Raw genomic sequence first — 288,358 nt, forward strand, 5'->3', positions numbered from 1 at the left:
TAATACATAAAAGCTTGCTCAGTTGTGATATTTCATTGTTATGCCTAATGCAAGCGCATGTAACGTAATGTGGAGCTTGCTAGACCAGTGTTTCTCAACTTCGGTGACTTTAAGTTACATGGACTTAAGTCCCAGAATTCCCTAGCCAGCTGGGATAGTTCCCAGCAAAGCTGGCTGGGAAATTTTGGGAATTGAAGTCCACCTAAATCGTGGTGGTGAACCTATGGCACAAGTGCCACAGGTGGTACGCAGAGCCCTCTCTGTGGGCATGTGTGCCATCGCCCCCGTCCTAGGCCTTCAGCTGGGTTTTATAAAAACTTTTCGCTTTAGGCCTCCGCCATGTGCAAAAAAGAAAAAAGGTTCAATTAATCAATTTCAACTTCTTGCGGGGCAGGGAGATCTTGCAAAGTTGGAATTGATTGATTGAACTTTTTAGTCCCACCCAGTCTGTTGTTACCACTGCAGCCACGCCCACCCAATGGGCCACACCCACCCAGCACCCGACAATACATAAGTGGGTTTTGGGTTGCAGTTTGGGCACTTGGTCTCTAAAAGGTTCGCCATCACTGACCTAAATGATTGAAACTGCTGAAAAACACTTGCTACCCAATGTGTTCTGCACAGGACCGAAGGACGATGATAAAGTCCATCTATCTTAAAATTGCCAAGGTTGAGAAACATTGTTCCAGTCCATTAAGGGATACGTTGTTTCAGGGGAAAAAAAGCCTCAATCAAAAATCTAGGGAGGATGGTCCAGGAATGTTTTTGGAAAATAACTCTTCCTTTCAGAAATACATGGAATTGTTGGGTGAAATTGTTAGTTTGGGTTTGTGCACTTGAGCAGATAGATTTGCACTTGTACGCAGCTACATTAGTTTAGACTAGCCTGGATAAGGGAGTTGGGGGACAACTCTGTTCAGAGAGGGCACTTCTGCTACGAACCAGCTCCTGGACTAACTGGCTGCTGAGGAAGATGCCTGCCAAAGATTCAGCTGCTGGGTACTGGGAAAATGGCCTTCTCCTCAGTTAGCTGTCCCAGACTATGGAGGGGCTGCCAAGGAGGCCCCCTTGGCCCGATATCCCAGGATTCAGGAATATGGCAAGTGCCCACCAGCTTTTCTCAACCATCCTTGTTGGTGTATATAGAGAAAATGGAGCATACATTCAGGATCAATTGGACAATCCGCAAGCAAGCTTTTGAGTGGTCTGCCACCTGGCACCAGGTTCCTGAGTGCACAGGGCAGGGGAACAGCATTAAATGAATCCATTTTCTCCGTTTATACCAGCGTTTCTCAACGTCTGTGTGACAGCAACCCCCGTCACACAAACGTGCCATGCATGCGCGGCGGCGCCCCCATGCACGGCGCACATGCGCAGTGCCACCCCCTGAGGGGGAAAAAATGGCAGCTCACATTATTTGGCGACCCCCGTAAAATGGTCGATCGACCCCAAATGGGGTCGCGACCCATAGGTTGAGAACCGCTGGTTTATACAATACTGTATCTGTGACCAAACGAAAAGGGCTCGCAGAACATGATGCAGAATTCTTTCAAAGGGTCGTCTTTCAAGAGAAGCCCCGCTGATTTAGAGGCCTCCAGTTCAGTGTCCCCTGTTGGTTGTGCTGATCTGGAGCTGGGGTGAGGACGGGGGGGGGGAAGGGTTGCTACTTTGCCCGGGGGTTGACATTGGGGTTGCCTTTCACACGACCAAGGGCAAGTCTTCGCTTCAAAAAGGCAGGAAGACGGGGCCCGGCCGCCTACCCACCCGGGAGAAAAACGGCAGAGCAAAACCGGCGCGCATCCATCGCCGGTTGGCCGCGAGCGAGATGCTCCCGGGCCTCTCCTGCCGGGGCTGCCCGGAGCGCCCGCTGCCCCTCCCCGGGCGCGCGCCGAGCGGCCTTCGCCGAGGGGGCGCCGCGCCGGGGAAGCCCCGAGGCGGGGAGGGCGAGGCCCGCCCGAGAAGGGCGGGAGAGCAGCAGGCGCGTCGGGGCGGGGGCTCCAGAGCGCCGGCCCCGAATAAAGGCGGCGCGCTTGGCCGAAGCTCTTAGCCTGCCGACGAGTCGCTCCTGCCGCCCAGCGAAGCTCCCAGCCGAGACGCCCGCAGCCCCGGACGCCCAGCCCGCCGGCACGATGCCGAAAACGGTATGCGGGGCCGGGAGGCCGCGGGCTGGAGGCGCCCTTCCTCCTTCGACGGCGGCGCCTCGCGACCATCCCCCGGTGTGCGCGTGGGCGGAAGGGCGCCTGGGGGGGGGCGGGGAGGGAGCGGCTGGGGCGCCCACGCAGCCTCCCCTCCTACCGGCCACGGACCTTCGCTGCGCCGCCCCTCCGACCGTGAACCGGGTTCTCGTTCGCGGGAAGGGGCCGAGGCCAGCGCGCCTGGCGGGCGTCCCGCGGTCCCTCCGCACACGCGCTCGCCGCTTCCGGCCGCGGCCGCTCGGGAACTGGGGCGCCCCTCGGCCTCGGAGTCAGGCGGGACCGTCCCTGGCGGCGTTATTGGCAGCCTCGCCCGCTTTGCAAGCGGGCACCGCCCGAAGAGGGCGCTCGGCGCGGCGGAATCTCCCGCGGGAGGCCAGGCCGCGGGGGGCGAGGCAGTCGGGGCCGAGGCGGCGCTGGGCGGGAGTCGCCCGCGATACCAGGGTCGGAGCTCCGGGCTGCCGTCGGGCGGGAAGGGAGGCGCGGTGGGCGTGGCAGCTTTCCTGCAGACCCGCCTCGGCGTCTTCGGAGCGGTCCCCGGGGGCCGCGCCGGTGGCTGGCCGGGAACCGCCGTGCTTGGGTGAGGAGTCGGGAGCGGCCGGCCCGGCCCGCGGGGGCCGGTGCTGCGCCTGTGGGAAAGCGGGCCTGGCTCCCGCTCCCGGCCGGCCTTCCCCTCGATCCTGGGGCGGGAAGGCCCCGCGGAGCATCGCCGGCTGCGCTGCGGCCGGCAGGAGGATGCCGCGGCTGCCGAGAGGCGGAGGAGGGCAGAGCCCAGCCGAAGCTTTCCCGCTCTTCAGGCGGAGGGGCGGCGGCTCGGCTGCGGGCGAGCGTTGCAGCAAGGGGCCGAATTTCCCGCGCGTGGCCGTTTACCCACGTGAGGCTCAGAGGCGTCCACGCGGGAAAGGAAGGCAGCAAAGGAGGCGCTTCGGCAGGCTCGACCCCCTCCCCCCCGTTGACTAAAAGGCGCTCGGTCCCTTTAGGGCGCGAGTGGGCCGTCCGGGCCTGCCGCTGGCGGTGGGTCCCCACTTCTGCCCATCCTCAGTGCCAGGAGGGCCCCAGCGCGTGTGCTGGTCGGGGTCGAGGCTGCGTGTTTTTTTTATAAAGAGGTTTCACCGTCCCTTGAGGGGTCTTTCATTATCTGCGTACCTCAGCCAGTTTCTCAACCTTTGTATTTGTATTTAATTTTATTTATATGCTGCCCAATCCCAAAGGACTCAGGGCGGCGTACAGAGTTAAAACAATCATAAAACAATAAAATAATACAGTCATACTGCGAGTCCGATCATATCCCACCCCTCCCCCCCCACATCAGCCCCAGGCCTGCCGGAACAGGAGAGTTTTAACGGCTTTCTTAAAGGCCGGCAGGGTGGGAGTAGTTCGAACCTGGGGGGGCGTTGGTTCCACCAGGTCGGAGCCACCACAGAAAAGGCCCTTCCCTGAGGGCCCACCAGCCGACATTGTGGACCTGAAGGAGGCCCAATCTGTGGGACTTCACTGGTCTCTGGGAACTATGCGGCAGTATGTGGTCCTGTAAGTAACCTGGCCCTATGCCATGAAGGGCTTTAAAGGTGATAACCAACACCTTGAATTGTGTCCGGAGACCCACAGGAAGCCAGTGCAGCTCGCGGAGGATAGGTGACACGGGGGGACTTCAACTCCCAGAATTCCGTAGCCAGCAGGACCTGCTTGCTGTAGTGTCTGGCCAGTGGCTTTGGGTGCATTTATTTATATTGTTTCCTAGGTTTACCTCTTGACTTTCAGTAGCTCAAGGCCATGTCCTGGCATTCCTTTCTCCCATCACCCTTGCCTCGGTGGGGAAAGGCGGGATGATTCCTTTGGGCATATAGCCTGAGCACTTAGGGATTTCGGCCAGAGGCCTTTCCCAGCAATCACTGTCTGAACCTCCTTGATCTGATCTGGAGACCCCATGGAGGAAATGTGGACCTTCTTGCTGCCAGGCCTGAGTATTTTCCTGTTGTCTTCATGCACAAGAACATTGGTGGAAGAGTTGCAAGGCCGGCATCTCATTTCTAATAGTATCAGATATCTTTGGAAAGCCTTGTCTTGTCCTCCTTGTTTGCAGAGAAATAAAACCTGCACCTACCGTACTCACAGTAGTAGCCATGGTTGATCTAAGGTGGCGGTGGGGGAGTGTTAATTAATTTTCTCAAGGGGCCACATCAAAAACTGGGACTGTTGTGGAGGGCTGAACCAATAGAACTGAAGGTGTGTAAGTATCACGTGTGCACATGTGTAAATTGAAAAAATAGTTGCCTTCAAAACAAAAGCAATGTACTGTTATTTACATTGGATTTTTAATTTCCAAGTGATCTCACATGGGCCAGACAGGGACAGCCTAAGGACCAGCTGTGGCCCTGAGTCTGGACAAGGCCGTGGTCCGGCATTATTAGATCAACCAGACAGGGAACACACCCAGATAAGATTAATTCTGCTTTATGGCAAAGCTGCATTAACAGAATCTTACAAATCTGAAAGTACAATTCTGTAGCCTGAGAACTTAGGGAGGGTTCCTTCTAAGTCTCTTGCCCACCCACTACCCAGCCACAGGTTGTGCCCTCTTGTCTGGCCATTCCTAGGCAACATCTCTTTGCGCCTCTTCCCCGAAGTCATTCTGACATAACCATCGCAAGATGTGAGCACCAGGGACTCCTGATGCTGATAAGAATTGTAGTTGGACCCGTGCAGAAAGTTAGAGATCAGGGCAGGCTGCTGAGGGACTGAGGTTCCAGTTTAGGGACCCAAACGCTAATTCCATGCTAAGGTAACTTGTGGCTGGAGAGCTTTGAACTTTTGAGAAATCACTGGTTCACTGACTGCTCATAACAATGGCTGCTGTGTGGGTGCAGCTGTTTACCAACTGGTCCTTTAGCAGAGAGCAGCAATGCTTGAGGATGCTCTGTGCCATCCCTTCTGGGAAGCTCTCGCTCACCTGCCTCACCTGCATCTTGCATGGGATTGGTTGGCACCCTCCCAAATGAAGCCATGTTTATTTTTGAAGAATGCCAAAGGGGCTGCTACCCTTGGAGGTTGGCCTATTAACTTGTGTTGTTTTCTAATGTTCTTTAAGTTAAAAATAAGTCAGATGGTGTAGAGAGATTTAGCCCTCCAGGAGAACCCATTGATGCCAAGCAGGAGCAAGGCAGAGCTCACAGCTACAGTTGGGGGGGAGGGTGCATGGCATGGGGAGCAGCATGTGGCTCAATGCCTCTGGAGACTGGAGGTGTGTGCCTGTGACATGGGGCACCTTGGCTTGGGGGACTGATGGGAGCTCCCCAGTTTGTTAATCACTCTTGTGGTTGGCCTGGTTTTGCTGCCTTATGTTGGACCATGGCCAATGGCTTCAGAGAGCTTCCGTATCTTGTGTTCTTCCTTGTGCCTTTCAAAATTGAATTTCAGAGTTTTCCCTGTGATGTGCTGAAATACACATAGCTGATGTGAGATGTAATAAGCTGTATCTTTCTGACTATTGGCTTTGGAAAAAGGGTTTTGAACTGAAATCATTGCAGATCTTCCCTCTGCTGAGCAAATGTTACTTTGGAGTTGGTAAATGAATTCAGAGGTGCTGCAGAGCCTTGTCTGAGCTTGACTTGCTCAGAAAGGTCAGGTTTGTTAAATGTTGAGTGTCAAGTCTGTACTTGACTTCCTTTTGAGGAAAAACAGGAAGATTTTAAGAGAAGAAGGGATAATCTTGGCTTATTTTCTAGCTGAAAACTTTAAGAAACAAAATAGACTAGTTTGATTAGCTCACAACAGAGGAGAATGTTTTTCAAAGTGGCGTAGATGGGGGTGGGGGAAATGCCACGCACAGCTTCCTTAAAATACTAAGGGTATTGTGAATGGATTCCCCTCTCTCACTGCTGGCAAAAGATCAGTTTGATTCTCTAACTCCTTGTTCCTTAGATTGTACAATAGCTCCTTTAAAGGGATGGGTGGTATTTGATACTTGAGTGGTATAACCTTTGAAATGAGATGGAGCTGCAGCTTTCATTTCTTCAGTTTTTTTAAAAGCCCTGCCATTTTTAGAAAGAAAGACACCAAAAGGCTTCTTTGTTCCTAGGCAGGAGGGCTTTTTTTTGACATGCCAGGCTAGCACCACTGTGAGGTTTGCAGACCTTCTGTTGAGAAGGCGGATGTTGTAACAACCCCCCCTCCCCTCTCTTCCTGTTCCCTTCAGAGGCCCACCTTCTGCGCCGCCTTCCTCCCCCTGGCCTGGGGCCATCAACAAGCAATCCACATTCAGCTTTTCAGACATTGGGTACATTTGCAACCATCTACAGCTGTGATTTCACAGCTTGAAGGTGGATTTGGGGAACACATCCATGAGGCTGTCCTTCTGAACCCAATTCCAGCTGGAGTCCTAAAGGCAGAGGTCATCTGCAGCCATGCCTCCTGGGCACCACTTACGGCCAGAGGACTCATGTGCTAATTGTCCTGGCTTCCAGTGATAATGGATAGATGCTATTTTGTCTGATCTAATTTTATATTAAAAAAATTAAAGCCAGAATTCTTGGGATTGATTAGTTACTTAAGTTACATGGCTGAATGGTCACCTAGGAAATTCTGGGAGTCAAAGCCATTCAGCCATGCCGGCTTAGGAATTCTGGGAGCTGAATTCTACACATCTTAAAGTTGCCAAGATTGAGAAAGACTGTCTCACTATTTGCAATTATTGTAAATGATAAACTAAGAATGCCTGCTTAGCCTTCTTAGGGCAACAGTATGTCTTCAGTGAGCCTGAGTAGTATTCTTGTTTTAAATGTGCCAGAATTACCCTGGTGATCTAAGAAGTGCTCCTTTTCACAGACAGAATTCTGTATTTGGGTATTATTTATTTTTTATGTTGTTCAATTTTTAGAGCTGGCTATCTTGGATGCAAGATTAAGTCTTAGATTTTTGTATTTTTGTTAATCCCACCTTTATTATTTTTATAAATAACCCAAGGTGGCAAACATACCTAATACCTCTTCCTCCTATTTTCTCCACAACAACCCTGTGAGGTAGGCTGGGCTGAGAGAGAGGAAGTGACTGGCACAAAGGGGGATCCTGCTCCAAGAGAAAACCTAAATGTGTTTAATTCAAATTAATTTGAATTAATTTGTTCGTGTGATTCTTCATTTAATAATCTTTTTGTCACATTAAAATTACACTATGGGAAGAGTTTATAGGTCTGAGAGCTATCCAAACCCTCCACCAGCCTCGGGGGTTAATGAGGTTTCTGGCAATCTGAAGGAGTTGATGACTCAGGGTCCTTATCTTCTCAGAGATTACACAGAAATGTGCAATTTTTTTCAAATTATATGTGGGACCTCATTCCTGGTCCTGCCATCTCTGGCCTGCAAAGCGCAGAAAAGAGCAGTTAGTGGCTGCTGAAGCTCTTGGTTTCTTGTATCACTTTGCTGCCCTCTCGTGGTTGCCTGGATTTTTGCAGCCCACATCTGTTTGCCCAACATAAACTAGAAACTCGGCAGGGCCAAAGTAAAGCTGTAGTCAGAAATAAAACTGATTTCATAGAAAATGGAATTAAAATATTATGCCAGTACTTTGATTACTCCTTGTGTGTTTAATAACCTTCCACATGTACTAGAATAGAAATTACAAGTTGGCTGTAGTCTTGCAGGTTATATACCTCTAATTTGGGTTAAATATATCTGTTTGATTTCTGTAATACTCAGGTAACATCTAAGGGTGGAACAGTCTTTTGATACAATATCTTCATTTTGTCTCATAACAGCAAAAAGCAGGGCCTTGGTGGTTGAACGGGTAAATTATCTTTCCTAAAACTTGGTGCCTTCAACATTTGTGAACAATCTTCAGAATTAAGTATTTGAGAAAGTTCTTCTCCTGACCTCAAAATAGACCTATTGTCAGGAATTCATCACAATTCCAGAGTTTCCTTCTGAGCAGAGCAGAGGTGTGGTGTTCCTGTACATCTTCATAGACAGTAGCACTTTAGTACTTTCCAACTCCTTAGTCATTGGCTAAAGAAAGCAGCATGCCTAAAGTCCATTTATGATTGCCTTCTCTTGCCAGGCATTCTCCAGATGCATTGAGGATGCTTGTCCCAAAGGTGCTTTTTCGAAAGGCAATTGGACTTTGTCATTGAAGACTTTCACTTCTCATCCAAAAAGCTTCTTCAGAACTGAAGATGCTTCTAGGATGAGAAGCAAAATGTCTTCAAGGAAAACAAAGTCTAGTTGCCTATTGAAAAAGCAGCTTTGGCACAATCATGACCTGAATGACTAAGAATCTCCATAGACATTGAGGATAGTTGTGCCTGATTTACATTTGTGTATATTTGTATGATGGATACCTTCATAAACAGTATCAGGGCTATTAACACAGGGGAGCAAAACCCGTGGAAGTAAAAGGATTTTGGTACGTCTTTCTAGGCTTAAGAAAAGGATTCTGTCATCTTTGTGACTAGATTTTTTTAAAGGAATGCTTGGTTAAATTGTAAGGTTAATTGCTCTAGGGTTCTTTTTAGGTTAGGATGGTTTTTTTAAAAGTAGGCTTTGTCCTTATTGCTTAAAAGAGCTAAGTTATAATAACATTAGTTAAAAATTCCAAATTGGCCCAGTATCATATCATATCAGGATTTGACTGCTGGAATTGCATGACTCCTGGAATTATTGACCAGCCTCAAATATTTCATTCTTGGCCAGGAAGATCAAGTTGGTGAAGACCTCTTGAGAAATGTATCCTAGTTTTATTTAGAGTTAGTTGGTTCATTTCAGCCCTGCATTTGGTTAGGATGTGGGACTGAGTCTTCTGACTTATGCCAGGAAGATTGGAGCGTGGATCTGTTACTTTGGCAGCGGTTGATTATTTATTATATGCCAATGAGTGAAAGGTGCAGATTTCCTTGCTTGTCAGCATGGCCATTAGCCTGGGGTGCCCCGTGGGGCTCCATCTTGTTCCCTTATTTGCTAGCAATGCCAAAGTAACCAGCTGGAGCTTTGCTGTGAGTTTTCATCAGTATTTCAATCATAGTAGTTGTATTGCTTTTTGTCATTAACCCCAAGCAAATTGGCCTCAGATGTTGCTTCAGTTCAGTAGTTTATGGGATGAGGGTGAACAAGCTGAAATTAAAGCCAGACAAGTCAGGAATTCAGATTTCTGTAAGGAAATCTGGCTCAGGGCTACTATTCAGTCTGTGATGAGAACTGCAACTCCTCTGGAAGTATTCTTGAACGGCAACCCTTGGGGGCTTCCTAGCAGTGCCCCATGGCAGTTTTCAGACGAACGCTGGGGAGCACATTTACAAAATTTGTTAACAGTTACCCATGAGCCGAGGTGGCGCAGCAGTTAGAGTGCAGTACTGCAGGCCACTTTAGCTGACTGCGTTCAGCAGGTCAGCGGTTCAAATCTCACCGGCTCAGGGTTGACTCAGCCTTCCATCCTTCTGGGGTAGGTAAAATGAGGACCCAGATTGTTGGGGGCAATGTAAATATATATATATATATATATACATTGCTTACTGGTGTACACCGCTTAGAGAGTGCTTGCACTTAAAGCGGTGTATAAGTCTCATTAAATAAATAAATAAATAATGCCTTTATTGAATAGTAGTTGGGCATGAAACATACCAAAGAAAGTTCCTAGCCGTGAATGGAATCGCAATGAGGTCATGCCCACATAGATGCTGCAGATTGGTGCTGGTTACCATGTCTTTTCTGGGCTCAATTCAGTGCTAGACTGTTTCTTGAAAGCTGCCCAGGCCATCTCATTTGCCAGAAAAATCCAGGGACAAGGGGGTCTCGGATGGGTCGGGCTTCTGTTAAAAAAAAAGTGAAAAAAATATTCAGGATGGCTTGCTTTTAAGACTTTGGAAGAACATTATATATCTTGCAGTGTTAGAAATACTTAGCAATTGATGTGCTTTGCCTTTTAAAATGGTACAGTCAATGAGCTGAATGGGTTGTGGTTATAAAGCTGGTTGGGAACAACATCTTCCCTTTTAAGGGAAAAAAACTGAGTAATTATGGCAAAAAGGAATATATGAACTGTTCTGTCTGCTGCCTTTTATATTCTACTATTTCATGTCTTGGAAGCAGTTTACTAGCTGCTGCCAGAAACAAGATGTTCCTTTTATTTATGCCATTTTATTACATTTTTACCAAAAACCTGCTCTTTTTTATGCTTTCTCCATCAATTTACTAAGCATTCTGTTGTATTACTATGATTACCAAGAAAAAAACTGAGAAAAGAAGAAGATGGAAAAGGACATTCACTAAATGTCAAAGCAAGAATATCCAATATTAGCAGATTCAATGGCTGCTGGGGCCCCCACTGTGGCTGTTGCACCCCCAGTTGCTGCTGGGCCGCCTACCCTGACTGCTGCTGCATTCCCAGAAGTGGCACGTTTGGGGTCTCTTGCCATTCCCCCTGCTGTGGGTCTGCTGGGAGCTGTGGCATTCTTAACCGCTGTAAGACTTCCTGCGGCCTTGGAGGGGGTTGTTGTTGGAACTCTATCATCTGCAGGCCCCTCAGTGGTTGCTGTACATTAGAGCAGGACTTTTCAACCTTTTCATCCATGGTACCACTTTTAGGATATGGCAGTATCCGAGTACCACCAGTCGCCTAGCAAGGTGTCAAAAACTTGATGACCCCCCCCCCCCAAAAGGAAAAAACCGATGTACAGATAGTCCTTGACTTACAACAGTTTGCTTAGTGACTGTTCGAAGTTACAATGGCATTGAAAAAAGTGCCCCCCTAGCCACAGTCGAGCAAGACACCTGCCTGCCCACCCAGTGGCGCTCTTCCCCCTGTCCGAGGTTTTCATTGTTGTGAGCATTTCTGTTGAGAATTGGCAGCGGGGGTGGGGTGGGGTGGGGTGTTTGGTTTTTATCCCCCCCCCCGTCTGCTGGGTGGTTGCAGCAGGTTTTGGTTACTTCACATGACCCTCGGATACTGTGACCATCATAAATATGAATCAATTGCCAAGCATCTGAACGTAAATCATAAGACCCTGGAGATGCTACAACATTCCAGCTGATCGGCGCTTCTTCTGGGTTCAGCAGAAGCACCAGGATCAGTGCCGAGCTCCAGCTGGAGCCTGGTGATGATCCTGGCGCTTCCACTGAGCCCTGACGGCCCCGCAGCTCCAGCCATCTCTCGCTCAGGCTTGTGCGGTGCTGCCACCGGTTCAGCTCATTCCCCTCCCCCGCTACCACTTTTCTAGGATGGTCACGTACCACCTGCCAGATGCCAATGTACCACAGGTGGTACCTGTACCACTGGTTGAAAAGCCTTGCATTAGAGGGCGGTGACCAGCCTCCTTGCTGTGGTCGCCTTCCCACCAGCTGCTGATCTCCTGGCTTCTGCACCACCCCGAGCTGTTGCAAGGCCTCTATTAGGTGCTGCAAGCTCAGAGGTCGCTGACTATCCACCTGCGGGAGCTGCCAAACTCCCCACTGCTGTTGGGGCCTCAGACTGGGGTTCTCTCTCTCTGTGGGGTTGGAGGCCCTGGCAGGGGATTTCAGGGGCTAGAAGGCTGTCTGATGTGCAAAGGAGGGTCTGGAAGACCTTAACAAACAACCTTTCCCATCTTCTTCCTCTTTGCTCTGTTCCTTTTTTTTTTTTTTTTTACAAAAGATTTAAGGAAGAACTTTCTCTGTTTCTGATTTTTTATGAAGAGAGCTAGAACTTCCTTGCTTGCTGGGCCTCCTGAGTTCTAGCGCAACCACCCCACCAGTATCCTTCCCTTGCAGGATATTGCCCACAGCGCAACAAGTATCTTTCCTCTTTTATTGTAGCACCAAGAGCTGCTTGGTTTTTATTAAGAAGGATTTCAGCTTTTTGTGTTTTATTACTTAACATGGCTTCCTTAGGATGTCTAGCATATGTTAGATGTTGGTGAAGATCTCTGAATTATTGTTCCCTCTGGATGATAAGAAGGGGAAATTGCTAAATAAATGGAAAATAATCAAGTTTACTTGTGTTCAGTTGTGTCTGACCTCAGAGACTGCCTGGACAAGTCCTTGCAGATTTTTTTGGCAAGAATTTTCACAAATGGGTTGCCATTGCCTGCTTTCCAGGGCTGAGATAAAGGGACTGGCCCACGATCACCTAGTTGGCTTTGTGTCAAATATGGGACTAGAACTTACAGTCCCCTAGTTTCTAACCTTGTGCTTTAGTCATTACACTAAACTGACTCTTAATTTTTTTATTGCTTAATTTACTTACAGTATATTTAAATCAGATTTAGTTTCTTTTTCTATTTCTTGGAGTTCAGCCCTCTAGCACAGGGCTTTTCAACCTTTTTTCAATTGTACCACTTTTAGGATATGGCAATATCCTAAAAAAAACCTGTTCAAAGTTACAATTGCACTGAAATGCTTATGACCCATTTTTCACACTTATGATCATTGGACCATGCCCAAGATCATGTGATTTATGTTTGGATGCTTGGGAACTGATTCATATTTATAATGGTCACAGTGTTCCAGGGTCATGTGATCCCCTTCTGCAACCTTTTGACCAGCAAAGTCAATGGCAGAGCTGCTGGTGGCCAAGTGCTAAGGCGGGACTTCCTTTCCTCCCTCCCTTCCCTGCCTCCCTTTTTCTCATTCCCATCTCCTTCTGAAGGAAGAATTTGAACCCCCCCCCCCATATTTTCCCTCTTCCATATATTGATCAAACAAGGAAAGGCCTCCAGAGACAGAAAAGACAAGCTGCTGAGTGAACTAGCTTAAAAAGGCAGTCCCCTTTAAGAATCAGCTATTAGAAAGGAAAGTAAGGAGCACAGCAGCACTTAAGGAAGTCCTGGCTGCCAGCTAAGGCAACCTCCCCAAATGGCTCCATTCATAAGTAAAGGAATGCTACTGGCAAAATCCATTCAGGAAAAAAATACTTCAAAATCCCTTGCAGCAAAACTTAACAGCTAACAACAGCAGAGCAATAGAAGCTGACCCCAGCCATCAGCCAAATAGAAATTGCCAAACGCTCCTTCAGAACACAAAGCCCTCATTGCACAAATCCCAGAACTTCAAAGTCACAAAAGCACATAAGAATCCTTCCACTCTCCATCTCCCTCCCTCGTGCCTCACCTCCAGCCATTGCTGCCTTTTTTCATTCCTCTTGGAGGGTGACCCCTCCCCCGCTGCATTTCTTGCCTGTTTGCTGCTGCCAGCACAGGTGGCTGCCACAGCAGTTGTAGATCGGCTCATGGCCAGCCTGCTTGATCCCCTCTCTCCCCCTCCACCTCCTCCTGTGCAGCTGACTCTGCCTCCTCCCAAGGCTGCTGCTTTTTTTCTCTCTCCCTCTCCTGCCCAAACTGCCTCCTTTTATAGGCTCTCCTGTCTCCGCCCCCCCCTTTCTCATGGGGGAGGGTGAGCCAGAAGGGAGCCTGGGGCCTTTGCAGCTCCAGAGGATTCTCTCACTGTAAGTCCTTGCCTGTGCTGGCCCTTTCCCTCCCCCACTACACTTGGCTAGGCAGGGCTGCCTACCACCCGCCACTCATCAATGTACCACAAGTGGTACGTGTACCACCGGCTGAAAAGCTCTGCTCTAGCAGGTTCCTCAAAGACTAAATAATGACACTTCAGTAACTAAACCGAAGAGGTGGGCTGGTTCTCCTTTGCTACTCCTGAGCTGGCCTGCAGCCCAAGGATGAGCTGAGAAGCCTCCGGGCTGTGGTGCCTGGATTCTGACCTGGGTGCAGCACTTGCAAGAGATCCACTCTGGGTGCAGCCCCCTTGGTCATTGATTTGTCCCGTCGAATCAAACCTTGGATAAAACCCAGAACTTAAATATTCACCAGTTCCCTGAAGTTGCCCTCTGAGTAAAATTGGATGAAAACTAACAGTTAAGAGTGATTGTTACTGTTTTTTAGAAGCTTTGATTTTTTTTATTAATTCCATTTTTATGCTTCCCCCTCTCATTCATGACTAGTGAGGGCCACCAGCGCTCAGAGCTGTGGGAGGAAGGGCTTGGAGGAAGGGCTCTGCCGGGTGGAGGAGAGCAAGGCCAAGATGGCCCTCTTCAAGGTCAGGGGGGGTGGAGGGGGGGAGAGGGAGCCTGCTGGCTGCCCAAGCTTGAGGGCAGGATTGATTTTTTTTTCTTTTTGTGAAGTATTTGAAAGATTTTGATTTGGCTAATTAAATACAATTGCCTATTTTAAGACTATGGGGTTTTTTTTTTTTTTTTTGAGTGTTTCCATCCCAAATTCTGCAAATTGGGATGGTGATTTTTAGGGAACAGGTCACGAGCCCCCCCCCCCCAGGAAAAAATTCAAGAGGCCCACCCTTCTTCAAAGAAATGCTTGCTCTTTGAAGGACAAAACAATTTAAGCAGAATACAGTATAAAGTATTATCGAATCTATTAAAAATGGCAGATCAAACACCTCCTAAATATCTTGGCTCAACCCTGTTTGTTTACAGCCTGTTAATAAATACTGGATTAGAGGCCTCTCCTTTGCCAGGTGCTGCTGGCCGGCTGCCTTGGTCCAGAGAGTTGGGGAGGGAAGAGGAAGCTGGAAAAGCTGCGGCAGGGAATTGAAGGGGTTGTGACAAATTAAGCGAAGGATGTTCACCACAGTTGCACTAGGTTGTCTCGCTTGCCAGCTGGAAAAATGGGTTGTGTGTCCTTGTGCAAAGGCATTTCTCCCCAAGTGGTGCTGAAGGTTCTAGAGATGGTGGTGCATTGTGAAGTGTGCCTTTATTGCAGCCTTATTTATTTATTCCCTCACGTTGTGCTTATAGAATGGCCAAAGTACCTAAAAATCCATGGAAGTACAACAGCAGGCAGATAAAAGTTGACAGTTAGAACTACATTCAGTAAGCAACTGGCTGGCATTGTTAATGCCAGTGAAGCTGGTCTCAGTCACTGGTGTTGCCAAATTCTTCTTGATGTTTGTAACCACCAGAGGCGAAAAACTGAGTGGACCTTCCTCCAAGTTTTTCCAGAAATGAAAATTCCCCAAACTCCTGAAGGCCAGGGTGCTGCCTTAGCTCTGAGAAATGGTCCCCCCCACTGTGTGTGTGTGTGTGTGAGAGGAGGGAGATGGAAGTGAGAACCCCCAATGGGGTTTTCTCCTCACTTGCTTTGAAAGGAATTTCAACAACAAATGCTTTCTCTGGTGGAACAAGAACTGGTCGAGAAGAGGCAGGGAATTTTTCTACCTGGCACCAGATAGGACGGATTAGGAAGTTGGAGAGTGGTGTTGAAAAGCAGTAAAATCCTAAGCATTTAATAGCAGGCATTTAACTGGCAGGACGGGGGAGGCTGGCAACATGCTTGGAAGCTCCCAGCTGAACTGGGTGGACCCACCAGCTCCTATTTCCAAATTGCTGAGAGCAGCAAAACTATCTTAACTGTCATATCTGAGCAGCTTTGAAACGCTTCCTTTTTTTAAAAGTTGAAATTCAATTTTTTCAGTGAAGCCTCACAAGGCTGCCCTCATGGCATAGACCAGGCTAATACAGGTAGTTCTTGACTTACGACCATAATTTAGCCCAAAATTTCTGTTGCTAAGTGAGACAGTTGTTAAGTGAGTTTTGTCCCATTTTACGACTTTTCTTGCCACATTTGTTAAGTAAAACACTGCAGTGGGTAAGTTAGGAACAAAGTTGTTCAGTGAATCTGGTTTTCCTATTGACTTGGCTTGTAAGGAGGTTACAAAAGAGGTCACATAACCCTGGGACACTGCGACCATCATAAATATGAGTAAGTTGCCAAGTATCACGTGACCACAAGGATCCTGCAACAGTCATAAGTGTGAAAAACAGTCATGTCACTTTTTTCAGTGCCGTTGCAACTTCGAACAGTCATTAAATGAACTGTTGTAAGTTGAGGACAACCTGTATGCCACAAGGGCCCTTTTGCAGGGTGGAGGAAAAAATGTCAAGATGGCGGCTGTGAGTCATAAAAATGGTGGGGCTTCAATCAAGCCGTAGAGCAGTGTTTCTCAACCTTGACAATTTTAAGGCATGTGGACTTCAACTCCCAGAATTCCACAGCCAGCATTGCTGGCTGTGGAATTCTGGGAGTTGAAGTCCACATGCCTTAAAATTGTCAAGGTTGAGAAACACTGCCGTAGAGAGTGCTTCCTGCCCTGGGAAGATCTTGTGCCTTTTCCTAGGAGGATGGTTAGCTCGGTTGATTCAATTAAAACTGAAAGTATTTTCTCTATTTTGTTCCATATAATTAAGTTATTTGGACATGAATTTTTTTTTAAAAAAAATATTTTAAAAAAATATTTGATATTTTTTGTGGGCAACCCTCTATTAATATTGGAGTTTCCAATTGCTCACCAATGCCCGTCTGGATGGTGGATTAGGGTTAGGTTTACTTAATTGGTTTTTTCCATGCCACGAGTGCCTTGTGTTCTCAGCTCTCTTGCACACGTGCTTGCATCCGAGGTTGGTCGAGGTTTAAAATTTGCATGATTGGCATTTCATTCAAATTGTGGGAAGGACCGTGCTTTAGAATCTGGGTCCGTGAAGCTGATAACAAGTGGGTTTATTCCAACTTGGAGGAATCACAACGTCGGATTTAGCTTTTTTTGACCAGCCGGAATTTTGAATCTTTTTCACCTCTGAGAACTCAACGAGCTTGAATCTGCCAGGATAAAGTTCTGCAAAGGAATGTCTCCCCCCCCCTCCCCTTCTGCCAGGCTCTGCAACCCCTGCCCGCCCCAGGAAGGCCCCGGAGCCCAGCTTCTCCTGGTCTTCCTCCGGGGGGGGGCGCTTGGCCCCCTCCCCGCCCGAGGCCAGGAAGCGCAGCGGCGGCTGCCCAAAGGAAGCGGGCCGCGCATCTGCGCCCGGCGGCGTCGCCCGCGCTTCGGGCGGGGCCGGCCCTGCATGCCTCGGCCCCGCGCCAGGCTCGGCGGGAAGGGTGACTCAGAGCTTCCTCCTCCGGCTGACGTCGCCTCGCGCCCTTCCCGGCCGGGCCGGCTCGGAGAGCGCCTTATTTGGCCGGCTCGGCTGGAGCCCGCGCAGCTGCCCGCCCTGCCCATCTCCGCGCAAGGAAGCGGCCGCGCGTTGGGGAGACGAGCTCGGGGGGGGGGGGCGGCGCTACTCCCCGGAACGGCCCTGGGCGCGTCTCGCCTGCGGTGCCTGGAGCAGAGGCGGGATTGGCCCCCTTTAGCAAGCGATGCTTGGGAAATGGCCTGGGAGCCTCTAGTGTTGGGGTGCAGCGGGGCCGCCGAACTCTGCAGCCCCCCCCCCCCCCGACTTGTTTGACAAGAGGAGAAAGGCTGCCATAAAGAAGAGGGAATTAAGCTATTTTCCAGAGCACCTGAAGGCAGGACAAGAAGCAACGGGTGGAAACTAATCAAGGAGAGAAGCAACCTAGAACTAAGGAGAAACTTCCTGACAGCTAGAACAATTAATCAGTGGAACAGCCTGCCTCCAGAAGCAGTAAATGCTCCAACACTGGAAGTTTTTAAGAAGAGACTGGACAGCCATTTGTCCGAAATGATATAGGGTTTCATGTCTGAGCAGGGGGTTGGACTAGATGACCTCCAAGGTCCCTTCCAACTTTACTACTGTTATTATTATTGTTACAGGCCTCCCTACACCGCAGGGCTTCTCCTGGAGGACGGCCCTGGGAGAGGGAGGGAAGCCCTTTGGGGGGGGGCGGCAGTGAGAGTAGGAAGGAGGAGAGGCTTTCAGGAGCTGGGGCGGTGGGCTTGGCCGATCCTTGTGTTTCCTAGAAACGCAGCGGCCCCTTGCCAGGAGAAGGGTGGGCCACCCCCTCATGAGGTCCAGGGCTGCCACCTCAGGATCTTCCCAGCCTTGGCCAAACCAAGGCACGTTGATAAGGTCCTTCTTTTCCTTTCTCTTTTGTTATTTGCAGACAGCCTTGGAATCAGTAGCTTTCTGCATAAAAATAGAAAAGACCAGAACCACCAACCAGAACCAACCAACCAGGTTAAGGCAGAATGAAAGTTGACAAAACAAAAATTTATGTGAGCTTAGCAGACAGTTTTAATAACAGGAAGTGCCTCTCCTCCCGTTTCTGAATCCCCCACCCTCTCTCTTCACTAGGGCTTCTTAGCAAGCGAGCAGCTCTGCTTTCCGGTGTGCCTTCCCCCTGCTGAAAAGCTCTAATGGGGCTCTTGCAGGGTTCCCCCAGGAGGCCTCCTCATAAGCAGGCCGCTTTGAAGCCTTGAACCTGGGCATACTTGCCCTTCACCAAGGGGGGGGCAGCTCTTTTGAATTTGCTTCAGCTGCATGGCTGAATCCTGTTGGGGGGGGGCACTGTGGATCAAGGAAAGCCTTACGCTATGCTTTACTTCATCTGGCCTCCCTTTGGGAAAGTGGCCAGGGGCTGATCTGCCTCTTCAGAGGGGAGGGGGGAAACGGACAGACGGACTTTGGATCTTCTCTTCAGAATAGGCATATGCCCTTTGGGCTTCCCAGGATTCGTGGTGGCATGGGTCACACACACACCCTGCCTCCCCACCTGCCTGCAGCTTTTCTGGAGAGGCTATAGAAAGATGGTGAGTCTCCCTCAGTTTCTGCCTCCTATTGATATCAAGCCCTTGATTCTGAAGATGAGAAGGAGATGCGAAATGTCAAAACTTCAAAAAAGGAAAAAAAATGGACCCAGGGAATTACAGACCTATCAGCCTGACCTCAATACATGGGAAGATTCTGGAAAAGAAAATCAAACAACGAATCAGCGAACACCTAGAGGCAAACAAAGTCATTACTAAAAGCCAACATGGGTTTGTCAAAAACAGATCATGCCAGACAAATCTTATTGCATTCTTTGACCAAGTGACAAAATTAGTGGATCAGAGGAATGCTGTGAATGTAATTTACTTGGACTTCAGTAAGCATTTGATAAAGTAGATTACAACCTACTACTTGATAAGATAGAAAAATGTGGGTTAGACAGCATCACCACCAGATGGATCCGTTACTCAGCGTGTGGTCCTCAATGGAACCACATCTACATGGAGAGTGTGTAGTGGGGTGCCCCAGGGCTCTTCAACATCTTCATCAATGATTTGGACGAGGGGATAGATGGGGAAATCATCAAATTTGTAGACGACACCATGCTGGCAGGAATAGCCAACACTCCAGAAGACAGGCTTAAGATACATGAGGATCTGAACAGACTTGAACACTGCGCTATCTAACAAAATGAAATTCAATGGTGAAAAAAGTAAGGTTCTACATTTAGGCAAGAAAAACCAAATGTACAGGTATAGTATAGGGCAGGGGTAGGCAACCTTGGCTCTTTTATGACTCGTGTACTTCAACTCCCAGAATTCCTGAGCCAGCCATGCTGGCTCAGGAATTCTGGGAATTGAAGTCCACAAGTCATAAGAGAGCCAAGGTTGCCAACCCCTGGTATAGGGGGTACCTTGCTCAATAGTAGTAACTGTGAGAGGGATCTCGGAGTCCTAGTAGACAATGACTTAAATATGAGCCAGCAGTGTGCTGCAGCTGCCAAAAAGGCCAACATAGTGCTAGACTGCATTAACGGGGATAGAATCAAGATCACATGAAGTATTAATATCACTTTACAATGCCTTGATAAGGCACACTTGGAATACTGCATCCAGTTTTGGTCACCACGATGTAAAAAAGATGTTGAGACTCTAGAACAGGGCTTTTCAATCTTTTCACCCATTGTACCACTTTTAGGATATGGCAACATCTGAGTACCACCAGTTGCCTAGCAAGTTGTCAAAAACTTGATGACCAAAAAAAAAAAGAAAAGAAAAAAGTGATAAAGTATAGGTAGTCCTCGACTTACAACAGTTCACTTAGTGACTGTTCAAAGTTACATGGCACTGAAAAACGTGCCCCCAAGCCACAGCCGAGCAAGACACCTGCCTGCCCGCCCGGCAGCGTTCTTCCTCCTGTCTGAGGTTTTCATTGTGAGCATTTCTGTTGAAGATTGGCGGTGGGGTGGGGGTATTTGGTTTTTATTCCCGTCTGCTGGGTGGTTGCAGCAGGTTTTGGTCACTTCACATTATCCTGGGACATTGTGACCGTCATAAATATGAATCAGTTGCCAAGCATCTGAATGTAAAGACCCTGGAGATGCTCAGCAGAAGCGCCAGGATCAGTGGCGAGCTCCAGCTGGAGCCTGGGACTGATCCTGGCACTTCCGCTCAGCCCTGCAGCTCCAGCCGTCTCTCACTCAGGCTTGTGCAGTGCTGCCTCTGGTTCAGCTCATTCAGCTCCCCCGCTATCACTTTTCTAGGATGGTCGTATACCACCTGCCAGCTGCCAGTGTACCACAGGTGGTACCCGTACCACTGGTTGCAAAGAGTACAGAGAAGAGCAACAAAGCTCTAGAATAGTGGTTCTCAACCTGTGGGTTGGGACCCCATTTGGGGTCGAACAACCATTTCACGGGGGTCGCCAAACAATGCAGTCTGCCATTTTTTCCCCCTTTTCCTTAGCTGTGCTACTCCCTTTTATTCTATTGGCTTTTGAAACCAATAGAATAGACTCTCTTGAATAGAGTCTAATTCTATTGGCTTTCAAAAGCCAATAGGAATTGTCCAGGCTGCCCTGCTGAGCCCACCAAAAGTCCCATTCTGCAAACGGTGCTGCACCAGTTGAGTAGTCCTCGACTTACGACTGGTTGAGTAGTCTTCAACTTACGACCAGTTGGGTCGCGGCATTAAAAAGGTTGAGAACCACTGTTCTAGAAAGAGTACAGAGAAGAGCAACAAAGATGATTAGGGGACTGGAGGCTAAAGCATATAAGGAATGGCTGCTGGAATTGGGTATGTCTAGTTTAATGAAGAGAAGGACGAGGGGGGACATGATAGCAGTGTTCCAATATCTCAGGGGCTGCCACAAAGTAGAGGGAATTAAGCTATTTTCCAAAGCACCTGAAGGCAGGACAAGAAGCAACGGATGGAAACTAATCAAGGAGAGAAACAACCTAGAACTAAGGAGAAACTTCCTGACAGTTAGAACAATTAGCCAGTGGAACAACCTGCCTCCAGAAGCAATGAATGCTCCAACACTGGAAGTTTTTAAAAAGTGATTGGACAGCCATTTGTCTGAAATGGTATAGGGTTTCCTGCCTGAGCAGGGGATTGGACTAGATGACCTCCAGGGTCCCTTCCAATTTTTTATTATTATTATTACTATTATTACTACTATCATTACTATCATTATTACTATTATTACTATTATTATTAAAACAATCCATGTTGTTTGCTGGCATCATAACGATTGTTGAGTTTGGTTTCCTCCAGGTTGCTTTTAAGGATGACTCTGTTCAGCTGTTCACCTCTAGGAAGGGCTAAACTGTGAAGGAGGGGTAAAAATGTGCAGCAGTGATAATACCACAAGGTTTTTCTCCCCCCTCCTCTGTGTTTCAAGGATAAGTATTACTGTTAGGCAAAGCTGAGGGAAGGAGCCTCTTGGTGGCTGGCCCTGGTGTTCATGTCACTCTTGGCATTGAGGCTTTTTACAGGAAGTGTTTTTTAAAAAATATATTTTATTGGTTTTTTAATTTTAACAAAAAGTACTTAAGACACACTGTGGTGTTTGGGTAAACAAACATTTCAAGATAAAAAAATACATAAATAGCTCAACTTAATACATTCACTGTCATCTCTCTATTTCTCACAAATAACATAATAGATTTAATATATTCCGTTTCTAGCTTAAATTTCTGTTACTACTTCACCTGTTTTAAAGCTTTATCAATTTAAAATTACCATAATCGAATATTGTTTTACATCAACAAATTATCACTTCAAGTATCTCTATCATGTATATTGAAGTTCTTAATCTCTCTCAACCCTCTTCTTATCACCAATCTCATTCATTTTTTCTTCCAGTGATAACTAACTTAGATAAAAAAAACAATTTTAAACCTTAATTCCTTTCAATTCATTACACAAGCTTCAGATTCCATCCAATTAGTTATCATACCTTATCAGATCATATTATTATAGACAAAAATCACTTAATCAATTTAAGCACTTCAAAATTACATTCTCATGACTGAACATTTTTTTCAATTCCCGAATATATATGTATGTATGTATGTATGTATGAATATGAATATGATTATATATTTTTTATCCTTAATACAATCCATAGAGCCAAGGTTCTTTTATCCAAACAAATTTCCATACAACAAAAAAAGGATCTAACTAATTTAAACAGATATGTATATAGTTATAACTGACTTAATTAAGAGAAAAGAAAATAATAATAATAATGTTAAACCTTAATTCCTTTCAATTCATTACACAAACTTCAAATTCCATCCAATTAATTATCATACCTTATCAGATCATATATTATACATAAAATCACCTAATCAATTTAAGCACTTACTAATTTAAACACGCATGTATATAATTGGATTTTTCTTACTTCTAGCTCTAGATCATTATCCTTAAAACAATCCATAAAATCAGCATTGCCTTTTACTCCATTAAACATTTTTAAATTTCTTTTTCAGTCTAATTCTGGGTTTCTTTCTGTGCCACACAGGCTTCCATAAAAGCGCTTCTCTTTCAACCAATAAATCCATTCTGGTTGCTTGTAGTAATCTTTGAGAAAATATAAATCCCTTCCTCTGCAGTAAACATCTTTTTCTGTTCTCCTTGCGATGTAGTTGCTTTGTATTTTGAGGTCTTAGTCTTTGCTTCTTCTGGTTCTCTAAGTTGCTGAAGAAAAGATTGTTAGATGAAATAAATTCCACTTCTATCTCTGTAGATTCCTCTTCTGGTACATTTTGATTTATGCCATAGTCAGTTGTAACATGGACATCAGGTAGTAGAGTCTCTGGATCTTAATTCTAAAGTACAGTTTTTGAATGTAGCACAAATTTCTGCAGTGGCTTCATAAATCTTTTCCAATATAAGTGCACAGTTCAGTTGTATCAGAGGTTTCTCCATTTTAATACTAATGCTTAAAAGAAAATCTTTTTTTCTTTTTTGTAGAGGCTTTGTTTAATGCAGAAACATCCACCCCTACAGCTTCACAGGTACACAGCTTATCTTTAGTGTTTTGTAATTCAGTAGAAAAATATGCAAAGTTGCAGTATTAAATATTCACCATTAGATGCCCTCAGTGAGTTAAGAAAGTCTTCCAAAAATCAATTCCTTTTTTCTGATATATATATATATATAATAGAAATAATAGAGTTCTTAAAAAGAAAGGAGAGAGAAAACCTTTTCCTTCTTTTTTCCTTTTTAGTGTCTAAATAAAAGTAAAATATAATCTTTCAGTGTTTATAAAATGCCTTTCTTCCCCAAAAAAGCAGAAGCCACCTTTCCAAGCCAGGGAAATAATTCCAAAACAGGTACACAAACGAAAAAAGGCAGAAAAGAGAGAAAAACAAGAAGAATTAATTAAGTGGAATTTTAGTCAGTGCCTCATAGGCACATCAGTTGAATTTGAAGCTCCTCCTCTTCATCATCAATAACCACCCAGATCCCATCATTATGACTATAAAGTGGTCTCTGTAGGACAGGTGTCAAACTGCCGGCTTCAGGGCTGCATGTGTCACATCAAAACCGCATCCACTCCATTGCCAGCAGTGGAAAAAAAGTTGTGACATCACTTGACATATCACATATTTCAAGTTTGACACCCCCAAAGCTCTTTCTACCCTCTTACTACATGAACTCACTTTGACAAAGATCCAGCAGCTGCAGCATGGGGAAAACGTGGCAGGGGATTTGATTAGTCTTAAAAGATATGCACTTATTACAAGATTTTGACTCGTCTGCGTGTGCTTCCATCTCACTTGCAAGTCAAATTTAAGGTGATGGCTTTGATTCTGATCTACTTTTAAAACCTTTCATAGTTGTGATAGAACACTTCTCTGTATTTTTCTATTTGCATGGAAAGTCATCTCCAGAACCTGTTTCCTGTCAGTCATCTTTTGGTAGCCATCTCCATGGAGATCTTAAATTTGTCTCCTCTGAGAGGGTTGCTTGAAAGCAACATGATAATCCTTTGCATCCCACCTGTAGATCTTTTATTCTTGCAGGCTTTTTATTCTTAAACATTTTTTCTCTCTCTGGTATTTTGATGGTTTCAGCTTAAAGGCTTTCAAATATTTGTTCATTTTTATTGTCTCTCTGATGTTCAGTGACTTCACCTGGTGGGTGTTTCAAGTAGAATACTGTGATACTAGTACTGGTAATAGAAATAATGATAGTGTCAATGTTGCGGTTAAAAAAGCCCAACAAAGTAAACACACCAGAGACATTGTGATCTCAAATGCAAACCTTTATTAGGCATAGCATAAGAGCATGATAGAAGGAATACGAGCTCTGGCAATATGGCAGGAAAAAGTTAATTAAAAGAGTAAAACCTTCCCCCCCCCCAGGGTTCAGGTCACATTGTCTAATTAGTCTTCAAATGTCTGTTATGAGAAGAAAGCTTCAATTTGCCAAATATCTCTTCAGTGACCTTGGCTCTCACACTGATGGCAACCACCTGTGCATTCCAAACCCCCCTCCCCCTCCCTCCGGATTGTAGGCAAGCTAGAAGCATCATGGCAATCTTAAAGCAAGGGATCATCATAGCTTGACAGGAAACTTTCAGTGGTTTGCAGGGGTCTTAAGAATTGTTTTAGACAGTTGCTTTTCAAGTGACATTAACACTTTTTCACTTTGCTAAATGCCAAGATTTTGCTGAGTGCATCAGGGAATTTCCTTACTTTGTTCCCACTTTGTATCTTTGAACTCACCATCTCCAGATTTCTAGCTGGTGCCTCAACCGCCACACCAAATTGACCTTCCATAGAAGGCTTCTGCCACATCAAATCTTTGAAAACCTTGATGGGAAAAAAAGGAATGAGCAGGCGCTGTTTATGTTTCCCTGCAAAATAGGCCATGAATCATGAGACAGAGATGCCAATGTTCTCGTCTCTAATGTCTTCATGGCTACTAAAATACAGAGACTCACCATTGCTGAAGTCTAGTACCTGACTGACCATTGATGGTTCTCATGGGCAGGTGGCTGATGGCCAATGGACATGACAGATTTCCCCAGTTCAGGGAACTCCAAACATTTTGAACTGAGGAGCAGGTGTGGAATTTTGAGAGCATTCCTGCCAAATGGCTTCCAGAGTGGATAAGGTCCATCTTAAAGCCCCAAGTCCTCCCTTTCTTTAGCAACCTCCATTTAGCTTTGAGTAGAACCATTACCAACACTGTGTTTTTCTAAGAATGCTTTGGTGAGTTTCACTATTGCTGGAGGCTGGTCATTTGCTTTGTAGAATACAAGTTTTCCAAATATCCTTTGACAATATTTTTTTGCTAAGGCAGGTAGCTCAGGGATCAGATGTCTCAAAGTATCTCATTGGGGACCCAAGCTCCAGGACCAAGGCAATAGTAACAGGCAAGGTTATCTCTCACTTTGCCCATTGTTCATAGAAATTTCAGCCAAGCAAAAGCCATTAATATATGCAAAACTAATGGAGTGCTGACTTGCAGAAATGGGTAGGTTTGACCCGGGTTTTTTCCCTTCCGGAGGCCTACTCTGGCTTTATATGTATTTTTCATCATCAGCTTAAGACAGGCTCATTAGCATGGTCTTTGCAATAAGAGAACCAAGCTGATTTCAGGTGTGGTTTTGTCTATTGTGTTTGTGGGAAGGCTAGCAAAGTTACAAGGAGATTGCTGTGCAGTGTGTTGGGGTAGGTACGAACAGTTAATACCAGAGGGCACTTCTGGATAAATTTGTACCTTTTTCTGACAATACCCTGTGAGACTTATGATATTCTTATATTCCTTCTTGCTTCCTCATGCATTCAGCTAATTTGTGAGAAACACTTGTGCTGCCGAAGATTTTTCACCATTCAAGGAGTATTTTGATATCCAAGGGCAGACTAATATCTCTTAGCACAGGCCTCTTCTTTCCATGTTTTCTAATCTGACAAAAACAATTGTAACGTAATTTGATCAAAAAAGGAAGTTTTTAAGAAGACAGGCACAGTCATGTAAAGACTCTTGGGACAGTCTTAAAAATACCACCCAGCAAAGACCAGGACCTGGGTGGGGCACATCTGATCCTGCAATGGCTCATTGTGTTGGCTGAGTAACTGCCAAGAAGTGAGCCGATTGCTCACAAAAGTGACGGTTGGGTCACTGGGCCTGCCCAGACGATGAGGTCTGCTCCAGAAATATCTTTGGCCAGAAATGGTCATCTCGGGGAAGTCTCTTATCCAGCTCCTTTTAACACAACCAGTTCTGACTCTGCCTGCCTATTGTAGGCTTCACAGAGGTGTCATGGACATTTTGAAAGCTGGACTCACCCTGGTAGAGTTATTTTGGAGAAGAGGAAGTCTTGCACCCCAGATTTGCCTACCTATGCAGACTTTCACTGGAGGTGAGGCCAAGTGAAGGAAGGGCTTAGCAATGGTGAAATCCTGGCCTCTGGTCACCTCTTTAGTGTAAGTGATGGTTCAGGTGCTGAAGAGACTCAGGTTCTACTTCCTCTGCCCAGGCAAGCTCCCTGGGAGATGTTGAGCCACCCTACCTCACCTTGAGCTCTTAAACAAAGAGAGAGAAGAATCTCCACCTCTGAATCTTATCCAACCTGGATTTGCTGCACAGAGATTCCAAGGAAGTAACTTCTAACCCCTGAAGCTGCACTGAAGCAATGGAGATCATATAGAGATGGACTTTGTTTGGAAATATAATCTTTCTGCCTGTAATGGATTTAATGCAGTTGTCCCTGCAACCCCTTATGTGTAACACGTTTGATTTCTGCAAATTTTCATTTTCTGGCAGTTCCACTATGTCATTTGGGAGGGGAGTCAGGGGTGCCTGTTATTTCACAGACCTGTGCTTTCTGTGTTTACATATTACATTAAGTTATAATGTGGTTTGTTTAGCTGTAACCTGGGATATTACATGAATCTATTCAATGATTATCAATCGTAGTTTATGGTTCATTCAGCTGATTGTCATACATCCATATTGCAGTGGCTTAAGGCTGCTGTGCAGGCTCCAATTGCAGTTGAATTCAATAAATGATTGCCAATCTCCCTCTCTCCCTCCCTCCCTCCCTCCCTCCCTCCCTCCCTCCCTCCCTCAGATAATCTCTGGCCCAAAACATCTGTGAGCAGAGCACTATCCCCTGAAGCAGTGAAGGGAGACAGACAAGGGGTGGCGGCTGAAAGCCTTTTATTGCAAGCCAGACAGGAGCAGAAATAGCAGAGCTTCCAAAGGGACGTGAAGGATGAAGTGTCACTTTCAGCTCTTCGAGGTTGACCGATGTTAGAGGACCAGTCCTGCCAAGTGCTCACTTCTAGTGAGGGGGGCCATCCAAAGTGGGGTCTGTTTTTGGGGCATTTAGAAAAGACCCACAAAAGACTGGTTTTGTATAAGGTACTACAGCAGTGTTTCTCAACCTTGACAATTTTAAGGCATGTGGACTTCAACTCCCAGAATTCCACAGCCAGCATTGCTGGCTGTGGAATTCTGGGAGTTGAAGTCCACATGCCTTAAAATTGTCAAGGTTGAGAAACACTGTACTACAGCAAGGCTACCATACTCACGAGAGAAAGTATTGAAATACAAGGGACGAATGGACCATGAGAGGACAGGATCTGCAGCAATGATAAAATTGACCAGGGACAAAACAAGTACTTATATAAAAGTCTGGAAACTTTATGGACTCTTTGCTGAAAATTGAAAAAATATGTTTGAAATTTTTGGATCTGTTGATGGAAAAGGGTTGACTATGGAAACAAGGAGACAATGTAATATAACTTTAAAGAGGGACGAGAAAGAATAAACTTGTAATTTCAATAAGGAATGGAAGTCACTTCTTTAATGTTCTTTCCCCCCTTTTATTCTAATAAAACTCTCACTTTTTTTTAAAGCTGGTTCTGGCGTTGCAAAGCAAAATAAGAGCTATAGATGGTAGCATTGTGGAGCCTAAAGTAAATTCCCCCACACCTTGGAGGATTTTTCTTCTGCTTGTAGACATGTTGAATCTGCCTTCTTAAGGCTCGCTTGGGAAGCTTCTCGTGGCAGGGGTTTAGTTGAAGTGGGAACTTAGGATTCCTTACGCTCTGCCCCAGATGTCCCCTTCTTCTTCCCCAGGATGGAGAGTGGGAAATCCTCTTCTAGCCTGCAAGACAAACTGAAGGCCAATTGAGGAGGCAGAGCCTTTTCTTCACGAATGGTGCTAAAAATAAGCAACATTTACTGAGTGTTTCCCTCTGCGGCTTTGGGGGAAGGCATCTTTGAACAGGATGCTTGTGGCTTCCTGTTCAGCAGACCAACCTGCCCTGTCTGTTGACAGTTCGGCTCTACCAGATTTCCGGTTGAAGAGGCTGTTGGGAACAAATATGCTAAGATTTTGGGAACGCTACCATCCATACTTCAGTTTCCCTTTGACTGGGCCAGGATTATTCACACCTGGGCAATCCTTTCTGATGGCTTTTGTGCCTGTATTTTAATTGCTTGGGACAAATCTCTAACTCCTGAGGAACAGGTCCTTGTACCTTGAGGGTACTCCATCTTTTGCATACAATTTGCTTCATGTCCAGAGAAGAACTGTCAAGAACAATGGAAGCAATCAATGTTTTGCAAGTTAGCAGGCATAGCTAATAAAGACAACAATGAGGAGGATGAGGAGCACCAGGTTCATCACACTTGCCAAAGGAAACTTTACCATTGTCAGAAAATTGCAGAGGGTGAAACAACAGATGTTTTCTAACGCAAGAGATTCCACAACATAGGTGACAGGCCAGGCCCCCACACACATATTTGAGCTAAAGGCAAAAGTTTATTTCACCTAGGAGGTGGGCAGAGATTTCTGTTCTCACCTCTTGCAAGGCCTGAGCCCAGATGGCGCCCCAAAAATGATTGGGGCTGGGAGGGATTTGGGAGCTCTTACTGCCTGAATTTTGGGTGCCTTGAAATTCTGCAAAGCTTAAGGCAACTGATGCTTCCAGAAACCCCAAATATTTGGTCCTACCTTCTCCAGGTAGTTATGGCCTTAAAGGGGGTCTCTGTTGCTATGGTCTTGACCTTGGTGGTAGCAGCCCCTCTTTTGCCAGCTGGCACAGTTGAGAGACCTCCTGTATGAGGCACTGGGAAGGAAGGTTAACTCAAAGCATGTCAGAGTTGCCATTCTAGAAACCCCCCTCCCCAAATAAACAGAGGTGGAAGGGGCCTTGGAGGTCATCTAGTACAAACCCCTGCTTAAACAGGAGACCCCTATGCCATTTCAGACAAGTGGCTTAATAATAATAAAGTTGGAAGGGACCTTGGAGGCCATCTAGTCTACCCCCCCCCCCCCGCTCAGGCAGGAAACCCTATACCATTTCAGACAAATGGCTGTCCAGTCTCTTAAAAACTTCCAGTGTTGGAGCATTCACAGTTTCTGGAGGCAAGTTGTTCCACTGGTTAATTGTTCTAACCGTCAGGAAATTCCTCCTTAGTTCTAGGTTGCTTCTCTCTTTGGTTAGTTTCCACCTATTGCTTCTGCCTTCAGGCGCTTTGGAGAATAGCTTGACTCCCTCTACTTTATGGCAACCCCTGAGATATTGGAACACTGCTATCCTGTCACGTCCTAGTCCTTCTCTTCATTAAACTAGACATACACAATTCCAGCAACCGTTCCTTATATGTTTCAGCCTTCAACCCCCTAATCATTTTTATTGCTCTTCTCTGAACTTTTTCTTGAGTCTCAACATCTTTTTTACATCATGGTGACCAAAACTGGATGCAGTATTCCAAGTGTGGTCTTACCAAGGTATTGTAAAGTGGTATTAATACTTCACGTGATCTTGATTCTATCCCTCTGTTAATGCAGCCTAGCACTGTGTTGGCTTTTTTGGCAGTTGCAGCACACGGCTGGCTCATATTTAAATGATTGTCCACTAGGACTCCAAGATCCCTCTCACAGTTGCTACTATTATGCAAGGTACCACCTATACTATTCCTGTGCATTTGCTTTTTCTTGCCTAAATGTAGAACCTTACTTTTTTCACCATTGAATTTCATTTTGTTAGATAGCCCCAATGTTCAAGTCTGTCAAGATCCTCCTGTATCTTAAGCCTGTCTTCTGGAGTGTTGGCTATTCCTGCCAGCTTGGTGTTGTCTGCAGATTTGATGAATTCCCCATCTATTCCCTCATCCAAATCATTGATGAAGATGTTGAAGAGCACTGGGCCCAGAACAGAAAAATGGGGCACCCTACTACACACTTCCCTCCATTAGATGCAGTTCCTTTGAGTACCACTTGCTGAGTACAGCCGGTCAGCCAGCTACGAATCCATCTGGTGATGATGCTGTCTAACCCACATTTTTTTAATCTTACTGAAGTCCAAGTAAATTATATCCACAGCATTCCTCTGATCCACTAATTTTGTCACCTGGTCAAAGAATGCAATAGGATTTTTCTGGCATGATCTGTTTTTGACAAACCCATGTTGGCTTTTGTAATGACTTTGTTTGCCTCTAGGTGTTCATTGATTCATTGCCTGATTATCTTTTCCAAGATGTTCCCAGGTATTGAAGTCAGGCTGATAGGTCTGTAGTTTCCTGGATCCATTTCCCCCCCTTTTTTGAAGATGAGAATTACATCAGCTCTTTTCCAGTCCTCGGGTAGTTCCCCAGTGCTCCAGGATCTTTGAAAGATATAGTTCAGTGGTTCTGAAATCACACCTGCCAGTTCCTTCAGAACCTTGGTGTGTAGTCCATCTGGTCCTGGTGATTTGAACTCACCTAGGGTGGACAGGTGCTCACCATTTTCTTGCCTATCTTAACTTGTGTTTCTGTGGCTGTCCAATCTCTTCTTAAAACCTCCAGTGAAGGAGCATCCACAGCTTCTGGAGGCAAGCCATTCTATAGGTTAATTATTCTTGCTATCAGGAAATATCTCCTGATTTAAACAATTTAGATGAGGGGATAGAACAGGAAATCATCAAATTTGCAAACAACACCAAGCTGGGGGTGATAGCTAACACTTTAGATGATACTCAAGAACCAGAAGGATCTTGACAGACATGAACACAATAAAATGCAATTCAGTGATGAGAAAAGTAAGGTTTTACATTTAGGCAAGAAAAACCAAATGCACAGGAATAGTATAGCTGGTACCTGGCTCAACAGGTGGTAACTGTGGGAGGGATCTTGGAGTCCTAGTGGACAATCACTTAAATGAGCCAGCAGTATGCTACAGCTACCAAAAAAGCCACCGCAGTCCTAGGCTGCATTAATAGAGGGATAGTATCAAGATAATGTGAAGTGGTTGTACAGTGCTGGTAAGATCATGATTGAGATATTGCATCCATTTCTGGTTGGCATGATACAAAAAAAGATGCTGAGACTCTAGAAAGAGTGCAGAGAAGAGCAACAAAGATGTTAAGAAGTCTGGAAGCTAAACCATTTGATAAACAATTGAAGGACACACTATTCTAACGAAGAGAAGGAATAGGGGAGAATTGATAGCAGTCTTCCAGTACTTGAGGAGCTCTCACAGAGAAGAGGGGGTTGACTTATTCCCCAGAGTATCTGAGATAAAAAGTAGTGGCTGGAAGATTATCAACCTGGAACTAAGGACAATTTTCCAGACAGAGACCAATGGAACAGCTTGCCTCCAGAAATTGTGGATGCTTCATCACTGGAGCCTGAACATCCACTTCTCTGAAATGTATAGGGTCTCCTGCTTGAGCAGGAGGTTGGACTAGAAGACCTCTATGGTCCCTTCCAACCCTGTGACTGTGTATACTATGTTATAATTGCAGAGAAGCTGGTATATTGATTGAAGCTGCATGTTTTTGGTTCTGGCATTAAAGAAAATTGAGGTGCCAGGTTTAGTCCTTTTAAGCAAGACTAAAATACCTATGAGTGCCTTTATGCTTCACTGTACTGAGGAGACATGCCCTTGTTGTGTGCACTCTTTCATGAACATGGCAGTGGTGTTCTGCTAACCTAATTAGTGTGGCTGGAATTCAGCCAAGATTTGACAGATATAATTGCTGTCCTAATTTTCCGTCCACCATACCAAGGATGGCTGTAGAGCGGGCATGTCAAACTCATGACGTCGCGTGACGTCACATGACTTTTTCCACATTGCCTGCAATTTAGGCATGGTGTCAGTATGATGCATCCAGCCCGCAGGTCGGCAGTTTGGCACGCCTGCTGTAGAGCCTACCTCTGTTTTATCTTTTCAGTCCAATTCCCTCAAGAAGCAAAATCCTGCTGATTGGAAGGATTCCATGAAAGAGAATCCTCAAGAGGAAAACAACCCAATAAACTTGGGAAACTTTGGAAAGTGAGATTATAAAAGCCCCAAAGTACCCCAAGGCTCTGTTTTAGGCCCAGTCCTAAAGGTGCTTTTTCAAGAGGCAACTGGACTTTCTTGTTTTTGTTTGAACACATTTTGCTTCTCATCCAAGAAAAGCTGAAGAAGCTTCTTGGATGAGAAGCGAAATGTCTTCAAAGAAAAACATGAAAGTCCAGTTGCCTCTTGAAAAAGCACCTTTGGACAACCATGATCTGGATGATTGAGAATCACCATAGACTTTTAGGCCCAATACTCTTTCAACAACAACATCAATGATTTGGATAAGGGGATAGATAGGGAACTCATCAAATTTGCAGATGATACTAAGCTGGCAGTAATAGCCAAAATTCCAGAAGATAGACTTGTTACAGAAGGTTCTTGACAGATTTGATCATTGGATACTATTTAACAAAATTAAATTCAATGATGTAAAAAGTAAGGTTCTACATTTAGACGAGAAAAATCAAATGCGCAGGTATAGTATAGGTGGTACCTGGCTCAATAGTAGTAATTGTGAGAGGGACCTTGGAGTCCTAGTGGACCATCACTTAAATAGGAGCCAGCTGTGTGCTGCAGCTGCCAAAAAAGCCAACACAGTGCTAGGCTGCATGAACAGAGGGAGAGAATCAAGATCACGTAAAGTGTTAATACCACTTTATAACGCCTTGCTAAGACCACACTTGGAATGCTGCATCCAGTTTTGGTCGTCACGATGTAAAAATAAGATGTTGAGACTCTAGAACAGTGATTCTCAACCTTACTAATGCCACAACCCTTTAATATAGTTCCTCATGTTGTGGTGACCCTCAAAACCCCCATCCAGCTGGCTGGGGAGGGGGGGCAGGAAGGTCGCTCTGTCGGCTCCGCCCAGCCTGGTTGGAGAAGTGCCAGTCCTCTCCCTCTTTCTCTCTTTCTTTCCTCTCTCTTTCCTCTCTTTCTCTTTCTCTTTCCTCTTTTTTCTCTCTCTCTTTCCTCTTTCTCTCTCTCTTTCCTCCCTCTTTCTCTTTCTCTCTTTCCTCTCTTTTCCTGTTTCTCTCTTTCCTCTCTCTCTTTCTCTTTCCTCTCTCTTCTCCTTCTCTTTCCTCTCTCTCTCTTCTCCTCTTTCCTCTCTCCTCTCTCCCTCTTTTCTCTCTCTCCTCTCTCTCTCCCTCTTTCCTCTCTTTCCTTCCTCTTTTTCTTTCCTCTCCCCCTGTTTCTCTCTTTCTTCTCTCTTTCTTTCCTCTCTCTTTCTCTCCTCTCTTTCTCTTTCCTCTGTCTCTTTCTCTGTTTCCTCCCTTTCTCTCTCTTTCCCCTCTCTTTCTCTTTCTCTCTCTCTTTCCTCTCTTTCTTCTCTTTCTCTCTCTCTCTCTCTTACGGCAGCATTGTTGAGGCTCCCCGCCGCTCCCAGCCTGGCCTCCGCCGCATCCTCAGCTGAACGGGTGAGGAGGGGGAGCAGGACGGGAGGCAGTGGCTGCAGCAGCAGCAGCGGCCATTGCTGCATTGTTGGGGGTCCCCGCTGCCCCTGGCCCGGCCGCTGCCCCCGCACTGCCCGGCCTCATCCTCTGTCCATCGATGGAGCCGTGGTGGGGGCTGGTGCCGTGCGGCCCGCCAGCCCGGTTGCTCCCTCCAGGCACCCCTCTTCCTCCCAGTGTCCGCCCAAGCCGCCTTGGGGGCAGCAGGAGGAAGAAGAGGAGAAGGGCGAGAAAACCGCTGCTGCCGTCCCAGCCGGGACTCCGCACTCCCCGGCCTCACCCTCCGCCCATCCGATGGAGCTGCAGTGGGGGCTGGTGCCACACGGCCCACCAGTCCCTCCGCCAGCCAGCTGCTCCCTCCCAGGCACCCCTCTTGCCCTGGCACCCGCCCAAGCCGCCTTGGGGGCAGCAAGAGGAAGGAGAGGAGAAGGGCAAGAAAACTGCCGCCGCCACCCCAGCCGGGACTCCGTGCTGCCCGGCCTCGCCCTCCACCCTTCCAATGGAGCCGCGGTGGGGGCTGATGCTGCATGGCCCCTGCCAGCCCCTCTGCCAGCCCAGTTGCTCCCCCCAGGCACCCCTCTTCCTCCCAGCACCGAGCCGCCTTGGGGGCAGCAGGAGGAAGGAGAGGAGAAGGGCGAGAAAACTGCTGCCGCCGTCCCAGCCAGAACTCCGTGCTGCCCGGCCTCGCCCTCCGCCCATCCGATGGAGCCGCGGTGGGGGCTGGTGCTGCATGGCCCTGCCAGCCCCTCTGCCAGCCTGGCTGCTCCCCCCCCCCAGGCACCCCTTTTGCCCTGACGCCTGCCTGAGCCGCCTTGGGATAGCAGGAGGAAGAAGGGGAGGAGGAAGAGGATGGCAAGGAAGCCGCCGCCAGCGCTGGGCCCCAGGAGGCGGCTCCTCTCCTACCTTTGCTGAATCTCCTTCTTCCTTTCCAGCAGCCTGGATTCCAGCGCGCCTTCCTGGCCAGCGGGTCCAATGGTCGGGCTGGCTAGGGATCGCAGGGACTAGTCTCCCTTGGGCAGTGGCTTGCGGGAAGGCTGGCCCGCTCAGCGGAGCTCCAGTGGGCCGCTCCCAGCAGGGATCCTGGGGCTTCCCCGGGCGGCTCAAAGGCCACGAGGCCCTGGCCACACTTTTCCCAGGGATGTTGCACCCGGGCGCAGGGCCAATCAGGAGGACTGCAGGAGGTAAGTCCACCTGAGAGAGAGAGAGAAGGGAAGCGAAAGTGCCTCTCTGTCTCTCTCTCTCTGCAAATGGCGGAGGAGGCCATGCGGAGACGGATGCGGAGCGGTGTCTCGGTTTCTAAGACCATCGGAAATATGTGTTTTCCGATGGTCTTAGGCGACCCCTGTGAAAGGGTCGTTCGATCCCCCAAAGGGTCGTGACCCACAGATTGAGAACCGCTGCTCTAGAAATTGTTCAGAGAAGAGCAATAAAAATGATTAGGGGGTTGAAGGCTAAAACATATAGAGAACGGTTGCTGGAATTGGGTATGGCTAGTCTAATGAAGGGAAGGACTAGGACGTGACAGGATAGCAGTGTTCCAATATCTCAGGGGCTGCCACAAAGAAGAGGGAGTCAAGCTATTCTCCAAAGCACCTGAAAGCAGGACAAGAAGCAACAGATGGAAACTAATCAAGGAGAAAAGCAACCTAAAACTAAATAAATTTCCTGACAGAACAATGAATCAATGGAATGGCTTACTTCTAGAAGTTGTGGATGCTCCAACACTGGAAGTTTTTAAGAAGAGATTGGACAACCATTTGCCTGAAACGATATAAGGTTTCCTGCCTGAGCAGGGGGTTGGACTAGAAGACTAGAGCCGAGGTGGCGCAGCAGTTAGAGTGCAGTACTGCAGGCCACTTTAGCTGACTGTGTTCAGCAGGTCAGCGGTTCAAATCTCACCGGCTCAAGGTTGACTCAGCCTTCCATCCTTCCGGGGTAGGTAAAATGAGGACCCAGATTGTTGGGGGCAATGTAAATATATATATATACATTGCTTACTGGTGTACACCGCTTAGAGAGTGCTTGCACTTAAAGCGGTATATAAGTCTCATAAATAAATAAATAAATAAATAAATAAATAAATAAATAAATAAATACCTCCAAGGTCCCCTTCCAACTCTGTTATTCTGTTATTACATGGCTATGCAAACAGTCATTGACTACATGGAGAAAGAAGGAGGCAGAAGGTTTTAAACACTCAGTTACTTTGCAAGGAGTTGTGCAGCTCCCACCCAGTCCTGGCTGCCCATTCCTTTCCGGGCAGCTGTTGGAAGAAAACCTGGTTGTCTGTCTGGAAATCTCAAGATTCATTCCAGGTGGAAGGTGAAACATGCTTATCCCCCCCCCCCTCTGCCGTCCCCATCAGGGCCATAAACTGGGAGTGGCTTCTCTTTCTGATTAGCTTAAGGATATGAAAAGGCCTCTTTCAGTGAAGGTTTGCTTTAATTAAACATAATCCCTTCAGCAATTGCAAGCATTTGCCTGTTGCCAGAGCTGGGATTTTTCTCCTTCAGGCAAAATGCCAAGACTAGAGATGGAGAAGGGGATCGGTTGCAAGAGTCCACTGCAAACCGACTGTCAATAAATTTAAATAAGATATATGGGAAGGCAGCCAGTTCCCTTGTAGACACATCTTGAGGTGAGACGTTCCTGCTCCCTCCACGGTGCTGCAACTGTGAAGCATGGGGAGTTAGAGTCTCTTTTCCCAGAAACACTTTCGTAGTTCATTGCTGTTCCAAAGGGCTTGGATAGGCGCACCCTCAAGTGGCCTTTGCAGTGGCTTTCTCTCTGTTGTCTTATTTGATGGAATCTGGGCCAGGGGGAGATTAAACTTGGTCCAGCCAGAATTCTGCCTCCCAAGTAGCCAGCAAAATGCTTCTAAGGAACTCGGGAACACTCTTTTTCTTTCAATATGTGGTGTTTTAAGGCATCCTGACCCTGCTTATTGAGGTTCTGGCTTGCTGTGTTTCTGTTTGTCTTAATGGAGTGCATCAGTCCAGGACGTGGCAGAGATTTCCATCGACTTTATGTTGCAAGAAGTGTTTCTGGTTCCACTGAACAAACTGCTTATCAGACCTGGTACCTTTTTCATTCCATCCTGACAACAACTGCACAACCACACCTTCGTTCTTTCTGACCACGCATTGTCCAAGCTTCAGATTAGGCAAAAACTGGCTCAAAAACAATAACTGTGAGAGGGACTTTGGAGTCCTAGTTGATGGTCATTTAAACATGAGCTAGCAGTGTGTGGCAGCAGCCAAAAAAGCAAATACAATCCTTGGTTGTATAAACAGAGGGATAGAATCAAAATCATGTAAAGTATTAGTACTGCTTTATAAATCCTTAGTAAGGCCACACCTGGAATACTGCATCCAGTTTTGGTCACCACATTACAAAAAAGATGTTGAGACTTTGGAAAAAGTGCAAAGAACTAGGATGATTAAAGGCCTGGAGACTAAAACATATGAAGAACGGTTGCAAGAATTGGGTATAGCCAGTCTAGAGAAAAGAAGGAATGGGGTGACATGACAGCAGCCTTCCAATATTTGAGGTGCCGCCACAAAGAAGACGGGGTCAACTTTTTTCCCAAAACATTAGAGGGCAAGACGAGAAACAATGGATGGAATCAAGGAGAGAAGCAACCTGCAATTAAGGAGAAAGTTCCTAACAGTGAGGACAGTGGATCAGCTTGTCTTCAGAAGTTGTGGGTGCTTCATCACTGGAGGTTTTTAAGAAAATACTTTACAGCCACCTGTCTGAAATGGCATAGGGCAGGGGTCGGCACCTTAAACACTGAAAGAGCCACTTGGACCCATTTCCCACAGAAAAGAAAACACTGGGAGCCGCAAAACTCATGTGCGTGCGCATGCACCACAGGAGGAGGGCTTGATTGAAGAGTTTAATTAAAAAGAAATAGAGGGTGATGTACATGAGCTCTCTCTCTCTCTCTCTCTCTGTCTCTCTCCCCCCCTCTCTCTTTCCTCTCCTTCTCTCTCCCCTCTTTCTCTCCTCTCTCTTTCTCTGTCCCTCTCTCTCTTTCTTCTCTCTTTTCCCCCTCTCACCTTTCCTCTCCCTCCCTCTCTTTCTCTCTCTCTCTCTCTCTCTCTCTCTCCCTCCGATCTTCTGCTCACCTGGCAAGCTGGCTTCATGCTGTTCTCAGACAAGCTGACACACATTCTTTATTGGGCTGGCCCTTGGCCTGCCAGTCCTCTTGCCCCACTCAGTGTGTGTGTGTGTGTGTGTGTGTGTGTGTGTGTGAGAGAGAGAGAGAGAGAGAGAGAGAGAGAGAGAGAGAGAGAGAGAGAGAGAGAGAAGGGAAGCGCAAGTGTCTCTTTCTCTCTCTCTCTCTCTCTCTCTCTCTCTCTCTCTCTGCAAATGGTGGAGGAGGTTGGGAGCCACAGGAGAAGGCTCAAAGAGCCGCATGCGGGTAGGGTCTCCTACTTGAGCAGGGGTTAGACTAGAACACCTCCAGGGTCCCTTCTAGTTCTATTCTGATTGATTGATTGATATGGAAGTGCTTCCTTGGGTGAAGTTTGTGGATTGGATCCTGAAGGTTATCCAAATCTATGATGATGCCTATCGCCATCCAGTAGCAACTATGAAGGCCCCTCATGCATCACAACATGATGTGATTTGGGTTCTGAGGAACCCTGTAAAGAGGACAAATGTGGATCAGAGCTATATGGCATTACCTGCAGAGAGGGAGAATGGAGGTGAGGCATAATTTGAAGTAATTGTTAAGGTTCTGATTAATGAACCCAAACAAATCAGAACTCCAAGGCTTGAGGATTCCTCAAGAAACATGTTTATTGGATACCTAATATTGGCACAATCAAAAGTGAAACCAACTTTAAAATTCTTTCACAGATTCAATATAACTAAATATAATACTCCCCTCCCCCCTCCAATGCCTGAGATTACGCTACCCAATGAAAGTAAATGGTGTTGGTGGGCTCTTTGACACTCTTCCTCTCTGGTTTCTTGCACCTATGGAGATGACCTTGGTTCCCACAGAATCACACTATTATGTCTAGTGATACCTTCACTTTCCTCCCCCCCCTTCCCAACCTAAGTGGCAACAGAGAACGATAGAAAATGGCATCATCCACTTTTGTCTCGAAAGTTGACAGTAACATTATTTTTGTTTTGTTTTTGTCATTTGTGATTTGAAAATTGTGCAGCTATGACAAAAGGTGGGTTTGGGAAAAGGGAATGGAAAACCTTGTGAAAGCCCTTTTACAAATAGGCTTAAGAGATAGTGATACCAGGCACCAATGCAATTTCCCACTCCAAATAGATTCCACTTAAGGAGCTCTTGAGATGGGTGTGCAGTGAGGAAAAGCTAAGCAAAAGCTCTTCTGCTCCACGAGGCTGATGTGAGGGAGTTGCCTCATAGGCGTGCTTCCCTTGCCAGGAAGTATTCAGTACATTGTTCTAAAAATGTTTGCAATGCAAAAGCCCTCACTTATCTGCAAGAACTGGAATGGGTGTTTTGGTTTTCCTTCAATGGTTGTTATCCTGCCCCAACCTGGGTGCACTCCAGGTATGTGGACAGAGGTGCCCAGAATTCAACAACCCACCTGGCTAGTGCTGGGGATCTAGAAGGTATCCTGGTCTCCTTTCAGAAAAAGAGAATCAGCCTCTCTGTTGGATTTCATGATTTGTTGGAGTGGGGGAGGGGGAAAAGGTTGTATCTGTTTCATGGAAAAGCTAGTAGACAGCAACGAGCCACTAATAATTAGCCATAGTATATTGTATACATGTTTGGCTGAGGGTCAGAGAACTTGGAGCCATAAATCAGGGTCATGCAACATGATAGGCAGAAGTGTGAGAACTGCACCTGGATTCTTTCTAGGTCTTTGATGGTGAATTGGTGGGTGGGTGCTGACATATGCTCTGAACTAGAAACCTGTCTGCTCTACGAAGGCCCTCCTTTTAATTGGGGACAAATTCTTGTAGCTTTCCTTCCTTCAGTCTAACACTCTTGCCCTGGCTGTCCCATAGTAGATCTCATTTGGCTTCTCTTCCCAAGGGCCATTCTTTGATAATCTGAGGCTAAAACCTATGAAGAACGGTTGCAGGAATTGGATATATCTAGTCTAGTGAAAAGAAGAATTAAAGGTGACATGATAGCAGTTTTCCAATATTTGAGGGCTGCCACAAAGAAGAGGAGGTTGCTATTCTCCAAAGCATCCCAAGGCAGGAAAAGAAGCAGTGGATGGAAGCTAATCAAGGAGAGAAGCAACCTAGAACTAAGGAGGAATTTCCTGACAGAACAACCAACCAACAACATGCCTTCAAAAGTTGTGGTGCCCCAACACTGGAAGCTTTTAAGAAGGGATTGGGCAACCATTTGTCTAAAATAGTATAAGATCTTGAGCAGAGGGTTGGACTAGAAGACCTCCAAGATCCCTTCCAACTGTTATTCTGATAGTTCACCTGCTTGAATTGAATGCTCTTCTACCTGCAATAAATGAGAGATAAATTGTGGGTTTAAAAAGCCAAGATATTTAACTTCTGGTCATGTTGTAATCTGCCATATGAGAATAATATGGATTGTGTTTTTGAATGTCATAATCCTAGCATGTTAATTTATACTAGAGTGTATACTAGAACCTCCAGCACAAATAATAGTATGCAACTTTCTCAATCTGGTTTTCTGGGAGAGGTGGGTGGCTTAGAAAACCTTTGGAATAGAGCAGAGATAATTTTGGAAAGTTTTGTAGTTTAAAAACTGACTGGAGGTTGGATTTGGCCTGGGACCACAGTTTCTCAACTTCAGTAACTTCAAGACGTCGGCACTTTAACATAGTTCTGGCAAATGAGGTTCATACATCTTGAAGTTGTTGAGGTTGAGAAAGACTAATATAGACTATATGTATAAATTAGGACCCGGTAACCGTTGGTCCTTCTGGAAGTTGCTGCCTAATTGTAGTTTTTAACCTGGCAGAAGGGAGACTTATTAAAGGAATTATTCTAATTTATTCTTAATTTGATTCAGTTTATTTTTTTGTTGTTCTGGTTCCATTCAGTTTTGTCCAACTGCAGTTTGTAGAGCATCTATCTATCTGTAAGGCAGATCCAAAATGTCATGGTTGTTTTTTTGCCTAAAGCCCCTTTTAGAGTTCACGCATCATGTGAAACCCTAACCCAGTTTGATTTTAACTAAGAGAGCTGAGCATCTAGCTTAGCATGTAGCATGTATTTTTGCCCTGCCACAGCATCTTTGGGTGAATTATTTAATTCTTTAGAGAGCAGGGTGTTTAAGGTGAGTCATTGCAAGGGTTGGGTGGGGGAGAATGATGTCACATGCATAATAATGTAATAATGTAGATGGCACAAATTATGCAATCACGTCTATTTTATCTAATTCATCATATTTGGGCAACTTATGATGTATAATTTCATATTTCATGGCTGCCACTGGTGCCCATGATACGATAATCTCTGATGCTTGGACAATAGAACAGAACATTCTCCAGCAGGATGGCTGTAGAGTCCAAATGGATGGGTTCTATGACGGCCTTCCTGCCTGGCAGACTGGCACGGTGGCAACGGCTGGCCTTCAGGCTGCTGTGTTTCTGGATTTTTTCTCTCTCACCCTGCACTGGCTATTATCCTGCACAAGAGTTTAAGAGGGAGGGGGCTGTGTTTGGGTTCTTTATATGAGCACAAGGGGGGGCCCTCTGTCTGGAGAAGGTTGGCAGATGTTACCAGACAGACCACACCGAGCAGGGATCCAGCCACAAGCTTTTGTTTTGATTGCCAGGCTGGTGAAAAAGGCAAAATGCCCTTCCCCTTTGTCCCCTAACATCGCTTGGCCTCAGTGTTGGAGTCAGGACGCTCCCTTGGCTCAGTTTGTCCTGCAAGGGGGCAGGCAACTCTCTCTGCTTTCATCCCAGGGAGACCGCCTCACACGCAGGCGCGCACGCACGCACACACACACACACACACACACACACATGCACAGCAGTCTTGCTGGGCTCCCAATGGGCTGCAGCTTTTTGGTGCTTACCAGTTTCTGGCTTGTGCTGATATGCAATAGCTACAGTGTTTGAACAGTAAGGGACGGTTGGCGCCACGTAGGGGAAATGCAGCCTTCAGCCCTGCCTCTTTCCAGGAATGTCCAAGACTCCTAGAGCCCTTGGAGAAGCCGACCCCTGTTGGGTTTGGAGACCTGCTCCTGTGCCCAGAAAGAAGGGCAGCTGCAGCCGCTGTTCCAGATTTGTACTGGGGGGAGGGGCGACTTGGGCTCCGATCTATCCTCGGTTGTCGATGGTCCCTAAGAAGCTGCAAGTCAGGCACACATTCTGGGCACATTGGCCTCTCTGGGTGGTGGTTATGGAGAGAAACAAAGAGAGAAAGCCCAATCTGCCCTCTCGAGCTTTTGATAGGAAAGATCCAAATCTGACAAATAACATCTGGGAAGAAAAAGTTCAAGAGAGTGAATGCTGACACATTCTCAGTGTTCCAGCCTGCCCCCCCCAAAAGGTTGGATCCTGCCAGAAGAGAACGTATCTTGGATGTGTATTTTGAAATAGCATTGCCAGAGAAGCCCGATATAGGAGTTGGCATAGTGTTTAGAACGTCTTTCTGGGCCTGGTACCCACCAGATGTGTTGGGGTATTGCAGTGTTTCCCAAACTTGACAATTTTAAGGCATGAGGACTTCAACTCCCAGAATTCCACAGCCAGCAACGCTGGCTGTGGAATTCTGGGAGTTGAAGTCCACATGCCTTAAAATTGTCAAGTTTGGGAAACACTGGGGTATTGCATTCCAAACAGCTGGGGGTGAGGAGGCTCAAAAGTGGCTAGACTTCACTGCAGGGGAGCCTGTCTTCTTGGGGAGATTGCTCAGAGTGTCTTTTCTGCTGTTCTTTTTCACTGGACAAGAAGCATTGAGTAATGGGGATAAATCTCTGTTTTAGGAGGCAGAGAAAGTTCAGGAAGGCTCCGTTTCATGACCATTTTAGGGGTTATTATAATAATAAGAAAAATGGTGTTTCTAAGGAGGACCTTCTGCAAATTGTTGATTGCAAAAAACACAATTTGTTAATTCTGGTGGAGCTTTGGGATGAAACTCTATAGGGTCTTTATTGCTGTAAATATTTCATTGCACAATTTGAATTCTGTACAAAAACAACAACAACAAAAAAGCTTTTAGGTGGCTGGGCGAGCTGTCCCATGGAAATTGCATTGGAAATAATCTGTGGCTTGATTGTTCTTGGAGAGAAGTTGAAAAGAAAAGAGATGGATAAGGTTTTAGAACACCAAAGAAGTCTCTGCATTTGCCCATTAAAAGCTTAGGTGCAACCCAGTGAATGGTCCCCCCCCATGTGTTAGACTTCAAGTCCCCCTCATAATCTTCCCATGGTTTGGCTTATCGATTGGGAAGTATGGAAGGTGAAATCATGCCTAAAGGGCTTAATAGGGTGTGTCATGGTTCCGACTAATGAAACACTGTATATTCTTGCTTTGACAGGGTGTGCACTCTGCTGGATCACTGTGTTCTTATTTTTTTACCGTTGATGACTGCCTCATCCTTTATCTCTGTTAGGCTGGTCCACTCTTTTGAATTCTCTTCCCTGTAAGGCAGGGCTTTTCAACCAGGGGTACGGGTACCACCTGTGGTACATTGGCACCTGGCAGGTGGTACGCAACCATCCTAGAAAAGTGGTAGCGGGGGAGGGGAATGAGCTGAACCGGGGGCAGCACCGCACAAGCCTGAGAGAGAGACGGCTGGAGCTGCAGGGCTGTCAGGGCTCAGTGGAAGCGCCAGGATCAGCGCCAGGTTCCAGCTGGAAAGCGCTGATCCTGGCGCTTCTGCTGAGCCCAGAAGAAGCGCCGATCAGCTGGAATGTTGCAGCATCTCCAGGGTCTTGTGATTTACATTCAGATGCTTGGCAACTGATTCATATTTATGATGGTCACAGTATCCCAGGGTCATGTGAAGTGACCAAAACCTGCTGCAACCACCCAGCAGACGGGAGGAATAAAAACCAAACACCCCCACCCCACCCCTCTGCCAATCCTCAACAGAAATGCTCACAACAATGAAAACCTTGGACAGGAGGAAGAGCGCCACCGGGCGGGCAGGCAGGTGTCTTGTTCAGCTGTGGCTTGGGGGGCACTTTTTTCAGTGCCATTGTAACTTCGAACAGTCACTAAGTGAACTGTTGTAAGTCGAGGACTACCTGTACTTTATCACTTTTTTCTTTTCTTTTTTTTTTTGGTCATCAAGTTTTTGACCCCTTGCTAGGCGACTGGTGGTACTCGGATGTTGCCATATCCTAAAAGTGGTACAATGGGTGAAAAGGTTGAAAAGCCCTGCTCTAAGGCATCAAAACCTTTATTGTAACCTGGGGGGGGGGGAGAATGTAACAGAGACTTCCTAGTAACTGTGATGCCATAATTTCCCCCTATTTTTCAACCAAAGCCCACATCTAATCAGTATGGAAGGCTTACACAGATGAAGTCCTGCCCTTTGAGAGATATGATAAACAACTTGGAAACATTCTCTGTGCCCAGTTGTGTGACGCTCTCAGCCTGCCTCCTGGAGAAAATAAACAGTGGCATGTCTGGATCCCAATTGCCTAGTTGTCACCCTGAACTACATTTCCAATAGGCTTTTGATAGTGGTGCTCCCATTTTTAGTTCAAGGATTGTCTTTTAGCTGAGATTGTGTTTTGTTTGGTGTGCTGGATTTTTAATTGATTTTTCCTTCTAATTCCAGATTAGTGTGCGAGTGACCACCATGGATGCTGAGCTGGAATTTGCCATTCAGCCCAATACAACAGGGAAGCAGCTCTTTGATCAGGTGAGATGGCTGGCCAGGATTCAATTGCATCATTTAGAACACCTTCTTGGATTGTCCTCCTCAAATCTGCCCTGGTCAGATCCCTTTGACGGTCCTGGGTTGCGTTCTGGCACCACAGTTCACAAAGAATAACAGCAAATTGAGTGACTCCAGAGGAAGGTGATGCATCTGGAAATAAAGTTCTATGAGGAACAGTTAGGAGGACTGGAGAAGAATGACTGAGGAGAGATGCAAAAGCATTCTTTTAACTATCTGAAGGTTCCTTGTGCAGAAAAGGGAGTAGATTCATTCTCTATCACCCCAATGGGCAGAACCGGAACCAGGGTGGGCGTGGCCTCTGGGTGATGCATCTGGCCTGCGGGCTGCCACTTTGACATCCCTGCTATAGAATAATCGACGGGCTTGTTAAATTATCAGTCAAATATGCATTAGGATCCAAGTATCTTTAGCAAGTACCTGCTAAAAGGGATGAATTGAGACTTTTAAACAAAACTCCACTAGCTAACAAGGACTCTGTGTCCTTTATAAAGGCAGCTGTGGCCACCCAGCGCTCTCCCTGGGGGTCCCCTGCATTTGTCTGATCAGTTGGCTTTTGCCTTCCAGGCTGAGGCCTGTGTGGTTGGAGGAGCTTCTGCTGCTTTTTCTTGGCTGCAGAGGCAGCTAGGGAGGGGAGGGGAGGGGGAGGAGCACACAGGCAGCAGGAGGTCAGTTGGTGCAGAGGTGTCATGCACTTGTGTCATTCGCTTGATGGCTTGTAAGGGGTTTCACTGCAAGAACCCAAGTTAGTGTAATAGATGTGTGTCGGTGTGGTATCTGTGTCTACACAGGTAGTCCTCGATTTACAATTGACCACTTAGTAACCATTTGAAGTTATGACAGGTACTTATAACCTGGATTTGAAGTTCTAATGTGTGCCCCCCCCCGGCTCCAGTGGTCACATCACTACGTTTTGGGCACTTGGTACACTTCTGTTCTATTGGGTAAACTTCCAGAGGGGCAGCTATGTCTTTTGTAGCAAAAATAACATTTTTGTGGTGCCACTTCACGATCACTTGCATGGGAGGCCTTGGGGGTGGGGTGGGGAATCCTTACTTTTGTAGCTGTATCTCTCAGCTGATAAAAATGATTTTCCTCTTGGGATGTTTCCATTGATGAAATGGTTCCATACCATGAAAATGGACGCATCTTACTTTTCATGCCTCACCTAATTTGACGGTCCTTCCTATATTTGTTACAGCTGCAGCCATCTTCAACCTAGTCCTCAGGTTACAGTAGTGGTTGGGACCAGAATTTTTGTTGCTAAGCCATTGGTCATAAAGCACAACATCACGCAACCGCATGGCTTAGCAATGGCAATCCCAGCAGACCCTGTTGCTGTCTAAGTGAGGACTGCACAAGTCATTAAGCAAGAACCTCTCACGACCACATCAGGCGAAGCCATATTCCAGCCAAGCAGGCATTATGGATAGACTCACAGTAGTTCATTTAGTGACCAAAATCACAATGGCACTGAAAAAAGCAACTTATGACTGTTTTTTCACACTTACGACTGCTGTACCAGCCCCACAGTCACATGATCAAAATTCGGATGCTTGGCAACTGGCTCCTATTTATGACGGTTGCAGCATCCCGGGATCATGTGATCCCCTTTTGCAACTTTCTGACAAGCAAAGCCAATGGGGAAGCCAGCTTCACGTAACCACCTTGTTTCTGCAGTGATTCACTTAACACCTGTGGCAAGAAGTCGTAAAATAGAGCAAACTTCACAACAGCTGTCTCACTTAGCAACAGAAATGTTGGGCTCATTTGTGGTCATAAAGTGAGGACTACCTGTGTGGTGTACAGCAGAGAGTGAGTGGGAGGTACGGAATGCGAGACCCCCCCAGGGGAAAAGGTGGCTGGAGCGACTGATGGGAGCCACTTCGGACCTTCCCTGCCGGCTTCCTCCCTGACTGCTTGTGGGAAGCTGACAAGGAGTTGCAAACGGAGGTTGGGACTGTGAGACACTGCAGCTGACAGTGGGGTGACCTGGTTGTCAAGCACCTGACCTGATATGACAGCGGGGATGGTGCGACGGCCAGAACTTTGAGGACCTGTCATAAGTCGCCCTGGTACAGTATCACCATAACTGAATGGTTGCTGAACGAGTGGTCTTACCCCGAGGATTATATGTTTTTAATAGTATAAAAGCCATAACATAGTAAAGTACTCTGCTTTCCTAATTGTATGTTTTAATATGTTGAAGAAAATGTCCTAGATTTAAACCCAGCTGAATCAGAAAGAGCCTTCATGGTTGTGTTCATCCATGTCTCTAGAGCGGTGGTTCTCAACCTGTGAGTCAGGACCCCATTTGGGGTCGAACGACCATTTCACGGGGGTCGCCAAACAACACAGTCCGCCATTTTTTCCCCTTTAGCTGTGCTACTCCCTTTTATTCTATTGGCTTTCAAAAGCCAATAGGAATTGTCCAGGCTGTCTCTGCCCTGCTGAGCCCGCCAAAACTCCCATTCTGCAAACGGTGCTGCACCAGTTGATTAGTCCTCGACTTACGACCGGTTGAGTAGTTCTCGACTTATGACCGGTTGGGGTCGCGGCATTAAAAAGGTTGAGAACCACTGCTCTAGAGGGAATCAGTAATGTGGGCTCCTTGGTGCTCTCTAAGCTTGCTGGTTTTCTTGCAGACGTTTCATGACCTATCTAGGTAACCTTATCAGTGCTAGTGAGGAGGGTTGTTTGCTGTGGGTTTGTATCCTGGTGCCTTGCCTATCTGGGTGGGTGGGGGCGGTCTTAGGGATTCTTTGGTTGGGCTGTATGCGGCTCTGTGGCAGTTTCTTGATTGGAGTGCTGCTTACTTGAAGGTGACCTTGGAGCTAATCTATGCTGATCTGAGTGCTGATTACTGGTGGGAGAGGTGCTGCAGTCTTTCTCTCTTTTGAGTTGGTTGATTCTCTCTTTTGCATAGTCTGTAGATGTTGTTACCGTATTTCCCAGAAAATAAGACCCACCCAGAAAATAAGCCTAGAATGATTTTTAGTGTGCACCTAATATAAGCCCTACCCCCAAAATAAGCCCTAGTTAAGAGCCTGCCCACTCTGTCCCACTGTCTGGTTGCTCACTGCAGCAACGGGGCAGGAGGCCGCGCGGTGCACTGCCACAAGGGGAGGCAAGGCAGTGGCGGGGTGAGTGTGTGGAGTTGCCCTATGCATCCAGCACTCGCTTACTTCACGACAGCCCATAGCTAGGCCACTCCCCGCTCGGTGACCTCCCCCTGCCCATTTAATGACCCAACTGCGCGCCCGCCACTTCCCTTTAACTCCCCTCCCGAGCCAGACTGCCATGCAACAGAGGATGGGTGGGGGAGGCTCGGTCCCCTTACCTGATCCCCCTCCACAGTTCTGGAGCCGGGAGGGAGTGACAGCGAAAGGCCTTCACTGCCGCTGCACAACAGCCACATCCACTGCTGGAGGGGCTTTCTCCACTGCTTCGCCCCGCAGAGCACCTGCCAGCGGCAGCCACTGCCTCCTTCTTTCCTGCTCCCCATTTCAGAGCTAGGGGGGAGTGATGGTGAAAGGCCTCTGCCACCGCTGCACAACAGCCACGTCTGCCACTGGAGGGGCTTTCTTTGGTTCCCTTTGCGGCTCTGCCCACACAACCACAGGGCATGTGGCATGTGGGGGTGCTCCAAAGACCGCGCTGTCATGACTCCAGCTGCCAGACCTGGTATAACTCTCCTGTGGCTGTGTGGGTAGAACCACAAAGGGAACCAAAGAAAGCCCCTCCAGCGGTGGATGCGGCCGTTGCACAGTGGAGGCCTTTCACCGTCACTCCCCCCTGGCTCCAAAACAGTGCAGGGGGACTGGGTAAGGGGACCAAGCCTCCCCCTCTCATCCTCTGTAGCATGGCAGTCCAGCTCGGGAGGGGAATGAAAGGGAAGAGACGGGCAGGCAACCCTGATCATTGAACGGGCGGGGGGGGGTCGGCAAACGGGGAGTGGCCTGGCTGCAGGGGGCCTGAGGTAAGTGGGTGCAGGGCATGTGGCAGCTCCACCCCCCCCCACCTGCCTTGCCTCAACTCGAGGCGGCAGCACTGGTGTGATGTGCGCTCTCCTGCCCCATCGTGGTACCAAGCAACCAGACAGTGGGATGGAATGGGTGGGTGGCTGCAAAATAAGACACCTCCCGAAAACAAATCTTAATGGGTCCACATGGAATCAGCGTAGCACATAAGGAATTTTACCCTTCAAAACATCCTAAGTAAACCCAAAGACCCAGCAATCCGAGAAGAAAAAACAGGAGTCCTCTACAACATACAATGTAAGAACTGCAACAACCACTATGTAGGACAAACAGGCAGAAGACTGGCAGAACGCATCCACAAACACCAACTGGCAGTCAAAAGGCATGATGAAAATTATTTAATTTTACAACACAGAGACAGATTTAACATCATAGTTTCCATTGGGAAAATGTGACTGTCCTAGACCAGGCCAAATCTAAAAATGCCAGGCAATTTTTAGAAGCCTAGCATCTAACAAATCAGCCATCAATAGATACATAGACATTAATAACATCTGTAGACTCTGCAAAATACACAATCAACCAGCCCCAAAGAGAAAAAGACTCTAGCACAGGGGTCTTCAAACTTGGCCCTTTTATGACTTGTGAATTTCAACTCCCAGAATTCCCCAGCCAGCTCAGCACTTCTCCACCAGTAATCAGCACTCAGATCAGCATAGATTAAACTCCAAGGTCACCTTCAGACCAACAATCAAATAAGCAAGACCCCAATCAAGAAACTGCCACAGAGCCATTAGTAAACAGCCCAACCAAAGAATCTGTTGTGATTCTTTGCCTGCCAGCGGATCCAGCAGCCAAATTGGATGAAGAGGAGGAGGTGCCTGGATTCACATTGGAGTCTGCGGAAGGCTCTGAGGAGCGAGAAGTCTCAGAGCCAGACGTGGAGCCCGGCCCATCTACTCACGCTCAGGCAGAGACACAGCTGTTTTGGGGGCCTGAACTAAGCAACGGGGAGGAACAGCTGGGGCCAGTCCCAGATCCACAGATGCGCAGAGAGGAGAGGCCAGCAAGGCAATGGAGGGCCGTGGGGCAGCTTCATAGGCAAAGTAAGTCACTAAGAAGCCACGCCTTGGCTGGACTATAAAGAAGAGAGGCATGGGAGGTGCTGGTTGGACTGGAGTTTGTTCCATAAAAGCTATGTCAAAATAAAAGGGTTTTTTTTCTTACAAAGTCCTGCCTTGCTCAATGCAAAGTGGTTTTCCTTGTGAGTAAGGGGGTGAGCAGTACTCGCGTAGGCTGGGACAGAACAGAATCTCTAAGACTGCACCCACCCACCCAGACAGGCAATACACTCTAGGCTATAAACCGACAGCAAGCAGCACTCCTTACTACGGTAGCACTGATAAGGTTACCTAGTTTGGATGATGAAACATCTGCAAGAAAACAAGGAAGCTCAGAGAGCACCAAGAACCCCTCATTTCAACCCTGATCTACAAATGTTCTCCTTCATTAGTAAGCAAACTGGCTGATGTACTGAGAGTCTTGTGATCCCAAAGAATCTGTGTGATCTGCTGTTTGGGATCTTGCAAAGAATCCACTTTCAAGTCTCCTGCCTTGAGCAAAGGGTTGGACTAGAATAGCGGTTCTCAACCTGTGGGTCGCGACCCCTTTGGGGGTCGAACGACCCTTTCACAGGTGTCGCCTAAGACCACCGGAAAACACATATTTCCGATGGTCTTAGGAACTGAGACACTGTTCCTCTATCCCAGGGCTTTTCAACAGGGATACCGATCGAACATTCCAATGCCCACATGCTGGGAAACCAATCCGGGCACCGCAGCAGAAGCCACAAACTGTGGGGGATCCCTGCCGCCGCCAACAGAGCCGGCTACAATGGAGCACTAGCCAGCTGCTTCAACCAGGCGCCGGCGGCCTCCTAGGGATGCCCCGCCCATTGGTGACGTTGCCGCGCCACGTTCCGTGACACCAGGGAATCCCCACCCCGCCGGAGCCGGCCACAATGGAGTGCCAGCCAGCTACTCTAACCAGGCGCCGGCGGGCTGTCCTAGATTGCACCGGAGTCCCGCACACCGCCCAGTAAGCTGCCGTCAGCTGTTCTTCCTGCATGGTGTTTCTGGCGGCCAGCTGCATTTCGGTGGCCAGCTGCGAGGGCCCCTTCCCTCATAGGAATGTTGAGCTCACGGAGCTTGACAGCCACAACGGTGCCGCACACCTCTCAAGCACCACCCCCCGCCTGGCACTCATTGGCCATTAGGCGCTGCCTGTCGGGCACAGCACAGTCTCATCGGGCTGCGGCGACGGCTCGAGGCGATCGCCAACTCCTCGGCTCAGGCCAGCCACCTGTCAGAATCTACATCCCGCGATTGGTTGGCTCCCTCATTGTGTCCCTCCCCCACAGAAAGGGCATGGCTCTAATGCAGGCTTGCCCCCTCGGGAGCTCCTGAGTGGCCTTGCGCCTGGGTGCCCCACCCCCTGAGAAGTGAGGCCAGGAAGTTCCTTTCCCGGGGAACCGCATGATCCCGGCGCTACCGTAGGCCCCGCTGGCTGGGAAGGCGCACCGGAGTCCCGGCTCCCGGGAAGGCGATCGGCTTGCTCCTCTCCCATCACCCGCTCTGCCCGGCTTGAGCCTGGCTGGAGCAGCATTGGTACTTCCAAAGGTGGCCGCTTCAAGGTCACACTGGCAGCCCTCGGCCACTCCCCTCTCCTCCGCACCTCCAAATCGATCCCTGATTGGAGAGAGAGAGGGAGGGAGGAAGAGAGGGAGAGAGAAAGAGAGAGGGAGAGAAAGAGAGGGAGAAAGAGAGAGGGAGAAAGAGAAAGAGGAAGGGAGAGAGAGATGGAGAGAAAGAAAGGGAGGGAGAGAGGAGAGCGGGAGAGAGAAATAGAGAGGGAAAGGGAGAGAGAGAGGGAGAGGGAGAAAGAGAGAGGGAGAGAGAAAGAAAGTGGGAGAGAAAGAGAGGGAGAAAGAAAGGGAGAAGGAGAGAAGGAGAAAGAGAAAGAGGAAGGGAGAGAGAGGGAGAGAAAGAGGGAGGGAGAGAGAGGGAGAGAGAGGGAGAGAGAAATAGAGGGAGAGAGGGAGAGAGAGAAAGAGAGAGGGAGAGAGAGATTAAATTATAACACGGTTCTTAAGCAAAATTACAGTTATGAAGTAGCAACGAAAATAATTTTATGGTTGGGGGTCTCCACAACATGAGGAACTGTATTAAAGGGTCGCGGCATTAGGAAGGTTGAGAACCACCGGACTAGAAGATCTCCAAGGTCCCTTTCACCCCAGCGATTCTTTGATTCTCTGAGCCTAAAGGTGGGCGGGCATGCCCTGAACAGGAGCCAGCAAAGGAGCCCAGAGCCCTCTTGGCAAGCCCCCAAAGGGTTTCCTTGGGGCCCTTAATTGCCTCTCTTTCCGTGGAATATTGTTCAGGCTTGCATGTTTGGTTGCCTCTTTGCTTTGGGCTTCTGACCCAAGTGTCACTTCTATAAAGGAAACCCTCAAGATGTATAAAAAGTACGTTTCTCTCAAGTCGAGCTCAACTCGAGCTTCCTCTCGGCAGTAAATGTTAATCTGGTGCTTGCATGAATCTCATTTGTTTTCAATATTACCTTTATTGTTTGGCCTGCAATTTGTTGTGTGGGTGTGCATTTCTATATAGTATATATATAAATATTTACATTATTAATGAATATACTTAATAGTATACATTATAAATAGCTATTTATATTTATATTTTATATATTGTTTTGCATATTATTAGCTGTGGTGAATGTATTAGTAGAAAAGCAGGTATAAATGCAATGGATGACTAAAAGTAAAAGAAAAACTGTAAGGGGGGGATGAGAGCTGGCTTCAGAAAGGCTTTCACAGCTGGACCTGGTCATTGCAAGCTTCAAGCCTCCTTCTCCCTGGGGTCAAAGACCTGCAAAAGAAATTGCTCAAAATGTGCCCCCCCCCAATACATGCCATAGAAGAAAAAGAGCCATCAAGGAAAGCTTGGCTGACTCCAAAAACATACTTAACTTTTTAAACACCCCTCATTTGGCTCATGCACCAGCCTTAGCCTGAAAACAAAGAGCCCTTGCAAGCTCTGCTGTGGCTTAAGAGAGCCTGTTTAGCTTCAGCGGAAAAGAGCCACCTACATGTTATCCAAGGGAGTCATGTTGGAGGCTATGATGCTTGGAACCCTGGATCCCAAGGAGCTCTTTGGATCTAGTGCCTAACCTAGGATGCCTTTCTGGGTTGGCCCAGAATACTGCATGGAACAGTATTCTTAACCTTGACCATTTGAAAATGGGTGGCCAGCTCCCAAATTTCCCCAGCCACCATGCTTGAAGTCCACACCTCTTAAAGTAGGCCACGTTGAGAAAGACTGGTGTGGAGCATTTCCCAGAAGGGAGAGATCTGGACTAGAAATACCTTGGCTGTTCCCCTGTGCAGCCATCCCCCTCCCCTCTTGTGAAGTGCCAGCTTGCCTTCAGAACCTCGCTGAGATTGGACAGGAGGGCTGCTTGGCTCAAGGGTGAAGAGGAGGGTGAAGAGAGCTGGGCCTCAGGCCTGCAGAGGGTGGCATCTTCAGAGGAAGGACCAGGGATCCTTTTACCAGGCTGCAGATAAAGCATCTAATCTGCTCTTTCTCTAACGTAGCTCTGGAATTCAACAACTGTCTCTGGACAATTGCAAGAGGAGGAAGTTGATTTGCAAAGGAAATAACCCATTCAGCCTGGCCACAATGGGAAATCAAAGTAATTGTTCCATACTTTATTTTTTTTTGCCCAACTGAAAGTTCCAGCTTGCCCAGCCTGCCCTGTTGAGAAAGAAAAACAGCTTGGCTGACTCTTCTCATCCCCTTCCAATGCCAAGTCTTGCTGTGGCCCAGCTTTTAACTCTGCAGTTAATAATATTAAGCTAAGTTTTAATAATGTTGTGCAAGGCTAACCATTGAAAGGAGTCTTTTAAAGATAGAGGTGCATCTTTTTAGCAGTCAAAATGCAGTCTCCTTTCCATTTTCTTGCAACAATAATCTCACCACATCCCTCTTTATCACTCAAGTTGTTTTGCAACTTGATATTGACAATGTATTTCAAATGTTGAATTGGATCTTGTAGTTGCTTTTAATATGCTAATGCATGATGGTTGGAGCAGAAGGCTATTTCTTCTTTAAAGGTATTAACTCAGTAGGGGTTGCCAGTGGAATGAACACGCCTCTGCTGCTTTATATTTTGGTGATATGCATATGTATATATGAAGCTTTATAGTTGCCAGTCCAGTCAATTCAAATAAAGGGGACAGTATGTTTCATGTGCTCTCAGAAATGTCATTGGTACCATCTCTTCTTTTTTTCCCCTTTCCCAGTTGTGAATTCTAAACATTCCTGGATACTTCCATTTTGCCAGGAGGCATAGTCTGTTGTCCCAAGAGCCCTAATCAAATAGGATATTAAAAGGTGGTCGAGAATGTGGCCAAACCAGAAGAATGACTGTTAATCCAAAACTCACTGGGAATCACACACAGCTTTTATCTTTGTTGACCTCTGTCCCCTTCCTGCTGCCCAAAGGGACCTCCTTGCAAATGGGGAGGAGGAGGGAAGGAAAGAGACTGAAATCTCATAGCCGAATCCCAGGCCATTCAGTGCATATATATTGTCTGATTTGCCAGAGAAAACTTCAGCAGGATTGGTGCCATGTAGGCATCCCAAGTTGTCCGTCTTGCACACTTGGGCCCCTCCCTTTGCCCGCGCTGGGGCTTCCCCTCCCTTAACAGTAGCTCCATGTGGAGCGCCTTACAGTGAGTTTATGACAACTCAATGCAGCTAGCTTGGCATGGCCAGCTGGGGACAGCCTTCTCACCACCACCAAGTCCCCTCTGCCAACACAGTGCTGCCATTTCTTCGCAGGACATGTCAATACCGGAAATTCGCTGCAGGGATAACTTGCTGTGGGCACCGGATGGAGAGCTGGGGGAGCGAGTGGGCTGTCAGAGGGGGACAGTGATGGGCGCTTGCTCACTCACTCGCTTCCCCGGTTCTCCATCCAGGGGCTGCAGAGAGTTATCCCCGCAGTTAATTTCTGGTGTTGACATGTCCTGCGAGGAAACATTCCCTCACAGGACATGTCAACACCAGAAATTAACTGGCAGAGGGGACTTGGTTGTAGTGAGAAGGCTGCCTCCAGCTGGCCGTGCCGAGCTAACGACGTCAAGTTGTCCCATTCTGCCATACAGCAGTAGCCTTGACGGTTTCTGGAGAGGAGGTTCAATTCTGCTGTTCTTGATGTGCCAGTTCTTGGGAAAAGCCATGTCCTGCTTCTGCTGGCTGGCTCCTTCTCTGGCCTCTGGATTGCTTTTGGCAGCCGTTGGCCTTTCAGCACCTCGCCAAGATGCCTTCTTTGTGTGAATAGATGGGAAGCCACCTCCTTCCGCACCCTCTGGATCATCTCCTTTCAGCATTGCATCTAATCTGCATGGCGATTGGTTGGTGACTGGAAGCATTTGTCCATTGCTCAGGAAGCATCCAGATGGTTCCAAGTTGCTGTATTGTCCTTTGCAAAAAATAAATAAATAAATAAATTGCATTTCTGTCCTGAAAACAACAACAATGTAAAAACTGTGTAAAGAGTGAAGAATAAACATTCTGTTTAATTTCTAAAGGCAGTTATCTTATTGCTTTTAAATTGTGCCTTGACCACATTTTAAAGTACGAGTTGACTTACATTACAGTGCTCATTTTAGCATTTCTTGATTATAGAGAGTTCTGTATTGTCTTTCCTTTTTAATTTTTTTTCCTTTGATACCAGTGGGAAAAGTGTAAGCCATTCTTATTTTGGTCAGCACTTTGTGTTGCCTTTAATGTGGGAATGAAGCCACCTGTAATCTAGTAAAGTTGAGGACTTGGCTGCACATTAGACAGCACCCAGGTAATTTGCACAGCAGAATGTAAGAACAAATCTTCCTTCAGGATCCAAGGCCTGTGCTTTCAGTTCTCAAGGGAGCAGAACTAGCCGCCTGTAGACCAGACAGTCAATCTAGAGAGGTATGTTGCCGCCCTGGAACAAAAATCAAAGATGTGGCTGAGAACATAACCAAAATAATAAAACCCACAGATTACTACCCTTTTCTACTATTGCACATAAGGATCAATGAGATAAAAATGAACCTGAAAACAATATAAGTGATTATGAGCAGCTAGGCAAGAAAGTTAAGGAGTTAGGTGCACAAGTAGTTTTTTCATCTGTACTTTCAACCAAAGGTCAACATCCAGTAAGAGAACAAAGGACTCTAGAAGTGAATCACTGGCTAAAGTTTGGTGTCAGCAAGAGAACTTGGGATTCCTGGACCATGGTCTGCACTACCTCCATGATAGGCTTTTTGGCAAGGGATGGGCTGCACCTCACAAAAACTGGGGAGAATGTTTTCGGAAAATGCCTGGCTCAACATACCGATAGAAGGATATACACTGTTAAAAAAAACAGACCCCATAAAAGAGGAGTTAGAGTTGCATTATATGTAAAAGATCACTGTATTTCTACAGAAACTCATGAAACCAAAGACAAAAACCTCCTAGAATGCATATGGGTCAATATAAAAGAAGAAAAGAATGACATTACTATAGGAGTCGACTACAGGCCACCCAACTAAGCAGAAAAAATAGATATACTTTTTGCTAACCAATTAACAAACATATGCAGGAAACATACTACAATAGTAATGAGAAACTTTAATTACCCTGATATCAGTTGGAAGTCTAATTCTGCAGCAAGTGAGAAATCAAATAGATTCCTGACCAGCCTAGCTGACAACTTGTTGTCCAAAGGTAGAGGAGGGAACTAGAGGGACAGCCATACTGGACCCAATTCTCACGAACAGAGAAAAAGTGATAGAGGTAGTTGAAACTGCAGGAACCTTGGGTGAGGGTGACCATGACATATTGGAATTCAATATAATGCAAACACAAGCAATAGAACATAATCATACCAGAGTTTTAGATTTTAAAAGAGCTGATTTTAACAAACTCAGAGAGAAAGATTCCTTGGATGAAAATCCTAAAGGGGAAAACAACTCAAGAAGCGGTAAACTCTGAAAAATATGATTATAAAAGCCCAATCCAGCACAATACCATTGAAAAAGAAAAACAAGAAACCCAGGAAGAAACCAACATGGTTGCACAAAGATCTCTCTGATAAACTGAAAGACAAAAAGTACAAAAAGTGGAAAGAAGATCACATAATTAAGGCAGAATATCAGCAGACAGCCCAAATCTGCAAGATGAAGTTAGGAAAGCAAAGACTCAGAATGAACAAAACCTTGCAACAAAAGTCAAAGATAATAATAAAAAAAGTTTATTTCAACTTATAAATAACAAGAAAAAAGTTAAGGAAACGGTCTACTAAAAAGTGAAGATGGCAAGGAAGTAACAGGCTTAGAGAGAAAGCAGAGCTGCTTCGCTCATTCCTTGCAATGGTCTTCACTCAAAAAGAAGCTCAACCTACCAAAATGTAAAAGACATTAAAATAAGAAAATAATAAGAAAACACCTGTCTGGTCTTGATGAATATAAATCACTGAAAGGAGCTTGCAGATGTCATCTCAAGCCATTATCGGGGAACTGCCAGAGGACTGGAAAAGAGCAATGTTCCTGCATGCTCTTTTTTATAGTAGTTCTGCCATCTTCACTTTTTTGACCTCCACCCTCACCCAGGCATAGTTTACCCCTTCCCTGCAAGGCTGCTTTTGGCTTTCTGTGCTGACATAGCCACACTGGGCAAAGCCCTGTGGAGTTGCCTGGGGGAGGGAAGCTGGCTGGAGGATTGGCTGGTTTGCAGCACAGGCCTCCCAGTTGCTGTGAACTTATTGGAGCCCAGCAGAGGTGTGTGTGTGTGTGTGTGTGTGTGTGTGTGTGTGCGCGCGCGCATGCATGTGGGGAAATGCTCTCCCCCTTTGATGTAGCAGGCACTCTTGGCCACGGTAGAATGAGCCACAAGCGTCCACTCTGCTTCCGGGTTTTAGAATTTTAGCCAAAAAGGAGAACCATTCCCAAAATGGATCCGGCATCTAAAAAAGAAAAATATGCTAGGACTTGTAAGGAAAATTCAGCATTTGAGTAGAAAGGAGAGATTCACGTAGTTAAGGAAATACCAGTAGCTGGTGATTTTTTTTTCAACTTTAGCTGTTGAATGTCCTGTAGATAGTTCTATTTTTCCCTACCATTTTTTCCAAATTATTATTTCTTATTCCTAGAAAAAGACCCTTCTTGCAGTCATAGCTGTTGAGAATCTCTGGCTGGCAGCATGAGACACTCAGCAACTGGTCTGGGCAGCGATTCTGTTAAAGGGCAAACTCTGTGTGGGAGACTTCTGCATTCGAAGTTTCTCTGGGCATGGCTGGTCAGTGCAGCTGCTGCTCCCAAGAGGCCTCCCTGGCCAGTGCCTGTCTGGGGAAAGAGGACAGCTCTCTTCATACAGTGTGGCCGTTCCCCAGGCTGCCCCAGGAGAATCCCAGTTTGTGTAGAGGGCATTTAGGACAGAGCTTGTTCCGTGCAAAAAACCTGGAAGGAAGGGAGTCCCCCATTGCTGCTGGTAGGCCATTTGGTCCTCTTGGAGCTGTGCCATGATGAATGTTTGACGGGGTGGGGTGAACCATAAGCCCCTTCCTCTCGCTCACGTGTTTATGTCTGGTTTTCATGAACAGGTTGTGAAAACGATTGGCCTGCGAGAAGTTTGGTTCTTTGGACTCCAGTACCAGGACACCAAGGGCTTCTCCACATGGTTGAAATTAAATAAAAAGGTATGGAGGTTTCTATCATTTTGTTTCCTGCTTCTGCATAAAAAAGAGAGTTTGCTTTCTTGGGCAGGGATGAAAGAGGTTTGCCCTCCAGTCTTTGTTCTTCAGGGCTCTGATCTTTGAATGAGAGTCCCAGACGGTGCTCCTGTATTCTCTGAGGCATTGGAATCTGGAGCACCGTCCTAGCTTTCCTTCCGCCTGGCAGGCAGCTCGGTTGCAAGTGGCATTGACAGTCTCCTGCTTTGTCCATCTGAGCTCCTCCTAGATGTGGGACATTCAGCTCCCAACATTCTCAGAAGGGGCCGTTCCTGAATTCTGCAAGTTGGAAGGCTGCTATGTTGGGCAAGGCTGGGCTAGATGTATTAGGTTAGTCAATCCAGTGGGATAGGTTAAAAAACTGTCCTTGGATTAATGGCAGGCCCTCCAATCTGGGCCCCATGGCTGGGGCTCATGGATAGTGGAGTTAAAGGACTTTCTGGCTTAGTTGTCCCAAAGGTGCTTTTTCAAAAGGCAACTGGATTTTCTTTGTTTTTCCTTGAAGACTTTTCGCTTCTCACCCAAGATGCTTCTTCAGTTCTGATTGAATGTTGGAGAATGGAAGGATTTTTATTCCTTATATTCCAGATGACTGCAAGGAATATAAACCCTTCCATTATCCACCATTCAGTCAGAGCTGAAGAAGCTTCGTGGGTGAGAAGCGAAACGTCTTCAAGGAAAACAAAGAAAGTCCAGTTGCTTTTCGAAAAAGCACTTTGGGGGCAACTGTGACCTGGAGGACGGAGAACCTCCACAAACGTTCCGGCTTAGTGCTTGTTCCAAGACTTCTCAGTTGAGATGATTCTGGATGTGTTTTCTCATCCTGATTTTGCCACAATGTGCTGCAGGTTACTGCTCAGGACGTGCGCAAAGAGAGCCCGTTGCTTTTCAAATTCCGGGCCAAATTCTACCCGGAGGATGTTGCAGAGGAGCTGATACAAGACATTACGCAGCGCCTGTTCTTCCTCCAAGTGAAGGAGGCCATCTTGAACGATGACATCTACTGTCCCCCGGAGACGGCAGTTCTCCTGGCCTCTTATGCGGTCCAGTCCAAATACGGGGACTTCAGCAAGGAGGTTCATAAGCCCGGCTATCTGACGACTGACAAACTGCTCCCTCAAAGGTAGAGCGAAATCTGGCGAAGTTGCTGGCTCCCTGCAAGTGCACAGCCACGTATTTTAGTATATCCTACTTTTCAGTTGCACACTTTTGACGTTATTCCAGGATGGATAAGCCTCGCCCTCTCTGTTTGGAGTTGGTTGGGCCACACATTGCGCTCAACTATGGTTTGCTAAATAAATCACAATTGAGTGAATTCCCATGCGGTGTTAAGACACAAATAAAGTTGTGCTGAGCACAGTGTGTGAATTCAACCCAAATACCTTTGGTGTGTATTTTTCATTTATTTCTTTTCCTTAGTAAAATGACATTTAGATCTCAAACTAGCGTTGCTTTAAGAGTCGGGAAAGAGACATTCTGAAAAAGTGGGAAACAATGTGAGAAGTAGAAACCCTTGGGGAGCAAAGACCTGAGAGATGAGATTTTTAAAAGCAACCAGAGAGAGATTCAAGCCATGGAAAGGGTTCATAAACCATTACAGTGTCATTTGCAGCCCACCTTCATGTCACTTCTCTTCCACTGTGGAAACCTTGGAGGCTGTTGTAAGAAATGGCCATGTTTGAACTTCATGTGGCTAAAGAATTTGTTTTTGCAGAGCTGTCCATACATCATAATATGTCTTCCATCTCTTTGCTCTATAGAGTTTTGGAACAGCATAAACTTAACAAGGATCAGTGGGAAGAAAGAATCCAGGTGTGGCATGAGGAACATCGGGGGATGCTCAGGTACAGCTGGGAAGAACAGAAGATCCTTTGACGGCTCAAAAGAGAGTATTATTTATGACTTTTACAAGTCCCCTTGTAAGGTATTCTATTTGCAGGGGCATCTGCAAGGTATAATAAAGTCTAATGATGGACATAAAAATAGTTGGAGCTTTGACCACATAGCTGCAAACCTCATCTTGACTTTCTTTTACCACAGCCTACGGACACCCATCTACTCTTAAGACAGATGGGAAGATTGATAAAAGTGTCTGTGTCTGCTGACCTACTCGATAGTTACTCTAAAGCAGACAACTCTATGCACTAAAAGTCATAATGCTGCAATCAAATGGGCAGTGCCCTCTCTTGGATGCAGTGCCAACCATTGCAAAAAAGAGGATGCTTTTGAGAATGTTCTACCAAAGCATAGCTTTTAAAGTTAACATCTGTTTTGTTTTCTTGGTCCTTTCAGAGAAGATGCCATCTTAGAATACCTGAAAATTGCACAAGATCTGGAGATGTATGGTGTGAACTACTTCAGTATTAAGAACAAGAAAGGCTCAGAACTCTGGTTGGGAGTAGATGCTCTTGGACTCAACATTTATGAACAGACCGACCGGTAACAAAACTATTCTCCTTAATCTTCTGATAGAGTGTATGGTATGTGTGTCTGTCTGTCTGTCTGACAGAGAGTGATTGAGAGATGGAAGGGTTTGTAAGAGCAGGAGACATCTGGATCTGACCAACTCTCCACAAATGTTGACAGCCTTTGATCAACTAGATACTGCTACATTTTCCTTTGATCAACTAGATACTGCTACATTCTTCAGAATATTGTCTGCAAGCAATTCTCTTTTCATTTTTATCTTACAAGGTTTTGGCATTGTTACTGATAATAGGTTGTTCTATTGACTCTATCTAGCCCTGTCTTAGAGAGAGTGACTCTGTGCTAGCATTGGTTTCTTATTAGCTGTTTCTAGTTCTCACACAGTTCTGTGAATTTACTAACAGACTTTTACTGGAATCATTCATTCATTCATTCATTCATTCATTCATTCATTCATTCATTCAATCAATTTATATAGCCGCCCAACCTAACCAAGTGGCTCTGGGTATCTTATAATTCTAAAATTATAAAATAATTAAAACAATTTAAAAACATTAAAACAATAAAAACAGATGTAACTTGCTATCTTAATCCCAACATAATTATTTCCTAGAAATTAAATTACTTCTTAGGCTCAGAGGGATTTTGTGATTCATTTTGCTCTCATACTTATAGTTCTTGAAACAGAAGTGAAAAATTTCCTCAGATTAATTAAGGGTGTTGGGTTTTTTTTGCTTCATGTTATATGAAGCTAAACTAATTGCTTGAATTGTCTCTGTATGGTTTGTATTTTCATATGCCTTCAGGCTGCAAGAATTGTTCTGGGCAATCTTAATTTCATATAACAAAACACTTTTGATATACATAGATTTTAATCACTAGGAAAAGTTACTCTTCTAGCACAGATTTATGCAGATGATTCTTGTCCTTTTAGATGATACCTAACCTAATGTAGAAAGCACAGTTTAAGTAAATGCCATGTGAGGATGCCTTCCCTGGCCTTTGTGGGGTGGGGGGTGCTGCACAATTTGCACCAAAACAGGTGAGGGAGTGTATAAGGTGGCATTTTAAATTGGGCGTTTCCCCCTTACTCATCATCTCTGCCCTTTTGGGGTTCATTGCTGGATTTGTAGGCATCTGTAGTGAGGATAAGAGACAATGCAGGTAATTCTTTTTTTTTTTTTTTTTTTTTTTTTTTTTTTTTTTTTTTATTAAAAGTTTTATAAATTTTACAAAAAAAAACAAGAACAATACAGAACAAAAAACAACATATACAAAAGAAAAAAAAATTAAACAATACATATAAAAAAAACCCCCACCCCACACCCCTCCCAAAAACCCTCCCTTCCCCCCCCCTGAGCTTCCCAGAGCAGAATATAGGCTTAAGAAATAATAAAAAAAAAAAAAAAAATAAAAATTAAATTAAAAACTTTATATTTATATATATAAAAAAGATATCTATAATATATATAAAAATAAAACTTATGAAAAAGCTATATAATATTTTTGTATACCCAATCTAAATTGTATAAATTTTATCCATTTGTCCCAGATAGCAAAAAACTTCTCTTGCGTTTGTTGCTTTAAGAAAGCCGAAATCTTTGCCATTTCTGCCAGATAAGCTACTTTAAAAAACCATTCCTGCAATGTAGGCAAAGATTCCTTCTTCCAATATTGTCCAACTAACAGCCTCGCGGCTGTGATCAAGTTTAACATCAATACAACCTCCTTTGTATCACAATCTGTAACAATACCTAACAAAAATAATTGCGGAGTAAATTTTACCCTCCTTCTAAAAATTCTCTGGATATTCCACCATATTTTGATCCAAAATGCTTTTATCTCTCTACATGACCACCAAATATGATAATAGGAAGCCTCCTTATAACCACATCTCCAACATTTAGGTTGCACGTCAGGGTACATGTAAGACATTTTTTGTGGATCAAGGTGCCATCTATAAAACATTTTATAAAAATTCTCCCTTAGATTCTGTGCTTGAGTAAATTTGACATTTCTCACCCAAATAGTTTCCCAGGTGTCCAATGAAACTGGCTCACCAAAGTTCTGCGCCCATCTAATCATACAATCTTTAATTAGTTCCGTTTCTGAGTCCAATTCAACTAAAACCCCATAAATTCTCTTAATGTGGGTTTGTCTTTGATCCTTCAGTTGCTTAATAAGATTTTCATCTTCTCTAAGAAAACCCACCTTACAATCCATCTTCCATCTATCTAGTAGTTGCCTATATTGGAACCAAGAATAAGTAAAATTTTCTTGTGCTAATTCTTCCCGTGATTTTAATTGCCAGTTTTGTCCATCCCATTTAAGTAACTGTCTGTAAGACACCATATCCATTTTAACCCCTCTTTTTATTCCTTCTATCGCATGCCAAGGTATAGCCCATAATGGTACTTTAAAATCACTTTTATAATATTTTCTCCAAATCCTAAGTAAAGAAATTCTTAAAATATGAGATTTAAAAGCCCAATCTATTTTTTTATTAAATATTAAATAGGCATGCCACCCATAAAGTAAATCCCATCCCTCTAGATAAAGTATCTCAGAATTTGTCAAATTTACCCAGTCACTAATTAATGTTAAAACCACCGCATCATAATATAATTTCAAATTTGGTACCTTGAGTCCGCCCCTCTCACGGAAGTCTTGCATAATTTTGAACTTAACCCTTGGTTTTTTCCCTGCCCAAATAAATTTATTGAGACCCTTCTGCCACTCATTTAAATTAATCTCATTTTTCAAAATTGGTAACATTTGAAACAAAAAAAGAAACTTGGGTAGAATATTCATTTTTATCACTGCAATTCTTCCCATGAGGGATAATTGCAGCTTTTCCCAATTCTTCAAGTCTTTCTGTACCCCGACCCACAACCTTTCATAATTATTTTTAAATAGTTTTGCATTAGAAACAGACAGCATCACCCCCAAATATTTTACCTTATTAACAATCTCAAAACCCGTCGAGTTAACCAAAATCTGCTTCTCCTGACTCGACAAATTTTTAGGTAAAATTTTAGTCTTATTTACATTAATCTTAAAACCCGAGACCAAACCATAATGGTGAATCAACTGTAATAAGTTTACTACAGAATAATCAGGTTGCGACAAAGTAACAACCAAGTCATCCGCAAAAGCTCTCAACTTATATTCTTTTTTATTAACATATATTCCTTTAATTTCCTGAGACTCTCGAATTTTAATCAATAATATTTCCAATGTTAAAACAAACAACAATGGCGATAAAGGACACCCCTGTCTAGTACCTTTCTCTATTGTGAAAACCTCCGACAAACCTCCATTAACAATAAGTTGTGCTGTTTGTTTTTGATATATTACCTTAAGGGCTTGTAATATGTTTTCACCAAAATTCATTTCTTCCATTACTCTTAGCATAAAATGCCAATTCAGTTGGTCAAATGCTTTTTCAGCATCTAAAAATATGAGCCCTGCAGGAACTTGGTTGTTCTTATCTAAGTATTCTAATAAGTTAATAATTTGTCTAACATTGTTTTTCATATACCTTCCTGTTATAAACCCTGATTGATCTTTATGCACAAGATGATGCACCACCCTCATAAGCCTATTTACCAAAATTTTTACAAATATCTTATAATCCACGTTTAAAAGAGATATAGGCCTATAGTTTTTTGGTAAAGTAAGATCTTGATCCTCCTTTGGAATCAATGATATAAAAGCACTACGCCATGAAGGAGGAATGCAGGTAATTCTTGATTTGCAACCATTCGTTTACCAACTATTTGAAGATACTGACGAAAGTCCACCCACTTCCAGCCCTTGCAGCCTCCCCGTGGGAAAAAGGCCAGACTTGTGGCCCTTGACCACCAGCATGGGTTTACGACCGTTGCAGCAGCATCCTGGGGTCACGTGATCACCACTTGGGACCTTCTCCACTGGCTTCTAGTAAGGAAGTTCAGTGGGGAAGCTGGATTCACTTAACAACCTCACAATTCATTTAATAACTGCGGTGGTCCTCTTAACAGCTGTGGCAAAATCGGATGCAGTTCACTTAACAACCACCTTGCATAGCAATAGAAGCTCAGGCCCTAATTATGCTTGTAGGTTGAAGACTGCCTGTGTGCACAACCTGAGGCCGTCCCACAAACGAGGCTGGTTGACATGACTCAGGGCTTGGGCTGCCTAGGATGGCCCTCCAGAGTTTTGATAGGTTGTTCATTTCATAGATCTGTTGAGTTACATTGGTTGGTGAATTTGGAATTCCCACTTAGCGTTTGCTAAATCCAAACACTTTCATTGGTGGAAAATGTATAGTGGGTGTATTTGGAGTGCTGCAACTGTTCACTGAGGTTTAATTTTTGAAATTACAAATCATCTTTCACAGGTTAACACCCAAAATTGGTTTCCCCTGGAGCGAGATCAGAAACATTTCCTTCAATGATAAGAAGTTTGTCATCAAGCCCATTGACAAGAAAGCCCCAGTAAGTTACCCTTTACAACTTAAGTGTTTTAGTGTATTGATTTATTCAGAGATTAATATAATAAAAAAGAAATGGAAAATTCAGATTCTTGCAGCACCTTGTCTCTGAAGTTGAGTTTCTTTATTGCGGTCACCAGCCGGAAATAAGCACCAAGAACAGCAGGGCTGCATCAGCAAATCATTCAGGCTGGCCAAAGGAATAAAACAATAAAATACAAAACCAATTGACAGTAAAGATAATAAAAATTAAATGTTGGCAGGTTTTTGCGGGCAATAAAAGAGACTATAATGATACATCAAGATATGGATCTGGCCGCGCAGGAAGTCATGTAAATAGAATTTAGAATGAGTGTTGCAGGACTTGACCGAAGGAGAAGAGCGATCCAGCCTTTGGTGGCTCCAACTGCACTTTGGCAAGGCCAAACTGTGTGCAGAATTATCATACAGATCCCTTCTTAAACAAACATGCATCAAGCTAATGATAAAATCTTCTATATTTGATGTTTATATCTTGGTAATCTAAGGAAATTGACAGTTAAGAAATACAAAATACATTTATTTATTTATTGAATTTATTTACTGCCCGTCTTGTAGTGAATGACTCTGGGTGGTTTCCAAATACATATATACATGCATGCATTCCTGTCGAGTTGGCTTTGTGAAAAGACCTCTTGAGAAGGGATGGTTGCTGGAATTGTTGTTCCAGGTCCAAGACTGCTAACGTGGCTTGGTCAAAACCTATCACTGGTGATTTGGTTCCTTTTCATTTTTGATTTTGGGCATATTTATTTATTTATTTATTTAATGAGACTTATATACCGCTTTAAGTGCAAGCACTCTCTAAGCCAGTGGTTCTCAACCTTTCTAATGCCGTGACCCCATAATACAGTTCCCCATGTTGTGGTGACCCCCAAGTGGGTGTGGCCACCAATAAGAGGGAGTAGGACAGCTAGGGAAAAGGGAAAAAAATGGCGGACAACGTGGTTTGGCGACCCCCGTGAAATGGTCATTCGACCCCAAATGGGGTCCTGACCCACAGGTTGAGAACTACTGCTCTAAGCGGTGTACACCAGTAAGCAATGTATATATATATTTACATTGCCCCCAACAATCTGGGTCCTCATTTTACCTACCCCGGAAGGATGGAAGGCTGAGTCAACCTTGAGCCGGTGAGATTTGAACCGCTGACCTGCTGAACACAGTCAGCTAAAGTGGCCTGCAGTACTGCACTCTTAACTGCTGCGCCACCTCGGCTTTTACATATTTTGATTTTGATTTTGGGCATATAATGTTTTACGTATTATGTTAAGCCAGGGTTTGTTTAGTCATCATTAATGGCTGAGCCCCACAGATCACCCTGAGCGCCCAGCCTCTCTTCTGCTGACTCAATGGCTGGGTTCCCCTAGGATTGCAGAAATGGCTTCAGCCCAGATGTCAACTCCCAAAACTTTGCAGTTGTTACCAAATTATACATTTTAATGTGTCTCAGGATAGAAACCACTTGTGTTAAATATATTTAATTTCAGTTAAATAGGTAAAAATTAGAAAGGTACCTAATTTTGTCCTGGCCCCTTCTCTGCTGCTTGGAGGGCCAGCTTTCGGACTGCATGGCCTGGGCACTTCCAGTCGTTACAGCTCTCACCCTGCCAGATCTCACAGCTGTTCTCATTGCCCTTCTCCTGTGGGAGCTTTGTGGTTGAGGGGGCTGAATGGGGCAGCTCAATAGAATAGAACGGCTGAGCTGGACACCTAACTGGAGAGCACAGACTAGAGACTCCAGATCAGCAATCTGTCCACGCAGATTAGCAATTTGCTTACAAATAGGACCATAGCCAAATTTAAAAAGAGTACCATGAAAGACATCTGCAAAACAAGTATTGCAAGGAACAAAGCCAGACATTCTAAAATAAAATTTTAATCCCAGAATCCCACTTATCAAGGATGAATTACTGCTGTTTTAGATTTTCAGTTATTGCCTGGGCTGCTACTTTAATCCACTGGACTTTCTCTCAGTCCTCCTCACAGTGAGCAGCTCTTCCCAGCAGTCTCTGGTGTTATGCAAATACAGTGCAGATGCAACCAGCGACTCATGCTGAAAGAGCCTCCAAATCCGAGTCCCGGATGGGTGAAAATCCCTCTTCCTCATTCTTTGTGCCTACCCAGGATGTCCCAGCAGTGGGTGTGTGCACCAGGTCTCCTCCACTCAACATTGTCCGTTTGTGGGACTGAGGAAGCAAGCTTCCTCTGCTGCGGGCCTCGCTCTCTGGACCAGACCTCCCCACCTCAAGATAAAGAGGGCACCTGGGGTCCTGGAAGGCCTTGGGTCCTGGCCTGGAGCTGATGTTTATAATTTGCTCAAAGGCCCAAAAACAATGTTGTTAGTTTTTTCCATCTACTGCAGTGTTTCTCAACCTTGACAATTTTAAGGCATGTGGACTTCAACTCCCAGAATTCCACAGCCAGCAATGCTGGCTGTGGAATTCTGGAAATTGAAGTCCACATGCCTTAAAATTGTCAAGGTTGAGAAACACTGATCTACTGGATTATTTTAGTCTGATTCTGACTCTGTGATTCAATATATTTAGCTGTTTGACGTTTTTCCTGGTTTTATACGCCTCCCCCCATGTTAGTTGGGTAATCAATAAATATCATTTAACTAATTTTAATTTCTATCAGGAAAAGCTTGCCCCTGTGCTGCTCTGTAGAAGAGCGGGCCCAGCAGAGTAACATTCTGCTTGTCCTGAGACCATCCTTTGCTGACTAAGTTCAGTTCAGTTACTGATGTGGTCAGAGTTTGATCATGAATTGCTGTATTGGACATATTTTTTTAGCTTTACTTTTATGTTTTCTATGTGACACCCAGAAGTTCAAAAGTGTAGCATCCTTCCAATAGGAGCACAGGCAGACTCCTCCCCTTCTTGCAGATTTATATTTCTAGCAGATTTAGTAAGCTTCTGGACAAGGGTGTGCATGGAATGCAACATTTGTTTTGTTCCAAAAGTTCTTCTGAGCACTTCCAGTTGCTGTTGTTCTTGTGCGTGAAGCACTTCCCTGGGGGGTTCCAGGGTGATTCTATGAGGCTAGTGTGTTGTTCCTTGGCCACTGCTGCCATTTCCCCCTCCCGCCTGCTCTTCACAACACCCCCCCCCTTCTATCAGGCCTTGTGTGTTGCTGACCAAAACATACCTGTTTCAGGATTGGCACAAGCTATCTAAAATCAGCTGTCCCATGCCCCAAGACTTGCACACACTTTGGGCTCGCCTGGCTGTCTTGCGGGTTATTAGAAGGGATGCAGCCCAGGAAAACATTTTTGCAGGCATTTGGGGAAAGGTGATCCTCTGGAAGGATTAATAAATTGAGGAGTCATTTGTGTACATTTACATCATGTGCACATGTGTGAGATTGTGGAAATTACGTGAATGTACACACATAATACAAAATAACATATATGATGATGCCAGTGATGTAATTAAAAAGACAAACCACAATTTTACACATGCACAAAGGTTATCTGGAACCCATAGAATCACATGGACTTAAATCCAGATCCAGGTTCCATCTGCAATTCTAAACAGAGGTCCTTTAAATCAAGATTTTACTGTATACTAGACAGCCCATCCCCCATTGGGTCATTGTTTCAGTTGGTTCATCATTTCAGAGATATTTATTTACCTAAACAGATGAACATAATGACCCAATGGATGAGCAAAAAGCTGTGGGAGCAGGAGCCATTTCCAATTTCCTGCCGGCTTCCCCACTGACTTTTCTTGTTGGAAGCTGTCAGGGAGAAAGTCAATGGGGAAGCCAGCAGGGAAGTTGCAAGTTGCTCAGATAAGTCTCCCCCACCCATGCACATCCCCCAGTCCTTTTGCTCTTGTGTCGAGCTAACTACTACCACCCCACATACACACTCTACAATCTGTGCTGCATCCTTGTGTAGCATCTTTGACCATTGCTTGCCTCTCACATACCCATTTGCTCCCTCCCCAATCTGGCAGCAGCCACTTACCTGCCTTGCAACTGGCTTCTCTAGTGACTTTGCTTGTGGAAAGCTGGGAGGGAGTGTTGGAAATGATGATCATGTCACTGCAGCTGACCATGGTAAATTTCAAATCCCATGGGAGTCATGGGTCTCAGATTTTGGACGCATTCTGTAAATTAACCCATTTGAGATACCTTGCTGTAAAAATTGTTGACTTATGGTGAAACAGATACAAGAATTTTAATAGTATATAGATGCTTACAAAAAGAAATTCTTGTTTGGAGATATGCTTAATTTCCTAAAAATTACAGTGTAATCAAATTGTGTTGTTACTTCTGGGGAAAAAGAGGGCCGAAGGAAAGCTGCAGTCAAGAGTAACCCTGTCCCTTCTCCTTTGCAAAGGATTTTGTCTTCTATGCCCCCCGTCTAAGGATTAACAAGCGTATTCTGGCTCTGTGCATGGGAAACCATGAGCTCTACATGCGCAGGCGTAAGCCAGACACAATCGAGGTGCAGCAGATGAAGGCCCAGGCCCGAGAGGAGAAGCATCAGAAGCAGATGGAGAGGTGAGTTGACCGAGCACAGGGGCCTCTTAAGTTACCCTCGGGTCTGGCTGGGTCTCTATGGCCAGGGATTCCCACAGCAGGAGGTGGGTTGGGGTGCAAAGTCTTCTCATGGGAAAATCCTGTAACTGGGATGTGATCAGAAGAGCCAGACTCTCAAGTGACACATAGACAAGTTGTGGCATGGGTGGAGGAATTAGCCCTTGTCTTGCAGATATTGCAAGGAGAGCAATAGCTAACTCTTTGAAGGCAGGGTCTAAAGGATAATAACAATGAAGACAGATGTGGAGGAGGATGTTTTTTATGGGGGAGGGGCGTTTCAAGAATTCTTATTTCATAGGGGGGAGAGTCAAAGGCTCTTTTTTTATAACAAGTTTTATTAATTTTTCAATTTTACATCCAAATATTTAGGAAGCAGCGTGGTGATTGGGTAATCAATAGTCCAGTAACAAAATCTTTCGTACATATCTCAGGTTGCGTCATTAAAAGTTCCCTCTCTATTTCTCTTAATTATTATATCACATTCAAGTTAATACATTTCTAATTATAGCTCAATCAATACATTTGTCAATATAATTTTACTTATACATTTCCAAGTCCTGTTTTTAAATTTTACCTAATTTCAATTACCGTGTTCCAATTTAGCCTTTAATATCCATAATATTTAGACTTCGAGTAACCCAAGTTTTCCTAATTACATTACAAAATAGTTATCGTATCTAAAATAAACATATTATTCAGTTAATTATATTCTTACTTTATGTCACAAGTATATTCTATTTCTCATCCTAGTACCTCATCATTTACTAATAAAATATCTTTTATTGTCACCAACCAACTTCCATATTACAATTCAAAACTATAATCTAATGACTAGTTTTCATTTCCCTTAAAAATCTAAGTCCTAAATATCAAATCAATCAATATCTTTAAAAATCTCCTTAGCCCATTAAGCTCTTCCATTATCAATCAACAACAACAAAAAAGGAAGAGAAAGAAAATCCCATTTTTAAATCTAACTCTAGCTTTCTTTTTTGTGCCAAACAGGCTTCCATAACAGTGTCTTTAAATTCTCAGATGACTCTCCCTTCATTCCTACACATGTTATTTGAATCAAGGGAGAGCATCCAGTTATCTATTTTTCAAAGGAATTGGCCCCTTTGTGATCATTAGTTTGTTGCCCTAATAGTTCAAATCTCCTTGTTTGATTTAAAATATTTGTTGTCAGTTCAGGCTGGTCTTCTTCTTCTTCCAGTTTCATCTGGCTAAAATAAGAGGTCATGTCCAGTGTTGTAGTTGTTGTTTGATTGTCTAGATTGTCTAGGTTTTCAATATGTTGTGTTTGTTGATCTTTAGCATCCTCCATCTCAATGTTGCTTTCTTCAGTTTCTGTTGCCTTTTGAGTTGCAGGTTCTTTAATTGAAATCAAGGTTTGACTGTCCAAGTTCTCAGTAAATTGTACTTGTTGTGTAGAATCCTCTTTGATATTAATTTGTTCCTCTTCTGTTGTTTTTTTGGATTGTAAGTTCATTAGTTGGAATCTGGGCTTCAGTTTGTAATTTTAAGGTGACATCTTTGTCTTTCACTCTGGAATTCATTAGTTCAATGGCTCCAAGGATTTTTTCAAGTATGAGTTTATAGTTAAGTTGTGGGTAAAATTCCTCCATTTCTATGGTGATTAGAGATAGTCCTTTAGTGGAGGCTATGTTTAATAAAAATCAGCAAATGTCCACCTCCAGTATTCCTAGAAGTTGTTTTCAACACCCAACTGTTTCAAATTCTTATCTTTTTTTGATAGTACGAAGGACAAATCTAGGGAGTAAGCAGGCCTCACAGTCAAAGAAATTCACCTGCTGTACCAGGCTTTGCCACAAAATGTCCCCGATAGCATATAAAATCTTTTTCCAGACACAAGTTAGGCTTTTATCCAATTATTTTTTTTCTTTTTTTCCCCAACTTAACAAATAAATAAGGTAATATATCCCTGTAACAATAGGCACTTTTTGGGACCCCAAATATCCAAAAAGTACAAGTCCAGTTATTTAGTTGTTTAGATTAGTTGTTCTTTTCTTTTCTTTTTTCAAAGCTTTAGTTTCCCAGGGTAGGCAGACACCGCTATGTTAAAAGTGGGGAAGAAATTTCAGGAGCCTTTTACAGGAAGGTAGTTGGGATACAAGAAAGTTAAGGTAAGGTCTCACCCAATCCCTCCGCGGTGCTTTCATTGTGCTTGGTGGTGATTTTGGCTTTCGGCTGGCACAGCTTAGTGATCAGCCATATTAATGGTCGATCTTTTCTCCGACGGTCCAAAGGAGCTGCATTGGATCAAATGGAAGGGCTGCTGCCCTTCCGCGATCTGTCGAGGGTCCTCCTCACAGTCATCGCCCCTCCAGGGCGACTTATGACCCTTTTCAGGGTCGCCCAATGAAGGGAAACCCAGTGGCGGAGAGAGCGCTCCCTCTTCCATCCGCCAGCACCGTGATCCAGAACCGGAAGCCAAGTCAAAGGCTCTTTGAGGTGTATTTGAACAAAATCTTGGCGTAAAGGCAGCCTGCACTCTGTTGTATAGTGGAATAATTCTGCATAAAAGCACATTGTGGCATCTTAGGGATGTCAAGCAATAAAGTTGCTCTTTGCTCTTCCCCTCCCTTGAAGTCTAAGGCTGCTGTGACCAAGGCAAGGTGGGCTGCCTTCCTTCCCACAGGATACCCTGGAAATGGCAGGATCTCACAGAAGATTGAGGGACTCTTGGGAGCTCCCAATGAAGCTTAAAGGCAGGGATCCCCAACCTTTTTGGTTTTGTGGACCTGCGGCAGCAGCAGTTTCAGTGGTTTTGGCAGTGGGGGGGGTGGGGAATGGTTTCACACAGGCAACCTAAATCCTGCGCATGTGGAAATGAAGCTTGGCACGTTCACCCACTGCTTTGGTGGCCCGATTGCCAACAGGCCACAGACCAGTAATGGGCTGTGGCCCCGAGGTTGGGGACCACTGTTTAAAGGGACTCAACAAAGGCAGGAGAATCCCTGATGCCATTCCATTGCCTGGAGGGGTTCTCCTGGACCTCTAAGCAGGTTCCTTCAGTTTTTTAAAAATGTGGAAAACCTGTTGAGGCAACCCAGAGAAACATGGTAGATTTTGAATTGAAAGTGTACAATCCCAAGGAGAGATCAGTTTTCCAAGCCATATTTTAATTTGCAGCTGGATTAAATTAGGTAGAAATTGCACATTGAAAGCTCTAAAGACTTCTCTAAGGCTTAGCAAGCCATTTTATATATATATATATATATATATATATATATATATATATATATATATATATATATATATATATAAAAGAGGCATTGAAATTGCTGTATGTTTTCTTTCCTCTCAGGGCTTTGCTGGAGAACGAGAAGAAGAAAAGGGAGATGGCCGAGAAGGAAAAGGAAAAGATTGAACGTGAGAAAGAAGAGCTGATGGAGAAGCTCCGACAAATTGAGGAACAAACTAAGAAAGCTCAGCAAGGTGGGAAGGAGGGCTTGCCCCAGGATGGGCCCCAGGAGAGGAGGGCTGTCTTCTCAAACAGCGGGGAGAAGGGCTGACGCTCTCGGCCTCTTTCCCCAGAGCTGGAGGAGCAAACGCGCAGGGCGCTGGAGCTGGAGCAGGAAAGGAAGCGAGCTCAGGAGGAGGCTGAGAAGCTGGCCAGGGAGCGGCAGGACGCCGAGGAAGCCAAGGAAGCTTTGTTGAAAGCCTCCAATGATCAGAGGGAGACCCAGGAACAGCTGGTAGGTTGCCTGGGGAAAGCTCAGCCGCTGTCTTGGGCAGCCCCAGGCATCTGGCAGTGCTTCCAAGCTGCCCAAAGGGCAGAGAAGCCTCATTGGTAGAGGGGCCTGCATTTGGTGGTGGATAATGGGAAGGTCAGCTCTGCAGCCAAGGTGGCCGAATGGGAGGCGCTTCTGTGCTTCACAGGACAGGGAGGAGGACAGCCTAATGGACTAGAGCAGAGGTGTGCAACATCCTTGAAAGTCTGGAAAGCATCCCCAACACCTCTCAAAAAGTTGCCATTGTAGTAGAACTCTCAGCATCAGGCAAAGGGAAAATGATTCCTCCTGTCCATTTTATCATACATTAATGATATTGCCACTAATTTATTTCACTGAATTTAATTTTAAGTGCGGTTTCATCCAAGCCCCCAACCAACTTTCAAAGGGTAGCCCCCGACATGCCTTCCAGAGATGCCCAAGAGAAGTTGTACTTCCTGGTGTGGGGCATGCAAAGACACCCTCCCCCCAAAGCAGCTCCCTGCTGTGAGTCACAAAAAATGCAGAAGGCCCCCTTTTCCTATTGGATCAGCTCAGGCTTCCTGAGTTGGACTCCATCTCCTGTCAAGGGCTGCAGCTGATTAACAGAAAAACAATAACAGAATAACAGAGTTAGAAGGGACCTTGGAGGTTTTCTAGATAAGCCCTCTGCTCAGGCAGGAGACTCTGTATGATTCTGAATAAATGGTTGTCTCATCTCTTTTTGAAAATCTCCAGCGATGGAGCACCCCCAATTTCTGGAGGCAAGCCGTTCTACTGATTAATTGTTCCCATTGATAGGAAATTTCTCCTTAATTCTAAGTTTGATCTCTTAATAATCTTCCACTCTTACTTCTTGTCCTGCCCTCAGATGCTTTGGAGAATAGGTTGATCTCTCTTCTCTGTGACAGAGTCTTAAATATTGGAAGACTTCTTTCACGTCTTAATTCTTCTCTTTGTTAAACATTCCCAGTTCCGACAAGCATTCATCGTATATTTTATCCTCCAATCCCCTAATCATCTTTGTTGTCCTTTTCTGGATTGTTTCTAGAGTCTCAATTTCTTTTTTGTATTGTGGAGGCCAAACCTGGATTCAGTATTCGAAGAGTGGTCTCACCAGTGTGGTATAAAGCGATAATAAGACGTGTGATCTTGATGCTATCCTTTTGTTGATGCAGCTCAGGACTGCATTGGCTTTTTTTGTCAGCTGTAGCACACTGCAGGCTCATACTTAAGTGATTGTCCACCAGAAGTCCCAAATCCCTCTCACACTTACTGCTGTTGAGCCAGCTACTACCTGTTCTATATGTGCATTTGTTTTTTCTTGCCTAAGTGTAAAACCTTACTTTTCTAACCGTTGAATTTTATTTTGTTAGATAGGGGTCAGTGTTCAAGTCTGTTAAGATCCTTCTGGATCTTCAGCCTAACTTCTAAAGTGTTGGCTGTTCTACCTAGCTTAGTGTCATCTGCAAATGTGATGAATTCCTCTTCTATGCCCTCATCTAAATCATTTATGAAGATATTGAAGAGTCCTGGGCCTAAGATGGAACCTTGGGGTACCCCTCCCTGTCAATGTAGCTCCATTGAGGACTACACGTTGATTGTGGTTGGCAGGTCAGTTACAAATCCATCTGATGGCAATGCTGTCTATCCCACATTTTTCTACCTTACCAAGAAGGTGGTCGTAGTCTACTTTGTCAAATGATTGTCAGGCCCCTTCCTCTCAAGGCTCTGGGGTGAGACTCTTGTCCAGGCTGCCTTTGGCCCATGGCACACTGCTCTTGCAGATAGACGTGCTCTTTCCTTGGGAGTGAAACCACACTATTAAATATTATTAACACTATTAAGAAATGAAGTGTGTTTCTTCTCTTCACAGGCAAAGCAGAACTCCAACCTCAGAGAATAGTGCAGATTGTGAACCTTTCCAGGATCACTTTTCTCAGGGAGGCTTCAGAAGCCTTGTTTTGTAAGAGGGACTAAAGCGACAACAGACTTTTTCAGCCTGCCCCCTCCAGAAACATGGGGAAGGGAACTCCCCAAATCCAACCAGTTCCCACCCCCACGTATTTGGACAGTGCCATGCTAAGATTCCCCTTCCCTCTGTCTCTCCCACTCCTGCCCTTCCTCTCCACTTTGCCCTCTTGTAGACTTATAAGGCAGGTCTGTTGGGGGGTTAGATCTTTGCAGCTGAGCAAACACAGAAGGAGCTTTGGAAGTAAGAGCAGGGAAAGGAAATGAAGGAAATCGTCTTTTTTTTCACAGCTCACTGCCAGCAGCTGTGATTTAGCAGCTAATCTGGATGATATTAAAATGGGAGTGGACAGATTCGTGGAAGGTCAGGCTCTCCATGTCTGCAAATAGGGAGGGCTCTGACAAGGCCCAGAATCACTGCCTGGAACTACTGATAGTCGAGAAGCCACCCCAAAGGACTTGGGGTCCTTCCAGACACAGCTGGTGACCTCGGAGGCTGGAGTCGGTGGCCTTGGCCCTGAGGCTGCCGAGCTCCTCCTGCCATCTTTCTCAGCTACAGACTTTTGACTGGGGATGCTGTGTTCACCTTGCAGACCACCGAGATGTTGGAGCTCACCACCCGGATCTCACAGCTGGAAATTGCGCAACAGAAGAAAGAGAGCGAGGCGATGCTGTGGCAGCAGAAAGTGAGTGCCCATTGCTCTCCTCCCCTCCGCCCACTTTGCCCGCCCAGATGCCTGCTGGGATTGGTGAAGAGAGGGGGCTGGGGAACTGGAATAACTTTCAAAGAATGCCTGTTTTTGTTCCAAAGAAGTGGGAAAGCCCAAGCCCAAGTGTCCAGCCAATCTATGCCGTTGCTGGCAGTTTGTGCACAGAAATACGTACAGACATGACTCCTTCTTCTCCAAGCTCTGCTCTTTCTCCTCCATGCATGCTGCTTTGGCTCATTTTGCAGGAGACTCACTCGTCCTTCTGGGGCGAGGAGCACAAGGACTCTCTGCAAGTTTCAAAGGCCCATGGAGGCCTGTGGGCCTCAGGGAACTTAACTCGTTTATCCACATAGAATAGTCAGAAATTGCCTCTTAAAGCAAAATAAAAGTGGCTGTATACAATTTGTACAAACATTTTGGCTTCCCTATTTTGGACACTGGAAAATAACCTAAAAAAATCCTGTCATCATCCAGAAGGCAAAATGCATGAAAAACTCCCAGCAGACGGGCCAGCAGAAGGCTGATTGGAGAGGCAGTGGGGGCTCATTCACCAGGCATCTTCAAGTCATTCTGGGATGCTGGAATTTGGATTCCTGCTCTGGGGGAGGAGGAAGCTAGGACCCCCGTGGGCCCTCCCAATCTTAGCAGCCTGTGATGATGACAAACACAACATATCTCTTTTTACCTGGCAGTGTTGTTTTATTTCTAATTGCCAGGAATATTGTGTTCCAAATTAATTTAATTTAAAAATCCTTAGTAATTTCTACACTTAGCCATTTTTTTTAGAATTTGTAATAACCTGAAATCAGGCAGAGAAATTTGGCTCTTGGTGAATGAGAATGTAAATAATGAAAAACATCTGATCTCAGTCCACGTTGTTATAGATGCCTAAGCCTTTTCCATGGGGACATTAGAAAGGGTATTAAATGGGCAGTTGGGATTCCTTGATATTTTGACTGATCACAGAATTCCAAATATCTTCATGGAGGCCCCATTTTTTCCCCATTGATTGTCTTTGTTTAGTAAAGGCATCCAAAGTGACTTTTATGCACAGAGTTCTATTTGTGTGTCTTAACTTGTTCTGAAATTTTCTTGCCAAGCAAGCCCAAAATATATCTGGAGATGTGAAGCCAATACATTTTTGCTGCCCTTTGCATCCAGACTCCTCCTTGGGCTGCTTTTGATCTTAGTTCCTACAAAAGTCACATTTCTGTCGTCATAGAGGTGTTTCTCTCCTGCTGCTTCAGTCAAAAGGCTGGATCTCCTCACAGATCCAGTTTCTGCTCTCTTGACATAAGCAGGTTTCTCAGGGTGTTTTCAGCTGCGCTCCCTCTTTCAGGCCCAGTTGGTTCAAGAGGACTTGGAGAGGACCAAAGAAGAGCTGAAGTCAGTCACCAGCACTCCGCACGTGCCAGAGCCCATGCAGTCAGAGAATGAGCACGATGATGAGCAGGATGAGAATGCCGCGGAGGCCAGTGCGGAGTTGCGGGCGCACGCCTCGATCAAGGACCGCAGTGAGGAACAGCGCACCACTGAGGCAGAGAAGAATGTGCGGGTTCAGAAGCACTTGAAGGTGAGGTGGGCCTCACTCAGCTCAGAGAAGCTGATGGACTACTGTGTTTCCCTGAAAATAAGATCTGGTCTTATTTTCTTTGGGCCTCTGAAATGAGTACTAGGGCTTATTTTCAGGGTAGGTCTTACATTACCAGCAGGCAGCGAATATGCAGGGGCAGGGCGGGGTCTGTGCATAGGATGGAGACAGAGCGCGGCGGCGATGGGCCAACCTTGGGGCATGGTTGTAGACCAACTACGGTATGGTAAAGGTACTGTATGGGAGAGGGGGCATGTGTGCCCTTCCCTTGCCAGGCCAGCCCCTGCAGCCCCGGGGTGACCATGCTAGGCGGCGGTGGGAAGGGTGCTGAGGCGGCGGCCAGTCTGAAGCTTCTCCAGGTGGAGGGGGGGGGTTTTGACCTAGGGATGCTGTGGGGCCGTCTTACTGGCCTGTCCTGGCCCGTCCAGAGATGACTGAGGAGGTGGCAGCCCAGGGCCAAAGTGGCAGGTGGAGCGCCGGAGGTCGGGGAGGGAGCAGGCATCCTGCTGTCAGTGCCCACGCTGGCTGTCCCGTCCCCACCAGAGCCGGAATCCCGCCGTGTTTACAGTAAGTGCAGGTAGAGGCTGGCCTTCCTTCCGGCAGGCCTGGGAAGCTGCTACAGACAACGGACCCATTTCAGTGCTGGGCGCCCTTAGGGAGTTTGCCTTGGTCCCTGCTTTCCAGCTCTGTCGCATTTTTCTGTGGCCACAGAGCTGGAGAGCTTGCCCCACCACCTCCCAGATGCCCTCATTTCCCTCAAGCATTTCTTTGCTTACCTAATTTCCACCTCCGTCGTGTTCCTCTATCGCATTCCTCCTCCGCCATGTGCAGTCCCACAAACAAAAGAAGGTTGTGGGCCAAAAAAAGAGAATTCAATCATCATTTCCAACTTCATGAGATCTTTTTTTTTTTTTTTTGCGAGAAGTTGGAATTCATTGATTGACCTTTTTTTCATAGTCTCACAAACTTCTTTTGTTTGTGGGACTGCACACTGGTGGAGGAAATGGAGCTGGAAATCAAGTAAGCAAAAAATGCTTGGGGGAAGCAAGGGCATCTGGGCAGTGGTGGGGCAAGCTCTCCAGCTTCGTGGCAACAGAGAAATGCATCGGAACTGGAAAGCAGGTCAAAGGGGGGGATCTGCCAAGCCTCATGGCAGCAGCATTGGTGGGCACGTTGTGCCACGAATGGCCAAAACTGGCCATAGAACCAGTGTTGTGGCGTGAGAAGCTGTGGCAGGGTACCACAGATCCCCCCTCCCCCACCAGCTTGCTTCCCCCCCCCTTCACCTAGCAACCAAATGGAATCGGCAACCGGCCGGCTGCGCAGACTCTTTCGGGGTAGGGCTTATAATTAGGCCCACCCCCAAAATTCAAGCTAGGGCTTACTTTCAGGGTAGGCCTTGATCAAGGTTGGTAAAATGAGGACCCAGATTATTGGGGGCCATAGGCTGACTCTGTAAACTGTAAACTGCTCAGAGAGTGCTATAAGGCACTGTGAAACCTATATAAACCTAAGGCTATTGTCATTCTATGGCTGCTGAATTTCACTAACATGGCCTTGGGACAGCATAAGAAGCAGCCAGAATTGCCCCACCCACTCTAGGCAGTAAGACCGGCCCAGTCACCTGCTGCCCAGCCCACTTTCGGAGAGCAGCCTCCACCTGTGGTCCTGGGTCAAGGTTCTCACTCGTAGGGAATCCTCCCATTATCCCTGATCTTATGGGGAGGAGGAAGAAATCTGGGCAGCTGTTTGGGTGGCAGGCAACCTTGTGGGATCCCTGCTCTGACCTCCAGGCACCTTCAGCCTGAGATCTGTGGGTGTTACACTCATTTTTCACACCAACATGCCCATTTCTGTCTTGGGTGATGGAAACCGAAGGTTCCCATATAGAAGGAGGTCTTGGGTAGTGCTTTGCCCACTTGAGGAGTAGTACCAAGTGTGCTCTATTGCCTGAATTAATTCTCCCGACTGCTCTGCTCTAGCAAACAGGGAGGGGGGATGCCGTGTCCCTTGTGACATCCAAGCTACCTATCCCCTTGCAGCCAGCCATGTTTCTGAGAGCAGAAAACAACTCTTAATCCTGCACTGCAGGGAGATGCAGGGAAAGTGTCAACAAAACAAAGCCTTATGCCCAAAGGTAAAAAGAACCAGTCCCAGGCCAGAAAGAAAGATCTCGGATGCCACGGGTGTCTTGGGTGGCTGATGTTTCCTCCTTCTCCCTTCTTGCCCTACAGGCTCTCACCTCTGAGTTGGCCAATGCACGTGATGAAACCAAGAAGACAGCGAATGACATGATTCATGCCGAGAACATGCGGCAGGGCCGTGACAAGTACAAGACACTCCGCCAGATCCGTCAGGGCAACACCAAGCAGCGGATTGATGAATTTGAGTCCATGTAGTCATTCCAGCCTCTGCTGTACCTCCCCCTCCATCCTCCCCTCCCCCATGCAAATGTGCGATGCCGGAACCATCCACTACAGGAGAGTGAATAGAACAGCCTCCTGGGCTGATGTTCAAAATAGGACCAAACAGGAAGAAAAAGCAAAAGTCAGTTGTGCCTTATTATTGCAGTTTTCCAGGGGCCTGCCTCTGTTTAGTAGGGGTGATGAGCTTAAGTATCATAATGCTTTTTATTGCTTATAAGAAATATATTAGTGCAGTTGCTGCCGGCACCGCTGAGCTGCCGGGGAGCCGATATCTAACCACGGACCACCTCCCCCTCCTAACCTCCCTTGCTGGGGTCTGGAGGGGCACGGCCTTGCTCTGACCTAATTGAAGTCCCTGTGGTGGTTTTCGCTTGCTTTACTTGGGAAGAGGAGATTGTGGAGAAGGGAAGGAAGCACCGAAGGGCGATGGCCAGCCTGCCTTCTCCCTTCTTGGTGCCAAAGAGCAAAACGCTGAGCAGACCAAGCCAATCCCTCTGGTCTCCTTAAATTTCTCCAAGTGCTCCTTACTGAGACTGTTGGACAAAATTGGATGCTCCTTCCCTTCTTCCCATCTTCTGAGTAGACTTGCTACAGAACTGTTGTCTTCCCAAAAGGAAAAAAGGTTGACCATGGAGCAGTTGCCATTCCTTTTGCCAACCTTGTCAAAACATTTCAGAGAGGTTGTGAGTCAGCTGGAAATCTCAAAGGGTGAGACATGGCTGCAAACTGCACCACTTAGCCTTTTAGGTCATGCCTCCCATGTGTGTGTGTGCCCACGGACATGCATGATGGTGCCTTAATGACACTCTAGTTGTGTAACATTTTACAAAAGTCTTCTTAGTTCCAGTAATGCAAAACCAAAAATACTTTCCACAAAGATGTATTTTGTGTGTTAATCTCCATGTTGCCGGCCGTTCTACTGTTAGGAAGGTTAGGTTTTGTTTTCACAGGGTGCCCTTTCTGCTCCTCATTTCCAGATCCTGTCCCTCAGAGGGCCTCCAGGTCTTTGGCTCTAGATAAAAACGGGTGGTTGGACTTACAGGTCTCTCTCAGTGGTTGGGTTGCTTGGCGGTTTTCCAGTAACCTTTAAAAGGGGCCCCCTTTTTGAGTTTCCCCGGGGTGCCTGTCCTGGCCCCCTTTGCTTAGCACCCTTCAAGACGTTTGCTACACATTTGGCCTTTTTCTGCCTTCCACACACACACAAATGTACACACACCAACCCCAGCTTGCATTTATCCCAAAAGTATTATTCTGAAACAGCACCACAGCTCTAAAAGCAAATTGTACTGGGTGTAAGGTTGGCCAAACTCAACTCCACTAAGGGTGGTGAGAAGGAGTTGCTGCACAACTGTCCCAGAGCACCACCTCGGGCCCAGGGCCTTGAGGCTGTGCCCGGAGACCTGCACCTTGCAGCCAGAGGCGTCACAGTGTAAGCAGCCAAACTTTTCCAGAAAAAGACCCTGCAGATTGCCCTTCTCCTCCCTTCCTCTTCCTCCCCTTCCTTCTTCCGATTCTACATGCCTTTGGGAAGGGACGGATGAGAGGATGTGGACAATCATCGTCTTCTCCCCTAACTCCCCCTGAAATACACCATGCCATGGCTTTGAACCATTTCCTAAAAATTACTCATTGGGATGATTTCCAAAGAGTTTCTCTGATTCACCATGAAAATGTGTGGTGCTGACTCTGCTTCTGGGCCTTCCTGTAAACTCGGCCTAAGCTTGCCAGAGGCCTACTTGGATTTCCTTCCTTTGGCCCTGCGAAAATGCCTTCCAGATGGTTTCTCCCAGGACCCAGGCGCTGTGGGGCTGCCAATGCTGGGTGCTTCCGGGGTAGGCAGTGGCCCGCCGGGGGCCGTGAGTTTGCCTCCTCGGAAGTTGGTTCAGCTCTTCCCTGATCTTAACCAGTATTACGTGCTCCAGTGACAATGGTATTGATTTCATGCCCTTTTCTAGCTATGCATGATTAGAAAATATTAATCTCAGAAGTGTTGAGGGGAAGTAACTTTGTTCTCCCTTCTTCATAGAAAAGGTATACTGTGTTGTAAAGAGATGATATTTTGCAGAAATTAATGTAAGATACATTCAGTATTACAATGAGATTTTTAGATTTTTTTTTAATTATTGGGTTAGAAAACATGGAGTTTTTTTTTCTCCCTCTCTGCTCCCCCATTTGTTTACTGCTACACCTGGATATGTGCTATCCTTCTGGGGGAGGGAGTTTGCCTCATTAATCATCTTTTCTTTTGTCTGGCTTTGTATTTGTGTTATGGAATTTTTGCTGTAAATTATGTCTTCTTTTTTGACTATCCTTTTTACATGTAATGTCAACACACCAGCCTTTTCAGGGGAGGGCCTGCAAGGCGGCCTGTGGGGGGAAGCAGAGATCTCCTCCCCCCACCACACTTGCTGCTGTCCGAGGTGTTTGACTCGATCCCCCCTCTCTCTTTGCATCAGTGCCAATAAAGTTTAGACCAAGGCAGCTGCTGCTGGCTTCCTCGGGCCTCTTCTTTCTTAGCCGGGACTTCCCAACCAGCCCCCTACTGGAGGGGGCATCATGCAGCCGCTGGGTGTAACACTGGAGGGATTTTTCCAGAAGGGGGGGCAGGTGCCTGGCACGCACCTTCTCCACCAGCTTTTGCTGTGTCTGCTCCAGGAAGCTGTTGAGCAGCATCTCTGCTGGAGGGGCAGCCTTGGGTTACCCAAACGCCAGAGGGAAATTTGCAGACAGAAGCCTCTTCAGAGAATCTGAACATATCACGATTCCACTCAGCCACGTGATCCCATCCCCCCCAACGCTCCCTATTATGTGGCAGGACACGGAAGGCACCTGGTTCTTCAGCTGCTCCCACCAACTCCCTTGCAGATCATCAGGAGGCGAGCAAATTGCCCCAGCTCCTCCTGTTCTCCAGGCAGGGCGGGGGCGGCAGCTGTGCAGTGAATGCTCACCATCTGGGTGGGACTGGTGAGAGTGACCCCAACATCCAGTCTCAAGTGGGGGCTTGGAGCTATATTTGGGGATATAGCCACACCTTCACCTGAGCTTGGCTAGAGTTGCAGCCCAGATAGTAAACCTCAGGAAAGTGAATTGTGCATTACATGACCATTTGGTTTTTTATCCCATCTTAGATAGTGAACATACCTAATATTTTGTTCCTTTTCCTACTTTCCTCACAACCACAAGCCTGTGAAGTGGGTTGGGCTGAGAGAGAGTGATTGGCCCAAAGTCATCAAGCCAGCTTTCATACCTGAGGCAGGACTAGAACTCACCGTCTCCTGGTGATTGACTTTCAGGCGGGAGCAGAATTCACAGCTCCTGGTTTCTAGGCCAGCACCTTAAGCGCTAGACCAAACAGGCTCTATAGTTTTCATTGATTAGAAAAGGCAATTTGTAATTGAAGGGGGCCACAAAAACTTTGGAGAGGTGCCAGGGGCATGGTGGGTGGGCCTCTATCCTGCATAAGGACTTTCTTCCCCAGTTGGAAGTAATTTTGTTTCTTTTCCAGTTTCTGAGCTCACATTTCATCGCCTTCCAAAATGGCCAGTAAAAATTGCAGGCCTGGAGATCAAAGGAGAGGGGCCTTGGGTGGGGATGTGTGTTGCTTGTCCTCCCACCAGGGGACTTAGAGCGTCCCTGCAGTTCCAATTGGATCTATCAGAGGTTCGTCATCAAACTGGACTTGGGTCTCAAATAGATGCACCAGAATCAGCCTTGAGCCTTTTGTTCTTCAATATTTGTAATGATTCAGATTAGAGGTGGCAGGATACTTAACCAATTTGCAAATGGAGTGAATGAGGAATAGCTAAGAGACAAGAAGCAAAGAAACAGTTAGAATGGTCTTTATAGGCTGGAGAACAGAGCTCCAAGTAACCATGGCTTGGAAAATAGATGCAAAATGAAATAGAAACCAAATACATTGCAGTAGGATGGGACATACCAGATTTAGTAATTGCACGGAAAAAAAATGTGTAGTAGTTGTCTGTGGACAGAATGAACCAACAACATGATGGGCTGCAAAAAAGGCAGATGCAACTTTAGGGTTCATCCAAAAGTTTCCAAATAAGACAAAATCTAATAATAGTAATAGTAAAGTTGGGAGGGACCTTGGAGGTCATCTAGTCCAACCCCCTGCTCAGGCAGGAAACCCTACACCATTTTGGACAAATAGCTGTCCAGTCTCTTCTTGAAAACTTCCAGTGTTGGAACATTTACTGCTTCTGGAGTCAGGCTGTTCCACTGATTAATTGTTCTCACTGTCAGGAAGTTTCTCCTTAGTTCTAGGTTGCTTCTCTCCTTGATTAGTTTCCACCCGTTGCTTCTTGTCCTGCCTTCAGGCGCTTTTGAAAATAGCTTAATTCCCTCTTCTTTATGGCAGCCCCTGAGATATTGGAATACTGCTATCATGTCCCCCCTTGTCCTCTTCGTTAAACTAGACATACCCAATTCTAGCAACCGTTCCTTATATGTTTTAGCCTCCAGTCCCCTAATCATCTTTGTTGCTCTTCTCTGTACTCTTTCTAGAGTCTCAACATCTTTTTTACATCGTGGTGACCAAAACTGGATGCAGTATTCCAAGGATGCAGTATTTAAATACGATTATGCTTCAGATTCAGAGAAAAGATACAGAGATTTGTTAGTTTAGAAAATAGGAAAAAAGCCAGCAAAAATTCTGTAAGGGAAAAACTAAGGAAAATTGGTACGTTTAATGTTGAGAAAAGAATCATAGGCCCAGCTTTTCAAGAACAGGAAATTCTTGAAAATGGTGCCACTAGAGGGCGCTCTAAAATTTGATATGGACATTTTTTATACAGGTCTGTACAAATCAAACTTCTTTGTGGGCGATTTGCCTACAAAGCACTATTGAACTATCCAATGCATTTTGCAGACTACTTCCCCTCATATGGAGCACACATTCTTCAGGCAAAATTCCACATTTATGCTACCAGTCTGTTTCTTTTTCTGTGCTTTCATGCTCCATAAGGTAGTCATGTTTTTTTTTGTTTCAATGCTTTTTCTTTAAAAACAAAAGTGATACCCCCCTGTAGAAGATCAACAGAAAAGTTAATTCAAGATTTCCAATCAAGCCAGCCCATGTAGGTGAAGGACTGGCAAAAAGTGTTGGACTTGGATAAGGATTACATTGGCTACTGAAGGAGATTCAAAAGACCAAGTGCTCTTTATCCTAAGCAAAACACACCAACTCATCTCCATTTCCTGGTTCTGTAAGGCAGATGACAGACTTACATTATAGGCAGGGCCCCAGTTAAGTGGGAATATTGACAAAATCCATGTAAAATGTTCCCAACATTTTCTAGTCCAGTGGTTCTCAACCTTTCTAATGCCGCGACCCCATAATACAGTTCCCCATGTTGTGGTGACCCCCAACCACTTATACATCACTGGGTGCCAGGGGCATGGCCAAAGAAAAGGGGGAAAAATGGCGGACAGCCTTGTTTGGCGACCCCCGTGAAATGGTCATTTGACCCCAAATGGGGTCCCGACCCACAGGTTGAGAACCACTGTTCTAGTCCAATATCTGCCTTAGCAGTTCTCATTATTTACATTGCGGTTAAAAGTGCTCAAGAATCTTTTAACAAACCCTGCTCTCCTTTATTACATACATTTTCCTGAATAAAAGTAAACTTTTCCTCATTCCAAAACCATCATTTTTGCACAAGATGTGGCCTGATCAATCAGGCATGGATAGGGGTCCAGCAAGGATTCCAGCTCTGCTCGCTAGACTGCAAAGCTGGAAGAAACGGGGGACAGGAAAACTGCCTGGATGGGTCCCTTAAATCTGACATTTTATCTTTAGCTTCTTTTTAGATTCAATTCCTACCAGATTTCAGATAGGAAAGGCTGGATAGGCTGGAGAAAAATGCTGAAATCTCCCCCCTCCCCCTGCATCCTATTGGCGACATCCAGAAATGCTTTTGTGCCCCTGCAGAGACTCCCTTGGAATTAGGCTGTCAGCTGGGGGCTTCTGTCCTTCTCTCACCCTCAGCATTGCTGGGTCTCCTCATTCCCCCTGCCCACATGGAGAGGGACTGAGAAATGCTGCTATGAGGGTAGCAGTAAAGATAATAAGAGTAAATAATAATACTACATGGATAAATACGTATAGACATTAGACAGCACTGTCAGAATTAGATGTTTAGCAGAGTGATGGCACAAGAGAAAAAACTCTCTGTGTCTAGTTGTCTTGGCCTGCAATGTCCTATAGCAGCATCCTGAGGGGAAACGTTGAAACAGATTTATGTCCAGGATGTGACATATTCCCCCTATTCCAGATTGATGCTTCATTATTTTCTTCAGCTCTTGAAGAACACACCCCAACATGCCACTCTTGATGGTTATCCCTGACTGGTTACACTGTCCCCACATTCCAGAATGGAGAGAGGTCACCAGCTGGCCTGCCAATGTCCTTGGCAGAGGCTCCACACCACATTTGTCTCTCATATCTCTCTGCTCAAGGCTCTCCAGTGAGATAAGCAGCTTAGTGGTTCCTGTCCCACCCATTTCTACAGGTTGATGCAATTGACCAGTTTTACAGACAACATGAATACAGGATAGAACATGGCAGAAGTTCATCACTGGTCAGGGCAGCTGGGGAAACAAACCCTTCAAATCCTGGCCAGGAAGTTAATGGCTGACTTTGCAAAACATAGAATAAACAATAACTGGGTTGAAAGGGGACCTTGCAAGTCTTCTAGTTCAACCCCCTGCCCAAGCAGGAGACCCTATACCATTCTGGACAAACGGCTATCTAGTCTCTTCTTAAAAACGTCCAGTGTTGGAGCACCCACAACTTCTGGAGGGAAGCTGTTCCACTGATTAATTGTTCCCACTGTCAGGAAATTTCTCCTTAGTTCTAGGTTGCCTCTCTCCTTGATTAGTTTCCATTGGCTTCTTGTCCTGCCTTCAAGTACTTTGGAGAATAGATTGACTCCCTCGTCTCCATGACAGCCCCTTAAATTTTAGAAGACTGCTATCATGTTATACCCAGTCTTTCTTTGGTTAGACCAGGGCTTTTCAACCAGTGGTACGGGTACCACCCGTGGTACATTGGCACCTGGCAGGTGATACGCGACAATCCTAGAAAAGTGGTAGTGGGGGAGGGGAATGAGCTGAACCTGTGGCAGCACCGCACAAGCCTGAGCAAGAGACAGCTGGAGCTGCAGGGCTGTCAGGGCTCAGTGGAAGCGCCAGGATCAGTGCCGCTTTCCAGCTGATCGATGCTTCTTTGGGGCTGCAGGGCTCAGCGGAAGCGCCAGGATCAGCGCCAGGCTCCAGCTGGAGCTCAGCACTGATCCTGGTGCTAATGCTGAGCCTTGAAGAAGCGCCGATCAGCTGGAATGTTACAGCATCTCCAGGGTCTTGTGATTTACATTCAGATGCTTGGCAATTGATTCATATTTATGACGGTCACAGTGTCCCAGGGTCATGTGAAGTGACCAAAACCTGCTGCAACCACCCAGCAGATGAGGGGAATAAAACCAAACACCCCCACCCCACCCCTGCTGCCAATCTTCAACAGAAATGCTCACAATGAAAACCTCAGACAGGAGGAAGAGCACCGCTGGGTGGGCAGGCAGGTGTCTTGCTTGGCTGTGGCTTGGGGGGCACTTTTTTCAGTGCCATTATAACTTCGAACAGTCACTAAGTGAACTGTTGTAAGTTGAAGACTACCTGTACTTTATCACTTTTTTCCTTTTTTTTTTTTTTTGGTCATCAAGTTTTTTACACCTTGCTAGGGGACTGGTGGTACTCAGATGTTGCCATATCCTAAAAGTGGTACAATGGGTGAAAAGGTTGAAAAGCCCTGGGTTAGACTACTAGACATACTCAATTCCTACAAGTGTTTATTGTACATTTTAGCCTCCAGTCCCCTAATTGTCTTTATTGTTTTTCTTTGCACTTTTTCTAGAGTCTCAACATCTTTTTTATATCATAGTGACCAAAACTGGTTGCAGTGTTCCAAGTGTGGTCTTACCAAAATAGTATATAGTACTACTACTTCACGTGATCTTGATTTTATATTTTATATAATGCAGCTTAGGATTGCATTGGCTTTTTTGGCAGTTGCTGCTTATACTTAAGTGGTTGTCCACTAGGATTCCTAAATTTCTCTCACAGTTGCTGCTGTTGAGCCAGGCACCACTTTTCCTATACCTATGTATTTGGTTTTTCTTACCCAAATGAAAGACCTTACTTCTCTCAACAGTGAATTGCATTTTGTTGGATAAGGACCAGTGTTCAAATCTGTCGAGTTCCTTCTGGATCTTGAGCCTATCTTCTATAGCAAAACAATGGCAAATACCATCTTGAATGCGTTTGGGTCTATATAAAAAAAAGAGGGACATTGTCATAGGTTATACTACAGGCCACCCAACCGAACATAGGAAATTGATGAACTTTTTACTAATCACTTAACCAAGGTATGTAGGAAACACACCACAATAGTAATAGACTTTAACTACCCTGACATCAACTGGGAAACAAACTCTGCACCTAGTGGTAGATCAAACAGATTCTTGACAAACTTAGCACACAACATTGTATCCCAAAAGGTATAGAAGGAAATTAGAGGATCAGCCATACTGGACTTAATTCTTACTAACAGAGATGAAATGATAGAAGTCATTAAAGGTACAGGAACCTGGAGCTGGGGGAGAAATGACTATGCAATATTGGAATTCAACATTATGAAAGCAGAGCAATAGAACAAAGTCAAACTAGAGTCTTGGAGTTTAGGAGAGCTGATTTCAAAAAACTTAGAACTTGGGAAAGATTCCATGGATGAGAATCCTCAAGGGGAAAACAGTTGCAGGAATTAGATAAATCTAGTTTAATGAAAGGAAGGACTAAGGGTGACATGATAGCAGTGTTTTGATATCTAAGGGACTGCCACAAAGAACCTATTCTCCAAAGCACCTAAGGGCAGAACAAGAAGTGATGGATGGAAACTAATCAAGGAAGAACCAATCTGGAACTAAAGAGGAATTTCCTGACAGTTAGAACAAGTAATCAGTGAAATGATTTGCCTCCAGAAGTTGTGGGTGCTCCAAGACTGGAGGTTTTAAAGAAGAGATTGGACAACATTTATCTGAAATGTTGTAGGGTTTCCTGCTTGAGCAGGCGGTTGAACTAGAAGACTTCCAAAGTCCCTATCAACTCTCTTATTCTTTCTAAAGTGTTGGCTATTCCCCCCAGTTTGATGTCTGCAAATTTGATGGGTTCTCCTTCTATCCCCTCACCTAAATCATTTATGAAGATGTTGAGTACAAAGGCAAAATCTTGGGGTGCATCACTGTATGCTTCCCTGCATGTAAGATGTAATTTCATTAAGGACTACATGTTGAGTGTGGTTGGTCGGTCAGCTACAAATCCATCTGGTGGTGATACTGTCAATCTCACCTTTTTCTATCTTGCCAAGAAGGCGATCCATTTTGACTTCTTGTCTTTTTGACAAGACAAGGAGATCTCAGTGCTTCTCAGACATATCTGGCATCATGTCTGGCAGTAATAAAAAATCAAATGCAACACAGAACAAATATTCAAAGTAGAAAGAGCCGAGGTGGCGCAGCAGTTAGAGTACAGTACTGCAGGCCACTTTAGCTGACTGTGTTCAGCAGGTCAGCGGTTCAAATCTCACCGGCTCAAGATTGACTCAGCCTTCCATCCTTCCGGGGTAGGTAAAATGAGGACCCAGATTGTTGGGGGCAATGTAAATGTAAATGTATACATTGCTTACTGGTATACACCGCTTAGAGAGTGCTTGCACTTAAAGCGGTATATAAGTCTCATAAATAAATAAAGCAATATGGCCACATCTCCAGGAATCTCCAATGTTTAAGTTCACCTGTTAAAATGATGTATTCAGCATCTTCTGGGAGATTCAATTACACATATGCATGGAGCAGTGCACACCAGCCCCTGTTCTTTTTTAATTCACCTCTCCCGCCAATCTCACTCTCTTCCAAGTAAAGAAATGAAGATTACCTCAAAGAGCTAGGTTGGTACAGAAGAACATGCAACGTTTTCTCCCACCCTTGAAGGAGGAGTAAGTTTGTGAAGTTGGAAGTCCAAGCCATAAATTCCACTGACAAGCCCAGGGCAAGGTTGCCAAGTTGTCTTTACACAAAGAATGCATTCCCTCTTAACCTTTGTATTTCACAAAAAGGTCACTGCAGGGCTGACAGATGGAATTCCTGTCAATTTGACTGGTGAGGACATTTTTCTTTGTCTTCTCCTAAGGATGTTTTTGGCCATTGCTCACTGGCTTCATTGCCTCAGGAAGCCTTTAGCTCTGTGTTTGTGCTCTGCCATCATGGTTTGTTAACCATAGTTCATACCTAAGCAGATTGTGTGAATACCACTGGTTTCTGCATCTGAAACATTTCAGTTCAGGGTTTTTGCATGTTTTACATATAAAATAATGAATAGAACCATTATACTGTTCTGGATTTTATTGAAGTCTGAGAGCTTTTTTTTTTAATTGAAAAGTTTTATACAAGTTTTTAACAATATCCCCCCCTAAAATAACCCCCTCCCTCCCCCTCCTCACTTCCCAGAGCTGGTTACAGGGTTACAAATAAACAAGCAAATTCTAAATAAACTTATCCAACTATACAAATAATAAAATCAATAATATACTTTAACTCAAATACAAAAAAGGAAATTTTTTTTAACAATATAAGCCTTTCCAAATTGAGAACTAAAAATTATTCATAATCTACATAATGCATTTTAAACCCATATCATAACCCATATTTACTCTACATATAATTTATCCATCTTCTCCTCGCCGAGGTGTATATTTCTTTTAAACAACCATTCATCCATAATAAACACAAAATTTTCCCTCCAATATAACATAACCAACAAACTTACGTTCGATAAAATTGGCTCTTTGCTTTTTACCCCTAAGAAAGTCTATTAATACCCACCTACTTAAAAAGTTTCAGCAAACCATTCATCTTTTAAAATTCTCACCAACAGAGATCATTAGAATTTAAATTCTTTTACACATTTAGCCATAATATCTCATAATTATTTTTCACTTTAAATTAAGAATTTATAATATATATACTCCAAATATTTAAACTTTTCCACTAAATCAACACCTTCTATTATTCTTTTTCTTTACATCTACATACTACACAAATCATTCACTGTTCTTTTAAAACATACTAAATACAAATCATTCACTATTCCTTTAAAACATCTTCTATCTCAAAAAACTACTACAAAAGTTCATCATTTCCTTTTCTTTATTCCAACATCCGTCTTCTGCTGTTCTTTTAATTTACGTCTATAGGCTGCACGAGTCATTCTCGGTTCCTTTAAAAAATCTTCTATCTCAAGAGACTGCTGCAAAGGTTCAGCCTGTTTGTCTCCTACATCCAATAGCATAGCACTTTCAACCGGCTGCTCTTCCAACTTTTCTTCTATTATCTCAGGTCGTAAAGATAATGGAGAGCCCACCTTCAAAACCAAAATGTAAAAATCTTTCGCCTTTGACCTTGTATTAAGTCTGTAATATATCCTCACATAGTTCAGCGCTATTCCAACCGGTATCTCCCATCTGAATCGAACCTGTCGTTTTTGGAGCTCATCAACCAAAAAAGCAAAATCCTTTCTTTTTCTAAGAATTTTTGAAGGTATTTCTTTTAAAATTATAACATCTTAAGCTGCAATTTGAAATCTCTGCTTATAAAAAGCCTGTAAAATTTCATTACGAAGTGATCGCCTAGAAAAATAGATAACCACTTCTCTTGGCAAATTCCTCTTCTCGCAACCCTAGAATTAACCCTAAAAACTTTTTCTGTCTCTCTCAATATTTCTTCAGGCTCAGCCCCCAAAATGAAAGCTATATCTTTTACCACCACTTGTCTCAAGTCCTCTTGCATGTTTTCCTTCATTCCCCTTATTCTTAAAGCAAATTCCATGTTTCTGTATTGTAACATAGTAATTTCATCCTGTATTATTTCCATGTTGTTTTCCACTTTGTCAATTCAATCCTCCAGTTTTTCAAAATTTTCCACAACATCATCAATATGCTCATCCAGACGATCTATGTGACCAACAAACTTTTGAAACATGAACACTATGTCCTCTCTCAGTTTCATGAATTTATTTTTAAAAAACACCTCCATCTCTTCTTTAATCTGTCATGCCTTTTTTTCCAAGGCATCCTGTAAATCTTTAAGTATACATGCTGAAGACAATGGAGAAGGTGGTGGAAAGTTAGACTTAGCTTGCTGAGCTGTCTGCATTACCGGGAAGATTGAGGCTTTAGAAGCAACAGAAGCTCCGAGACGCTTTGAAACCATTTTATTTTTAAGACCACTTGTAAAAAGTCTGCTAAAATCTTATAAAATCAACAAATACTCCCCCCCCCCAAAAAAAAGAAAAAAGGAGAAGGGGGAAAAAGACAAAAGCCCCCTTTAAAAAAAAAAGAAGATTCTTGCAATTTATACAAATACAAAATCTGTTACATTGTTCCAAATAGAAATTCCGGTCCTTTCACTCAAAGAATCAACATCTCAGCGCCATTTTTCACCACTCTTAATTAAAAGAAGGAGAAGATAAGTTCTTCCAGAGTTAAAGTCTCAAAATAATCCCCATTTTAATCTCTCCTGGTGAGCTCTGTCTGCTTTAAATTTTACTCACAAATTCATTTTAAGCGCAGATGTGGAAGCAGCGTTTAGCTTTGCCCTGGGAAAATCAGGGCAAAGGCATCTTGGAATGTGGAGAACACCCCAGACTCCATGGGAGCTCTCACCCTCTGACCACCAAAACAAAAAACAAAAAACAAAAAACTTTGGGGTCTCGGGGAGCTCCACCACTAACTGAGGAAAGCTCACCTCCTCCCCTTCACCCGGGGAGAGAGGTTCCAAGCCGCGAGACAGCTGTTGCCCACTGTCTCAGCTGGCTTTGACACATCCCAGGGCGGACAGCTGAAGAAAGCCGCCATTGCCGCGGCCGTCGCCACCGGAAGCCCGAAGTCTGAGAGCTTTGATTAGAATTTTTTCTTTTTTCTTTTCTGCATTAATTTAGGCCAGGATCTGTCTTCTCACAGGTGGCCCTCCCTGTTCTATCATGAGTCCTTGTCAGGTGATGAATGGGCACCAGGGACCGGTTCTATGGAGAGAGGTTTTTCCATGGACTGGAGGGTGCATAATTTTGTGTGCTGCCTGCATCTTGTGAATGGGGCTTTGCTTTTTTATGCAGCCCAGTTGCTGGCATGCCATGGCTCGGTACTGGTCCACAGACTGGGGGTTGAGGACCCCTGGATTAGAGGGAGGGCTTGTCTTCAGACTGAGTCATGTGCTCTGGGAGGGCTCTTTGCGACCTGGGGAATTCTGGGAGTTGAAGTCCACTCCTCTTCAAGCACCCAAGGTTGAGACACACTGCCCTAGGCAATCTTCTGCCAACACCTTAGGAGCCTTTTTGTAAATGTGCACCAGGGATGAAGTTTACAAATTCCCGTGTTCCAAGCTTCTCGCAGCATGATCGCCATTCCCCTTCTGAAGCTGCAAGATAGCAGCAGTGCTGGACATCGAAATGGGAGGGAGGAGAGAAAGAGAGGGCAATGATGATGATGCAAAATGTTACCAGCCAGGAAGCACCTAGTTTTCCTGGGCTTTGAAAGGAAAGGAATTTGGGTCCTTCCCTTATCTTTGTTTTTTCCTCAACCACTCTTATTTAGGCTTTGCAGTATTTGTTTGTTTCTATCCCACCTTATTTTTTTTTAAATAAATAGCTCAAGGCAACAAACACACCACACATTCCTTCCTCCATCTATTTTCCCCACAACAGCCCTAAGAAGTGGGTTGGGCTGAGAGAGAATGTTTGGTCCAAAGTCACCCAGCTGGCTTTCATGCCTGAGATGGGACTAGAATTCACAGTCTCCTAGTGATTGACACAAAGTCATCCAACTGGGTTTTATGTCTAAAAAGGTGCTTCTCCTCTTCACTTTGGCCCAAGGCAGGATTCAGAATCTCTGGGTTTCTAGTCCTGGTGCCTAAACTACGAGGCCAGACTGGCTCCCAGTATAGTTTTCAAGAGTTGAGGAGAATCTTCAATAATAATAATAATAATAATAATAATAATAATAATAATAATAATAATAATAACCCCCAGTGAGGCACTACCTTGACGTGGTTGTGGGGCTTGTGTACTCTGAGAAAGATGAGAGCTATGCCAGAGGTTCAACCATACTGGACAGGTCTCATCAGAGGAGTCAGACAAAGAGTGTCTCTCCCATAAAAAATATGGTGAGACGTAAATTACAGAATGCCATACCGGCTCGGATGTCGGCTGGGTTAACAAGGTCCGCGCTAGATATTGGAGTTCCTGGATATCTGGTGAAAAATGGGTTACAGGACTCAGGACTGTTGGCTGAGCAACCAGGGCCAGCAGCTGCAGAACTACTGGAAGAAAAGGTGTTTACCCGTCGCAGATACACAGTGATGGAAAACAAAGAAATAATGATCTGTTACTACAGATCAAGTCCAACAAGAAGAGGATATCTAAAACGAATGCACCAGTTCTGGAAAGAACAACATCCAGAATCAGAAATAACAGAACAGAGACTAGCAGATCAACGCCGATTTATAACACGAAATAAAGTATTCACAGAAACAGAATTGGACGAACTGCAAAGGTTTAACCAGGGCAAAGAAATCAAAGCCTTACCAGAAGTAATTCAGAATGTAGAGGCAAACCAGGGGGAGTTGGCAGTGAAGGAATCTAGCAGAGATATACAACTGTTTTCATTTGGAAACCAGGCACCTCTACCTCAGGAAGAACAAAACCCTCTAACTCAAGAAATAAAAGAATTGAAACAAAGAATAACTGAGCATCTAGAACAGCACAAAAACAAAAGAATAAGGCTGCCTGCATTGAAGCTTGTTTCAAAGAAACAGCTAGCACAAGCATTAAAAGATGCAAATACTGCAATAGCAAGTATAAGCACCAATTCACTGCAAGAAAAAAAACCAACTAATGTACAGCACAGCTGCAGTTATAACTGAATACCTGGGATGCAAAATCAACAAAGAAGAAAAACAAACAAACAGTGCACCACAAAAATGGAAGGTTAGGGGGGGCGGGGCCAGCTGCCAGGAAGAACGGGTGTGTTGGATGATTCTCTGAAGCATCTAACCCCGTTCCCGACTGTTTGACAGATCCTTTGTGATCCCTAGTTCCCTGGAGGGGGACTGGGACCAACAAGGCGCCCTGGGGAGTGGATTCAGGCGGCAGCCAGGAGCCACGAACCCAGGAGAAGCTTTGACAAGTCAAGCGGAGAAGGGGAAACGGCCGACAAGGGCGGCAGTGAAGAAATGACAGCAGTCAGCTGGCCGAAGCTTAGCGGTGGAAAAGCTGGACGGTGACATGACAGTTCCAGTCAAATTCATCTGAGCAGAGATTCTGGCTAGAAGGGATCCGGTGTGAGATCGTACTGGAGGATTTCACTTGAAACTTACCGACTTTAGTAGCCTACAAGAGGGGAGGAGGGATTTCCCTCACTCCTGGAAAAGCGGCGAAAAGGAAGGTTTGGCTAAAAAGGCTTGCCTGCTTACTTGCTACGTTGGCTGGATTTGTAGAGAAGAGAAAGGGGGCGTCCTCCTTCTTCCCTTACTCCAGAGACTGAAATGTAGCCCTGGAAGGCTAGCTACTCTAAGGCACAAGAGAGATCGTCTGGAAGGAAAAAAACGGAGGTAGACATTTTGGAATGAATAGACAAGTTTAATACCAGAGACAATATTAGAGTGACACCTGCTGGTTAAATCGAGAATTGCTGTAAGAGTGGGAAGGGAAAAACTACTAGGGAAAGAGACTGTGTAGCAAATTTGCCCTTTCCTTGTAATGTTAAGAACTTCTTGATTCTTAGTAACAACTTTGATACTCTGGAAAACATTTTAACAATTGTAAATAAGTGGGGAGGTTGGTTTGGAAAATTGAAAAAAATGTCTAGCACTCCAAATCTTACAAGGGCTGGAATAGGGAGAAAGCAGACACTTCAAACTACATTGCTGGAACCAGGTTCTGTTAGGCAAAGATCACTAGAAGAAATGGCTCAAAAAGATAGGGCAAACCCACTTAAAGACTTGCAACAAATGCTGCAATCAATGCAAGAGTTAATGTGTAAAAACCATGAAGATCTGAAAAAAGAAATAGGTGAAATAAGGAATGATACAGGTGAACTTAAAGATAAAATTAAATCTATGGATGGGAAATTTGAATCCTTCCACCACCAACTTATGAAAAATGAACAAAAACTAGTAGAAATGGAGGAAAGGATTGATAAAGAAGAGCAGAGAGTGGATGAAATGAATGAAAGGCTAGTTCAAGCCAATAAAGAATTAGAAACCACAGTTATTTCTTTGGAACTTGAGAAGGCTGCTCATTATCTACGGTTTCAAAATGTAGGAGAGATGAAAGGTGAAGATCTCCCAGTAATAATGTCAGATATTCTAGCAGGAGCGTTGGGGTCTACAAGAGAGGAGATGGCCAATGAGATAGATGAAACCTATAGAATACATACAAATTACGCAAGACGACACAATCTTCCCAGAGAAGTGCACATTAGGTTTATTAAGAAATCAGTTAGGGATGAAATTCTTTTCAGATTCAGAGATGATACACTGGAATATCGAGGTAAACAGCTGATTGTACTTAAACAAGTGCCCAAAAGAGTGAGAGACCTGCGAAGGCCTTACCAATACATAACTTCCAAACTGATAAGGAAAAATATCAATTTTAGATGGCTAACTCCGGAAGGAATTCTGGTAACATGGCAGGAGAAAAAGTTTCGCCTAGACTCAATAGAAAAAGCAGAGGAATTCTACAGGGAAAACTTTGGTAGTAAGGAAGATTTAGTTGAAAGAGAAGCAAGAGAGGAAGGAGAGACACTGGTGCAAGCCATTGAAGCTAGAGGTAAAAGAGTTGAGCTTCGAGAGGACACTGATGAAGGGAAAAATGAAGAAAAGCAGGAGGAGAGTAGGTTTAAGGAAATTAAAGAGGCTAGACCGATAAGATCAACAGTGGAAAGAGGGAAGGATTTACAAACTCAAGAGTCTAGACCAGCAATAGTAACTAGATCTAAACATAGATAAGGAGGGGAAGAAATGTGTTGAATCTATATCTATCAACGTTAATGGCCTCAACTCTCCAACAAAAAGGAAGAAGTTTTTCAATAGGCTCAATAAGATGAATTTAGATATAATAATGTTACAAGAAGTCCACATTAAAAAACAACATCAATACTTATTAAATTGTCCCAAATTGGGGAATATGTTCGCAGCACTTTCGCAATATAAGAAAGGAGGTGTGGTAGTATATATTAAACAAGAAATTGTGGCTAAGCAAATTTATAAGGACGAAGATGGCAGAATTCTAATTGTGGAAGTAATTTTGAATAAAACCAAAATTCTTTTGGTTGGAATTTATGCCCCGAATGAGGGGCAAAAACATTTCTATAAAAAACTCTACAACATTATTAGCCAATTGGAACATGATAGCATTTGTATAATGGGTGACTATAATGCAATTGTGGATAATAATCTAGATTATAAATGTGGAAAGAATAGAAAAAGAATTAGAGGAACAATATCTGATATTTTCTTTAAAATGGTAGATGAGTTTAATATACAGGATATTTGGAGAGAAAGGAATCCTGGGAAAAAACAGTTTACTTTTTATTCTGGACGTTATCAATCTTGGTCCAGAATTGATATGGTGTGGATGTCAGCTGACTTAAATTTAGAAGTAGAGGAGATTATGATTGATACAAATACCTGGGCTGATCACAATCCGATTAGAATTAAATGGAAGGGGCAAAAAAACACGAGGAGATGGACTCTAAAAAGGGCAATCTTAAATCATAAAGAATTCAAATCAAAATTAGAAGAACAATTGGATCTGTTTTTTAAGTCCAACAAAAAGGAGGATACAAACTGCCAAAATTTATGGGATACAACCAAAGCCTACATGAGAGGCGTTGTAATTTCTTATATGGCTAGGCAACACAAAATCAAAACACAACGCCAAAGACAACTGGAAGAAGAACTACGTAAAGTTGAGGACAACCTGCAAAATGAACCACAAAGATGTGATTTGAAACAACAGATTGATTTAATTAAACATAAGATGGATATTATTACGAAGGAAGATCTAGGACAGCAGATAAAACGTACTAAACAAAATTTCTTTGAAAATGCTAATAAACCAGGGAGATGGTTGGCTTATAAAATCAAAAAACACAATAATAAGCAGAGAGTTACCAATCTTTATAACGCCAAAGGTGATATGGTGTGCCAGAACGAAGGAAAAAAGCTAGTGGCATATGAGTTTTACAAGAATTTATATAAGGACGACGAAAAGAGAAATAACCATGACATAGTACAGTATTTACAACTAGTCGATTTACCCAAGGTGCCAGAAGAATTTAAAACTCTCCTAAATAAAGAGATAACACATTTAGAGCTCTCGGTTGCAATTAAGAAACAGAAAAATAATAAAACACCTGGACCAGATGGTATACCTGCAGAAATGTATAAAATTGCACAAGAATCTTTAAGCCCAATGCTGTTGGACTTATTTAACGAGGTTTTAACCCAAGCTAAAATACCAGCTTCATGGGAAGAAGCCTTCCTCACGTTGATTCCTAAAGAAAACACCAACCTGACACAAATTAAGAACTATAGACCCATTTCTCTTTTGAATTCAGATTACAAAATCTTCATGGCAATAATTGCACAAAGATTGGAAAGGTTCTTAGTGGATTTTATACATATTGATCAAAACGGCTTTCTATCTAAAAGATATATAAGAAACAATATTAGTACTGTTTTGGACATATTGGAATATTATGAAGTACATAATGAAAAGCAAATGTGTTTAATTTTTCTTGATGCCCAAAAAGCATTCGACAATGTAAAATGGGATTTTATGTTTACTCAATTATTGTATATGGACTTTGGGGAAAATTTCTTAAATATGTTTAAATCAGTTTACTCTAAGCAGGTGGCCAAAGTAATAATCAATGGAGAACTGACTGAGAGTTTCCAAATGCAAAAAGGCACAAGGCAAGGCTGACCACTATCACCATTGTTATTTATATTATCTCTCGAGGTATTAACTAGAGCAATCCGGCAAGATGAACAGATCCAAGGTCTAGAAATCAGGAAAGAGACATTTAAAATACAAGCCTTTGCAGATGATTTAGTTTTTATTATTGAAGAACCACTACAATCAGGGATTAGGCTGATGGAAACATTGAATAGATATGGGGAAATAGCAGGTTTAAAAATAAATAAAGAAAAAACTAAAATGCTTGTCAAAAATATGACTAAAATACAGAAAAGTGAATTGGTTGATAGAATTGGTGTTCAAATTACAAATAAAATTAGACATTTAGGGATACAACTGACTGCAAAATGCGCTACGCTTAAAAGGGATAACTATGATAAGTTAATAGAACAGATTCAAAAAGACTTTGATATTTGGACTAACCTACAGCTCTCTCTTACGGGCAGAATCGCGGTGATTAAAATGACTGTGTTGCCAAAAATTTTATTTTTGTTCCAATGTATACCTATAAAATTAGACAAGAAATTTTTTCAAAATTTGAACAAAATGATGTGTAAATTCATCTGGCAAGGAAACAGAGCAAGGATTAAATTAAAATTACTACAGGACTCAAAGGAAAGGGGGGGATTTGGTCTTCCAGACTTGGAGAAATATTACCAGGCCGCAGCATTAGTATGGGTAAGAGATTGGATATTACTAAAAAATAGGAGACTATTGTGTCTGGAGGGCCATGACATACAAATAGGATGGCATGCCATATTATGGGATCATAAATATAAAGTACATAAATATTTTCGAAGTCACTATATTAGGCAAGCTCTTATTGATGTATGGACAAAAATTTGGCAACCAAATTATACCCAAGTACCTAGTTGGATCTCACCGTTAGAAATATATGTACACACAAAATTTACTCAATTAGACAAGATCATAACATATAAAAATATTTTAGATGAAAGAGGGGAATTGAAATCCAGGAAAACCATCCACGATGAAGGGATAGAATTAGAATGGTGGGCATACCTGCAACTGCAGGCAAGATATCGGAAAGACAAAAAAGAGTTAGGTATTAAATTAGAACCAATAGAATTGGATAAAATAATTTTGGGGTCTGAGGATAAAATGATTAAAAAACTATACTATTATTTGCTAGATCAGGCAACGTACGAGGAACAAGTAAAAGTGACTATGTTGAATTGGAGTAAGGATTTTGGTCTTAATTTTGATCTGCATATATGGCAAGAACTATGGGCAAGAAACAAGAAGCTTACTTTGGCCACCTCTTACAAAGAGAACCTTTACAAAATGTTTTATAGATGGCATCTCCCACCCACAAGATTGTCTAAAATGTATACCAATGTCTCCCCTAAATGTTGGAAATGCAATTTGAAAAGTGGAACTTACTATCATATGTGGTGGGAATGCACGCGAGCTCGTGATTTTTGGAACAGGATTAAAATTTGGTTGGAAGAAATATTAGAGCAAGCGGTAGAACCAAAACCAGAACTCTTTCTATTAGGTTTAACTACGCAAAAACATGACAAAGGCGTATTTTATTTAATGCTACACATTTTAACGGCCTCCAGGCTGGTTTTTGCTCAAAATTGGAGGAACAAGGAAACCCCAACGGAAGAAGAGATCCTGCATAAAATTTTAATATGTGCTGAGATGGACAGGCTTACAATGATTATGAAAGACAAAACGGAACACGAATACTTCGAAATCTGGGGCAAATTTTACCGCTGGTATGAATTAAGAACTGCTCGGACTTCAAACTAATGGTAGAACTAAAAGATATACATAACTGTACATATAATTGTATATATAATTGTATTGTATAAAAGATGAGGTTTATATAGAGGTTAAGAACAAAAAATTATAAAATTATAAAAATTTTGTACTATGATAGGAACTGATAGAAAAATTCACTCTGGAATGTCATGTTTGTCCATTGTTGTTTTAATTGTATTAATGAATAAAAATTAAAAAAAAAAAAAAATGGAAGGTTAGACTAGAAAATAAGATCAGCAAGTTAAGATCACATGCAAGCAAGCTAGAACAGATGAAAGAAAAGAAGCTGAAGAACAAGAAGACCAAAGAATACCTAATCAAGAAATACCACTTAGAAACAAGGAAGATCAAGGAAGCACTGGAAATAATAAAGCAACAAATAACAGCTATAGCCAGGAAAATCAGTAGATATGAAGCTCGAATTGCAAACTATAGGCAGAACCTCCAATTTCAATCCAATCAGAAACGTTTCTACCAATCCATCAATGGAGAAACTACAAGGAATCAGTCAGTACTTGACAAGGAAGAAACAGTGCAGTTCTGGAAGCAGATATGGGATAACCCAAAGAAATACAACAAGGATGCGGCTTGTTTAAAAGAGGTGGATGGAAATAAAACAGAAGTTGAAATGAAAGAACTAGTAATAACAAAAATGGTAGAAAAAAGAGCAAGGAAAATCAAAAATTGGTCAGCACCAGGTGAAGATGAACTGCATGGGTTTTGGTTGAAACATCTAACTGTTATACACCCACTCATTTCCAAGCAGTTCAACAATATACTACAAGGAGGAGAAATTGAAAAGTGGCTAACAACTGGGAAACCTACCTAATAATAAAAAAATCCAGCAAAAGGGGCAACACCAGGCAACTACAGGCCAATTACCTGTTTACCAACAACTTTCAAATTACTAACTGGTGTGGTAGCTGATGCAGTACAACAGCATCTAGTTGAAAACAATCTCTTTCCACCTGAACAGAAAGGAAACCGCCCCAATAGCAGAGGAACAAAAGATCAACTCCTAATAGACAAAATGATCTTGGAAAACTGCAAGAGAAGGAAGACCAACCTGAATGTGGCATGGATTGACTACAAAAAGGCATTTGACTCTCTGCCACATGATTGGATAATAAAGTGCCTAGAAATAACAGGAGTCAGTAGAAACATCAGAAAATTTGTGCAAAGATCGATGGCACAATGGAAGACACAGTTGCAGATCAATGGTGAGAAGCTGGGAGAGGTTAATATCAAGAGAGGAATATTTTAAGGAGATTCATTATCACCATTACTATTTGTTATTGCACTGTTTCCTCTGTCAACAATACTGAATAACTCAGGACATGGCTATCAAACATCAAAAACATCTACCAGACTATCCCACCTCCTTTACATGGATGATCTGAAGCTGTATGGAAAAACATCATCTGAAATAGAATCGCTGCTCAACACTGTCCGTATATGTAGCCAAGATATTGTAATGGAGTTTGGCTTGGACAAATGTGCCACACTTACTATCAAACAAGGAAAAATAGTGAAAACTGAAGGAATCAAGATGCCCCACGAAAATAACATTAAGAGTCTGGATGAGGAAGAGTACTACAAATATTTGGGTATCCTTCAAGCTGACAACATCAAGCACACTGAAGTCAAGAAAAAGATTAGAGATGAATACATCAAGAGAGTGAAAAAGATCTTAAAGTCCAAACTCAATGGAGGAAATACCATAAAGGCAATCAACACCTGGGCAATCCCAGTCATTAGGTACACAGTTGGAATAGTGGACTGGACTCAAGCAGAACTAAAAGCAATGGATAGGCAGACCAGAAAAATAATGACAATGAATCATGCCCTTCATCCACGCAGTGACATTGATAGACTTTATCTACCAAGGCAAATAGGTGGGCGTGGAATGCTACAAGTACATCAGATGGTTGAAGAAGAAAAAATGGCTTTGGAAGAATATCTGAAGAACAATGATGAAGATGCACTGAAATTAGTATATCAGGAAGGCTTACTAACTACTGGAGAGACCAAACTGGCCTACAAGAAAGACCAAATGAAGAACAGAATAGAGGCATGGGAAGACAAAGCACTACATGGCCAATACATGAAAAAAATAGCTGGGAAAGCAGATAATAATAAAACCTGGCAATGGCTAAGAGCAGGAAAATTGAAGAAAGAGACCGAGGGACTAATTCTGGCTGCACAAGACCAAGCCTTAAGGACAAATGCATACAAAGTCAAAATTGAGAAGACAGCAACAGACAGTAAGTGCCGCCTATGCAAAGAAGCTGAAGAAACAGTGGACCACTTGGTAAGCTGTTGCAAGAAGATTGCACAGACTGAACTACAAGCAGCGGCATGACAAAGTAGCAACAATGGTGCATTGGAAGATCTGCAAAAAATATCATTTGCCTGTAAGCAAAAACTGGTGGGATCATAAAATAGAGAAAGTCATAGAAAATGATAAAATTAAACTGCTCTGGGACTTCAGAATTCAAACAGACAAGCACCTGCAACATAACACCCCAGACTTAACAATTGTCGATAAGAAAGACAAAAAAGTCTGGATAGTGGACGTGGCAGTGCCTGGAGACAGCAGAATAGACGAGAAAGAACTGGAGAAGATAACAAAATACAAAGACCTACAAATAGAAATAGAAAGACTGTGGCAAAAGCAAGCAAGGGTAGTACCAATAGTCATAGGCTCCTTGGGTGCAATCCCAAAACAACTGGAGCACCACTTGAACACCATTGGCATTGACAAATTCGCTATTAGTCAATTGCAAAAGGCGGCCTTACTAGGAACTGCTTCCATCCTGCGACGATATCTGTAATACCATCAAACATCCACATCTGCCTATCCCAGGTCCTGGGTAAGGACTCGATAGGTAGACAAAATGCCAAATCCAGTCTGAACATCTGGCTGACTGTGCGATGATCCAAAATAATAATAATAATAATAATAATAATAATAATAATAATAATAATAATAATAATAATAATATACTACTACTACTACTACTACTACTATTATTATTATTAAATTGTACCAGTAGGCCTTGATACTGGATCCTGGAACTTCCATTGCTAAGCAGTATGATTGTTCAGTGAGTTGTCACATGGCCATGCCTGATTTTACAACCTTTTTTGCCACAGTTGTTAAATGAATCCAGCTTCCTACTGGTTCTGCTTGTCAGAAGCTGGCCGGGAAAGAGCAGATGGTGAACACAGGAGCCCAGGATGCAGCAGTCGCCATAGATACATACTGGCTGCCAAGGCCTGAATTTTGATGAAATGACTGTGGGGATGCTGTGACAGTTGGACAGGTTGTAAACTACTTTTCTCAGCACCATCATGATTTTGAATGGTTGCTAAATCAATGGTTGTGTCTTGAGGCCTGCCTGTAGTCTGAAGGGGGTCAAGGGGTCAGCAAAGTGATTTGCAGGTAATGTGGCTCTAGCTTCCTCCCACCTTTCATGTAAGAAGGATTAAAAATCTTTTCCAGGATCTTCCCATTGATGTCAGGATGAACATCAGGTTTCTTTGAGCAGGAGGGAAGAAATGGCTGCCACAATGTGGCTCTTAAAAATAGGCACTGGGGCATGATGGGTTGAGCCCAGAGATTCAGTGGGAAGTTACATCCTCAAGGAAATATCAGTATTTTCTCACAATAATCTTTTTCCTTGAGGATGTAACTTCCCACTGAATCTCTGGGCTCAAGCCATCATGCCCCAGTGCCTATTTTTAAGAGCCACATTGTGGCAGCCATTTCTTCCCTCCTGCTCAAAGAAACCTGATGTTCATCCTGACATCAATGGGAAGATCCTGGAAAAGATAATCAAGCAACGGATCTGCAAATACCTGGAAGCAAGCAAAGCTATTATTACTCGAAGACAACACCGAGATTGTCCAAAACAGGTCACATCAAACAAATCTTATTGCACTCTTTGACAAAATGACTAAATTAGTGGACCAGCAAAATGGTGTGGACATGGCTTACTAAGATAGAATAATGTGGGATAGACAGTACCACCTCCAGAAGGATTTGCGGTTAGCTGACCAAGTGTATGCAGTGGTTAGTTCTTACTAGAGCTATACCTACATGGAGGGAAGCATTCAGTCGGGTACCTCAAGGCTCTGCCTTGGACCCAGGACTCTTCCACATCTTCCTGAATGATCTAGATGAGGGGATAGAAGAGGAACTCATCAAATTTGCAGATGACACCAAGCTGGGGGGGGGGATAGCTAAATTTTAGAAATAAATAAATAAATAAATAACACTTTCAATGATAGGCTCAACTTCCAGAAGGACCTTGACAGACTTGAACACCAGGTCCAAGCCAACAAAATGCAATTCAGTGGTAAGAAAAGTAAGGTTTTACACTTAGGCAAGGAAAACCAAATTCAGAGGTGTACAATAGGTGGCCATGACAGAGAAGAGGAGGTCGACCTATTCTCCAAAGCCACCTGAGGGTAAGACAAGGAACAACGGGTGGAAGCTCATTAAAGAGAGACCCAACCTAGAACTAAGGAGGAATTTCCTGTCATTGGGAATGATTAACCAGTGAAACAGCTTGCCTTCAGAAGTTGTGGATGCTCGGCGCGCGATGGCGGCTACTTTGTAGCCGTCTTTCCTGGGTAAGTGTAAGAACCGCTATGAACAGCTGACACCAGCTGTTCAGCGGTTCAAAATCCCCCTCCCGGGCAAAGGGGGGGGGTAGAGAGTGTCTGAATAGTGGTAGAGCCTCTTTTGCACCCCCCAAGTTTTTTTTGGGGGGGGTGAAAGGAGTGCTCCCACGGAGTTCGGACTTGTCTCCGCTTCCCAGCTGTTTTTGTCCTCAGGGACAAAACGAGCCGCTGCAAACACCTCCGTGCTTAAAGAGAACTGGTGAGTTTTTTTTTTTATAAACGGACAGAGCTGAGTAGAGGATTTAGTTTTTGCTTTCTTTGATTTATTTGGATTTTAAGTTTTAAGACTTGCTTCTATTTTTATTCTCTCTTTTTATTTTATTTTTTTTTTTTTCTTGTTGAAAGGGAAAGTAAAATGGCGATCGGCAAATCTCTCGGTGTTTTTTTTTTTTTTGAAGTTAGAATGCTGACCGGCAGGCTTTTTGGTGTTTCTTTTTCTTTCCTTTCCCTTTCCCTTTTTATTTTCTTATGATTGGAATGGTTGTTTTTGGTATTTCTAAGTATTTTTTTTTTGGAACGGACTTTTTCTATTTAATTATTATTATTTTTTTTTTCTTCTCCCTTCTTTATATTGTAATGACTCTTTTTTGAAGGACTTTTTTCTGTTTAATTTTTTGCAATTTTTAAGAAGGAGTAAAGCTTTTTTTAATTCTTTTTCTCTTCCTTTTTTTTTTCCCTTTTTTCTTTTTATTATAATGACCTTCTTTGGAGGGAGTTATGATTTTTGAAGGAATTTTTATAATTTTTTAAGAAGGGCTAAAGGTTTTTCTTTAAGATTGCTCCAAAGCGTCCAGGGATTTCTACAGCTTCTAAATCAACAGTTTCACCCTCTTCTGGGGGTCAGCTAATAACTATGAAGGATTTGCAAAACATGATGGGAGATGTTATAATTCAAATTAGGGCAGAAATGAAAAAGATTTTAGAGGAAAATAATAAGATCTTGAGACAAGATTTTGTTTTGGCTTTAGAAGGAGTTGCTTCTGTTCTTGAAAAGGTGAACTCCCATGTGGAAGAGGTAGCTGAAAAAGTGGACATAATGGAGGGGAAAATTGAAAGTATGGAAAAAGAAATGGAAAATGAGATTCTTATGCTTCAATATGGACAAATGGAATATGCCTTAAGAATCAGAGGCCTGGAAGAGTCTTTGCAAGAAGATTTGAAAGAAATGGTTGCAAAGGATTTTGCATTGATTTTGAATAAAGAAAAAGAGGGAATACTTAGTGAAATTGAAAAATTATTTAGGGTTAACTCTGTGGTGGCAGCACAGAAGAATCTGCCAAGAGATGTGGTAATTTACTTTGGTAAAAGATCCTTACGCAATCAAATTGTGCAAGCCTATTATAAGAAGAGATTTCAAATTGCTTCACAAGATGTCATAATTTTTAAGGAGATCCCATCTAAAATTTTAAGAAGAAGAAAGGAGTTTGCTTTTCTAGTAAATGAACTTAAAAAGAGAAAAATTCTATTCAGATGGGATATTCCGACTGGAATGGTGGTGAACTACCTGGGGACATGTCATAGACTTAATACTGTTTCTCAAGCAAAAGATTTTTATACTTCGGTCCTGGGGGTATGTGCATCGCCATCTATTAGGTCTCAACAAGTCCAGATTGAGGAGCAGAAGACAACTTGTGTAGCACATAACTCCAAAGAAAAGCAGCAACAGAAGAAGGTTAAGGAAGTTTCATATTCAGCGGTCTCTGAATCTCTGGGAGATGTTGGACTTACAAAGTCTTTGGAGCAATCTTCAAGGGTGGCTCTGGGAGAAGTTAGACCTACAAAGTCTTTGGAGCAATCTTCAAGGGTGGAATTGCTGCCTGAAATCGAAATTGGGAAATTTCAGCTTGAGGGGCACCAACAAGAGAGGAACGGGCAGAGGATAACTTGTACAACTTACAACTGTGAAGATCAACACAAGGAGGAATTCACTGAGGAAGTTTTACAGGTATCGGTCCCTGAGACTTGTGCAACATATAAATGTAAAGAAAAAGTAACATATAAATGTAAAGAGAAAGACCAACAGAAGAAGGAGGTTGAGGAAGTTTCACAGGTACTGATTCCTGAGCTGGTGGGTCAACCAGGACTTACAAACTCTTTGGAGCGATCTTCAAGGGCAGAATTCCACGCATTTTTTTCGATGCTTGCGGGCAAGAGAGACCAATATGGATTGTGCTTATAGTAGATGCAACTGGCTATTAGACAGAAGATTATTTCAGTGAGGGGATTCTAATAAATTTGTGTTTCGAAGGGAGTATAATTTGTTTAAGTTTCAAGTAATGCTTAAATTTGGTTTTTAAATATTATTATTAATATTTTTAAGAGAAAATAATTTGCTTAATTAAATGTCTAGATTTGTTTAGGAAAGAAAGTAATGCTTAAATCTGTGTTTTTGGAGAAAGTTTATATAGAATGATGATTGTATTTAGATTTGTTTAGGATTTAAAAGTGTTTCAAGCTTTTAAATATTATTATTAATATTTTTAAGAGAAAATAATTTGTTTAACTAAATGTGTCTAGATTTGTTTAGGATTTTTAAGTTTTTTTTTTTTTTTTGGATAGGTGAGAAGATGATGAAGATTGAAGGAAATATGTATTTACTTTAAGTTTTCTAAGAGTATTTAGTTTTAATGGTACAACAAAGGTTTATATGTTTATCTTTTTGTATTAGGATAAAGAAAGAGGGAGAAATTAGATTTTACATTATAGCTATAGATATTCAAAGAAAGTAATGTTTAAATTTGCGTTTTTGGAGGGAGTTTATATAGAATGATGATTGTATTTAAATTTGTTTAGGTTTTAAAAGTGTTTTAAGTTTTTTTCTCAATTAAGCCTGTACTCAGCTCTGGGAAGTCTAGGGGAGGGTTTGGGAGGTTGGGGAAGAGGGGGGTGAGGTAGGGTTGGGGGGGGTATGGGAAGGGGATTTGTTTTTGTAAAAATTTAAAAATTTTCAATAAAAAAGAAGTTGTGGATGCTCTATTGCTGGAGATTTTTAAGAAGGGATTAGACAGTCATTTGTCTGGAATGGTAAAAAGTCTCCTGCCTGAGCAGGGGGTTGGACTAGAAGACCGCCAAGATCCCTTCCAACTCTGTTATTCTGTCTTCAGTTGCCTTCACTTGTGCAACCTTGGTCTCATGTGCAACCTTGAAACCACATATGTTCCCTGACCTGGACCTCCTCAGCTTCCACTGGCAATTTCAATTGCTGTGGTCACTCCACCTCCCACCCCATGTTTGATCCCTGGACATTGTCTCTGGCTTTAAGACAGGCCAAAAGCTGACTTTTGGAGTAGACCTGTCAACCAGAGGGCTTTAAAAACAAGAATTGACACAGGACATTCATTCTCCCAAGAGGCAATAAAGAGATAAATAGGTTGCTAAGTAATAAACAACTAAATTTCATTTTCATTGATTTATTGATTGATGGGAGGAGGAGAAAGATGAAGATGAAGAAGAATCTGTCTTTTACCTAGAGCTGAAATGCAAGATGACAAAGCTCCACCCTGCTTCATCGTTGACACAAGAGGTTCAGTTGGGACTTCTGACCTCTGGAAAGTGATCTGCAGCTGACAGCAGTGGGGTGTAAAAGGGGCACTTGGAGGGGCATGGGATGGACACAGGCTACCCTGGCATGTGTAATTGTGCTCTGCTTGGATTAACCTTTTTGCCGAGTTGATTGTGTTTAGACCAATCCTGTCCACCCCACTTGAGGGAGCAAGATGGTGATTGACCCTCCAGGCATGGGGATGGTGGTGCTGTGTGGGAGGGAATCATGAAATGAAGGAAGGGCAACACTGCCTACCCACTGCTCACCCACCCCTCATTCCTGAACCGCCCCTTGGCCTTGTTGCTGAGGCCCAGGAAAGCTCAGCTGTGGGAGTAGCATATTTATACTAACATATTTTTCTGGCAACTCAAGGATAGGAGAAATGGTATTGATGTGGCCTTGAGGAAAACTGCTTTTCTGTCTGAGTTCAAGGAGTTCTTGAGAACTTATGAAAGTGCTCTTCTCCTGCTGTCACAGCCAGCATTCCAAGAAATGCTTTGAAAGGACTGCAGGAGACAAAGAGAAATACTAAATTGCTGGACAAACAGAGCTGCTCCCCGCTCAAATCTTCCCCTCCCTTGTGCAGGCAAGCTACCCAGGTGGGCCAAGTAGCCTACCAGATGTTTGATGCCCCTCCTGCATTTGCTGCTTGCCTGATTGGGAATGCAGAAGTTTTTTCGTCTAAGATTCCTGTAGTAGGAAGTCTTCTGTGCTTCCCATCTCAATCCTTGCATCTAGAGACGGAGTTACACAATGAAACACTAGTAACAACTATGTGTCTGTAACTCCTGGCAAGTCCTAAAACGTCAGCCAGAATGCCACACTGGGCAAGTTTAAATGGCTGCTCTGCTTTCTAGTGCCCCTAACAACAGCCCTCCGATATTGTCTCCCATACAGTAACATTTTCTTCATTTTCTCAGCATCCACAGGCAAATTCTTTCTTGCGTATTTTTAGTATGGATTGTCCTTGGTAACTGAATGCCTTCTGCATGTGCTCTGCATATGCTCATCTGACCAGCTGAGGGAGGGAGGGAGGGAGGGAGGAAGGATCATAAACCCTTCTGCTAAACAAAGCACATTCCCTTTTTCTGTATGACATTTCTTGGTGGAAATAGGCCTGTTGCTCTGATTGTAGTCACTCAGAGAGAGAGAACAGAAGAGGAGAGATGGTGTTGCCCATAACCCAAAGCCATTCTGCCCCAGGGGTTGAGATTGGCTTACCTCCGCCTTCCCAGCAAACCCCACCCCTGTGGGCTGGGCAGATGGGGCTCCCTTCCACCCTCCTCACCGGGCAATTGTGGCAGCTCAGCCCCCTTGGCCCCAGCCTTATATTTCTTCTGCTGCGGGTGTCTGCTCTGCAAACCTTGAAGCTCAGCAACAACACAACACAACATGCTGGCTCAGTGCATTGCCAAGCTCCTCTGCCTTGGCACCTCTGGACACACAGCTGTGAGGAGAAGTCCCAGGCTGGCAATGGGAATCTTGGAGCTGGGGAGATGCTTCAGTGACAGCACAAAGCCAAAGAGCACAGACCAGGGGTAAGGATCATCTTACTCTTTTGGGGGGTGGTGGTTCTGAGGCTCCGCAAAATGGGGAGGGGGAGATGCTGAGGCATTTGGTCAGCCCACAGGTCAGAGGCCATGGCACCTCCTTAGCTGCCACCACTGCAGGACTTTTGGTAAGACCTTCTGCCCAATGACGGTTGCCCTCCCAGCTACAGCTTGTTGGAGTTACAGGGGGCTCTCCTACCTCTTTATTACCTTAACCCCCCTCCCAGGACTCCCTCCCGTAATGCCATTTAAAACTGTAAGGATGCTACAAAGCTGAGAGCTATGAAAATGCTGTAAGGAACACTTTTGAAAAAACTCACACCTTGTATCATTGTTAAAGTCCATGAAAACTCAGCAAGAGTTTTCTCTGCTTGCGCAAACAAAACTGGGGGAGCTATAATGCAGAGCTCTCGTCACCTGAACTTCTGGACCGTTCCACTGGTTAATTATCCTCAGTGTTAGCAAATTTCTCCTTATTTCTAGGTTGGTTGTCTCCTTGATTCTTGTTCTGCCTGCAGATGCTTTGGAGAATAAATTATTCCCCTCTTCTTTGCATGTTCCCTCTAATCTAGTCTCCATTCCCAGCTCCCTCAACTGTGCCTCATACAATTTAGCCTCCAGATTCCTTATCATCGTCATTGCTCTTCTTTGCATTCTTTTTAAAGTGTCAACATCTTTTTTTGTATTGTGATCAGAACTGGAAGCAATATTCCAAATGAGGCCTCACTAGTATACTATAAAGCAGTACTATTACTTCTTGTGAACTTGATGCTACCCCTATATCTATACATCCTAGGACTGTGTTGACTTTTTTTGGCAGCTGTAGCACACTGGTGGCTCATATTTAAGTGACTGCCCACTAGGATTCCTAGATCTCTTGCACAGTTACTACTATTGAGCCAGGTACTACCTAGGTATATCTGTTTTTTCCTAAGTGTAAGACCTTACTTTTTTCACCATTGATCTTGCGCCAGTCTCTGAAGAACTTTCTGAATCTGAAATCTGTCTTCCAAAGTGTTAGCAATTCCCCCAGCTCGTGTTGTCTGCAAATTTGATGAGTTCCTCTTCTATCCCCTTGTCTAAGTCATATATAAAGATGCATATATCTAACAAAATGAAATTCAGTGGTGAAAAAGTAAGGTTCTACATTTAGGCATGAAAAACTAAATGCACAGGTATAATAGAGGTGATACCTGGCTCAATAGCTTAGATGAAACTTGTGGATTGTGGAGTCCTAGTGGACAATCACTTATATATGAGCCAGCAGTGTGTGGCAACAGCCAAAGGAGCCAATGCAATCCTAGGCTGCATTAACAGAGGGATAGAATCAAGATCACGTGAAGTATTAATACCATTCTGCAATGCTTTGGTAAGGCCACACTTGGAATACTGCATCCAGTTTTGGTCACCACGATGTATAAAAGATGCTGAGACTCTAGAAACTAGAGTACAGAGAAGAGCAACAAAGATGATTAGGGGACTGGAGGCTAAAGCATATAAGGAACGGCTGCTGGAATTGGGTATGTCTAGTTTAATGAAGAGAAGGACGAGGGGGGACATGATAGCAGTGTTCCAATATCTCAGGGGCTGCCACAAAGAAGCTATTTTCCAAAGCGCCTGAAGGCAGGACAAGAAGCAACGGATGGAAACTAATCAAGGAGAGAAGCAACCTAGAACTAAGGAGAAACTTCCTGACAGTTAGAACAATTAACCAGTGGATCAACTTGCCTCCAGTAGTTGTGAATGTTCCAACACTGGAAGGTTTTAAGAAGAGATTGGACAATCATTTGTCTGAAATGTTATAAGGCTTCCTGCATGAGCTAGGGGTTAGACTAGAAGACCTCCAAGGCCGCTTTCAACTCTGTTAATCTGTTGTCCTGTTCTGTTGAAGTGTACTGGCCTAAGACAGAACTTCAAGGTACCCCATTGCATGCTTCCTTCCACATAGATGTAGTTCCATTGAGGACTAGATGCTGAGTGTGGTTGGTCAGCCAGTTGTGAATTCATCTGGTGGTAATGCTGTCTAACCCACATTGTTCTATATTACCAAGAATTACTACAACAAAGGTCTTAAAAGTGGGATGCCTGTGGCAGCCAACCGAAAGAGACCTCTAAGAAATAGGCCAAAATTACCACAGAATTATCAAAGTAAGGATTAGAGATCATCATGTTACAAATAACCAGGTAATAGCAGAAGCCTAAAACAAGTATAATGAGAACAGGAATCACTGTGTCCCCCCTCCCTTCCAATTCTCTTAACTGTCTTATTCAACAGACTGTGGTTTGTACAATTCCTAGTTGTCAAGTGCTGGTATCACAGGTCTAGCCAAAAGGTTGCCCATGTAAATGGGGTGATGTGGCAGGTGGTGGCCCAGCAGGAGTTCCTTCTGGCACAAAGCTATTGGTTGCTCTTCAGAAAAACAGCCCTTCAAGAGCTCATTTTAAGCCCTTGAGACAGCCATGTATTGCCTCTGCCAGAATGTGGGCCCATCATAATGTGTTTTGCCAATGCCAGGGCAATGATCAGGTGCCCAGGCAATTGGTTCTTTTGGATCCAGAGACAATAACCATACCAGTAAATAAAGGGATTTTAAGATTTATTATTAGGTCAAGCAAAGAGATGTAAAAGCATAATCTAAGAAGCCTTGACTGGCTGGGACATGACTCTGGGATGGGAATTGAACAGACTTTTACAGCAGGAAAAGCTTTGAAGCTACATGAAGATTCTACCCCCCACCCTTCTTTATTCAGTAAATAAAGGTGTAAAACAAGCTGGCTAGCTTAGACTGAGCTCTAGACTTCTAAACTTTTCTTAATATGAAAGAAAAATCAAAATATGTCACTAAACTCAAAATAACAATGGCTGTCCACATTGTCACTATGATGCATCACATTCTTTTATTTAATATCTTGTACAAGTGGCTCTTCTTCCCCAGTGGTTTCTGGAATTCATGAATAGCATTGAGATGAGCTTTGTCCAAAGCCACATCCAAGTGATTGGGCCTTAAAGAATAATTATGACCAATTTTCTCACTGATTTATTCAGTGATGCTTCTTGTCATGAATAATCTAGTCCCATCAAGTTAAGGCTCTTATTTGTCTTATGATGCATTGGTACACAGAGCCAAGCAGGGGGAAAAACCCCCAGGAACTGTTGAAGAGGAACATTGCATTTGACCAGGAGCCCTGGTAGCCCAGTAGTTGGAATGTGCAGGATTGCAGGCTGACTCTGCTCACAGCCAGGAGTTCAAACCTGACCAGCTCAAGGTTGACCCAGCCTTCCATCCTTCCGAGGTCAATAAAAGAAGGTCCCAGATTATTGGGGGCAATATGCTGACCCTGTAAACCACTTAGGGCTGTAAAGCACTGTGAAGTGGTATATAAGTCTAAGTGCTATTGCTATTACTATTTGAATCTAAGTAAGGATTAATTCCTTGAAACCTCTTCTAAGATGAGATTCCCTTGGCTAGCTTGGCTCAACACCTGCATTTCCCCCCCATCTAAAATGCAAACTTTGCCTCTCATTCTTGTGTCCCAGATCTTTCTTCCTTCTTCTGCATCTCCTTGTTCAAGGCTTAATTTTCCAGCTGCATCAAGCTCAGAACTATGGCCTGTTCAAAGTCCTTTCTTCACTGCTGGCAGAACATTTTGGAGAACCAGGGTAGGGAGTCATGAAAGTATAGGGCTAGGAATAGGGAGGGCCCACTTTAAGAGAAGCCTCAGTCCCAGAATTTCCCAGGATGGCTTTCAGCCAGTTCCTCCCTCTCAGAGTGACTGGTTGTTCTGGGGAAAAGGAGAAGGAGGAGGAGGGAGGGAGGGCTATGCACATCACCTTGACCTTCTGAAGGAAGCTGGGATAGAATTCCAGGGACAGAAACCTGCACCAGGCAACTGATAAATGTCTCTCTCTTGGCTCACCCAGAGGCCAGAAAAGCCTCTCTTGGGACTTCTTCAGGGCACACAAGCCCTGATGGGGGATTAAAACTTTCTTGGCTGGTCAGTTCACAAATCTTGCAGACTTGCATTGTGACAGAAAGGGCAGCAAAGTAACACAGCATTTGAGGACTTCTGAGTGAGCAGCCCAGGAAGGAGCCTCCTTTCACAGCATGGAATGGTCCTTCCCAAGGCTGTAGCTTCTGAGGAAGTCAAGGCAGAAGCCACCCCAAGGTTGTGCAATTTATCTTGAAAACAAACCTTGAAGGGAACCCTTCCAAAGCGCCACCAGAACAGCTGCTGACGTCAAGGTCTTTTAACCCACAGATTCCACTCCATTTTCCCAAGGCAACACTTTGCCTTCCCAAGTGGGACCCAGCTTGATCTTCCCACACTCTCCACCTGTGACTGCTGATGTACAGTAGCATTGAATCTGAACTGCCATTGCAATAAGCCATGGATTGTTTTAATCATGGTTTACTATAGAAGCTACAATGGTTAACATTTCACATTCAACCAAAAACCAAACAAACTGCATAATGCTCTGATTTTTCATTGCAAAAAGTCATAAGTATGGGTTTGGCTTAGTATGTAGTATTACCCAGCCCTGTTGGGTTATTTCGAATATACTATGGTGAAGTAGTCATGGCTTAGGAAATGTATGTGTTTGTAGTGTGTATATCAATTTAATTAGACACAGGCAACCTTATTACTGTCCCTGTAGTTCAGGCTTTTATCCTTCTCTCCCAGTTTGAGCAACAAGGTGGGGATATCCTGGGGAGGGGTCACTTTTGGCCTTGGGTGTCTGGTTAGGCATCCCACCTATACAGAATCCTCTGACAATAAAGAACAGGTAGGTGGGATAGCAGGTTAAAGTTTGGAAAAGGTAAGAGATTGTCTTTTCCATCTGATGCCCCTGCAACATAATCCCAGCAAAGATGCTTTTAGTTCAGGCTCCCCCCCCACCCCCCTCAAGCCCTGTTTCCTGTGGGAGCGCAGCTCGCCTTTCTTTGCCTCTGAGCCATTTTGCCCTCATGTCAATATTGGTTTTTTTTTTTATCTCTCAGAGCTAAATTATTTGCAGAGGGTAGATAGTTCCTGCCATTTCTTTGTTGTCTTCCTGAGATCCTGCTCAGCAGCCAAGTATCTCTGATGCAGCTCAGGCCAAATGGCCAAACTGGACCTTCAACTGGGCAAACACTCAGTTGCACTGAGGGAAATGTAAGGACCCACCCCACTTTGCATCTTAAGAAGACAGAACTCTTGGAATAATTCTTCCAACAGGAATCCTTTATTAAGAAAAAGTGGTTGCAGGCGTTCTAGACAGGACTTGGGGTCCAAGCTCTCCAATTCAAGGTTTTAAGGGTTTCCCCAGTAGCCCCACCCATTCAACCCCCTCTTTCAGCGACAGTCTCAGGCATTACACTTCCACCCCCTTTTCATTACTGCCCGGCTGGATGGAGACTTCAAATAAACTACATGAAAGGAAATGGCCCCATTCTTATGGTTAGTTCTTTTGCAATACACACATTCAGTTCCTTAGAAGTATACTGAAGGAAGTGAGGGCCATAAAGCCCCTTTGTTCTCCCCCTTCTCTCCCTCTTATGGCAGAATCCAGAGAAGGCAGAATTGGGGTTTTCTATGTTTGATAACTAAAGATGAAATATAATTGGATTCTGACAGAAATGTGAATGGTGGGAAACTGCTGGAACAATTTTTGACAGGCCAAACTGCAGTGAAGAAAAATGAATGTGGTGTCAGCATATGACGATTTAAAAAGATACAGTTAGAAGTCTGTACTCCAAATGCAGCTGGATTGCTAGAGCAAGCTTCTCCAGGCTAGCTGTTTTTAGACTATAATGGCCAGAATTCCGTCTCTCAGAATGGCTTGGCGTTCTAGGAGTTCCACAGGCATTCCACAGAATGATCAGTGGGAAAACTCTACCACACTTGCAAGGATGTTTTTTTAAAAAAATTCTTCCTTCTATGGTAATAGAGTAGCATGGTGGCTCAGTAGTTAAGACGCTGGGCTCGTCAGCAGGAAAGCTGGCAGCCCAAGTTCAAGACCCAAGTGCCACTTGATGGGGTGAGCTCCCTGTCCTCGCCCCAGCTCCTACCAACCCAACAGTTAGAAAGCATGCAAATGCAAGTAGATAAATAGGTACCACTTCAGTGGGAACATAACACACTTCAGGATGTCACGCTAGCCACATGACAACGGAAATGTCTTTGGACAGCGCTGGCTCCATGGCCTTCAAATGGACATGAGCAGCACCCCCTAGAATCAGTAATGACTAGTGGAATAAAATCTGCAGGGACTCCTTTACCTTTTTTTTTAAAATGCCAATTCCCGGGCATCAAAAGAGTGTGTTACAATCCTGGAGAATTGCATCTGTGCATTAAATTGTCTGCGAAAAGATGATGGGAAAGAACTGACCAAGCAGGCCTGATGGACCTGAATAGATTTGGTTGCAGCTTGTAGCCCTCTGAGCTCAGGATGCTGACCTCTAAGCTGGAGCATATTAATAGGCTTTGCTCAACCCTGTTGCCACTTTCTGCATGTAATGAATATGTCTTTTTGGACTCCAGAGAAGCTTTTGTATAATATTTTCCCCATGCATCTGAGTGTTTTCTATAGTCCTATCCCTAAGGGCTTTCTCCATTCTAATGATCATTATTTGAGTCACAAAGATCTTCCTCGTAAGCCAGTGGTTCTCAACCTTCCTAATGCCATGACCCTTTAGTACAGTTCCTCATGTTGTGGTGACCCCCAACTATAAAATTATTTTTGTTGCTACTTCAATACTGTTATGAATTGTAATGTAAATATCTGATATGCAGGATGTATTTTCATTGTTACAAATTGAACATAATTAAAGCATAGTGATTAATCACAAAAACAATATGTAATTATATATTGTGAAATATTTATTTCTAATTACAAATAAAGGAAATTTTATCTTGAAGCATGGTGTAGCATGGGTAACAGTCTTAATATAACAACAGTAAACTACATTGCTACATTTTGCGACAATATGCGTAAAAAACCAACCCACAGGTTGAGAACCGTTGGTTTAATCCATCCAGCAGTAAACTAAAGCAGGGGAGGGGGCTGGCTTTGCACGGCATCTAATCCCCTCCCTGCAAAAGAAAAAAAAAAACCCGAAGCCTAAAATGATGGCCAATAACTTTAGCAAATAACATAAATAGAGTCAGTAGGATCCTGTCCCGGACGGAGGCCATCTGGGTTAATGTGAAAGACAGTTTTTACCAGGGAATCCTCAAGGAGAAAGAGATTCTGCCTTAGGTATAGGTCTCCAGGTGGGATAGATTTGGCTGGGGTGTGTGTGTGTGGAGAGGGAATTTTAACAAAAGCCTCCCAATCTTAAACCCTCAGATCTCTCCAAAGGGTTTTTTCCTGAAACTCGTGAGATCTTTTTCTCATTTTACATTCTCTTCCTGATAGAAAGAAACGATTTTCTAAAAAAAGTAGGCTTGGTTCTTCTCTGCAGAAAAAGTAAGGTGGGGAGTGTTGAGTCCTCGAGTCAACGGCGAAAGAAGAGCACACATTCTGTTAATTCCAACAGCCTTTATTCTCAGCAGCTTTCTCCGACACAACTCAGAGGCTTGCAGGCCTCTCTGTCTCCTTTAATAGAATCCCCGGGCAAAAAGGTAACAATCTGGCGCACTTCCGTGCGTTGCGCATGCGTGCAAGGCCGGCGCCACTCAGTCTGGCAATGTCCTGAGCCTGCAAAGGCAGGCTCAGGACACAACACCCCTTCCCCCCCGGATGAAACTTATTAAACTATATGGGTAGATATACGCGATCTCAACACGACCGTGGTGTGCTATCCACCGGCACCTGCACATCTATTGCAGCTATTTACTAGCCACACTATAGTATGGTACCAGGCTATTGTTTTGGAATTAAATGCCCAACACCCACACTTTCAATTCCCCCAACAGCAGGCACCCTCTTCACCTCCCTTGCTTTGATAGCAAAGTTACAAAATCTTCAAGGTATTTGGGAGATTTTTTTTTCCTCTCCGTGACCTCCTCAGATTTTGGGAACTCCCTAAATCATCCTGTGCAGAGATTGTAATGGAGTTGCCCCCTCTTTTAATCCCTGGTGGTCCCCATGAACTGGGTCCTGTTGCCTGGTCTGCTTGCTTGCCCACCGGGCTCGTCAGACCAGGACTTTGCTCCCCACTGTACCTGGTTGACCTGCCTAACTGCAGGCTCTCGGGCCCCGCTATGTGCCCACCAGTATTTGGCATTTCTGTGTTACTCTCCAAGTCCACAATGGACCTATCAAGGGAACACATCCCTTCACTCCCAAGCCGTGTAACAGGATTGTCGGGGTTTTTTGCAGTGCCCCAATACTTGGTTGCCCCCCATTCTATGCCGGAGGTATCAGAATCAGGATTTGCCTCTCTGACTACCTCCCTGTGTGAAGACTTCCTTTTGGAAGCCGTAGCAGTACTGGGCCAGTTTATTTGTTTGTGTGCCAGTTCTCTTGTGAAATTTGGGTTGTTTGGATGCTCCCGGTTATTCTCCCTGCTTGGAGTGCTGAATTGTGGTTGTGAATGATGAGTATGCCCCCTGGGTGACTCCCTGGCTGGAGTAAGCACTGGTGGCCTGTATTGTTTCTTGTTCCCCTGAATTCCTGTTAGGGGCACTTGCGGAACCTTTGAACAGGCCTTCTTCAGCCTCTCCGTTTGGCCCCGGCTGCTGCCAACACCCTTCTCTTTGCCCACAGTGGTCCCCCTCCCCCCTGGAGAAAACCCAGGAGTTGCAGAGGGTGAGTTCAGTTTTGTACGCACCTCATCGATATGCCGCAGAAGGACACGACCATCGTCCAGGGAAACCTTGTAGGACAATGGACCAGTGACCTTGCATACTACCGCTGGAACCCACAGGTGACCGGGCCCATAGTTCCGGGTCCATACTGGGGCACCCACTTGCAGACACCGCGGTGCCCTGGGTTGGGTGACCCTAGGAGCCAGTCTGTCCGGATGCAACCTGTCAAGTTTGGTGATCAGTTTGCGCCCCCAGTGAAGTTCAGCCGGGCTCTTCCCAGTGGAAGTGGAAGGTGTGGTGTGGTAAGCAAGAAGAAAGTCTGCCAACCTGTGGTGCCAGTCCCCATAGGTCAGTTTCTTTAAAGCATCCTTGGTGATGCGAACCATCCGTTCAGCCATACCATTGGTGGAAGGGTGGAATGGGGCTGAAGTTGCATGATGAATCATGTTGGCCTGCAAGAAAGCCTGAAACTTGAAAGAAGTGAATTGAGGACCATTGTCAGAAACCAGAACATCTGGAAGGCCATGTGCAGCAAAAATCCCTCTCAGTACTTGAATGGTCTTGGCAGCAGTAGTGGAAGAGACAGGAACAACCTCAAGCCACTTTGAATGGCTGTCAACAAGGACCAAGAAGAATTGTCCCTGAAAGGGCCCGGCGTAATCTACATGCACCCTAGACCAAGGTGACTATGTCTCCTCCCATCTATGCACAGGAGCCTGAGGCATTTCAGGGCGTGAACACTGGCACAAGTGGCATCCATGCACTTGGGCCTCTATTTCCCTGTCTAATCCTGACCACCATAAATGGCTACGCGCAAGCGCTTTCATCCTGACAATGCCAGGATGACCCTCGTGGTGCACAGAAACTGCTTCTGGGTTGTTCCTGATAGGCCTCATATTCTTGATTGCCCCACCTGCTGCCTCTTCTGCAGTGACCTCTCTCAAGGCATCTTGGAAGGAAATGTCTTCTTTTACAAAGAGTCTCTGTTGCAAGTCTCTGTTCCTAAGCCCGCATACAAATCGGTCTCTCAGCCTTTCTTCTAAATCTTTAAAGTCACAAGGCTTAGCTGCTCTTCTCAAGGCTGCAATGTATGCTTTGGCTGATTCACCAGCTCTTTGATCCCTCTGTTCAAACATGTGTCTCCATGCAATAACAGACAACTTGGGCTGGAAATGTTCCTTCAATAACCTTTTTATATCTGTATACAGACGCAAGAGGAGCAGGGGCTGCCAAATTTTCTGCAATTTCAAATGCATCTTGACCACAGACACACAGCAAAGTAGCGGCCTTCAAGCCATCTTCTCTTACTTGATTTACTCTAAAGTAATTTTCTACTCTAGCAACATAAGACTCCCATCTTTCTGGGTGAGTAACGCCGAATTCAGACAGTCTCCCTATCTTCGCCATCCTCGCTTCTTACTCTAGGAAGGGGTCTATCAGCCAGCTTACCTCCAGCCACGCTGTACTGGCAGCCCAGATGCTGAGTTTAACGCTGTCTTCCTCTCTCCAGGACTCTTGGGGTAAGCTTACAAGTGTTCTTCTTTAATCTTGCAAGCAATCCCACCGTCGTCACCAGTGTTGAGTCCTCAAGTCAACAGCGAGAGAAGAGCACACATTCTGTTAATTCCAACAGCCTTTAGTCTCAGCAGCTCTCTCCGACACAACTCAGAGGCTCTCAGGCCTCTCTGTCTCCTTTAATAGAATCCCTGGGCAAAAAGGTAACAATCTGGCGTGCTTCCGTGCCTCGCGCATGCGCGCAAGGCCAGCACCGCTCAGTCTGGTCCCGGGCAACTTGCAGCAGCCCGGGACCATTGCAACGTCCCGAGCCTGCCTTTGCAAGCTCAGGACACAACAGGGAGAGCCTGGACTGCACCTCCGTGCACCAGGATCTGAATTTAAAAAGGAGAAAGCAGAAGTCTGGGTATGCTGCCTTCTTTTGACAACCCCCTCCCCTCTTTTGCATATTGGAGGGGCCCGGGGATAAATTCTATTAAAGCTGCCCAACAATGCGAGGAGCTGTCAATCAAAACCACAGATCTGCACCTTCTGTCTGCTTCCTGTAGATGTGTAACTAAGGGTGATGGCATATAGGTGATCAGATTTTCTTTCTGCAAAGTGTCCTAGGCTTCTAAATCTCTTTTTTTTCCCCTTCTTTCTTTGGAGCCTTTGAAAAGCATTTTGAGCAAATAAAACAAGCCGCTCTCCAACTTTTCTCCCCCACCTTCTGTTAGGGGGCATCAAATTCACCTGATCTTCTCCTCTTGAATCTTATTTCTTTCGCGTTCCTAAACGGGCTCTTCCTATGATTTACTTCTTTCTTTTTTTAATATGCCATTTATTCATTGATATTTGAAGGTAATAAATCCGGGAGGTTAAAAAGTTTGAGCAAACTATTACACGGCCAAGCCTTTGCCTATTTATTTTATTTATTTATTTTATTTTTAAAATTTATAAGCCGCCCCACTCCCGAAGGACTCTGGGCGGCTAACAATAAAAAACACATAAAACATAACAAAACAAACAGTACAAAGACAGTCATCCAGGGGTCAGGTTTTATAACCCCAGGGTTGAAATAAGGGGTTGAAAAACCCGGACAGCCGACATTTTCCTTGCCAGCTGCTTGAGCAGAAAAGCAGCCAAACCTCTCCGGTGGGTCTTTCCCTTCTTCCTAGGACCCCCCCAATCAGCTCTCCCCTCCCCCGGCTCAGAAAAGCCAAAGAAGCACAGAAAGATTCCCCGTCTGGGAAGGACTTTTTTTTTTAAAAAAAATGCCCCAGCAACAACTATTGGCTTGAAGATCCTCCGGCTGCTATTTTTAAAAAGCCGAGAAGAGGGAAAAGAAAAAAGAAAAAAAAGAGACTGGTACTTTTTTTTTTTTGCACTAAAAAAAGAGGGAGAGGGAAGGGGGGGGGAAGGGAAATTTTCCCCAGCAGCTGGCTGGTCTGGTGGTGGTGCTGGTGATGGAGCAAAGGGGAATCGGGACCCCGCGCAAAGTTCTCCAGCGTTCCCGGGCTTCATTCTGGGGGTCCCTTTCCTTTGCAAGTTGCAAAGGAAAGGAAGGGGGGAAGTCAGGGTTCGAGAGGCCCCTCCTTTTTCTTTTCAGCCTGGCTGGCTGGCTGGCTGGCTCGGCTTACTCGCTGTCTGGGGCTCACTGACTCTTCCTCTCCCGCCCCCCACCGCCTTTGCTTTTGTGACGTCGCCGCCTTTGATTTGAGTGTTTTTCAAAAATCGAGCTCAAGCTGCGCCAATCGGTTCCTAAGACCATTGGAAATATGTGTTTTCCGATGGTCTTAGGCGACCCCTGTGAAAGGGTCATTCGACCCCCAAAGGAGCCGCGCCCCACAGGTTGAGAACCGCAGAGATGGTGTGGCAATTTCAGCTCTTGCTTAGCTCAACATTGCTCCCTTCTAAACCGAGACTTTTGTTCCTGCCAGAAATGATAAATCAAGACTAGAAGGCAGCACACTCCATTTCCATCGGGATCTGCTTCTTCAAGGACTCTCTGGGGTAAGAAAGGAAGTTTTGGAAGTTCAAGACAGGCAGATTTGGGCTGCACAGATCTGAATGACCACTAAATGGCAACAAAGAGAAATAGAAAACTCTATTTATTTATTTATTTATTTGACTTATATACCGCTTTAAGTGCAAGCACTCTCTAAGCGGTGTACACCAGTAAGCAATGTGTACACCAGTAAGCAATCTGACCTGCTGAACACAGTCAGCTAAAGTGGCCTGCAGTACTGCACTCTAACTGCTGCGCCACCTCGGCTCATATTTCTTTGCTGCCGTTCCTAATTTTTTGCAATTAGTTATGAGAGTCCTTGAAGAAGTGTGGAGTATTGGAAATTTGTTTTTGACTCCTGAGAAAAACCTTGGAAGCACTTACAATGCCATCAAAATGAGAAATGTGAAGCTGTTGCTGGCAGCAGCCCTCCCAAACATTCTCCATCTTGCCAGTGGCTCATGAGGAGGGTCTGTTGGGACTTGTAGCCTGACACATCTGAATGAGATACAGAGGAGCAGATAGGTGCAGAGGAAACAAAGGAAAACAATCCCTTTGATAACTGCAATCAGAGCAGCTCTCACAACAGGCCTGGCTTAGACTGGGGCTTCCTCTCTGTCCCTTGAGCACTTGGGCTGAAAGTGCAAGATAGAGAAAGCTCTGCTATGCAGTTGGAAGGGGCCATATAAAGAAAGTCCCCCACAAAAGAGCCCAGATGCTCTGGCCTGGGAGTGGGATGACCTAAGCACAAAGCGGCAGGGACCACCGTTATGGCAAAACAGCCATTGTTCTTCAGGGGCTGGAAGAGTCTAAAATCATTCCACCATAATATCCTTCAGTGTGCTCCCATTTAACATTGTAGCATACTATATGTAAGAATGGAATAGATGGTAACAACTTTCATTTAGTAATGAGTTTCAGTGAAATTGTTTTTATACCCCAGCAGTAAAGAAGGAGTAGCCACTGAACACTGCTGCCTTTTGGGGGGAAAGTGATCCATGGCCTTTGACATAAAGAAATGGAAAAACCACACATATTAAGAGACAACATTACAAATTGTTAGAACAACCAAAAATCGGTAAACTTTACTTTGCATTAGCATCTCAAAAGAAAAGAGGAATAGCTTTATACATTAAAGAAAAGATGAACCCCAAACAAATTTACGCAGATGAAGAGGGGAGAATATTAATGCTGGAAATGATGGATCAAAAACAGATACTGATGGTAGCAATATACGCACCTAATGATAAACGAGAGCAATTTTATCAAAAACTGTATAAAAATATTAGATCTAAACTGTCAAAATCTTTGTATAATGGGAGACTTTAATGCAATAGTAGATGGAACTTTGGATTATAAAAGCATCAAACAAGGGAGAAAAGGAGGAAATATATTACCTAAAGCCTTCTTAAAAATGATAGAAGAACTCTGCATTCAAGATATATGGAGAGAAAAAAAACCAAAGAAATTGCAATATACATTTTATTCAAATAGACATAAATCGTGGTCTAGAATCGATATGATATGGACATCTTTGGAATTGAAAATGATGATACAAGAAGTTGAGATAGAAACTAATGTTTGGCCAGACCATAACCCCATAAAAATGACTTGGAAAGGAACTAAGAAAAAATCAAGATGGTCCTTAAATAAATCTATATTGAGGAATTCTTACAACTAGTGACAAAGGAAATGGAATTTTTCTTCAAAATAAACAAGAAAGAAGAAACATCACTTCAAAATGTGTGAGACATGGCTAAAGCATATTTCAGAGGGTTGGCTATAACTTATATCGCTAAAAAGAATAAAGAAAAGAAACAATTACAGTTAAAGTTGAAGGAAGAGCTAGGAAAGCTAGAATCAGAATTACAAATAGATCCACAAAAGAAAATACTTAAGAAACAAATGGAGATAATAAAGCATAAATTAAATTTAGCCAAGATGGAAATAATGGCCCAACAGATTAAAAGGACTAAACAGAATTTCTTTGAAAATGCCAATAAGCCGGGGAGATGGTTAGCATATAGACAGAAAAAAGAAAAAGAGAAAGAATTGATAAGTAAGCTGCAAGACCCAAAAGGAGAATTACAGTTTCAAAATGATACAATTAAAAAAAATTATTAAAGATTACTATGAGACATTCTACAAGGCAGAGGAAATTTCAAAAGAAAAAATACAACAGTACTTAAAAAAAGCAGAATTACTAAAAATTCCAGAGGACATCCAAAACATATTAAATGGCAAAATATCAATAATGGAGATTATAATAAAAAGGCAAAAAAAAAAAAAAAGGATAAGACTCCGGGCCCAGATGGATTACCTGCAGAATTCTATACATTACTACAAGAAATATTAAGTCCGATTTTGAAAGAATTGTGTAATGAAATTCTTCTGGAGGCTAAAATACCAAATACATGGACTGAAGCCAATATTACTTTAATACCTAAAGAGGACTCTGATTTGACACAAATAAAAAATTACAGAGCAATATCATTATTAAATGTAGACTACAAAATTTTTGCTTCAATAATGGCAGAAAGAATAAACAAATTTTTGATTGAATTTATACACAGATATCAATGGTTTCTTACCTAAAAGACAGATAAAAAATAGTCTAAGAATGATCCTTGATGTGTTAGAATATTATGAAACTCATCCAGGGAAACAGGTGGCTTTAATATTCCTTGATGCACAAAAAGCATTTGACAACATAAACTGGCAATTTATTTTCAGCAGCTTGCAGAAATGGACTTTGGAAAAAACTTTATAAATGCAATTCAAACAATTTATTGTAAACAGACTGCCAAAATAATTGTAAATGGAGAGTATACAGAAAACCTCAACATTAAAAAGGACACAAGACAGGGGTGTCCATTATCTCCATTACTATTTATATTAACATTAGAAGTATTGAATAAAAACATTAGACAAGATACAGAAATTAAAGGACTGAAGATAAAAGATGAAAAATATAAATTACAAGCATTTGCAGATGACTTGGTTTTTATACTGGAAGATCCATTGGAAACAAGCACCAAACTTCTGGAGAAAATAGAAAAAATTGGAGAAGTGGCAGGCCTGACAATAAATAGAGAAAAGACTAAAGTGCTGACAAAGAACTTAACAGGAAAAAAAACTAACAAAAAACCCCCAAATCTTCAAATAGTTAAAAAAGTTATCGTATTTTCTGGTGTATAAGATGACTTTCTAAACCATAAAAATCTTCTCAAAAGTCGGGGGTCATCTTATACGCCCAGTCGTCTTATATGCCAGAAAATACCGTATTTTCCGGCGTATAAGACGACTTTCTAAACCATGAAAATCTTCTCAAAAGTCGGGGGTCGTCTTATACACCCAGTCGTCTTATACGCCAGAAAATATGGTAAGTACTTGGGAATTTATCTAACAGCAAGATGTGTAACAGTAAAAGAAGAAAATTATGTAAGACTGCTAAAACAAATAAAATTGGATTTGGAAAAGTGGAAGAAACTCCAACTCTCAATGTTGGGGAGAATAGGAACAGTGAAAATGAATATCTTACCAAAAATACTCTTTTTATTTCAAACGATCCTTGTAAGGCTGGGGAAACCTTTTTTGATGAACTGAATACAATAATATTGAAATTTATCTGGCAAGGAAAAAAAGCTAGAATCAAAGTGAAAAATGCTACAAGAAGCAAAAGACAGTGGAGGATTTGGACTGCTGGACTGGAGGTTACATTACCAAGAAACATGGCTTAAAGAATGGATAATGCTTAGAGATAAAAGACTACTGTACCTAGAGGGGCCTGACCTGCAAATCAGTTGGCATGCCTTTCTGTGGTATGGAAAGAATAAAATACATAGATACTTTGAAAACCATTTTATAAGGAATGTACTTCTTTCAGAATGGGAAAAAATAAAAGAAAAAAATTACATTAAGATACCTGAATGGCTTTCAACAATGGAAGCTTTTGTTTACCCAAATTTAATTAACTACGATAAAGTTGTGACTTACAAAGATATTTTGGATAATGAAATAAAATTGAAAGACAGACAAGAATTACAAGAACAAGGTATTGATTTAGCATGGTGGCCATATCTGCAAATTCAAACGAGATACAAAAAAGATGTTAAAACAACGGAATTTTATAAAGAACAGACAGACTTTGATCAGATACTGTTAAAAACAGATGAAAAGTTGATTAAGAAACTCTATAGATTCCTGCTAAACTAAGATGGAGGAAGAACAAGTAAAAGAAGCAATAATAATATGGGCAAAGAATTTGGATATATTATAGAATTAGAAGAGTGGCAAAAATTGTGGGAAAGAAATATTAAATTAACTAAAGCAGTGCCATATACAAAATATTTTACGGATGGCACATGACACCAATGAGACTAGCGAAAATGTTTAAAAATACTTCAAACAATTGTTGGAAATGCAAACAAAGGCCACATCTGGTGGACATGCCCTAAAGCAAAAAGGTATTGGGCTAAAATACATCTATGGTTGGAGAAGATGACTAAAAAACAAATAGACTTCAAACCAGAATTGTTTTTTGTTAGGAATAATAGGAGCCAAGTACGAGAAAGACTGCAGATATCTAATACTACATGTAATTAACAGCAACAAGAATTGTATTTGCCCAATATTGGAAAAATGAAAACTTACCAACAGTACTAATTAAGAAAATTCTAGAGTGCGCAGAAATGGATAGATTGATTTTAGAGATTAAAGAGAAAGAAGACTCAGTCTACTTTAGAACATGGGATAACTTTTACCAATGGCTAGAAAAACAAGTCAGAGAGAAAGGAATGTGATATGTAATTTTGAATATATATTAGTAAGAAGAAGGCTACTGAGTGATTAATTAATACTGTTTATGATAATTAACTATATCTATTGTTGTTAGTTAAATACATGTACCAAGACAATATGCTGTTTGCTAAATATTGAAAATGTTACCTGGAAAAACGCAACCCTAACCCTAACCCTAACCCCAACCCTAACCCAAACCTCAATCCTAATCCTAACCCCATTTTATCCCTAACCCTATAAAAACTAATTACTAATTCTCACGAAGGGAGAATGATTTCTTGATGTGGACATTCTTCCAGACAATATAGCAAACCCAAGTTTTGAGAATGTCCAGTAGTCAAAATCTATGCAATGAAAGCACTTAGCTTCTCTCCTCTCAATGAGGAATCAATTGAGTGAACAGGCAACAGAGGCAAAAGACAGAGGCAACATACTTAATGGGAAACTGCAGGAGAACCCAGGGTTTTCAGAGGCTTAGGAGAAAGCTTTAGAGGGGAATGAGATGGTTCACAAAATGTTCTTCTTCGCCTTATGGGAGGGAGCTCCAGACAGAAGTTTAGTTGAACTAAACTAATGGAGGCCTACAAAAAGTCAAGTTGGAGAAAAGCTGTAGGAAGAAATGTCTAGGCAATGATGATGACTTTGATGGATGATGGAGAGAATTCAGGTGTAAGAATGTCTCAAGATATAAACCAGACAGGTACTGGGGTATGGTCAGAGGGCTTGGTTTGGTCAGGGAAGTTTTACAAGTTCTAGTATACATCAAGAAAAAGCTCAGGATTTAAGGAAGCTTAGATAAGGAAATCCAAATCTGATGTCTGATGACGAGAAAGGTGTCATACAGAAGATTGTGGACCTGTGTAAATGTAATCCCTTTTATTTGCAGACCAGATATATGATATTCTCTGTGACAGCCTCTCAAGTACTGGAAAACAGTTACCATGCCCCCCTAATCTTTCTCTTTGTTAGGCTAGGCATACTTACTTCCCTCAACCGTTCATCATAGGGTTTTGCCTCCAGACCCTTTGTTGCCCTTCTCTGCACACTTTCCAGTGCCTCAGCATCATTTCTGCATTGTGGTGAGCAGAATTGGATGTGGTATTCCAAGTGTGATCTCACCAGTGTGGTATACAGCGATATTATCATTTCCACTAGGACACCTGGAGCCTTTTCACAGTTACTACTGTTGAGCCAAGTGCCAACTATTCCGTACCTGTGCATTTGGTTTTTCTTGTCTTACTTTTTCAGGGCCTTACTTTTCTCCACACTGAATTGCATTTTGTTAGAGGGGGCCCAATTTTCAAATCTGTCAAGATCCTTCTGAATTTTAAGTCTATTTTCCAAATTATTACCAATTCCCCCCAGTTTGGTATCATCTGCAAATTTGATGAACTAACGTTTTATTCCTTCATCTAGATCAGGGCTTTTCAACCTTTTCACCCATTGTACCTCTTTTAGGATATGGCAACATATGAGTACCACCAGTCACCTAGCAAGGTGTCAAAAACTTGATGACCAAAAAAAAAGAAAAAAAAGAAAAAAGTGTTGTAAGTGTTGACTTACAACAGTTTGCTTAGTGACTGTTTGAAGTTACAATAGCACTGAAAAAAGTGCCCCCCAAACCACAGCCGAGCAAGACACCTGCCTGCCTGCCGGACCGTCCGGTGGTGCTCTTCCTCCTGTCCGAGGTTTTCATTGTTGTGAGCATTTCTGTTGAGGATTGGCAGTGGGGGTGGGGTGAGGGGTGCTTGGTTTTTATCCCCCCCCCAATCTGCTGGGTGGTTGCAGTAGGTTTTGGTCAATTCACATGACCCTGGGACACTGTTACCGTCATAAATATGAATCAGTTGTCAAGCATGTGAATGTAAATCACAAGACCCTGGAGATGCTGCAACATTCCAGCTGATCGGTGCTTCTTCTGGGTTCAGCAGAAGCGCCAGGATCAGCACCGAGATCCAGCTGGAGCCTGGCTCTGATCCTGGGGCTTCCACTGAGCCCTGACAGCCCTGCAGCTCCAGCCATCTCTCGCTCAGCCTTGTGCAGTGCTGCCACCGTTTCAGCTCATTCCCCTCCCCCACTACCACTTTTCTAGGGTGCTCACGTACCACCTGCCAGTTGCCAATGTACCACAGGTGATACCCGTACCACTGGTTGAAAAGCCCTGATCTAAATCATTTATGAAAATGTTGAAGGCACAGAAAGTAAGGTTCTACATTTAGGCAAGAAAACCCAAATGTACAGGTATAGTATAGGTGGTACCTTGCTCAGTAGTAGTAACTGTGAGAGGGATCTAGTGGACAATCACTTAAATATGAGCCAGCAGTGTGCTGCAGCTGCCAAAAAAACCAACACAGTGCTAGGCTGCATTAACAGAGGGATAGAATCAAGATCACGTGAAGTATTAATACCACTTTACAATGCCTTGATAAGGCCACACTTGGAATACTGCATCCAGTTTTGGTCACCACAATGTAAAAAAGATGTTGAGACTCTAGAACAGTGGTTCTCAACCTGTGGGTCGGGACCCCATTTGGGGTCGAACGACCATTTCATAGGGGTCGCCAAACCATGCTGTCCACCATTTTGTTCCCTTTTCCCTAGCTGTCCTACTCCCTCTCATTGGTGGCCACACCCACTTGGGGGTCACCACAACATGGGGAACTGTATTATGGGGTCACGGCATTAGAAAGGTTGAGAACCACTGCTCTAGAAAGAGTACAGAGAAGAGCAACAAAGATGATCAGGGGACTGGAGGCTAAAACATAGACAGAACGGTTGCTGGTATTGGGTATGTCTAGTTTAATGAAGAGAAGGACGAGGGGGGGACATGATAGCAGCCTTCGGATATCTCAGGGGCTGCCACAAAGAAGAGGGAGTCAAAGCATCTGAAGGCAGGACAAGAAGCAACGGATGGAAACTAATCAACGAGAGAAGCAACCTAGAACTGAGGATAAACTTCCTGACAGTTAGAACAATTAACCAGTGGAACAACCTGCCTCCAAAAGCAGTAAATGCTCCAACACTGGAAGTTTTAAAGAAGAAATTGGACAACCATCTCTCTGAAATGGTATAGGGTTTCCTGCCTGAGCAGGAGGTTGGACTACATGACCTCCAAGGTCCCTTCCAACTTTTTATTATTATTATTATTATTATTATTATTATTATTATTATTATTATTATTATTATTATTATTGGACTACATGACCTCCAAGGTCCCTTCCAACTTTATTATTATTATTATTATTATTATTATTATTATTATTGGACTACATGACCTCCAAGGTCCCTTCCAACTTTATTATTATTATTATTATTACCTTGAGTACCCCACACATTGAGTGTGGTTGGTCTGTCAATTGTGGATCGGCCCATTTTCTTCCTTTTCAGAGGCAAAATATCATATATGTTGACAACAATGCAGAGCTCTCCCCAGAGGCAATTTCTTCCAGCACTTCTTGGAATGTTCTAACATCCATGCAATGTTGTGTGATTATAGTCATTCCAAGAATGAAAGTTGACAAGAGTCAGCTTCTGATCATGATGCCCTTCTGAACACACAGAACATTCTTGCCATGAAAATGAAGAAAACTTCATCCCCTTTGGACACTATGTACAGTTTCAAAAACATTACATTTCCCACCATTCTATCCCCTCCAGGGGAAAAAACAGAAATTGATTGGGCTGATCAACAAAGATTCATTCTCCTATGGATATTTTCTGGGAGCAAACATAAGTGAAAACCTCCACATCCACTCCTGACAAGTTCACTGATGCAATTCATATGCAACTATTGTGGAAATGGTCACAAGAGGTCACAGAATTGCTGAAGAGACAGAGAGCAATGAGCATTGGTAAGGGAAAAGTGAAGGTCATTTGCTCTTCAGGAGGCTTAACAGCAATGATAGCAATGAATAGGATAAACCAGAAAATGTTGCCGACAGAGACAAAACCAGATGAATCATATGTGATGATACTAAAGTTTCCAAGCAGAAATATCCAAGAGGCCATCAGAAGTTTAGAGATGGATGAAGAGCTGAGAATAGCAGAGGGTAAATACCAAGTTTTGAGGGACTCCAGTGGAATTCCTTACAGAGATTTTCTGCAGAAACAGTTAGAGAAGCAGCCTTTGCTCATGTGGGCTGCATCACAATCATGAAGTTCTCATAGTACAACATAGTTGACACTGTGTAATGTAATTCACTAGAAATCTGACCTGCCAAATTTCCTAGTGGACATGCCCAAAGTCCAATGTATAATTAAAAGATAGATTTTGGAGTCCTGAATCATTGTTTTTTGCCCTTCAGAGGGCACAAACAGTTCTTGGCCTGAAAATTCTAAGAAGGGGGGGGGGGACATGGAAACATGCTCCATTGCTTTTGATGGCCCAAGTCAGAATTTGTTCCATGTTTTGTGATGTTGTTCCACGTTTTGTGATCAGGAAAGCTGGAGACATAGAACATAGAATAATAGGTTGGAAGGGACCTTGGAGGTCTTCTAGTCCAACCCCCTGCTCAAGCAGAAGGCCCAATACCGTTCTGTTCAGTCTTTTCTTGAAAGCCTCCAGTGGTGGAGACCTTCCTTGTGGCTGCGCAATGCTGAGCGTAAAGGCACCTTGATGGCTCTGAGCCCAGAGCTAACTGGCCGCCTCCACATTTTTAGCTTGGTTCCCACCAGCCAAAACAAAAGAGTAGGAATGCTTTTGACTTTTGACCAATGTGAATGGCAATTTTTACCTGTAGCTTCTTTCATTGTCACTTGGCACTTGGGAGCTCTCTGAGCTCTCCCTGAACAGATGTTGTGCTTCTTCTTTCTCCGTGCAGCTCTATGGACAAAGTGACGCTACATTTTATTGACCGGGATGGAGAGAAATACTCGGTCAACGCCAAAGAAGGGGAGAGTCTGCTGGAGGTTGTGATAAATCAAAATATTAACATCAATGGCTTTGGTTAGTGGTGAGATTCTGCCTTTCTCTCTTCAGACTTTATTGATTACCAATAATCTGTTATTTTAGGAGTTGGCAAGATTGTTTTACAGAATGGTCTACTCTAGGCAACAAAACAGCCACATCCTGAGATCTGTGCCTCGTCTCATTTTTCTGGGACACACCAGCAAGGCGAACTCAGAGCACTGGATACAGTTAACACTCACAGTTTGAACATTCTGCATTTTCTTTCTAAGCCTAGATATATTTATTTATTATTTATTATTTTTATTATTATGCCTTTATTATTTTTTTTAATAATTCAAGGTTGTGAACATCCCTGATACTCCTTCCTTCTCCTATTTTCCCTACAAAAACTTTGTGAGATAAATTCTGCTGAGAGAGAGAGAGAGTGATTGCCTCAAAGTCACCCAAGGTCACCCAAGGTGGCACTAGAACTCACTGTCTCCCTGTTTCTAATCTGGTGTCTTAACCACCAGACCAAACTGGCTCTCTTAAAAGTTTGCATCATTTGGTTTTACTTATAGATGTTATTATTATTGATTAAATTTGTATACTGCCTGATTCTCAACAATTGTGAGCAGCTCACCATTAAACAAAGAAATTACAGTGAAAGAAATGAAAAAAATAAATAAAGATGTACTGAGCATCTTTTTCTTTTCCTGCTAGAATAAAAAAGGAAAGTAGGAGGGACAGAAGGAGGGTGGGAGAGGGAGAGTATCACATTGTAGTAAAGAAGATTAACCAGGAGATGGCAGCAAACTGGGCCTACAAAGTCCAAGCCTCTGGTGGTCACAACTCTTTCAACTCTGGGGGTTGAAATATCTGAGCAGCTCCTTCTTCCGCTGAAAATGTTACCTAGCCTGGTAATGAAACCTTCAGAAACCAATCCACAAGCTCAGAAAACAAACCTCCACCGTCATCCTATGCCCCAGCTACAAATATTGGCCACTATCGCTAGCTCATTCTTCTTCCGGTCAAAGGATGCTTCTCATCAGCCTGCTATGGTGATGGGGCCATTTTGTGACTAGATGTAGTTGCCACCACAGCTGGTTGTGAGTGCAACCACCACATACTTTCCACATTGCAAGTGTGTCTCTACAACTAAAGTATTTCCACATTGCAAGTGTGTCTCTACAACTAAAGTATTCCCACATTCAAATGATCATCTCTTATACTCAAGTATTTACTTAAGTTTGCTTCATCCATCCATTCCTTTTACATGAAAAATAAAATATAAACCAGCAATTTCCTCCACATTTGGATATCCAGAGGGCAGAAAAACATGTGATTAGCAATAACCGAGCCCCAGTTTGTTTCTGAATTTATTCTAATTTTCATACCTATTATATGTAGCGCAGCTCCATCCAATCAATTCTGCTGTGCATCCTGTGTTTTTTGCAACATGACACCATTTGCTTTCATTGGTGCTCTGTAAAATTGAGGATGGGAAGCTGATGCTTTAATTTTTGGTTGCTCTCCTGAGTTTATAGAATGCAGGCACCTCTGTAAACCCACAAAGTGAGCCTTGCATGGCTTCTGCCAATGGCAGTCTCTTTTCTCCCGCAGGGGCGTGTGAAGGCACCCTGGCCTGCTCCACTTGCCATCTAATCTTTGAGAAAGCAGCGTTTCAACAACTGGGTGAGATCAGTGACGATGAGCTGGACATGCTGGACTTGGCCTACGGACTGACTGACACGTAAGCATCCTGGGTGCCCCTTCCCTGCTCTGAGTGCAGAGGGGGGAAGGGGGAGCAATTCAGCTGCTTCCAACTCTGCACTCTGGCCGTTTGTAAATTAAGAGAAGAATGCAAGCTGCTCATCTACCTGACTCCAAGGACTCCTTCCTGGGGAGCAACCCCAAGCATGTTGCGTAGATGTTGGTGAGCTCAGTCAGTTTGCCACATTCAGAAAAAGATTTGAGAAGGCGTCAAGCAGGATCCTTCCCAGCTTTGCATAAGTGGAAGCATAATTATGTAGAGAAAAGAAATGCTTGTTTTCTGGACCAATTTGCCTTGGGCATCCCTAAAGGTAAAGGAAATGGAGTGCCTGCAGATTTTACCCCCCTAGTCATTGCCAACCATAGGGGGTGCAGCTCATCTCCATTTCAAGGCCATGGAGCCAGCATTGTCCGAAGACATTTCCACGTCATGTGGCCAGCCTGATGTCCCAGAGCATTCTTCCCACTGAAGTGGTGCCTATTTATCTACTCACATTTGCATGCTTTCAAACTACTAGGTGGGCAAGAGCTGGGGCAAGGATGGGAGCTCACCTCATTGTGTGGCGCTCAGGTCTTGAACCCGGACCGCTGACTTTCCAGGCAACAAGCCCAGCATCTTAATCATATCCCTTTATAGAATCTTTTGGATTTTGATTTTGGTTGTTGTTCTCAGCTCCCACTGTGTCCTTAGCCCCAAGTGGCATTTTGAGCTGTATCTAAGGCTGGGCTCACAAGGGATGCCAGAGGCCCTGCCTTCGGCCCTACTCATGCAGTGGGTAAACCTGGCAAAAGGTTATGTTGTTACATGGTAAGAAAGTGATGCCCAAATCCAGATGTTTGTATCTCCTTTTCAGATCTCGTCTTGGTTGCCAGGTGTGTGTGAAGAAATGGATGGATGGCCTGACTGTCCAGGTGCCCACGGAGGTCTCAGATATCAGGAGAGAACTGGAAGTGGAGAAGCAAAAGAAACAGTAGTCAAAGCACACGACATACCCTGCAAATATTATCTTGACCCTGTGTCAAGGTTCCGACTAATGAGACACTTCAAAGAACTTCCAGGCATTGTTTATCCTAAAAGCCTTTATTAACAGTGTAACAGATTGTCAGCACATCATGGATGGATGCCAAGATCTGAAGTCTGGACCCCAAAGCAGTTTTTTTTGCTAGCATTTTCCCTCCCTCTTTTGCTGTCATAAGTCACATTCTCCAACCAGCCTGGGGGGCAAAGGTTCACTTCCTTCTGAAGCCCTCGCAAATTGCTCTCTCTCTACATTCTTCCTCCCCCCTCCCATTCTCATCTGAGTTAACTCTAAAAGTGCCAGACAGTTCTGCATATTTTCTCAAAGCAAGAATATTCAATATTAGCAGCATTGACACCCTGTTAAAAGAAGGGAGGCCCTTACTTTCCACACTGAACAGAAACACCCTAAACCAACCAATCCCCATTTCCAAGTTACATAACTTGTTGTGCCCAACAAATTCAAGCACACGGTGGCTTAATATGATAGCTTAGTTCAGATTATACATGGAAAGAATCACTGGATCATCCTAACCACTTAACCATGTGAAACATAGCTCCATTTAGCCACACTTAGGCTGTTGTGCTGGGCCAGCTCCTGAAAGGGGTTCTGTGCTCAGAATCTGTAGCCTCAAGCAACAAATCTGAATTGGGATGAAAAATCAGTGATCTGTGATGCTCACTTTTGCAAGAGAGAGGGAGAGAGGGAGTTGTATGTCGGTTGCTACCAAGGAAGTTTCTTTATGGCTTAATAAAATTGATGGGGGGAAGATTGTGAAGTCCCAAAGTAGCAGCCTATTCCAAGCTCATCAGTCGGGGGCTACATTTATCCCCTCCGAATGGGCTGGGATGTGCTCTTACTTGGAGGTCCCCCCCCCCCCCCGTGGCTGTTCCATGAGGCAGAGGAGAAGCAGAACTCACCCCAACTGAGCCAGCGAAAACAAAATCAAGCCCAACTGGCCGGATCACAGGACCCATCTTTGCACTCTGGCCCCGTGGTGCCCTGGAGATTTCCCTCGCACTAAGTCACCAAGCATTGGCTCTTCTAGACTGGAGGCCAATCCCCATTTGAAGTGATCCCTCGGAGAAGACAAATGCGGAATTCCATGGATGTGAAGTTAGAGAGATGCAGCTATGAATAGGGTCTGTTCCTGGCTATGAAGCCTGTTGCTCTGGTTTTCACAGTGGATTATTTCTCCGCACGTGAATTTTCATTGTGCATGTTCACAAAGTGTATTTGGAAGAATTTCCCCTTTACTGCTACTCATGTCAAATTAGAATAGAATAGAATAGAATAGAATAGAATAGAATCTGGAAGAGACCTTGCAGGTCTTCCAGTCCAGCCCCCTGCTCAAGCAGGAGAACCTATACCACTCCAGATAAGTGACTGTCCAGTCTCTTCTTAAAAACCTCCAGTGATGGAACACCCATGATTTTGAAAGGCAAGCTGTTCCACTGGTTAATTGTCCTCACTGTTAGGAAGTTTCTCCTTAATTCCAGATTGCTTCTCTCTCTCACCAGTTTCCAACCATAGTTTCTTCTCCTGCCTTCTGGTGCTTTGGAGAATAATTTAACCCCCTCTTCTTTGTAGCAGCCCCTCAAATACTGGAATGCTATCATGTCACCCCTATTTCTTCTTTTCTTTAGACTAGCCAAACCCAACTCCTGAAGCTGTTCTTCATATGTTTTAGTCTCCAGGCCTTTGATCATTTTAGTTGCTCTTCTCTGAATTTTTTTCCAAATTCTTAACATCTTTTTTGTAGTATGATGACCAAAATTGGATGCAGTATTCCAGGTGTGGTCTTACTAGGGTTTTATAAAGCAGTATTAATACTTCACATGATCTTGACTCTATGCCTCTGTTTATACAGCCCAGGACTGTATTAGCTTTTTTGGCTGCTGCTGCACACTGCTGGCTCATGGTTAAATGATCATCCACTAGGACTCCAAGGTCCCTCTCACAGTTATTGTTTTTGAGCCAGGTCTCACCTAATTTGCACTTATACCTTTGATTTTTCCTGCCTGAATGTAAAACTTTGCTTTTCTCCACACCATTTTGTTGGATAGGGCCCATTGTTCAAGTTTGTCAAGATCTTTTTGGATCCTGAGCTTGTCTTCTGGGGTGTTGGCTATTCCTGCCAGTTTAATGTCATCTGCAAATTTGATGAGTTCCCCTTCTATTCCCTCATCTAAGTCATTTATGAAGATATTGAAGAGTACTGGAACTAAGATGGAGTCTTGTGGTACCCCATTGCTTACTTCTCTCCATTGAGGACTACTCGTTGAGTATGGTTTTCCAGCCAGCTACAGATCTATCTGGTGGTGATGTTGTCTATTCCACCTTTTTCTAGCTTACTAAGCAGCAGGTTGTGATCTACTATGCCAGATGCCTTACTGAAATATACTAAGTATACTATGTCCACAGCATTTCGCTTGTCTACTAATTTAGCCACTTTATCAAAGAATGAAATAAGATTGGTTTGGCATGATCTGTTTTTAACAAACTCGTGCTGGCTACCAGTTATAACTTTGTTTGCTTGTAGTTGTGTTGGAAAGGTAGAAATAAAAACTTTCAAAACAAACAAAAAAGGTATCTAGCAATTGTCAGATGGTCAAATGCAACTCTCTGTAGTGAAGACTGTCCAGGGAAGGCAATCAAAGCTCCACACTGAGTAAATTTACACTATTGTAAATTGAACCAATTACTGATGTCAGGATTTTTCACCTTTGGGAAACTATAAGATGAAGCTATATACAGCATATAGTAAATGTCCACCCTGTATCAAATCTCATACTGCACAATACTAGAAGCACTTTTGGAGCATCCCTGAGAAATTTTCACTGCTGTTTTAGCTTACCAATTGCCGGGATAATTGTTTCTCACAGTAATTAATCAGATTTTTTTTTCAAAAAAATTATTGAACCTGTAGAGATTTGGATAGTCTAGGAGAGTAAAGGGACATCAGAGTGGCTGTATTCTATACAGCTTCATGCCGCTGGCAACATTTAGTAATCAAATAGTAAATTCTGAACTAAATACATATTTTTAAATGCAGTTTTTATATTTGACAAGTTTATCCATTATATCAACATCTCTTTGCCATAACAAGGCACTTTATATTTCACTGAGGATGATTAAATAGATGTTTCTTGGTACTATTTATGTTAGTGTTCCCAAGAAATTAATTTGACTAGGGCCATCAAACTATGCTCTTCATTAGAAATAAGCATTTAAAAAACAATAATTCTTGCTTCTCTGGACAAGGCTCAGCAGAGGCCAAAGGGAGGTCTGCAAATAGTTGGATCCTGTTTCAAACGCATCCCCTAGTTTGCCAAGCAGTCACAACTGGTCTTGTGTTTGCTGCCTTGCTGAAATCTAAAGGTCTACTGATTGGAATTGGCTTGAGTGAATGCCTGGACAAATGGTCAGCTGAAGACCTGGGCTGTTACTGACCTCTGCCTACAGTGCATCAGTCACAGAGGCCACTCTGCAGACTTGCCTAGGGAGGGGATGTGCCTTTGATTATTTAAATTTGATTTTGATATCAGTGCTAATGGGGGAAAGTGTACCTTCTCCAATTTTAAAATAACCTGGAAGAGCAAGGGAGGGAAAAGGGTTGGGAGGAGAGTGGGGGCAATTTGGCTAGAAGGACAAAGACTGGGGATTGGATCACACAATATTTTAGACTAGCTAAAACTCCCCCTGAGGTGGTTATGTGGTTCCAAATGTGGGAAACCCAACCATTTTTCAGTGGTTGTGTGGACTGGAGGCTTTTAAGAAGAGTCTGGACAGCCACTTATCTGGAATGATTCTGCCTGAGCAGAGGGTTGGACTAGAAGACCTCCAAGGTCCCTTCCAACTGTGTTATTTGGTTATTATATTAAGCCATGGGATGCATTAAGGCTAGGCATTTAGCATAGTACAGTATGCAAATGCAACAACCATGTTTTGAAAATCCAGGTTTTACTTCTGGAAACAAGCTGAGTAACAGTTTTGGACTAGGAGGACTAGAGAACTTCTGGTGAGGGCAAAAAGCGAGAGGTGCTCCCTGGGTGGAGGTGAAAGAGTCAAAGAAAATAAGTGCATAGAAGGGAGGGAGAGGATCAAATATCCAGGGTCTCAAGGATAAGAGCAAATGTCCAGGAGCTACATACTCCAAGTTCCCAAAGGGATGTCTTGCAGCCAGGGAGACCCACAGAAGAATAACCAGAAGCCCAAATCCAGCCCAGCCCAAGTCCACGTTAAGGCTCTAGAGCAGGAGTTTCCAACTCCTGGGCTGTGGCCCACTATTGGGCCTTGAGCCTTTTGGAAGCACAAGCAGTGGGTGAGCATGTGTGGGTGCCCACCGCTTGCTCAAATGCTTGTCTGCCACACACATGGAACCATCCCCTTGCTGGTCTGCAAAGCCAAAAAGGTTGGAGAACTCTGCTCTAGAGCAGTATTTCTCAACTTCGGCAACTTGAAAATGTGTGGACTTCAACTTCTAAATATAAATTCTCTTAATCAATCAAAACTTTCAACCACTCAATGTCTATTCTATACAAATCTATAATTTCTCACATATTTAAACTTAAACTGAAACTCTCCATTTATTTAAGATATATTATAATCTCATTAATACATTTCTAAAACAAATTTTCATTTATATTGCTACATATGAATTTCATTAATCAATAAACGTTTAGAAGAGCTCATTATCTATCCCAAAAATCCTGTTTTACACTTTATTAATTTTTCAAATGTTAAAATTTAAACTAACCTATATATTTACTATTCAGGTACTCCAAGTTTCTCTTGTTTAAATCTACTCTTTTTCAATAATTCTCCAATTATTAATTCCATCTCATTCCCCCCCCCCAAAAAAGAAGGACCAAACAATAAAGAGCAAAGAGAAAAGAAAAGAAAGAGAAAAAAGAAGCATATTCTTGCTACATTTCAGTATTAAATTCTAAATCATTTCTTAATAGCCTCCCTTTTAACAAAATCCAAATCCAAAACAATCCAAGTCGCTATAAAACCTTTACCATCCATAATTATCATCTCAAATTTAATATTTATATCTTATTCTGGGTTTCTTCCTATTCCAAATAGGTTTCCATAGTCGAATCTCTAGTTCCTCAGATAGCTCTCCCATTCTTTCCTGCCACACTGTACAAGCAACAAGAGGTCTCCCATTGTCCGTTTTATTGGGCTGATATAAGAGTTACAGCTATTCTGAATAACTCATGTCAGAACATCATTTTCCATCTTTTTAAAAGTTGTATAAACTTTACTTGAAATCATTTTTTTAATATAGTCCTCTAATCAAATTTTGCTCTTCTTCCAATAGTTTTTCCTCGATCAGAAAGTCAAATGGTGTCTGCAAATCAGCTTGTCCTTCTGAAGTAAGCTCCTCCATTTCCTTATTATAGGTCATTTGTCCATTAATATCAAAACTTTTTTCCAATATCAATCGGTAATCCAACTGTACATTTGCTTCCTCCATCTCAATGGACTGAGAACAAGTCTCTTGAATATGAACTGCTGTTTCACTTAAACCTTGTGCTTTGCTTTGTTGATGCAGAGAGATCTGCTTACTGCAGGCAATTATCTCCATGTTTTCCAAAATTTTGTCCAAAATATACTTATAAATAGAATCTGAACAAGTTTCCTTCATTTTTATCATATTTGAAGACATTATCTTTTTTGGGGAAACTATATTTACCAGTAATCAATCAATATCCATCTCAGCCCAAGTTCCTTAGTCTCTTTCCTTTGTACAAATTCCAAGAGAAGAAAATAGCAAACGCAATATGTAGTTTCAGCAGAAAATGTCCCCTAAAGAGTCATCAAAGTTAATTAAATATTCAGTCTTTTCGGACACCATAAAAAATAAAAACAAACAATATTCTCCAAATAAATAGCGTGTTAAGTCTCAATAAGAAATTTCCTTGGGACTCCCAAATAGCCAAAAATAAAATCAGTCATTAAAACAAAAATAGATTTAGTCTTTTTCTTAGGCTTTTCTTCCCCCATTTAAAATGCCGCTTCAACAAAAAGGGAAATGAGTCCAAAAAAAAGCTTTTCACAGGAAAAAAAAAAGAGAGGTTAAAAAAAAAGTCTCACTGAATCTTCCACGGTGGGTCTGTTTGCTTAGATGATCTTATGGCTTATGGTTGGCGCAGCTAAATGATCGGCCATTTTACTGATCGATCTTTACTCTGTTGGCCCAAAGAAGATACTTGGACTACAGAGGGCACTGCCGCCCCTCTGCAGCCATCCGAGAAGCCTCCTCAATGGTGGTTGCTCCTCCAGAGCAACTTTTCGACCCTCTCAGGGGTCTACCGACAGAGGAAACTCAGCCGGCAAAGGGACGACTCCCTTTGCTCGACCGCACTGCCACGACCTGGAACCGGAAGCCAGCCTTTCCATTCTTGTATTCCTTAGCTCTAAGGATCTTTATATACTGTTTCACAACTTTAAGACCCCAACTCCCAGGATTCTCCAGCCAGTATGGGCTTCATGTTACAGAATACAGAGTTGGAAGGCATCTTGGGGATCTTTTAGTCCAACCCTCTGCTAAACAGGAGACCCTCTATCATTCCAAATAAGTGGCTGTCTAGTCTCTTCTTAAAAGCCTCCAGTGATGGAGCATCCACAACTTCTGAAGACAAGCCCTTCCACTGATTAATTGTTCTCACAGAAGATAGTACCTTCTGGTGCTTTGTAGAACAGGCTGCTCCCCCCTTTGTGGCAGCCCATCAAATACTGGAATATATCTATCATATTACCCCTCGTCCTCCTTTTCTCTAGACTAGGGGCCATACCCAATTCTTACAACTATTCTTCATATGTTTTAGTCTCCAGGCCCTTAATCGTCTTAGTTGCTCTTCTTTGTACTCTTTCCAAAGTCTCAACATCTTTTTAATAATGTGGTGACCAAAACTGGATGCAGTATTCCAGAATGTGATCTTACTAATGTTTTATAAAGTGGTACTAATATTTCATGTGATTTTGACTCTATCCCTCTGATTATGCAATCAAGGATTGCATTAATTTTTTTGGGTTGCTGCGGCACATTGTTGGCTCATGTTTAAGTGATTGTCTATTAGGACTCCAAGATCCCTCTCACGTTATTGCTACTGAGCAAGGTTTCCCCTAATCTGTACTTGTACTTTTGATTTTTTTTCTTTTGCCTAAGTGTAAAACCTTATTTTTTTGGAGACAGCCCAGCATTCAAGTCTCTCAAGATCCATCTGGATCTTGAGCTTGTTTTCTGAGGTGTTGGCAATTCCTGCCAACTTAGTGTCATCTGCAAATTTAATGAATTCCCTTCTATCCCCTCTCTAAGTCATTTATGAAGATATTTCAGAGTACTGGGTCTAAAAGAGAACCTTGGGGTAGCCCACTGCTTACTCCCCTCCATGTAGACATAGTACCTTTAAGGAACTGAAATCCACATATCTTGAAGTGGTCAAAGTTGACAAACACTGATCTATAAACATGTCACTCTGAACGATGGAGCTTTGCTTCAGCTCAGACCTCCAGCTCCTCCTGACCTTCCTTCCCCCCCCCAATCCCCACTCAGTTCCTTCTCCTTCTAGAATTAACTGCCCGGAGGTGCCTTGTGTTACACTGCTATGAGTGATGGTTTTAATAGCATTCATCACACCACCATTCAAAATTCATTCCAGTTCTGATCTTCATCAAAATTCATATTTTCATAGCTGATATTGTTCTAGGAGGTTTTATAACTGGGCATTAATATTAGTCCATTATGCCCAATTAGATCATGCAGGATTGACATTTTGTTTACTGGACTGAGTTGCAGCAGGGACAACATCCCCAAATATGGGCAAATGGGAGAACATTAAACACTTCTACAAATCTAGCTTGTGCCATTTTGACATCATAATATTTTTCAGTATTCTGAATTTATGAAAATGCTACTTACTGAATTTTGGGTACTTTGTAATATGTCAGCTTGGTGGCTCATGTCCACCGACAGGCCCAGCTCTAATGGTCAAGCCATAAGAAGGTACCTTAGACCAGAGCTTTTCAACCGGTGGTATGCATACCACCTGTGGTACTTTGCCACATGGCAGGTGGTACACGGTCGTCCTAGAGAAGTGTGGCGGGGGAGTTGAATGAGCTGAAGTGACCCAAGCCTGAGAGAGAGACAGCTGCAGCTGCAGGACTGTCTGGGCTTGGCAGAAGCCCCAGGATCCAGCAGGACTCCAGCTGATTGCTCCAACTGATTGGCGCTTCCGGAAGCAGCTCAGAGTTGGAGGTGAACTGAAGAAAAAGGGGGAGGGAGGAGAGGATATAAAAAGAGGTGGTTTGGGCGAGAAAGGGGGAAAAAAGACAACAGGGAAAGGTTTAATCCCTTTAAACAAATGTAATTAGTTTTACCCCCTTTAACTGAGTCTGTCTATGACTTTTAGAAAGTTTTCTTTGAAGGTAAACAGGCTTAATTTAAAGCTAAAGCTTTTTGCAATTGTTGGAGTCTTTCAGTCTCGGATTGCAACATTGTGACATGGGACACACCTGACGTAGCTTAAAGAAAAAAAAAAAACCCCAGAGTTTATGTATTTCATATTTGGTGAGCTTTTCTTGCTTTGCATTTGATTCCTGTGTCTTTAATGGTACAGGGAAGGGATTCTTACTACTCTGTCAAAAGAGCTCAGAAGGGAAAGAGGAAGAAGGGACGACCAGCTAGCTCAGGGGCCTACAAACGTAGCAACTTTAAACCTGTGGACTTCAACTCCCAGAATTCCTCAACCAGCCCTGATGGCTGAGGAATTCTGGGAGTTGAAGTCCACAAGTCTTAAAAGTGCAGCCACCAAAGAAATTAAAATTGGTACTTTTTTCCTTTTTTTTTTTACAGTTTGTAATATTTTATTAGATTATAGAATATAATACAAAAATACAAAAGCAAATAGGTAGGATACAGTGGGGAGGAAAAAGGAGGGAAAAGTGAGGGGGAGAAGGGAAAAAGAACAGACTTCCTCTGTTGCAGTAGAAGGAAGCATTAACACTGAACCTTAACTTTTTACTTTTCCATAATATTATAAACTAGCCATTTCTATAACAACAAATGAATCTAATCAGTAAAACTCAAAAAAAAACCCTCCCTTTTTTTTTAGTCATCAAGTTTTTGACACCTTTCTAAGCACCAGTGGTACTCAAATATTATCATGTCCTAAAAGTGGTACAATCTGTGAAATGGTTGAAAAGCCCTGCCTTAGACAATTGCTCTCGCCAGGGGTTCTTGGGGTTCAACTGGGTAGGGGTTAAGGGAATGGCTGTTTTCCAAGCTGGCCTTACATGGGATTTCAATCTTGTGATGGGCTGCACATTGTCCTGGTGGATAGGGAGGACCCTGTTGTTCAGCATCCTTGACTCTAGCTGAACGAGAGCTTGTTGTCTTCTAATGTAGGGCAGTACTGCTAAGTACTGGCAACCAGTGCTAAGGAGTGGGATGCAATGTAACAGACATGATACACATTGTCTGGTGGAGTTGAACATTGATCATTTGGTTGTGGGTGCTGGCACAATATTTGGGTGTGGGCGCCGGCACAATATTCAGCTGTGAAATAAGCCAAAACCAAGGCTTTTGTTCAGAGAGGTATTAGCATCAGCACCCCAGAATGTCCAGCCAGTCTGCTCAATAAATTGTTGCAGCTTTTCAATTTTGTAGCTGTTTTTTCCAAGAGTTGCCAGAAGGTTAGTGATCTATCCAGTGTTATTCCCCAGGTACTTCAGAGAGCTATTGCATTGTAAAATATGGTTCTGGAACTTCAATGAAGGCTGGTAATTTTATTGCTGAGATGGAATGTGGCTACCTCTATTTTGGTTGGAGGTGCCATTTTTTGAAGTAGTCATCCAAGTGAGAAAGAATGCCTTCTGCATCACTGAAATTGGTTCTTTGGGCTGTGAGATTGATATCATCGGCATAAACAAATTTCTGAGAAATAGTTTCAGGCAGGTCATGGATGTACAAGTTAAAAAGAGCTTATATCAGCCTCTATTGAATTCTGTGAAAACTTGAAATAACCTATTATCCAACACATTGTCAATCAAGGCAATGGTGTTACAACAAGGTATGATTTTGATTAGTTTGAGGAGAAACTTTACATTAATCCAGTACATCAAATCTATCTCATCCTGAAATAGTTTCCTTAGGTTGTGTCCCTAGTACAGTGGTTCTCAACCTGTGGGTCGGGACCCCATTTGGGGTCGAACGACCATTTCACGGGGGTCGCCAAACAAGGCTGTCCACCATTTTTCCCCCTTTTCTTTGGCCATGCCCCTGGCACCCGGTGATGTATAAGTGGTTGGGGGTCACCACAACATGGGGAACTGTATTATGGGGTCGCGGCATTAGAAAGGCTGAGAACCACTGCCCTAGTAGATAGTCACCCTTAACCTCAGACTTGTTAGTGACATTCCTTCCTGAGCATCCTGAGGTCATTGGCCATACTTGATGGGAGCCTAGAAGTTCTGAGCTCCTGCTGGTTCTTGTAGTAGCATTTCTGCCCGCAGCATTGTGTTCTGAGGAAACTTGCCCCTGGCTTGGGCAAAGGAAACTGCTGCTGGCGTCCATCATGTTTCACTTGGACTCTTTTGGTCCTTTCTGAATTCTGGATATTCTGTCATTCAGAAAACAGCAGAATAAGGCTGCCAAAGTGATGCCTGAAAATGGGATAAGTCAGCCCCATGAAGATAGCAGAGAAGCTTGGGGTGGCTTGGGTCTTCTGGTCCAGCTAAAAACAAAGCATGTAATTGGGCTCCAAGAGACAAACTTAGTTTCACTGAGGCAGAGGTCAGATAGAATATGACTTCATCCTAGTGACAATGGGACCTTTGCTGGGCCACTCATCCTTTTCCCTAGTGTCCCAGAGCCAAAATGGTTGCAGCCAATGAAGGACCAAAGCACTGCTTAATCAATATTCACAGAGCACCGCCAGTGAGTTAGAGAGAGAGAGGCAGGTCCTCTGCTTATTTGGTTTGTGTCACCAGGGCTAATCTGCCAGCCTTCCTGCGTTCCTTGTGTGCCCGCTTGCTCTCTCAAGCCCTCAAGGAATCCAGTCCTGTGGAACAAGATTTCATGCCAAGTCAATCTTCCTGTTTCCAAAGCTCAAAGCAAGAAACAGGTCCAAATAAGGACTAGGAATTAACTGGCTCCCAGTTGAGTGAAACTGCCATTAATTGTGGGGAAAAAAAAAAAGGAAAAAGACCAACCGTATTTAATAGGCACAGCCCTCAATCCCAGTCCCTTCTAAATTCCCTCCTTCCACCAAATGCAAAGAACCAATGAAGTTTCCCAAAAATTTTGCTTGGGTTTTTGTTCCAGTTTCCTGCAGCAATAAAAATTTGAAAATAGAAATTCTCCTTTGTGTCAGAGAAGGCCAGATCCAAGTATTACCCAGTTTAAGGAATCCAAAACTGTGAAGAAAAAGGCCCTGGATTTTATGAGTCTGCAGTGACCTCCCCATTTCCCTATCCACATCAGACATTCACATCAGTTCTTTTCTTCTTCTGGATCTCCTGGCTGGCTGTGGTCCTATCCCTGATGGCCTCAAAATGATGCTCCCCACCACCACATTACCCTGGGACGCTAAAATTGTTTTAGCTAAACTGGGATGGTGGGCAGGAACAGGAAGATATTTGATGTTTCTGTCGGCCGCTGTGTCTTAACCTTATCAACTTTAAGAGGTGTGGATTTCAACTCTCAGAATTCCCCAATTGGCAAAGCAAATATGGAACATAGAATTATAGGGGTGGAAGGGACCTTGGAGGTCTTCTAGTCCAACCAGCTACAGAGGACTTTATACCATGCTGGTCAAATAGTTGTCCAGTCTGTTTCTGAAAAACTCCAGCGATGGAGCATCCACAACTCTGGGAAGCAAGCTATTCCACTGGTCAACTGTTCTCATGATCAGGAAATTCCTCCCTAGTTCCAGTTGGATCTCTCTTTAATGAGCTTCCACCTCTTACTTCTTGTCCTTCCCTCAGGTGCTTTGGAGAATAGTTTGACCCCCTTCTTCTTTGTGACAGCCTTTCAAGTACTGATAGTCTGCTATCATGTCTCCTTTCTTTTCGATAGGCTAGGCATACCCAATTTCCTCAACCGTGCATCATATGATTTAGCCTTCAGACCCCTTATCATCTTTGTTGCTCTTCTCTGCCCCCCCCTTTTTTAAGAGTCTCAGAATCTTTTTTGTATCGTGGTGACCAGAACTATACGCAGCATTCCAAGCATGGCCTCACTAGTACAGTATAGATTCAAGATATCTGACTCAGGACTAGCTAGCAAAGCTAACTAAGGAATTCTGGGGATTGAGTCCAGTGTTGCCAAGACTGAGAAACACTGCTTTAGCCAGCTGTAACTGTAAGAGAACTTTGGCTCTAAGTGTCAGAGTTGATCTGGGAAGGGCTTTTTTTCTCATAAAACGCCCAGAACGGAGTTCTGGCACCTTTTTTGGATGGAACCTTGTAGGGTAGGCAAGGCGGGTTGTGTGACATGTGTGAGTTCTGGCACCTTTTTTTTTTTTTTAGAAAAAAAGCACTGGACCTGGGTGACAATCCCCAGCACAGAGACCTCATATGCCTCCTGTGGATGCCCTTTGAGGTGCTGGGAAAAGCTGTTCAGTAGGCTTAATGAATGAAGTGTGCTCCTTAAAATTTGTATTAAAAACATCAGATCATAGCCAACTGTCCTAAATGTCAGGCCAAACGGGGAAAGAGTTAGAGTGAGATATGGTGCTCACATGCCAGATGTGTCCATTAGCTCAAAAAAGCTGTATGACTCTTTATAGACCTCTGAGCAGGTTTAGACTTTGTGTAAAAAATTAAAAATGAAATCAAGGGAGGTGGGAGTGTCCCTGGTACCAAGAAAGGTCTCTAGAGACTGAGAACTTTGGAGCTTCTGGATGCCAGAATCCCTATTCAGGTTGTTACTCAAACTTCTGTGCTGATAAAAGAATCCATGAAGACATTGTCTGCCCTGGAAAATAAATTTTTGAATGGTATAATATAGCCCTTATATAGAGTCATAGAATCATAGAGCTGGAAGGAGCCTTGGACTCCAACACTGCCCAAAGCAGGAGTCCTTATCCTTTTCTTTAATAAACTAGATATACCTAGCTCCCATTCAATGTACAATTTAGCCTCTGGATCCCTTATCATCTTTGTTGCTCTTCTCTGCACTCTTTCTAGGCTCTCAGTGTCTTTTTTGTATTGTGGTGAGAAGTACTGGACACAGTATTCCAAGTGTGATCTTAACAAAGCAGTATAAAGCAGTCTTAACGTTTCACATGATTTTGATTCTATTATCCCTCTGTTGATGTAGCCCAGGACTAGATTGGCTTTTTTGGCAGCTGCAGCACAAGGCTGGATGAATTGCTGAATTACCTGCTTCTTAGCCTTGCTGATTAAGGGTTCTGCTTTAAGGGATATGAATTGAGAAAAATGAGCCAGGATTTTGACAATAAAATCATATTTCTTTTATTTAAATATTTACAACAATAGCTTAGAAATGTCATGAACGAAAGATGGCCTCTTTAAAGAGTTAATGTGCAAGAGGCTGTGAATGGTTTATAACTCGTCTTCCAATCACAACAGCTGATCAACTTGGGAAGGAAAGAAATGAATAAAAACAGATTTATAAGAATAATTTGTTTTTCTTCCAATGTCAAATAAAGAGGAGAAATAGAATGGGTTTTAATCAGCTTTTAAGAAAACAGAAGTTCTTCATATAACCCAAATTGCTACCTTCAAGGTTATTCAGCAGGGGTTAAAAAGAAAATCAAGATGGTGGTTGCACCTGAATGATCAAAGCCTTTTTTTTTTTCACGTGTTGCATGTGTGACACATATAAAAAAGGAGTGAGGTTTGACTGTGTGATCGCAGCAGCCATCTCAACTTATTTTGGGCACCTCATCCTGTGGAACATCTCCCTCCCCAACCTGGCTTGCAAATGTAAGATGTTTAAGATTAGTCCACAACTATTAGGGGCAAATAAAACTGCCTTTACATTTTTTTTTTAAAATGAGGGTTTTGCCACAATCCAACTACTTTTGCTACATAATTTTTATTTGTGTGTGTGTGTGTGTGTTGTGTGAATATCAACTCTATTGACTGCCTTACATTTCTCTCAGCAACAGAAGCAGTTTGCTCCTGCTGGATATATATATATATATACACATACATACCCCTCCCAAATCGTAAATAATTCCCATAAATCTTAATCCACAACCTTTTTACCTTTCTCTGTTTCTGCAATCTCTACTCCCACTCTCTCCTTCTACTAACTTCAATGCTCTTTCTTTCTTTCTTTCTTTCTTTCTTTCTTTCTTTCTTTCTTTCTTTCTTTCTTTCTTTTTCTTTCTTTCTTTCTTTCTTTCTTCCCACACTTTTTTCCACTAGCCAGAGATGTCCGTTCCTTTCCACAGATCATGGTCACCTCTCTGTAAATGGGCCCTGCAAAGGTCCTGCCCTCCACCCCCCCCCCCCCGAATTCCTGCCTTTGGAGTTCTAGGTCCCAATATCTCTGGAGGGATGGACTGCCTGCAAATTAAGCTAACAGTAACCTGGAAATAGTAATGGGTAGAAAGTGAACTCCAAGGCACAGGACATCATGCTCTGCTTTTAACACCATTTTACCCAATAGGTTGTTTTTTAAAATGTCCAATTTGGGTATAAATCAGAGGATTTGCTTGTGGATAAGGGATTTTCTGACAGGTAGGCCACAGTCAGTAAGGATGGGATCTCACCATTCCTCTACTCTGATATTAAGCACAGGAGCCCCTCAGAGTTGTGTGCTAAGCCCTTTCCTTTATTCCTTGTACATGCATGATTGCACCCCACTGTATAATACCAACGCAATTATTAAATTTGCAGATGACACAACAGTGGTGGGGCTCATTAATAAGAACAATGAGTCTGCTTACAGGAAAGAGGTACAAGGGCTGACATTGTGGTGTAATGAAAATAATCTCACACTTAACACCACAAAAACTAAAGAACTTATAATTGACTTCAGGAGGAAGAGAGATGTACATTTATGTGCCACTGTACATAAATGGTGAGGAGGTGGAGAAGGTGGGTAGTTTTAAATTTCTGGGCACTTATATTTCGGAAGACCTCTCATGGACTATGAATGCTAACATGCTTGTGAAGAAGGCACAGAAGAGGCTGTACTTCCTGAGAATGCTCAGGAAGATAAATTTATGTCAGCATCTACTTCTGTCCTACTATCACACCACCATTGAGAGTGTCCTGACATACGTCATTCTTGCATGGTATGGAAGTAGCTCTGTAGTGGACAAAAAAGCTCTACAGAGAATCATTAAAACTGCCCAGAATATTATCAGATTTCAGCTACCAGCCCTGGACAACATCTTCAAATCTCACTGTTTGAGGAAGTTGTATAACATTCTCAGGGACTCTTCCCATCCTGCTTACAATCTTTTTGGACTGTTGCCTTCTGGCAGAAGATACAGAATAATTAAAACTCGGACCACACGTTTTCTGAATAGTTTTTATCCCAGAGCTATAATTGCATTCAACAATGAACTAAAGGGCCACCATCAGTGAACTGTTGGACAGTATTACTTGGTCTGTCGTGTGGATGTTTGGATGGTCTTAGGGGTGGGGAATTGTGGTGGGTGGGAGTGTGTTTGGGGATTATGTTTGTGGGACCTGGTCTTTGGGTGTCAAGTAAATTTCGTTGTATGTGTACTGTGTATACACATACAATGACAATAAAGTTTATTTATTTATTTTATTTATCATCAGCCCTTCGGCTGAGGAGCAACACAAATGCTCAGGCAATCTCTGTTGAATAGCTGAGGGCACCAAGGCATGCTGGAGGAGGAAGAAAAGCACGGGGCTCAAAGGAGGGGACTCCTTCTGACACCAAGAGTATTGTGAGAAACATACTTCCTGTTTAATGGAGAACCACATTTCTTTGGAAGTAGTGCAGGAGAAGGGCAACAGAAGCCAATGAATGGTGTTTGAAAGGACTCATGAACTTCTGCTAACCTGGCATCTCCTGGGACAGATTAGCAGATCCTCCAGTGTAGAAAACAGTCAATTGTCCACCGTCTCAATCCTACTTGCCCAACAGACCTTTTCACAGACCTTACCTTGCCACATACTCACACACCTAAGTCCATTAGGTCACACTAGGGAGTCAAAAAAGTCAAAATAGTGGCCACAGTATGTGATGAAAGCCCTCCTTGCTTTTACTCACAACAGGGCTTTGATTGCATAGCCATGATTAACAACTTGACTTTTTTTGACCCCATTCCTGTAGCCATCCCAATCTACATTGTGCAAAACTAAAACATTCTCAGTTTTAACAGTGTTATAAAAACTTCCATCTACATCTTCATTGTTGAATGACAACAACCCAGAATCTCAAAAATCCCATTGTGTCGACTGCTGGCAATTGCGCTTTCCTTCTGCCTTCATAAGGCTATAGGAGAAGTGAAGATGCCTTACAACCCAAGGCAAGAAGAACAATTTCACATGACTCTTGAACAAAATGGGGAAGCTTGATAGACTGCCAGAATGCATGGCAGAGAAACTGCCATTCTTTGCAGGTATTGCACTGCATTGCAAATGAAACAAGGGTTTCCTGACATTTTTCTTACCCCCATCTTTGGTGGAGTTTGGGATTATCCACACTTGGGCTGCGTCTGGAGTCTGCCTTTCTTCATCTCAAGAGTCCATGCCAGGCTTTACCAGTGCTACAGCAGCAGACATGAGTCACACGCACACAAGTGTGTGCGTGCACACATAGATCCAGGGACAAGGCTGAAACCTCAAGCAAAGGCAGAAGATGAAAACATAAACTGGAAAGAAGAGATTGGAATAGCAGCTAAAACTTTTGGATTTCCAAGTGATGCATCCAAGAAACAAACTATTGTGAATGAAGTATAACAGCTTTGTGGCATTTTTCAATGTGTTTTCAAAAATGCAAAACAAAATTGTGAAAACTTTAGAAGGGTAAAATTATTAGTTCATTATTAGGTTTGGTGTGACTTTTGAATCAAACTGAACATTTTTGTGTGTTTTATTTTCTTCCTTCCTTCCTGTTCATCTCTCCATGATGTAAAGCTAGAAAATGTTCAACTACTTCAGGTACAAGCAATACAATGGAAATTGTGCTGGACAAATGCTGCCTCAGATGAACACAGTTCCTGTTCTTTGTACCTGGCAGGAAAAAGACTAGCTTGGAAAAAAGGTCCTGCTGGTTGAAGGTCCTGCATGTGGGCCAGCTGAGGCAGCTGTGAGATTCTTCCCATCCCTTATTTTACAGAAGACCTTCACGCTCCCTCCCTCCTGCCAGGTGTGGGCCCTTAAACAAAGGTCTCCTCTGCAAACATTAAGCTGTTATGCTCCTCAGCTGGGACGCTGGGGCAGGACTGACTTCTAAGCCACTCGACTTTGCTCCGGATCAGCTCCTTCTCCACCATTTCTGTTCCTGATGGGGCAAAGTCTTTGGGATTGTCCTGGCTGAAGTATTCCCGGACTGTGTTGCGAATGGAAGGTGGGAGAAAGAAGTGGAAAGTGCCATTGCTCTCCTGGCTGGGCTTCCCTTCTGGATGTGTCGGCAGCTGCCCTGGGTCTTCCACCAGAGGAGCCCTTTGCAGAATCTTCTTCTGTAATGACCGCCCCACAGTTCCTTGGTGGTACCTCCTTGAAATGGAATGGAGTACCAAAGGAGTGTTTTGTCCATAAAAGACTGTCTGGGGTATGTGAATTTGTACAGTTTGTAGGCTCTTGGAAGTGGCTTCACTGTTACTATATTTTCCATCCAAGCTGGTACCCTTGTTGCTCATAGTTACAATTGCTTCTTCTGGCACCACTGGAGAATCACTTGGATTTCGCTCTTTGGTGGACATGTACACTGTTATCTTGGTGCGCTTCCAACTCTCTTGACTGTGAACAGCAGGTTCTGCACATTTGACCTCTAAATGCTTGGCAGATTTCTCCCTCTGTACATGCTGGTTCACTGAAGCAGAGCCTTCAGGTATATGGTCCCTGTGGTTAGGGTCTTCAGAACCATGTCTTCCAAGAACCAGAGGGGGCATCTCAGTGAACTGAGACTCCTGCTGGATTTTGTCCAAGTTGTCCTCATTTCCTAGATTCCCAGTCATACTAAGGGGCATGAAAATCTGCCCCTCACCTCTGCTGTGCCTTTTCTCTTTATCCTCCACTTGTCTATCAGTGCAAGAGTCCATATTGCTAAAGGGCTTGTGCCATTCTTTCAAGGACCTCTTAGGCATTTGGGGGGACAAAGCATGGAGCCTGGTGGAAGTACCAAACATGAATGGCAGGATCGAGACATCCATGGGGCTGAAGGCAGAGGACTCAGAGCAGTAGGAGAATGCACTGTCTAGGGAGCTTAATGAGGAAGCTGAGGGAGAAGTGGTGATGGAAGACAGGCTGGAGAAGCTGGATCGGTTGGACAAGTTTGTTTGTTGAGTGCTGATCTTCTTTGCCATGTTGCTGCACAGAGGTGATCTCCAGAAGCTTTGCCTTGCTCTGCTCAGCCCAGGGCTCAAACCTTCATCAATAAGCTTCTGACTCTCCAGCTGCAACTGCTTCAGCCTATGGATGTAATCGCCATGGGTATGCATGATAGTGGCATCACAGCTGGATTGCCGGGCCACTGGCTCATGGTCCTGGGCAGGAAACTGAGAACTCAGGCAAACACTGGGCTCTGAGGAGCATCGGTTCCTTGCAGGGCTGAGTGAACTAATGGAGCCGAGAGAGCAGAAGGAACTTTCTTCTTCGAGGCGGTCATAACTGTCAGTACTTGTGTTCTTCCTGGCTTTATTCTGGTAGCAAGCTGTGATCTCGCTGAACAAATCCCAGTCTTCTTGTTCCTCACTGAGAATCAGCCTTCCAGATGGGCTGAACAGGCCATCATCTCCTTCAAACCCATAACGTTGTTGGGCTCTTTCTTGGTAAACGGTTGCATATTCCATCTCATCTGAGGAATCGTTGTGCTGAACTGCAGAGGGAATAAAGAACATTGAAGGACAGAAGATGGAACCTATGGGAGCATTTTTGCTTAAGCCTGCCAAAATGCTCCTTCCCCACCACCCCAATTATCTTCTGACAGTGTGTGGAGAGTAAATTACTAAGAAGCACGCTCCAAGAAATTTATTTTAAAAGGAGTTTTCACAGGTAGGATGGCCTAAGAACATTTCCAATGGTGCGACTGCATCTTGTTGAGAAGCAGATACAAATTCAGCACTAAAAGATGCAACCCTGTCAGAAAGCAGCCATTTCCTCTGGGGTTCTTTTCCTGTCCAGGTCCTTGCAGAGTGATGGCCAGATGAGAAGGCCTTTAGTGATATGATAATCTGATTTAATAAATCTTTCCCCCTGTTTCTGATTGGTTGATGCTTAATAAGAGCAATTTCTGGTTCATCTTTTGATGGATTTAGAGTGCTGCTTATGGATATGCCTGATTTTAACTTTGAATACTATTTTTAGAGTAGGCCATCTGCAGTTTCTGTTCAACTAAAAAGCTTTGATGAGGGTATGTAATAAGGAAGAACCAGGTTCTGAGTATATGAGACATTTGAAAGACTCTTGTTTTGAGTTGTCCCTCTGTGTGTATGTGTGTGTGCGTGTGTGTTTGTATGGGTGTGGCAAAAGTAAAGATGATATCTGCAAGCTCATGGCTGAAGCCCCACCCTCTTTCTACATGTACTGAACATGCAGTGCACATAAAAAGAGGACAACATTGCAATCATGCAGTTGTAGTGCCTTTCTTGATTTTTTAAAATTCCCTCTGCAGTTGGCCCTGCCCTTGTTAATGTTGTTAAATGTGGCCCACATCTTTGTATCCCTGGAAAAGATAAAATAAATTAATACTCTAGCAACCATCTTACCTAGTAAGTCATCCACACTTTGGGACTTTTTCTTTTCTGGCCTTTGGAACAGGGAAGCAATGTCCCCTCCAAAAATTTCAGCGGAGTTTTCAATTAGGAATTGCACCAACATGGCCACCTACCAAAAGGAACAGTCCCAGGTCAGAATGGGAGAAACAGCCTTGGGTTTTCGTACTGGGAGCACTGAAGAAGACAATGGCCTGAGCACGCTAAGCCAGGATGTTTGGTCAATTTTTGCTTCTCTAACAATCCATGTTTATGCAGGTTGAATGTAAATGGGAAGCAGGACATAACAGCGTAACAGACTTGGAAGGGACCTTGGAGGTCTTCCAGTCCAACCCCCTGCTCGAGTATCAACCCTAAGGCTAGATTGACTCCAGCCTTGCCCAGACTGCTGAGATCCAGATGGGCTGAACTCCCACTCCCTTTATTTCCAGCCGTTCCCACTGATGGCCAGGAGGGTCTAAAGAGGGGGCACAGAGCCCAGCCTGCCTGGGCTGTAGGTTGGGGAAGTCAGGTTTTCATCGTGCGATTTTTCTCGGGCTGTGTGGCAAAGAGACAAAGCAGATTGTCAGCTCTGAGATACACTGAAGTTGTTTAAATGCAGAGTGGCCTTCAATAACTTTGACCCCTATTTTTCTGTCCAAAACTCCCACCCCCTCAAGATTTGCACAGTGGGCTATAGATGAGGGAAGGCATATTAGCAGAGAGGAAAACCTGTTGTCCTTTGGAAAGAGCAGATTTGGGAACAAATGAGATCACCCCAAGAGAGGTCACCTTCTTGGTTGACTTGCTCTCCTCCTCGGGTCCAGAGGGACTGGGAAGCCACAGCATGTTGGGGGCGATGCAAAGAGCCAGGTTGAAGGCATTCATCTGATTCTCCACCGCATTCCGCTCAATATGGTGCAAGACCCCAAACAGGTGTCTGAGCAAAAGGAGGTTGGCCTTTGGAAGCTGCTTCACTAAGCTGTCCAAAGAAAAGAGACCCAGGTGAACTCTCTGAAATCATGGGTGCTCAGTGTGCAGATCCCCACAGGCACAGAGACTCCTCAAGCGAACTGGTTTGGTGGGGGGACTTGAGCAGGGGTCCTCTCCTGTCTGGAAGTCTTCAGTGGAAACTGGACTTCTGGGGGAGAATTCCAAGAACTGGAGGCCAAGAGGAGAACTCAGGAAGGCCTGTCCCTCCTGCTGGTGGAGGGTAAAAGCCACCACTCTGTGAACAAGAAGAGAGTTCCTGCACAGTGGCAGAAGAGGTGCTTTTCTCCCTTGAGCAACTGCTTATCTGAGCTGACTGACGCAAAACAAGCAGGCCTCCATGTGGAAATGTGTCAAGAACATTGAGCTATAGAAAAGTGAAAGGCACAGACTATGGGGAGGCCTCGTTAAGTTCATGACTTCACAGGGAAGTGGAATCTCTGGTTGCTGAATCCCAGCTCTTAGCAGCCCTGGCCAGCCTGAAGATACTGAGGGACACTGAAATCATTGCCAGCTCACAGGTTGCCAAAGGGTACGCATGATATGGCCTCCCTGAGCACCTTGCCCAAGCAGTGGAATACACATGCTCTGAACAGCTCCATGCATGTGATGCCCTGAGCGTGTGAAAGTGGTAACAATCTAGCCTCACACAGGTGTCCATCCCCCACAATATGTGGCTGATTTTGGCCTGAGGTCATGGGTGAAGCCAAAGATGATGAGAGAAAGTGCCACCCACCTCTGGATAGCTTCAATCTTGTGTGCTCGACTTTCCTTCTCCATGGCTTCCATCCATAGATTGTGCATGTCTGAGGATAGAACACTGTCAGGTATGTTTCGCAGAAAGTCCTAAATTTAAATACACATACACAGAGTAGTTTAGTCACTCACACAATCAGGAAGTTAGCTTTGAGTTTTGTTTGAAAGCACTTTTATCGATTCAGCCTTCAGGAATCAGCCATTTGGCCACAGGATTCTGAAGTCACAATCTTAGGGTGGCAAAAATGGTCTTGAGAGTCACATGTGGATGATGAGTTGCCATCTTCTTCCCATCTCCCATAAGGCAGTTTGGTACAGCCACCAAACAGGACTCCAACAGAGAGTTAAGACTGCAAAAAAACAATTGCAACCAGCCTGCCTTCCATAGAAGACCTGTATATTGCGCGGGTCAGGAGGAGGACTGAGAAAATATCTACAGAACCCCCCACATCCTGGACATCAACTGTTTCAGCGTCTACTCTCATGATGTTGCTAAAGGGCATTGCGTGCTAAAACTGCTGGACACAGGGACAGTTTCTTCCCTCATGCTATCATTCTGCTGAACACCTAATTCTCACAATGTTGTCTAATGTCTATGTGTATTTACCCATGTAGTATGGCTGTGGTAGCATTATTTATCCTTCTTATTACTTTCTTTACTGTTTCCTCTTATTAGTATTACTAATTACTATTACTTGTTGTTGTTGTTGTTACTATTATTATTATTATTATTATTTTGCTTTGAGAGCTTCTGCACGGAGATAAATTCCTTGTGTGTCTAATCAGATTTGGCCAATCGACAAAGGTATCTCTCCCTCCCCATATTGGAGCAGAAACTGATTTTTTGAAGAACGGAGCACTCATACCTCTAATTGCTCTGCCCATCATCTTCTGCTTCACCCTTCTTTGCTGAGAGAAAAGAATCTTTTCTGAGCTGTTCAAACTCATCAGCCCATGTTCCAGGTGGGTACCAACAAGGCAGCTGTTGGACCAGTGTTCGTTTCTGCTGCAGGCAGCATCTTTCAGATGGCCTTGGTTCCTAGAAGGCTGAAGCACAAGACCCTTGGGCTACATTGGGCTTGATACATCCAAACTTTGCTGAAATTCTTTCCCTAGGAATTATGGGAACCAGCTTTCCATGAACTTTGAATTCTCACATGACTCTTAATTCCTATGGTGGCCCACTTTACCGTAAGGATAGCTGCTGCCACGAAGACAGATTCACCATCCACTTGGACATCATTGCCCGAGTTGAGTTTCTCTTTCAGCTCCTTGCAATTCTTGGCATTGGCGGAGCGCCTGAAGATGCCCCGAGTGGAAGGACCTTCATGGTAGAGCAGATACAAAATGTCCTGCAGGTGGTGAAGGCAAAGATCACACCATCACTGTAATACTTCTCAAAAATTTTGGGCTGTGCTGGTTGGGGAATTCTGGAAGTTGAAGTCCATATATCTTAAAATGGTTGAGGTTGAGAAACTCTGCTCTAAGGTTTTATATAAGAAATCCAGTTAATGGAAAGGTGGAAGATAGATTGTAAGGTGGGTTTGCTTAGAGAGGATGAGAATTTGTTAAAACAAAAGATCAAAGACGAACCCATATCAAAAGAATTTATGGGGTGTTAGTGGAACTGGATTCAGAAGCAGAACTAGTTAAAGATTCTATGGTTAAATGGGCACAAAACTTTAATGAATCGGTTCCATTAGATACTTGGGAGATTATTTGGGTGAGGAATGTTAAATTTACACAAGCCCAAAACTTACGGGAAAACTTTTATAAAATGTTTTACAGATGGCACCTTGATCCACAAAAAATGTCTCGTATGTATTCAAACTTGCAGCCTAAATGTTGGAGATGTGGTTGCTTGGATGCTACTTATTATCATATTTGGTGGTTATGTAAAAATATAAAAGCTTTTTGGATTAAGATATGGTGGAATATTCAAAGAATTTTTAAAAGAAGGATAAAATTTACTCCACAATTGTTTTTGTTGGGTATTGTTTCCGACTATGACAGTAAAGAAACTATACTAACGTTAAATCTAATTACAGCGGCTAGGTTGTTAGTAGGGCAATGCTGGAAGAAGGAATCTTTGCCTACTTTGCAAGAATGGTTTCTTAAAGTTTCCTATTTAGGGGAAATGGCAAAGATTTTGGCTTTTTTGAAAGATCAATCGCAAGAGAAGTACCTTTTGGTATGGAAAAGATGGATAAATTTTATACAATACAAGTATATATAAAAATATTATTTAGTTTTTGAATAATTTATATTTAAAGTTTAAGATATTTTTTAGATATTTTTTTTTCTTTTTCTAATTTCTTTTTTTTCTTTTCTTTTTTCTTCTTCTTCTTGTTTCTTTTCTTTTTCTTTTTCTGTTTTTTAAGTATTGGTGTTAAAGTATTTTATGATTTGTTTAATTATTGTAACCAAATTTGTATATGGTTCATTTGTGTTTAAAAATTTTTCTTTTAAATTTTAATTAAGCCTGTATTCAGCTCTGGGAAGGTTGGGAGAGGGTTGGGGTGGGTTGGGAGGGTTTGGGGAAGGGAACTTTTTTTTTTGTAAAATTTTAAAAATTTTCAATAAAAAAAGAGAAAGAAATCCAGTTAATGAAAACAGACAAAAGCAAGAGCCGTTTGCTTTTTCCAGAGGGTGGGAAGTAGATTAGATGCAACTCTTAGCATCCCCTTTCCTGGGGTGTCTTCGATTGAGCTTTGGTCTCCACTCAGGTGAATCTCAAAAGTGAAGCCCCATCCATGCTAGGACTTCAGGGAGAACATTGGTCTCCCCACACCCCCAGGATTAGAGCGCCCGCATCTTCCCCTCCACAGTGGTAGATGGATAAAACTGTATGCCATTAAAGAGACAGGAGAACTTGGTTGTGTTGGAGTTTTCATAAAAACATACCCCCTTCAAATTCAAACTTTGATAGATAAGCCAAGAAGAACATCTTACCATGATGGGCTTGGGAAGAGTTCCGTCAGGACAGACTGATGTTAACGACAAGCCAAACAGTTTTCGAGGGTTGGTTGGGGACTGAGAGGCAGAACTGCCCATTGGCGTGCTGACACTTCGCCGAAGAGCCCAGTCGATCAGAGACTTTTTGCGCTTGAAATGTTTCTGCAAAGGGGCTAAGAGCACAAAGAGACATGGGTGTCAATGGTCAAATGGCCCTTGGTCAAGAAGCGTGGTGGTCACAAAGGAACAACTGAAGCAATTAAAAGTGGCTCACGAAGAGCTGAATGATGGATTTCTTGCCTAATGAATGTGATCTATTACTGAATTTTTATCCCATTTATTATCCCATTTTTATCTCTGCTAGGTCAAGGCAGTGCACATGGGGATTACCTCTCATTTTCTATCCACAATAACAACCCTGCCTGCTGGGTTGAACTGAGAAAGAGCAACTGTTCAAAATTGTCCAGAAATCTCCATCTCAGATTTTTCTATAGTCCCAGCCTAGCATCTTCACCACGAGAGTATCCTGCAGTTTTTTTTATTTAATTGGATTTCATTCTGTCCACCTTCCCAACCATGCTTTTTAATCAAGATAAGGATAACAAAGAACTCACGATCAGACTCCAAACCATTTTCTAAAGAGCTAAACCAACCCCAGCAGGACAGTAAGAGGGTTGAACTTTATTGGAAAAATGTCCCTGAGCCAAGAAACCCTCAGATTTCCCTATACCTGATTCCTTGATGAACATTTTGTTGTGCTCTCCCTGCTCCACCCCACCTCTTTTTACTCTCTGTGACCTCCTCAGGTTCTGAGAACCCCCTACTTCCTCTTGTGCAGAGGATGGAGTGGAGTTGCCTCCTCTTTTAAACCCTGGTGGTCCCCGTGAACTGGGTCCTGTTCTGCTTGCTTGCCCACCAGGCTCGTCAGACCAGGACTTTGCTCCCCACTGAACCTGGTTGACCTGCCTAACTGCAGGCTCTCGGGCCCCTCTATGTGCCCGCCAGTATTTGGCATTTCTGTAGAACACTCCAAGTCCACAATGGACCTATCAAGGGAACGCATCCCTTCACTCCCAAGCCCCGTAACGGGATTGTCTGGGGTTTCTGTAGTGCCCCAATACTCTGTTGCCCCCCATTCTATGTCGGAGGTGCCAGAATCAGGATTTGCTTCTCTGACTACCTCCCTGTGTGAAGACTTCCTTTTGGAAGCAGTAGCAGTACTGGGCCAGCTTGACTGTTTGTGTGCCAGTTCTCTTGCATTGTTTGGGTTGTTTGGATGCTCCTGGTTATTCTCCCTGAATGGAGTGCTGAATGGTAGTTGTGAATGATGAGTATGCCCCCTGGGTGACTCCCTGGCTGGAGTAAGCACTGGTGCCTGTATTATTTCTTGTTCCCCTGAATTCCTGTTAGGAACACTTGCGGAACCCTGGAACAGGCCTTCTTCGGCCTCTCTATTTGGCCCTGGCTGCTGCCAACACCCTTCCCTTTGCCCATAGTGGTTCCCCTCCCCCCCGGAGAAAGCCCAGGAGTTGCAGAGGGTAAGTCCAGTCTCGTACGTAGCTGATCGATATGCCGCCGAAGGACACGACCGTCGTCCAAGGAGACCTCGTAGGACAATGGACCAGTGACCTTGCATACTACAGCAGGAACCCACAAGTGACCAGGCCCATAGTTCCGGGTCCATACTGGGGCACCCACTTGCAGACACCGCGATGCCCTGGGTTGGGTGACCCTAGGAGGCAGTCTGTCCGGATGCAACCTGTCAAGTTTGATGATCAGTTTGCGCTCCCAACGGAGTTCAGCTGGGCTCTTCTCAATGGAAGTTGAAGGTGTGGTGCGGTAAGCAAGAAGAAAGTCTTCCAACCTGTGGTGCCAGTCCCCGTAGGTCAGTTTCTTTAAAGCATCCTTGGTGATGCGAACCATCCACTCAGTCATACCGTTGGTGGAAGAGTGGAATGGTGCAGAAGTTGCATCATGAATCATGTTGGCCGGCAAGAAAGCCTGAAACTCGAAAGAAGTGAATTGAGGACCATTGTCAGAAACCAGAACATCTGGGAACCCATGTGCAGCAAAAATCCCTCTCAGTACTTGAATGGTCTTGGCAGCAGTGGTGGAAGAGACAGGTACAACCTCAAGCCACTTTGAATGGCTGTCAACAAGGACCAAGAAGAATTGACCCTGAAAGGGCCCATCTACATGCACCCTAGACCAAGGTGACTGTGTCTCCTCCCATCTATGCACAGGAGCCTGAGGCATTTCAGGGCATGAGCGCTGACACAAGTGGCATCCATGCACTTGAGCCTCTATTTCCCTGTCTAACCCTGGCCACCATAAATGGTTATGTGCAAGTGCCTTCATCCTGACAATGCCAGGATGACCCTCATGAAGGGAAGCTAAGACCCTAGGTCTCATTGAGGTAGGAATAACAACTCTGCTGCCCCACAACAGACAACCCTGAAAAGTGGATAACTCATGCTTCTTGAGCCAGAAACTCTGGAACTCAGTACCTGGACAACGCTCAGGCCATCCAGACAAAACCCAGGACAATACACGAGTGAGTGTAAGATCCGTGGCTGATTCAGCAGCCACATCCCTGGCATTTAAAGGAGACTCAGGCAATGCCTGAATGGAAAGAATGTTGATGGCAGGGGCAGGGTCAGCCTCTACCATTTGTAAAGGTAATCTACTTAGGCCATCAGCGTGGCCCATTTTCTTGCCAGGTTTGTGAACCAATGAAAAGTCAGAGGCTGACAGAAAGATGGACCATCTCAGCATTCTAGGGGAGATGATATGGGGAGTTTGTTTGTTTGTAGTCAACAACTCCAACAGAGGCTTATGGTCAGTATAGACCGTGAAGTGTCTGCCACATAGAAAATCATGGAATTTTTTAATTCCAGCAACAATGGCCAAGGCTTCTCTGTCTATCTGAGCGTAGTTTCGCTCAGCAGAGGACAAAGTTCTGGAGTAATATGCAACAGGAACCTGAGTTCCATCAGTTCTTAAATGGCTAAGTACAGCTCCCACCCCATAAGGGGAAGCATCACAAGTGATGCACACAGGAAGAGTTTCATTAAAATGTTCAAGCACATCATTTGATGTAAGTAAGGCCTTGACCTCATTGAAGCTTTTTTCATGTGCTTGTGACCATTGCCACACTGCCTGCTTGTCTAAGAGTCTATGAAGTGGCTCTGCTACATTAGCTTTGTTAGGTATGAATGCATTGTAAAAATTCAAGAGGCCCAGAAAAGCTTGTAACTCAGCTTTAGACTTAGGCCTAGGAGCTTGCAGTATAGCCTTTAATTTAGACTCAGCAGGGTGAATACCCCTGGTATCTATTCTGAATCCCAGGAAATCTGTAGAAGACATTCTAATTTTGCATTTGTCTTTTTTAAGTTTGAGACCTGTTTTTCTGAAATGCAGCAGAACAGCCCTCAATCTCTCAGCTAAGTTTTGAGTGGATTCTCCTGCTACAAGGACATCATCAAAATAGGGGCAAACCCCAGGTATACCTCTCAGGGTGTTTTCCATTACACTTTGGAAGATTCCAGGAGCTACATTTACTCCAAATTGTAGTCTTTTGACTTTGAATGCCCCCCCTATGAGTTACAATAGTCTGTGCTTCAGCAGCAGCTTCATCAACAGGTAACTGTTGATAAGCCTGTGCTAAATCTAGCTTTGCAAAAACACGCCCCCATTTGAGGGAGGCCAAAATATGGCTGACTACAGGTACAGGATATGTTGCAATGCTGTTGCAATGCCTTATTTAGTGTGCATTTGTAATCTGTACAGATGCGAATGGCCCCATTAGCCTTGAGAGGCGTAACTATGGGAGTTTCCCATGGACTTGAGTTCTAAAACACCTTGCTGAATCAATTTGTCCAATTCAGCATCAATTTCCCCTTTCAAAGCAAAGGGTACTCTCCTTGCTTTCACCCTAATGGGAGTTACAGTGGGGTCCAGTTTCAAGGAAACTGGGGGGCCTTTGTAGGCTCCCAGCTGAGGGCAGTCGGTCCTCTTATGGCGACCTCCACACCCGAAGCACTTGGGTACAGCTGAAAACTTTTCTTTGCCTTCCTTCTGCTTCCTTTCTCTGGATGGGTAGAGATGATCCACCTCATCTTCAGGATCTTCCTCCGAGCTCTCCTGGACTCCCCCATGGTGCACGGAGACGGCTTCTGGGTTGTTCCTGATAGGCCTCATATTCTTGACTGCCCCACCTGCTGCGTCTTCTGCAGTGACCTCTCTCAAGGCATCTTGGAAGGAAATGTCCTCTTTTGCAAAGAATCTCTGTTACAAGTCTCTGTTCCTAAGCCCACATACAAATCGGTCTCTCAACCTTTCTTCTAAATCTTTAAAATCACAAGGCTTACCTGCTCTTCTCAAGGCTGCAATGTATTCTTTAGCTGATTCACCAGCTCGTTGATCCCTCTGTTCAAACGTGTGTCTCCACACAATAACAGACAACTTGGGCTGAAAATGTTCCTTCAATAACTTCTTTAAATCTGTTTAAGTGACAGATTCAAGAGGAGCAGGGGCTGCCAAATTTTCTGCAATTTCAAATGCATCTTGACCACAGACACACAGCAAAGTAGCGGCCTTCAAGCCACCTTCTCTTACTTGATTTACTTTAAAGTAATTTTCTACTCTAGCAACATAAGACTCCCATCTTTCTGGGTGAATAACATCGAATTCAGACAGTCTCTCTATCTTCGCCATTCTTGCTTCTTACTCTAGGAAGGGGTCTATCAGCCAGCTTACCTCCAGCGACGCTGTACTGGCAGGCCAGGTGCTGAGTTTAATGCCATCTTCCGCTCTCCAGGACTCTTGGGGTAAGCTTACAATTCTTCTTTTTTGTTTTTGTAAGCCATCCCACCTTCATCGCCAGTGTTGAATCCTCGAGTCAATGGCGAATGAATAGAGCACATTCTGTAATTCCAACAGCCTTTTATTTTAGTAGTTCTCTCTCCGACACAGCTCTGAGGCTCGCAGGCCTCTCTGTCTCCTTTAATAGAATCCCCGGGCAAAAAGGTAACATTCTGGCACGCTTCCATGCCTCGCGCATGCGCGCGAAGCCGGCACCACTCAGTCTGGTCCTGGGCAGCTTGCAACTGCCCGGGACCATTGCAACATCCCGAGCCTGCCTTTGCAGGCTCAGGACACAACAATTAGAATGGCTGAAGATCAAAGGGGAGAAGATTTTGTTGGCTCTGGATCTTAAATATTGCAAACCTATGTCCACAAGCCATTGGACTATCCTAAACTGGGTGTCCTTGAGACCATAATCTCCCAGAGCATCCCCCGTAAAACCTAGCAAGTGGAGTTTCTTCGTCAGCTCCCTCTCCCAACAAGAAGTATGAGAGTCAGCAAACACCAGGGAAATCAGAACCCATATTGTTTAAGGGAGCCCCCTACTTCTATTTCTTCTATTATTCTGGGTTCTGCCATACATCTGGAAGACCCTAACAGACATTTTACCTCTCCGTAACTTCACCGGAGCCTGGGGTTTGGGCTTCAGGATGAACTGGCACTGCCGGTCCCTGGGCAGCTGGTGCAGCGGTGAAGTTTCGTACTCATCAGGAAGCAGCACGCCATTGCCAGGGCCTCGCAACTGGTCCATGGAGCCTCGGAGGCAACCCAGGATAATGCTGAAGGGATGCTCATGTCCTATGGCAACAACAGGCTAGCTGCATCATCTACTGAAGACAAAGAGGCCTGGCGAAGTTTAAGTTTGGGAAATAAAAAGCAGCAAAGAATTGACCGACTGGGATTCTAGTCCATATGACTAAAGGAGGCTGAGCCTAGACATCACCCCCCCCCATGTCCAGTGCCCAGGGGAAGGAGATCCAACCGATCAGCCCAGGAAGGCCCACTGCAGTTACTGGTCAAATCAAGTCAGGGAATAACCCTTGGTCCTCAGAGGTCTGATTTTATCATTGGCTTGACCCCATTCACTTTAAACTGCCGTCAGCTGAATTATCCCATCCTGAATTGTACAGGGGACTCCCTGACTTCTGCTGAGTATGTATATCTGCAGAATGTCAGGTGGCCCAAGCCAGTTGTGGTCCAGATGTTGAATGAAGAAATGAGATGAGGCTGAAGCTAAAAGGGAAATAATAATAATAATCTTTCCTTGACAGCAGGATTTTCCTGATAAGGATGTGTGGCTGCAGAGCAAACAATTGTTTGCATCACCACTAGATGAAGTCCCATCATTCCCTTCCAAAAATCCTCCACCTCTGATCCACTTTTGAGAAGCTTCCCCAAATGTTCTGACTTTAAGAAAGGAGAAATATTCATGTACACAACTGTTGAAAGAAAGGGCAGTGCAAAGAGGGGCAATTGCTGCCAACCACCCAACAACCGGAATATAAAAAACCACGTTTTTTTCTTGCCACAAGCCTCTGGGCTTCAATCCAGAGGACAGCATAGATATGTGCCTGCCAATGCAGCCCCTGGTGCCCATCCCATTCCGTACCACAATGGTTCTCAACTAGTGGTCCGTGGACCCCTAGGGGTCTGCAATGTCATCACAGGGGTCTGTGATGGGATGTCGAAATTGAAATGTAAGAGGGGTAAATATTAAAGAGCATGATGTCCTCTAGTGTTTTTGTTATAACTTTATTGGACTAACATGGTTTCAGTGCTGAGCTTCTTCCACCCAACTGGAGAAAGGACTCAGCAGGGGTGATGCATGTAAAAAAGGAGTAGGAGCTTGACTGTGCAGTCAAAGGCACTGTCCTGAATTTTGTTTAAATCCCCATCTCTTTGAGGATACCCCTGGGGCTTAGTTCTCACTGTACAATATGGAACAGAATTTGCCTGTGCTAATGAAGTGAATTCCTGGGAACCCCAATCAGGCATTCTAAAGAAAGGCATAGGAGGCCACAAAGCAGCAGTGGGCAGCTCTTCTCTTCCATAAACTCATGGTGGCTGGGCATGACTGTGAAGGTCTGTTCTACATAAAGACAGGGCAGTTACCCACCAGAATAACCCTTCCTTTGTAGACCCCACCTCAAGGCTTCCACCCATCCCAAACCCTGCACTATTTGAGTTCCAGTTCCTGAGACTCCCTTTGGGCCCACAACTCTCTCGCAAGGGCTCCCACTGCAGGCAGTTGTGATGGGCTCATTGGTTGGCTGCGCCACAGGGATTGCTTTGAAGGGAAAGGCCCAAATTGGTCTGTAGAGACCACATTGCTTTTTTTGACAATAGAGGTCTTCTCGCCTGTTTTGGCTCCAGAGGTCATAGTCCCAATTATAGTCCTTTGGTAGTTATGAAACAGTCTTTAGGAATTCTGAGAAAGAATCGTATGGAAAAGGTCATTTCCCTCTTGGCCTGTCCTCCATTTCAACAATAAAAGCTTTTGGACTTCTTCTCAGCTGTCAATCCAGACAAAGGCTCAAGGTTGCATTAGATACATGGAGAAGTAACAACACCCCAGGTGTTGTTATACCATCAGGACCATATGTCTCTGCCCTGCTGGCTGGGATTGATTGATTGATTGATTGATAGAAAGTGGCTCAAAAACATCTGAAGAGCCACATATTTTCTACCCTTTGTCTATAACCAATAGTACTCTGTGTGTGTGTGGTTTTGATTGCACTAACAAGAAGGCTTTTTGGCTAGAAGAATACAGATGAGATCTTTTGAAAGCTTTGTGGATTTAGGTAACTCTACCCCAGTTCAGCTAAGGTGACCCACCAATACCATCTGAAGTTGCAAATATTCTCCATACTCCCATCTCCATTCAAGAAAGGAAGAGTTCTTACCAATCAGTGGGTATGCAGGATTGTCCCTTCCTGAAATAACCCACAGGTGATAGTCACTTGGTCTACCCTGTGAATGGAAAGATAGAAGGCTAGTGAAGATCAAGTTGTGGAAGGAGTAGAGCAATTGAATGCAAAACAATATAAGAATAAACAGGCCAGGCTTGAAAGGAGGGAGGGAGGGAATCTGGAAACCCAGGATTATAAATCTCATGGAAAACAACTGAGTGCTGACCTTGGAAGGAAGGAAAAAATGCAGGAAAGGGCGAGACAAAGAGTCAGGAAGATACATGTCCAAACAAAAATCTACCAGGTGTGTTGCACTGCATTTCACCTCGTTTATGCAAAGGCTTACAGAGCGAGCACAACTGGATCAGTGAACCATTCTTTAATTTTACACAAACATACACATACACTCTTATAGCCCAGCACAAACAACAATAAATAAATGTAAGGACCCACCCCACTTCGCATCTTAAGAAGACAGAACTCATGGAACAGTTCTTCCAACAGGCATCCTTTATTAAGAGAAAATGGTTGCAGACATTCTAGACAGGACTTGGGGTCCAAGCTCTCCGATTCAAGATTTTAAGGGGTTCCCCAGTAGCCCCACCCAATCAACCTCTTCTTCCAGCGACAGTCTCAGGCATTACCTTCCCACCCCCTTTTCCTTACTGCTGACAGGAGGGAGACTTCAGAGAGGAGTACATGAAAGGTAATAGCCCCATTCTTATGGTTAGTTCTTTTGGTGATATCCACATCCAGTCTCTTTCAAGTGTACTGAAGGAAGTGAGGGCCATAAAGCCCCTTTGTTCACCCCCTTCCCTTCATTGTATGACAGAATCTAGAGAAGGCAGAAATGGGGTTTTCTATAGTTGATAACTAGAGATGAAATATAATTGGATTCTGACATATAGCTTGCAACTCCATCCTCTCATAGTTGTAAAAAGGACAATTTGGAAAAGGCTTTTAGGACAGCAGCTGTGCCCTTTCTGATCCGCCCGGTGAAATTCATCTCAAGGGCTGTGCATCTTGGTTACGCTGATGTAGGAGTAATACAGCCTAGCTTTCCATGAGGGCACTACTCATTCCGACATACAAATAGTTAATCTGAGTCTTCCTTACAGTGGCCCTCTCAAGAACTTCCCAGCTGTCCTCAAAGAGAACATTTGACCCACCACTGGCTCAACTGAGCCAGGCCAAAAATGGTCACACAGGACAAGTTACCTTAATATCATATGTTATGATTTATGTGGGACAACTATCTGTTTCTTTGTGAAGTATCCAGCACCTAGGGATTTTGCAAAGTGGATTTTAATAAAGACACTTCAATACTTTCTCTACTTCAGCTGACTTTCTTTGTGGGGTAAGTATGAACCCAAATGGACAGATCCAACTGGACATCTGGATCTGTGGTCTCTCTCTCTAAAGAAAAACGGGAGCCATTCCTCTCCCCACCAATATCACTGAACCATTTTTGATAGGATGTTACACTTATACTTACAGGAACCCCCAACTGTTCTGTGGTCTTTTTGATAATATTGTCAGTAGTTTCCATGTTGGAGATGCTTAATGCAGTGTTCTGAATAAAACAAATAAACATTGTAATAATTCCTATTCCTTTCTGAAAAAGAATATTTTAATGAATTAACATCATCATATGAAACATATTTACAGCAATATTCTTTAACATATAAGATCACTAATTTGTCACATTATGATATTCCAGTTCCGAATTCCAAAGGACTTGTAGATTAGCAATATCCATCTTGAAGAATCCCTTGGCTTTCTAGAGCAGTGGTTCTCAACCTTTTTAATGCCGCGACCCCCAACCGGTCGTAAGTCGAGGACTACTCAACCAGTCGTAAGTTGAGGACTACTCAACTGGTACAGCACCGTTTGCAGAATGGGACTCTTGGCGGGCTCAGCAGGGCAGAGACAGCCTGGACAATTCCTATTGGCTTTTGAAAGCCAATAGAATTAGACTCTATTCAACAGAGTCTGTTCTATTGGCTTTCAAAAGCCAATAGAATAAAAGGGAGTAGCACAGCTAAGGAAAAGGGGGAAAAAAATGGCGGACTGCATTGTTTGGCGAGCCCCGTGAAATGGTCATTCGACCCCAAATGGGGTCCCGACCCACAGGTTGAGAACCACTGTTCTAGAGCAATGAAAAGGAGCTTTAGACTCTGTAATCTGGAAATTTCAGAAATGGCTAATACAGCAGATCCAAATTTTTAAAAACAAAATTTTAATTGAATATATAGTCATTCTGAAATGTCGATCGATTGATTAAATATTATGTGCCATCAAGTCAACACTAACTCTGGCAACCAACTCCAGGATAATCTATGCCCAATGTGGCTCCTCAGATCACCCAGTGGAGTTCCCATTGCCATTTGAATCAACTCTGTCCACCTTGATGTTGCATGTCCTCTTTTCTCTTTCCTTCCATCTTTCCCCGCATCAAAGCTTTCTCTAGAGAGCTGGATCTTTGCAGATGTGCCCAAAGTAGGATAATTTGAGCCTGGGCACTTGTGTCTCAAGTGAGAACTCTGCTTTGATTTGTCTGATAATCCATGTGCCTGTTTCTTGGGTATGCATAGTACTCTCGGGAGTCTTCTCCAATATCCACATTCAAAAATGTTAGTACTCTTCTTATCCTCTTCTTCAAAGTTCAACTTTTGCTTCCATGGAGCATCACAGAGATCATCACTGCTTGCAAAAGTCTGAACTTTGCTGTTATGGCCACATTCAAATTCTTCTTGCAGTTGTAGAATGATTTTGAAGATGGAATTAACAAAAACTTGGTATTAACATTTTTCTTCTGCCCAAGTACTTAAACAAACAAATAAAAAAGGCCAACACATTTATCTGTGATTCAAAGGATCATTCTTGACATGGAAGCAGGGGTTGAATTTAAATTCCCTGATTTTTCAAATATGTTTAACGCTTTTTAATGATGGAAAGACAATTAAATTTTGGCTAGAAGAAGTTCTCCATCTATTGATGTTATTTTGGAGGCTTGGATCCCCTCATTCATTAGTTTAAGTTGCAGTTTTTCTTTCAGCTTTTAACAACAACAACAATTTCTTTATTACTCACAGAAGAGCCTTTCTCCCTGTCCATCACCAAAATCTGTATGGGAAAATTTTGGGGGTACTCAGTCTGCTTCATTTCATAGATGTGCCTGTAATTTAAATATTGATGGTGAGTTCAGATATGTGCTGCACAGAATAATTGTATTAAGTTGAATAGAAAAAGCTATTTAAAGTCCTCCAAAGAATTCTACTATTCCTCTGCCTGGGAACTTGGGAACTCCCACCAAGATTCCATTGGGATGCCATTAGGTGAAGATGAGGATTGGCCCAGATGATGTCCTACCTCATGAATGCCCATAATGGACTAAAATGGGGAAGGTCACTATTGAGTTGGGTGGAAGGAGCAAGTATGTCATAAAATGAAGCTGGCGTTCCCCATTTTTACAATCTAGGTATCCTTTTATCCCTAGGATGTTAAAATAGGGAGCACAAATAAAGGCAGGGCATCTCATTCTTGGCACACTGGCAGGGCCTTCCTTCAGGATGCAATAACACAGAGCAGAAAAGAAGGAAGAACACATCTCATACCAGAGCAGCATGGACAGCCATCTTTCCTTCACTTCTGAAGAGCTGGAAAGAAAGAAAAAAAATTGAGGTAGGACAATATCACATAGTTTTTGTCAACTTTACTATATTAATCTGCAAAGCCCCAAATGTTAGGTGTGAGATGGCTCTTGGTTCTGCTTCTGTCAAGGAGGAAATACTTAGAATAGAATAGAGCTGGAAGGGGAGGGATTATGATCCCTGTTGCCCAAGAGGTGAGTGCCATGAGGGGAAATGCCAAGAACTACCCATCTCTTCCCCCCCTTGCCGGAGTCCTAGCCCAACCACTGGAGCCCATGCCACTTCACCCATCCCCCAAACAGCTGTGATATCAAGCTCTGTGTTCCAGCCAAGTTTGTTGCCACAGCCTTGGATGCCAGTCCCACAGTTCAGCCAAGAGAAGTCTGGAGAGTGGTTCGGCTACATGCCCAGGACCAGCAAGCTACCCAAGTCCAGAAAGCTGCCCAAGCCCAGCAGCAGGTAGAGGAGGCTTGACTGAAGTTCGAGCCGCCTCCCATCAAGCCCATCTTTGATGGGGATCCCGAGAAGCTGAACTTATTCTTCAATCAGGTGTGGGCTCATTTCGATTGCTACGCTTATGCCTTACCGGGATGGGGCTACGATGGTGAATGCTGTGATGGCAAATTTAGAGGGGTGAAGGAGCTCCTGAATTGCATGACATTAATCTATTCATGGAGCAACTGAGGCAGTGGTGGGATTCAGCCAGTTTGCACCACTTTGGCAGAATCGGTAGCTAATTTTTTTGTTGCCCAGGCCCAGAATGGACTTCCGGAAGCAGCATCCACACAGAGAACCAACTGTTCACATATTTGAATCCCACCACTGAACTGAGGGATCAGTTTGAAGATGAATCCCGAGTCCTAATGGCTGAGAAAGAAATCCACCACCTGAAGCAAAGAGGTCGTTGCTAATCAGCCAAGGCAGTGGCCTGAGCAGTCACTATCAACTACTTCAAATGGGTTAGATCGTGACTTGCTTCAAGCCTGCATCATTCGAAGTCTTCCTAACCTATTGTGTGAGTGGTACTGTATGGCAGTGATGCTGGACATTGTGCTGGACCACCCCTGAAAGTCAAGCACCACCGAACCCAAGCCGCCACGTGTCCAAGAAAAACACCTCTATGGCTGACGTCCCCAAGCCTCTGCAGCCACCAACATCTCCAAAGCACCAAGCAGTAGATCTGTGGTCTACTTTGTTGAACTGAAATCTAAGTATACTATGTCCACCAAGTTTCGATGGTCTACTAATTTGGTCTCTTTATCAAAGAATGAAATAAGATTGGTTTGGCATGATCTGTTTTTAACAACCCATGCTGGCTACCAGTTATAATTTTGTTTGCTTCTAGTTGTTTGTAGATCTGTTTTTTATTATCTTTTCCAGGATCTTCCCAGGTATTGATATTGGACTGATTTGTCTATAGTTTCCTGGGTCTGTATTTTCCCCCCTTTCTTGAAGATGGAAATCACTTGAGGTGTCCTACTTCCTTCCTGGTCTTGAAGACTCCTGCCTGTGGGTGCAGAGGGTCCCCTAGCAGACTCCCAGATCTCAACAGCAGGAAAACTCTGTTCATTTTAATTAACCAGCCATTGGCCATAAAATTCAGGCTGATGTACAGCAAAATTGGTTGAAGGAAGAATTTTGCATGAGAGAATCAACTGATTGTAAAGAGGGATTATAAAAAGCAATATTTTGAGTTGAGGTTTTAAAGAGGTGAGAGTGCAATGTGTGTCTGTGCACATGTGTGGACATACAGATATATTGCAACCATAAGAGGATATGTAGCATACACATATGTATTTAATATGTATTGATCATAAGGCTCTTAATATGTTGTTCCCCCACAATCAAACATAGCTAGGAAAAATGGTGAACTTGAATGGCTTTCATGCTTCATTACCCACAACTCTTCTTTTGGTCACAGCATATTCAGGACTCTTCTATTTTAGTGACTGTTACATTATCTCCGGTGCACACCCATCCCTGCACACACACGCTGGCTGAGCTGGGTTTCCTAGCCTGGCTGATTAGAATGGAAAAGCTCTGTTCCAATGTAGATTTGGATTCTGGGTTTAACCTTTACTCTGTCTCTCTCTCCTCCCCTTTTCTTCCATTGCACAATTCTTATAAGCCATTTCCCTGGCAGGCAACTTCAGTGACGTGGGGGAAACAGTGCCCATTTCAAGCTTTTCATAAATTGATGTTTCTGCAAAAGTGAGGCCAGGGGCTCAACGTTTGGGTCCAGCATCCTCCAAATCTGCAGTTGCAACACTGCAGACTCTCTTCTGTGATGGTCCTTGGCTGCCAAGTCAGTGTGACACCATGCTGGGTGCAGCTGAGAACAGGAAGCTGCATGCCTGTTTTTCTGGCTCTGGAGTGGGAGCCTCAGCCCAGGGCTTCTCTCAATCTGTGTATGGGGAGACACTCACACCACTGAATTAATGCGTGAAGGAATCTTTGCAGAGTACAAATTCCTTCTGCATTTATGTCATCGACTTGGACTGGATAAACACAATTAACTCATTGAAAAACCCACTGGCTGAAGACATACTATCTACCAGAATCTTCAATAAAAATGCAGATAAAAAATTGGATTTGGGAAATTCTGGTGTGATCAAAGATCTGAGAGATTTCAAAGGAAGTTACTCCATGATATAGTTGTTTTATCCAAATATCAGTGCATCATAATTTTATAACTATAATCTTAATCAAGGACTTTTAGTAGTTTTTGTTTACTGTCCTGATTCCTGATTGATTGATTGTGACTTGTTTTGTGAGACAGTAGGAAATATATGTGATAAATAATCCATGATCTTCTTGATTTCTGCCTTGACAGAAGGCACAAATGAAAAATTTCTGTGTTGTCCTAGGATCTGAGCATGGTCTTCTCCAGGGGGCTGTGTTGGAAGGTTTTTTGTTTTTTTATAAAAAGTTTTTTATTTATAATACACTTAAAAACAAAGATGGACATAACGTGACATTCCAAAATAAATATTCCTAACAATTTGTTCCTCTTGATACATATAATTAATACATAATTCTTGATCTCTATATAAACATATTCTTCTATACAATACAGTTATATATACAGTTATATATAATTCTATCTTAACGCTAATTTAAAACCTGAGCAATTCTTCTTGATTCACACCAGTGATAAAATTTGTCCCAGATCTCGAAATAGTCTGATTCTGTCTTATCTTTCATTTCCATTGTGAGCCTATCCATTTCAGCACACAATAAAATTTTATATATAATCTCTTCTTCTGTTGGAATTCCTTTATTCCTCCAATTTTGAGCATACACCAATTTAGCAGCCATGAGAATGTGTAACATCAAATAAAACACTCCTTTGTTGTATTTCTGCATGGTTATGCCTAGTAAAAAGAGTTCTGATTTTAACTCTACCACTAACTTTAATATTTCTTCCAGCCATTTTTTAATCTTATTCCAAAAGTCATGGGCTCATGGGCACTCCCACCACATATGATAGTATGTTCCTTTTGCCAATTTACATTTCCAACATTTGGAGGAAACATTTGGACCCATTTTGGCTAATCTTATGGGTGGGAGATGCCACCTGTAGAACATTTTGTAGAGATTTTCTTTGTAAGAGGTGGCCAGAGTAAGCTTCCTGTTTCTTACCCATAATTCCTGCCAGATGTGCAGATCAAAATTGAGATCAAAATCCCTGCTCCACGTTAACATGGTCTCTTTTACCTGTTCCTCATACATTGCCTGATCTAACAAATAGTGATATAGTTTTTTAATCATTTTATCCTCCGTGCCTAATAATGTTTTGTCCAGCCCAATTAGTTCTAATTTTATACCTAACTCTTTTTTATCTTTCCAATATCTCGCCTGTAATTGAAGGTATGCCCACCATTCTAGTTCCATCCCTTCATCTTGAAGAATTTTCCTGGGTTTTAATTCCCCTCTCATCTAGGATATTTTTATATGTTATAATCTTTCCCAGTTGGATAAACTTTGGGTGTATATGCATTTCTAACGATGAGATCCAACTGGGAACTTGGGTATAATTTGGTTGCCAGATTTTAATCCATACATCAATTAAGGCTTGTCTGATATAGTGCTTTCGGAAATATTTATGTGTCTTATATTTATGATCCCACAACATAGCGTGCCAACCTATTTGTAGGTCATGACCTTCCAAACATAATAGTCTTGTGTTGGAAGTTTTAAGGAAAGATTTGTGGAGACCATCAAACACATTCTCATTCTGCCTCTCAAGGCAGCAGAAGCAATCATAGGAAAACAGCAGCCACTGTTATCTCCAGGCTTGTGCTCTCCGGGATGTTGCCAATAGGATGAGGGTGAACAGTTTGGAAGCACCACTGTTGAGGGTGGCTGCCAGAGGGAGATGCCATGAATTTTTCCCACAGTTGTTTTTCTCAGTTGCTCTTGAAACTGCTTCTGTTTACCTACATGTGATTGGAGTTGTTTGGATGAGGATTGTGTGTATGGAATGCCCCCCTTCCCCCTCCCTCGCATCTCCTCAGTTGCAACTTTGCCCTTGTCACAACCTGGAAGGCACCACTTGTTGATGAGGGCAGAGCAGACTGGTTGAGTTCATCTCTTGCCATGGTGGTCCCTTCAAAGAAATGGGTTTATGGACATTACCTGAAAGTGACGACATAATTTACAGTTGGCCAGCCAATCACAAAAGATGTATCTGGGCTCATTTTCTTCTCTGACACTTCACTAAGGCAGGATCCAGTCCATACTTCACTCAGATGAACTTTTTTCTTCAGTTTCAAGCTGGAAGAGGACCTGCATGTCCAAGCCAGAGAGATCCCTCTTAAGCATATTTGCAGAATTCAGAAATCACAGCTAGGGTCCCTGATCTGTCTCCTCCTGCACATATCCAAGAACTCTTCCACAGAGTCACAGACACACTCCCTCACCTAAGGTGACATGCTTATTAAGCAGCTCGCACTAAAGATCCTAGGTTCAGTGTCCCGTGCCATGATTTCCTTTCTGAAATAAACCCTAATTAGCTTGATTTGCCTTAACTCATGGTTACAAATCAGAAGGCAGGGTTCACACCAAGGCTTAATGTGAGGGGTTTGCTTTGGTATTCATATATTGTACGAACTCAATGTTTGCTAATAGTAAAGAGCATTAGCTGGTGGATCAAATGGGCATTCACACTTACTTGGATTTGGCAACAATTAGCATGTTGCTGAAGAGGAACAAATGCCTCTCTTGGGTTTGCAAGCCCAGAGAAAGCTGGACACGCTCATCCAAGATGAAGATGGAATTTGGGTTGCTAAAAGCTCCAGCTGGTAATCCATTATCTCCGTGTGAGGATGACAAAATAATTTCCCTGCTGGAAAAGAGAGCAGGAAATGAATTAGGATGATAGTAATACTTTTGCACTTTGCTTACTACTGTCACCATCCAGGAAAGCATATTTTATCCATTTTGCTTTAAGCAATCCCTGAAGCGGATTAATTTTATGCTAAAGTCCAGTTTTATCTGCAGCGAGTACTATTATTTTCAAGGAAATATTAAGATCTTTCTCTTGACTACAATTGCCCCATTGAACCAAACAGACCTTTTTATTCTTCCTCCAAACCTGCCCTTTGCTACTCTTAAATTCATTTACCCGTCTCTCCTCTTGTTGTAGAGGAAGTTAGGGGCGGGGCTCTAGACTGGCAAGTGACATCGTGTGTGTCATGATATGCATAACAACCTCATGTCTTCTTCTGGATAGGCATGTTATGTTGTCCACTCTTTATTTATTTACTTATTTACTTATTTATACTTATAATTCAGATTGCTATGGCTGCCCAACTCACAGTGACACGGGATGGGGGGGGGCAGTGTGCAGATTAAAAACAAACACCAAAGCCTCCTTCTGGCGCACTGGCTGTAATCTTCATGATTACATAGTTTCACAGGGCAAAGAGCTTCAATGTATATAACAATTTGGAGAGATATTTTTAAACTAAAATATTTCTTTAAGAAATTAAACTAAAATACGATGTTCAAATTATTGGACATTTAATACAGTTGTTACTTCATTTGTCCTCAGTTTCTAGAAAATGCTTTCATCTGGTATTCTGCTACCAGATCATGGCGGATGAGAGGCCCACAGCTCCCTTCTTCTCTTTCCCTCTCTCGGTCCCCCAATCCTTTCCGCAAATCACAGGTGTTTCCAGGGAATCTTGAGATTGGCCTAATTTGCCTCATTGGAAATCAAGCTGCCTGAATCTGCTTGGTCCTTCATGGCCCCTTCTTGTCTCTCCCTTCCCCCTTGGTCAAATCTCCATCAAGTTCCAAAGCTAAGATCTGCCACTCTTTGACCCCATGAAGCCGATGCGCCTCTCGAGCAGAGGGGAGAGGAGACCAAAATACAGAGGGGCAGTTCACCATCACCACTGCAGTTCTCTACTTCAGTATGGAAGTTTGGAGGCAAATATATTCAACATTGCAGTTCTGTTTTTGCCAGGATGGGCCCCAGTTACACGGAATGTAAACCCTGACAAGTCTTTAGTCTTCCCCATCTCGGTTGGGGAACCTGGGGAGCTGAAGAGCGAAGGCTAGGCAGAGCTACCACCACTGTTTTCCCCTGGTTTTTTTTTAAATGTGTGCATGTATGTGCATGTCTGTGTATGGAAGGGGGACTAACTGCAAGGAGTGACAACCTTAAGGCCAGGGAGGGAATGAGCTAGGGGGGCTTGAAGTCTTCTGAAAGAGGACAGTATAAAAAAGAGATTCAAAGGGTTTTGATTTTGATTAAGGTCAGATGGGGCAGAGGGAAACTGACAAGTGGTCAGGATTTGCTATAATGCTCCACAATAAGAGAGAGAATTGCTGGGATCCCTGCTGGGCCTGTTTCTTGGCTTGGCCTGCCCTGAAGGGCTGAAGGGAAGCTTAAGTATGAGGCTCCATCAGTTGCCTTTTGCTTCTTGGAGCCTTTGAAGGGCCTCCAAATAACGCCAAGGATTTGGGTCTCCTGCTTGAGAAATTAGGGGAAAGCCTGAAAGCACAATAGCTTTTTTTTTTTTTTCATAATTGGCAACTCAGGTATTGCCTGAAATCTGTGCAAGCTGTCTCCCCAAACCAGGATGCTAAGTGTAGACTTAAATGAAAAGTGCTCCTAAAAGATCATTTGGTTCTAAATGAACATCATCTGAATTTTTAACTTGGCTTAAAGCAATATTTATTTCAGTAAAATATACTGTCAGAAAAAATTATTTATGAGGGCATTTTTGGAAACAGCCACGATAAGTGTATGTTCTTTGTTTATCTACCATCTTTTTGTGGCTAGAAGGGAAATCTGTGGATGATGTGATGGACATTCGGCATTGGAAGAGGAAATGAGTTGGACATGTAGAGTTGAAATGCAAAAGGCAGCAGTGACTGAGTGGTCTTTGTGCCAAGCTCAAAGAAACCAGGGATCAGTACAAATCCAAGTTTAAACTAGCAAAGAAATGTCACAAATAAGTATGAACTGAAAATCAGGCACATAGTGGGAGGATTTCAGCTTTTCTCTTTGCCAAATATGCTGATTTTTAATGCTTGATGATTCTACTGAGCCAGCCCTGCCTGACACTTTAACCATTCGAGCTGCATAATTAACATTAAAGTGCAATCTTGTGATAATTTTTATGCTATTGGGGTATCTTCAATTTGGATCGGTTCCCCATAATGGCTCAGTGCCGGTGTAACATCTGAAATAGGCTGCATATTCTAACAGTGAAGACTGGCTGCTGTCCCGAGAGGCTTGCAAGATTGCAGGAATGCAAAATATGCATCCCAGTTGTGGAGACAAAAATGATTTTGCATTGCTCTCCACAGTCCTTCAAATACAACTACAGGATAAAATCAGATTGTCTTCACTTCTACAGACCTTGAAGTGTTAAAAAGTTACCTGGATATATATTTCAAGCTGAAATTGGGCTGGAAAAAATAAAAGTTGCCTTAAGCTCTGTTACTGGGAAGCAGAATGAGGCAAACCTTCCTGTCAATGGGAAAGAGAGTTCTCTAAGCATTGTGGAATCATAGGGTTGGAAAGGATCTTGGAGGTCTTCTAGTCCAACCCCTACCCAAGATGGGAGCTCTTCTTATACCATCCTAGACAAATGATTTCCAATCTTTTCTTGAAAACCTCCAGTGACAGAGCACCCACAACTTCAGGAGGCAAATGGTTCCATTGATTAATTGCTCCTACTACTAGGAAATTTCTCCTTGCTTAAGTTGGATTTCTCTTTAATGAGTTTCTACCCATTACTTCTTGCACTGACCTCAGGTGCTTTGGAGAATCAGTCTACCCCCTCTTCTCTGTGGTAGCCTTTCAAATATTGGAAGATGGCTAGCGTGTCACCGCTAATGCTTCTTTTCATTAGGTTAGGCACACCTAGTTCCCTGGTTCATCATACAGTTTAGCTGCTAGTCCCCTAATCATGTCTGTTGCTCTTCTCTGCACTTTTTCTAGAACCTCAATGTCTTTTTTTCTATCACGGTGATCAGAATTGGATGCAATATTCCAAGTGTGGCCTCACTACTGAAGTATAGAGCAATACTATAAATTGTGAACTTAAAACTATCTTTCTGTTAATGCAGCCTAGGACTGTGTTGGCTTTTTTGATGGTTGCAGAACACTGTAGCTCCTAATAGTGGTCCACTAGGACATCTAGATCCCTTACACAGTTACTGCCGTTGAGCCAGATACCCACTCTTCTGTATCTGTGAATTTGGTTTCTCATGCCTAAGTAAAGGACTTTACTTTTCTCACCACTGAACTGCATGTTGTTGGATAGGACCCAATGCTCAAGTCTGTCAAGATCCTTTTGAACTTTGAGTCTGTCTTCCAAAGTGTTAGCAAATCCCCTCAGCTTGGTGTCGTCTGTTTCCACCAATTTTGAATGCACATGTCAAAATGGCTAAAGGTCTTGACGTTTCACTACATCTTACCCACTATGGAAACATCTAAAGAATTTCAGAGGAAGAAGCACACCCCAAACATTGGGGATACACCTCTTCCTTTGGTGCTCTTCTAGTGATCTTTGTAGGACTGTACAGTAATAAATTTGGAGTGGACTGTAATTTCTGGGGCTGCTTCAGATGTCAACAGAAACAGTGAGAGAGGAAGTGGAAGTGATTCATACTCCTAGGAGTCATTTGAATAGGATCAATGCACCTTCTGAGCCAGAGAGGAAATGCCTGTGACTTTTTTTTCTAAGTTGCATAGACCTGGGGCTCTGCAGGAGGAAGGCAGTTCATTTCTACTTCCTCTCTCTGCATGGAGTCTATGGAAGGCACTTTCCCACTGGTTCTATTTCATCAAAATGGGTTCTATTTTCAATGTGACTTGGAAGATGACCTGATTTTACTAGGAATCTGAGAGGTTGGTGGAGTAAAGGTCACTGTGTCCCATTCAATGGACTTCTACAAATCCAGATGCTCACTGGCTAAATCAATTGAATTAATTCTTCTCAGGCCTCACAATCAAGTTATTTCTTTTTTATTTCTTAATGAGAACTGGAAATATTGGAAAACCTGATCTGTACTTTGTTCAGTAGCTCCTTTATAGAATATACCCTTTTCTAAAATTGTGCCACTTTTCTTGAAGACCGAAAGTTGCAAAGTTTAGACTTCTCCTACTGGTAACAAGCTGTTTTTTAAACTGATCTCATTTGGCCAAATACCTCTCTTTGTTTTAATGAAATGCCCTGATTCTCTTTGATGTTTACATTTTAATGTAAGATCCACGAGAATGAAGGTGCCAAGTACACAGAGATTGCCCTAAAATACTGGCCAGTGCTATTGATTGAAGGAGGGAGTGGGGTTAGTTTGCAGTGGTCTAGAATCAGGGGTCAACTGCACTTTTTCCAACTAACAAATAGTATTATGAGGCAAATGTTTTGTGAGCTGCAACTTCATAATATTGTGGTGTTATTAAGCACATAAACTTTCCATGAGCATTAAGCATTTTAAGAACTACTTTATTAAAAGGCAGAGACTTTTGTGGATTAATACCAGGGGACTGAAAAGGAGGAGAAGGAAGTGTGAGTGATTCCTTCATCTATCTACTGCCTGTCTCTCTATTCAGTTTTTATAACTCAGTCCAGTTGACTTTAACCTCTCTACAGATAGAGATTTTTTCCCATCTGTGAGAATTTTCCGTGTGCTGAGAGGAAAGTTGTTTTTCTTGGCAACCTCACTGAAGTGCTTTGCTACTGCTTTTCTCTGGAGTGGGCTTTTTTAAAACTTCCTAATGCAAGATTTCCTGGTGGGGTACCATTTAAATATTAATATGACCCAAATTTGCTGATCCTTTTTTTTTTATATCTGTCAGGTTCAGCTACATGTTGTAGATATTATGCAGACATAAAGTTCTGGAAAGAACTTTGATTGATCATGCAGGTAAGAAGGGTACAGATGCACAGGTGAGGATCCCTCACTAGCTCAGGGCTACAGCAGGAAGAATTTTTGCTCCTCAATCATTCACCTGGTCCTCAATTTCCATTCTGTTGAATATATAGATGTTGCAATGTTATCACCACTGGTTGGGAGGGAAATTTTTTATTTATTTATTTATTTAGTGGATTTATATAACTGTCCATCTCATAAAATATAGCTCTGGGCAACATTCAAACATAAATGAGAGAGAAAACAGAAAAGCAGAGAAACCCAAGATTGTACCAGGTCAACCATGACTTGACGTTCCATCTCTTCCATGGATCACAATTTGCTATTTATGAAGCCACCACTTTCTAGGCGCAGGATTGAAAGCCCAAGATTATATAGGACAACCCCAAATATTGTGAATGCTCCAACACTGGAAGTTTTTAAGAAGAGACTGGACAACTATTTGTCTGAAATGGTATAGGGTTTCCTGCCTGAGCAGGGGGTTGGACTAGAAGACCTCCAACGTCCCTTCTAATTCTATTATTATTATTATTATTATTATTATGGATCATCGCAAAGTCAGCCAGATGTTCAAACTGGATTTGGCATTTTGTCTAGCTATCGAGTCCTTACCAAGGACCTAGGATAGGCAGATGTGGATGTTTGGTGTTATTACACATATCGTCGCAGGATGGAGGCGGTTCCTAGTAAGGTCGCCTTTTGCAATTGACTAATGGCGAATTTATTTATTAATAATAATTTATTTATTATTAATAGTTTTTATTTATTATTATTAATAGTTTATTATTGATCATCGCACAGTCAGCCAGATGTTCAGACTGGATTTGGCATTTTGTCTACCATCGAGTCCTTACCCAGGACCTGGGATAGGCAGATGTGGATGTTTGATGGTATTACAGATATCGTCGCAGGATGGAAGCAGTTCCTAGTAAGGCCGCCTTTTGCAATTGACTAATAGCGAATTTGTAATAGTTTATTATTATTATTATTATTATTATTATTATTATTATTATTCAATCATCGCACAGTCAGCCAGATGTTCAGACTGGATTTGGCATTTTGTCTACCTATCGAGTCCTTACCCAGGACCTGGGATAGGCAGATGTGGATGTTTGATGGTATTACAGATATCGTCGCAGGATGAAAGCAGTTCCTAATAAGGCCGCTTTTTGCAATTGACTAATAGCGAATTTGTCAATGCCAATTGTGTTCAAGTGGTGCTCCAGTTGTTTTGGGATTGCACCCAAGGAGCCTATGACTATTGGTACTACCCTTGCTTGCTTTTGCCACAGTCTTTCTATTTCTATTTGTAGGTCTTTGTATTTTGTTATCTTCTCCAGTTCTTTTTCTTCTATTCTGCTATATCCAGGCACTGCCACGTCCACTATCCAGACTTTTTTGTCTTTCTTATCGACAATTGTTAAGTCTGGAAGCAGTTCCTAGTAAGGCCGCCTTTTGCAATTGACTAATAGCGAATTTGTAATAGTTGTTTATTATTATTATTATTATTATTATTATTATTATTATTATTATTATTATTATTATTATTGGAGCCCCTGACTTCTTTTATCCCAGAATGGCAGCAGGCTTTTCTGCAGTTTTAATTAGAATTGTAAAGATTGAAACAGCCTTGACAGAATTCAAGAACAAAACCCACCCCTCCAAACTCCTCTTTCCCCCAATTACAATCAATAAATCTTTATTATGCCCGTGGACCAGCCAAACTGAAAGATTAAGGGAAGAACCCCAGCCCTACCTATGACAGACCTCCACCCTTCTGTTTCCCTTGCCACCCTCCAGATGTCATGAGACAATAAAGCCATGTTCTAGGACAGTGTTTCCCAAACTTGACAATTTTAAGGCATGTGGACTTCAACTCCCAGAATTCCACAGCCAGCGTTGCTGGCTGTGGAATTCTGGGAGTTGAAGTCCTCATGCCTTAAAATTGTCAAGTTTGGGAAACACTGTTCTAGGAAAAGGTTTGCATCCATGTCTCTTACCTGGAACGATATTTTGATTTGCTAAGTGCTTTGCTGAAGGCAGCTGAAGTTGAGCGTCTTCTTTGAACGATGGGTTTCATTTTCTGTGGGAGAAAAGGACAGGGTGGGTGATATGGTACAGTGGTTCTGAGATGACATCTGCAAGCTCCTTTTGAACTATGGGATGTAATCAGTCAGGTCCCAGTGATTTATATTCATCAAGACCAGACAGGTGTTCTCTTATAATTTTCTTATTTTAATTTTTATTTCTAGTCTGTCTTTTACATTTTGGTAGGTTGAGCTATAGTTTCTTTTTGAGTGAAGACCATTTCAAGGAATGAGTTAAGCAGCTCTGCTTTCTCTCTACAGCCTGTTACTTCCTTGCCATCTTCACTTTTTAGTAGACTGTTTCCTTGACTTTTTTCTTGTTATTTATAAGTTGAAAGAAATTTTTTTAATTATCTTTGACTTTTGTTGCAAGATTTTGTTTATTCTGAGTCTTTCAGTTCCTGACTTCTTTGCAGATTTTGATATTCTGCCTTAGTTATATTTTTCTCTTCCCATTTTTTCTACTTGTCCTTTTTGTCTGAGTTTATCAGAGAGATCTTCATGCAGCCATGCTGGTTTTCTTCCCGGGTTTCTTATTTTTCTTTTTTAGTGGTATTGTACTGGATTGGGCTTTTATAATCATAATTTTCAGAGTTTCCCAAGCTTCTTGAGTTGTTTTCCCCTTTAGGATTTTCATCCAAGGAATCTTTCTTAAGTTCTCACAAAGTTTGTTAAAATCAGCTTTTTTAAAAATTTAAAATATCATTGTGTTCTATTGCTTGTGTTTGCATCATATTGAATTCCAGTATGCCATGGTCACTTTCACCCAAGGTTCCTGCAGTTTCAACTCTTTCTATCACTTTTTCTCTGTTTGTGAGAATTGGGTCCAGTATGCTGTCCCTCTAGTTCCCTTCTCCAGCTTTTGGTCAACAAAGTTGTCAACTAGGCTGGTCAGGAATCTATTTGATTTCTCACTTGGTGCAGAATTAGACTTCCAGTTGATATCAGGGTAATTGAAGTCTCCCATTACTATTGTACTGTGTTTCCTACATATGTTTGTTAATTGGTTAGCAAAAAGTACATTTATTTTTTTCTGCTTGGTTGGGTGGCCTGTAGTCTACTCCTATGGCAATGTCATTCTTTTTTTTTCTTTTATATTGACCCATATGCATTCTAGAAGGTTTTTGTCTTTGGTTTCATGCAATGGTGTTTTACATATAATACAAGTCCATCTCCTCTTTTATGGGGTCTGGTTATTTTCAACAGTTTGTATCCTTTTATCAGTATGTTCCACTCATGGGTTACATCCCACCAAGTTTCAGTAATTGTAACTATATCATATCTACCCTCATGTATTAATAATTCAAATTCACCCTGTGTGCTCCCCAAACTTTGAGCATTTGGATATAGGCATTTGAGACCTTTATGTCTGACTCTGGATATGCTTCCTATGTCTCCTATTTGGTGTTTGAGTTTGTCTTTCTTCCCATCACTGCTTACTTCATTATTTGATTTGTTTTCTTGAGGTTTTTGCTTGTAATTAGATCCTGGAGATCGTAAGATTGGTCATCCTCCCCCCTGAATTTTAGTTTAAAACCCTCCTGATACGTTAAGCCAGGCATTTTCTGAAAACATTCTTCCCAATTTTTGTGAGGTACAGCTAGTTGTGGGATTCAGCCAGTTCACACCAGCAGCAGAACCGATAGCTAATTTTTTGTTGCTCAGGCCCAGAATGGAGTTCTGGAAGTGGCATCCACACAGAGAAGCAGTTGTTCACATATTTGAATCTCACCACTGAGTGCAGCCTGTCCTTACCAAAAGCTCATCATGAAGGTAGTGCAGACCATGGTCCAGAAATCCCAAGTTCTCTTGGTGACATAACCCCTAGCCAGTGGTTCACTTCTAGAATCCTTTGTTCGGTTACTGGATGTTGACCTTTTGCTGGAAGTACGGATGAAAAAAACTTCTTGTGCACCTAACTCCTTAACTTTCTTGCCTAGCTGTTCGTAATGACTCAATATTGTTTTCAGATCCGACTTCCGGTGGCATTTGCCGCGTCGATGGTGGCTTTTTTCTTAGCCGCCCATCTTGGGAATGTGTAAGAGCTGGCAAAACAGTAACTATCAGCTGTTTTGCGGCTCGGAACCTTCATCCCGGGCAAAGGGAAGAAGGTGAGTATTTTCCGGATAGAAGTTGAGCTCCTCTAGTCTCCCAAGGATTCTTTTTTTGGGGAGACAAAGGATGAGAGCTGCTTCGGAGTCTGGACTAACTCCGCATCTTAGGACGCCTTTGTTCTCTGGAACGGGAGAACGAAACCAGACGCTGCTTCCACATCTGCTGCTAAAGACGAACTGTGAGTAAAAATCTAAAGCAGATGGAGCTCTTCAGGAGGATCTGAACTGTGAGGATTCTGAACTTTAACTTTAACTCAAGAAAGAATTAATCTTCTCCAGTTATTACTTTAACTTATGGAGTGAGGAAAAAATGGCGGAGGAATCCTGTTTCTTTGTCTGAAGACTTTCACTTTTACTTGGCAACAAAGTTTCAACAATGTAACAGATTTGGCCTGTTTAAAAAGTTTTTCCTTTTTATGTAAGGGGGAGTGGTTTTTATCATCCCCTTATTTTATTTTGTTATAAGAAGTGGCTTTTTTTCTATTTTTCTTATTTTTTTTTCTCTTTTCATCTCTTTTTAAAATGGCTTCAAAACGCCCTGGAATTTCTTCTCTTCCTAAAGCCTCAATTTCTTCTCCAGTAACTCAGACTATACAGCAACCTAAGCCTAAATCTCCTCCACCCTCTCCTCCATCTCAAGCACTCACACTTAAAGATTTACAGGATGTCTTACAGAATGTTTTGGAGAAAACTGCACAAAAGATTAAACTTGAGACAGCAGAGCTTTTGGAGCAGAAAAACAACGAGATGAGAGAAGATATTGTAATGGCTCTCCAGGGGCTTGCTGCCCATGTAGAACGCCTTGATGACAGAGTGGATGAAGTGGTTGGAAATGTTGAAAGATTAGAGGATAGAATTGAAAAAGTTGAAAACAATGTTGATGCAGCACAGAATGAAATTATAATGTCACAATATAGAGATATGGAGTTTGCTTTGAGAATAAGAGGGTTGAAGGAGAATGTGCAAGAGAATTTGAAAGAAGAAATTGCAGCAGAATTAGCCTCCATTCTGGGCTGTGAACCTGAAGAAATGTTGAGAGATATAGAAAAATTTTTTAGAGTTAATTCATGGGTTGCAAAGCAGAGAAATTTACCAAGAGATGTGGCTATTTATTTTTCCAGAAGATCACTTCACAATGAAATTATACAGGCTTTTTATAAGCAAAGATTTCAAATTGCAGCTCAAGATGTTATAATTTTAAAAGAAATACCTCCAAAAATTCTTAGAAAAAGAAAGGATTTTGCTTTTTTGGCTGAGGAGCTTAAGAAATGACAGATTCAATTCTGTTGGCATAGTGGTGAATTATGTTGGTACACGTTATAGACTTAACACAATTTTAAAAGCAAGAGATTTTTATGTTTCTGTTCTGAAAGCAGGTGCACCACCATCTCCAAGATCTAGAAGAAATGAAAGTAAGTCTGAAGGACAGTTGGATGCAGGAGCAATGCCATTAGTAGGAGAAGAGTTGTTGGTTGAATCTATGCAGCAGTGTTTGGAGATAAGAGAAGATCCAAGGGAACAGAGAATGACTCGTGCAGCCCATAAACGTAGAGAAAAAGAACAACAAAAGGTAGATGTTGGAGCTACAACACAAATGGCTACCTCTGAGCCAGTGGGAGGAACAAGACCGAAGAGGTCATCAACTGCAAACTTAAATGCAGTGTTCCAAAGGCTTCAGGTCACTAAACATGGCAAAGTTCCTGACATGAAATGTTAATGGTCTGAAATCACCACAGAAAAGAAAGAAAGTATTTCATTATTTGAAACAATATAAGAATGATTCTTATATAAGAATATAAGATTCATATTGCTTTAAAGGATCAAAAGTATTTGATCAACTCCCGGCTGGGAGTACATTTTACAGCCTCTGCTCCGCAGAAAAAAGGAGGAGTGGTTATTTATGTGAGGAAAGATTTATCACCGAATTGACTCTGATCCACAAGGAAGATATGTTATTATTGATTTATTACTAAATGGTAAGAGAACTCTTGTCATTGGACTATATGCTCCTAATCAGCAACAAAAATGTTTTTTATAAGATGTTACACCAGAAATTAATTCAATTGGATTATAAATCAGTAATAATGATGGGAGATTGGAACGTTGTTTTAGATTCAAATAAAGACAAAAAAGACTCTTTTAAATCTCTTAATCATGCAAAATTACCTAAAGTGTTCTTTGATATGAAGGATGATCTGGAACTTAGAGACATTTGGCGAGAACAGAATACTGAAGAAAGAGACTTTACTTTCTTTTCAGACAGGCACCAATCGTACTCTAGAATTGACTTTTTTCTAATTACTAATGACTTTTTTCCTAGGGTGAAGAATGCCAAGATTTTCCCCAGAATATTGTCAGACCATAGCCCTGTATGGTTGGAGTTATATATCGAAGATGGGAAAAGAAGGACTTGGAGACTAAATGAAAATTTATTTAGACATGAGGGGAATATACAGAGATGTAGCGGTTATTTAAAGGAATTTTTTTCTTTTGAATATGCATAAGGGTACTTCGATGCCAGTGGTATGGGATGCCAGTAAAGCATATATGAGAGGGGTTTTGATTCATATGAATAATGCGCATAGACGCAAACAGATGCAGAAACGTAAAGAGTTGGAAGAAGAGATTAAATGTAAGGAAAAGGTTCTTATGTTAAATCCATTGGATAATAGTTTAAAGGTTTCTATAACTTTGCTTAAGGAGCAATTTAATATGTTAATAGCTGATCAGATTGCAATTAATTTGAGGTATGTGAAACACAATATATTTTGCAATGCAAATAAACCCGGTAGGTGGTTGGCTTACCAACTACGAAAGAAACAGAAATCAAGGATTATAGAAAAAAATAATTATAAAAGTAAAGATGTATATCAACAAAATTTGATTAAAAGGAGTTTTCTAGATTTTTATTCAAAGTTATATGCTAAAGAAAATATACAAGTTTTAGATGTAGAAAAGTATTTACAGGAAGCACATTTTCCTAAACTTACTACTGATCAATGAGATGAGATTAATGGTTTAATTACTTCTGATGAGATTATTTGGGCAATTAAGCAATTAAAGGTTGGTAGCTAGAAGAGATAAGAATGCCTTCTTAAATGAACAGTGCAAAGAAATAGAAGAAAACAACAGAACAGGGAGGACCAGAGATCTCTTCAAGAAAATTGGAGATATGAAGAGAACGTTTCATGCAAAGATGGGCATGATAAAGGACCAAAATGGCAGAGACCTAACAGAGGCAGAAGAGATTAAGAAGAGATGGCAAAACTACACAGAAGAACTATACAAGAATGAGCTTAACATCCCAGATAACCACAATGAGATGGTCACTGACCTCGAACCAGACATCCTAGAATGTGAAGTGAAATGGGCCTTAGAAAATCTGAGCAACAACAAAGCTAGTGGAGGTGACAGTATTCCAGCTGAGCTATTCAAAATCTTAAAAGAAGATGCAGTAAAAGTGCTACACTCAATTTGCCAGCAAATTTGGAAAACTCAACAGTGGCCACAGATTGGAAAAGGTCAGTTTACATTCCAATTCCAAAGAAAGGCAATGCCAAAGAATGTTCAAACTATCGCACCATTGCACTCATTTCACATGCTAGTAAAGTTATGCTTAAAATCCTACAAGCTAGACTCCAGCAGTATGTGGATCGAGAACTACCAGAAGTACAGGCAGGATTTCGAAGAGGCAGAGGAACTAGAGATCAAATTGCCAACATACGCTGGATCATGGAGAAAGCTAGGGAGTTCCAGAAAAACATCTACTTCTGCTTCATTGACTATGCTAAAGCCTTTGATTGTGTGGATCACAACAAATTGTGGCAAGTTCTTAAAGAGATGGAGTACCAGACCATCTCATTTGTCTCTTGAGAAACCTATATGCGGGTCAAGAAGCAACAGTGAGAACTGGACACGGAACCACTGATTGGTTCAAAATTGGAAAAGGAGTCCGGCAAGGCTGTATACTGTCGCCCTGCCTATTTAACTTATATGCAGAGCACATCATGAGAAAGGCAGGGCTAGATGAATCAAAAGTTGGAATTAAGATTGCCGGGAGAAATATCAACAACCTAAGATATGCAGATGATACCACTCTAATGGCAGAAAGTGAAGAGGAACTAAAGAGCCTCTTGATGCGGGTGAAGAAGGAGAGTGCAAAAGTTGGCTTGAAACTCAACATTAAGAAAACCAAAATCATGGCATCCGCCCTCTCAATTCCTGGCAAATAGATGGGGAAGAAATGGAGGTAGTGACAGATTTTGTTTTTCTGGGCTCCAAGATCACCTCAGATGGGGACTGCAGCCAAGAAATTAAAAGACGCTTGCTCCTGGGGAGGAAAGCTATGACAAATCTAGACAGCATTCTAAAAAGCAAAGACATCACCCTGCCAACAAAAGTGCGCATAGTCCAGGCCATGATTTTCCCAGTTGCAATGTATGGCTGTGAAAGTTGGACCATAAGAAAGGCTGAGCGCAAAAGAATTGAGGCCTTTGAACTGTGGTGCTGGAGAAGACTCTTGCGAGTCCCTTGGACTGCAAGGCGTTCAAAACGGTCGGTCCTAGAAGAGATCAACCCCGACTGCTCTTTAGAAGGCCAGATCCTGAAGTTGAAACTCAAGTACTTTGGCCACCTAATGAGAAGGAAGGATTCACTGGAGAAGAGCCTAATGCTGGGAAAGATTGAGGGCAATAGAAGAAGGGGACGACAGAGAATGAGATGGCTGGATGGAGTCACTGAAGCAGTAGGTGTGAATTTAAATGGACTCCAGAAGATGGTAGAGGACAGGAAGACCTGGAGGAATGTTGTCCATGGGGTCGCGATGGGTCGGACACGACTTCGCAATTAACAACAACAACAAGGCTCCAGGTACTGATGGATTAACAGCAATTTATTATAAAATGCTATTTGAAGAAATGATAGAACCATTGAAGGATCTTTTTAATAATATTCTGCTGGGAGCAGAGATACCTTCATCTTGGAGAAGGGCTTTTATATCACTAATTCCAAAGGAGGATCAAGACTTAACTCAGCCCAAAAATTATAGGCCTATATCTCTTTTGAATACAGATTATAAGATTTTTTCAAAAATATTGGCAAATAGATTAATGCAAGTTTTAAAGCAATTGTTCCACAGTGATCAATCTGGATTTATAACTGGAAGATATATGAAATACAATGTAAGACAAATTGTTAATCTAATTGAGTATTTGGACAAGAATAATCAAATCCCTGCGGCTTTGATATTTTTAGATGCTGAAAAGCTTTTGATCAATTAGATTGGCAATTTTTATTGAAAGTAGTAGAGGAAATGAATTTTGGGGATAAATTTTTGTATGCTCTTAAGGCTATATATCAACAACAATCTGCACAAATTATAATTAATGGGGGATTAACAGAAGCATTTAAAATTGAAAAGGGTACAAGACAGGGATGTCCTCTATCCCCATTGTTATTTGTTTTAACAATGGAGATTTTACTTATTAAAATTCGTGAGTCATCTAGAATAAAGGGAATAAAAATAAATAAGAATGATTATAGGTTGAGAGCTTTTGCTGATGATTTGGTTGTTACATTATCTCAACCAACAGATTCAGTTAGGGATTTGGTGGAAATTTTAATTCATTATGGGAAGGTTTCTGGTTTTAAGATAAATAATAATAAGACTAAAATATTAACGAAAAATATGTCTATGAAGGAAAAGGATGTTTTGACTAAATTAACAGGTTTTGATATAGTGAGAAAGGTTAAATATTTAGGAGTATATATTACAGCTTCTAATATTAAATTGTATAAAAATAATTATGAGACATTATGAGCAAAAGTGCAAAAGGATTTAAATGACTGGAAAAAACTACAATTATCTTTGTTGGGGAGAATTTCAGCAGTTAAAATGAATATACTCCCAAAGTTTCTTTTCTTATTTCAAATGATACCTATTTTGAAAAAAGATGCTAATTTGGAGGAATGGCAGAAGGGGATTAATAAATTCATTTGGGCAGGGAAAAAGCCAAGAGTCAAATTTAAGATCATACAAGATATACGGGAAAGAGGAGGACTTAAGGCGCCTAATCTAAAATTGTACTATGATGCGGCGGCTTTAACCTTGATTAGTGATTGGCTCAACTTAACAAATAAAAATATCCTTTCTCTTGAGGGATGGGATTTGTTGTATGGATGGCACGCTTATTTAATTTATGATAAAAAAGTAGATCAGGTTTTTAAAACCCATATTTTGAGAAGTGCCTTGTTGTGTATCTGGAAGAAGTATTATTATAGGTTAAATTATAAAATTCCAATTTGGGGGATTCCTGGACACGTGATAGAGGGAGTATCTAGGGGAGTGAATTTGGATAAGATTTCTTACAAGGAATTACTTAGTTTGGTTGGGCAGGATTGGCAATTAAAGTCTTTAACTGAGTTGAAGCAAGAAAATATTGTATACTCATGATTTCATTATAATCAATTGTTAGTGAGATGGAGTTTAGATCAAAAGGCTGGTATTACTTTAGAGGATGTGAATTTAGTAAAACAGATTAAAGATCAAACTCGAGCCCATATAAAGAGAATTTATAATGCTTTAATAGAATTGGATTCTGAAACGGAGTTAGTTAAAGATTGTATGGTCAAATAGGCACAAAATATTCATGAGCCGATTTTATTGGATACATGGGAGACAATTTGGGTTAGAAATGTAAAATGTACTCAAGCTTAAAGTTTGAGAGAAAATTTTTATAAAATGTTTTATAGATGGCATTTGGATCCTCAAAAGTTGTCCCACATGTATCCGAATTTACAGCCTAAATGTTGGAGATGTAGAAGTTTAAATGTAACCTATTTTCACATTTGGTGGACTTGTAGAGATATAAAAGCTTTTTGGATTAAGATCTGATGGAATATTCAAAAGGTTTTTAAGAGAAAGATAAAGTTTACTCCACAATTATTTTTGTTGGGTATTATTGTAGATTTTGATGTTAAAGAAATTAGTTTAATGTTGAATTAACAGCTGCAAGACTATTGGTGGGGCAATATTGGAAGAAAAACTCACTGCCTACCTTGGAAGAATGGATACTTAAGGTGTCTAATTTAGCAGAAATGGCAAAAATCTCCGCCTACTTGAAGGATCAATCACAAGAAAAATATATTATGGTTTGGAGAAGATGGATTGATTACATTCAAAAGAAATATGAAACTGAAAAGTATTATTTTGCATATGAGTAGATTTTAGATAATTATTAACAGTTTTAATTATATTATTATTTTCGTTTATAATTTGTTAATATTTGCTTTGAAAAGGAGTTAAAGTGTGTTATGGTTTTGATTGATAGTATAGTTGGTTAATGTTAGTTAGATTATGTTTGTTTATTTGTTACCCTTTAATCAGCTCTGGGAAGTGGGGGAGGGGTGGGATTGGGTGGGAGGGGTTTATATTGTAATTTGTAAAACTTTTAATTAAAAAAATATTGTTTTCAGATCCATTTTCGTGTCATTCATGTTGTAGTAGTAAAGGGTAGTAATGTGTGGGTTTTATTATTTGGTTAGGTTCTCAGCCACATCTTTGATTTTTGTTCCAGGGAGGCAATATACTCTCTAGACCAGTGCTTCTCAACGTTTGTGTGACGGCGACCCCCGTCACACAAACGTTCTGCGCATGCGCGGCGCCGCACGCATGGGGGCGGGGCCACAATGCGCGCGTGCATGCGCGGCGCCCCCCCATGTGCGGCGTGCATGCGTGATGCCCCCCCATGTGCGACGCGCGTGTACGGCGCCGCCCCATGCGCGACGCGCGTGCACGGCGCCGCCCCCATGCACGACGCGCGTGCGCGGTGGCACCCCCGTGCGCAGCGTGCGTGCACGGCGGCGCCCCATGCGCTGCGCACGTGCGCGGCGGCACCCCCGTGCGTGGCACGCGTGCACGTCGCCACGAAAAATGCCGGATCGCCACCTTTGGCGACCCCCGAAAAATGGTCGATCGACCCCAAATGGGGTCGCGACCCATAGGTTGAGAACCGCTGCTCTAGACTGACTGTCTTATCTACAGACAGCTGGTTCTGCTCCCTTGAGAATTGAATCTCCTATCACCAACACTTACCTTTTTTTTCCTAGGGAGTTTTGGGGTATTTTTCTATCTATTACAGAAGCATTTGATGTTGCTACTATTTTAGGGACATTTGATGATGCTTCTTTTCCAGGTGTTTGCTTGTTTTCTTCCAGGGACAATCTATGAAATCAATGGCTCAGCATGAGTGGGTCTGCATCAGAATGAGGTGGGGGGGACAGGGGTTTTATTCTAGGTTTGTGTTTTTTTCTATGAGTGACATGTTTTCATCTTTCTCCTTATAAGGGATCAATTCTTTTAAAAATTGTTTGATCATTATTATGTTCAATTTGGACACATTCTTCTTGCAAGGTTTGGGGCTTCTCATTTTGTAGATTGATTTTCAAAGTGATTAGAGTTTCCTCTAGACTAGGGTATCAAACTGCTGGCCTGCAGGCCGGACGCATCACCAGGAAACCGTGCCCACCCCATTGCACAGAGTGGGGGTGGAGTGGAGGTGGGGGTGGGGAGGTTTTGGGGCACTAGGTCTCTAAAAGGTTCACCATCACTGGAATAGAATAATAGAAACAGAACCTTGGAGGTCTATTCCAGCCCCCTGCTTAAGCAGGAGAACCTATACCATGTCAGACAAGTGAATGTCCAATCCTCTTGAAAATCTCCAGTGATGGAGCTGTTCCACTGGTTAATTGTCCTCACTGTCAAGAAGTTTCTCTTTAATTCCAGGTTGCTTCTCTTCTTGATTAGCTTCCATCCATTGCTTCTTGTCCTGCTTTAGTGCTTTGGAAAATAGGTTCACTCCTTCTTTGTGGCAGCCCCTCAAATATTGGAACACTGTTATCATTTCATCACTATTCCTTCTTTTCACTAGACCATGGGTCAACAACCTGCAGCTCCCAGCCTCATCTGCCATTTGCAGAGAGAGAGAGAGACAGAGAGTCTCTCTCTCTCTCTCTCTCTCTCTCTCTCTCTCTCTCTCTCTCTCTCTCTCTCTCTCTCTGTGTGTGTGTGTGTGTGTGTGTTTGTAAAAGAGAGTGGCCTCACAGTGTTCTCCAATGAACTGACAAGCTTATTGGGCAGGGCTCCTGCCTTGGTTGAATCTCTGCAGGAAGCAGGAAGGGCAGGAGAGCCAGCCCCAATAAGAATGTGTGTCAGCTTGTTGGAGAACAGCTTGAAGCCAGCTTGCCAGGTGAGCAGAAGATCGGAGAGAGGGGGAGAGGAATGGAGAGAGAAAGAGAGGGAGCGGAAAAGAGAGAAAGAGAGAGAGAGGAAAGAGAGAGAAAGAGGGATAGGAGAGAGAGAGAGAAAAAGAGAGAGAAAGGGGGTGAAGAGGAAAGAGAGAGAGAGAAAGAGAGGGAGAGGAAAGAGAGGGAGAGAAAGAGAGAAAGAGAGGGAGAGAGAAAGAGAGAGGGGGGAGAGGAGATAGAGAGAGAGAGAGGGAGAGAAAGAGGGGGAAGAGGAGAGAGAAAGAGAGGGAGAGGAAAGAGAGAGGGAGAGAAAGAGAGGGAGAGAGAAAGAGAGGAAGAGAAAGAGGGGGAAGAGGAAAGAGAGAGAGAGGGAGGGAGAAAGAGAGAGAAAGAGAGGGGAGAGGAAAGAGAGAGGGAGAGAAAGAGAGGGAGAGAGGGAGAGAGAGAGGGAGAAAGAAAGAGGGGGAGAAAGAGAAAGAGAGGGAGAGGGAGAGGGGGAGGGGGGAGGGGGAGAGGAAAGAGAGAGAGAAAGAGAGGGAGAGAAAGAGGGGGAAGAGGAAAGAGAGAGAGAGGGAGAGGAAAGAGAGAAAGAGGGGGGAGAGGAAAGAGACAGAGAGAGAAAGAGAGGGAGAGAAAGAGAGAGAGGGAGGGAGAGAAAAAGAGAGGGGGAGAGAAGAGAGAGAGAGAGAGAAAGAGACAGAAAAAGAGAGGGAGTGAGAGGGAGAGAGGGAGAGAAAGAGAGAAAGAGAAAGAGAGGGGGGAGAGGAAAGAGAGAGAGAATGAGAGAAAGAAAGAACTCATGCAACTCTATTTCTTTTTAATTAAACTTTTCAATCAAGCTCCCCCCCTCGCGCACGTGCACATGCGCGTGCAAGTTTTGCAGCTCCCAGTGTTTTCTTTTCTCTGGGAATCGGGTCCAAGTGGCTCTTTGAGTGTTTAAGGTTGCAAACCTCTGCACTAGACTAAACATACCCAATTCCTGCAACCGATCTTCATATCTTTTAGCCTCCAGTCCCCTAATCATCTTTGCTGCTTTTCTCTGCATTCTTTCCAAAGTCTCAATATCTTTTTTATATTGTGAGGACCAAAACTGGATGTAGTATTCTAAGTGTGGTCTTACTAAGGCTTTATAAAACAGTACTAACTCTTCACATGATCTTGATTGAATCCCTCTGTTAATGCAGCCTAGGATTGCATTGTTTTTTTTGAGTTGCTGAACCACACTGCTGGCTCATATTTAAATGATTGTCTCCTAGGACTCCAAGATCCTCCTTGTAGTTACTGCTATTGAGCCAAGTTTCACCTAATCTGTACCAATACATTTGTTTTTTTCTTGCCTAAGTGTAAAACCTTACTTTTCTCTACATTGAATTTTATTTTGTTAGATAGGGCCCAGGGTTCAAGTCTGTCTAGATCCATCTGGATGTTGGCTATTTCTGCCAACTTAGTATCGTCTGCAAGTTTGATGAGTTCTCCTTCTTTCTCCTCATCTAAATTATTGATGAAGAAATTAAAGAGTCCTGGGCCCAAAACATCCATGTAGATGTGATTTCATTAAGCACTGCATACTGAATGTGGTTGGCCAGAGACAGAGAAAGGAGGCTCACTTTGGGAAAACGGAGCAGGGAGATGGGAACCCAATTGCCATGAAGGGCTAGGCCAGAATGGTGCCAAAGAGAACTACAGCTTGAATTTAGGCTGCGGCAGTCAGAACCTGTGATCATTTTCTTTGATGCTAGCAAGACCTTGGCTGGGAGGAAGATCTGATGGAATGAAGAGAATCTTTGGCTCCCAGACAAGTGATTCCATGTGACCCTCTGGGTGAGCAGCTGCACGTAGGAGCTGCCTGGCTCATGGCTCTCCACCATTAATTAAGGCCCCTTCATTCAGCTCAGTGTCAAAATATCCATTTCCATCTGCAATTCCCATCTTGCTTTAGCACCAGTTTCAGTGGGATCATAAGCAGAAAGGCAAAGAGCAGAATAGCTGTGCCAACAGTTTGCAGGCCTGGACAGGGGTGTGAGAGGAAGGCCTGCTGTGAAGTGTGGATGGCAACGGACCACACTTTCTTTTCTTCCTTACTTGACATTTCCATGTGCAGAATCATTTTGGGTTGACATCTGTGATGCTTCCCCCTAATTTACAAGTTCTCAGCTTTCCGTAATTGCTTTCTGGGAAACTGATTCCTCAACTACCACATTCAGTGATTTAATTAGTAGACCACAATGAAAACTGCAGTGTTTACATTCCCAGAATACACGTTTTGTTAGGTTATATCCTTTACTTCTGCATTGAGGGCACTTTATAAAACCCTCTCATTTTCTTTATTTTCAAATTGTGTTATGGTAATAAAACCCCTCCAGTAAGCTGGAAAAAAAAGCCATTTTTTCTATCCAGTTGTTCAGCTTAGTTCATTTTATCTGCCTTGACATGCAAGCTGACTAAGACAAGGGCAATTTCATTCTCTGTCCCAAATATTCCTGTTTCAGAACAGAAAAGCCCTGATGGCTTGCACAGCCTTCTCACTTCAAGGCTGTAGGCAGTTTTGTGTGGTGAAATTGCAAAGAACCGGCAGTCGGTCCTAAAGCCCCTTTTATGGCCAAACCTTTCCAGCCAATGAGCACTCAGCTACTGCCTCACCCTACTCCCCAATTTCACATAAAAAAGCCAGAATCCTTCTCCCCTCCCTGAAAACCCAGGAACAGACTTTTAAATGTAACTGATTCATTTGTCTGCCGTGATGGCACAAATCCTGGCATGACACTCAAGCATTTAATCTCTTTCTTCATCTCTACATACCTCCATTACATGGGGAGGGGGAGTTGAGGACAAGGGCAGGATAGCGAGGGATCCTTTCCAGGGGCCAAGCAGATCCCTCCAGGCAACTCCTGGACTGCCATTCCCTGTGGCAAATAGACGTGCCCACCTGGCTAATATGCCTTAGCAAGAATTCCTCTTGCAATTGTAGCCATAGGAAGATGGACAGCCATGCACAGAGCAGGGCATGGTGATTGCATCAGCTGAGCAGCATGGGACTCCGTCTCCATATAAACTGTGCTCCAAAATGCCATGTGGACCTCAACATAAGAAGAATTTGATAGGAAAGAAAAGGCATATGATAAAAGCAGGACACCCCCTCCTCACCCCAAAGAGGAAATATCTTGGCAAACACAGGAAGAACCCAATACAAGCTAACCTGATTCAGCAGCAACCTGAGGCTAAATAAACAAACACTTAACACACACTGGCTACAAGGAATGCAGAACTGGCTAACAGCAATTAGATTGACAGGATTAGAATAGAAAAACCAAAAGGTACACAACAATAAAATAATTAACACCAGAATGTATGAGCCCTTTCAAGTTCTGCTAACCACCCAGACAGGTAGCTGAAAGGAATGCCTGGATCCATTGGACGCACATCAAACCAGCAGTCATAGACCACAGCATTATACCTGAAGCAACACCAAAGGTTCCACCCCTGAGGCTTGGAAAAAACCCAGAAACTGAAGAGTGGACGCTAAAGACACTTTTTGAAACTGAAACAAATGGGGGAGGGAATTAAATTCATCTTTGTTAAAATCCTGTATACTATTTGTATTGTATTTTTGTATTTGAAATGTATTATTGGAACCAAAATTATTTCCAGAAAATGGGAATGTATGGGAATATTTAGCAAGGGAAGTGCTGAACACCACAGATTTTTGTCTTGCTGGGGGTAGATCAGTAAAAGACATCTTGACCACATGCCTGATGGGAGTAGCAATAGCATCACGAGCCATCACTAATGACACCAAGTTAAGAGAGTTTCCACTCACAGCCTCATATTCCAATATCTTTGATTGGGGCATCAGTGCAGACATAAAAGGCAATAGCATGTATATATTGCAAGTGGCAACTGTAACAGCTATCTGCTTCACACTAACTGGATGCCACATGCCTAAGGTCTCAAATTGCTACAACCTCACTAACACTGAACTGGCCTGCAACAGCACCAGGGCCATCACCTTTTCATACAGCCATGTGAAACTTCCTACAGGATGGTTTTTGCTGTGTGGCTTAAAAGCTTATTCCTACCTGCCAGCAAACTCCACAGGGGGCCCTTGCACATTAGGGCGACTAACCATGTTAATGCCCTCCTTGCAAAGGCGGCAAAAGAGAAGCTTCCATACATTGCCTCCTGACTGTGACTCAAAGGCCCCCCTCCTCACCAAAGCTGAATATGTTGCATTGGCTGTCTCTCTAGTGGGAGTGCTAGGGTTTGCAGCACGAAATTCAAGGAACATGGCATGTACCCTAACTAAAAGCGTAAACACCACCTCCCATGCTCTAGACGCCTTAAACAAGGAATTAAGGCAAGTCAGAGAAGCAACCCTTGAGAATAGAGCAACTATTGACTACTTATTGTTAAGGCACAATCATGGCTGTGAAGAATTCCGTGGGCTCTGCTGTTTCAACCTATCCGACCAATCTGGACTAATTGAACAAGATATCAAACATTTAAAAGAACTAGCACAGAACATTGGACACAACCAATCATTCTGGGACCTTTCCTGGCTCTTCTTATGGTTACCAGACTTCCATTGGTTGAAAATTCTCATTGCAAGCATAATCACAGTCATAGTAGGTGGAGCCCTCCTTTGTTGCCTATGCCAATTAATTCCTTTAGGGTTGAAGTGCCTAAAGATCTGCACAACTCCCATCAGAGGCAAAGAACAGAGCAAGAAAACCTCTCTCGTGATGTGCCAAATTGATCACCACTACTGAGTATATGAACCAGTTGGGCTGATCACTGGTGTACCAGTGATGGCCCAAAATGGGGGAATTGATAAGAGCAGGACACCCCCTCCTAACCTGAAAGAGGAAATATCTTGGAAAACACAGGAAGAACCCAAAACAAGCTAACCTGATTCAGCAGCAGCCTGAGGCTAAATAAACAAACACTTAACACACACTGGCTACAAGGAATGCAGAACTGGCTAACAGCAATTAGGATTGACAGGATTAGAATAGAAAAACCAAAAGGTACACAACAATAAAATAATTAACACCAGATCCCTCCTGGAGCAAAAATTAACACCTTTTAGACAGAATTGAGAAGGACATTAACCCAACAGTAGACACTGACCAACAAATCAGAAAAGACAAATTTAAACTCACCAATCAGAAATGACAATTTTGGAAACCATGGGTATAAGGACTCATGTTTGAAGACCATTCTGTCTAGCTAGCCGGGGATTCATGCTGAATTGTCACTCAACTTTAATCTCCGTGATTAAACCTCTCTTTCCAGTAGCTGGCTTCATATTCTATTTGTTCTCCTCTGCTCTGTTAATGAGAATCCTGGCTGGAAGAGCCTGAACAGGGGAATTCCTCCAAATACAGATAAAGAGAAAGATAAACTTATTGAGAGTTGTTAGAACAGGAACACGGAGAATGAAAAATAAAAGCAAGAGAGCAATTAGCTGCAGAGGAATTTAGAACACAGAATCTAGTTTTCAATGGTTTTCATTTACACAGTTAAGAGAAAGATTCAAGACAGAAAATAGGATACTTGGAATTAAGCAACAGACGACAGAATTTCATATTCAACTATATACAAATGATGAACACATAATTTTTATTGAAATTTGAAACAAAACAAATGTCTGACTGAAGGATAAAATGGGCTAAGAACTTTGGACACAATTCACTGATAGGACAGAAGGAAAATATGTAGTTAAAAGGACTGAAATTTACATTACGTTAAGAATTTTTATAAAATGATGTATTATTAGTATCCGACTTCAGAAAAATTGTCTAAAACATATAAAGGTATTTCAGATTTAATGTGGCTACAAAAAGGGTCATTTTATCGTGCCTTTTGGACTTGTGAAAGAGCCAGAATTTTTGATACAAAGAATTTTAAAGATCAACATCCAACTGAAATCAGAACTTTTCTTGCTGGGATTAATGGACAATCAGTTAGAAAAGAGCCTGGAAAATTATTTTCATAAATGATTACTGCTGCAAGACCATTATGTGCCCGAAAATAGAATGGTGATGAACTAGTGACAATGGAGGAAATTTTGGTGAAAAAGATAGAACTATTTTAACAGTAAATGTGATTATTGCCACGAGACTATTATATGCACAAAAAAATATATGCACAAAAAATGGAAAGATTCTGAAATGCCCACAATGGAGGAAGGGTTGGTGAAGATGACAACAATAGCAGAGAGGGCAAACTTACCTGGTTTGAGCAAAAGCTCAACAATTGTTTCTAACTTTCTATAACTTTGCAATTATTGGAAATCTTTTATGGACTTTTTCCTGAAAAAAGAGAAAAATTAAACTTCTGATATATGAATTTGAAGATTAGAAAGGGTAATATATGGAAAGAAGGAGAGAGATGGCAAAATATAAATATTTCTAAAACCACTATTAAGAAGATTGTTCTTTATTTATCATAGTTGTATGTCCTCCCATCCCATTGGCTAGAGTCATTTTTTATTTTCTCCTAGAGTTTTTACATTGTTAAAAATGTCTTCAATAAAAATGATTTCTTTTTTTAAAAAAGGGGGACACAGTCTCCCCTGTAGACAGATTGCAATGCACATCTACAACTGCCCTACAATCAGAATTATTAGACTTGCTAACCAAATAGGTAACTATGCCTATTTAAAACTAATCGAGGAGAGAAGCAACAGAGAACAATTAACTAGTGGAACAGTTTGCCTTCAGAAGCTGTGGGTGCTCCAACATTGGTGGTATTTAAGAAGAGACTGGCCAGACACTTGTTTAAAATGGTACAGGGTTTCCTGCTTGAGCAGGGGATTGCTTAGAAGACCTCTGAGTTCTGTTCCAACTTTGTTATTCTGTTAAAAGTGACCTCAGCTAAAATCTTCTCGTTCTCTATTGGGAACACCATTTTTTAAATAGCCGATTATATGTCAATGTTTGCAGCTATGCTGTTTTAAAACAGGTAAGCAGTGAGGGCTAGAGAGACAAAAGAAGGTGCTCTAAAAACAATCATGAAAAGTACTTAAAGTTGGGGTCAATGAAGAGCAATGAAGAAGAAGATTGTTTCATGGAACCTTGCAAGAAAAATGCTGGTTAGCTCTGAGGGTTGATGGTCAACTATAATTTCCTCAGAGCAGAAGAGCAGGGATGGTCCCCCTGTGGAAGCCTAAATACGTAGGTCTGGTTTTATTTTGAATGTGACTTTGATTGGACAGGATAGATGCATAAAATCTTAGATCTGGTATAGCTTTCACTATCACCCTTGAGATGACATCTTGCACACTTTGATACAATAATGTTAAACTTTTCCATTCGTCTGATAGCTTTAGTAGCTGTTGGCCTGCACCCCATGACTTTGCCAGAGTACAATCACTTATAAGCCCAAGTAGATGCTTCTTAGTTTCATGCCTGGAGCCTGCAATTTCTGCCTGCCCAATGAGGTTCTGTTTTCCTGTGCAGACATTCTTGCCATTGGGGCTAAATCACTTCTCTTAGCAGCTCCTCTGATTTCTTACTACTTAGGAAAACACTGTGGGAAGGAATAGCTCAAGGTCAGGAACAGAGGAGCAAGGAGACTGAAGCATTTCCAAAGGAAGATCTGATGTACTTATTTGTGGAAGGGAGGATATGTTTTATTTCCTAATTTTTAGAGTTGAGCCTGATGGATCAGGCATGGATGGTGAGGTCAGAAACTGACCTTGCTGTACCCCTTAACCAAGCAATTCTCATTGTAAGTTTTATGTCTTGGAGTTCGCAGCATTGAAGTGACACACACTCATGTTGTAACCAAGCTCTTCTTTATTTATTCCCCGTTACCACTCAGTAAACAACAGGCTCACAGGCCTTTTATAGTTTTTCAAACAGCCTATCATAACTCTCCTTTGTTTACGCCTTGCACCTGTGCGCAAGGCCGGCGCCAACCAGTCTGGTCCCGGGCAGCTTTGGGTTGCCTGGGACCATTTGCAACACTTCTGGACCTGCTGAGCTGCCTCATCAGGCCCAGGACACAACACCCCTCCCCCCTAGATAAAACACACAATTACATTTGCTTCCTAACAAAAACACAAAAGAAAAAGAATTTCCCTGCCCAGCACACAGGCAGACTTTTTCATAAAGTAATAAAGTTAGCTTAACAACCACTCTCCAAAATTATAATTAGTGTGCTTATGGTCTACCAAGTGTAGATCCCCATCACCTCGCCATAGACCAGCAAGGTTCCTTTGTGATGACACAAACCTCACATAGTCTCCCAGATGCTTGGGAGGGGCCTTAGCCCTTTGAGACCTAAGCAAGGTCAGGGAGGGTGCCTGGCCTGTCAGCTCACCTGCCCGGCTAGGCAGACCAGGGCTTGTTCTTAAGGGTGCCTGGCCTACCGGCCCATCTGGTGAATTCAATAGACCAGGACTTTGATGCTCATAATTTACAGGTGACCCCCATTGTGGCGGGCTGGTTGAGTCTTCTGGACTCCATCCAGGTTCCCTTGGGGAGGAGAAAATCCCCAAACCTGATGGTGGAGCGGAGGTCTCCCCGTTCACCATGGACTGCTCCTGGGGACTAAGTCCCTCGAGCCCACGACCAGACTCAGACGTGACCTGCAGTGCAGCAGTGCCCCAATAGTTCCAGTCCCCCGTGTAGGCGGCCGAGGAGCCAGAGTCAGGAGCTGCCTCTATGGCAAACCCCTTCTCAGGAGAATTCCTGTTTGACGCTCTTGCGGTTGTGCAGGCCACCCCCCGGAATGACTTCCTGTTCGGAGCAATTGCTGATGTGCAGGACTCCCTGTTCAGAGTAATAACTGAATCGTGAGGATACCTTTGCTCCTCCACTGGGGAATCACTAGCAACTTGCGGCAATCCCCAGGAACAGTAAGGCTGGTCCCCAGGATTTTGACGTGAAGTGTGACCATGTTTCTGGGCCCCCTCCCCCCCAAGAGCAGGGTCCAGGGCGGAAACGTCAGGGGACAACTGCCATCGCAGTTGATCGATGTGACGCCAAAGGATGCGGCTGTCTCCCAAGGTCACTTCGTATGATAGCGGCCCCGAGATCTTGCAGATGACAGCAGGGACCCAGAGATGTCCAGGACCTTGCCCAGACTGGATTGCCCACCTGAAGTCTCCTAGGTGCCCGTGGTTGTGACACCTGTGAAGTCACCCAGTCTGGGTGCAGTCTGTCCAACTTCATGATGAGGCGGAGACCCCAGCGGAGTTCAGCTGGGCTCTTTCCAGTGGCAGTGCATGGTGTGGTGTGGTGTGCAAGAAGGAAATCTGCTAACCTGTGATGCCAGCTACAGTGCGTGATTCTTTTGAGTGTGTCTTTGGTGGTGTGCACCATCTGTTCAACGCCTGTTGGTGGAAGGGTGGAAAGGAGCTGACGTTGCGTGCCAGATCAAGTTGGCCTGAAGGAAAACCTGGAACTCAAAAGAAGTGAATTGAGGACCGTTGTCAGAAACGAGGACATCAGGGAGGCCATGGGTAGCGAAGATTCCTCTCAATACCTGGATGGTCCTGGCAGTAGTAGTGGAGGAGACAGGTACAACCTCTAGCCACTTGGAATGGCTATCCACCAGGATAAGGAAGAATTGCCCCTGAAAGGGCCCAGCATAATCTAAATGTACCCTTGACCAAGTGGTTTGTGTCTCCTCCCACCTGTGTACAGGGGTCTGAGGCATTTCAGGCCATGATTGTTGGCACACCTGGCACCTGTGCACCTGGGCCTCAATGGCTTTATCAAGCCCCGATGGCTGCGTGCAAGTGCTTTCATGTGCACTATTCCTGGATGTCCCTCATGCAGAGATGACAAGATTCTAGACCTCAGTGAGGCTGGGATAACTACTCTACAACCCCATAACAGGCACCCCTTAAATGTAGACAGTTCATGCCTTCTTTGCCAGAAACTTTGAAACACAACATCTGCACACGTGTCAGGCCATCCTGACAAGACCCATGTCAGCACGTGTGTGAGCATGTGATCAGTGGCAGTTTCTGCAGCCATGTCCCTAGCATTGAGGGGAGATTCAGGCAACTCCTGAATTGAAAGAATATTGATAGCAGGAGCAGGATCAGCCTCTATTTGTTTGAGAGGTAATCTGCTGAGGCCGTCTGCGTGATCCATCTCTTTTCCCGGTTTGTGGATGAATGTATAATCATATGCTGACAGGAAAATTGGCCATCTCAGCATACATGGGGAAATAATGTGTGGTATCTGTTTGTTGGTAGTAAACAATCCCAGCAGAGGTGTAGACCGTGAAGTGGCGGTCATATAAGAAATCATGGAATTTCTTTATGCCAGCCACTATGGCCAAGGCTTCTCTGTCAATCTGAGTGTAATTCCGCTATGCAGATGACAGAGTCCTTGAATAGTAGGCCACAGGGACTTGTGTCCCATCAGCCTTCAGGTGGCTCAGTATTGCTCCCACTCCATAAGGAGATGCATCACATGCGATGCATACAGACAGTTGCTCATTGAAATGCGCTAAAACAGCATTTGAAGAGAGCAAGGCCTTAACCTCATTGAAACTCCTGTCATGGACTTTAGTCCACTGCCATGGAGCCTGTTTGTCTAAGAGCCTGTGTAACGGCTCTGCCACTGCAGCCTTATGTGGGAGAAATGCATGGTAAAAATTTAAGAGCCTCAATTCAAGAAAGCTTGCAGCTCATTCTTAGATGTGGGCCTAGGGGCCTGCTGGATGGCTTGAAGCTTAGTTTCTGCAGGGTGGATGCCTTGAGCATCAATCCTGAAACCTAAGAAATCAGTGGAAACGACTCCTATTTTGCATTTGTCTTGCTTTAATTTAAGGCCTGCTTGGCGAAACCGCAACAAGACAGCTCTTAATCTTTCTGCTAGATTCTGAGATGACTCCCCAGCAATGAGGACATCATCAAAGTAGGGACAGACCCCAGTGTGCGTTCCATGACACTTTGAAATATGCCAGGGGCTAAATTAACCCCAAACTGCAGTCTTTTGACCTTAAAGGCCCCTCTATGAGTTACAATTGTTTGGGCCTCTGCAGTTGCCTCATCAACAGGTAGCTGTTGATAGGCCTGTGCCAAATCAAGTTTTGCAAAAATGCGCCCCCCCCCTTGAGGGAGGCCAGAATGTGGCTTACCACTGGCACTGGATAAGCATGCTGTTGCAACACTTTATTCAGTGTACACTTATAGTCTGTGCATATACGGACTTCTCCGTTAGCCTTTAAAGGCGTGACAATGGGGGTTTCCCATGGACTAGAGTCCACAGGTTCTAAAATGCCCTGCTGGAGCAGCTTCTCCAGCTCTGCATCTATCTTGCTTTTGAGGGCAAAAGGCACCCTTCTAGGCTTGATCCGGATGGGCATGATAGTTGGGTCTAAACGTAATGCAATGGGAGGCCCCTTGTAGGAGCCAAGCTCTGAGCTAAACACATCAGCAAACTCCTTGCATACTTCTGCAAGACCCAACATTTGCACGCCGTGCAGCCCAGTCACTTGAATTCCAAGGGCCTCGAACCAATCAAGTCCAATAAGACTTGTGCGTTCACCCCCAACTACCACCACATCTAGGAAGCCTTTACGCTGCACTTTGAGTGTAGCTTCCCCCTTCACAATGACTTTGGAATTCTGGAAGTCAGTGAGAATTAAATTCAATGGCCTGAGTTTGACTTGAAGGCCACTATTGCTACAAATCCAACCTCTTGCAACTTCACGTCAATGCAAAGTTTTTTTCTTAAGGGGCTTGTGTGTCCCTGTCCTCAGAATACTCCTGCGCGGTGCATTGGCTGGGGACCCTGGTACCTTTCTGAAGCAATTCTTCCTGAGGTTGGACCTTCTGGTGACCCAAACAGATGGAGGCAATGTGGCCTTGCCTTCCACGTGCCCTGCAGATGGCAGAGTGGAATCTGCAGCCAGCTCACTTATGGCATCCTCCCCACCCGAGACACTGAGGAGATGCTGGGGCCTTGTCTGGATGCCCCTTCGGCCTTCTTTTTGCTGGCTGGTGAAGTCTGTCCATCTCCTCTTCAGGATCCGCTTCTGAATCTTCTCGAGCGTCCTCTTGATGGATGGATGTGACTGCGGTAGTGCTCTTGGCGAGTCGCAAGGCCTTTACAGCGCCGCCTGCTGCCTCTTCATCTGCAACCTCGCGCAAGACATCTTGGAAAGTGACTTCAGCTTTCGCAAATATTTTCTGTTGCAGCTCTCTATTTTTGAAGCTGCAGACAAAAAGCTCTCACAAGCGTTCTTCCAGGTCCTTGAACTCACAAGGCCTGGCTGCTTGCTGTAAGGCAGCAGTGAATTCTGCAGCAGACTCACCAGGCTTCAGGTTCCTCTGCTCAGAAATGTGCCTCCACGCGATCACCGATAGCTTTGGATGGAAATGGTCCTTTAACATATTCTTCAAGTCTGTGTACGTTACAGACTCAAGCGGCGCAGCAGCTACTAAGTTTTCAGCTACATCGAAAGTGTCCTGGCTGCAGACGCACAGCAAGGTTGCTGCCTTCAAGCTATCTTCTTGAACCTGGTTAACTCGCAGGTAGTTTTCCACCCAGGCCACGTAAGAGTTCCAATGCTCTGGGTGAGACACGTCGAATTTGGACAGCCGGCTAATTTGACACTTGTAGCTTCTTTAGCTTCGCTGCAACTTCTGTGGGAAAGAGGCCCGTTTGCCAAGTCCACCTCCAGCGTTTGCATACTGGCAGGTGAGTGCAGATTTGGGCGCCGACTTCCCAGCCTCCAGCTCTTTTTTAGAGGCTAGCTTTTTCAGTTGTCTTCTTCCTTGCAGCGATCCCACCTTCGTCGCCACTTTTACGTCTTGGGGTTGCGGCATTGAAGCGACACACACGCACATTGTAACCAAACTCTTCTTTATTTATTCCCCGTTACCACTCAGTAACCAACAGACTCGCAGGCCTTTTATAGTTTTCCAAACAGCCTATCATAACTCTCCTTCGTTCGCACCTTGCGCCTGCACACAAGGCCGGCACCAACCAGTCTGATCCCGGGCAGCTTTGGGTTGCCCGGGACCATTTGCAACACTTCTGGGCCTGCTGAGCTGCCTCATCAGGTCCAGGACACAACAGTGAGCATTTGTGGTTACATCTTTAGATGGTGTGGGAGACAGCTTAATCCATTTCACACTAATTCAGAAGCTGCCCAGCTTGCCTGGTGGGACACACCTTAATTCACATCATTAAAGTAGGTGAGTGGTCTCAAATCCCCTTAGGCATTTGTGTCTCAGGATGGAGGAGAGCCCGAGTCTCCCAGTGCCCTTTCAAGAACCAAATTGCTATACCTTAATGCCTAATCCTAACTATTGCAAAAGTCCCGACTGATGATTATTTGCTAGGAGGATGAAGGCCAACAGAAAGACTTTCTCTGTGATGATCTGTCCCTTACCTGGTCCTTGGGGTATATATTCCAGTATATTATTTGCCACCAAATCTATCACCTTTGCTGCTGTTCTCTATCCTTCCCACCTTTCCCCTAAAAGTCCAAGAGCAGTGGAGCTTTTTCCAGAATTCTGTGTCCAAAGTGGGATAATTTGAGCCTAGTTACCTGTGCCTCAAATTGAAAACGATGAACTGGCATTAAAAACTAAAGCAGGCAACCCCAGGTTAACATCCCCCTTTCCTCACCTTCAGGAAAGGAGAAATTGGGAAGAATCTATCAGTTTTAATAGGCACCTATCCATCTGGTTCCTTCTATCACCAGCAAAGCTCCAGTAATCTGAAGTAATCTTTTTCAGAAGCAACTCACTTTGGACCAGATTCTTCCAAATGCACTCAGTCAAATGAAGAGGGAGTCAAGCTATTTTCCAAAGCCCCTGAAGGCAGGACAAGGAGCAACAGGTGGAAACTAACCAAAGAGAGAAGCAACCTCGAACTAAGGAGAAACTTCCTGACAGTGAGAACAATTAACCAGTGGAACAGCCTGCCTCCAGAAGCGGTGAATGCGCCAACACTGGAAGTTTTTAAGAAGCAACTGGACGGCCATTTGTCCGAAATGGTATAGGGTTTCCTGCCTGAGCAGGGGGTTGGACTAGATGACCTCCAAGGTCCCTTCCAACTTTATCATTATTATTATAAATGTGACTTTCTCACCCAATTCAAGCAATGTTTGAAAGCTTTAGAATTTAATGCTCATTGTGGGAGCAATTCCTGCTTCTTTTTCAATCCTGAGACTTTAGAAGCTTTACAAGAGAAATGAGCTGATTAGAGCAAGCACCAAAGGCCCATAAGCTGAAACATACAGCTCAAACATTCCTGCAATGTACCAAGACTTCACTTATCAGCAAGCTTTGTTTTCAGCACTACTTTAGTGGTAGGACTGAGCTGTAAAGGATATCACATGGGTACAGTTAGATAGGAAAGCTGTTGGACAGGCCCATGTTCCATCTTTGCCTATTTAGGACTTGTTTTTTTGAGCTTCTTATTGGCAGGGAAGCATCCTGATAAATGAAGCCCAAAGTGCTGCCTAAATTTTAATGCAGAATATTGCTTAGAAATATTTGCTGTCCACCTGGACGATGTTTGCCTGTTAACAGTGTCCTAGGTTTTTTGGCCAGTGACAGGAAGAAACCCTGCAGGCTGGATAAGGTATCTCTGTCAGTTGGTTCCCCTCAATTCATACTTGCTGCTGCCAAATCAGGAGTGGAACTGCTGCTCTGCAGAATGTTCTCTCAGTTCACATTCCCAGTTCTTCTCACGGGCGTGGGGTGGGGGTGGGGGTAGGGGGTTGCAGGTCCTCTTGCTGTGTCCTGTTGCCTTGGTGACCGATTCATGTTTACTCAAACACACTCAGAAAGTGCTTGAAAACTTGCAACACTGCACTGTGTTTCTGTGTTAGTCATCCCAAAGCTGCCAGTTCCAGTCTTGTGTTTCTTGGCATAGCGAAACCTGAGAGCCTGAGAGCTGCATTTCAAACCCATGTATGGCCTGACCCTATCAGCATGGCTCAGCGAAGGGGGCTAGGATTCCTGCTTGGCCACCAACTTGGCAGAGGCCCCGGTGTTATTATCCAGACCATTCCCTGAAAACAGAGTGCAAAACGCTCCAACTCACCTGCCTCTCCCTGCACCAGGAACTGTTTTTATCTGGCATGACAGAGTAAAACAGACGTCAAGTGCCAACTGCTTTTTGTTACTTTTTCTATGAGCTTGCCCAGAATTAGGATTCAGTGATCTAATGGAGATCAGTTCTTGCTTTGTATCTCCTGAAACCTCTTCAGTTCTTGCTTTGTATCTACTGAAACCTCCAGGAGTGCTCATCAATAACATAGGAGCAAGACAGGGGGAAGGGGGGAATAAACATCCAAAATTTCATCACTGTGGCAAGGACCCCATCCTTGCCTCAAGGGAGGGACTCTGGGCTTGTGGAGATTGTGGAGACAAACTGAGAAGATTCCCCCAAACTGGAGGATGCCTGGATCAATAGGGCAAGATGGCATTCCTAATTGTGGTCAATCATGTCGTCGGCTCTGCCCAGGGAATACTGGCAGTGTGGTGGCCATTCAGAAGGAGGAGTCCTATGAGAAACATTGTGGCATCCTGTGGCATGCTTTGAATGCAGAAGCTGAGGTGACAGTAAGTGTGCTAGACTTTAAGACACCACAAAATTATGTTCTTTTTGCTAGCAGAAATGAAGACATGTATGTTTGAGATCCTATGGTTTCTCTAGTCTTGTCTGCAGGCAGTGATCACACACAATCATTCAAAAGACAGTCAAAAGGTTACTGCCCCCTTCAGAGTTAATTTCAGATGATGAGACAGATCAGTATTTAGGATATTCTCACACATTTCATTTTACTAGATCATTGCTGTTAATGGGCCAAGCAAAGGGAGAAGACAGATGAGGCAGATGCCACAAGGATTAATCCTGGCTAGGTGCTCTTGAAATATTGAAGAGTACCCAGCCAAGAATTAGCTCTCGCATGCAGATCAAGACTTTTTCTTTCCCCCCCCCCAAAGGATCATCCACATCTTTGATTCATTTGGGGGATCCTTTGCAGAATCTCTATCAGGGTGATCTTCTTTGTGCATGAAGGATTGATTTAACATCTGGCCCATTCCGTGACAAGTTGTGCCCTGCAGAAAAAAAAACTCTGCATGTTTTTCTTCTAGTCTCTTTGATTAGATGAAATAATTCATTTGCTTTTGATATTTCCATCAAAGCAGAGAAGAATGTTGGTGAACCTTTGGAGGTGGAATGTACTTATTTATTTATAAGGTAAAGAATGTCTCTCTCTCTCTCTCTCTCTGTGTGTGTGTGTGTGTAGCTTTCTACATTTCTACTGAATTCCAAGGGAATATATTGTGATGAAATTCCTCCTGCGGTCCTTTATCTGACCAGGAAGTGGGAGAAACCAGAGAGATTTCAAAATAATCTGGGAACATGTGACCCAAAACAGTTCCACTTCCTTCATCCCTGCGACTAAGGGAATCTCAAAATCATCAGCCAAAGGCACTGGAAAAAACTGTCAGGTGCGCCAAGAATAACTCTCTTTTTCTAGAAACTGAGTGCTCTGGAGGCTGTTATTAATTTAAAGACTCTCCAGGAATTCTTCAAATTTGCTTTTTTCATGAGTGATGCTTTGTATATTGATGGAGCTCAACTGGCCTCCCTTCTCCACCACAGACAAGGATCAAAGCTGTTTAAAAGCCCCCATACAGCCACCAAGCCAGGGTTTGATTAGTTTTCTGGGACAACAGAGCATCAGTGAATCCCAAGAGAATTATTGGAAATGCACAGTAACATGGCATCTAGCCATGCTCTTCTTCTTGTTGTTGTTAGTTGCGAAGTCGTGTCCGACCCATCGCGACCCCATGGACAACATTCCTCCAGGCCTTCCTGTCCTCTACCATCTTCTGGAGTCCATTTAAGCTCACGCCTCCTGCTTCAGTGACTCCATCCAGCCACCTCGTTCTCTGTCGTCCCCTTCTTCTCTTGCCCTCCATCTTTCCCAGCATTAGGCTCTTCTCCAGTGAGTCCTTCCTTCTCCTTAGGTGGCCAAAGTACTTAAGTTTCAATTTCAGGATCCGGCCTTCTAAAGAGCAGTCAGGGTTGATCTCCTCTAGGACTGACTGGTTTGATTACCTTGCAGTCCAGGGGACTCGCAGGAGTCTTCTCCAGCACCATAGATCAAAGGCTTTAATTCTTTGGTGCTCAGCCTTTCTTATGATCCAACTTTCACAGCCATACGTTGCAACTGGGAAAACCATGGCCTTGACTATACGTACTTTTGTTGGCAGGGTGATGTCTCTGCTTTTTAGTATGCTGTCTAGATTTGCCATAGCTTTCCTCCCCAGGAGCAAGCATCTTTTAATTTCTTGGCTGCAGTCCTCATCTGCGGTGATCTTGGAGCCCCAGAAGATAAAATCTGTCACTACCTCCATTTTTCCCCCATCTGTTTGCCAGGAATTGAGAGAGCTGGATGCCATGCCTGGTTTTCTTAATGTTGAGTTTCAAGCCAACTGTCAGAATTCAATTATATTTCATCTCTAGTTATCAACTAAAGAAAACCCCACTTCTGCTTTCCCTGGATTCTGTCATACGATGAAAGGAAGGGGGTGAACAAAGGGGCTTTATGGCTCTCACTTCCTTCAGTATACTTCAAAGAGACTGAATGTGGATAGCACCAAAAAGGCCTAATCATAACAAAGGGGGCTATTAACCTTTCATGTAGTTTTCTCTGAAGTCTCCATCCAGCCGGCAGTAAGAAAAAGGGGGTGGGAATGTAATGCCTGAGACTGTCGCTGGAAGTAGGGGGTGATTGGGTGGGGCTACTGGGAAACCCCTTAAAACCTTGAATGCGAGAGCTTGGACCCCAAGTCCTGTCTAGAACACCTTCAACCATTTTCTCTTAATAAAGGATGCCTGTTGGAAGAACTGTTCCAAGAGTTCTGTCTTCTTAAGATGCAAAGTGGGGTGGGTCCTTACATTTATTTATTGTTTTTTGTGCTGGGCTATAAAGGATGCCTGTTGGAAGAATTATTCCAAGAGTTCTGTCTTCTTAAGATGCAAAGTGGGATGGGTCCTTACATTAGACAGGACTTGCAAAATTAATCCACCTGGAAGGGAGACCCTTGCTGGGGGATTTTGCAAAAAATTACCATGTCAGACAATGGAGCAAGAAAGGGGGAAAACTCCCTGGAAAGAGAGCTGCTGACCCAATTGGAACCTTGCCAGATGTTGGGATCCGAGAGGTCAGATTCCTCAGGAGAAAAGTGGTGGAGACATGGGACCACAAGCCTCGCTGGTCAATGGGCGTTGGAAATAAAAGTGAGTGGGGAAAGGAATCAAGAAAGGTGACCCTGAGACGGGGGCCCAAGCAACCAGAATGGAAGCAGGAGATGGAGAAGTCCCTGCACACAAGTGAAGAGGGAGATAGCTGGGCACCGTACTCAGACTGGATCCTAGAGAAAGCTATTGACCTGATGAAGAGAACTCTCAGCTCCCTAGGAGAGGAGAATCCTGAGCCCTATGGCCGCCCCAGCTCCTGGAGCCGCAAAGGGAGAGACACCGAGGAGAAAGTGGAACCTGCAGCCCCGGGGACATCTGCTGATCCAGTAGTCCCCACCCCCTACGGAACCACAGATGGCGATCTGGACGGAAGACACTACCACCAACAACGGAGGCACCGATCCATTCCAAAACATCCGCCGTTGGAGGTGAAATTCAAAGGGGAGCCAACACGCTTGGGGTTTTTCCTAACCCAAGTCCTCAGCTACATGGAGGAATATGGGCAGGACATCCCCAGCGACAAAGCCCGCATCCAAATCATGCAATCTGCCCTGGATGGACCGGCTGCAGATTGAGTGGTGAACTTGCATGACTCCAATGCCCCAGAACTCAACGACTTCAACCGTTTCATGTCCTCTCTGAGAAGACAATTTGAAGACCCCCCTGGCTGATCGCAAAGCCCGCGAAAGGATAAAAACGATGAGGCAAGGCAAACGCCCGGTGGCTGAATATATACAAGAATTCCGGGCCATTGCCAGCAAACTGAATTGGCCAGAAGACATCCTCCTTAGTCATTTCAAAGACGGACTAAATTATGACCTATATGACACTTGCCTGCCCCGAGGGGACCCACACCAACTTGAGGAATGGTACATCTTGGCAGAGGAAGCAGAGATTGACATATTGAAGAGACACCACCGAGGAAAACAATGGAGCCGCCCCCCACCTGAGTTGACACACGAACCAGTGAAAACATTGGCTACAGCCAAGAAGCAAATGGGGTGTTTCAAGTGCGGAAGAGAAGGGCATCGAGCTGTAGAATGCCGCTCCAAAGCCCCCCAGCACAACCCAGACAGATCCCCAATCAGCAAATCTGGAAAGTCTTCAGCTAAGCCAAAAGAAACTGCCATGAGAATGATGGAAATTGCGGAACCCCCCACCTCTGCTCATCAGGGGGAAAGAACTCCAGCCTATACCGCAGGGCATGTGGACGCCTCACATGACAGCTTGGAGGGCAAACCCCTGGTAAGTGGACGCATCACACCCATCTTCAAGACAGTGACTATATTAATTCCTCCCATGCCTGAAGCCGTGAAGGTGAAAGCCTTAATAGACTCTGGCTGCACCCGCTGCCTCATTAGCCTGACACTAGTGGGGAATCTGGGCATTCCATCGAGGAGACTGGAACAACCAATCTTATTTGGCCAGTTAGATGGATCCATAGCAGGGGGGGTGCCAACTACCCTAGCCACTGTACCAATACACCTCTCCCTGGGCAAACATGAGGAGGACATAACGTTTGTGGTGACCCCAGGCATGGAATGCCCGATGATCCTAGGGGTGGAATGGTTAAAAAAACGGAACCCCTGGGTAAATTGGAGGACGACAGAAATCAAATTCCCGAAGGGGGACCCTATGGACTTAAAATCCCAAGGGGGGCTACCAGAATCAAGAATAGAAAAAGCATCCATGGGAGAGGAAATACCAGAGGAATACAGAGACCTTGCTGAAGTTTTCAGTGAGGAGAGGGCGGATGAGCTCCCCTCCCCACTGACCCACAGACTGTGCCATTGAATTCAAGCCTGGGGCAAAACTCCCGAAGCCCAGATTATACTCCATGAGCCCAAAGAAGAAGGAGGAAATGGAAAGATTCATAAACAAAAACCTAGAGACAGGGTTCATTGAACCAGCCAAGCCTAAAGTGGCTGCCCCGGTCCTCTTTAGAGAGAAGAAGGACGGCTCTTTACGCTTATGCCTGGATTATAGGGCCCTGAATACAATCAGTGAAAGCAACCTATACCCTCTGCCCCTCATGAAAGACATGCTGTCACACCTCTCGAAAGGGAAAAAAATTTCTAAACTAGACCTAAGGGAAGCTTACTATCGCGTGAGAATTAAGAAAGGGGATGAACGGAAGACCGCATTTAACTGCCCCATGGGGTGCTATCAATTCAAAGTCTTGCCATTTGGATTACAAGGGGGCCCCGCAGTCTTTATGCAATTAATCAATGACGTTCTAAGGGAGCACCTGTTTAAGGGGGTCCTTGTTTACTTGGACGACATTCTTATCTTCATTGAAACAAAAGAGGAACATGTCAAGCTAGTCAGAGTGGTTTTAAAGAAACTGCGAGCCGCGCACCTATATGCCAAACTCTTGAAATTCGAATTCCACCAGGAAAGGATAGACTACCTAGGTTATCGCATATCCCCCCAGGGCATTGAAATGGATCCAGAGAAGGTCAGAGCAGTATTAGATTGGGCACCACCCCGCACAAGAAAGTAACTACAAAGTTTCCTGGGCTTTGCAAACGTTTACCGCCAATTCATCCCCTCATTTGCCCAGATAGCCCTGCCCCTCACTAACTTATTAAAAATGAAGGGAGCATCCTCAGTAAAACCTAGCCAGCCACTAACATGGACAATGGAGTGCCAAGCAGCGTTTGAGAGATTAAAGAGACTTTTTTCTGCCGAACCAGTACTGAGGCACCCAGACATGGATAAGCCCTTTGTAATACAGGCGGATGCAAGTTATGTGACAGTGGGGGCTGTTCTATTACAAGAAAACGATGAAGGGGTATTGCAACCCTGTGCATATACATCCAAGAAATTCACGGAAACAGAACAGCGCTGGCCCGTATGAGAGAAAGAGGCATACGGGATACGTTGATCATTACTCACGTGGCGACAGTTCCTGGAAGGCAACAAAATCCCCTTCCAGGTGTGGACTGATCACAAAAATTTGGAAGCCCTGAAAGCACCCAGGAAACTCAATCCCAAACAAGCCCGCTGGTCCCAGCATTTTCACCAGTTCCAATTTAAGCTCAAACATTTACCAGGGAGAAAGAACTTCCTGGCAGATGCACTCTCACATGCCCCAATATAACAGCGCACAAACCAATGATGGCAGAGTCACAACTGGCAGCACCAGTAACCACAAGAACCCAAGCTAAATTAAAACCACAACTGGACAGCCAAACTGGAATTGAATTCAGAAAAAGTTTGGAAATAGACGAATGTTTCCAGAAAAACAAAAATGTGTGTACAATGAGAGATGGGTTGCCTTGGGTAGGGGAAAAGTTATATATACCAACAACCCAAAGAGTCACTTTCATGCAGCTTTTCCATGACACAAAATCAGCAGGGCATTTTGGATTTGTAAAAACTTTACACTTAATTAAATGGCAATTTTGGTGGCCATCAATAAAAAAGGACATAGAAAGTTATGTGACCAGGTGCCCAAAATGTGCGTCTGCAAAGAGGTTGCAAGGGAAATCGCCAGTGGCAAATCCCTCAGCCTCCTGGAGGGAAATAGCAATGGATTTTATAGTGGAATTGCCAGAAAGCAATGGGAATACTGTTGTCTGGATGGTCACGGACTTGTTTTCTAAACAGGTGCATTTTATCCCTTGCCAAAAGATTCCCACCGCAAAAGCCTTAGCAAAACTTTTCATCCAGCACATTTACAGATTGCATGGGGCACCCCAACACATCATCTCTGACAGGGGGGTGCAATTTACATCTGCATTTTGGAAGGAATTTTTATCCCTCTTAGGAACCACTCAGGGACTGATATCTAGCCATCATCCACAATCAAATGGGGGGGCTAAAAAATGAACTCCATACTTAAGCAATATTTAAGATGTTTTCTTAGTTTTCAGCAGACCGAGTGGGCGGACCTACTCCCTTTTGCAGAAGTTGCCTACAATAATGCAGTCCACTCCAGCACAGGTTACACTCCTTTTCAAAGAGCCAACGGGCAAAGTTTCAACCCCATGCCAGAATTAACCCCAAATGAACCAACGATCCCATCACTGAAAGAATGGATGGAAAAACTACAAAACACCTGGCCAATAGTTAGAAAAGCACTAGATGAAGCTAGGCAGGCATACAAAGCACAAGCCGATAAAAAAAGGGTTGAGCCTACACCATTGATTATAGGTGAAATGGTGTACCTATCTACAAAATACCTAAAGTCCCTACAACCCTGTAAAAAACTTGGACCAAAATATATAGGGCCTTTTCCAATTAAAAGAATCATAAACCCAGTAACAGTAGAATTAGAATTACCAAAAAATCTCAGGCAAATGCACCCAATTTTTCATTGCAGCTTGCTGAAAAGAGAGCATTAGTCAGCTTTACGGCCAAAAATCCCCCCCCACCTCCAATCATGGTAGAGGGCGAACAACACTTCGAAATAAAGGAAATCCTAGACTCTAGGAGATATCATGGAACGACTCAGTACCTAGTTGCCTGGAAACACCTCCCTGCCTCACAAAACGAGTGGGTCCATAAACATCATGTCAGAGCCCCGAAGCTTTTAAAGAAGTTTCACACAGAATATCCTAACAAGCCTGACTAACTTTTATACCTGTTTTGTTTTCTTTCAGGTGGATCTGTCGTATTTTTGAGGGGGCAGGATGTCAGAATCCAATTATATTTCATCTCTAGTTATCAACTAAAGAAAACCCCACTTCTGCCTTCCCTGGATTCTGCCATATAGTGAAGGGAAGGGGGTGAACAAAGGGGCTTTATGGCCCTCACTTCCTTCGGTACAACTTCAAAGGGATTGAATGTGGATAGCACCAAAAGGCCTTATCATAACAAAGGGGGCTATTACTTTTCATGTAGTTTTCTCTGAAGTCTCCATCCAGCCGGCAGTAAGAAAAAGGGGGTGGGAATGTAATGCCTGAGACTGTCGCTGGAAGTAGGGGGTGATTGGGTGGGGGTACTGGGAAACCCCTTAAAACCTTGAATGGGAGAGCTTGGACCCCAAATCCTGTCTAGAACGCCTGCAACCATTTTCTCTTAATAAAGGATGCCTGTTGGAAGAATTATTCCAAGAGTTCTGTCTTCTTAAGATGCAAAGTGGGGTGGGTCCTTACACCAACCAACTTCTTCATCTGCATCAGGAGGCTCTTTAGTTCCTCTTCACTTTCTGCTATTAGAGTGGTATCATCTGCATATCTTAGGTTATTGATATTTCTCCTGGCAATCTTAATTCCAACTTTTTATTCATCTAGCCCTGCCTTTCTCATGATGTGCTCTGCATATAAGTTAAATAGGCAGGGTGACCGAATACAGCCTTGCTGGATTCCTTTCCCAATTTTGAATCAATCAGTGGTTTCATGACCAGTTCTCACTGTTGCTTCTTGATCCACATATAGATTTCTCAAGAGACAAATAAATGGTCTGGTACTCCCATCTCTTTAAGAACTTGCCACAATTTGTTGTGATCCACACAATCAAAGGCTTTAGCATAGTCAATGAAGCAGAAGTAGATGTTTTTCTGGAATTCTCTAGCTTTCTCCATGATCTAGCGTATGTTGGCAATTTGATCTCTAGTTCCTCTGCCTTTTCAAAATGCTGCCTGTACTTCTGGAAGTTCTCAATCCACATACTGCTGGAGTCTAGCTTGTAGGATTTTAACCATAACTTTATTTGCATGTGAAATGAGTGCAATGGTATGTTAGTTTGAACATTCTTTTGCATTGCCTTTCTTTGGAATTGGAATGTAAACTGACCTTTTCCAATCCTGTGGCCACTGTTGAGTTTAACAAATTTGCTGGCAAATTAAGTGTAGCACTTTTACTGAATCGTCTTTTAAGATTTTGAATAGCTCAGTTGGAATACTGTCACCTCCACTAGCTTTGTTGTTGCTCAGCTTTTCTAAGGCCCATTTAATTTCACATTCTAGGATGTCTAGCTCGAGGTCAGTGACCACCCCATCGTGGTTATCAGGATGCTAAGTTGTATAGTTCTTCTGTGTAATTTTGCCAACGAGGCAACGAGTCTTTCTTCCAATATGAGCCTACTAATAACCTTGCTGCAGTTAATAAATTCAACATTAAAGTAGTTTCTTTGTCATTTAAATCCACAAAGATACCCAATAAGAATAATTGAGAGGTGAACTTTATCTTCCTTTTAAAAATCTTTTGAATGTTCCACCAAATCATAATCCAAAAAGCCTTTACCTTTTTACAATTCCTCCAAACATGAAAATATGTTGCATCCATATTACCACATCTCCAACATTTGGGTTGTAAATTTGGATACATACAAGATAATTTTTTAGGATCTAAATGCCATCTGTAAAACATTTTATAAAAATTTAGCTGTGAAAATGAATGTTCTACCAAAGTTTCTTTTCTTGTTTAAGATGATACCTATTTTAAAAAAAGATGTAAATTTGGAGGAATGACAGAAGGGTATCAATAAATTCATTTGGGCTGGGAAAAAACCAAGGGTTAAGTTTAAGATTTTGCAAGATGCCCGAGAAAGAGGAGGACTTAAAGCATCTAACTTGAAATTATATTATGATGCAGCCGCCTTAACTTGGAAAAGTGATTGGCTTAATTTAACAAATAAGGATATTCTTGTTCTTGAAGGGTGGGATTTAATGTATGGTTGGCATGCATATTTAATTTTTAATAAGAAAGTGGACCGGGCTTTCAAATCACATATTTTGAGGAGTGCCTTACTCTGAGTTTGGAAAAAGTATTATTATACCTATCTGGGGGATTCCTAGACATGCAATTAAGGGGATTTCTAAGGGGATGAATTTTGATAACATTTCGTATAAAGAATTATTAACTTGGTCAGGTTCGGATTGGCATTTAAAATCTCTAGATGTATTAAGGCAAGAAAATATTCTACAGTCATGGTTTCAATATTTACAAATAGTGGACAGGTGGACTGTAGATAAAAAAGAAGGAATAACACTAGAAGATGGAAATCTGGTTATTCAGATTAAAGATCAGAGTCAGGCCCATATAAAAAGAATTTACAATGCTTTAATAGAATTAGACTCTGAAACAGAATTGGTTAAAGACTGTATGATTAAATGGGCTCAGAATATCCAGGATCCGATCCCATTGGACTTATGGGAGACAATTTGGATTAGAAATGTTAGATTTACACAAGCTCAAAATTTGAGGGAAAATTTTTTTTAAAAGGAGGAGCACTTTTTAATGCAATGGCATGGATGGGACAATTCCCGGATGTCATGGAGAGGCAGCAGAAGAGAACTTGCAGCCCCATGGATTAACTCAGTCCCATGCAGATACCTGGCCAGCAGGAGCAAGAGCAGTTCTGGCAAAGATGATCCATTTGACATAGTCAGCACAGGCTTGCCGGCATCACTTTTATGACTTTCCAGCAATTTGCAATGCCACTTATTGTACCAGTAGAGATCACCACCTTGTGATGTTGCTATTCCAGTTCCCCAGCATGGTCTACTTGGATGGCAGGAGTCCCTAAGGTCCAAGGCAAAGAAAGCTCTTTTCCAATGAAAAGGGGGTCGTGTCCTGAGGGTCGTGTCCTCACTCCAGCATGCTGACAACCAAGCTGTGATTTTGCTCCATGACTGTCCTCCAAGATGAAGGAAATCTGAGAAAGAATCAGTATATTTTGCAGACATTTCTGCATCTAATAAAAGTCTGGGAAGTATTTCACACCAAAATGTTGAGAGGCAAGTTCCTAGTGGAATTTTCTAAAGAATGCAACATGTGCTTGGTCTACATTCATGGGAGTTGCTTCCGAAGCTTATGGCCAGAGACTGGGCTGTTCTGCTCTCAAAGAAGGAGCAACACTTTAATTGATAGCCTATAAAAGTTACCAGGTAGGACAAGGTCACCAACTCCATCTCAACTCTTTTGGCCATCCTGGGATGGCTCTGAGAGGATCGAAGTTTAGGAAGGAAAGTGAGCTGTGTTTTTTTGTAAGTAAAACTTCATTTTCAGACCAAGGTCAATTGTGAAGTGATTTTGCCAGAATCCAATTCAAGGAAATGGTTTAAAACAAACAAAGGCAAGCATTTCCTCAGGCTGAGATTTGAAGAATGAACGTTATCCATGTAGCAGCCAAACTGATGTTTTGAAGAGCTTCCTGCATCCTTCAGTGCCTTTAAAGCGACAGCTTTTAATTCCTTTGAACACAAATCTTCAGGCACTCTGGCCGCTGAGTGTTGCCAGCCACACCTCCTCTGTCAATGCATCTCCACACACCCCTTTAATCCATTGCTAAGATCTAGTGGTCGGATTGGATACAAGAAGCTTTATTAAAAAATAACCCAAAGACAGATTGCTACTCTAGGAAACTTTCAGATCAGAATGTAGATTTCCTGCTGGGTGTTCTTTAGCTATGTTGGGTATGTTGGTGGGGGATGATGGGAGTGGAGGTCCAATATTTCCAGAAAGGATTATAATGGGGAAGGTTGGCCTCAAATACTGTAAGCACAGAACTGTTGGAGAAGGGAAAGATTCTACTAGGCAAGCAGTTTCACTTATGATCTCATCAAGAAGCTCTGAGAATTTGAATGGCATTTTAGCCCATCTGCTGCTTGAAATATGGACAGAATTCAATGCTCCATTGAGGGAGCTGGATTAGGATCAAGGAATGTCAGCTCCAAGTCCATGTCCAGCCATGGAAGTTCAAGATTTGGGGCTCAGCTGTGGGTGCCCAGATCAGTTTCTCTAGCTGGAATAAGGTGAGAGGAACAAGTGCAATGCCTGCCAGCTTGGGAAGGCAGAAGAGAGATCCAAGTGCTGTAAGGACATTCTTCTCAGCATCTCAATTTAGCAAAAATGAAGCATTTTGTACAAACAATTTCTAGAGATTTGTGCAGCCAAACACCAACAGTGCAAAATACATACCAAAGATTTGTAACAATGTCACCATCATTCCGTGCTTTACACCTATTTCTGTTGATACCTGATAACTGGGAGGTCAAATGAGCAAATCATTGTTTTCAAATTCAGTTTAAAACATTTTTAAGCAAGCATGGTTTTGCCTTTTAAATTAATTTTAGCTGCAGCATTTTCATGACTGGAAGAATGAAGTGCAGCTTGTATTTTCTAGAGATTCAGCATTATTCTACCATGGACAGGATAATATACTGCATCCATAAAGAGAGATTATCCTAATCCATCATGCATTTCTTGGCTCTCACCCGCTTGCCTGGTCCCAGAAGCAACCAAGGGTGTGAGTGGGATGGCTTCAATGGGCCTCAGCCTGTCTATGTGGCCTAGGAGCTGATGCAACATGGGGTGTCTACCGCTTACCCCCATCCCATGATAATTCACCTGGGAAGGGGAGTGAAGGAATCTTTTTCCACCAGCTGACTCTGCATCATACACTAAAACTCAGTGGAAGAGAAAATAACTTGACAAGATATGTGGAGCCAGTTAACAGGGCTTGCAAAGGCAGGCTATGGCTTAGCATGTCATCAAACCCAGCCATAGTTTAGGATGATATATGAACCCATCATACTTAAGCAAAATAAATGCATCATCATCATAGTTGGAAGAGATCTTGGAGATCTTCTAGTCCAACTCCCTGCCCAAACAGGAGATCCTTATACCATTTCTGATAAGTGACTGTCTAGACTCTTCTTAAAAACCTCCAGTGGTTACTTATATATTACTTTATTTATTACTTATTTAGCATATGACAGAGCACATGGATAACAGTAATAAAATTATATAGAAGGAGCACATAATACTATGGAAGGCATATGATAGAAATATGTAGTCAATTTTGTAGGGATTGAGGTACGTTTTAAACTATGTTGATTCATAAGAATACAATAAGTGTTCTATATATTAATATGTAGGCCATTTATCCAATTAAGCCAGGCTGAAAGATACAATGCAGATCATTAGGGATGCAATCAAGGCCAAGCTGACCGGCTTCCCATACTAACCATGTTGCTCCAGCAGCGTGATGATGACAAGATGCACTTCTCAGAGTGTACAGTAACCTACAACTGCCAGTACACTCCGATATGCCATACTTATCATTTGGAAGGAATCCCCCACCCCCCACTGATATTGGCACAGCAGTGGCATAACACTGAGTTTGATGTAAAATCCCAGTGGAAAGTAAACTGGACTATCAAATGTCCAGATTCTGGAAAAAATATACTTGATTTGACACAAAAATTAGCAGGTTTTGATGTGACCCGCCAGGCTCCCTGTTTACACAGGGCACAAGATCCTACCCTGAATGCAGCCATTGGGCGCCTCGTCAGAGACCGGATCACATGGGGCCTGGCTGCCTTTGAAGAGGTGCTCCAGGAGGAAAAGCAAATTTTCTCCAACTAACAAACACTGTGCTTAATTGCTTCATTTATAGAGATGGGCAACTTTTCGAATGAATGGCCCAAACACAGATAAGAATTTGGCATTGCATCAAATATAATAAAAATAAAATTGGCTTTTGAAATATTAAGAATTTAGAAGCCAATGGGAACATTTGAAGATCTTTTGGGGGGAGGGGGGCTCCTGGACTTCCACTTGCACAGCTCTAATTGATCGACTGTTAATGAGTTTGGTTTGCTTTAGGTTTAGGTGTAAGTTTAATTTACAAGGTCCACAAGGTGCCATAAAGGATCAAACTCTTGTCCTTTCCTGATGCAGTTGTAGAAGACGTCCCTCCCCCCCCCCATCATGCTGAAATTCCTATCTGCACATAGTCAGAAATAGGTAGGAGCTTAATGGTGCTCAGCAACATCCAGCATGTTTTCTCCTCTTTGGTAAAACCTACCCAAGCCCTGCTGGAGACCCCACTCATTTCTTAATGGTGTTTCCTTGTTTCCCCTGCCCCACCCCCACCATCTCCAGTGGTCTCTTGGAGTTCCTGCATTTCCTAAGAGTGGCGTGGTCAGTGTTTCAATTTTGGCAACGTTTTCCAGCAGATTGAATCATTTCATCTGCACTTTGGCGGGAGAAAGGCACTCTTGGCCAGGCAGATTCTGCATCTGGTTTCCATTAAAGCAGAACATTAATTCCTTTATGCTTTATAAGCAACGTACGTCTACCCACTGCCAATGTGCTAACGTAGTCTTCAAGAAGCAGTGATGGAGTTGGGGGAAAGAGACTCTCTGACCACTCGCAGTCCTGTTGCCACAAAAGGCCACTTTAGTTGCATCACCTGGACCCCCCATGTCCCCCCCCATGTTCCTACCCTTTCAGCCAAGAAGGAACTGGAGAAAACATGATCAGAGGCTATAAACTGTTTGTCCTGCTCTCTTTCAATTTTAATGTTGGGTCTTCATGGCTCCTCTTACTATATTGTTGCCACTTGTCTTTCCTTCTGGAGCCCAACCTGGGGTAGACAGCGCTTACTCCCAATGTTAAACCACAAGAACTCCTGAGAGGTGGAGCAGAAAAGAAAAGCTGTGTCAGCCTGTCCAAAGTCAAAATACTTTGAACCAGCTTATGCAAACCAGTGGCATGGAGAAAGAAGACATTTTCCCTCCTTCCTTGGTTCAACATAGGAGAAGTAGGGAGCATCTAATCCAGTTTCAGGGTATTTCACAAACATGTGCTGCAACCTGCTTTAAGAGCCTAATATTCAGTATGTCTCTGGACATAAACCTACTTTCAGCTGATACACAAAGCAGAGCAAGGGCAGAACAGAAGAGAACATCAGAGTTGGAAGGGACCTTGGAGGTCTTTCAGTCCAACCCTCTACTCAAGCAGGAGACTCTCTATCATTCCAGAGTTAAAACTCTTCTTAAAAACCTCAGGGATGGAGCATCCACAAGTTCAGGAGACAAGCCATTCCACTGATTAACTTTAAAGAGCCTTAAAAAGAATTTTAAAAACATTTTAAAGAGAGTTGGCTTTTGCCTTCAGCAGAGAATCAATATAAAAAAAAGGGCTTCTTCTTATTTGTGTCCCAGTGGATTTGCTCTCTGGCTCAAGAAAAGCTGCACAAGACCCACGTGATGCCTGGATGGATGAGCCTCCACCAACAGTCCCAGCCCAGAAAAGGGGCTAGTAGACAGGAAAATGCTGCTTAGGTCTGAGGCAGACTCACAGGTGATTTTATTTCCTTTCTAGCCACTTTCAGAGTCAGTGTCTAGATGCTCAAGTAAAAACCAGAACGTCCCTGATGGAGTTCATCTGACGCTGAAAAGGGGACTGAATGTTTCCAAGAAATCGAATGTGTTCAGAGGCGCACTCAATACATAACAGTTCTTCAAAGTGACTTGTGATGTCCTGCCAGAAACAGATTATGCCATTGGCTTCTGGTCCCCGAGGCATGACTGACAGGTGAGCTTTGTCTTCATGGGCCACCAGTTGCACATGCCGAGTGAGACATTTCCAACTGGTATCCCTTTCCAGTCACAGCACCTTTGAAGTACGGCATCAGGACGGAATAGAAAGCAACATGTCATCATTGCTTCTGTCCTGAGATGGTTGGTGACTTTTCTGGCTGGGCTCAGTTAATGGTCTGTTTGTTTTTCTTGGTTATTGAGTGTGATTTCCATTCTCCCATTCTGCTAGTATTGCTCTCTCATAAGGAAAAGAAACCTCATAATTTCAAATGTATCCAAAGTCCCCTATAATTATGGTTAAAAATAGTCTTCTTCAGTCTGAACACCCATAATCTGCCTGAAAACGTGGCCTGGCCATGCTAGCTGGGGATTATGGGAGTTGAAGTTCACCAAAATAACCCCACCTACTCTTAGTTTATTGAAATCAAAGTTTCTTTCTCTATTATTTTCTCCTCTGTGGTTTCTTGTTTTTTTTTTTTTTATCTCTTTGCTCTCTTCTTTTTCTAAACATTTTCTGGAAGCTCCAAAAGCAAAGCCCTGGCCCTCGCTTGACATTTCAGTGGGGAACAGAACAAATAAGTTCTATCATAGGAGAAAAAACATCCTGTTTTCTTGATCTCTTGATGCTGGACACAAACATAACCCCACCCTGTCTGTTTTTGGAAGATCAGATTATTTTGAGCTCACAAAGTTTCCCAGACATTTGTCAGCACTAGAGAGTTATTTATTTCCAACTAAAGTTTGCAAAGGGCTTGTGCTTTCACTGGGCTAGCAGGTCTTCTTTGTATAAGGAGGTCAGACTACCTTATATAAGAGAATGGGCAAAAACATGGAAGGACACTGGATGCAGGTGGTTAGTGCATCGTCTTAAAAGGCTCCCAAATGGTCACTCTGGAGCACCAGGAAGATACTGCTGGAGCGACGTGAGGCTTGGCTCCACTGAAGATGGAAGAGAGAGAGAGAGAGAGGCTGCATTTTTCCAACACACCAAACTACATGTTAGCCAAGCACAACCGTTCATCTATATCCCCCCCAAAATAGATCAAAGTGGAACCGAATGCAATGGCCATCTTCACACAAGCTGGCAGAAAGATAGCTAGCTCCTTCAAGACAAAGAATCTGAGATAACCAGCCCAGGGGCATCCACAGGTGTTTAACTCAGATAGTAGACTAGGTAAAAATGGGGCTGTAGATGAGCATACACAGAGGGTGTAAAAAAAATCAAGATGGTACCTGCAATGATGCCAACAAAGGCCAGACTGGTTTTTATCTGTGTTGCAAGACTTGGTTGTAGGCACCATCTTGATGTTTTTAACTCTCCCTCTACCAGCCCCCTTTTCACCTGGTTTACCTGTGAGTTAGCTACCCCCTTCCTCATAACCCAATTCAGCCTGAAAGAGGGGGCATCCACAAAGGGATGGAAAGAACTAAATCTCTCCAACAAAAACAGCCTTCTCTGCCACCAAGAATGCAAGTGCAGCCCCTTCAGCAAGAGAGAATTAAAACTTTTTAAAAAACAGCACCCTGAAAGTAGAAAAACAGAAGCCATTTTCCTAAGAGACAAAAACTTTGGAGAAAGCGTGAAGCCATTTTCAGCCTCAAGAGAACAGTGAGTCTCTTGGGCCTGTAGATTTCTGAAGAGATGGGGGATTGGGGAGCGGGTTTTCTCATCAATGCCCCGCTTCTGACTGGGAACATAGTGTTGGTCCTTTGTCCAACTTTGAAGTGGCCAATTCTGGTTGTAATGCTTTGAGCATCTTCTCGAGGTCTGCACAGCTGCCCAGAGATACTTCAGCTTGAGCTGATGTTGACCTTGAGTAGAACTGGAGAGAGATGCGGCTGTCATCTCCCTGGTCATATGTGCATGGGAAAGAGGGAAAGAAGGGAAGAGGGAAGAGGGAAAGGCACTGGAGGGTCCCCTTCCTGCCCCAAATTCTTAGGAATCTGCATAGATCCACCAGGATCTGCCTCTGTGGTGAATGTGTGGTCTCATCAAGATGTGCCCTTCAGCCAGCCGGCCCCAGGTGTAAAAACTCCGAGGTTTCCCTCCAGTAAGCCAGAAATTATCTTCTCAGCTCTGCCTGCTCGTTCCAATAAAGACTCCCAGTTTTTACATAAATAAAGCCTCCCACACAGCTGGCAAAGCCATTGGCAGACGATGGCATTGCTTCCCCACAGAAGGCCTCAAATAGAGAACGCCTCAGTTTGCCAGCATACAATTTACAGAAAGAAGCCTTACTTAAAACATGTTGCCTTCCTTTTCTAAAAGCTGCAGGCAAACCGTGGTTTTTAAGCAGACTGAAGGCTGCTGCCCATCTCTTCGCCCTGTCTTTGTTCCTGCTGCTGGCACTTCTGATCAAGCAGGTTTTGAAACCTATTTACAAGGACTGCAAATGCTATTTGTTGAGTGGCAAAAGGAGGATGAAGAAGGGCGGGGCGATGGCTCCGTAGAGTCACAGAGGTGGGCCTCAACTTCTGCAAAGTTTCACTGGGAAGTGATAAACGCTCCAAATTCAACAAACAATGAGTCTTCACACCAAACAGCTTATAAATCTGAAAATCAAAAGAGTATCTCAAGTTTCTCTTAAAATGGCCTTTTAATATATTGCTGTGGTGGAGAAGAATCCCAGTTATGAAATTTAAGAAACCACTTAGCATTTTGTGTACCTTAACCCTTAGACAAACTGTTTAGATTTTCTTTTTGGACTAAGTTTCAGTTGAATTAATTGTGTTGGGCTGTGATAAAAAAAAAAATTTCCAGCTTAGAAAGTCATCCTTTTTGATACAAAAGGAACTTTGTTTTTATCTTTTTTCCAAAGGGGAAGAATATTACAGTGAAATTCTCATGGAAAGAGACAGCAGGGCAGTTTGGACAGGAGCATCCAGTTTTCCTTCTGCTCAGCTGGCCACAGACCCCTCAGCTTCCCAAACTTCAACCTAATTACCAAAATCTCCTGCACCCTCTTCTTCTGCCCTTTTTTGGAAAGACTGAAGAGAGATGGGGGAGAGACTCTCTCTGCAACCAAAGAGTTCTGGTCACCATGATACAAAAAAGTTCAGATTCTAAAAAGAGTGGAGAGAAGAGCAACAAAGATGATTAGGTGGCTGAAGGCTAAAACATACAAAGAATGGTTGCAGGAACTGGGATTGTCTAATCTAACAAAGAGAAGGATTAGGAGGACCATGTAAGTGGTATTCCCAATATCTAAGGAGCTGTCACAAAGAAGGGGGGGTCAATCTATTCTCCAAAGCATCTGAAGGCAGGTAAAGAATTAACAGATGGAAACTTGTCAAAGAGAGATCCAATCTAGATTTAAGGACTTGGAGGACCAGCAAGAGGACCCCCACACACCCCATCCAACAACCAAGCATGGCTTAAGCACACCATCAAGAGGAGTCTGAAACTCCCAACCAACCTGGAAACAAAGGGGAAAACAGATGTCTTCTTTATAGGAAAAGAAAACTGTTAAGAAAGTGGGGAGCAGATGTCAGCCTCACTGTCTAGGCTCACACAAGATGCTCATATAATCTAAAGCTCACCAGCTTCATTTGCCCAGACAGTCAGCCCTCTTCAGCTTCATCTTTGCTTCTTTGGCCGAGCTTGTGGTGGGAACCTATCTTGTTTTGTTATGTTACAATTTTATGTATTGTTTGACATGGGCTATATTCAGCAACCAAGTTAAGCGTGATTTGCAAATGTAGCCTATGATTAAAATTCACATTTCTGACCAGCTTTTATAGTTGTCATTCCATGTAAACAGATTCTGGACACTTTTTATCTAAAAAAGTTTATTCCAGTCCTATCTCCGCTTTGTTCTATAAAAGTTCAGCACTTTTTGATTGTCCAAACTGTCCCAGCGTGACTGCCTTCCTCCTTTTCCAGGGTACTTGGACCCCAGGGTGGGAGAGGGATGGATATATTACAGCTGATTATTTTCACCATGACAATTCTTTTTGGAAAGTGCTCTCAAAAATATGTTGTCAAAATTCCACATGTGACCCCCAGCCCCAGGAGGTCAGAGACCCTTGAGTTGGACATATCTTGCTATGGGAGCCCATGCAATTCTCCCCCACTTCCAGGATTTAGAAAGCCCTTGCTTGCCTCTGCCCAAGGATGCTACTTGTGCCTGCAGAGACACACCTCCCACCCGCCCCCCAACCCCACCTCAAAGGCACTCTGATGAAGACTTCAGTTGCCAACTATCTGGCAAAGTGCATGTGTGGCAGGGTGGTCCTCTTTCTGCCTGGTTTGGGTCTCTTGGTGATGATTTCTTGATACAGAGATTTCTTTAGAAAGCTTTGAAAGGAGCCTTGAGAAAGGGATCCACGCCTCCACCAGCTATGCTGGTGAGAAAGACACCTGCAGGATGGAGCCGTGTGTGTGTGTGTGGGGGGGTGTTCATTGGCTTGGGGATCATGAGTTGGAGAAATGGTAATCTGGAACAGGAAGTGAGAAAGTTAACTGATAGTTGAAGGCCTCCTTGAGGTCGCAGTGTCTTTTCCAGGGAGTCTGCCTTGGCTGACAGAATCCCCGGATGCCAGAGACATTAAAGGAGGCAGGGATGGCCCTGTTTTGGGGTGGGGCAGGTTTCCTGGAGAGTAATCTAAGCAGTTCCACACCAGAAGGAAGAAGGCCAATTTTTCTGCTGTCATTTGCTGCCTGCGTGCCTCTATTTCACTCAATTCCTGCAAGTTCTGAGTATAAGTAGTCCTCAACTTACAACCACAATTGAGCCCAAAATTTCTGTTGTTAAGTGAGACTTTTGTTAAATGAGTTGTCCCATTTTATGACATTTTTTTCCACAATTGTTAAGTGAATCGCTGCAGTTGATAAGTGAGTAACCCTGTTGTTAAGTGAATCGGGCTTCCCCAATGACTTCGCTTGTCAGAAGGTCGCAAAAGGGGATCACAGGACCCCAGGACACCGCAACTGTCATAAATATCAACTAGTTGCCAACTGTCTGAATTTTGATCACGGGACCATACTAAAGTTGAGATTCATAAGTCACTTTTTTTAGTTCCATTGTAACTTTGAAGGGTCACTAAATGAATTGTTATAAGTCGAGGACTACCTGTAGTTTAGGAAGCACAGAAACTATAAGATAATGTAGAGTATTTTACCGTTTTACCATACTGTGCTTTTGTTAAATAATTTCAACAGATGTCCTCTTGTCCCATTTGCCATTGGCCAATCTGCTCAAATACCGTAAATGCCGGCGTACAAGGCGACCCGGCGTATAAGACGACCCCCGTCTTTATAGCCGGGCCGCATTCCTAGAACGTCGTCTTATACGCCGGAAACTACCAGTATTTCCGGCGTATAAGACGACTCGGCGTATAAGATGACCCCCGTCTTTGGCGCCAATTTCAGCGCTCGCGGAAGTCGTCTTATATGCCGGCATTTACGGTATATGAATAAAAACCCACCACCCAACATCCCCCCCAATAACTTTTACATTTCCAAACAAGCTGGGGAAACCTCTTGACAGCAAAGGTTGTACATCGTCTGATAACTTTGCGTTATTTTGAAAAGACCCACAAAAATGAGAAGATGCATGCTGAAAATTGGGTGTCAAGACTGCTGGAACCTCTACAATGTTCAGATGGACAATTTCTTGAAAACAAGAAGGCAGAGTCTGGAAATGATGAGCTTTCTGGGAAGAGACTGGTAGGCCCTGGCACTTCTTGAAGGAAGCCTGGTGTGGCATCTTTTAAGCAGGGAGTACCTAGTGACTGGTTGGCCTGTTGAGAAAAGCAATGGCTGGTTGATTAAATTGTAAAGGAGATGGAATCTGGGCTTCTGCCCTGTGTCTCTTCACTTGCAGACTACAGGAACCATTTGCACTTCAGGTCTGCACCTGTCTTCAACAGGGAAGGGACACAGGGCAGAAAATATCCTGCAGTCAAGAAGGCTCCACATCCATTTGCACTACTCAGGGGACCCTGAGGACACAGACAAACCTCCAAATGGCCCCAATGACTGTCTAAAAGAATGCAAATGACCAGCTGTCTGCAAGGAGTATAAATCCTTCCACTCCCCATCATCTAGTCGGAGCTGAAAAAGCTTCTTGGATGAGAAGCGAAACGTCTTAAAAGAAAAACAAGGAAGTCCAGTTGCCTCCAGAAAAAGCACCTTTGGGATTACTTTTGACTTGAGCAGGTTTGGGAAGGGATTCATCTTTCAGAAAAGAAACATTCCTTCAAACTATTAGAGATAAGTTATCAACCAGGCTCTCAGCACTCAGAATGGTGAGTTCAAATATGCTAACAAACATGCTAGGAAGCCATGAACAACCATAACAGTTAAAAAGTAGAGGGATAACAGCAATATTTCAGCTGTGGGCCCCTTCCCTACACGCTTTTCTGCCAGTAGAAAGCTAGATTCTTAGGGAGAAAGAACAGCTAAGTCCTTCTTGGGAATCCTAAGAACATTTAAGTCATCCAGGAAGATCCCATTCTTCTGCAGATGGTAGAGTCCGACACAAGTTGACCACCCCAAAGGGAATCACACATCAAGTGAGAACTTTGATCCTCTCTTAATATCACTAGCACATTGCTAATATGGAACCTGCAGTTGAATATTTTCAACCTAACATCTAAGAACATTCACACAGATGTGTGAGGGACTAGAATTAAGGAAGCACAAAATGCTGATAGAAGGGGCAGTGCAAAGTGGCACAGCGTTCTGTTTTCAGTGTGAATTTTGCCATTGCTAGCAATAGAGTGATGACTCCCTTCCTAGTAACTGCCTCCCAGAAACCCCCATTTTCCCCCACCCCCAGTACTCCTTCAGTGATGACTCTTGACATGGCCACTGGTTAGAACTTCTATGGGGCAGACCACAGTGCTTTTCCCACACCATGTGAGGGGAAAAATAAATGGCAGCTCTCCACAGGTTTCCTACTGAGAAAAGAGGAATGCAGAAGAGGAATACAAAAAACATCTCTGAAGATGCCCTTCAGAGCAGCCAAGAGAGGGGAGGGGTCTGTAGCAGCATCAAGAGACAGAGCCACCCTTTTGACTTCAGAAGGATTTTGTCATTGACTGAACACCAACCAGATAATATTTACTTTCTTCCCCCTTCAGCATGATATATGCATCTGCCTTTGTTGGCACATGAGCTCCAGGAGCAACAGGCAGAGCTGAAGGGGCTCCAGGGCCATAGTCAAACTGGTCATCTCATGGTTTCCTCAGATTAGAGATGGTGCTGGCCCACAGTTCCTAGAAATGCCTACCCAGCCCAGTTAACTCCCATTAGAGATGTGTGATTGCTTCTCCATTCTTGAGCAGCTTCCGGCTCCTTCCCTGGCATTGCTCTTTGGCCTGATAACTTCCTGCATATCTTCACCACAGTTGGCAGTTTATTGACAACACGTCAGATGTGTGCTGGCTGGGGAATTCTGGGATTTGAAGTGCACACATCTTCAAGCAGCCCAGGTTGAGAAACACTGCTTTTATTCTCTAATGCCCAACTCATTTTCCCAACCAGTGCTGCCTCAAGGGGAGGCAGCACTGGTTGGGAAAAGCTCATTAATGCTTGCATGCAGCGAATACTTACACAGTACAAAGACCAGACAAGTTATTTCCTAGACTCTGTGAAGGCCTCCCTGACCAGTCTCTGAGCATGACAGAGAACGGCTGTATATGCGCATATCTTGTGTGTGCAGATGGAGCTTCCCCAGAGGCCAGCCTGTTGTGCGTTCACTGTCCAGCTAGCACGTTAATTGAAATCAGGAGGAGGGGGTGGAAAAACACCAAAGAACTTGTAGGAACTAAGCACAAACTCCCAAAATTGGAGGTCCAATCAACCCTAGAAAATTAACAGGGCTTTCAGCCGATCCTCCGTAGGGCTTGTCTAAGAACAAGCATACCAGTGATAAACAGAAGAGAAGAAAAACTAGCTAGAAAAAATGAAACATAGAAGGAATGAAAAGTGGGTCTCCAGATGGGACAGAGTTTGCGGGTCCAGACAGAGGGGAGAACCAGCTTCTGCCTCTAGGAAGGAGAACAATGTTGCCAACTCCCCATCCCACCTCCTTGTCCAGGTTCTTACCTTGCTCCACAACTACAGGAGAAGCCAGGCTCTCACAGCCTCCTTGTGATGCCCCTGTGGCAAGCTAGCTGTCTGCAGGGAAGTCATCCTGGGGGCTGGCGGTTGGGACTTCTGCTGCCAGCATGTTATCCACAGCCTCCTGACCCTCTACACAGAGGAAAAGAGGAGCCCAGCCCCTGGGGAAAGCATCTCCCGCTGCAGCTGTCCAGATGACCCTGTCAATCCTTGGACAGGAATGTGGGCAGACTGTCAGCTGGATTCCAGGCCCCAAGCTGGAGATTGGAGTGACTGGAGGAAACTCTCCTTGCCTGGCTAAATTTTCCTCCCTATTAGCCAGGAGAGGAAGGAGCGGTGGGTGTACCAGCAAGCAGCTCCTCCCTGTGTTGCCTAAATAAGGAGTTTTACTCTTAGCAAGCTGTCCCAGACTTTATACTGGAAGCCCCAATGATTGCTCAGGATGAAGACAGTTTTCCCCTACAAAAAGAGTGTGCAAAGTGGGGAGGCTGCAACAAGAGGCACCAGGCAGTGCAGGGAAGGGCAGGGAAGGAGGAAGGAAGAGAAGGCAAAAGGAAAAGGGAAGGGGGGGGGAGGAGAGGCAGGAAATTGCTTGGAGCTGTGCCAAAGCAGTTTCAGAACCCTCAAGAGGGGCTGGAGAAAGACAGGAGTTTTTCTATGTGGAAGGTGCCACAGAGGCCACAGGTCTGTTTTGGCCTTGAGCACCAAGCTCAGATCTTATTAACTGCATGAGAGGCTGGAGTGACCAGGAAGGCCACAGAAAAAAGAAATAAACTAAACTGGAATTGAAAATGGGTTTTTAATAGCACAAACTCTGTTACTAAGAAAGAGGTTTGAACCACAATTCTTTTGTTCTTATGCATTTGTTGTAGCTTTTGTAAAATAAAAATCCTTACTTGACTATGGTACTTTGAGTGAGATGCAGTGAGATGCAAACGCAGCCCAATTTTATCAGCAGTCTATTTGTAACTATGTGTTACTTCTCCTCAAAGTTCAATCTGGCTCCCCTGCTCCATTTTTTTCTCCTCAATCCTATGAGGTATCAGACTGGGTTATCAGGCAGTCATTGACCAGGAAGCTTTTGGCAGCTGGATTGAACCATGGTCTCTCCAGCTCTAGTCCAACATCCTAACCATGGTGGCATCTTGATATCCGCACTATGTAAGACCCAAAGATGCTTTTTCATGAGGCAACTGGACTTTCTTGTTTTTCTTTGAAGATGTTTTGCTTCTTATTCAAGAGGCTTCTTTGGTTCTGATTGGATGATGGGGAATGGAAGGATTTATATTCCTTGCAGACAGCTGGTCATTTGAATTCTTTTAGAACAAAATGGGTGTGGAGCCTTCTTGGAACTGCTGAAAGGGCTGTGTTGTAGACAGGGGGTCCCCAACCTATGGGCCGCAGTCCACTACCGGGCTGCAGCCTCTTGGCCAGCGGGCTACTGAAATGGCTGGGTAATAGAAGAATTTATATTCCTTGCAGACAGCTGGTCATTTGAATTCTTTTAGAGCTAGTGCCTGTGGCCCCATTTGCACATGCACACAGGTGCAAGCGGGGCTGCTAGCACCAGGCGGGTGTGCACGGCCCGTTTGCACATGCGCAAACAGGGCCGCTATCCCCGAGCGGGTCTGTGTGGCCTATTTGCACATGTGCAAACACAGCTGCTAGCACCGGGTGGGTATGCATGACCCATTTGTGTATGCGTGGACAGGGCTGCTAGTGCTGCACCAGCACATGTGGCACCATTTGCTTGTGCGCACACCAATATGGAAGCTGCTCTCCTTCCTTCTGGGCCACGAGTCCTGAAAGGTTGGAGACCTCTGTTGTAGACTGTAGATAGATGATGTCCTATCCCTCCCCCTTTGTTGTTCAGTTTTGACATAGATGGCCTCTTTGACCCCTCTTTCAAACCAGCAGTCCGCTCTGTCCAAAATGTGGACTTTGCTCTTCTTCAAGAGAGTGGCCTTTAAATGCAGATGGACTGCTGAATCTTATCCTGATGGGTTTGTTCTCCTATGTTTTGTGGCAACCAAAACTGGATGCAGAATTCCAAGTATAGTCTTACCAAGGCTTTATAAAGCGGTACTAACACTTCACGTGATCTTGATTCTAACTCTCTCAATGCAGCCTAGGACTGCATTGGCTCTTTTGCTGTCTGCAGACCTGATGACACTGGCCACCTAGGAGTAGATTGTCTATGGCAGCAGTCCCCAACCTTTCCGGCTCCATGGACCAGCAGCAATGTTGGCAGCAGGTGGGGGAGGGTATAGTTTTGCGCACATAACCTAATCCCCTGCTTGCGCAAATGAAACTTTGTGGTCTCGCCTGCTGCTTGCACGGTCCAGTTCCCAATAGGCTGTGGCCTGGTGCCAGTCCACAGCCCCAGGATTGGGGACCCCTAGTCTATAGATGTCTTTTGCTGTTAATCATTGTATTATTAGAGGAAATTGTTAAGTGCTTTAAATAAATAAAAGCATTAATCAGTTCTCACCCTGGCACTAAAGTGGAATGAAATGGCTGGATTGCATTTCTATTATTAGTAGTAGTAATATTAGTATTAGTATATGTGATAATAATATGTGATCTCAGAACCACTAAACTATATCTTTCAAAGATCCTGGAGCACTGGGGAACTATCAGAGGACTGGAAAAGAGCTGATGTAGTTCCCATCTTCAAAAAAGGGGAAAAAATGAACCCAGGAAACTACAGACCTATCAGCCTGACCTCAATACCTGGGAAGTCAAGCTATTCTCCAAAGCACCTGAAGGCAGGACAAGAAGCAACAGATGGAAACTGACCAAAGACAGAAGCAACCTAGAACTAAGGAGAAACTTAGAATGATTAATCAGTGAATGCTCCAACTGTGAATGCTCCAACACTGGAAGTTTTTAAGAAGAGATTGGACAGCCATTTGTCTGAAATGGTAGGGTTTCCTGCCTGAGCAGGGATTGGATTAGATGACCTCCAAGGTACCTTCCAACATTATTATTACTATTATTATTATTAATAATAATAATATTATTATCTTCCTTTTCTTTTTAAAAATATATATAACTTTATTAATGTTTTAAAGGAAAAATAAAAAACTAATGAACTAATAGAGAATTAAAAGAAGTCAGAATAAAAAAAGAAAAGATAGAGGTGCAATAAAATAAAACATAGAGATAGACGGAAAAAAGATTAACTTTTGACAACAGATACAGATTAAATTTAAGTTCATCTCTTGCTCTATAACAGACATGTCAAACACAAGGCCTGGCGGCTGGATGCGGCCCACGACGTGGTTTCATGTGGCCTGCGAAGCCATCCTGGAAACAGTGAGGGAACGGCCCCTGCTGCCTTGGCCCTGGCCCAGGCCAGCCGGGAGCCAATGTACAATTTTGTGGTGGCCATCTATGCTGAAACGCATTCAGTCCTAGCTCCACAAGGCTGTCTGGAAATAGTGAGGAACTAGCCCCTGCCATGTCGACCCCTGGGTGCATGCTGAGTTGCGTTTCTTACCTGTTTTTCTCCCTCCCTCATCTCAAATATTTTCCCACCACTCTGTACTTAGGAAGAAAGGAAGGAAAGAAGGAAAGGAAGGGTCTTAGGGAAGTCCTGCCTTAGTCCTGCCCTGCTGCCCTTTTCACCATCCCCTTGTCCCCTCCTCCTGGCCTATCCTGAGGGTCTCCCATCCTATTGCTAAGGAAGCTTTGGATACAAAGCCGGGTCTCCTCCCATGGAGAGGGAATGGGCGTCCCTCTGACTTTGCCCTCATACCCATTATGAGCAACCTGGCTAAGGAGAGCAAGCACAGCAGCAGCAGCCTTGAGGAGGAGATAAGTGCAGCTGGGCGCCCCCTTGGGGAAGTGGGGCTGGGCTTGGTGCCGCAGATGCTCGAGGGCCAGGCTGGGCATTTGATCTCTGCTGCCCAGAACTCTGGGCAGCCCGTGCCACCATCCAGCCCCCCCCCCCGCATGGCCTGAGAAGAACAGTGAGGTTCCTCCAGTGGACCATGCCTTGGTCCTTGCCCTGGTCCCACCCCCTTCTGCCAGAGACCCTCAGATCTGTCCCATTCCTGCCCAGGCCCCCACAGGCCCGCTTGACACAAACAATGTAGAACTGGCCACGCCTACACCGTCCATGCCCACCCAGTAGGCCACACACACCCCAGCCACACATACCCCCGAGGGCAACTGCAGTGCTGATGTGGCCCTCAATGAAATTGAGTTTGACACCCTTGCTCTACAATCACAATAAAGTCTCCACTTTTAAATAATCTATACAGTAGATATTACATCATCAACTCCATATGTCCTAATTTCATTTTTCTTCTGCTTCCCCCCCCCCCCCAAAAAAAAAGTCCAGAAGAAGCTTCCAAATTAAATCTGGCCAAGATCTTTTCTCTAATCAGAGCTGTCAGTTCCACCATCTCAGCCACACCATCAGCTTTCACCACACTCTTCCTTCCAACATTGGGTTGCTGGAAAATACCATGCAGGTTTTCCAGATTTTTATCCATCAGTCCTAACAAAAATGGTCTTGACCTTCAAAGCTTTTTGAATTCATATATGTATTTCAGTACAATAAATTTTAGGTTTTTTATGTCCACCAAAGATAGTAAAAATGGTGTTTACATTTCCAAGGTATGTTGGACACCATTTTGTCCTTTTAACCTGGATGTCCCACCAATAAGGTCTCCATCCACATCTTCGTGGTCCTTACAGGTAAAAGAAGAAAACTCCCAGTTAGAAATGGAATCAGTTCTAAGTTAGTGGGATTTCATTTTGTTTTGCCAAGGAAAGAAATCTGAGTGGGAAATAGAAAAACATTTTGTTTACAGAACAAATTGAATATGTCTCCTATTGAATATGCCAGAAATTTGATAGAACTGGAGGCTTTCAGCCATTTCTGCTCTGAAAAGATTGGAAGAGTTGGAAGTGTTCATCCAACGGAGATGAAATGCAGTTCCAATTAGTCTTTGTCTCCTCTGCAGATAGATTCAATTTTAAGTAGAAACTCTTTTTTATTAGTTCAAAATTAATAAGAGGAGGCTGTGAAAAGCTGAGCATGGATCTCTTCACAGACCTGACCCTTTGCCTCTTGTATTTCCCCCTCCTCCCTCTCCCCCTCCCGCTTCCCCTCCTCCTCCTCGTCTCTCAGCTGCCTCATCAGTTACGCTCCCCATCCTCTCTCGTCACTGCATCCGTCTCTTCTCCCCTCCCCACTGCTTTCTCGGAGTCTCAACCACATATGCCCAGCACAAGGCATTTCCGGTTATTGTCCTTTGACAATAACCATCCAACATTTCTTTCTTTTTGGACTTTGTTTGCTACAACAGCATCTGGAAAAAGTTCAGCCTTCGCTCAGCGGCAAGTGAGAGATCTGGAAGTTAGGCCAAGTCCTTCATCCTCTGCCCTTCTAATGCTCTCCTTGGTTATCTCCACCCCCACCCGCTTACATACAGAGTATCTAGTTAATCTCTCTGATTCTCTTTCAGTCAACGGTTCTGTTATGTTTTCAGTTCAGTGGGGCATTGACGAGGCAAATGGTGCAAACAACAACTCTTTATTCAGTTAACAACAGAAGCAGCACTAACTGCTGCTTAACCAGTATTTATACAGCTCACCACTAGGTGGCAGCCAATAGAATTGAAGCAATATTTCCCACTTAAAGACAAGCTAATTAACATGTAGACAGTCAGTCTGGAGCTCAAGCAGGTGCAGCAGTTTGACCGTTTCCAACAGTTTCCAAGTAATAAACCTCAATACATAACATCCCTACCCCCTAGATAGTTCATAATGACAAATATTGAACATAGTCTTGTAAATATTTTGGTGGCCTTCTTGACCGTTCCGAGTGCCTCAGCACCAGTGTAGGCCCCTGGTCTACTAGCTCACCTGCCTGGCTGGGTAGACTGGGGCTTTGGGACCCACTTGCAATGGGTAGACCTGAGTCTCTGTGGCTGGTCTGTCCAGGTAGACCCGAGCCAGTGTCTATAGGTGGAACGGTTTCCACCGGGCTGGAAATCAGAGTCACTGCTGGGATTGCTCAGCGGGTGCAGTCTCTGTGTTTGGGGCCAACTCACTGTCCGCTAATGCCCCTTCCCTGGGAGTCTCACCCTCACTTGAAGACTCCGATGCATGGCTGTAGTAGGGCTCCCCCTGGATTTGGCTTTCGCGAGAGTTCTGAGCCAGCGGCTGGTTCACTAGTCTCCTGCTGATTGATGTGCCTTTGTAGCATGCGACTGTCTTCCAGGACCAGTTCGTAAGAAAGCAGCCCTAACACCTTACCAACAACAGCTACCACCCACAGTGCCCCTTGCCTGTAGTTCCAAGCCCAATCCAGGTCACCAACTTGCAATCTCCTTGGGGGCGTTGGCTGTGCAGATTCTGATGCAACTCTGTCTGGATACAGACGATCCAACTTAGTTATTAAGCGACGGCCCCATCTGAGTTCTGCTGGGCTTCTGCCTGTGGAAGTGCAAGCAGTCGTGCATTGGCAAAGTAGCCTATGCTGCCAGTTGCCAGTTACGATTCTTTTTAAGGACTCTTTGGTCATCCGGACCATGCACTCTGCTTGTCCATTTGAGGCCAGGTGAAAGGGGGCTGATGTGGCATGCCTGATCATATTAGCCCTCAAAAAGGACTGAAATTCTGAAGCGGTAAATTGAGCCCCATTGTCTGAGACTATCCTGTCAGATAACCCATGTGTGGCAAACAACCTGCACAGTTCCTGGATGGTCCTGGCAGTAGTCATAGTTGGAACAGGTGCTACCTCTAACCACTTAGAGTGACTGTCCACCACAATAAGGAACAGCTGTCTCTGAAAGGGGCCTGCAAAATCGATGCGGATTCTTGATCATGGGGCTTGAGTGGTTTCTCATCGATAGATGGATGCTTGCAGCATTTCTGGCTGGGATTGCTGGCAAATGTAGCAGCTGTATACTTGGGCCTCTATATCTTTATCTAACCCTGGCCACCAGAGGTAACTTTTCGCAAGTGCCTTCATCCAGACTATTCCTGGATGTCCATCATGCAGAGACTCTCTGGGCCTTAAAGAGTGTAGGACTATGACCAGACTTCCCCACAAAATGCAGACTTGTGAGCGGATAGCTCATCCTTCCTCCTAGAAAAACTCTGAAAAGTGAGCCCTGGACTCATGTCCGGCCATCCTGTGAGCACCCAATTTAACAGGCGGCTCAGCATCTTGTCCAAAGCTGTTTCAGCAGCCACATCTCTTGCGTTAAGGGGAGACTCCGGCAAACCCTGGATAGCCAGGATGCAAGCAGCCGGGGTAGGGTCTGGCTCTAATTGCAGCAGGGGCAGTCTGCTAAGACCATCAGTGTGGCCCATTTCCTTGCCTAGGTTGTGAATCAGACTGTAATTGTAAGCTGAGAAAAAAATGGACCACCTCAGCATCCCAGGAGATAGAATCTGAGATGTTTGTTTGTCCGTCATGAACAGACCCAGAAGTGGTTTGTGGTCCATAAAGACTGTGAATGGACGACCATACAAATAGTCATGAAATTTCTTAATACCAGCCACAATGGCCAGTGCCTTTATCTATTTGGGCATAGTTACATTCTGCCAAGGACAGAGTCCTAGAATAATAGGCTGTTGGAATTTGTCTTCCGTCAGCCGTTAAATGATTCAACACAGCCCCCACCCCATACGGGGATGCATCACAAGCAATGCAGACAGGCCGCTTTTCATTAAAATGCGTCAATACTGAGTTTGAAGACAACAATGATTTGACAGCTGAAAAACTTCACTTGTGGACTCTGGTCCACTGCCACTGTGCATGTTTGTCCAAGAGCCATGTGGTAAAAAGGCATGATAAAAATTGAGCAGTCCCAAAAATGCTTGAAGCTCCCCCTTTGATTTTGGACTAGGGGCCTGCTGAATTGCTTTGAGCTTGGATTCAGCAGGGTGAATGCCTTCGGCATCTATGTGGAAACTGAGGAATTTGGTCTGAGCTACACCAATTTTAAATTTCTCCCTTTTTAGTTTCAGGCCCGCTTCGTGGAAATGCTGAAGGACGGCCCTGAGCCATTCTGCCAATTTCTCTATTGATTACCCAGCTATGAGACATCATCAAAATATGGACACATACCTGGAATACCCTTGAGCGTGTGCTCCATCACTCCCTGGAAAAGCCCTGGGGCGACACTGACTCCGAATTGTAGGCGCTTAATCTTGAAAGCTCCCCTATGAGTAACTATAGTTTGAGCTTCTGCCATGGCATCATCCACAGGCAGTTGCTGGTAGGTTAGAGCCAAATCCAATTTGGCAAATATGTGACCTCCCTGTAGTGACGCCAGAATGTGGCTGATTACAGGCACCAGATAAGAATGTTGTTGAAGCACTCTATTAATAATGTACTTATAATCTGCGCATATGCGCACATCCCTGTTGGCCTTAAGTGGCGTAACTATGGGGGTTTCCCACCTACTGCTGTCTACTGGCTGCAACATACCTTATTGCACCAGCTTGTCCAGCTTTGCATCAATTTTGGGTTTGAGGGCAAAAGGCACTCTACGAGGCTTGATCCTTACTGGGGTTATGATAGGATCGAAGTGGAGGGTAATTGGAGGGTCCTTGTACTTCCCTAAGTTATTTATTTATTTATTTATGAGACTTATATACCGCTTTAAGTGCAAGCACTCTCTAAGCAGTGTACACCAGTAAGCAATGTATATATATATATATTTACATTGCCCCTAACAATCTGGGTCCTCATTTTACCTACCCTGGAAGGATGGAAGGCTGAGTCAACCTTGAGCCGGTGAGATTTGAACCGCTGACCTGCTGAACACAGTCAGCTAAAGTGGCCTGCAGTACTGCACTCTAACTGCTGCGCCACCTCGGCTGAACACATCAGCAAACTCTTGGCAAACTAACGACAAGTACGCTGCTTGCGTTCTGTGTATGTGGGTTACGTGGTGTAAGGACCCACCCCACTTTGCATCTTAAGAAGACAGAACTCTTGGAATAATTCTTCCAACAGGAATCCTTTATTAAGAGAAAATGGTTGCAGGCGTTCTAGACAGGACTTGGGGTCCAAGCTCTCCCATTCGAGGTTTTAAGGGGTTCCCCAGTAGTCCCACCCAATCACTCCCTCTACCAGTGACAGTTTCAGGCATCACAATCCCACCCCTCTTTCCTTTCTACCAGCTGGATGGAGACTTCAGAGAAAGCTACATGAAAGGTAAATAGCCTCCTTTGTTATGATAAGGCCTTTTGATGCTATCCACATTCAAACCCTTTGAAGTTGTACCGAAGGAAGTGAGGGCCATAAAGCCCCTTTGTTCACCCCCTTCTCTTTCTTTATGACAGAATCCAGAGAGGGCAGAAATGGGGTTTTCTATAATTGATAACTGGAGATGAAGTATAATTGGATTCTGACAACGTGGATGCCCAATGCATCGAACCAATCTAGCACTATGAGGCTTGTGCAGTGACCCTCAACTACAACAATGTCCAGGGGACCCTCAAACTCTTTGAACTGCACTTTGAGAGTGGCTTCTCCTTTAACCGCTACGTGGGAGTTTTGGAAATCAGTTAACAGGAGATTCAATGGCTTGAGTTTGACTTGTTTGCCGCTGCGACTGCAAATGTGGTTAAAAGTTCTTTGGAAAATTATAGACAGGGCTGACCCCATGTCTAGTTCCATGTTGCATGGGACTCCGTGAAGCTTGACTTTGAGTCTCAGCTTCTCCTTCATGGGACGATGGGCACCTGTTCTAAACACGCTCCTTCTGCTAGCACAAAAAACAACTCTGTGTTGCCCCGGGGCCCCGGTACCTTTCCTGGGAAATTCTTTTTGTGGACTGTTCTTCTGGCAACCTTTACAGATGGCAGCAATGTGGCCTTGTTTGCCACACGCCCGGCATGTTGCTATGCGGAATCTGCATTCCGAGCGTCTGTGTTGGCTTCCACAGCCCATACATCGAGAGAAGGGAACTTCCTTATCAAGTGGCTGCTGACCCCTTGCTGATGGCTTCTGCAGCAGATTGATTTCATTGTCTATGTCAGAGACTTTGCCTCTTTCCACGTCCTTGTGGTGGATGGCTTCTGAGCAGGAAGTGTTCTTGGAGGGCTGTAAGGCTTTTACGGCTCCTCCTGAGGCTTCTTCGGCCATAATCTCCTTTAGAGCATTTTGGAATGACAAAGACTCTTTCGCGAACAACTTCTGCTGAAGATCCCTGTTCCTCAACTCGCAAAGTAAATGGTCTCTCAGTCTCTTTTCGAGGTCTTGGAAATTGCAGAGCCAGGACACCTGTCATAGGGCAGGTATGAACTCGGCGGCACTCTCGCCTGGCTGTTGCTCCCTTTGTTTGAAGGTGTGTCTCCAGGCAATGACTGAGAGTTTCAGTTCAAAATGTTCTTTGAGCATTTTCTTGAGCTTGGCGTAGGCAACCGATTCGAGAGTAGCTGGTACGACCAGGTTTTTGGCAATATCAAACGTCGCCTGGCTGCACACGCACAGCAGCATTGTGGCCTTTAAGCCATCTTCACTAACTTAGTTAGCTCTCAGGTAGTTCTCAACTCATGAAATGTAAGAGCTCATCTCTCAGGATGCGCCGCGTCAAACTATGACAGTTTTCCGAGCTTGGCCATGGTGAGTTGTTTCTGACCTTCCAATGCCTTGTGCTGCAAAGGCTTCTGTTGTGGGTCCTGGGGACAGGTCCCTCAGGACTTTGGCCTCCAGCGTTGCTTGCTGGCAGGCAGAGAGGGGAATGTAGTTCCTACCAGGGCGCTGAGGCCTGGTCTTACCCCTAGTGACTTCTGTTCAGTTTCACTGACTTAGATGAATAGAAGGGGAACTCATCAAATTTGCAGATGACACTAAACTGGCAGGAGTATCCAACACCCCAGAAGACAAACTCAGGATCTAAAAAGATCTTGACAAACTTGAAGTTTGAATGTGGAGAAAAGCAAAGTTTTACATTTAGGCAGGAAAAAATCAAAGGTACAAGTACAAATTAGGTGAGACCTGGCTTAAAAACAGCAACTGTGAGAGGGACCTTGGAGTCCTAGTGGATGATCACTTGACTATGAGCCAGCAGTGTGCAGCAGCAGCCAAAAAGAGCTAATACAATCCTGTGTTATATAAACAGAGGCATAGAATCAAGATCACACAAAGTATTAGTACTGCTTTTTAAATCCTAGTAAGACCACACCTGGAATACTGCAGCCAATTTTTGTCATCATATCACAAAAAAGATGTTGAGAGTTTGGAAAAAATTCAGAGAAGAGCAACTAAAATGATCAAAGGCTTGGAGATTAAAACATATGAAGAACAGCTGCAAAACTTGGGTTTGGCTCTAAAAAAAAAAAATAGCGGAGGCATGATAGCAGTAGTCCAGTATTGTATAGTGGGTTTTTGGAGGCATTAACCAGACCAGTTTAATGTAACGCTATTTATTGCAGCAGAAACAGAACTGGCTTAACCAACAGAATGACAGCTATTTATACTTGCCGCCTCTAGGCGGCGACCAATCAAATCAAACAGTGTTTTCCCGCTCAAACATAAACTTAACTTTCCCTCCAAAACAGTTGGAGACACGTTTAAATTAAAACACATTAACTCTTAATATCAATACATAATATCCCTTCCCCCTGGATAAAGTGACTTCTTGTATACTTGATGTACATAGTCTTTGGTAGACTGGTGGGTTGCGAGTTCTGCTGGAATGCCGCAAAGCTGTTTGGGTTTCCGTCTTGACTTGCCTGTTGTCCGCACCGGGTAGACTTGTGCTGCTATAGTTGTTTGAGCCATTTGACGGCAGAGGCGGTAGACCTGTGCCACTATGTGCGTCTGAGTCTTTTGACAGTCTAGGTGGTACAGAGATCCTTGGTGCCTCTGTCTCTTAAGCACAGTCTCGGCAGGTGTGGGCGATGCTGGAATAGCAGTTTTGCCAGGAGTGTCTACAGTACCTTCTAATTCTGCATCAGAGCTCTGCTTTGTCTACCAAACTCCAACTGGTCTATGTGGCGTCGGATCACATGACCATCATCCAGAGGCACCTCATATGATAGTGGCCCTGACACTTTTGTAACTGTAGCAGCCACCCAAGGTGCCCCCTGCCCATAGTTCTGAGCCCAAACATGCTCACCCAACTGTAAATTTCTAGGAGGCTTGGGTTGCACTGTTTCAGCAGCTATCCTGTCAGGGTGGAGGTGGTCTAGCTTTGTCGTGAGCTGACATTCCCACCTGAGTTCAGCTGGGCTGCATCCCATTGCGGTGTTTGGAGTTAAGTGCTGGCATAGAAGGAAGTTTGCCAGGTGATGATTCCAGACTGACTGTCTTTTAAGGGATTCTTTAGTGGACCTTACCATCCATTCAGACGGGCCGTTGGACATTGGATGGAATGGAGCCGAAGTGGTGTGTCTAATCATGTTAGCATTAAGGAATATCTGGAATTCCACTGCTGTGAATTGTACCCCATTGTCAGACACAATAACGTCCAGTAGTCCATGTGAGGCAAATAGCCGGCGCAGTTCCTGGATGACCCTGGCAGTAGTCATAGATTGGACAGGTACTATCTCTAACTATTTTGAATAACTGTCCACAACAATATCTGTCCCTGAAATGGACCTGCAAAGTCAATGTGCAAGCGAGACCATGGGGCTTGCATGGTCTCCCAGCAGTGCACAGGTGCCTGGGGCATCTCTTGGCAGACCTGACAGCTCCTTACTTGAACCTCAATGTCCTTGTCCAGGCCAGGCCACCACAAGTAACTTCTTGCAATGCTTTCATTTTTACAATACCTGGATGTCCCTCATGCGGAGATTCTAACACTGGCTTGCAATTTGGCAGGAACAATTACTCTGCTTCCCCACAGCAAACAACCTTTGTGGGCTGACAGCTCATCTTTTCTGCATGTATAGTACTGAAACTCTGGACCTGGTCTGTTTTCTGGCCACCCCCTCAACACCCAGTTGAGAACGCAGCTGAGTGTTCTGCAAGTGGCAGTTTCAGCCGCCACATTTCCAACGTGTAGGGGTGTCTCTAGAAGATCCTGGATTGCCAGGATGTGAGCTGCTGGGGCTGGATCTGGATCTGTGTGTGGCAGAGGCAGTTGGCTGAGTGCATTAGCATGGCCCATTTCGCTGCCAGGCTTATGGACTAGCCTGTATGAATAGGCAGCCATAAAGATTGACCATCGCATCATCCTTGGTGACAGGATCTGTGGAGTCTGCTTGTCAGCCGTAAAAAGCAGTGGCTTGTGATCTGTAAAAACTGTAAAGGATCACCCGTATAAGAAGTCATGGAACTTCTTAATTCCTGCAACAATAGCAAGAGCTTCTTTGTCAATTTGAGCATAGTTCCTCTCAGCTGGTGCTAATGTCCTAGAGTAGTAAGCAATAGGGTCTTCACAACCATCTGGCACTTGATGGCTTAACACTGCCCCAATGCCATAAGGCAAGGCATCACAGGCTAATGTCACTGGCAGTTTCTCGTTAAAGTGAGCTAACACGGAGCTCAAAGATAGCAGTGATTTGACTGTTCTGAATGCCTTGTCGTGGTTGTTTGTCCATACCCAAAGTGCTTTTTTGTCTAGCAGATGGTGGAGTGGCTCTGCCAATGTTGCTTTATGTGGCAAAAAGGAGTGGTAAAAGTTTAATAGTCCTAAGAATGCCTGCAGCTCCCCTTTAGATTTAGGTCTGGGGGCTTGTTGAATGGCTTTGAGTTTAGCATTGGATGGATGGATCCCAGCAGCATCTATCTGGAATCCCAGGAACTCAGTAGAGTCCATGCCAATTTGACATTTGTCCTTTTTTAACTTTAGCCCTGCCTCACGGAACCTTTGAAACACTGCCCTGAGGTGTTTAGCTAGGACTGCTGCTGATTCTCCTACAATCAGGACATCATCAAAATAGGGGCAGACGCCAGGTATATTTTTCAGTGTCCGTTCCATAAAGATTTGGAAAAAACCGGGAGGTACACTTACCCCAAACTGCAGGCAGCGTATTCGGAATGCCCCTCTGTGGGTGATGATGGTCTGTGCTTCTGCTGTGGCATCGCCAACTGGCAGATGTTGGTATGCTTGTGCAAGGTCTAGTTTGGCAAACAGGCAGCCTCCTTGAAGCGAGGCGAGAATGTGGCTTACCACTGAAACTCGGTAAGCATGTTGCTAAAGTGCCTTGTTGATTGTGCACTTGTAGTCTGCACAGATGCAGACGTCCCCATTTGGCTTCACTGGGGTCACTATGGGAGTCTCCCACAGACTACTGTCCCTGGGTTGGAGCACTCCCTGTTGCACTAGTTTGTCCAGCTCTGCATCAATTTTCGGTTTTAAAGCGAAGGGCACTCTGCGCAGTTTAATTCTAATTGGAGAGACTGTCGGATCAAGATTTAGGGAGATGGGCACCCCTCTGTATTGTCAGAACTGAACACATCAACATACTCTTGGCATTCTGCTGCCAGGTCATCTGCTTGTGTGCGATGGATGCCCATTACACAGATGCCCAGGGCTTCGAACCAGTCCAATCCAATGAGACTGATTCACTGTCCATTGATGACTACCACACTGAGGGGACCCTCAAACTCTTTGAATTTGACCCTTACAGTGGCTTCATCCCTAACAGACACACGGCAATTTTGAAAATCAGTTAGGATGAGGCTTGACAGTTTGAGTTGAACTCGCCTCTTGCCTTGTCTACAAATATACCCAAAAGTCTTGTATGAAATAATTGATAGAGCTGACCTGGTGTCTAGCTCCATAGAACATGGGACCCCTTGAAGTTTAACTTGAAGTCTGAACTTCTCTTTGAGGGGGCGTTGGGCTCCCGTCTGCTGAATACTTCTCCTTCCTGAACAGTATCCAACTCTATTCTATTCTATTCTATTCTATTCTATTCTATTCTATTCTATTCTATTCTATTCTATTCTATTCTATTCTATTGATTCTTCCAGGAGCAAAACTCCCAAGCCTAAGATGTACTTGATGATGCCTAAAGAGATGGGGGTGCTAAGGGAATACATTGACAAGAATTTAGCCGGGGGATTCATCCAAGGCGCAAAATGTTGGGTGGTAGCCCCTGTGCTGTTTAAAGGAAATAAAGATGGGTTTTTGATTGTGGGATTAACAGTATGTGTGTGGAGAATATGTACCCCCTTCCTCTCATGAAAAACATGTTGGGCCACTTGGCAAAGGGAAAAGTATTCACAAAGTTGGACCTGAGATAGGCATATTATAGAGTAAGGATCAAGAAAGGCAATGGAAAACTGCCTTAAACAGCCTGCTGGGATGCTACCAATTCAAACTAATGCCTTCTGGACTGCAGCAGCCCTCTGCTGTGTTCATGCAACTAATCAACAGAGTACTGCATGAGCACCTATACAAAGGGGTCCTAGTGTATCTTGATGATATCCTCATCTATTCCGAGACCATGGAGAAACATGTAAAACTAGTGAGACAGGTATTGAAAAAACTCTTAGATGCGAAAGTGTATGCTAAATTGTTAAAATGTGAGTTCTATAAGACCAGCTTAGACTATCTTGGTTACAGAATATCTTGTGAAGGGGTAGAAATGGACCCAGGGAAAGTGAAAGCCATTCTGGAGTGGCAAGCCCCATGAGCAAGAAAACAACTATAGAGCTTCCCGGGGTTCACAAATTTCTACAGACAGTTCATTTCATCATTTGCAAAGATTGCCTTGCCAATTACGGTGCCATGGTTCCAATGCTAAGACCAACAAAATCAGAGCCATTGTAGAGTTGACAAATGGAGCTATTAAAAATGGTAGAGAGGGGGAGAGACCACAGCCCAGGCCAACCATTGGACTGAACAATGGAATGCCAAGTGGCGTTTGAAAAGCTTAAGAGACAATGTTAGAGAATTTTAATTTCTCTGTTGGTGAAAATAAATCAGAAGCTCTCACAGTTGACTGCATTTAGCTGATTCAAAATAACTTCTTTATATTTATATCAAAATATTTACAATACTAATGTGGATTAATAAACAATCACTAGAATAATGAAGTGTCTGCATAATTACTGGAATAATGCTGCATTAGTAGTATGTGACTAACCTAATACGCATTGCACTTGGATACAATGTATGTAGCAAACTCTCTCCATTGTATACCCATGAGAAATGAACCTAATGTATTACAATGTGTATCACAATGTGTATTCCTTTGTTCCTGAGAAAAAGAAAGTATAAAACTGAAGTCTGAACTGCCCTCAGTTCAGAATTGCTGGTTGCTACTGTTTCTGAACCTGCGCAATAAATCTCTCTGCTAAAACCCTCTGGAATTCGTAAGAGTCCTTCTGTTTTCCACAAGAATTCTGGCGATTCCAGATGGGACTCTTAGGAAGAGGCAGTTGACCTTCCAGACAGACTGCCCTGGTGGGTAGCCCCTCTCCTAACGACGATTCCTCCAAGCCGGCTCCGTGGCCTTTGTCTATGGGGAGACCTCAACAGGATGGGAGGGGAACTCACCCGCCAGTGAAGCACTCCAGTCAAGGATCCACTGAGGGTAGCAGATGGGTCTTTAATCCACGGAAGGGTCTGCAGGCAAGTATTATAAAAGGGGATACCTGATCCTGTTTGGATCGGAAGAGGGGACTGATCACCCCCTAGAAGACAAGGCAGCGTCCTTAAGTCTTCAATAGGTAGGACTGTGTGGATGGTTAAACCATTGCATTTCCTGAAGAGTGACCATTGGAACATCTGGCACTCTAGGTCGGTGGTAGTGTGTTAGGGAGAAATGGGAGGAAACCAGACTAAGAAGGGCGTTGGTCAGACGCCGCTTCAGTGTATGTTAGGAAATTTCAAAAAGGGGTTTTCTAGGGATTATGGGGACCCACGACCAAATCCAGCCATGTTAAAACGATTCTGTGAATCTGAATGGACCACCTTTGGCGTAGGGTAGCCCAAAGAAGGATCGGCGAATCCCAAACTTGTGGCATGGGTTCATCAAATTGTGAAATTGTGGAAGTGGGCATTGGGACCAATATCCCTATATAGACCAATGGCAGATCAATATTGAAGAAAAGCCTCGGTGGTTAGCAAAGTGTCAGATAGAATGTGCTAAAATATATTTGGCAAACCAAAAAGCCAAACCTCAAACATAAGCTAAGATTTTGAGCCAGGAAGAAAGGGAAGAAGTTGCCAGGCCCCCACCCTATGTTCCTAGAAGAGAAGAAGGGGGGATATATCAGCAAATTCCACCCCCTCAGGTTGAAAGAAATGAAGTCCACCTTCAACCAGAAGCCGATGTGAAAAGAAAGATAAAAAAAGATAAAACCATTCAGAAGAAACATCAGGACTTGGATAGCGATGAAAGCAAAACATCAGTTTCTAGTTGAACTAGAAGTAAAATGAGGGTAAAAACAGAAGAAATGATAGCCCCTCTAAGAGAAGTTCTGGTCCCTGGACCAAACAACACCAATATCCTGATGCTCCAGTATGTTCCCTTTACAACCACTGATCTACTCAACTGGCATTGGCAATATGGACCATTTTCAGAAAAACCTCAAGAAATAATAGACCTATTCTCCACCATTATTCAGACGCATAACCCCACGTGGGATGATATGCAACAACTTATTTCTACTTTACTGGATATGGAGGGGAGAGAGAAATATAGGTTAGGAAAATTAAAGGTACTTGCCCGCTGACACCCCGATGGGGGAGTGAATTATCAGGCAAGCAGAGATACCGAAGCAGTAGAAGAAAGACCAGACTGGAATGCTAACGATGGACAACACCAAACTTTGTTGCAGAATTATCAGCTTTTGTGTTTAGAAGCCCTGAGAGAAGCCGCAATTCATCCAGTTAATTATGCTGCAGTAACTAGTATTTGGCAAAAGAAAAATGAGTCACCAACCGCTTTTCTCAGCCGACTGATAGAAGTAAAGGTCTTGATATGCAGGTGGCACAAAATCGCCCACTCCTAATTGAAAGATTTATCACCCAAAGTGCCCCAGATATAAAGAAAAAGTTACAACGCACAGAAGGGGCATTAGGGAAAAATATAGCAGAGATCATAGAGATAGCTCAGAAAGTGTTCCGTAACCGTGAAAAGGAAGAACGTAAGTCAGATCAGAAAGAGAAAAGGAAGGTTGAAATGTTAGCAGTGGCCTTGGGGGGGGATGTGTATTGGACCCAACCAATGTGCCATTTGTAAGCAGGAAGGACACTGGCAAAGGGAGTGCCCCGAGAGGAATGGCCAACCTAAGGGACAATCTCGCCAGTATGGAAGAGGACGAGGAAGAGGATTTAGAGGGACTTTCCAAAGAAGTTGTAAGGGAAGCTTCAGGGGAAGAGGACGTCCAGCCTATCCCAGTCAGACGGAAGAAAGAGAAGAAAACATGATCAGCTTAGCTGACATGGAATGGGGAGACTGAAGAGGACCGAGTTCTATGGTCCCATCCCCGGAGCCCATTGTTAAAATATGGGTGGGAGGACAGATTGTCCCAATGTTAGTTGACACGGGAGCCACCAGATCGGTCCTAAATATATCTATTGGCAAGCCAGCAAACCAGACCATCCAAATTCAGGGAGTATCGGAGAAACTCAGTTTCGACCACTCCTGGAACCCCTAACGTGCCAAGTGGGGCAAGGAATCATTAAACATCCATTTTTATATGTCCCATACTGTCCAGTCCCATTATTGGGAAGAGCCTTGCTTAATAAGTTAAAAGCAACCATTTCCTTTGACAATGGGAAGCAATTAATTCAAGTGTGCCTCCCAGTGGAAGAAATATGGTGCTTGATGATAGTGACAGAAGAAGAAGTAGGAGGTACTAAGTGGCAACAGTTTAATGTCTCACTCCTGTGGGCAGAGGATAACCCCCCTGGATTTGTGAAATATGCCACGCCCGTTATGGTGGAACTAAAACCACAAGCATACCCTGTTAGAGTGCCTCAACGATATTGTACTCCAGAGGCTGCTACTGCCATTCAAGAATTAATCCAAAAATACTTGATAGCAAAAATCATTAGAAAAATTCAGTCACCCTGGAATACTGCAATTCTACCTGTTCATAAGCCCCACAGACAGTGGAGACCAGTGCAGGATCTCCGCCCCGTTAATAAATTGACAACCCTACACGCAACTGTCCCTAATCCATATATTCTTTTAAGTATAATACCTGCATCCGCTAAATGGTTTTCAGTTGTGGACTTAAAGGATGCGTTTTTCACCATACCTTTAGCTGAGAATTGTCAGCCGATCTTTGCATTTGAATGGGCTAATCCAAAAACACAAGTTAAGACTCAATATACCTGGACTAGATTACCACAAGGCTTTAAGAATTCACCTACGTGTTTTGGTCAAGCTTTAGCCCAGATCTTACATATTTGAAGTTAGTCAGACAAGAGGACTGTTGCCTTCAATATGTGGATGATGTTCTGATAACTGGACAAAACAGGGAGGATTGTTTTGAAAACACATCCAGATTACTCTGAATGTTACAAGACTGTGGCTACAGAGTGTCCAAAAGGAAAGCACAATTAGTTCAAATGACTGTAATGTATTTAGGTTATGAGCTATCACAAGGATAAAGAACTCTGGGCCCCCAGAGAAAGCAAGCTGTGTTACAGATTCCCATCCCCCAAACAAAACAGGAAGTTAGAGCCTTTTGGGGAATTACAGGCTTCTGTAGAATTTGGATTCCTAACTTCGCTTTCACAGCTAAAACATTGTACCAAGTTTTAAGAGGACCAGGAAAGGAACCCCTTTTGTGGCAACAAGAGCAGACCCAAGCAATGAAACACCTTCAACAAACCCTTACTACAGCACCAGCTCTAGGACTACCTGATATATCTAGGTTGTTTTCACTTTATGTCGATGTGAGACAGAATGTGGTTTTAGGAGTTCTTACCCAAAAGCAGGGAAATTGGAATTGCCCAGTCGCTTATCTGTCAAAACAATTGGATATGGCCACACAAGGTTGGCCACAATGTTTAAAAATTCTAGCAGCAGTTATGCTGTTACTACAGGAGGCAAATAAGTTAACCTTTTCTGCTCCGGTGGCTGTTTGTACTAGTCATGCCCTGCAGACAATTATTGACAATAAGGGACATTTGTGGATTAGCAATCAAAGGATGCATAAGATACAGGACCTTTTATTAGAAAATCCACAAGCTGCAACAGTGCTCTCCTCTCAATCCGGCCACTCTTATGCTAATACCAGACTCAACTATGCCCGTGCATAATTGCATGCAAACAATAGAACTACAATATTCTTGCAGACCTGACCTTATGGACTAACTATTGCATAATCCAGACTTTCAGTGGTTTACCGATGGATCCAGCTTTATGGATCAAGGAATTAGATACTCTGGTTACACAATTGTTTCTCAAACTGCAACTGTAGAATCAGCACAATTACCTAGCCAAGCAAGTGCACAATTTGCAGAATTATATGCCCTAACCCGAGCATTGGAAATAGCTGCAGGAATTATTTTAAATGTATATACGTACAGTAAATATGCATTTTTGACAATTCATGCACATGCTGCAATCTACAAAGAAAGAGGATATTTGGACTCCACAGGCAAGATCATCCAATATGCAACTTTGATTAAAAGACTTATTAAAGCAGCCCAATTGCCGTCTAAAGTTGCAATCATCCATTGTCCTGGATATCAAAAAGACTCAAGCCTTATTACCCAGGGCAATAGGAAGGCAGACAAAGAAGCCAAAAGAGCTGCATTAGAAGCCCCCCCCTCCAGTCGGATGTCACCAGGTTCATGTATTTAGACACTTACTTAGAACAACTTGATCCTACATATATGAAAGAGGAAAGCCAAAAGTTGAAACAGGGTGTACAAACCGAACTGGTTAAAGGCTGGTACACCCTTCCTGATGGACGCATTGCTGTTCCTCTTGCACTTGCCCACCCCCTTATTTTTCAGGCCCATAAGCAACATCATTTGGGAAAAACTGCATTATTATAGCAGCTTGAACAATTTTTCTATCTTCCCTTTGCTTCTTCGCTAACGGCACAAGTATGTTCTCAATGTTCCATTTGTGCCCAAACCAATGCACGCCAAGGACCGGTAGTACCGCCTGGTCGACAACCAATCGCTTATTTTCCAATGGACTATGTTGTTGTTGATTTTACTGATATGCCTAGGAGTAAGAAATATGTAGCCATGTTAGTTATAATCGATACCTATTCAGGGTGGATTGAGGCCTTTCTGACTGTAAATAAGAAAGCTATACAGGTTGCCAGAATATTTCTTAAAGAAATTATTCCTAGATTTGATTTCCCTTCTAGGATTTCATCAGATAATGGCCCTGAGTTTGTACACCAAATAAGGCTTTAGCCCAGGCATTAGGAATTAAGTGGAGATTTCATTGTGCTTTCCACCCCCAATTGGCTGGTAGGGTGGAACGTGCTCATCACATGATTAAAACCCTTATTACCAAATTTTGTTTGGAAACTCATCTCCATTGGCCAGACGTTTTGCCTATGGTTTTGTATGCAATCAGACAGGCCCCCCACACTAAATTACAACTTAGCCCTTATGAGCTAATGTTTGGCCATCCCCCTTGTCTATTTAAATCTGACAGTCAGGGCTGGTCTGACTTGGCTCATAAGGGGGGAATAGACAACAGAAATTGTTACATCAGTTACAGCTTCATAATTTAGCTGTTTCAAATTTGCACCATTATATGATGGAACAACAACACCCTCCAGTGGTCACAGCAACGCATGGGTTAAAACCAGGAGATAGAGTATGGGTAAAACACTGGAAATCAGATCCCTTGAGCCCAAGATGGAAAGGACCATATACTGCTGTCATGTGTTCTCCTTTGGCAGTGAAAACCTTGGAGGGAAAGTCCTGGGTCCACTGGAGTAGATTGAAAGCAGCTGCACCTGCCAATCCAGTAACTTACAAGGTGGATAAAACTGACAAACCTTTAGTGTTAAAATTTACAAGAAATACACCCTGTCGAACCGTACCGGCAACAGCTTCTCAACACACGGTGTGAACATCAGACCTTGCTGAGACACTCTGGAAGCTGTCTCTCTATGCACAGTGGAAGACATGAGGATTCTACAGCTCATAATATCTGTTAGTTATTTAATATGGGGAATATACACACACATTCCTACACAAATCAGTGCAATGGCTACACAAGAGGTCACACCGCAGAAACCCTCTAATAGAAAATTATTGAGTAGCACACACAAAGAAAGAACAAAAACACAGGGAAACCAGGATTGTCAAAACTACATCAAGATTACAAAACAAGGAAGCCAGATAACTAAGACTTTGATTTATTATACAATGAAACCAGAAGGGTACCAAGATAGCTCCCCTAGCTCCTGTACATACAATAGAAGTTTGTAGAAAAGGGGTCCAAGATCAGTGTTATAACCCAAAGTCTAATCCTGATAGTTGGGCCTTACAAATCTGAACACATAGAACAGATAGGAGCTGTAGGGACCAGGTACTATTAGAGATCTCTCAATGGAAATCCAACCCAGACTCGAGTTTTAGCGTCACCTTTGATGTTTGTAAGGCAGCTAATTATTGGGCTGCAATAGATGTTTGCAGAGGGATCAGTCAAATATCCACAGCTATATCCCAAACCATAAGTATCTGTGCTCACCGGATGGGTGTGCAGTCTCCACGGTCAGATGTAAGTGGTGGTCATGTATTAAGTGGCATACCCAAGACCCAAAGGAGATGAAGCACATCTTGTTTGAAAAGAATAATACAAAAGCAGACTCCTGTGGAACGGATAACTGTAATTTGGTGACTCTCACAGTCAAGAATGGCGATTGGTTCCTGGAACAAAATAAATGGGAAAGACGAAATTGGATGTTTGGGATAGGAATAGATGCCAATGGCTACGACACAATATCAGAGGTAGAAATCAAAATTATAGCTGCAACCAAAAGATCAGAACAAAAATCATTATTTTGGTCATATTATGAGGAAATGGAGAAACTAAATATTCCTGAAATACCTAGACATGTAGTCAATACCTTTGTTAAGTTAGCTGAAGATATTGCCCATACTTTAGATGTGTCTAACTGTTTTGTGTGTGGTGGAACAAATATGGGAGAAAAATGGCCATGGGAGGCACAAGAGTTAAATTATACCAAGGTACTAGAAATGTCTGAGAATAGTAGTTTAACCTATACAAGCAGGAAAGATGGTAATTGGACTCTCACTTCCAACCTGGTAGGACATATATGTTATTCAAGGAACAAAACAGAATCTTGCGCAGCAGTAGGTAACCTCCTATGCACAGGGACTTGGGAAAACGGTAAATGGTGGTCTGAAACCAACAAAACCACTACTATGGATCATTATGCCTTACTAACGTATCTGGAATGCCGTATCTAAAAGACCCCACAAATACCAGTCTCCTTTGGCTAGCCCCAGATGGAATGTACTGGATTTGAGGAAAAATGGCATACAGACAACTACCTAAGAACTGGTGTGGATCTTGTGTATTGGGAATAATTCGACCAGGATTTTTCCTGTTACCATTAAAAACTAAGCAAATTCTTGGAGTTCCCTTCTATGATGAAGTTGGCAATATAGGACAAAGAAGGGAACTAAGTGCACACACCCAATGCACAGGAGTCACTTGGCAAGAACATGAAACCTTGCCACATTATCCTAGTTTATGGTCCGGCTACTTGGGCTGAGGATGGAATGTATGGATACCGTACTCCTATTTATATGCTCAACAGGCTCATTAGGTTACAAGCAGTGGTAGAGTCAATCACTAATGAGACTGTGAAGGGACTAACTGAATTGGCCAAAGAAAATGTGAAATCCAGGACATATATTATGCAAAATAGGTTAGCCCTGGACTATTTGTTGGCCAAAGAAGGAGGGGTATGTGGAAAATTCAACCTAACAAACTGTTGCATCAAAATAGATGAAAGTGGAAAAGTGTTGAAGGGCATAAAAGACAAAATGGTCAAACTAGCTCACGTTCCAGTGCAAACTTGGAAAGGATTTAATTTGGAAGACATATTTTCAGGATGGTGGCCAAAGTTACCAGGCCTACAAATCATCATAGTTATAGCAGTCTTGTTAATTCTAGGATGTATTTTGATTCCCTGCTTACTACCCTGTGTTATAGCAATGATTCAAAGGATCTCAGAAAGTACAGCCCAATTAACTGCAAAACATGAAACAATGTTAGCTTTATGGGAATATAAAATGTTGCCCGCTAAAGATCCTGAATTGGAGATAGAATGATGGAAGTGTAAGGACCCACCCCACTTTGCATCTTAAGAAGACGGAACTCTTGGAATAATTCTTCCAACAGGCATCCTTTATTAAGAGAAAATGGTTGCAGGCGTTCTAGACAGGACTTGGGGTCCAAGCTCTCCCATTCAAGGTTTTAAGGGGTTCCCCAGTAGCCCCACCCAATCACCCCCTTCTTCCAGCGACAGTCTCAGGCATTACATTCCCATCCCCTTTTCCTTACTGCCGGCTGGATGGAGACTTCAGAGAGGAGTACATGAAAGGTAATAGCAGTACACGAAAGGTAATAGCCCCATTCTTATGGTTAGTCCTTTTGATGATATCCACATTCAGTCTCTTTGAAGTGTACTGAAGGAAGTGAGGGCCATAAAGCCCCTTTGTTCACCCCCTTCCCTTCATCATATGACAGAATCCAGAGAAGGCAGAAATGGGGTTTTCTATAATTGATAACTAGAGATGAAATATAAATGGATTCTGACAGGAAGTTTAAGTAGGAAAACTTCCAAAGGGGGGAATCATGTGGATTAATAAACAATCACTATAATAATGATGTGTCTGCATAATTACTGGAATAATGCTGCATTAGTAGTATGTGACTAACCTAATACGCATTGCACTTGGATACAATGTATGTAGCAAACTCTCTCCATTGTATACCCGTGAGAAACTAACCTAATGTATTACAATGTATATCACAATGTGTATTCCTTTCTTCCTGAGAAAAAGAAAGTATAAAACTGAAGTCTGAACTCGCCCTCGGGGTTCAGAATTGCTGGTTGCTACTGCTTCTGAACCTGCACAATAAATCTCTCTGCTAAAACCCTCTGGAATTCGTAAGAGTCCTTCTGTTTTCCACAAGAATACCATACATTCTTCTTTACAGCAACATAGCTTAATGAAGACTTCTTACAAAGAGATACAGAGACAAACTTGATACTGAAAATTCAGCTCCTAACTCAATACCCTTTTTGCACAGACTCAGTAGCACTTTCTTCACATTGGCTGACTGAGTTACCACATGACTCTTCCCGCTCATGTATATTCCAACAGACAATTTGCTGCTGAATCAATCTTAAAACACCCAACCCTGAGGAACTGTTTGGCTAAGATGTTTCTACAACATATCTACCGATTGCATGAAGTGCCAACCCCTTATTTTTTATGTCTGCATAAAACTTAGGATAATACCTCATTACTTGCCCAGCAGAATAGAGACTGGCTGTTTATGTGGCATTATTTTATGTTGCTTCATGGAGTGCAGAAAAGCATATTGAAGCATCAGTTTGGATGAGCACTTGGGTTCTCTGTGACTTTTCTCCTTTCCCTGCTGTTGGTAAGTCCTTCCTATATTTTGCAGCCTGTCACTGCCTCCGAGGCAGGTGGGAGCCAGGATGCTGCAGAATTTAGCACTGACACTCCAAAGCTGCAAGCTCTGATGGCCAAGAATACAGCCAAACCCTGAATGCAGCAGAAACCCTGGGGTGGGCCTGGAGCAAGAAAGCACCTCAGAGAGAAGTTGACAAGAAGCTGGCAGAGCCAGGCCAAGCAGAGTGAGAAGAGCCAGTTTCAGGCTCTTAGCATGAGCGGGGGGGAGGACAGGAGGCAAGCTCCTTTTCCTTGGAGCTGAGAGGACCCGGGCTGAACTTGCTTTCCAAGGATGAGTGGATCTGAGAAGAGGAGGACAATATCTGAGAAGGACAATATTTCAATGGCAGCATCATGACTGTGGAATTCCCTTCCCATGGGGATCTGCTGGGCTCTTCTTCTGTTAGCTTTCCCTTGCTAATTATAAAGCTTTTTATTCACTGTATTTTTAGTATATGATGTTATCTGTCTATCAGAATGGCTGCTTTTATTCTTGCAGCTTTTCTTCAAAAGCTCCGTGTTTACGACTGTTTTGTAGAGTTTTTGATAACTTATTTATTGCAATGTACGTGGACTGTGTAATGCCTGTGGCAACAGAAGAGTAGGGACCTCTGCTTTTTATGCCTCCAATGCACAGAGATTCAACACATGTCTCCCATTACATGGTGGAGTTCCTTTTACAAAATGTAACTGTCTGCTTGCAAAGACACCCATGGGAGAATCCTGTATCTTCACTCGTTGGATAACCATCGGGGGAAGATAGGTGTCAAAAAGAATCTAATGTCTCTCTCTCCACCAGCTCCTGGTCTCTGGGATGTAGCACAGATAGAAATCCACCCATTACTTTAACACAGTGATTCTCAACCTTTCTAATGCCGTGACCCCATAATACAATTCCCCATGTTGTGGTGACCCCCAAGTGGGTGTGGCCACCAATAAGAGGGAGTAGGACAGCTAGGGAAAAGGGAAAAAATGGCGGACAGCATGGTTTGGTGACCCCCGTGAAATGGTCATTCGACCCCAAATGGGGTCCCGACCCACAGGTTGAGAACCACTGCTTTAACACATTCCTGAAGATCCCATTATACATTTGCAAACTGTGTTTCACACACCTCTTTTTCAATGGCAGAAGCATCCTGAGAGGAGGGGAGGGATCAAAATCTTGCAGGTTGGACTACTGTCTCATGAACATCATTGATCCACTGGTTGACTTAAAAAATGACAATCCCTGAACTGACTGTTGCTGTTTTAACCGTTCGGTCATCTCTGACTCTTGGCGCATTTATAGGCAAGTCCTCTCCATGCTTCCCTGTCAGACTCAGTTTCTTTCAGTTGTTGGATGTTCATCTTTGTATCAGCTTTGATGTTATCGAGCCAGCCTGTTCTTTGCTTGCCCCTTCTTGACCTTCTTCTTGTTTCATTCCTAGCATCACTGACTTCTCCAGTGAATTTGCACGCATGACATGGCCAAAGTAAATCAGAGTTAGTCTTGTGATTTTGGCTTCTAGTGATGTGTCTGGTTTTATACGATTCAGCATCTCTCTGTTAGTGGCTATGGCTGCCCATGATATACACAATACTTTACGTCAGCACCACAGTTCAAAGGTGTCAATTTTTTGATTGGCTCTTCCCAGTGTCCAGCTCACACATCCAACCATCACTATAGGGAAGACTATTGCTCTAACTAGCCTGCTTTTTGTATTTATATCAGTATCTCTATTTTTTCAGATCTTATTCATGTTAACCATTGCTGTGTGAACAATTTTTGATCCAGGAAAGATAAATTCTCGAACTAATTCAATTTCTTCCTTGTTGATTTTAAACTTCTCATGTCCATTTGCAGCTGTTTCATTATTTTCATTTTCCTGAAGTTAAAAACTCAATCCTACTTTTTCACTTTCATCCTTGGTTTGACAGATTTTTTTTTCAGGGCTTCCTTATTTTCAGCCAAAGTGTTGTATCATCTATGTATCTCAAATTATTTATGGTTCTTCCCCCAATTTTCTCTCCAACTTCAGGCAGTTCCAGATCTAATTTCCACCAGATCACTTCAGCATGCAGAATGAACAAAAATGATGATAAAAATACATCTCTGTCTAACTCCCTTATTGATCCTGGACCAGTCTGTGTTGCCATGGAGGGTTCTCACTGAGGCCTCTTGATCTGTGTCTGGTGATCTAATACATCTGATCTTGGAGTTGGGACACCAAGATCACATAAAGCTGCCCACAGCTTATTGTGTTCTACACAAACTAATGAGCTCATGCTTAATGCATGTAACTGAAAGCGCAGTTGAAAGGGCTTTGGTGTCAGAATCCAATTATATTTCATCTTTAAATTATCAAATATAGAAACTCCCAATTCTGCCTTCTCTGGATTCTGCCATAAGAGGGAGAGAAGGGGGAGAACAAAGGGGCTTTATGGCCCTCACTTCCTTCTTTACACTTCAAAGAGCTGAATGCTGAATGTGTGTTTATTGTAACCTCGAAGCGTTAACATACCAAAGGAGGGAAGTTGCCTTTCATGTAGTTATCTGAAGTCTCCATCCAGACGGAAGAAAGAAGAAAGGGAGTGGAATTGTGATACTTGAAACTATCACTGGAAGGGGGGTTGATTGGGTGGGACTACTGGGGAACCCCTTAAAACCTTGAATGGGAGAGCTTGGACCCCAAGTCCTGTCTAGCATGCCTGCAACCATTTTCTCTTAATAAAGGATTCCTGTTGGAAGAATTATTCCAAGAGTTCTGTCTTCTTAAGATGCAAAGTGGGGTGGGTCCTTACATTAGACAGGACTTGCAAAATTAATCCACCTGGAAGGAAGACCCTTGCCGGGGGATTTTGCAAAAATTTACCATGTCAGACAATGGAGCAAGAGAGGGGGAAAACTCCCTGGAAAGAGAGCCGCTGACCCAGTTGGAACCTTGCCAGATGTTGGGATCCGAGAGGCCAGATTCCTCAGGAGAAGAAGTGGTGGAGACACAGGACCACAAGCCTCGCTGGTCGATGGGCGTTGGAAAGAAAAGTGAGTGGGGAAAGGAATCAAGAAAGGTGACCCTGAGACGGGGGACCAAGCAACCAGAATGGAAGCAGGAGATGGAGAAATCCCTGCACGCAAGTGAAGAGGGAGGAAGCTGGGCACCGTACTCAGACTGGATCCTAGAGAAAGCTATTGACCTGATGAAGAGAACTCTCAGCTCCCTAGGAGAGGAGAATACTGAACCCTACGGCCGCCCCAGTTCCTGGAGCCGCAAAGGGAGAGACACCGAGGGGGACATGGAACCTGCAACCCCAGGGACATCTACTGATCCAGGAGCTCCCACCCCCTACCGGACCACAGATGGCAATCTGGACGGAAGGCACTACCACCCACAACAGAGGCACCGATCCATTCCAAGACGTCCACCGTTGGAAGTGAAATTCAAAGGGGAGCCAACACGCTTGGGGTTTTTCCTAACCCAAGTCCTCAGCTACATGGAGGAATATGGGCAGGATATTCCCAGCGACAAAGCCCGCATCCGGATCGTGCAATCTGCCCTGGATGGACCAGCTGCGGATTGGGTAGTGAACTTGCATGACTCCAATGCCCCAGAACTCAGTAACTTCAACCGTTTCATGTCCTCTTTGAGAAGACGATTTGAAGACCCCCTGGCTGATCGCAAAGCCCGTGAAAGAATAACAACGATGAGGCAGGGCAAACGCCCAGTGGCTGAGTATACACAAGAATTCCGGGCCATTGCCAGCAAACTGAATTGGCCAGAAGACATCCTCCTTGGCCATTTCAAAGACGGACTAAACTATGATCTATATGATGCTTGCCTGCCCCGAGGGGACCCACATCGACTTGAGGAATGGTACGTCTTGGCAGAGGAAGCAGAGATCGACATATTGAAGAGGCACCGCCGAGGAAAACAATGGAGCCGCCCCCCGCCTGAGCTGACACACCAACCGGTGAAATCATCGGATACAGCCAAGAAGCAAATGGGATGTTTCAAGTGCGGAAGAGAAGGGCATCGAGCTGTAGAATGCCGCTCAAAGGCCCCCCAGCACAACCCAGACAGATCCCCAATCAACAAACCCGGAAAGTATTCAGCTAAGCCAAAAGAAACGGCCATGAGAATGATGGAAATTGCAGAAACCCCCACCTCTGCTCACCAAGGGGAAAGGACTCCAGCCTACACCACAGGGCCGGTGGATGCCTCAGATGACAGCTCGGAGGGCGAACCCCTGGTAAGTGGATGCATCACACCCATCTTCAAAACAGTGACTATATTAATCCCCCCCATGCCCGAAGCTGTGAAGGTGAAAGCCTTAATAGACTCTGGCTGTACCCGCTGCCTCATTAGCCCAACACTAGTGGGGAATCTGGGCATCCCATCCAGGAGACTGGAACAACCAATCTCATTTGGCCAGCTAGATGGATCCATAGCAGGGGGGGTGCCAGCTACCCTAGCCACTTTGCCAATACATCTCTCCCTGGGCAACCATGAAGAGGACTTAACGTTTGTGGTGACCCCAGGTATGGAATGCCCAATGATTCTAGGGATGGAATGGTTGAAAAAATGGAACCCCTGGGTAAATTGGAGGACGACAGAAATCAAATTCCCGAAGGGGGACCCTATGGACTTAAAACCCCAAGGGAGGCTACCAGAATCAAGAATAGAAAAAGCATCCATAGGAGAGGAAAAAAGATTAACAGAAATACCAGAGGAATATAGGGACCTTGCTGAAGTCTTCAGTGAGGAGAGGGCGAATGAGCTTCCCCCCCACCGACCCACAGACTGTACCATTGAATTCAAGCCTGGGGCAAAACTCCCGAAGCCCAGATTATACTCCATGAGCCCAAAGGAGAAGGAGGAAATGGAAAGATTTATAAAAAAAAACCTGGAGAGAGGTTTCATTGAGCCAGCCAAGCCTAAAGTGGCTGCCCCGGTCCTTTTTAGAGAGAAGAAGGATGGCTCTTTACGTTTATGCGTGGATTATAGGGCCCTGAATACAATCAGTGAAAGCAACCTATACCCGCTGCCCCTCATGAAAGACATGCTGTCACACCTATCGAAAGGGAAAATTTTTTCTAAACTAGACTTAAGGGAAGCTTACTATCGAGTGAGAATCAAGGAAGGGGACGAATGGAAGACTGCATTTAACTGCCCCATGGGGTGATATCAATTCAAAGTCTTGCCATTTGGATTACAAGGGGGCCCTGCAGTCTTTATGCAATTAATCAATGACGTTCTAAGGGAGCACCTGTTTAAGGGGGTCCTTGTTTACTTGGACGACATTCTTATCTTTACTGAAACAAAAGAAGAACACGTCAAACTTGTCAGAGCGGTTTTAAAGAAGCTGCGAGCCGCTCACCTATATGCCAAACTCTCAAAATGCGAATTCCACCAGGAAAGGATAGACTACCTAGGCTATCGCATATCCCCACAGGGCATTGAAATGGACCCAGAGAAGGTCAGAGCAGTATTAGAATGGGCACCACCCCGCACAAGAAAGCAACTACAAAGTTTCCTGGGCTTTGCAAATTTTTACCGCCAATTCATCCCCTCATTTGCACAGATAGCCTTGCCCCTCACTAACTTACTAAAAACGAAGGGAACATCCTCAGTAAAACCTAGCCAGCCACTAACATGGACAATGGAGTGCCAAGCAGCGTTTGAGAGACTAAAGAGACTTTTTTCTGCCGAACCAGTACTAAGGCACCCAGACATGGACAAACCCTTCATAATACAGGCAGATGCAAGTGATGTGGCAGTGGGGGCTGTGCTATTACAAGAAAATGATGATGCAGTATTGCAACCCTGTGCATATACATCCAAGAAACTCACGGAAACAGAACAGCGCTGGCCCGTATGGGAGAAGGAGGCTTATGGGATACGTTGGGCATTACTCACATGGCGACAGTTCCTGGAAGGCAACAAAATCCCCTTCCAGGTGTGGACTGATCACAAAAATTTGGAAGCCCTGAAAACTTCCAGGAAACTCAATCCCAAACAAGCCCGCTGGTCCCAGCATTTTCACCAATTCCAATTTAAGCTCAAACATTTACCAGGAAGAAAGAACTTCCTGGCAGATGCACTATCTCGCATGCCCCAATATAACAGCGCACGAACCACAGACTCTAGACCAATAATGGCAGAGTCACAACTGGCAGCACCAGTAACCACAAGAACCCAAGCCAAATTAAAACCACAACTGGACAGCCAAACTGGAATTGAATTCAGAAAAAGTTTGGAAACAGATGATTGGTTCCAGAAAAACAAAAATGTGTGCACAATGAAAGACGGGTTGCCTTGGATAGGGGAAAAGTTATATATACCAACAACTCAAAGAGTAACTTTCATGCACCTTTGCCATGACACAAAATCAGCAGGGCATTTTGGATTTGTAAAAACTTTACATTTAATTAAACGGCAATTTTGGTGGCCATCCATGAAAAAGGACATTGAAAGTTATATAGCCAGTTGTCCAAAATGTGCCACGGCAAAGAGGTTGCAAGGGAAAGTGCCAGGACTATTGCAAACAGTGGCAAGTCCCTCAGCCCCCTGGAGAGAAATAGCCATGGATTTTATAGTGGAATTGCCAGAAAGCAATGGGAATACTGTGGTCTGGACGGTCACGGACTTGTTTTCCAAACAGGTGCACTTTATCCCTTGCCAAAAGATTCCCACTGCAAAAGCCTTAGCAAAACTTTTCATCCAACACATTTACAGATTGCATGGGGCACCCCAACGCATCATCTCTGACAGGGGGGTGCAATTTACGTCTGCATTTTGGAAGGAATTTTTATCCCTCTTAGGAACCACTCAGGGACTGACATCTAGCCACCACCCTCAAGGAAATGGGGGGGCTGAAAAAATGAACTCAGTACTTAAGCAATATTTAAGATGTTTTCTTAGTTTCCAGCAGACCGAGTGGGCGGACTTACTCCCCTTTGCAGAAGTTGCCTACAATAATGCAGTCCACTCCAGCACAGGTTACACTCCTTTTCAAATAGCCACCGGTCAAAGTTTCAACCCCATGCCAGAATTAACCCCAAACGAACCAACGATCCCCTCGCTGAAAGAATGGATGGAAAAATTACAAAACACCTGGCCAATAGTCAGAAAAGCACTAGATGAAGCTAGGCAGGCTTACAAAACACAAGCCGATAAAAAAAGGGTTGAGCCTACACCATTCATTATAGGAGAGATGGTGTACTTATCTACAAAATACCTAAAGTCCCTACAGCCCTGTAAAAAACTTGGACCAAAATACATAGGACCTTTTCCAATTAAAAGAATCATAAATCCAGTAACAGTAGAATTAGAATTACCCAAAAATCTCAGGCAAATACACCCAATTTTTCATTGCAGCTTGCTGAAAAGAGAGCATCAGTCACCTCTACGGCCAAAAATCCCCCCCCCACCACCTCCAATCATGGTGGAGGGTGAACAACACTTCGAAATAAAGGAAGTCCTTGACTCTAGGAGATATCATGGAGCAACTCAGTACCTAGTTGCCTGGAAACACCTCCCTCCCTCACAAAATGAGTGGGTCCATAAACGTCATGTCAGAGCCCCGAAGCTATTGAAGAAGTTTCACACAGAGTATCCTAACAAGCCTGACTAAATTTTATACTTGTGTTTTCTTCAGGTGGATCTCTCTTATTGTTAAGAGGGGCCGGATGTCAGAATCCAATTATATTTCATCTTTAAATTATCAAATATAGAAACTCCCAATTCTGCCTTCTCTGGATTCTGCCATAAGAGGGAGAGAAGGGGGAGAACAAAGGGGCTTTATGGCCCTCACTTCCTTCTTTACACTTCAAAGAGCTGAATGCTGAATGTGTGTTTATTGTAACCTCGAAGCGTTAACATACCAAAGGAGGGAAGTTGCCTTTCATGTAGTTATCTGAAGTCTCCATCCAGACGGAAGAAAGAAGAAAGGGAGTGGAATTGTGATACTTGAAACTATCACTGGAAGGGGGGTTGATTGGGTGGGACTACTGGGGAACCCCTTAAAACCTTGAATGGGAGAGCTTGGACCCCAAGTCCTGTCTAGCATGCCTACAACCATTTTCTCTTAATAAAGGATTCCTGTTGGAAGAATTATTCCAAGAGTTCTGTCTTCTTAAGATGCAAAGTGGACTTACAACCACAATTGGAACCAGAACATCTGTCACTGAGTGAAGCAATCTTTAATTAAGTCATACCCAATTCTACTACCTTTTTGTTGCAGTCACTAAGCACAATCCAGTTTCCCCTGTTGACTTTGATTTCCGGAAGCCCCCAGGGATGATTGCAAATGGTGATCACAGGACCCCCAATACTGCATCTGCTGTAAATACATGCCAAGCACCCCATTTTTATTATATGACCACATGCGTGCTGCAGTGGACATAAGTGCGAGGACTGGTTGTAAGTTACAGTTTTGAATGCCTTCATAGCTTTAAATGGTTGCTAAACAAATTATCATAAGTCAGAGACTACCTGTATCTCTGAGGTCTGTAATGTGAGGAATTTCCTTCCCAGAGGCCAATGGCCCCTTCACTTCCTCAGCTTGTTATGTTCTGCTATCTCACCTCAACCTCCCCAGCAATGTCTCTTTCTCAACCTAGTTCTCCAACAGTGGCTGCATTGCATTTGAGCAAATCTGGATGGCCACTAGGCAGCAGATGTCTTTACATTTGAGGAAAGCATTTGTGGAATTCGACAGATGGCTAAATATTGCTATGAAGGGTTTGAATTCTACAAGGGCCTATTCTACATTCTTGAAGTACTCCTGGAAAGAGGGGTTACATCTTACAAAGACCAGGAAGGAAGCGTTGTCAGGCCCTTCATCAGTCTGATCAAGAGAGTGTTAAATTAGAATAAAAGAGAAAGAATGAGAAATACCCAGCACTGCATATTAATCAAAGACCAAAAGTGAAAAGCAGGAAAAGGAGTCAGCCAGGAGGAAGGATTTACAGTGTCATAAGAAATGATAGGGTGAGGGTGATGGGCAGCGCCATTAAACTGGGCACATAGATGAGACAGAGTTAAAGATCCTAACTCAGGAATGAAAACGTCACAAACAGGTATCCCCTGAAACTTAGTTGGATGTTGCTTACGATTAGAACAGTAGTGAAAAATCTACAACTTATTCAGAAAAACTAACAAAGAATTTAAGGGTGGTAAGCTATAAATTTGCGCAAATTCTTGTCCTCTCTTGCTGACAAATTCATCTGTCAGAAGGTGAAAGAAAGAATCAGGATTAGCTATCCTGGACCTCGTCCTCACCAACAAAGGAACTGGTTTGAATCTGAGAGATCCACAGAAGGAGCCCTGAGAAGAGTCAGCTGACAGCACAAACACAGCAGAATTGTGATGAACACTGAGGAAAGACAGATGGAATCCAAGGATGCAATGGGGTAAAATCCTGAGGGAGAACAACATCCAGGAAAGACAGGAATTCTATGCCTTCTACCATACTGAAGATTCAATCACAACCACTATAACTCCCCCAACGGAAAAATTGGAGGGTTCTCTAAAATGCTGAAAAGGAAAAAGAATATATTCAGGAAATGGAAGGAGAAGCACAGGCGGTCATGGGAAAAAAATAGAAGGAGAGGGCATCTTTTGGGCCACCTTGATTTGTACAAAATAAATATAAATCTAATAAACACAACGTAAGTAAATAAAACCTGGTTTATTATATGTATACTATCCAAAGAATTGTAGCTGTTAGGCATCCACAAAAATATGAGAAATAAATACTGTGGGGTTTCAGTGGCCTAGAATCCTGATGCAGAAATTTGAATAATGCTCCCCCTTCTCTCCCAGAAGGCAGTTATGCTTTGTGTCTCTCTTTGGCCAAAAGTGGGCAGATTTGCCAGAGAAGAACAGAGTTGCCTTTGCTGAAGTTCCTGACTTAGGAAAAACAATTACACCCTATCAGTACATCCTTTCCCTATTATCTGATGGAAATGCCGCTACCTACTTCACCAAGACAGGCCTGGGACTCCTCCCCTCCTTCATCCCAACACCCCTCTTCTTGTTAAGTTTTGATTAGAGCCACACAGGTGAATGTCTGTGAATTTTGTCTTCTGTTGTGGAAATAAAACGGAAAAGCTTTTCTATTTTAATTTTGGGGCAGGAACAGAGAGTGGGTTCCCAGGCGTGGCCTTTGTTACCAATTACGGAAAAGTAGAGAAGTCATAGATGCCCTGCTGTTGGAGGATGCAAACTCTTCCAGGAGAGGACACAAAACTAGATGGCTGCAAACCCAGAGCTGGCCGGTCTGCTTTGACTGCCAGCCCAAGATCCTCTGTGGGCTTTGGGTGGTTTGGATTTCCCCAGGGAGGCCTGGACTTTTATGACAAAACAATCAGGGTCAGGCACGGCCTTCCTCTTTTTGCCCACAAGAAAAGGACTTTGATTATGCCAAGATGCTGTTTGTCTCCTCTATCCCTAAAGCAGCTGCTCCCTCTGCTGCTCAGCTGGATGGTTCAGCTTTCTTTCTCAAGCCTCTGCAGGTCATCTGGCTTCTGAAACCCCAAAGAAACTCCTGGTGGTGCCTTCACCTTGGGGAAACATATTTTATTCTGATCAGAGTCTTGGCGGATGGTGGCACCTGGCCAGCCTGCCTTGAATTCAGAAGCTATGTGGGATTAGACCTGGTTCACATGTGAATGGGATACTACCAAGGAATTCAGGGTTCTAGAGGTGACATCTGAGGAAGGGGAGAGGGAGGATAAAAAAGGTCATGATGGTGGCACAGCTGAAGCCCAATGCAGGTCTTCAGACAGGCGGTGATGACCGTCATCCTTCCTCTGCTCCTTCCTGGAGGCTGAACTGGGAAGAAAAAGCCACCTCTGTGAAAGGGAAAGCCAAGCCAGTGCTAACAGACCAAGCCAGATGTGCTTTGAGGGAAATTCCACTTACTCCCTTAATATGCTTGGTGATTTTCTCAAAGATCTCCATGATATTAGACCTGCCTTGTCTGAACTCTCCACCAACTTGCAGACTTCTTTGCCTTTGCTCAAATCAAAGGCAACCAAAGTTAATTTTGGATACAGAATTAATTGGATACAGAATTAATTGGCTACATGTAATGTTGCATTTGAACTGCTCCTTGCATTGTGATAGTTTCAAATTGTGGTGATCAACAAGGGCTAAGCTTGATTCGAACTTTTTACTTTTATTACAGATGAAATTAGAAAAGGAGTGATACTAAAATCTCTCTTGCACTAGAACAGGGGTTTCCAAACTTGTCAATATTGAGACTTCTAGACTTTGACACCCAGAATTCCTCAGCCAGCACAGCTGAGTTCAAATGCAACCTTCTATGCAGCCAATTAATTCTGTATCCAAAATTATCTTTGGTTGTTTTTGATTTCAGTAAGGGCAAAGGAGTCCACAAAGTGAGTGGAGAGTTCAGACAAGATAGATTTAACATTGTGGAGATATTTTAGAAGAAAAGCTCAAGATGCAAAAAGATCTTGACAGATTTGAACACTGGGTCCTATCTAAAAAAAAGTGAAATTCAGTGTAGATAAAAGTAGGCAAGAAAAACCAACTGTATAGGTATAAACTAAGTGAAATTTGGCTTAATGCCAGTAACTGAAAGAGGGATCCTGGAGTCCTAGTGGACAATCACTTAAATAAAAGCCAACAGCATTAGCAGCCCAAAACACCAATACAACCCTAGGCTGCATTATCAAAGGGATAGCATCAAGATCATGTGAAGTATATTACTGCTTTACAAAGCCTTAGTAAGGCCATACTTGGAATACTGCATCCAGTTCTGGTCACTGCAATATAAAAAAGATGTTGAGACTCCTTTGAATAATTTATATTTAAAATTTAAGATATTTCATAGACATTTTTAAAAATTTTTTATTTTTCTTTTTTTTATTTGGTTTTTTCTTTTTCTGTTTTTTCTTTTCTTTCTTCTTGTATTTTTTTTATATATTGTTGTTAACTATTTTATAATTTGTTTAATTAATGTATTTAGATTTGCTTATGGTTTATATGTGTTTTAAGATTTTTTAAAAAAAAATTTTTTTTTTTTTTTTTTTTTTTATTAAAAGTTTTATAAATTTTACAAAAAAAAACAAGAACAATACAGAACAAAAAACAACATATACAAAAGAAAAAAAAATTAAACAATACATATAAAAAAAACCCCCACCCCACACCCCTCCCAAAAACCCTCCCTTCCCCCCCCCTGAGCTTCCCAGAGCAGAATATAGGCTTAAGAAATAATAATAATAAAAAAAAAAAAAAAAATAAAATAAAAATTAAATTAAAAACTTTATATTTATATATATAAAAAAGATATCTATAATATATATAAAAATAAAACTTATGAAAAAGCTATATAATATTTTTGTATACCCAATCTAAATTGTATAAATTTTATCCATTTGTCCCAGATAGCAAAAAACTTCTCTTGCGTTTGTTGCTTTAAGAAAGCCGAAATCTTTGCCATTTCTGCCAGATAAGCTACTTTAAAAAACCATTCCTGCAATGTAGGCAAAGATTCCTTCTTCCAATATTGTCCAATTAACAGCCTCGCGGCTGTGATCAAGTTTAACATCAATACAACCTCCTTTGTATCACAATCTGTAACAATACCTAACAAAAATAATTGCGGAGTAAATTTTACCCTCCTTCTAAAAATTCTCTGGATATTCCACCATATTTTGATCCAAAATGCTTTTATCTCTCTACATGACCACCAAATATGATAATAGGAAGCCTCCTTATAACCACATCTCCAACATTTAGGTTGCACGTCAGGGTACATGTAAGACATTTTTTGTGGATCAAGGTGCCATCTATAAAACATTTTATAAAAATTCTCCCTTAGATTCTGTGCTTGAGTAAATTTGACATTTCTCACCCAAATAGTTTCCCAGGTGTCCAATGAAACTGGCTCACCAAAGTTCTGCGCCCATCTAATCATACAATCTTTAATTAGTTCCGTTTCTGAGTCCAATTCAACTAAAACCCCATAAATTCTCTTAATGTGGGTTTGTCTTTGATCCCTCAGTTGCTTAATAAGATTTTCATCTTCTCTAAGAAAACCCACCTTACAATCCATCTTCCATCTATCTAGTAGTTGCCTATATTGGAACCAAGAATAAGTAAAATTTTCTTGTGCTAATTCTTCCCGTGATTTTAATTGCCAGTTTTGTCCATCCCATTTAAGTAACTGTCTGTAAGACACCATATCCATTTTAACCCCTCTTTTTATTCCTTCTATCGCATGCCAAGGTATAGCCCATAATGGTACTTTAAAATCACTTTTATAATATTTTCTCCAAATCCTAAGTAAAGAAATTCTTAAAATATGAGATTTAAAAGCCCAATCTATTTTTTTATTAAATATTAAATAGGCATGCCACCCATAAAGTAAATCCCATCCCTCTAGATAAAGTATCTCAGAATTTGTCAAATTTACCCAGTCACTAATTAATGTTAAAACCACCGCATCATAATATAATTTCAAATTTGGTACCTTGAGTCCGCCCCTCTCACGGAAGTCTTGCATAATTTTGAACTTAACCCTTGGTTTTTTCCCTGCCCAAATAAATTTATTGAGACCCTTCTGCCACTCATTTAAATTAATCTCATTTTTCAAAATTGGTAACATTTGAAACAAAAAAAGAAACTTGGGTAGAATATTCATTTTTATCACTGCAATTCTTCCCATGAGGGATAATTGCAGCTTTTCCCAATTCTTCAAGTCTTTCTGTACCCCGACCCACAACCTTTCATAATTATTTTTAAATAGTTTTGCATTAGAAACAGACAGCATCACCCCCAAATATTTTACCTTATTAACAATCTCAAAACCCGTCGAGTTAACCAAAATCTGCTTCTCCTGACTCGACAAATTTTTAGGTAAAATTTTAGTCTTATTTACATTAATCTTAAAACCCGAGACCAAACCATAATGGTGAATCAACTGTAATAAGTTTACTACAGAATAATCAGGTTGCGACAAAGTAACAACCAAGTCATCCGCAAAAGCTCTCAACTTATATTCTTTTTTGTTAACATATATTCCTTTAATTTCCTGAGACTCTCGAATTTTAATCAATAATATTTCCAATGTTAAAACAAACAACAATGGCGATAAAGGACACCCCTGTCTAGTACCTTTCTCTATTGTGAAAACCTCCGACAAACCTCCATTAACAATAAGTTGTGCTGTTTGTTTTTGATATATTACCTTAAGGGCTTGTAATATGTTTTCACCAAAATTCATTTCTTCCATTACTCTTAGCATAAAATGCCAATTCAGTTGGTCAAATGCTTTTTCAGCATCTAAAAATATGAGCCCTGCAGGAACTTGGTTGTTCTTATCTAAGTATTCTAATAAGTTAATAATTTGTCTAACATTGTTTTTCATATACCTTCCTGTTATAAACCCTGATTGATCTTTATGCACAAGATGATGCACCACCCTCATAAGCCTATTTACCAAAATTTTTACAAATATCTTATAATCCACGTTTAAAAGAGATATAGGCCTATAGTTTTTTGGTAAAGTAAGATCTTGATCCTCCTTTGGAATCAATGATATAAAAGCACTACGCCATGAAGGAGGAATCTCTAAACCCTGTAAGATACCATTAAAAAGATCATTTAATGGTTGAATCATCTCCTCCATTAAAGCTTTATAATAAACAGCTGTTAACCCATCCGTACCCGGTGCTTTCCCTAATTTCAATTGTTGAATTGCTGAGGCGATTTCCTCCTTAGTAATTAAACCATTAATTTCATATTTCTGATCCTCAGTCAGTTTAGGAAAACTTGCCTCAGCTAAATATTTATTTATATCTAACAGTTGTACATTAGTAGATTTGTATAGGTTTTGATAATAATCCAAAAAAGATTTTTTAATTAATTCCTTCTGAGAAACTAGTTTACCCTTATAATTTATTTTCTCTATTATTCTCAGTCTCTGTTTCTTTCTTAATTGATAAGCCAACCATCTCCCCGGCTTATTAGCATTACAAAATGTATTTTGTTTCATAAATAATAAATTGGTTGCAGCTTGATCTGCTATCAACATATTAAATTGTGACCTTAATAACTTTACAGATTCTTTAGTACTTTCATCAGAAGGATTTAGAATCAAAGCCCTTTCTTTTTGGGATCTCATTTTATATCTCCTGCACCTGGGAAGAAAGGGGGAGTTGTTATATATGTCAAACAAAACCTGCCAGCTTGTCTGGTAGAATCAGATCCCCAGGGGAGATATGTGATGATTGAACTTGGTATTTATGGTAAGAAAGTACTTATAGTTGGACTTTATGCTCCAAATCAACAACAGGAACAATTTTATAAACAGTTACACCAAAAAATAACTTTGCTTGATTATAGATCGGTGGTATTAATGGGTGATTGGAATGGTGTCTTAGATACACAAAGGGATAAGAAAGGTTCCTCTCCTTTTCTTAAACAAGCAAGGCTACCTAAAGCCTTTTTTGATATGAAAGAAGACTGGGAATTAAGGGACTATTGGCGGGAACGTAATCAAGAGGAGAGAGACTTTACTTTTTTTTCTGACAGACACCAATCTTTTTCAAGAATTGACTTTTTCTTGATTACCACGGATTTGTATAATAAAGTAAAGAATGTAAAGATTTTTCCTAGATCACTGACGGATCATAGTCCAGTTTGGATGGAGTTGATTCAAGAGAAAGAGGAAAGAAGATCCTGGAGAGTTAATGAAAATTTGTTTAGACAAGAGAAGAATGTTCAAAAACTAAAGGAGTGTTTAAAGGACTATTTTGCTTTGAATATGTATAAGGGGACTTCAATGTCAATGGTATGGGATGCAGGTAAAGCATTTATGCGCGGTGTTTTGATAAAAATGAATAATTTTTATAAGCGAAATCAGACTCAGAAACGTAGAGAACTTGAAGATGAAATTAAACAAAAAAAAAAAAAAAAAAAATTTTTTTAATTAAGCCTGTATTCAGCTCTGGGAAGGTCGGGGGAGGGTAGGGGAGGGTTGGGAGGGTTTGGGGAAGGGAATTTTTTTTGTAAAACTTAAAAATTTTCAATAAAAAGATGTTGAGACTCTAGAAAAGTGCAGAGAAGAGCAACAACAATGATTAGGGGGCTGAAGGCTAAAACAGATGAAGAACAGTTACAGGAATTGGCTATGTCTAGTTTAATGAAAAGTGGCAGACATGATAGCACTATTCCAATATTTGAGGGGCTCCTACAAGGACAAAGGGGGGGGTCAAACTATTTTCCAAAGCACCAGAAGGCAAGACACGAAATAGTGGATGAAAATTAACCAGAGAGAGAAGCAACCTAGAATTAAGGAGAAACTACCTAACCTTGGGAGCAATCAACCAATGGAATAGCTTGCCTTCAGAAGTTGTGGGTGCTCCATCACGGAAGGCTTTCAAAAAGAGACTGGACAATCATTTTTCTGAAATGATATAGGGTCTCCTGCTTGAGCAGGGATTGGACTAGAAGACCTCCAACTCTATTATTCTATATTCTATATTAAGAGAGTAAGCAGAATTTCATAGCAGGCTGAGGAATTCTAGGAGTTGAAGTTCACACCTCTTAAAGTCGCCCAGGTTGAAAAACATTGTCTTGAGAGATCCAGAAGATGCCTGACCTCCAGGTGTGGGTTGCTGGTGTCCTCCCTGGGCCTGAAAGCCTCCCCCTCCCTCCCTTCCTCCCTCCAGCTGTGGCCCCCTTTCCACAGCAGTTCACAGCAGCTGTTGGCGATTGCGGAAGAAGCTCTCATGCCACAGCAGATGAAGCTAATGCAAACCCTCAACTGCCAGTTTTGAGCAAGCAGGTCCCCCCCCCTCGAAGCTGAACGCCCAGCGGTCAGTCACTTCCTCCAGGCAATGACTCTGCACTCGGAGGTAGCAGTGTTGAAAGAGGGCCAAGCTGGCGCAAGGCGGGTGGCTGATAAGCAGCACATCTGCCATCTGTTCAGCAAGAAGAAGGCCAAGATTAGGATTCTGCCTGCAAGAGATCATCAGGGGCCTTGTGGGGAGGGGGTGATAAACCTCTTTGAGACCATCTAGGTGACCCCAGGAAGACTCAAGGCGCTGGCCTGGCCTGGCTTCCCACGTGCTGTTCAGAAAATACTTCTACTCAGGGAAATGGGGTGGAGTCCCCAACTCCTTTCAGATGCAGCTAGTCCTCAGCTCACAATCATTTGAAGTTAAATGGCACTGGAGAAAGTCGCTTATGACCCCATTTCTACATTTGCAACCATTGCAGCATTCCCCCCCCCCCAGGGTCATGGGATCAACATTCAGACGCCGAGCAACCGGCTCCTGTTTACGATGGTTGCAGTGTCCCTGGGGGTCACGGGATCCCCTTTTGCAATCTTCTGATGAGCAAAGTCAATGGGGAAGCAGGACTCACTTAACACCTGAGTTACTAACTTAGCAACTGCAGGGATTCACTTAAGAATTGTGTCAGGAAAGGTCATAAAATGGGGCAAAATTCATTGAACTGTCTTGCTTAGCAACAGAAACATTGGGCTCAGTTGTGGTTGTAAGTCAAGGACCACCTACAAGGCTGGGGCTCACCAGGCCCCTCGTGCCGCCTCCCTCGGTTGGTCCTTCCCAGGCAGCCAGGAGCTGCAGCCTCCGGACTGGCTGGGGCCGACAGGGCAGAGGTCTACCCAGCTGCCCTGGGACCCTGGGAGGAGGCGGCAGGAAGGTTTCAGCTGCTAGTCGGCAGCAAGTCCTCTCCATCTAAGTTCTGTGTGGAGCGTTCAGCACAAGACTGCTCTGCAGCAGGGAGAAAGGGGCCCCTCGGCTGTCAGCAGAAAAGCTTGAGTGCAAACATTGATATGTTTCTTGTGTTTTTAAAAAAGGTAGCTTCACCGCAAGGAGAGAACTAGAGTTTCATTTAAGCATGAAGGAATTTAGGCAGGTGCCTGGGAGAAAAGCATCTTGAAATAAAGGGATGCCCTGGGGCTGTGTGACAAGTTGCTAGCTTTCTCTCCTAGAAGCAAGAATTCTGCAAAGGGGTCTGCAAAGACATAGCATTTTCTGCTTGCTCAGAAAACCCTCCCTCTGCCAGAATTTGTCATTACAAGCCAACATAATATTTTCTTTCTTATCAGCTCTTCTTCAAATTGATAAAAGATCATTTGCTTTCCGTGGGTGAAATTGTTGCAGATTGAGGTGGTGGTTTTATCTCAAGTTAGTTTGGAATGGCAGTTTTGCTGAATGATCTCCCCCACCACTTCACTGAGCTATGCAGCCTCTCCTGATCCCAACCTTTGCTTAAGCCCCTGGACCCCATCTCGCCTCTGTAACAGCCCCTCATGGACTGGGAGACTGCTATCATGTCACCCCTAGCCATTTTCTTTGTTAGACCAGTCATACCCAGTGCCCACAATTGTTCATTGTATATTTTTTGCCTCCAGTCACCTGATTATCTTTGTTGCTCTTCTCTGCACTCCTTCTGGAATCTCAGCATCTTTTTTGTGTTGAATTGGAAGCAGTTCTGCTAATCAAGCTAAGCTATACTCAAACATTCACCAAAAGAAATCTGAAAGAAAAAAATTAAGCACCCTAAAAATAAGGTGGATAAGATTAAGACTTGAAAGTGAAATAACTTTGGAGAATGTCAAGGGAGTTTTTGATAATATTTATAACAATGGTCTTAGATTGATGCAATTTTATAGAAATGTGCCTCCCTCCACACTGGGGAAGTTTGTTTCAGTTCTTCTTTTTGAAGATTGCATCTCACACAGCCAGAGAAAGCTGCATGTTGTCTTTGATTATCATAAATGATGCCCAGAAAAAAAACTGGGGGATTTGGAGAAAACCTGTAAGTGGTCAAGACTGCAGGTCCTCCTGATTTGTTTCAATTATGCCCAGAAAATAAGTGATTCCCGCTGGTTGGTTTTCAGCTGTGCCAATAGAGGCCATTTTTATATTTTCATACTCTCTGCCACCACCACGTTCTTAGATCTTCTACAGTGGAGGATCTTTGTTGGGGTTGGTCACCCAGGAACAAACTGGACATCTATAATTCTATTCTTTCTATAATTCTATTTCTTCTATAACCAGGACCATATTGTCGAACAAGGTTTTACTGATGTCAGCAATCATCTATTACAGGATTTGGGAAGACTCAAAATGCATTTACTCAGCCAAGCCTTTAAATAATTCTCTGTTAATTTTTAAGAATATATTATCTGAATAAACTTTAAGCAAAGCAACCACAAGGAAGTTAAAAACAAAGTGAAAATACCAGCTGCAATTATTTTAATTGTATTCCTGAAAGTTATGCCATTCTGAGTCATTAAGAGTTAGAAAAAGATGCCAATATTCTTCTTTTAAAAAATGGAAATAATATTAAAATAAAAACACAAATGAACAAATGTCTATGGAGATTCTTAGTCATCCTGGACATGGTTGTCCCAAAGCTGCTTTTTCAAAAAGCTATTGAACTTTCTTTGTTTTTCCTTGAAGACATTTTGCTTCTCATCCAAAAGCTTTTTCAGTTTTCAGTTCAGTTCTCAGAACTGAAGAATAGGCGGGAAGCAAAACATCTTCAAGGAAAAACAGTTGCCTTTGGAAAATCAGCTTTGGGACAAATGAACACACTAAGCTGAATCAGTTTTCCAAGCTGGGACCCTTAATAAATTTTATGATCAATGACAAACTGAAATTAAAGTTGTTCCCCGGTGATGTTGGGCTATCTCACTGGAGATGGGAGACTAAGACGTCATTTACACATAAATGTTTAATATATGAATTTCCCCAAGACAAATTTAAAGTCATCCTAAAAACATAAAAGATTCGTATCTTCCAAATATGGAAATTGTGTGAACCCTTAGAAATATATCTTTCCTTGGAAGTTCACTAAAAATTTGCCAGAGCCACAATATCCATAATGCCACAAGAGCTATTTCAGACAACAATTTCCAGCAGAAATGCCTTTCAAAAACATTCCACCGGTGTCTTATAACAAGGAACTCTTTGCAAATGTTCACCATCAGTGTGCAATTGTATAATGTGAAGGGGCGGTTCAGTTACAGTTTTTTGTTCATAATGCATCTTGTGAGAAGTGAGCTGGAAGGGGGGGTCTTGGCAAAGGAAGAGAGAAATACAAAATCAAAGACTCCTACCCCCCCACCCCGTCGCACGGTGGGTCTGCAGTTGAGAAGGAGATTTATTTATTTATTAAATTCATATGCCACCCATCTCACTATCAAAGTGACTCTGTGTAGCTTAAAACAATAAAAGCAAGGATACTCAAGTATTAAAAACATTAAAATTAAGAGGGATTGCATATTGGGAATTATGAACCTCATTCACTCACTCACTCACTCACTCACTCACTCACTCACTCACTCACTCATTTACTGCCCCCGATCGGTAGATCCAGGTTTTGAGGGTCTTTTGGAAGGCCGAGAGGTCGGGGGCAGCTCTTACCTCCAGCATCAAGAATGTTCTAGAGGGGAGAGCCAAAGCAGAAAAGGCTCTTCTCCTGGACCATCCAAAGTTCCTTGAGATGCTGAACATTTCCCCTGCTCCACCTGTGCTTCAGGCAAATTCCCAGTCATTGATTTTAGTATTTACAAGCACCTGGTATATGTATTTTTAAATTTTATTATTTGATTTATACTAGTTAGGAAATCCTAATTGGGGGCCTCTAAGAAGAAACTGATCTGTCATAAAGAGGAAAGAGGCAAGGACAAAAAATAAAGTTGGAAGCACAGAGGGACCAAAGATATACCTAGGTAGGAGTGGGAGAGAGGAGCAGAAAGTTTAACCTGGAATGTTTAGGAAAAAGAAAAGGATTAACTCAGCTTAATACAGTGGTGGCGAACCTATGGCACGAGTGCCAGAGGTGGCACTCGGAGCCCTCTCTGTGGGCACATGTGCCATCTCCTCAGCCCCTCCTCCCCCACAGCCCCCTCCATACCAGCCCCTCAGGAGGAAAGTCTCCCCCAGGCACAGCCCACTTGAAGCAGCACAGCCAATGACAAGGCAGTGGGGACAAGACTCGCCCTTGCGCCCCATCAAAACAGATGATGCTGTGGGGCACGGGTGGAGGGTGTGGCCGCCATGGCACTACTGGGCTACCTGGGTGATCTGCAGCAGGCCGTGGAGGTGGGGGTGGCCCTGAGGGTGGGTGGGGGCAGGGCAGGGATGGAGTGGGGGTAGGGCGGTGCGGGGGTGGGGCAGTTTTGGGGCACTCGGTGTCTAAAATGTTCGCCATCACTGACCTAATAGAATGCAGCCTAAGGAAAACTTAATGAGCTTAGTTTCTTAAGTTCAGGCAAAGGAAAAAAAAACATTCATAAATAAGGGGAGTGTCAGCCCCTCCAAGCAGACCAGAGCAGGGTACCATAATTATGAGTGTAGTACTATTTTTATTTTAACAATTACAGAATCTTAAATGTCTGAGTGGGTTTCACTCTCTCCCTTTATCTTCCAGAGTATACAGGAGGGACTTGTACAAGACACTTTCTCAGATTACAATTCTTGCCCAGATGCAGATTTCTTTTATCTGAGCGTGGATTTGGTTGTGGGTCTTCTGCCCACAAGGGAGAACACTGGTTTTTCTCCCTACGGTGTTTTCCTTGCTGGGATTTCATTCCCAAAGCTAACAAGACCTCAGCTAGTTGCGGGGGGGGGGGGGGCTGGCAAAAGTTCATCTATAAGGAAATTATTCAGTGGATGAGCTGGGAAGAGATTGAGGAGCAAGCAGCCAGGAAGAGAGAGAGGAGGAGAAACAAGTCTGATTTAAAAGGAGGGTCAAAAACTGGTGGCTAATCTGTCATACTGAAGTTGTGGCAGTGAGATTTTGCTAGTGAAGTGTTGCTTTGTTTTACATAGATCCTGAATTTTTGAAATGTAGCACACTTGAAGGAAGCTGCTCAGTCAGTATTTGAAGATTTGCTGCTCATTCTGAACAAGCTGCCCTGCAGGAAACTCCAACTGAGCTTAGCATTTTTTTTTACTGTTGTGGACCTCAGCAAAACTATGTCTCACTATTCCAATTGTTTTCTTGTTATTGTTATTGTTTAATGCAAATTGTAAAGTAAAAATTTTCATACCTAGAAGGTAGTATATATTTTTTAATAGATGCCCCAGAAATCTCCTCTTAGCACTTTTCTTTGTGGTGATAGCAAATTTAGCAGCTGCCTTGTTTAATGCAAATGGAAACAGGGTGGGTGGGGTAGGGTAACCCTGGCTTATTGATAGAAGAGAATATTTGTAGCTCAGGGATGAACTGTGGGGTCCTTGGTGCTCTCTGAGCTTGGTGGTTTTCTTGCAAACATTTCATTACCCAACTAGCTAACATCATCAGTAAAAAAAAAACATCCAGACTCAAACAGCAGCAAGGACCCCACAATCCTGGCTTAGGAAGACCATTAATCAGCCCCTTAATTTTGAGACCAACTTCTCTGTTCCAGTATGGGATTATGAAATCTGCCAAGTAATTAATTGCCTTTAAAAAAAATCTACAAAACTGTTTTAGGAATGATAGAAAAGTTAATTCATAATATCACCAATGAAAATCAGGAGTGGGTGAATTCTCTCCACAACTGCATCTAATAACTATATTTTGTTTCTGCGTTTTTTAAAAAAAGTAAATCCCAAAGCTTAAAGCCACTCTATCCATTACGATTTTAGCAAATATTTAAATGTGGAGTAAATGTATTTAGGAAAATGGATAGATTTGCCAGCTTATTGTAAAAAAAAAAAAAGGTAAAGGAATCCCTGCAGATTTTACTCCTCTTGTCGTTGCCAATTCTAGGGGATGCTGCACATTTCCTTTTCAACATTGGAGTCTTTGAAGTCCTAAGTCAACGTTGGAGTCAACATTGTCCGAAGACATTTCCATGATCATGTGGCCAGCCTGACGTCACAGATGCTGTTTCCTTCCCACCAAAGTGATACCTGTTTTATATATATATATATATATATTTTATTGAGTTTTATAAAGGTAATAAGGGGATAGGGTCAAAAAGGGTAAGACAACGGGAAACATACAAAAAGGTTAGACCAGGGAAAAGGGATAACACAAAAGTGGGATTAATCCCACAAAATAACATCGCTTCAGCAAGTCTACCAGTCCGGGTTTACATATTAAATCTTAATAATTACTCTATTATTAAACAATTTTCCATATAATCACGTAAATAACAAATTAGTCAATAAATCTCATTCATTTCACTACTTAATAATGCTTAATATTAATTAATTATAATCATTTTAAAATAATAATATACTACATATTAATTATAGTTTACCATATTATTTAAGATCACAAATATACAAAGAGGAAGAAGAAGAAGAAGAAGAAGAAGAAGAAGAAATAAGAACAAGTTCATACAAATAACCATGGAATATAAATATAAATTATCAATTATCTCTTTAAATTTCATAACCTTTTCTCACTCTAGTGTGTTTATAACCAACAATAAAATTTTCCCCATGTTTTAAAGTAAATTGTGTCTTCTTTCTCTTTCATTTCTAAAGTCAGTCTATCCATTTCTGCACATTCGAGTATTTTTGTTATTATAGCCTGGTCAGATGGTAAATTTTCATTTTTCCAAAACTGGGCAAATATTATTCTTGTGGCTGTCAGCACATGCAATATTAAATACTCATTCTCTTTTCCATAATTCAAACCTAATATTCCTAACAAACAGTTCTGGTTTAAATTCTATCTGTATTTTAATCATCTCTTCTAGCCACATATGGAAAAGTGATACCTGTTTATCTACTCACATTTGCATGCTTTTGAACTGCTAGATGGGCAGTTCACCCCATCATGTGGCACTCAGGTCTTGAACCGGAGCTGCCGGCTTTCCAGCCAACAAGCCCATCTTAACCACTGAGCCACTGTGCTGCCCCCGCCCTTTGGTGTTAACTTTATTCAGAGCATCATATAAGACTTAGTGTCAAGGCTGCTAACATTGGATGTTCTTGCTTTGACAAAATATGAAGGCAGCCACTCTCTGTATAAGCTGTGTGATTTTTTAGAGTTAAATTAGATGATGCTGGGAAGGGAGGAGAAAGAATTGCAAATTAGAGGAGGGGAATATGCTGGAATATTATATGCTCAGGGGAGGGGAATTCAGATCTTGGCATCCACCATGCTGTGCCGACAACATGTTTCACAATTAAAGACTTTTTAGGATAAACAATGCCTGGAAGTTCTTTGAACTGTTTCATTAGTCAGAACCATGACAGGCATAATTAAAAGAGCCTTAACCTAACCCTAATCCTTAATTTTATTATCAGCATTTTTAAAAAATGCCTCAAAACCATTCAAAATTAAAAATATTTCAAATCCAAGGTTCTTGCTGGTAGCATTGATTCTGGAACCTAATCACCCACCATTATTTGAATTTGCTTCTCTTCCTTGTTTCAGCTACACTGTACCAAATACCTGCAGAAGCATATTTCTCATAGCTTCCATCTTCCAATGTGCACTCTTAAATCCAGAAATCAAGAAGCATTTTGGTTGCTTTTCCTGAAATTATTCTAATCCCTGGAATTAAGAGTTCTCTTTTCTGGATGACATACTCATAAGGAAGAAATAACCATCTGTATGGGAAATGTTAAAATTTTCTCTTCAATAAGCTTTGATGATGGTTCATTAGTACAAGCCATTCAGCCCTAAATCTACCAGGAGTATTAAAATGCCTGTGTCTGTGTAAGAACCTTCTCCAAATCTCACTCTTGAACAAAGTAACAAAACTGCAGGAAAAAGAGGGTGGAAAAAATCCCAACTTGATGTTGCTAAGACTTCTCTTCAAAAATTTCTGAAAAATATTGTACCTCGTGCAAAAGACCACAGAGAAGAACTACTTTAAGCAATATAGTAAGTTGGGGACAAGTTTGGGCAATACAGGAAGAAGCTATTTCATGAATATATTACACTTCAAATATTACTATGTCCTCCTAGTAGGGTCCATCCAACTGCTGGGAATGGAGCCACCCCGTTATTGCCCAAGTCTTCTCAAGGGACCCTATCAGAGTCCCCAAAGCTAGTTTGCTGTGCCCTTGCTTGGGTAATGCAGAAGCAGGATCCAGATGCCTTCTCTATGTGGAATGCAGGCAGGAATATATTTTGCAAATGATGGAGGGTCTTTCTTGACAGGCCAAGAGCCCGTGGTTGTAATTCTGTGTCCCCAAAGACTCCAATACCAGATGGAGAAATTTGGCATTGAGAAATCTCTTCTGGCTTTCTCTGGCAGTCTTGAAGCTGACCCTGGTCAACATCACAAAAGGCCAATGTGTGTGGGGGGGAGGGGGGAAGACAAGCACCACCAATTTTGGGATAGGAATTGAGCTAGAAGCAAATCTTTACATCCACAGCTACCCAGTCCTCTCACACATTTCCAAAGACAGGGAAGATTAAGGCCAGCCCATCTTAATACGTTAAATAAGTTGTTTATATTAATAAACAAGGAAGCAGCAACCGAGAGAAGGTGAAACAGCCAAGAAGAAAATGAAAATAGCCATGTCTCAGTTGCCTTGCTGACTTTACCCTGGAAGGATATCAAAAAAATTCTGGAACGGTTTTGCGTTCATGAAGCAGAGGAACAAAGGGAGATCAGTGATCCTGCAACAGTATTGCATCACAAGGCATGGTTTTTTTTTCTGCCTGTCCAGTGAAAACCAAGTTAAGAAGACACTGAGATGTTATGTCACCCTTGTATGAAATGTCAGTGATTTGATTGTATATAAGAAATATACAAATAGCATATGAAGCTTAGTAGTTATTGGCTTTTCTCTAAACAATGAAGTCAATTTAGCCATTTCAGCAAATTTAGTCATTTTCACTAACCTTTCCTCCATTGTAGCTATTGCCAAATCTATATACAGTACAGTATATCATATATATAAACAGTTTCTGTGGCTCTTTTCTAACTGTTTCTCCACCAGTTCCAAGAGGAAAAGTTCTGGTTTCAATTGAAAATGGTTGTTTAAAATCTGTTAGCCTTGCTGCTTGGCAAAAGAGAGGTTGACAATGAGAGTGGCATGATTTAAGCCAGCGTAGAATAGGAGGCCCTCAAGATGATTCTAGAAGTTCCACTTTCCACTGGAGCCAGGCTCTGGATGGAAAATGGCTGCTCATTTTACCCCCCAAATGCTGAAAACCCCTCTCTTTTTTTCATCCTTTCTGCTCAGTTTCCAGCAAATTATTTTGGCAAGTTTTTTCCCCCAAGAACATTTGGATGAGATTCTCCTGGAAGAACACAGTGGTTATTTATTTGGGGGAAGAGAGCGTGTAGGGTCCTTTCTTGTATCCTCCTTTCTCTGGCTGTGGCAGCTCCCCTAACTGTGGTGTATCCTGAGAAGTCCCTGTGGGGTTCCCAAGAGTTGGGAAGATCCACAGAGGTTGCCATCTTAGGAAATAAGTAGAAGTGGCCAAAGTGGCCCCTGCTACTGATGTCTGAGGCACCCGTCAAGCAGGGCAGGGCTTCAGTCACACAGTGAGGGCTGCCATCTCGATTCTTCTGACCCTCCCTTGCAGACACTTTGGCTTCCTCAGAACAATCAAGGTAAAAATTTGAAAGACCCAGGGAATGAGATAAATAGAAAAGTTTCTTCCAACACATTAACAACAAGAAAAAAGTCAAGGAAACTGTAAACCCACTAAAGAGAGAAGATGGCAAGGAAATTACAGGCAATAGAGAAAAAGCTGAGTTGCTTAACAAATACTTTGCATCAGTCTTCATACAAAAAGAAACCATAGCCCAACACACACACAAAGAAAAAAGCACTGCAAAAGACTTACTAGAAACAAAAATCAAAATAAACAAGAAAATGGTAAGAGAACACCTATCCAATCTTGATGAATACAAATCACCAGGACCCGACAGATTACATCCCAGAGTTCTGAAAGAGCTGGCAGATGTTATCTCAGAACCGTTGCACCACATCTTCCACAAATCCTGGAGCACCAGGGAAGTACCTGAGGATTGGAAAAGGGCTGATGTGGTCCCCATCTTCAAGAAAGGGGGAAAAACAGACCCAGGAAACTACAGACCAATTAGCTTAACATCAATACCTGGGAAGATCCTAGAAAAGATAATCAAAAAACAGATCTGTGAACAACTAGAAGCAAACAAAGTCATAACTAGCAGCCAACACGGGTTTGTTAAAAACAGACCATGCCAGACCAATCTGATCTCATTCTTCGATAAAGTGACTAAACTAGTAGACCAGCGAAACGCAGTGGATGTAGTATACCTAGATTTCAGTAAGGCATTTGACAAAGTAGACCACAACCTACTCCTTCGTAAGCTAGAAAAAGGTGAAATAGACAACATCACCACCATATGGATGTGTAGCTGGCTGACAAAACATACTCAATGAGTAGTCTTCAATGGCACTACATCCACATGGAGAGAAGTAAGCAGTGGGGTACCACAAGGTTCCGTCTTAGTCCCAGTACTCTTCAATATCTTCATAAACAACTTAGACGAGGAAATTGAAGGGGAACTCATCAAATTTGCAGGAGTAGCCAACACCCCAAAAGACAGATTCGGACAGACCTAGACTCCGATTGGGCAGGGCCTTCTGAGATGACTGAGGCAGGTCTTAGCTCAGTTTTATGGGATGAATTTGAGTCTGTGACCGCTGAGGATGTTGACAGAGCGGTGGGAGCAATGAGCGCCTCCACTTGTTTATTGGACCAGTGTCCTTCCTGGTTGGTCTCGGCTGCCAAGGAGGTGACACGAGGCTGGCTCCAGGTGTTGATCAACGCTTTGTTGAGGGAGGGGTCTTTCCCGCAATCCCTGAAGGAGGGGGTTATGAGGCCCCTGCTCAAGAAGCCTACCCTGGACCCGGCTGATTTAAATAACTTCCGTCCAGTCTCCAATCTCCCCTTTGTGGGGAAGGTTGTAGAGAGAGTGGTGGCGCTCCAGCTCCGACGGTCTCTGGATGAAGCGGATTATCTAGACCCTTTTTAATCTGGCTTCAGGCCCGGCTTCAGCACAGAAACCGCTTTGGTCGCGCTGATGGATGATCTTTGGCGGGCCCGAGACAGGGGTTATTCCTCTGTCTTGGTGCTACTTGACCTCTCAGCGGCTTTTGATACCATCGATCATGGTATCCTTTTGCGATGACTCAAAGGGGTGGGAGTGGGAGGCACCGTTTTACGGTGGTTCTCCTCCTACCTCTCTGGCCAGTCGCAATCGGTATTGGTGGGAGGGCAGAGGTCAACCCCGAGGCCCCTTGAATGCGGCGTGCCACAGGGGTCGGTCCTCTCTCCCCTCCTATTTAACATTTATATGAAGCCGCTGGGTGAGATCATCAGACAGCACGGGGTGAGGTTTCATCAGTATGCTAATGATACCCAGTTATATATCTCCTCCCCGAGCTCTCTCAGTGAAGCGGCCAATGTGATGGGCCGTTGCCTCGAAGCCGTGAGGGTCTGGATGGGGGTTAACAGGCTCAATCCTGACAAGACCAAGTGGCTTTGGATGTTGCCTCCCAAGGATCATGTCGACTGTCCAGTGTTGACTCTTGCGGGGGGAAATATACCCCCTTCTGAGCGGGTTCACAACTTGGGTGTCCTCCTTGATCCACAGCTG

The 288,358-nt window shown here is 43.5% G+C and overlaps 3 protein-coding genes across 5 annotated transcripts; 2 read left to right on the forward strand and 1 right to left on the reverse strand.

Annotated features, from left to right (window-relative positions):
• The first annotated feature begins 1,988 nt into the window (after window positions 1-1,988).
• Window positions 1,989-82,931, forward strand: MSN (moesin). The gene is made up of 13 exons (XM_039365356.1): window positions 1,989-2,141; window positions 44,606-44,689; window positions 58,399-58,494; window positions 59,376-59,650; window positions 60,288-60,371; window positions 60,820-60,966; window positions 65,336-65,432; window positions 69,816-69,979; window positions 73,347-73,477; window positions 73,577-73,737; window positions 76,317-76,409; window positions 77,773-78,006; window positions 80,259-82,931. Exons 1-13 carry the CDS (start codon window positions 2,130-2,132, stop codon window positions 80,421-80,423), a joined length of 1,743 nt encoding a protein of 580 aa, XP_039221290.1. The 5' UTR covers window positions 1,989-2,129; the 3' UTR covers window positions 80,424-82,931.
• A 27,967-nt stretch (window positions 82,932-110,898) lies between these two features.
• LOC120318108 (adrenodoxin-like) lies at window positions 110,899-137,236 on the forward strand. The gene is made up of 4 exons (XM_039365379.1): window positions 110,899-111,113; window positions 132,981-133,105; window positions 134,672-134,801; window positions 135,676-137,236. Exons 1-4 carry the CDS (start codon window positions 110,968-110,970, stop codon window positions 135,794-135,796), a joined length of 522 nt encoding a protein of 173 aa, XP_039221313.1. The 5' UTR covers window positions 110,899-110,967; the 3' UTR covers window positions 135,797-137,236.
• A 15,543-nt stretch (window positions 137,237-152,779) lies between these two features.
• LOC120318096 (rho GTPase-activating protein 20-like) lies at window positions 152,780-234,564 on the reverse strand. Of its 3 annotated transcripts, none has more exons than XM_039365361.1 (15): window positions 234,234-234,564; window positions 184,251-184,333; window positions 177,026-177,196; window positions 176,491-176,640; window positions 171,817-171,858; window positions 171,293-171,377; window positions 169,695-169,772; window positions 168,194-168,260; window positions 165,900-166,088; window positions 160,422-160,597; window positions 158,660-158,821; window positions 157,450-157,559; window positions 156,516-156,705; window positions 155,739-155,856; window positions 152,780-154,849 (listed from the first exon to the last, which is right to left on the reverse strand). In XM_039365361.1, the coding sequence occupies exons 2-15, from the start codon at window positions 184,328-184,330 to the stop codon at window positions 153,189-153,191; spliced, it is 3,279 nt and encodes a 1,092-aa protein (XP_039221295.1). In that variant the 5' UTR covers window positions 184,331-184,333; window positions 234,234-234,564; the 3' UTR covers window positions 152,780-153,188. The 3 variants fall into 3 exon arrangements, with proteins under 3 accessions (XP_039221295.1, XP_039221293.1, XP_039221296.1); XM_039365359.1 differs by having other exon boundaries at window positions 177,026-177,199; XM_039365362.1 differs by lacking the exon at window positions 184,251-184,333 and having other exon boundaries at window positions 177,026-177,199.
• Window positions 234,565-288,358: the final 53,794 nt, after the last annotated feature.

The sequence above is a fragment of the Crotalus tigris genome, unplaced genomic scaffold (assembly GCF_016545835.1).
Source record: "Crotalus tigris isolate CLP2741 ecotype Arizona unplaced genomic scaffold, ASM1654583v1 scf7180000020062.1902635, whole genome shotgun sequence".
NCBI lineage: Eukaryota > Metazoa > Chordata > Lepidosauria > Squamata > Viperidae > Crotalus > Crotalus tigris.

Excerpts from the sequence above, each read along its gene's own strand:
- MSN (XM_039365356.1), top strand. Across the intron at positions 65,433-69,815 it reads CCATTGACAAGAAAGCCCCA|GATTTTGTCTTCTATGCCCC; the intron begins GTAAGTTACCCT and ends TCCTTTGCAAAG. Across the intron at positions 73,738-76,316 it reads GGGAGACCCAGGAACAGCTG|ACCACCGAGATGTTGGAGCT; the intron begins GTAGGTTGCCTG and ends TTCACCTTGCAG.
- LOC120318108 (XM_039365379.1), top strand. The coding sequence starts at position 110,968 with ATGCTGGCTCAGTGCATTGCCAAGCTCCTCTGCCTTGGCACCTCTGGA. Across the intron at positions 133,106-134,671 it reads TATTAACATCAATGGCTTTG|GGGCGTGTGAAGGCACCCTG; the intron begins GTTAGTGGTGAG and ends TTTCTCCCGCAG. Across the intron at positions 134,802-135,675 it reads GCCTACGGACTGACTGACAC|ATCTCGTCTTGGTTGCCAGG; the intron begins GTAAGCATCCTG and ends TCTCCTTTTCAG.
- LOC120318096 (XM_039365359.1), bottom strand. The coding sequence starts at position 184,330 with ATGAAACCCATCGTTCAAAGAAGACGCTCAACTTCAGCTGCCTTCAGC. Across the intron at positions 169,773-171,292 it reads ACAGGGAGAAAGGCTCTTCT|AACACTGCATTAAGCATCTC; the intron begins GTGAGTAATAAA and ends TGTTTTATTCAG. Across the intron at positions 158,822-160,421 it reads CTCTTCCCAAGCCCATCATG|GACATTTTGTATCTGCTCTA; the intron begins GTAAGATGTTCT and ends CACCACCTGCAG.